Genomic DNA, 210,412 nt, shown 5'->3' with positions numbered 1-210,412 from the left:
ACCCGCAACACGCAATTTCGCAACACGAGTATTTTCTAACATATGATGTTGTATATATTTTTGCGTTGAAATTATTTTAATAATACCTATTTATAGAGGACATAGACAGACATATGAATTGTTGAATATAAATTGTTGAGATATGAATTGTTAACATATAAATTGTTGAGATATGAATTGTTGAGATATGAATTGTTAACATATAAATTGTTGAAATATAAATTGTTGAATATAAATTGTTGAATATGAATTGTTGAGATATGAATTGTTAACATATAAATTGTTGAAATATAAATTGTTGAGATATGAATTGTTGAGATATGAATTGTTAACATATAAATTGTTGAAATATAAATTGTTGAATATGAATTGTTGAATATGAATTGTTGAGATAATATCTAACATAATAAATAATAATAATAGTATCGTCTGTCTATGTCCTTTAAAAAAGGGTATTATCAAAATAATCCGTTAAGCAACAAGCAAAAAGCAATTATTAATGCGTTGTTGCGTAATTGCGTGTTGCGGGTAAGTTTTAGATGAAGTTGTACATCTTAGGACAGACTAGGATATTAAAGACATACTATAAATATAGCTTAAAACATTGTACTTTTGATATGTTAGAAATAATTCTAATGAAAACCTTATTTCTGTTTGAAATATTTTCGTTCGAAACTACTCATTATTTGAGGAGTATTTCCACGTAAATGACTTGCTGGTATAGTGTCTTTATATAATTTTTCACCAGGAACTTTAAATAATACAGTATATTTATTATTAGCTTTATCATAATTAAGAATTTTAATAATTTTACCATTCCACTTACCAGTTATAGTATTCGCATACTTGGGTTTATGATGATAATTATCTACAACAATTAATCGATATCGTGGTTTAGTTATAACAGTTCCATCTCTAGCAATTAATGTTTACATATGTCCTTTTCTGTTATCTATTTTATACATCTCTCTACTAATTTGTGAATGTTTTTTGTGAATACCGTCATGTCGTGGCAATATATATCTTACATAATAACCTACTGGAATAATTAAATCTTTAATTCGTTGTTGTTTTTTCGCTAATTCTAAGTACTTAAATATATATTCTTTTTCCAGATCTTTATTATTAAACATTTTACTTGGAGAACAACCTATAGCAGAATGATAACTATTATTATATATGTTTATAAATTTATTCATCCTTTTTGGTGTTATATAAGTATATTTTTCATCATGAGATTGATGTTTAGATTTCTCATTTGGAGTATTCATATCATGTAATGTTCTTATAAATCTATCAATAATACCTAAACTACTATGATTTTTATCTGTAATAATATGCATACTAACATTATTATCTGTTAATAATTTTACGTTATTTTTATCTAAAAAATTAAATTCTTTATCAGATGTTAATTTCACAGGATGATATTTATAAATAAATTGTTATAATGTGTAGTTAATATCTTTAGCAGATTTACTTTGTAAAGTATATACAACAACATATCTATTATTAGTTCCAATAAATATATGCCAATAACGTGGATTATGCTTACCATTATAATATAAATCATGGAACCAAGTATTAGGTCTGTTACTAAATATTTTTATCATATATGGTTTAGTATCCTTTTCTTTAATAAACTTATCTTTTAAACGTTTATTTACAATATTTTTAATAATTTCATCTTTAACATGGTGTTTGCTTTTAACGTGTTTTTTCACATGATTATATGTTTCAAAATGTGTTTTATCAATAGTATCATTTACAGATGTTTCCAAGGTCTTTATACCTGCTGACATCGTTTTATTTCACTTATTTTATAATATATAATAGTTATTTTTCAATAATTATATGGGATTAGGTAATATATTTGGGGGAATTAGAAAATTAGTTAAAGGAGGCGGTCGTTTAGTTAAAAATATTATTGATAAAGGCAAACAAATATGGGGTAAATTATCACCTATAATAAATAAAGGTGGTAAAATTATTAGTAAAATACCTGGTGCAATACAAACGATTAGAAATAAAAAGGATAAGATAACAGGTCGGATTGATCAAATAGTTGATATGGTTCCAGATGGCAAATTAAAGGATAAGATTAGAGGCGCTGTTGACAGAGGCAAACAAATAACAGATAGAGTGATTAATAGAGTACAACATGTTAGTGATCAAGTACAATATTACATAAATGCTGGAAATAATATATATAATAAATTAAATCAAAACAAACCAGCAGTCGTTCAAAAACCTCCTAATCAAATAAATATGTCAAACGCAAGATTATTATGAATAAATAATGATTTTTTTCATTACATAAATGACTGAGACAGAAATTGAAAATAATACTGATAATAATACTGATGATAACACAATAATTGAGAAAAAACCTATCAAGAATTTAACTAATGAAGAAAAAGACATTATAATTAATAATGCAAAAAATAATATTGATAATAAGTATTATGTTGTAATATTTTATAAATATGGTAATTCAAGAATAGTATTAAAGATAGATATTAATAAAAATAAGGCGTCAAAAGATATTAACAGTGCTGAAAATAAACCATAAAAAAAGAAATCCATAACAACCTTATCTGACAATCAATTTTTAATAGAACATATGTTAAAATTGAATTCTCGTATTGAAAAATTAAAGAATAAACAAAATTAAATCACAGATATAAAAAAATGAAGTGTGATATTTATGTATATATTGACGAAAAAATATTGATAATGAAACAAATAATTTTTGATTGATTTTTAGTATACAATAAAAGAAAAAGTTATAGGGTACCCCAATGATTTTGTGAAATTAATGATCATTTATATGGAAAAGCCAAAATATAATAAGCTCAATGACATGCCAACTAAATGTCTCTCTTTTTTCTCGTTTTTTCAGATATTGATAAAAAGTTTTCTGTTTGTTTAATGAGCGATACAGGATTATAACCTTTATCTGAAATACGTTATTTGGTGCTGCACACGTTTTCTCATGATGAGTAATAACATTTTTATTTTATCTAAAAATTTTAAAAAACAAAATGGAAACTGATAATATTAGATATCTGTTTAACAACAAGACGATGATCCACTATCGTTTTCGAAGTATATCTTTACAGATTGTGATTTTTCATCAGGTTGACTCATTTTTTGCTTGAAAATTGTTTCGATCAAATACATGAAAACATCAACTATTCCTTCACCAGATTTTGCAGATGTTTCAAAGTATGGAATTTGATATGTCTTTGCTTGTTCAATCCCTTCTTCTCTCGATACTTCTCTTTCTTTTAAGTCAATTTTATTTCCCACTAAAACGACAATTACCTTATCATCTGAGGTCTCTTTTATGGAGTCCATCCATTTCTTAGTCCGTTCAAAAGTAACGCGATTAGAAACATCGAAAATAAGTAAAATCCCATGAGCACCTCGAAAATAAGATTTTGTAATGGAGTGAAATTGTTCCTGGCCTGCCGTATCCCAAACTTGTACTTTTATTTTGTGGTGATTCAATTCTAAAATTTTGATTTTAAAATCAGCGCCAACAGTTGACATAAATGCTTCGGAAAAAGTACCTTCAGTATACCTTTTCACGATGCAGCTTTTACCAACTGTTGATTCACCAATTATAATCAACTTTTGGATCATTTCGGCCATTTCTTCGTGAGTCATTTTTTGGATTGAAATGTGATGTGAAAAATCCCAAAATCAAGTCTTTGTCCACCAGAAATCACACCGATCAGCGTTATGTATAGTTCAACACATTCCACCTAAAAAACGTAAATCTTAAATTAAGTTCAAAATTAGAAGTTTATAAAAAATTAATCAATCTTAAATTTATTAATATTAATTTGTAATATTTTAGTTGATTCTACTTATCTCCTTTGCTTTAAGGTCGTAAAGCTACTTACTACTTAAAAAAAAGAAAAAACATATAACTTGAATTTTCAAATATTTTTTAACATTCAAAAAAGAATAAAGGAAGAAGAAAAAATGTTTTCCAAGCTAGGTTTATGTGATATGGAAATTTTGGTTGGATTTAACATAAGTTCAAATTATCTTCCGAGCAAATTTCAGAAATAGTTTCACCTTCGCGCAACAACTTGGCCAAGCGCTCGCCTCCCATTGCAGATGCTGCTTGACAGAATGGCATTAAGTTAACATTTGTTGTGCATGCTTGTTGAATCATTTGACTGAGTTGAGCGTTGTCCATAATTCCATCAAAGCTATTGACGAACATTGAAACATACTTTGTGATTGTCTTGCATCTTTGGCAAGAGTCGGAAAAGTCGGATTTTGGATCAAATCTTGATGAAAATCTGCAGTTATTAATGCAACGTTCTTGGTGGAGAGGATCGCTGATATCAGAGCATTCAAGAATGCAAGCTTGAGCATTTTCGGAAGAATGGGCTAAATCTGTACATCCTGAGATACACTTTTGCCTTTGTGTAGAACGATATTTTGTACAATTTATGATGCATTTTGGAAATGGAGCTTGAACAGTTTGTTGAATTGGTGTTAATTTAGACATTTTGCATCGAAGAAATTGAGCGAGTGTTTGTGGTGATTGACATTCATCTTCGAGGTCGCCTTCTTGATCCCAGTGTTCGTCGTCTGCTATTAAATCGTAATTACGGTAACAAAGGGAAAAGCCAAAAAGTAAAAGAAACATTTTCTGTCAAATTGACATTAAACGATCAAAATATTCTTAAAAAAACGCGTTTTGGGTACACCAAAAGTGTCGTGCAAAATCTTAATCGGAAACGTTAGATTGTCACTTTTTTGAATGAAACCACAAACAAATGTTGTTCACTGTTCATTTTAATTTTTGGTAAATTTACTTTCTTTATTTTTGTTTAAAGTTAAATAGTTTTTAATGTCGTTCATCGTTTTGACATATACTTACATAACTCAGATTTATTTACTTAATTATCCAGAATATGAAGAAAAATATTAAACATTTTTCCGTGTTGTCTTATGGATTCTTTGGATATAATGTTATATCAGCTTTTTTTTAATGGAATGAAACAATATATTTTCTTGCCATTAAGCATTCATTATTAATTTTTTCGAAATAGACTTTTGTATTGAAAAATATTTTTCAAATTTTTATTGTTCCTCCCATTTTTCGATAAGAACTTTATCACTGTTACTTTTTTTGCATAAAAACAGGTATTGTTATAAGAATAATTTAGAAAAACAATTAAAAACTCACAGATTTAAGTTCTAATTATTTTATTCATCTTAATTAATGCGATTATAATCTAATTTTCATATAATAAAAGTAATTAATTTTATAATGTTTATATTAAAAAAAATCACATATAAAAATAAAACTAAATGATGTTTTAATGACTGGTCACTAATTCAGGTATTCCTGATTTATTGGATAATATTGGCTATTAGTATCTTTGCATATTAAGGAATTGATGTATTGCCCGATTGAAAATGAATGTTTTTCTTCATTCCAAATGGCTGCTTTAATTACATTAACATATTTAAATTTGTTTTGATTGGATTGGATATTTTTCATTTTTTCAAAATGAATATCAGTAATAAGCTCACTCGCATTTTCAATCAAAGGATTTTTTAGAAGTTCATTGACTGAAAGTCTTTTTTCAGGCCTTTTATTCAACATAGATTCTAGCAGTTCTTTAATTCCATCTTGCAAACAAAACGGAATATTGATTTTTGTGTTTTTAACATTATAAATAATTTCAAAAATATTTTGTCCTGTAAATGGAAGTGAATGGAATAACATCTGATAAAATGTTATTCCAAGAGACCATACATCTGTTTTCTTATAATCTATTTCGTCATCATCAAGTGATTCTGGTGCTTGATATGCAGGCGAACCGAAAGTTTTGGAATCTTTTTTGACTGAATGTGCTATACCAAAATCACATAAAAGAGCCCTTCCATTTTTTGAAATTAGTATGTTGCTAGGCTTAATATCTTGATGAACATAACCATTTTTATGTATATAATCTAATGCTAATAATATCTGCTTGATAATTGATAAAATGTTGTTGGTTGAAAGATGTTGATTTGAACTAATAACATCTTCTAAACTTTTGTTTTCAGCATAATCTAAAACTAAATATAAATTATTGTTAACCTGATCAAGCAATGCTTGATGAAGTTTGATAATGTTTTTATGATTAAGAGAATTTAATAATTTGATTTCGTTCTCAAACTGTGCATTTACTTTTATAGTTTTGGATAAAGAACTATGTTTTGTACATTTGATTGCATAATATTTCTGTGACTCTATATCTGTTGCAAGATAGACTTTGGAATAAGATCCTTCTCCAATTTTTTTGATGATCATATAATTATTAATCTCTGTTCCTTTAACCTTTTGATGTCTTTCAACTTCAATGTTTTCCAACATACCAAACATGAAAATAGCTTTTATGATTTCTGAATTGTTCTTGGTGAAGTAATCATTCATTCATTCAAATTTCAATAATATTGTGGTTATTATAAAGAAAAAGTTTAAGGGAGATCACATTTTATGAGGGAATTCTGTGTAATTTGAATGATATAACCATTACAGTATAAAATTTCAACCAGAGGACATAAAATTAGAACCAATTCAAATTTTACTCTGTCTAAAATTTTGGAATGAATATCTTTTTATATACAATATGGCATCCATATAACTTTTCGTAAGAAATAATCCATCGAACAACTGAAATGATATTCTAAATATTTTTTTACAGTACTTAAGAATAAGTAATGCAAATCATCACTTCTTAATTAAATATTTTTAAAAATATTGATAATATTTAAAGTAATTTCATATCAAACTAAAAATTTTTGGTACATTTGAAACATTTGTTTTTCAGTGAAAGATCAATTTTTTTAAAAATACAAATTCTTTTATTTACTTATTCCGGTTGCTTCATTAATACCACTCATATCATAAGCTGTGAAGAATTGCTTCAGCATCTTCACTCTCGGCGTTGGCTTTCTTGCCTTACATGCCTTATAAATTAGGCCGAACAGAATGAATGCGAAGAATACGTAAACGCCGTACTGCCACACGTACTTAATTCCAATTAAAGTTTGTGTTTGGATACCATATATCATATCCAACGAAGACAGTCTCGTGTACACAGAGAAATTCATACAAGAAAACAATGCCACACCGAAAGAAGCGAACAAAATCACAATCGAATTAAACAGCAAAGAAGTCATTGGCGTGTTTTGGACTTCCATCGGATGAATTCTCATGATAAATATGTTCAATCCAATAGAAGTAGTACCATCAATCACACACCAATATAAATAATAGACAAATAAACCAAAAAAGACAACCGCCGCATATGGAAATGCATTATCTAATGCATTGAAAAATACATTAAGGAACGGATGTACATCGCAAATGTAATATATTATGATATGAATGACCCAAACAATAGAAAATATGATCGCAATGATTCCTAAGAATAATGATACCCATGGCCAGATGGGATTGCCACCGCGAAATCGATAAGCAATCTCAACCTGTTTGTACGTTTCTTCTAATGCTTCGACTTGTTGCTCAAATTTGGTATATCGAGTTCTGACACTTTTGTGATTGCGGCCAAGAGCTAAGACGTCTTCACGTAATGCTTGTCCTTCTTCAAGTAGATCATTAGCCCATCGATTTACTGATAGTTTGGCCTTGCTATAGACTTGAAGTGAAATTGGTCGTGGTCGATATACAAAATTTTCTATCAGCCCAAAAGGAAGAGTTATGACTCCAAACCCTCCTAGAATGATTAAAAAGAGATATCCAATGAATCCAAGTAATGATACAAAATATGTGATGGCCGATGGAGTAATTGTCCAATTTTTAGATGCTTGCACTGGGGTTAGTTGTTCGTATATGTGCTAGGCTTTGTGAAAAACCTGGCACGGAAAAACATACTGCAATTTGTACATGCACCATCCAAGGAATTTGGATCGGTGGAGGTGGTGGTGGTGTGAACTTCAATGGGAATTTCACAGCGACCAACAGCAAACCATAAAATAAGGAATAGAATTACAAGGAATAGAATAAATGGAATGAGTTCTAATAAAGCTTTGCAAACTGGATGCTTTTTCTTGCCAAGTTCTTCTTCTTCATCTTTATTTTCATAGTAAAACATTGCAAATGGACATACTATAAAGGCAAGAACAAGTGATGCTATGGTAAATACCCAGCACATAATATCAATACGAAGTGTGTTTCCAGATGATCGATTAATAGCGTCAAGTGGTAAAAGAAGAACATTCATGGAAGCTACACCTAATGCAAGTGTTACAACAATTTTGGGGAACCAAGAATTCCATTTGTCTTCGGGATGCTGGAACCTAATAACCATATAGAAGCCTGCTGCTAAGCAGAGACCTGTGAAAACAATGCAAATAATGCATAAAAAGATATCGAAAGCCATTTTAGTTTTTAACCTTTTGTGAAGAAATAACGGTTTAATTAGAAATTTGGCGGTTTCTTCTCACCGAAATTATTTTGGTTTCCAAGAAATTCTCATCTTTAAAGATTTACAGCACTATGTTTGTTTTGGGAAATTGAAAAAAAGAACGTATGATATAAACATCATTAAAATTTTCCATTTTTCTGATCTTCTCATTCCATTAGTAGTACCAATTAACGTGCAACAAATTATTCTTTATCGGAAAACGGTTATGCTCAAAAAAATTTACAATCATAGAAAATGCAGTTCAATTAAAATAAACCTTTTAATGGAATCTGGCCAAATAAGTGCAAATGTTCTCTGCACTATTTTGCATTTGTTCTTCATATAAATTTGGAAAAAATGTCATCCAACTTACTTCAAATAATTTTCATTCAGAAGTTGAAAAGCGTGATAATAAAACTGTTTATTTTGTAATGTTCCATGGAACATATTGTCCAGCTTGCCAAGCATCTTATCCACAATTTGATGCAGCTGCCAATGATGCAGCTGGCATGATTAAATTTGGTGAAGTTAATACAAACCAGCAATATAGCATAGCAAATCAATTTCATATCACTTCTATCCCAACATTTATCATCTTCCATCCAAAAGGTCAAATGAACTACATGAGAGACAGGTCTGCACGTTCTATGTTAAATACTGCTACACGTCTTATTCCTAATCTTGCTGAAAAAGTTGATGATGAATGGCTTCCACAAGAAGACACTCGTGAAGTTATCCTCTTTTCAGACAAGGCTAAGGCGCCACCTCTTTGGTCTGGCATTAGCTGTGCTTTCAGTGGAAATAAACAAAAAATCAGAATCGGTTTCTCAAATAATCGAACCATCCACGAGAAGTTCAATATCACGTTAACTCCAACCATTCTTATGATAGATGGAGACAATCAAGTTGTATATGAAGGTCGAAATAAATTTGATCAAATCAAGAAAACAATCAGAGATTTCTTCAATGGAATAATGCCAACACCAAAACCTACTCCAGTACCAACTCCAGCTCCACTTCTCGTACATAATCTTACCTCAATTGAAGTTTTCAATTCTAACTGTAAAGGTAAAAGAATCTTTTGCGTTTTGGAGGGATCTGACTTAGCTTCAGAAGAGTTCACTAACGCATCTAAGAAGTATCGCCATGATCCGTTCAGGTTTTATATTTGTGGCAAAAATTGCCCAATCGAATTTGCCAAAGAGAACACTTGGATTCTCCACCACAAACGCGATGCCGCAATTAAAATAACAGAAAAAGGTACACTGGAATCATTCCTTGATCATGTTCTTGATGGAGGTGCTAAGTTCGAATTGATTGACAAATTAAAACAAACATCATCGGAATTATAGTAAAATATAAGCTCGAAATGAATTTTATTGCGAATGAATCCAATTAAATATTGAACTTAAATTTGGTGAATGTTTTGACATTAAAAATTTTTGAAAAATTTTTTTAACAAGTTTTAATATTTATTTAAACAAACATCAAAAAAAATTGTTGTCAAGTGAAAGATGCTGATGAAAAGATAAGTTTCGCGGTTTTTGTGATTTCGCAGAATAATATCTTCTTTGTAAATTCATAAATAATTCATTTGGTACTCTACGGTGGTTTGTCATTTTGCTTGTAGGATGTGTGATTGGAGGAAGAGTTATTGAATGAACTTTACGATTCGAAAATAATACTTCTGTGGTTGGTTTTGGTGGCGTATACGCGATTAAATGGCTTGATATATTTGTTTGATGCTTTTTCTTAGTTTTTTTGTTTTCATGTGTTTTTAAATATTCTTTCAATTCATCTAGCTCATGACGAACCGCACTGTTGCTGGCTGAACTGTTATGTATTTGCTCAATGGTATCTTGCAATGCGTCTAATTCAAGAATTTCAGATGGTAGATTTATACTCGATTTTTGTTTATCATTCGTTTTTGCAACAAAATCATCGCCTTTTGTTGTATTTATATTTTTTTGTATATTGAGTGCCTTACTGATTTTATATTTATTAGGAATTGAGATAATTTTCATTAGCTCTAAAAACGTATTAAGACACTTTTCTATCGTAACTATTTTCTTTTGGTTCTTAGCAGTTAGAAATAATAATATAGAAATAGTAAAATTACTTTTAGATAAAGAAGGAATTGATGTTAATGCAAAAACTATTCATTTTAATAATTTAGATTATATTTTAATAATTTGAAATATGTTTTAATAATTTGAAATATGTTTTAATAATTTTATATATGTTTTAATAATTTGAAATATGTTTTAATAATTTGAAACAGCACTTCATATAGCAGTTAGAAATAATAATATAGAAATAGTAAAATTACTTTTAGATAAAGAAATTGATGTTAATGCAAAATATATTCATTTTAATAATTTTATATATGTTTTAATAATTTATAATATGTTTTAATAATTTTATATATGTTTTAATAATTTGAAACATGTTTTAATAATTTGAAACAGCACTTCATATAGCAGTTAGAAATAATAATATAGAAATAGTAAAATTACTTTTAGATAAAGGAATTGATATTAATGCAAAAACTATTCATTTGAATAATTTGAAATATGTTTTAATAATTTGAAACAGCACTTCATATAGCAGTTAAAAATAATAATATAGAAATAGTGAAATTACTTTTAGATAAAGAAGGAATTGATGTTAATGAAAAAACTATTCATTTGAATAATTTATAATATGTTTTAATAATTTGGAATATGTTTTAATAATTTGAAACAGCACTTCATATAGCAGTTAGAAATAATAATATAGAAATAGTAAAATTACTTTTAGATAAAGAAGGAATTGATATTAATGCAAAAAATATTCATTTGAATAATTTTATATATATTTGAATAATTTTATATATGTTTTAATAATTTGAAATATGTTTTAATAATTTGAAACATCACTTCATATAGCAGTTAGAAATAATAATATAGAAATAGTAAAATTACTTTTAGATAAAGGAATTGATGTTAATACAAAAAATATTCATTTGAATAATTTAAAATATTTTTTAATAATTTCAAACAGCACTTCATATAGCAGTTAGAAATAACAATATAGAAATAGTAAAATTACTTTTAGATAAAGAAGGAATTGATGTTAATGCAAAATATATTCATTTTAATAATTTTATATATGTTTTAATAATTTGAAATATGTTTTAATAATTTGGAATATGTTTTAATAATTTGGAATATGTTTTAATAATTTATAATATGTTTTAATAATTTGAAATATGTTTTAATAATTTGAAACAGCACTTCATATAGCAGTTAGAAACAAGAATATAGAAATAGTAAAATTACTTTTAGATAAAGAAGGAATTGATATTAATGCAAAAAATATTCATTTGAATAATTTATAATATGTTTTAATAATTTATAATATATTTTAATAATTTAATATTCATTTTAATAATTTGAAACATCACTTCATATAGCAGTTAGAAATAATAATATAGAAATAGTAAAATTACTTTTAGATAAAGGAATTGATGTTAATGCAAAAAATATTAATTTGAATAATTTAGAATATGTTTTAATAATTTGAAATATGTTTTAATAATTTGAAATATACATTAATAATATTTGACTGCAATACAAATTTCACAGCAAAAAGGTTATACAGAAATAGTAAATTTACTTCTTAAAAAATTATAATTCAGCATCTTCTTCTACATACATCAAATCTTCATTTTCAATAAAAAATGGAAATGAAGCATGTTTTGATAATAAAATTTACCAAAATAAAGATGAATTTTTTGATAATAATTTCATAGATTTTTTGATTAACAACTACCTCTGTGATATTATATTCCATAAGAAATTATATTGATGAATCGCAGAAATAATAAAATCAAGGTTAACGCGATAATAATTTTGAGATAGATTTTTTTAATTTTTTTTGTGGAATCAAACTAACATAAGAATTTTTTGCATGGTGTTTCATTCATGTAGAAAAAAAAAAAATAAAAGAAATTAAATATTGCAATAATTTATATTTTTATATGAGTCCGAAATGAATGCATTACATTTACAATTATGTTGTTGTTACTTAGTTGATGTTCCAATATAAAATAAATATCAAATTAATTTCAAGATATTTGAAATATTTTCTCAAATCTTATTAAATTTTACATTTAATATTATTGTAAGTGAAAAGAATCATGTTTCCTTATTCAGTTCTAATTTTTGTGCAAATCCTAGAGATTTTCACAGCATAAATCAAACGATACGGCTCATACATTTACTTTTACAGTTGAGTATAATCGTACCTCACAATTTTTTTATCCGTAAACTAGTCAATTGCTTTATTTTTTTGGGAAAAATGGGTGTTAAAGTTCATTAAGGATGGGACAAAAAACATTTTCATCCGTGCATTAATTTTATAAAGCATGAACATCATTGGTCGATTCTGGACAAGTGCATACTTTAATGTCGCACAAGCTAAATTCGAATTTAGTGAATATTTATTAAAAATCACAATATACGCATATGAACAACTGGTTGAGCAACCAAATGAGATAGATATATTGGGATTAAACTTTTTAAAGTTATAGTTTAAGTTGTTAGCTGCGAAGTAACGGATTTGCTGTTTAAACAAAACCAATCGAAGCAAGGAAAAGCCATTTGTTTTTGCATTTCCAGAAGGAATAAAATTTTTCATTAAAAATCAGGTAATTTCATTTATAATATATTTGTTAAATTTTTTAAAATGATTAAACAAGTTTGTTTAAAACAACAATTCATTACATACATCGCATCATAAATAGGTTTCATGCGAACAAACCTTAAATATTTAATTATGCAAAATGCACACAAGTGCTAGTATTCAATCTTTAATGAAACTTATTTTATTACATAAAATCAGGATCATTATAAAGCAACAAATGAATTAAAAAATAAAAAATTAATTTGATTTACTTCGTGAGTTTATGGAGGAACTCTGCATCATGACCTGTTTTAAGTGGTTCTTTGGATTCTTTGGTTTGTACGCAAATTATAACTAAAGGTTGAGTTCCTGTGTTCTTATAGCAACGACTAGCTCCAGTTCCAACACGAACAACAGATCCTTCTTCAATTGGGAAGACATTATTATCAACTTGATATTCACCTTTTCCTTTGATTACAATATATACTTCTTCATTTTCTTTATGTGAATGGAAGAATGCAAGTTGCACACCTGCAGGAATGGATGTGTAAGAAATTTCAGATCCAGTTGCATGAAGAGATTGTTGTAAGAAAACTTTTCCTGGGATTGGTTGACCAAAACCTGTGAAAACATATTTTTCAATTTCTGGTGCAGGACCAACATTGATAGCAGTATAATTATTTCCTTCTGAGATTGTTTTGATAGACATTAAATGCAAAATGAAGTCAAAGCAGATGAACAATTGTTCATTATTTGATATCAAAAAGAATATGCTTTTCGAGTTTCCCAATACAGCTTGAAAAACACAGGAAAGCAACAAATTATGATTTTCTTTGATTAAAAATTTTAATATCTATTTCTTACTTCGGAGATGCAAAATAAATCTTATATACCACACTTATAAACAATAAAACTTTTCACTTAAAAATTTATGGCTATTAAAATATATTATAAGTTTTAATAAGGTTTTTTTCTTGTTGCAACAAGCAAATATAATCGCCAAAACCGTTAATTCCCTTTCGTTTTGTCACTTTTTCAATCGAAATGAGTGCAAATCAAGAACTTTCCAATTTAGCAGATCCAACAGTACAACATCAGTATCTAAAAAACCTTCGCGATGTTGCACTCACTAAATTGCCAGCACTTGATAGTTCAATCAATCGTTTTATTTCCAGATTTGATCAACAAAAAGATGCTCTTTCACAACTTTATGATAAAACGCAAAACGAGCAAAGAATCCTTACGAATATTGTTGCTACACATGAAGCCCTACAGAAAATTGTAGATCTTCTAAATAAAGATACAACTTTTGCACCAGTTATCAATTCCCAAGTTGAAACAAACTTTGAAAATTACTTAAAAACAATGGGCGAAATCAAGGTCGCATTATCTCTTTTAGAGAAACTCAAATTTAAAGAATCTTCTAATTCAAGATTCAAAATTCAAGCACTTTATGCAACTGGTGAGTCTTCTCTTCTTAGCTACTTTGAATCCATTGTTAGTAAGAAGACAGATCCATTTCCAATTTCATATTTTGATTTTGTTGATGATAAATTTACAATACTCAACGAAGAGCTTCGTGAAAACATTACATATCCCATTACAGACGAAGAGTTCAGCCAACTCAGTGCAATGTCTAAACTATTCGCCGAAACCAAAAACAAAATTCATTATCGAAGTTATACAAACACGCGTAATGCCTTCATAGATGCAACTCTTAGTCGTCTCCAAGCCAAATCCAGTAAGCGTTACATCGATACAGGAGAACCAGATGTTATTCAAATTCCATCATATGATCATCATTCACATCCCATTCATCTTTATATCTTCACACTTCATTATCTTATCAAAAGAGAAATATCCATTGCCAAACGGATCTTTGGGAGTGAATATATGATTCCTTTACGTTGTATCATTGGTCCTACATATGAATCACTTTTCAAAGTCACTGAACAAGTTCATTTTAATGAACTCAACTCTCATACGGATATCCTCTTCGACTTAGACTTGTTCTCCACGCTAAAAAAGGTCGAGTCTGACCCTTTGGACGTACCTGAAACCGATGAAAATTCACCGTTTCTGAAAAAGTTCATTGATGCGCTTGAACCGATTCGGGGCACCATAAAAACGACCTTTGATAAATTCATTCATGGGGTAGAGAAACATGACACCAACATGATCCCTAATGGTGGTGACATTAGCCCATTGACATCTAACGTCCTCCTCTTCCTCGGTGACCTCTGTATATACTCAGAAGCATTGAAAGGAACTCCGGGGTACTCCTTAGAAACGGTCGCCACGAAATCCGTTAAGGCGCTACTTGATAACTTAAGCTCAAAAGCAAAGCATTATCAAGATCCAATTGTTACCCAATTGTTCTTTCTTAATAACGGACATTATTCTTATAGCGCAATTCAAAAATATGGACTTGACTCATATATTTCACAAGATATCTTAACAAGAATTGAAGACCTCATCCAAAAGTCCCAAGAAACTTATATAAAACTAACATGGGATACAGCATTCGCAAAATTAGCGCCAAAGGAACAATTTGGAGAGATTAAGAGATTACCAAATGGACATGTCAAACTTAATAAGAAGCAAAGAATGACAATCAAACGCCAATTCAGAGACTTCTTAAAGCTGTTTGAAGAGTTTCAGAATAAACATGAGAAATATTGTATCAAGTATAAGAAATATATGGCACCCATACTGAATGAGGTTGTAAGGAAAATAAACACAATATATGAGCCATTTTACACCAAATGGAAGGATAGTAACTTCTCCCGTACACCTGAAAAGTGGATAACTTATCCGCCAGCTACAACGATTCAACTTGTGAACCAACTGTACTCAGGCCAAGCGAAGTAAATAATACTGTTTTTGTATTGTTTTGGTTGTTGTTTGATTTGGTTTTGGTTATTCAGTGAGAAAAATATTTTTTTGGATAAAATGTTATTACAAAAATTCAATAGTGAAATTACGATAAGGATTTTAATATTTGGAAATGGTATCAAACATGTTGGAAACAAGAATTAGGGATTGTTATTAGCATGAAATGATTTTGAGAAAACAATATTAATGATTGGCATAAATATATTTTTCATATTTAAATGAAAGTTAATAAAGAAGGATGTTAATGATTATTATTTTCATACATTATCAATTATAGGTTCATTAGCTGTTAGGTTGTGAAACTACGTTTTATTTTACAAAATATAATTTTAGTAATTTGTATAATGATTCTGAAAAAGAAATGCAAATCAAGTCAAATAACTTGATTAATGCTAAAATGTCAAAACACAATATTTTAATATTTAACAATTTTTTTTATAATGATTTCTTATACAACGATTTCAAGTGATTCATTTTATTGATGTTTAAGCTATTTGACAGTGCTCATTTTGATGGAATTGGCATTTTGGATTTTGGCAATTAAATGATGACGGCATGTTCTCGTCGACCATATTCCAAGTCCCGCACGAACACTTCTTAAATCCCCAAGAATGCCTTAGCACACTTTTATCACTGAACCACGCATTTTGTATTCCGTTTAACACCTTTTCCGCGTTTATTACGTATCTCACGTTTTCTTCATTTGCCTGACAATGTTTACAAAGGATATGCTGGTGCTGAATACTTTCGTCGCTACAATTTGAAGTGCATTGATGACCGCACGGATAAACAAATAAACATTGCTCAGTACATTTTGGGTGACCAGAGATTTTACATTCGTAACATACTCCGCAACATCTATGTCCACAATTCAGTAATTCATCACATTTCGCTCTACATTTTGCAGTTCCATTTTTGATGGTGTAACAATAAACATTCCATTTATGTCCACATGAAGGGAATTTATATGTAACAATATTTCGGCATTCTTGATGATGTCCTCTTTCAGTGCATTTATAACATATTTCTTTACATGGCGCACCACAAAGTTTACACGGATGATTACATACAGCATTGCAAAATATATTTCCTTTTGCGATATCACAACATTTAAATTTGCACGTGTGACCACAATTTGGAAATGTGTACGGAATAACATTTTGACATTCTTGATGATGTCCTCTTTCAGTGCATTTATAACATTTATCTTTACATGGCGCACCACAAAGTTTACACGGATGATTACATACAGCATTGCAAAATATATTTCCTTTTGCGATATCACAACATTTAAACTTGCACGTGTGACCACAATTTGGAAATGTGTACGGAATAACATTTTGACATTCTTGATGATGTCCTCTTATAGTGCATTTATGACATTTATCTTTACATGGTGCACCACAAAGTTTACACGGATGATTACATACGGCATAGCAGACTATATTTCCTTTTGTAATATCACAACACTTAAATTCGCACGTGTGACCACAATTTGGAAATGTATATTGAACAATATTTCTACATTCTTTATGATGTCCTCTTTCAGTACATTGATAACATTTATCTTTGCATAAGTATCCACAATTATCACATGGATGATTACAAACTTCATTACATTTAAATGAATAATGATTATCATTATAGTGGCAATGACAATGACATTGATGTCCACATGGAAGTTTATAGTTACACTTATTATTACATGGACTATATAAATTCGTAAGACTTTTAATATCATCAGTATCAATGATTGGATATAAAAATTCAGCGTTTTCCAAATGAGAACAATTCTTTGTCCAAATACCTTTCGCTACAATATGATGTTGTTTCTCGAGATATTCAATGATTTGAGGCCAAATTCCTGACTCATTACTTTTTAAAAGTTTACCATTTCCGACAATACATAAAACATTTCGAGCACGTGAAAGTGTTACAAGAATTCGATTCATAGTCTTAACAAAACCTATAGAATCAGAACGTGTAATTGATATAATTGTAACTTTATTTTCTTCTCCTTGGAAATTATCAATACATTGAATAGTTACATCTTTAAATGTATCACCACAGAATGGATCAAATCCTTTTATCTTTTTAATATTTTGATATAACGTTTGAAGTGTCTTTTTGATTAATAACATTTGTCCTTTATATAATGATATAACTGTTATATCTTTAGCTTTGAATCCTCTACATCTATAAAACAATACTAATCGTGCACAATATAATGCTTCTAATGTATTAGTTTTGGAACGTGATGTTATAGCTGATGATTCTTGATTATTATGTAATATACAAGAAATATGTGAAAATGTTCCATTAGCTAAATAATGTTCTTCTGTATTTATTGCGTTTTTAATATCTTTACAAAAGAATTTTTTAACAAGATTCGATATTTCAGGATGCATTCTTCTTTGTATTGTTAATGTAAATAAATCTTTTCCATTTAATTTCTGTTCTGCTTTAACAAGACGTTCAAATGTTGATATATCATATGAAGCATTTGGATTTATTTGATTAGTTAATTCATATTCAACTTTTGGTCGTAATTGATTAAAATCACCAATCATTGCTAAATGTTGAATCGTTTTTGGTATTAATCCAATAGTGGCTGCTTCATTAAGTTCACCAACTTCTTCAATGATCATATATTGACAACCAGATTTTTCGATTGCTCTTTTATATAGTAATGCAAATGTAGTTGTCATTCCAATGAATTTAAACTGTCGATAATAATTTCCATAAGCCAAACATTCTAATTTTCGCATCTTTTTTTGTTGTTTATCAATATCTTGCATTATTTCTTTACGTTTTGTCATAAGATATGTTATAAGTTGTTGAACGAATTTATATATATTTTTTAATGGAGTAAGTTTAGTTTCGTTTATATATTTCCTAAATATTTCATTAGTTTCATCCATAAAAATAGATAAGTTTAAATCCTTAATGTCTTTGATATTATTTGTAAGATGTAAATCTTTAATATCTGTTTCAGTATTAATAATATATTCTAAATCATCTCGTTCTTGTCTTTCATTTTCTTCTTCCTCTTCTTCTTCCTCTTCTTCTTTATTAGATGTTTTAATTGATTTCTTTTTAAGTGTTTTATTAATTATTTGTTTTTTGGTTATTTTTGATACTGTTGGAACCGCATTTGGAAATATATAACTAACATCATCAAAATATACATTATCATCATCATAACCATAAAATTCATTATTTTCTCCATAATAACTATTGTCATAATAATTTACAAAATCATTTTGATAAACATAATTATAATCATAAGGTTTAATGTTTGTATTTTGTACAAAAAAATTATCATATTGTGATCCAAAGAACCAAAGTTTCCATAATTCTTCTTCTTTAATTTTATTTATTTGGTTCTCATCAATTTGAAATTTTGTATTTGCTTTTGATATTAAAACATCTTTTGCATTAAATAATACACCATCGAATTTATTTAAATTATTATATACAAATGAAAATACTTCATACGATTGCATATCTGATATGTTAATTACATGATTTACATAATATGTTAAATTTATACCAAATTCAGTCAAAATTGCAAGACAAAAATTAATTGATTGCATTTGATTAATTAAAATTTCAGATGATCTTAATGCGAAAAAATAATTTTCATTCATTAATAACGATTTTAGATCACTTCGTTTTAATATTCGATTAAGGATCTTTTTGTTAGTTGTTCGTGGTCTTCCTCCATGTCGAATTATTGTATTTTCTGGGACAAACTCAATAATTCCTTCTAAAAACGCATCTAAACTATGGTTTGTTTGCGCAATAAGAAACACTGGCGTTGTTAAAGTATTTGTATTAAGTACACGTACAATTTCACGTGCAAGATGTGTTTTACCTGTACCTGGATGACCATTAACTAAAGTTAAAGGATATTCAAAGAAATGTTTAAGAGCAGCGAATTGTTCATGATCAACACGTAATAAATTATCAATTTTTTTTTCAGTCAAATAAGAAAACCATTTATTTGGTTGTTTCATTTTTTCATCTTTAATCGAATTATTGTCAATCTTTAAAACATTTTGATTAAATTCATAATAATCATCTATTGGAATTTGTTTAAATTTATGTTTAACAATTTGATCAAATATTGTTGGAAATGAATCTTCATTAATGTTTTTTAATGATTTCAAACATACTTCATGAGGAAACCAAGAATCAGGACTTTCAAACATATAATAAGTTTCTCCTGGTTTAATTTCTCCTCTGACTAAAAATGCTGGAAGAATATTCTTGTTTAAGATTTCAACATACATTTTCGATTTTGGAAATCGTTTTTCTGCTTTAGCACGTGATAAACAAACAGCATTTACTGTTTCACAATTCTTATCTTTAGATAAGAGTAATATATTATTATCGCCTAAACGTCGTAACTTAGGCCAATCGATAATAACGTTTTTCCTCCAATTTGGTGGAATACGAATTTCAAAATGAAGTAATATATTAATATCAGAAGATTCATTCATAAATAATGGTAACATAAATACATTCTCATATAAATATAAATCACGTGGATCTAAATTACCATTTCGAAGTGATTGAATACCTTTACATAATGGAACTAGAAAATTTTCCATTTCAAGTGATATTAATGTATTAGCAAGAGAATTCGCATCTGGATAACCAACATTATATAAATTTTTTATTGTTATGCTTCCATTTAAATTGGAATTAATCATTTCAGTAGTAGGATATAATTGTTCAAGTGAATAAAGTTTGTTATTTATGTTTTGGACAATGTTTTGTAAATAAGAATTAGTTTCTTCATAATATTGTTTGATATGTTCATCTTTGTGTGTTAATGGCTCAATTTCTTGAGTAAGGAATTTGCTTAAAACATTAACTTTACTTGGAATTGATTTACCAATCATTCCAACTAATTTAAATACTAAATAACAATTTTGATGAGATGAATTGAAGCTTTGTTCTATAAGATATGAACGACAAAGGTCTCCAAGTATAAACAAATTATTCTTAAAAAAAATAGAGAAAATTTTGGATGTTTCATTTACATTTGGATGATTTTTAAGAGAATCAGAAGTAAAAATTTCTAAAAAAATTGTGAATTCTTTAATGTTTTTCTGCTTCTTAAAAAAGCCAATGACCAAACTCCATTTTTCTATATCTAAAAATATCGTATGAGTATTTTTTTTCCCTATGTAAAAGCTTTGCATAAAATTATGAATATCTTTTACATTTGTAAATTTAGTGGGTGGAGTTTTTTTTATCCGTTTATTACGTGACTGATGTGGTCGTATACCTCTAGGTGGCATGTAGAATAGATTTATAAATATGCTTTGGATCATCACTTTTTTAATGTATTTTAATCGGACTGTATTTTGCCAAACCGTTTTCCATATATTATTTTCATTTAAAATATGTGTCATTAATATTTTGATTGAAAATCAGGTTGAAAGAATGGTAATTTCTTTAAAAAAGTGGGATCGTTTTCTATCGTTCGAAATTTACCCTTTAAAAATCGATTGAGAGGATTTGGAGGTTTGGTCTGCGGTTGTGTAATTGATCCTATGCTTTGCTATGGATAAAAATACGGTATAAAATTGTATACACTGGCATTTTTTATTGGCAACAATATATTCGAAAATATGCCTAGGCATATTAACGAAAATCGTTTTTTATTTCAACATCCAGTGTATTTGGTCTCTCTCATTTGTGATTTAGTACACCAAATTTATTAATATAGGAATTCAATTATTATATCAATCACATTTAGGCTATTAATATATACTCAAATATTTTCATATATCATTATAATTTAATAATTTTATTATGCTAAAATGTACATTTTTTCCCATCCATCAATATTTTAACTGTTATTCTTTCAACATATATGTGAATTTAAATATATTATAATGTTTTATTTATTATTAATAAATCTTTTGTTCTCTTTCTATTTTCAGCATATGATATTAACGAAATTTTTAATTAGAGGCATTCACCAGAATATGAAACTCAAAAAATGTGAAAAAATTCTAAAAATCGATAATTTATATGGTTTTGTTAGCTTCTCATGTCCTAATATCATAATTTTTGCATCAAAATCTGACGTTTTACTCCATCTATTTTTTATCTAACAAATTTACAGAAAAATGACATCTAAATAATTTTTTTCCACTAAATTGACAAGGTTTGTCTGTAGCAAAAATATTGAAAACATTTCACTTTAAAAACGACGTAATTTTTGGCACTTATTTATCACCAAAGTTATCTATGAAATCATTAAAAATCAAATACAACTAATTTTTAATAAAATTCTACTCTGGATTTATATTACATCCACTATCTAAATCAGATTCATTTGAATAATAATCCTCTTCTTTACCAACATATTCATCTATCAAATTTTGGATTGCAAATCTTGAACTTAATTCATTAAACACTTTATCTTCATCAAAATCAGGCACATATTCCAATGATTTTGCCCACTCCTTATCCTGCACTAATTTTTCGTTAACTTCTTTAATGTCTTTTATAAATTCTTCAGGTATTTTTGGAGCTAAACTTAATGTATATGGATAAACACTTTCTTCACTTAAATTTGAGTAACTTTGTTCGCTTTCAGGTGAATTTTTGAATTCGATTGAATCTTCTTTTTCAAATTTTGAATTATTCGAGTTTTTGAGAGTTAACCGTTTCTCTACGACTTCAAGAATTGCTTGTAAATTAAGTTTTTCTCTTTGTGATACATTATATTTAGTCAAATCATTTCTTGGTAAATGTATCTTTCCACAAATATTTTCTTCTTGTAATTTGTTAAATAATAACCTTAAAGATTTTATATTTAAATCATTTTCATCAAAGAAAAGTTCAGTTAAAGAATTACATTTCTTAAACAAATCAATGATACATGGAATAATTATATCACCCGAATGATTCTTTGATAAATCAAGTAAACTAATTGTTTTATTTCCACTGAATCCTTTAAGTAATTTTTCAATTGAATCAGAAAGATAAATTTCATTCATTCCAGAAATCGAAAGTTTTTGAATTGATTTATTCTCTCCAAAAGCAACTCCAAGTTCATTTAGAAAAGGGGTTTCATAATTAAGACAACCACGTAGAGATAAATTTATGATTCCAGAAGAAATTTTAATAAAATTGCAAAATTGTTTTTGAATTGGATTCTTATCGAAATATAACTTTTTGAGCGGTTTACAATCGAAGGATTCAATGAAATTGTAAAAACTGTTCCATTGTGAATTAGTTTGTAAACTATTCGAAATAGATAGTGCAAAAAATGAATGAGAATCATCACTATGCAACAAACTAATTGCTCGAATTATTTTTTCCATTGCATTATCACACCATTGTACATTATCTAAATGTAAAGAAGTAAGTTTTGATGGTAATTTAATATCGAATTCTATTGGTGTTAAAAATTTATTCCCAGAAATATGTAATGAACGTAAATTATGTGATTGATATTTATTTAATTGCTCAAATAAAAGAGTCAAATTTAGCTTTGAATTGTTTAAAATTAGAGTTTGGAGATCTGTAAGATATTCCAAAATATCCGAAATCTGAACATATTTACAACCAGTAAGAGAAAGAAAGATAAGTGATTGAAAGCCGATGTTTGTAGCAACTAATGGGCGAAGCATTTGATAGCCTTGAAGGTTGAGGCGATTTTCGATTGCAATGGATTTGATATAACCTTTCTCAAGAATATTGGATAATTTGATAACAAATTTTTCACCAAATATATTGTCATGGAAACTGATGCCTGTAACGATAGTTTGCGTGGCTTTAATAAGAGCATCACTGAAATCAGAAAATTGTGGTGATAATGTTTCATGAGTTTCAATCATTGTAATAGTACTATTCGTGTATATAAAATTGGCAAGCAACTTCCAAAATTGGCATTTCTGTGATGATTTTGGAATGATAAGATGACGAATAAGTGGTAAAAATGAAATTGAATCTAAAATAATATCCATATATGGATAGAAATCAATGAAATAATTAAGATCAAGAGTATGATTTTTTACGTAAGATGGATTATTTTCAATGATTTTTTGAATTTTAGTAATTAATTCATTTGGAATTTCTCGATCAGTAGAAAAACCAAGAAACAGAACTCGCTTTTCCATGGCATCGGCAGGTAGTTTATATCCTTCCAGATATTTTTCATTAAAATTAAATTCAGGAATCTTGTATTTAGGAATAATAGATTGTATGTGATTAGCAACAGCAACTAAAAAATCAATAGAATGTGAATCTTCAAAAGAAAAAGTATTTGATGAAGTGGAAACTTGAAATTGATTTTCATCAGGATTACATCCCAAAGAAGTTATTTCGTCCCATCTTATTTGGTTCTTTACCTTATTGTTTCTTTTTTTGAACTTGTTATTAAATATATTTAAATGGTATAATGTGCATACAATCAAACAATCAGAAGTTATATTTTTGCTTTTGATAAATTTTGTATTAACTGCAATAAACGTTGTATTAACTCCTGGTAAATTGCATGATTCTTTTACTTGTTGAATTAGATTTGAAGATGATTGCAATGGGATTATAGTGATTTTATTTCTGCAGTTTATTTATTTGAAAACTACCTTCCTCTTCAAATTTTCTGATAATTCAAAATAAATTGAGAGTGATTAGAGAGGGAAAAGATTTCTCCATCACAGAAGGATGTGTGACAAATTATAGCACATAACACCATTTCAAAAAGAAAAGCAAATGAGCTTGCTATTGAAGAACTATGAAATTTAAATTAATTGAATTCAAATCATAAAATAACTAGTAATAATCATTTGAATTGGCAAACAACATGAGTGATGCAATTTTTCCATGAGTGTCATGGATATTTATTTAGTTAACTATAAAAAAATTAATTATGATTTAATCAAAAATGATATGCTCCACCCAATACCTTATGTGAACCGTATGATTGAAGCTACATGAGAACACATTCACTAAGGATTAAATTCATTTAATTATCGTTTTTATTATCAATAATAGAATTAAATACCTTTGAAAACATTACTAGAAATACTGCTTTACTCATTTGTTATCCCCTCTCTTCCTTTTTCATATATCACATTTAACGATATGAAATTAAAAATTATGGTTTATTGATATTTTTTCGTAATTTTAGAATTTCATATCAAGTTGTTTTTAATACATAAGTTTTCTGACATGAGAAAGGAATTGGGGGAAATGATATAGAAATCTAATAGAAATGATCATACGTTAACTCACTTCACCTTATAGAGTTTTGAAATGTTTACTCCAGTTAAAAAGTCGTTACGACGGAACTTCAACAGTTATAATCATCTTGCTCTGTTGTGTGACTCTAATTTAAAAATAACCTTATCTGTAAAATAAAACATTGTTTCACAATATTGAATCTTACTTCGAAGTATGTATAAAGCATAATGAAACTTCGTTTGGAAGCTAATTTATCTTTTTACATGTGAACAATTTCCATATCAATTTTTCAATACTTTTTTTCAAAGTGTAACAGTATAAAAGCATTGAAAAAGTGATTTCGATTTGACACAATAATGAAAAGTGGCAATTACAAAGAAAAAGCATGAGTCAAGTTCAGGGAACAGATGCACAGCTAATTAAGATATACGAAGAAAAAGGAATAAGCGATGCATTTTGGCCTAAACATAAAATTCTCGGAACTAAAAAAATTGAAAATCCTTTCTTTGATATCAATTCTAAAACAGCAGCAGGAAAAGAAGCATTAAAAGAGCACCCATCAATTACGCTTCTATGCGATGAGTGTCTCGTTTATGATGTTGATCCATCTAATATAACAATTGACAAAGAATATTCTAATCACAGAAATTTACTTTTTAGATCAGAAATTCAAGGTAATGGTAAAGAAGCACCAATTGAGAAGGATCCCACCTTCCTTGCAACTACAGCCACAATTTCAGATTATCAACTTCAATCTTATAATATTCAACTTAACAAAATGCCTCCACTTAATATGCATAAAATAATAGTCATTAGCGTAGGTGATCTTGTAACAAGTTACAAACTCATTGAACCAATAGTAATTTCAATGTTCATGCTTGATTCCACAACAGGTAAAATCATTAGCGAACGATGGAACTTCATTCCCGATTCGAGTTCTCGTTTCTTTAACAACAAGGCGGAAACAAACAAAACTGCTGCATTTGATATTACAAATTATGAATCAACAGCAGTTATTGTTGCAGAATATTTCCGTGTATTGCAAACTGATTCCGGTGATGTTTGCAATGCTTATCTTAAGAAAGGAGCATCTCAATCTAAAGCAGTTGCATCTGTAAATGCATGTTGGCCCAAACTTAAAGGTGCATATTCACCATTTGCTTTCTCATATATTCAATATAACAATATCAAAGGCACCAGATGTGAATTTCCTTCAGCAATAATTCCAGATAAGTTATTAACATCAGATTATATCTCAGCATACATTGCCAAACCAAAAAGTAGAGCTGATAACTTCCCTATTAATCTTAGTTTTAATGTGAATCTCTTAGGTGTTAATAAGCCAAGTGAAATTCCTTCCAAATACATTAAAATCCCGCCATTATATCCACTTACAACACAGCCTATAATCGAATATAGGCACCAACTAGTCGTTAACTTAGGCCAATCTAAGTTTGACTTCCCTCCCAAAGTTAACGCACGTAACATAATCGCATCAATTTCACTTTTGAATGGAAGCGACCGTTTAAAGGCTATTCATAGTAAATGGAATGAAGAAGAATTAGTATATGAAGAATACTCACGATGTTATTATCATGAAAAGGCTCCATTATTTGATGATGAGTTTGTTATTGATTTGCCATATCCACTTGGTTCAGATTTGATGATTTTTATCAAATATTTCCATGCTTCTACACAAGAAAAAGAAGAAGCATTCCGACCATTTGCTATCTCAGTATTACCATTAGTGATCAATGGGAAATTTTTACAAGATGGAATTAAATCGATTGGAATATCATACAACACATCCATTATCAAATATCAAAAACCGATTCAAAGCAACTTCCAAAACATTCAGACATATTTAAGGTCGACCATTATTTCAAATGATGAAGACACGATATGTTTATATTCCAAAAAAGATAATTCCAAAATCGATGTATCAAAAATCTCTAATGAATCCATAATACAAAACTTATTTTTAGTACTTGATACCATTTTAAACAATATAATTACATTACCTAAAGAATCAGTCAACAATTTAATTTCATTAGGCCGATTAACAAGAACAGTAACATCACAACAACTGAATAATATGTTAACTATTTATTCATCAGCTTATGCGTTTCGAAATGTCACTGAAAAAGAAACATTAAAAGCGCATTATTCCATCTTTAAGTATTGGGGCGAATATATGATATTATTCACACAACAAAATCAATCGCAACGAATTGATATACATATTTCATCATTTCTTTTTTCATTAATAATGAAATCGATAATTATATCCGGAGACACCAACTTTAATAATGAATTAAATATATTTTCAACACAATTCTCAACGTCAATCATCGAATTAATGAAAGAATCGATACAAGACGCAAAGATATTAGTTAACTCTTATGCCGAATTCATTAGTTTGTTATCTACACAAGACTTCTTTGAAGCAGCAGGAACGAATTTAATGTCATTCATTGCGACATTTATGGGTAATATCTCAATTGAAGTTGATGAGATATCAACGCAATTCATTGAGACAGCATTAAATCCAAAGTTATTCATTGCATTAACATTTAACAAAATGTTAAAATCATTTTTACAATTCTTAATCGATAGAGCTATTCGAACACCAGAATCGAAACCAATACAAAACATATTTTTAATATTAGCGAAACTTTTCACATTAATACCGAAAAATGTAAGAAGTGACATCGCTAATGAATACATTGATATTATTTCATCATTTAATAATGAAATGAAACATAATCGTAATCAATTATTAACATCATTCACTGTAATTGCATTTATATTACGATATGTAAATGATAATGAATTCATCCAATTCTTTAACAAAGCAAATCAAAACAAATTAAATTCTTTTATCCATTTCTTCTTACAAAAACTTAAAAATAATCCGAATAATGATATACGTAATTCTACAACATTTACATTACCAATTCCTACAAATATTACTACAAAAAGATTAAGTTCTGCTGAAGCACAAAATAATGAAACAAATAATAATAAAAGACGTAAATTTACACAAATGTCACAAAATAGAGTTTCATCATTATTTGTCGAAAGTATATTTAATACACAACAAATTCGAGAAATATCTTTAGATTCATTATTATCGATATTACATATGTTAGAAATCATATTGAAAAAAGGTAATGAAGAATCAGGAAAATTTGTTATTGATATATTATATCATATATTAATGTTAGATATCTGTATTGATGTTATATATCCATTACAAAAAGTATTAATTTTATTATTTGATAAACATTTGAAGTTATTATTCGATAGTTCAACACCACCATTTACATTATTTATACGTAAAGTTTTATCATTAGCTGCAATACAACATTCCGAAGCTTCTGATTTAATGACTCAAACATTACCATATCTATTTAAAGTCGAACGGAAACATTATAAAACTAATAATCGAAGTCGTGTATGTATCATTAGAGCAATTTCTAAGATGAATGATAATGATATTGAATCAAAATATTTACATAATTCATTAAAGAATTATATCGAGAATGATTCAAATATGGAATTGATATATAATACTGTAACTGAGTTAACAAAGATTAATAATGACATGAGATTGATTGACCCAAAGCATTACGAAAAACTAAGGAAAGAACATCGCGTTGACGCTGCTTCAGATTCAAAGACAATCATTGAAAAATACGCCGATGACATTTTACAACGCTCTCGAATTTTACGGTTATCGCCCGATGCGTCAGCGGAAGAAATTCAAATTTTGAGTGAATATAACTCAAAAAATAATTACACAAGTGAAGCTTTGATGTGTCAGTTATATCAAATTGCGATCATAACCGAATACTTAACGATCCTGAAACGTATGCCTAACGCTTATGACTTACAACATCCGGCGTTAGTGTTTGTTACGTTGTTTACTGAGGCACGTTCTGCTGTTTGTCCTGAAGAACTTTTAGAAGATTTACCTTACATTAATACATTTTGTGATTCTTCAATATTTAGTGAGTCTGGTTTATATATGGTGTTACAAGACATCTATACGTTTTGTAAGCAAAGTAGATATTTCGAATTGTCGAATGAAATCACGAGAGTCATTTATCCAATATTTGAAAAACATAAAATGTTCGCTCAACTCGGGCGGTTTTTCCAACAATCTGAAATTTCATATAAAGTTATCGATAATATGTCAAGCAGCACCGATAGGTTATTCGGCCGTTATTACCGTGTCAGTTTTTATGGCAAAATTTTCGGTGATGAAGATGGCAAAGTTTACATCTATCGTGAAACAAAATTGGCTCATATCTTCGAAGTCTCAAAACGTATCGAAGACTCTTACAAGGCATTGTACGGCGAGAAAAAGATCGAGTTGTTACAAATTAGTGGATTCGTCGATCGATTATTATTAGATAAAAATAAGGGATATATCCAAATTACTTTCGTGGAGCCTTACTTCGAGAAGGAAGAATTACCTCAAAGAGTTACTGTGTATGAACAAGGTAACAAACTTAAGTCATTCAAATTTGAGGCACCATTTGTTAAAGGTGAACGGAAAGCTCAAGGTAGCGTAGATACACAATGGTTACGTAGGACAATTTTGAAGGTTAACCAGATGATGCCTTCATTAACAAAACGTGTCGAAGTACCGAAAGAAGGAATTATTATCATCGAATACGAACCAATCAGAGTAAGTATTAGACAACTAAAGGAAAGACTAAACGCTTACAAAGAGGCATTGGAGAAAAAGGATACAAATGCAATTCAGCCATTGTTACATGGATCTTTATTGACAACCGTAAACGAAGGACCAGTGGTAATGGCCGAAAAGTTCTTGTCGACAAGCTTGAGAACAAAATATACGGAATCAATGCGAAAGAAGTTTAATCTGTTTTTGGAATATAATAAGAAAGGTCTGGAGCTGTATAACGAATTGGTGAAAAGTAACCCAAAGTTTAAGCCGCTGCAGGACGAGCTGGAAGAAGGATTCAAGAATTTGTCGGACAAGTTGAAGCCGTACCTCGAAAATAAGTCAATATTTGGCAAATAAAAAATTAATCATTTTCAATACTTTTTTGTGAATAAATCAGACAACGAAATGTGCGGAAAGTGAAAAGTTTACGAAATCGCAAACAATGGCGAAAGTGTTGATGAAGCAGATGCTGACGATTTTTTAAGATTAAATAGGAATATCCATAAATTTAATGTATTATGCACAATTAATGAAATGATTATTAATATTGGTACAATTGTAAATCATCAAAAAAACAAAATAAAATTTCGTAGTAAAACATCTTATGGAAACATAATACAACGCCCTTCAATTGAAGATTTCTATCATCATAGTAAAAAAAAAAAAATTAATGTTTGAACACATTTAAGAATTATTTTTTATAATAAAGAATTTATTTTTGAACAAAAAACATATTACAGATTTTAAGAGCTTATACTACTTAAAACAAAAAACAAATTAAGAAAAAATGTAATTTTAGATCTACTAATCATGGTAAAATATCATCTATTTGTATATTTGTTTTTCCTTTATGGTTCAAGTCTTTGATACTTTTGGAGGGCATGATCTGAGAGATCTTCCTGAAGAAGAGGATCTTTAACTTTATCAGTATAAAAAATTGGAGGAATGAGGTTACCAATGGCTTTCTTTTGAGCAAGAGTTCCACCGTCACTTGAGTTTTCTTTTTTCATGCAACTCGAACCTAATAATTTTGAAATAAAGCAACCTAATATAAATAGTGCACATAGAACAGCAAATACGATTGCTAACACTACAGGCATGCCAATTCCAGAATTACTGCTTCCCAAATATTGTACTGTCGTCGCGTTGGTTGTCCCAACAACTTGCATTTTCTATCGTTAAATCCATTGAATAAACGATCAAAATCCGATCAATTTTTATCAACACTTTAACGTCTTTTGCACCGAGATTTCATTTGTTGCGGTGATTTTTCGATATAAAGTTATGCAAAACATATTAAAGCTGAAAAACACAAAAAAAATCAAGAATTCACTCAAGGTATTTTAGAAATTTAAGCGCTGATCTTTGAACGGCATTCAACGTTTTCTGCAAGTTTGATGCGACCACCTGTTGGGTATGCAAGAGTGGTGTTGCACTCTTCACAGTAAACTGGGATATGAGAATGGGAGAATGCGGTTGTAACATTCATGCATGATGGGCAACGAAGAGAAACAAATTCTGAGCGTGGGTTTGGAATGAGAGTCTTCTTCTTGCATGTGTGCTTTTCTTTCTCGATTGATGGATGGAGGATATCACAGTCGAGTGTACTCATGTTTGGAAAGGTCAGGCCAAACGGTTTATTTCACATGACATGTCTGTGTTATTCTGGGGAAAATTCACAGCTTGCATTTATCCTTTGTTTTCAAGCTTAAAATTCTTTAATTGCAAACAAAAATGACAAACATGGAATTTAATAAAATGTTAATATAATAAATGGAAATAGTTGAAAAGAGATTGATTGATTCTCGCATTTTAACATTGTTTCTAATTATAAAACTGACTCACTTTATTATGTACACGAATCTACACATGGGTAAATATCTTATTTTTTTGTTGGAAGTTGAAATTTCAACAATCAGTTTTAAATTGGTTGTGCAAGTAAATTTCATTTTCGAAGCTACAACGCCTTTATTGTGCTGAGGCGAAATTACTTGTTTGAATCTATTGAAAAACATGAATGTCTTGTCGAACATTTTCACGGTAAAAATCCATTGCCGATAAAAAGTGAATTCAAAAATTCAATTGACGCTCTGAAAATTTATGCTCCGTTAGACCTATCGGAAAAAATTCTACCGAAATTTCAATTGAACGAGAAAATCAAAAATATGCTTGCTTCTTCTGTTACACTTGATAATAATCAATCTAACATTCAAGCTCGGATTTCATTTCAGCATTTCCTCAAACATATGACAACACCATTATTTTCCAATCCAATTCTTCGTTCAGAAATCAAAACTCATGTTGGTTCTATCTGGACTCTTGCTTCATCACCAAGTGGTAAATATATTGCTAGTGCTGGAGAAGATAAACGAGTCGTTGTTTGTGGATTAAGTGAAACATATCCATATATTTATTCTGTTTGTTCACTTTCTGGTCATGATTCAGACGTTGTTCATTTAGCATGGAAAGATGATAATACATTAATGAGTTCCTCCTTAGATTCTACAGTAAAATTTTGGAAAATCTCAACTGGTGAATTAATTGATACATTTAATCATGACAGTGCTGTTACCACATCAGCTATTAATCCCAATGATCCCAACATTTTTATCGCATGTACATTTAATATGACAGCAGTTTTATGGGATATCAGAAAACATTCAATTATCAAAACATTTTACTTTAATTCACTCCCAACAGCAGTTTCATTCTCACCCGACGGATCACATATAGCCATTGGATGCTTTAATGGCTTTTGTCACATTTATCGAACATCTGATTTTTCACGCATCACACAGTTCATAGTTGGCCCACGTCATAAGAAGCGAATGCATGGGAAGAAGATCACATCCATACTCTTTCTTGATAACGAAAGATTTCTCATTGCATCTAATGATTCAAGAATTCGAATGTATTCGACAGATAACTTTTCCTTAATACGGAAATATGTTGGACATAAAAGCAAAGAGGCACAATTAAAGTTGTCATTATCTCCAGATAAGAATTTCATAATGACAACAAGCGAAGAAGATGGATCTGTTTTCATATGGCCAATCGAATTTAACACATCGAGCAGCAGCAAATTGTTTTGGAAAAATTACCCAAAAAATAGATCGAAAACTTTCGAAGGATTCAAAATCGGTAAAAAGATGATAGTGAACTCCGCGGTCTTCGCAAATTGGGAAGGAGAAAATAACCCTTTTGTTGTTGTGTGTGATAATGATGGAAAAATTTATACAATTGTTTCTGAATAAAAATAGAATGTGTTTTTAAATTATACTTTTCTGCTATGAAATATGTTTGCAATTATTCCCTTATAGCTTTTGTTTATTTGACGCTTGTGAGTTATTAATGAATTCATTTTCATTTTCAGTGAACTAAATTTTCTATAATTCTCTGTGTATCCTATTTTTCTATTATAATTATAGATGTGTACAGGTTTTTCACTGCAGTCTATATGATTATAATGATGTGTTATTGTCCTATGAAAATATAAACATTTTTATTAAAAAATAATAAAAAAATTTTTTTAAAGATCTAAATTTAATTCCAAAATATTCTTTTATTTCTTTAGTTAATTTCGATTTTCGAATATTGTGACTTTATATATAATCATTGGAATTAAAAATATGATTATTCCCGCCCATAATTATTTTTTTTTAGGGATTCCCACAATTTCGAAATCTGCTGCAAAGAAAAATTGAATGGTATTCAATGAAACGTTATCGTCTGAGCTGATTATCATATTAAAACAAATGGAAAATATTGCAGAGTGGTCAACGAGTTATTTTATACTAGCAGCACTATTTCTTTTGTTTTTTGTAGTCTTCTTGTTCGTAACTGTAAAAGACTATAGATCACACCAAGCAAACTCAACTCAAATTCCTTATCTTATCGCTGTTTTTTCAAGAGGTCTTGGCTTTGTTGTATCAGGATTAATCGTAAAATCAAAAAATGATAGCTATTGGAAGAATTGGTCAATTATTACAAATGGATTACCAGGATACATTGTTGCAACAGCATATTGTTTCATTTTCTTTTCTTGGTGTTCAGTTTGTGTTGAATGCCTTGCAAAAAAGAATATCAAATTTTTTGATAAAACAAAACAAATTATGCTTATTTTGATTATCATAATTTGGATTGAAGAAATCATTACTCTTTTATGTTTTTACTTAATCGATTCATCTTCGTCAGGCACACACACAGCTCATTATGTCGAAGCCTCATTTGCAGTTTTACGAGATTTTGCGATCGCAGCAGCCTTTCTTGTTTACTTAATCAAAATATGGAAACTGTTCAATAGTGCCTGTGGTTGCTCTTCTAATGAATCTGTACTATTTTTCATGTGCGGTTTACTTTTTGTCGCAATGTTACTTCGAGGAATTTCGATCATTGCTTATGTGATTCTAATAGCACACGACCACGACAATACACTCGAATGGTCGATTGAATATTTTGCAGCTTTTGTTGTAGAACAAATTATTTTTGAAGTTCTTCCACTTGGTGCAATTTGTGTTCTCAAGTTGCAATCTGAATATGTAGCAGCTAGTCACAAACAAGGAAGTTTTGTGAATTTTGAAGAAGTATAAATATTATTCATGTAATTCACAATAAATGAATCTATGTATCGATTTTATTTTTCTTTTTTGATATGTAAAATATTAAAAACAAAATTAATATACTTTATAGATCGGAGTGTAAATTGTTGGATTCAATTTCAGCTGGAAAACAATATAATTCTTCCTCTTCTATATGACTACAAAGTTTTTTCTGGTAAAAACGATTAATGTTGATTGAATTTTCTATCGGCTATGCTGAATTAATTCTGACGATCAGAATAAACGTTCTTTTTTGCAGGCTAAAATGAATAAAAGTGAGGATTATTTTATCCTGGCAAAAACTTCAAAAGAAAGATTTTCAGGAGCTGTACAGGAAAATAAATCTCTTGCATCATTAGCTGAGGCACAAGCCCAGATAATTGATGAATTAGCAAAAACAATTGAAAATGAAACAGATTTAAAAGATAAAATAAAGAATACCGAAAGAGATATTTTAATAGTTGAAAATAATATTAATCAATCAGTTGAAGCATTACAAGAATTAATGAGTCAGAATAAAAATGATTTTCAGGCTGGTGAATTTCTAAAATCATTTTTATTGGCTACAACAAAAATGTTATTTACTTCTACTAAGAATTCTTTAGATCAAGGTGATATTAATGTTTCATTATTTAAACTCATTGAAATTGAATCTAAAATTGCAGAAACCATTTCTTCTTTGGAGAAATCTGGAATGTATCCAGAGCAGGACAATCAACATAAAGAGAGAGTAAATTTAAACATTCAACATCAACAAAAAATTACACAATTTCTTGAAACAATATAAATAAATCTTTTATATTTAAATAAAAATAAACTTATTGATACTTTAAACATTTGAAGACAATTTCAATTTCTTTTTTTTCTTTTGAGTTTATTTAAAAGGCATTTAATCGTTTTATTTTCAAAAATGATTCAATAGTTTATATATTCAAATCTAGGGGGTGGCCCGTTTCCAAAATGGAACTAGAAATAACGTACAAAAAAATTTTTTTATGTCTGAACCAAAAGTATATGTTATCCGTCGGAAAATCACAAAAATAAAACCAACTCCTATACCAGAGACAACTTTTACACCTGAGCATTTTCAGAAAAAATCACCTCCACCGCCAATCAAAACAACTCCTCATTTTGAAGAACTTTCAAAACCTAAACCAAATTTATACAAAGAACCTCAACCAGATCCAATTCCAAAATATCAAAATCCTCCTCCAAATTTCGGACAAATTGATTTCCGAGTAAATGCTGCTTCACTTCAACGTGACTATTATCTTCGCAAAGCACTTGACAAAAAAGAAAAGGCTGAAGAAGAAAACAAGCCCAAAGAATTTCTTCAATGGCAAGAAGAAATGAAGAAAATTGATGAACAAAATCGGGAAGCCGAAATTCAAAGACTTCATCGGGAGCTTGACAAATCACGACAAAAAGCAGCCAAAGTCAAAGAACGGATGATAGCTGACAAACTTTCATCAGGTAATCAATTACGCGATGAAATTAAAGAAATGCAAAATCAACAAAAGCAAAAAGAAATTGAAGAACAAAAGCAATTCCAAGCATATAAAAGCACGCTCATTGACAGGGCTCCAATGATTGTCCAAAAAGCGAATCAAGAAAAAATTCGTCAAACGAAATTAATGAAGAAACAACTTCGAATCGAATTAAAAGCAGCTGAACGACTTCGAAAAGAAGAAACTGAACGGATACATAAAAACGCTGAGAAAGTTCGACATGATGCAAAATATCATACGAATAAACATGGCGATTCATATATTAATGCGAAGGAAATAACAGAAACGAAATTTCTTGCGGAATTAACAGACGAAGAGTCGAAAGAATTAATAAAGAAAAACATAAAGAACCAAAAGAAAGAAATCACTAAAAAGATTGAGAATAATCGAAAGATTAAAGAAGAACAAAACAAGAAATTGTATTCGATGTTACAAGAATTAACTAATGAAAGAAATGAACGCGATGAAATAAACATCGAAAAAAGAAAAGAGAAAATGGAAAAAGAAAAAGAAGAAAAATTAAAGAAAAAAGAAATAGAAGATCAAAAATATTTAAAACTTGAACGAAGACAAGAGAAAAAAAGATTAAAAAGATTAAACGAGGCTGAAGAAATGGAAGAAAAGGCAAGAGAAATAGCCGCAAGAAATAGATATTTGTCGCTGAATAAGAAATCGTTGGAAGTGAGCGCGTTCCAATCGAGACAAGACGCAAAGTTAAGATCGGCTAAAGAAAGACAAGAGAAAAAAATGATCGGAACAAACCAAAGCAGAAAAGTTGTGGAAAAAAAGAAAAACAATGGCGAGCTTATAAACTTGAAGGAAATTTTAGGAATTTGAATTTACAGTCTGTTTGTTTGTAAAATAAATTATTAACAAAATTTTACTTTGAAAATCGCACTCCAAAATCTTTATTTAGTGCTTATAAAATTCAGTATATAAAAATGCATTTATAATAGGTGTAAAAGAAACAAAATTTTATCATGATGATCATCCATATTCCTATTTTGTAAGTTAACTGTTATTTTCACAAATCTGTGGACAGCTGATAGAGAATTCAAAACATTCCATTTATGGAATTTCTGATGAAAAAATTTTTCGAAACTGGCCATAAATTAACGGTTAAATGACATGTCATTCTCCAACTACCAAATCATAATTCATTTCCTTTATGCTGAATGATTTTAATGAAAAAGATGATTGTTATTTTTATTTAATGTTGTAAATTACTATTTGATGTACTTTTTATATGTTTATTACACCTTTAATGTTCGCAACTCAAAATGGATCTTTTGAGATTGTTCAATCATTACTTCAAAAAGGAGATATAGAAACCAATATACAAGACTTTATTTTATATTTTTTATTATTTATTTTTAATATTTTTTTAGGATAATCTTTCATGTGAACTTAAAAATAAACATAATGAAATTGTGAAATTACTTCTTAAACAAAGTGTAACGAACAAAATTACAGTGAAAAATATTTACTTATTTTTATCAATATTTTTATATCAAATTTGATATGATTAATGAAACAGCAGCCCAAAATATAAATGATGAAATCGATGAAACATTACATTATCAGAATATAGACGAGATGAAAATCAAAAAAGTTTTTTTGAAGTTTAGATAATTCAAAACGAAATTCAAGAATCGAATGAAAGAGTAAATGAATTGGAAAAGGAAATTCAGTTATTACGAAATGAAATTCAAGAAACAAGGAAAAAAGAAATCGAATTCCTAAAAGTAATTCAAGAAACTCGTTCCAGAGAAAATGGATTACAAAAGGATATTCTGTTATTGCGAAATGAAATTCAAGAATCGAAGAAAAAAGAAATCGAATTGCAAAAAGTAATTCAAGAAACTCGTTCCAGAGAAAATGGATTAGAAAAGGAAATTCATGAACTGAAAATGAAAAATCAAGAATTAATCAATATGAAAGATAAGTACATCAAAGAAAGAGATGAAAATATAAAAAAACGACTAATTCTACGACAAAATGGAATTAATATTTATAATATTAATGAAATAGACCTAAATGATATTCATTTCTATTATTTAATTTATTTTTACTTAAAATAAAATATAATAAAATTATTTAAAACTCCACTTGTTAAAGCGGCAGAAAAAGGAAATATTGAACTAAATGGAATCAATATTAATGCCAAAGATCTCTATTTGTCTAATTTGATATTTAATTTAATAATTTTGGATTTCTTAAATAAATTTGGGAAATATTTAAATTATTTTATACAGCACTTATGTTGGCATCTGCAAATGGTCATACAGAAATAGTTAAATTACTTCTTGAGCATAAAGGAATTGATATTAATGCCAAAGATATTTATTTGATTTATTTAATATTCATTTTAATAATTTGGAAATTCAAAATAATATTTGGTAATTATTTGAATTATTTAGAACAGCACTTATGAAAGCATCTGAAAATGGTCATAAAGAAATTATTAAATTACTTCTTGAACATAAAGGAATTGATATTAATGCCAAAGATATTTATTTGATTTATTTAATACTTATTTTAATAATTTGGAAATTCAAAATAATATTTGGTAATTATTTTAATTATTTTGGACTTCACTTATGTATGCTTCTGGTTATGGTCGAACAGAAATAGTTAAATTACTTCTAATGCAAAAAGGAATTGATATTAATGCCAAAAATATTTTTTTGGTTCATTTAAAAATTATTTTAATAATTTGATTTTTATTAATAATATTTAGAAATTATTTTAATTATTTTATACTGCACTCAAGTTGGCAAGAATTCGTTTACCACCTGTGGCTGCTTTGCAGAGAAATAGTCCTCTTATGGAAGTAATTAGAATTCTCAAAGAAAAAGGAGCAACCTAAATTTAGTTAAACAAAACAAATGTACAGTAAAATGACTTTCAGAATTTTTGCCATAATTATTAATAATTATTAAAAAATTTAGTAATATGGTGTAGACATTTTTCGAGCAAGATTATCCACTTTTTGAATACTTTACCAAATATCGATACGATCATCGTCGATTCAAAATGTGGAGTTTGTCAAAATATTATCCACTTTTTGAATACTTTATTGTAGATTTTAGATCAACTTTTTTGCTTTTAATTCAATTTCAGTGGTTGTTATCGGTATAGTTTGAAAAAGTTTCGTTTAAGATAGAACTTTTTGAAAATGTTAACCATTCAACGGCTAATGATCGTCTTTTCTGTCAAAATGCATTAACGGTCGGAAATCGATCTTTTGACATCTCGTACTTTTTGTGTTACTTATGATCGTATTATAAATGTAAAGCATACAATACACTTTTTGAATGATATATGCGACATGTGATTACATTTTACAAAAAAATCCTACATTCCAATGTATTGTAAAAAATATTCCGCCTATATCTAACATGCCTATATAATTAGAGTTCACCAAGTCAAAAGACAATACCAAATATAACCTTGTAACCTTGGCTCAAAATTCAAAAAAATATCAAATTTTTCATTATAGTTAAAACAATGGTGCACTGAATTTTTATTATCAGAACCAAATAACATTAAAAATGATTCTTAATTAAATTATTTAAAAAATTGACGATTTCAATGTAACCATTTTCTGATGCAATTAACAAAGCGTTATAAAGAAATTGATATAAATATAAAATTATACAAATAAATTATTTTTTTGTTGGTATAGATTCCTTCTTGTTTTAATAATAATTTAACCATTTCCATATGATCATTTCCAACTGCTAAATAAAGTAGTTCATAAAATTATTTAAATAAATTGCTTTTTCTTTAAAAATCACATCTTTTTGTTCTAAAAGTAATTTTACTATTTCTATATTATTATATTCAACTGCTATATGAAGTGCTGCTTTAAATTAATAAAACATATTATAAATTATTCAAACGAATATTTTTTGCATTAACATCAATTCCTTTATCTAAAAGTAATTTTACTATTTCTATGTTATTATTTCTAACTGCTATATGAAGTGCTGTTTCAAATTATTAAAATATATTCCAAATTATTCAAATGAATATTTTTTTCATTAACATCAATTCCTTTCTCTAAAAGTAATTTTATTATTTCTATATTATTATTTCTAACTGCTATATGAAGTGCTGTTTCAAATTATTAAAACATATTCCAAATTATTAAAACATATATTAAATTATTCAAATTAATACTTATTGCATTAACATCAAATCCTTTCTCTAAAAGTAATTTTACTATTTCTATATTATTATTTCTAGCTGCTATATGAAGTGATGTTTCAAATTATTAAAACATATTCCAAATTATTCAAATAAATAGTTTTTACATTAACATCAATTCCTTTATCTAAAAGTAATTTTACTATTTCTACATTATTATTTTTAACTGCAATATGAAGTGCTGTTTCAAATTATTAAAACATATTCCAAATTATTAAAACATATATTAAATTATTCAAATGAATACTTATTGCATTAACATCAAATCCTTTCTCTAAAAGTAATTTTACTATTTCTATATTATTATTTTTAACTGCTATATGAAGTGGTGTTTCAAATTATTAAAACGAATATTTTTTGCATTAACATCAATTCCTTTTTGCTCTAAAAGTAATTTTATTATTTCGATATTATTATTTCTAACTGCAATATGAAGTGCTGTTTCAAATCATCAAAGCACATTCCAAATTATTAAAACATATTCTAAATTATTCAAACAAATATATTTCGCGTTAACATCAATTCCTTTTTGTTCTAAAAGCAATTTTACTATTTCGATATTATTATTTTTAATTGCTATATGAAGTGCTGTTTCAAATTATTAAAGCAAATATATTTCGCGTTAACATCAATTCCTTTTTGTTCTAAAAGCAATTTTACTATTTCGATATTATTATTTTTAATTGCTATATGAAGTGCTGTTTCAAATTATTAAAACATATTTCAAATTATGAAAACATATTCCAAATTATTAAAACATATAAAAAATTATTCAAATGAATATTTTTTGCATTAACATCAATTCCTTTTTGCTCTAAAAGTAATTTAACTATTTCGATATTATTATTTTTGACTGCAATAAGAAGTGCTGTTTCAAATTATTAAAACATATTTCAAATTATGAAAACATATTATAAATAATTCAAACAAATATTTTTTGCATTAACATCAATTTCTTTTTGCTCTAAAAGTAATTTAACTATTTTGATATTATTATTTTTGACTGCAATAAGAAGTGCTGTTTCAAATTATTAAAACATATTTCAAATAATGAAAACATATTTCAAATTATTAAAATGAATATATTTTGCATTAACATCAATTCCTTTTTGCTCTAAAAGTAATTTTACTATTTCTATGTTATTATTTCTAACTTCTGTATGAAGTGCTGTTTCAAATTATTAAAACATATTCCAAATTATTAAAATATATTCTAAATTATTAAAACATGTTCCAAATTATTCAAATGAATAGTTTTTTCATTAACATCAATTCCTTTCTCTAAAAGTAATTTTATTATTTCTATGTTATTATTTCTAACTGCTATATGAAGTGCTGTTTCAAATTATTAAAACATATACCAAATTATTAAAATATATTCTAAATTAGTAATATGAATATTATTTGCATTAACATCAATTCCTTTATCTAAAAGTAATTTTGTTATTTCGATGTTATTATTTTTAACTGCAATATGAAGTGGTGTTTCACATAATTAAAACATATTTCAAATTATTCAAATGAATTCTTTTTACGTTGACATCAATTCCTTTTTCTAAAAGTAATTTTACTATTTCTATATTATTAATTCTAACTGCAATATGAAGTGCTGTTTCAAATTATTAAAACATGTTCTAAATTATTAAAATATATTCCAAATAATTAAAACATATTATAAATTATTAAAACATATTATAAATTATTAAAACATATTCCAAATTATTAAAATGAATTTTCTTTGCATTAAAATCAATTCCTTTATCTAAAAGTAATTTTACTATTTCTATATTTCCTGATTCAACTAAATTTGGTAAAATTGCATTTGGAATTTGTATTTTTTCAACATTTTTCATCAAAAAAGTATTATCATTTAATGCAGCATCTACAATAATCTTTTCAATTTCCAGACCTTCCTTTTCTAAAAATGATAAAGTTTTATAGTTATTAAGTTCCAAACATTTTTTCCCTAGAGAAATAAGTGATTTTTGTTGAATAATTTTTTTATCAGTCTTTAATTTATTTTCACAAAGATATTTAAAAATATCATTTTGATGAAATTCGATTGCTGCTTCATATGCATCTTTAAATGATGAATGATTTTGTTCACATAAATCAATGATTTCTTCATTCCCACCTGCGACTGCATATTTGCCTGTGTTATATACATTTGCACCATTCATAAGTAAATATTTAAAACATTTAACAGATCCAAAAAATGCTGCATAATCAATTAGTGAAACATCTGGATGATTAACAAATGAACATCTTTCATAAAGTGATGGTTCGATTGTTTGATTAAAATTGAAATTTGGTTCTGATGATATTTCTTGAAGTTTTTCGATTTCATCATTTCGAATCAATTTTGCAATTTCATTCGGATTTATTCCTTCTTTAACATATTTCTTATGAAGTTCCCAATCATCCTTTGATAGTTCTTTAATATTTGATATGAATTTATCATAGAATTTTGGTCTAGACGATTTTTGAGTTTGAATTTCTTTTTTTGTTTTATATTGAGAAAAATATAAAGTATTCAGTTTTTTAACAAGGTATTGCGGGACCATTTCTTGTTCAATCATTTCTTCAAGGAGACAATATGATTCTTGCGACTCTAATCTAATTACATAATGACAAAAGATATTAAATAGGTTATATTCATTTTTTTCTTTTTCTTCTTTTGATTGTAATTCAATTAAATATTTAAAAATTGTCTTTTTGTCAATTGTTTGAACAACAAAAGCTGTATATAATAACTTCGATACAAAAAGATTAAATGTATATGGTAAGTTATCATCAAATAAATTTAGTGTTGATTGAACAGCTGTTTCAATATTTTCTATTTTAAGCTTGAAAATTATGGATTCTAAAGCTTCTAAGAGTTCCATTTTAATAAATGACAAATAAACGTACGAGATTTTGGCGAAACTTAAACGGCCTCCTTTTTAAATCAAAAAGCGATTCATTTCTATAGTTTACGTTTGATATTGAGTCGAAATTAAATTGAGAAACCATCACAAAAGGTACCAAATGATAATTTTTCATTCATTTCTTGATAAGATTCATATTTTTGGTTTTCAATTGAGTTAAAACATGTATGTGATTTGGACAATCTTTTTGTTGGGTTTAAAGGACTTTATTTTTAAGAACCCTCCATATAGAGGTTATCTAGCATTTCAGTCCTATAAATAAGCATAAAGAAATTATATTTACTATTTTCATCTTGCTCAAATGATTGGATAATGTACTATGAAATATTTCTTCACCCGAAATAATGAGGGATCATTTTGGCACTATAATAGTGATTGCTGAATAACAATAATGAAGCTACCTATGCATTTTTTACAAAAAGATTAAAAAAAAATATTTTGCCTTCAAATTTTCTCTGAGCATTTTTGATATATGAATAAAACACGTCATCGAAACAATGAAATATAAAGGCCAATATGTAGAAAAGGCTATTGATGAAATATATAATTACAAAAAGAACTTCCCATGTGCGTATAATCATTTCGTACAAAAAATCACTAAAATTTGGTTAACTTCAAAAGTAAAGAAAGAGTTTCTAGAGTATTCAACAAATGATATTCCTTTAACAGCATTAATACTTGATATGATATTAATGAAAAGGACTTATTTGAGAATACAATTTCATTAACGAAACAGAAAGTAAATGACTTCATAAAAGCAAGAAATAAATATGGTAAAGTGCGTTATTTAAAATAATCTCATTTCGTAGAAAAAGATATCACAATAATAATAAAAAGTTCATTTAATTCCGAATCAGATGAAAATCTGATCGGATATTTTGGATAAAATAAGTAATACAATGTTTATCTAGTAGAATAACACACACACACAAAACAAAACAAAACAAACAAACAAACAAACAAAAATCGACGAGTTACCAAGAACATGTAAAAAGGATCATGAAAGGCTGAACAATTTGAAAGTAATTACTTATGATAAAAATGGACACTTGGAAGATAAATTGAAAAGGTACGATGTTGTTAAAACCTTTGAAAGAAGAAAAGAATTTGGATTTTAGAATGATAAAATATTTTATTATCATTTGTTTTCTCTTATAATAAAGTTTATTTCCTACAAATTTTATAACATGATTTTGTGTTTATTTCAGATTCATGAGCATTTTAGAAATTATAGTGAATTTATTTATGTAAAAATTCTCACAAATTATGTTTTGATTAATTTTTTTATAATATGGATGTTCCATTTCATTTGTTTACCATCTTTTTTATACTGATGTTTTTCCTGTTGTTTTTGTGAACTGTTCGCTGAAAGAATTCTTTCAAAAAATCCAATTTTTATGAACATTACATTGTATAAATTATTCAAATTACGTTTTGTAATTATTTCAGTGAGAAAATGACAAATCAAAACTTCCAATTCCGAGCAAATGTTCATTTTGAAGATTGTCAGATAGTACCAGGTATTATCTTACTAAACACTTCAAATGGAAGCGTTTACTTAAATTTCTACACGAGAAATCTTGAAGATAAAAATGATAAAATTAAAAGAGGAAGCTCACCTGACCAAGTGAGAGATTTATCTGAATATTTTTGTTATAAAGTGGTAATGACTAATTCTGAAATTTGGGTCATATTCAGTGATTTTAGTGCGGAATCACAAAAACTTCTAAATAAAGATGAAGTAGATTTAGCCGCATTAAAGAAACGTAAAGCATTCATGATACAATTTTTATCAATTGAAAATAATATTAATTTTTATCAATTCCCTGAAATCATATTGAGCTCGTTACAAAACTTATCTGATTTCATAACGTATCTTAAGCAAAAATTTCAAATTGTTTCATGCCATATTCCATATTGTTATTTATTAAATCCATTAGATGATACACCATCAAAAGTATATTCCACGTTTCTTCAAAAGGATTCTACAGAGGAATACGATCTTAGTGTTTTATATGAAGTATTTCAAAGTTCAATACAAGGAATTGATATTTCTGAAATACAAAGTTTATCAGTGAGCAATAGTTTCACAATGCTGACAGAAAAGTTCAAAAATCCCAAATATGACATTAAAGATGACATTTATTTCAAGATTAAAGATAATTGGAAGAAGATGTATGAATTTGGCCCCATTTTGGAGAACCAAACAAAATTCCAAGAAATCGTTGCAAAAGTTGATAAAAACATATCAAAAATTACCGAGTTAAAAGGGCCAAATTCGGAAAAACTTTGCGAGATAATGCGAAATGTCATTATCACATATGTAATTTATAATTTTGATGGATCGGACTTCTTATGTGATAATGTTCGATTTTTATATGTAATTTTAGATGCGTATGTTACAGAGTTTAGTAAAGATTTCAAAGGACAAAGTAAAAAGAAAATAAAATCTGAAGAAGAAGAAGAAGAAGAAGAAAATGATAAAATTGACAAACAGGAATTATGCGAAATGAAAATATTCCAAACACTTCATTACATTTATTGTTATGGATCTTTTCATGAGTTTAATAGTCCGCAAATGCAAAGATCCTTTTCATCAACGAATTTATACATCTCATACTATTTACGAAAACTTTTTCCAGGAACTAATTTATATCTGATTAAAAAAGGAATAATTTCGCTTGACTTCATGATAGAGTATGCGTCGAAATGGTTTATTGTTATATCTGAAATAAAATGTCTTCAAAAAATTTGGTGCGAAATTCCACAATATGATGATATGTTCCATTTCTTTAAATGTTTCTTGTTGGCTTTGTTATTACTATTCGATGATGAGTTAAAAATGATTTATAAGCCAAACAAAGAAATTATGTTTATGAGATTTGAGAAATTTTTGATGGAGTTAAGCGAAGATAAAGTGAACAATTTATTGATATTAACAAGATGTCTGAAAGGACAAATAAATATAAATAATAAATTTCCTGTAAAATATTTTTTTGGTTTTGCTTTTCTGTTGAATTTATAAATTGTAAATGTGCGTTTTATTAACAAGGGAAAATGCTGTAAAAACAAAAAACTTTTATTGGAGCACATTTCGCCGAAAATGAAAATCATTGTGGTATATCGTTGTTGATGAACATCATTTGGGACAATTACCTTAGAGAAATGTAAATTGATAACTACAAATTTTTTGATATGTTATAATGACCTTCAGATTTGCAAATTCATTGATAAAAAAAATAATTTTAAAAAATTTTGAATTAGTTTTAAAAATAAATAAGGTTTATTAATACCCAAAACATTGTTATAATTACAAAACATTTAAAGTTTTTTTGCCAATAAACAAGCATACGTTTGATTTAAATACTTTATATAAATTTGAATTAAAAATGTGAGTTATTGACCGTTTAGATTGTGTCACCACAGATTTGTGACTAAAGTCAAAATAATTTGTGAATAAGATGAACTGACAGTTTTGAAAAGTGACAAAAGAAATGGCAGATCCAGCTGCTCGATACTATGCAATTCAACAAAAAGAAGAAGAATTGAAAAGAAGAGAAAAAGCACTCAAGAAGGTAAATGTTGAAATTGAGGAAGATACCAAGCCTCCAAATTTCCCACCATTTTGCTCTGTTGTTTATCATAACATTGCTGAAGAAATACCAATTGCAAGCCAATGGACAGTTCGTATTGCATTTATTATGATAATTGCACTTACCGTAACAGTAATTGTTAATCTGATTGCTTGTTGTACAACTGGCACAATCAATGTTGGAGGTGCTGGTGCAAAATATAGTGCTGGTACTAATATTGTTTTTGGTGTAATTATTGGAGTTCTTTCTGTTCCATTAGCATTCAAAATTAATTATTTCAAATTGTACACACAATGCAAGCTCAACGATGTCAAGCTTGGTTGGTTTGCTCTTCAGGCTATCTTCATTATATGTTATGGATATGCTGCTGTTGGAATGAAAAATTGTGGTGTTATTGGAATCATAACAATGCTTGATGGGATAGCCTCAGGAAGTGGTTTTTGCAAAGTCATGTCTATCATTTCTGCAGTTCTTTGGGTATGCGGTACTGTTGTTGAAGTATTTTTATTTGGCCGTGTTATGGTTTTGTACAAATCATCTGGTTCTGCTCCAAGCGTTGCTTAAATAACTATTTTTCTTTTAAAAATTTAAATTTTCTTAAGTGGTGAAATAATTATTTGAATCATCATTTCAATAAATCTTGTTAACTTATAAAATTATCTCTTCTTTGATCTATCGTGTTAGATATTTATTCAAATAAATGAGCAAAATGTGTTTATTAATTAATTTATTTTCTTTCTCATTTAGAAAAGTGGCAATTTCGATAAGTTATGACGACTCCTGTAACTGATTTTATATCTTATATCAGAGAAGCATCTTCTATAGATGAAGAAAGGACAATCATTAAAAACGAAATGGCAAATATGAGAACTCTTTCAAAGGAATCTGTATCTGATCTTCGCCCAAATATTGTTGCAAAACTTATTTTTCTCAATTGCAATGGCGAGAATGTATCTTGGGGACAAATAGAAGCAGTTTCGCTCATGTCACATAATTGTCTTTCTCATAAACGAATTGGATATATCGCTTCAGCAGTTCTTCTCGATGAACAAAGTGAATTAATGGTTTTAGTGACACAAACTATTCTTAGTGATTTACAATCCACAAATCCTCTTTTCCAAGCACAAGCATTATCTTTTATTGCAAATGTAGGAACACCAGAAATATGTCAAACAGTTGCCACTGAAGTGGAAAAACTTACTGGTTCTGAACATCCAGGTATCTCCAAACGAGCAGGAATGGCTTCTTTACGAATAATACGAAAAGTACCCGAACTTAGTTCCACATTTAAATCATCAGTTGTTCGACTTCTTTCTAGTACTCGTCATTCTGTTGTATCCTCTGCTATACTTCTCGCATGTGAAATGATCAAAATTGATCCTAACATCAAACAAACATGGAAACATTTTGCCAAGCCATTTACCAAGCTTCTCCGCGTTATGTCACAATCGAAGCCATCAGTTGAATATCGTTTTTCAATTTTTAATGATCCTTTTTTACAAATCAAGACCATGAAATTATTAGGTCTTCTTCAACAACCATCTGATGATCTTGATGATGTTCTTACCTCCATTGTTACATCTGTTGACATCAAACGTAACACTGGCCGCTCAATTCTCTTCCAAACGGTCGACACGATAAGTCTAACGGCCAAAAAACCGTCTCTGATCGGTCTTTCATTCAATCAGATCGGCCGTTTATTTTCAGTTCGAGAACCGAATGTTATATATTCAGCCTTATCATTATTTTCCCAATTATTATATACAGACAAAGCCTTTATTAATCGAACCTCAACCAACACAATTGCATTACAACGATATAAGTCACAAATCATTCAATGTTTAGATCATCGTGATTATAGTATCCGACGAAGGGCATTAGATGTAGTTTTAGCATTAGTTGATAAGTCTAATGTTGAAACATTAATACCAGAAGTCATTGAATATTTACATATTGCAGATTCTGATTTCCGGACAGAAATGGTTTCGAAGATATATTCATCAGTAGTTCGATTTGGTCCTTCACCACTTTGGGACTTTGATATTATTCATTTGTTATTCATTAGTAGTGGTAATTATATAACTAATGACATTATTACATCATTTTGTTTAATGATTGCAAAGAATCAACAAGTATTAAAACATGCGTTACCATTGTTATCAAATACTATGTATGGATATCCAGAGAATCAATCATTGGTATGTGTAGCTGCATATATCATTGGCGAGTTTGAAAACAATGATAATAGTTCAATACAAACGATGATTAAAATACTTAAAATGCCACAAACGAAAACAGAAACAAAATGTTATTTAATTACTGCATTAACAAAACTTTGTACACGATTGAATTATAACATCGATGAAATCGAAAACATTTTAAAGGAATTATCAATTAATACAAATATCGAAATACAACAACGCTCAGGAGAAATGTTAAACATATTACATAAAAGGGAATTATGGGACGAAATGTTATCGCCGCCAGAATTCACGCAAAATGAAGACGAAGAACAACAAATACCAGAAATTATACAAAGTAATAACAACAAGCAAAAAGAAGAAGACTTATTATCATTATCAGATATAACAAATGTTAATAACCAGAAAAATAATAACAATTTAATCGATGATTTGTTGGATATAACTTCTTTAACACCTGAAGTAGTTAATACAAAACAAAAACTTGAAAATAATAATAATTTGGAACACATTAAAATTGCACCAAACGCTATAGAAGTGTTACGAACAACTGACATTGTGATATATTTCGAAGTTCAAAAGAATCAACAAAATATAAATCAAATTGCTATTCGTTCGACAATTTATAACTTAAGTGATATCGAGATAACACAATTTGTTATCCAATACGGTGTTCCAATTGGTTGGCAAATTCAAACGCAACAACAAAACACAAACGTTTTAGGGCCAAAAGGTAAAAATATGATACAACAAGTGTTGATGTTATACAATAAAGGAAATTCTCCTTTATTGATGAAAACAAAAATGAGTTATATGTTTGGTTGTCAACCTATAACAAGTGAGAACACATTAAATCAAATATTTTAATTGAAGTAAATATGAATTATATTTAAAATTTGATTAAATATGTTTTTGTATCAAAAGTGACCACTCAGCGTCCACTTTTTGACAATGATTTCATCGTTTTGTTACTCGTTTTCAGAACTTAAACCGTTGGTTATAAAAACTTTTTGAATGCAGAAACTGACAACTGCATCAATGTTCTTTTGTTTGGCACTGGAAATATTGGGAAAGCATCAGTACTGCAAGCATTTCATGATAGAACTTTTTCTGAAGCTTATACACCATCCATTGTGAAAACTTTCAATTATAAAATTAAAATTGATGATGAGGAAATTTCATTTAATGCAACTACAGTAGCTGGACAAGAAGAATATATAAAATTATGGCCGATGTATATACATCCCGCAGATGGTTTTATACTAATGTACTCAATCAAATTTCTTCATACTCTTCAAGAACTCGAAATGTATCATCAAATAATAAAAAATGTAAAAGGAAATGATTACATACCAATTGTAGTTTGTGGTAATAAATGGGATTTTCCACAAAGAGGGGTAAGTAAAGAACAAGGAGAAGAATATGCGAAGAGTATTGGAGCACCATTCTTTGAAACATCAGCAAAAGAATATATAAATATTGAAGAAATGTTTTCTACCATTGTCCGACTGATCATCGATAATAAAAAAAACATCAACCCCCTAACAACAAAGAAAAGGATCATGGTCACAACAAAGAAAAGGTTCGTGGTCACAACAAAGACTGTTTCATTGCTTAATTTAAATAAAATCAAAAATTATGAATTGTTCATAATTCGACATTGAGTCAAGTCATTGAATATTTTGAATCGGAACCGCTCATTAAAAAAATGGTCGAAAAATGCATTGTTGATCTATATCAAAATGGTTGTACGCACCAACAAATAACTCAAATTTTACATGTGGGTAGCCATAGAGTAGGAAGAGTAATAAATGAATACAATGAAAATGGTAAAATACCATTATCAGTTAAAATAAATATATAAAAAAGAGGTGCTAAACCAAAAATTACAGAAGACAAGATGATTATCAAATTAAGAAGAAGACAAGATGATTACCTCTATAAAGAACTAAAAAGTTACATGAAATATAAAAGTAAATAAACAAAAACATAAAAGATATTTTAGAAACTATTTCGACATTAATCTCATCGTCAATTTTGACAAGTTTACAAAAATTCATGTCAATTTTCAATCTCTTGTAATGTCGAATTAATCGAATCGGTTCAATAGAACATGGGACAAAAAAAATGGCCTTGAAAATCTATTTATATATTTAAAATAATCCTTTATAATATGATATTTATCGATCAAAAATTAATATCTGAGGATTTTCCGCATAACGTTTTGAAGTATTTATATTTGAAAAATTGTTGAAAACACGTTACTTTGTTGCCTTTTGAGGTAAATTTCATCGTCAAAATCTCAACCCGTTATTACATTGATGAGGAATTTTTCGCCTCCGTGTACAATAGGATTCCAAAACCAGAATTCACCAGTCTGTAATTGCAGCAAACATTCAGTAAAATGTAGGGTAACAATCCTCATATGTCGATATACGATCTGAATATGTTGGATAAAATGATTTCACTTTCTTATTCTTTATCAGTGATTATATCGAAGGGTTTTTCATGCCATCTTGGGTCATTTGGAACCTATTGGCTTGAGCATTTTTTTGGTAATATCAGAAGGCTCAGCAAAGACAATGATACACCGAAAATGTTTGAGCATTCAGTTTTAACTCTCATTCACAAAAAATTGATAAAAGGCAGTGTTCTTATTGGAAAAATCAATGGGAGATCCGACAGTGGAACTTATTTGTTAATAAATAGAAACAAAAGATTTAAGTTTTATTGAAATTTGACCATTTGGGAGTTATCTCCATGAAGCAACAATTCTTTTGATAATAGATGTAAATCAGTTGTACTTGATATATAATCCTAACAACTCTCTTTTAAAAATCATGGGATGTTCAATTTTTGAAGCAAGAGATTTTTTTTCTCCAGGTGGGTTGATGGAATTTCTCAGCAGAAGCTTCAACATTCCTGGATATGCAAGTACTACCCAAGCAAGAATGACTGATTCATGTGGATATTCAACAATTAAAAGGAATGTCGAATCTAGTCAAATCTAATAAGTAAAAAAAAAATTTGACTCATAATCATCCAAAATTGTAGATGTTTTTTTAAAACCCGAAATACCATCAATTTACTCAAAGGGTACAGATCTTAAGATTTTAATTATTTATCTCAACATTTGAATAATCATTTTGCAAAACGTTATGCACGAATTTCCTCAATATTACAAATTATAATAGTAAAAATTTTGATATATATATGATTATAATAATAAAAAAATTCGTAGAAAAATTTTTGAATTATAGATTATATTTTATGCATTCCCTATTTCTTTCACCATTTTTCTGAATTGTAAAATATTAACATTTGTAAATTGATATAAGCCGAAAATAAATCACAGAATAATAATAAATCAACAATTCTAACACGAATATGAACTTATACATCATTTAAAATTATAATATAGAGTCTCCTAGGCATATTCAATATGATACATAAGGTAATTTTGTTGACAAATAGGACTTTAATAAAGTTCCAAATTTAGAAAAAAATAAACGGTCGATGTCCCATGTTCTGGTTTAATTAAAAGCTTAAAAAACAAAATAAAAAAAATTATATCAAACATAAATATCATCTTTTTAGTTCCCCTTCATTCTTGAATAAAATTTTTCATATTCTGTTTTTCTAAATCCTTAAAACGTCATTTTTTGTTACAGTTTACTTCAAGTAAATTCAAAATTCAAAAAATTTTTAGTAAATTTGAATGCATAAAGTATTGAATATTTTAATACTTGATGACCGTTATGCTCTAGGGGTATATCGATTTCCCAATTAATTGTTCTTGAAAATTTATATATTATTAGAGAGAAATTTCACCAACTATTGAAATAGGATAAGAGAATAACATTGTCTTTGAATTTTTATTGGATATTTTTTTTTAAATTATTTTCGACTGTCAAAATAAAATGAAGTGTCGTAGCGCATTTGATATATCGAATGTAAACCATATAAGAGTAATAAAATAATAAAATTTGTTAAACTTTTATGAAAGTATTTAATAATGTCTGTTTACCTTTAGCTTGTTGTTTCAAACACAAATTCAGTTTTGTATTAATTTAATTTTCCTGTTGAATTGTTAACTTTAACAATCATTTCTATGGTATGCCATTCACCCTCTCTTATTCTTCTGATTTGATGCCCTATGCGGCATTCTTTCTCATTTTTTTCATGATTCATATAAAGAAAGATGGTACGCCAGATGTGAGTTACAGTTCATCAATCAGCATATTTAAATACACGTCAAATAGTTCACACACTTCTTCATCACCAACATATACTCCCACATCACCAATATACAATAATAAGAATTCTTCAAATGAATTACACTTTAGAAAAGATGGTAAATTTGATATGAAATATAAATCATCGAAAGAAAGTACTGCTACTTCATCTTCTTTCACATATACGCCTGAAATAAATGATTTAATGTTTACAATAAATGGAAAAATCGATAAAAGTAGCAAAATGATAAAAAACGGATTTATCATACTGACAAATGATGGGTTACCTGATCCAAATTGCGAAGTAGTAAGAAGTGGTTATATCATATTAACGAATAATGGAGAAATAGACAAAAGATGCAAAGGATATAAAGATGCTAAAAAGCCAGTAAAAGATTCTAAAACTCAACCAATCAGAGATGTATCAAAACAAAATGGAAAAATATACGCATGGTAAAAAATATGCAGAAACAAAAGATGCATCGCATTATGAAGACCTTGAACAAGGAAAAAAAATTTGTCCTGAAACATAGGCCTGGTTGGAAGTCAACAACAATTCGTAAATCAGTTACACCCATTTGACTATTTACTAAGAATGGTGAATCAAGATACAAACAGTATTACATATCGCGATTTGAATAAAAAGATCTTCAAAAAATTGGCAGGCGGCTACGGAGAAGTAACAAAGCGAATGTTACATAAAGCACAAACGATGATAAACGCCATTGATAGGATGGATCCGAACGAAAGGACAGCATCAATAGATATTCATTTATGAAAATTTGAATAAATTTGTGACACGTGCTGAGTAAACAAGAAAAAATTGCTATTTGATTTGTTAAGATATTTATATAAATTAGAGTCAATTAATCTATGGGATGAATTAGCATCTAATCTATAGCACTTGTAAATAAAATTTTAACAACATATTTTGAACATATATCAAATTCTAGAGCAATAATTACCATGAAACCCATTTTTTAACAAAGATCAATAAATTGGATTTAAGTTCTTCAGTAATATATATTACTGAATCCAATTCCAGGACACGCTGATCAATGCAACCAATGCAACCAATGCAAATTCCAAGCATTTCTAAAGATGGGTATATACTGGAGTATGGTACCTGGTTGAAACTTTTAAATCAGAAAAAGGTAAATCCATTTATACAAAATCATATTAAATCAAAAAGAGAATTAGTGATATTAATAACGGATAATTTTTCTTATCATAAGGATAAGATCGTGAATTCGGAAAAAATCCTAACAATTGATATCTCAAATATTATTACAATTCTTTGAATATTATCATTTAACATGGGTATATTGCTGCGATAAAATTACTGTTGTATTAACCGAACCAGGTGACGCTTGTGTTATGAGTTCCACTTATGGTCATGGGTTCATTTAAACCCCACTGCAGTAATTTATTGTACATGTGGTAACGACACAGTTTATGTTATATACATTAATGGCGATATTTGTTCAAGTTCTACGGGAAACAGAAATCGTTTCCGACCCCACGAAATCGATAATTAATTGAAAAGCAGTTATGCCATTAACTTTTTTAATAAATCCAAATTCAATTTTTCCGTTTGGTTGCCTTTGTATTGAAATATTGAATTGTTCATTGAAAAAATGCATCAAAAAAAATTCAAATGAGTTTTTCTTGTGTAAAGCAAATCGGAAAGGGAGGATATGGCGTTGTTTATCTTGTAAAAAGTTTACGTGATAATTCATATAAAGTCGTTAAAGAAATTGATATATCGAATTTTGATGAAATGACTCAACAAAAAATTTCAAAAGAAGTTGAAATTATCTCAAAACTTAAGCATCCTAACATTATTGAATATCATTCACACAAGTTAATCCTTAATAAAAAAATTCAAATCCTTATGGACTATGCCGATAATGGTGATTTATCCAAAAAAATTTTTACCGAAAAATATCAATGTAACAATAAACCAATTCCAGAGGAGATCATTATTCATTGGTTTGTTCAAATGTGTCTTGCTTTAAAATATATTCATGATCGTAAAATTATTCATCGGGACATTAAACCAAGTAATTTTTTTCTCACACAATCTGGTGTGATTAAACTTGGTGACTTCGGCTTGTCTACTTACATAGATAACACAACAGGTTTTGTGCATTCGCGTTGGGGCACCCCATATTATCTATCGCCAGAAATTTGTTCGGAAAATTTTTATAATCAAAAATCAGATGTATGGTCATTAGGATGTGTATTATATGAGCTTTGTACTTATAAAAAGGCATTTGATGGAATTACTATGAATCACATAATTCATAATATTATTAATAATGAATCACCAAAATTACCAAAAGGAACTTATAGTGATGAATTAAACAATTTGATTTCTTCGATGTTGATAAAAGATCCACAAAAAAGACCAACAATTAATGACATTTTAAAATTACCAATAATTAAAGCAAAAGCGATATCTTTACTTGGAATTAAACAGTCAAGACTTGAATTAGGGCATACGATGTTCCATGGATTTGAACCTTGTGAGTCACCAAATGAATTTAAGGAAAAATTAATTTTGTATATTGACAATAATGAAAATAATGACTTGAAATTTATGGGTAAAAACATTGCGCTGCCTGACTTAATGAAGTGTGAATCTTTGTCTGTGAGAGCTGAGTCATTGAGGGCTTTAATTGAGGAAATGATTGGCGATAATAAATTAGAGGAATTGTGCGAATTAATGAGAAATGGTAATATGAATGTGGAAAATAGCAATAAATGGGTAGTACAGTTAGTGCAACAACTTATGGCATTAGAGGAAATGGTAAATATGAAGGAGAACCATCCAGAAATATGTGAAGATAAATAAAAAAAATTTTTTTATAATTTTTGGTTAGTTTGTGCATAAGTAGCAGTGGAAGCAATGTGTTTTAACAAGGAACATTTGTTTTGCTTTTTCATTGAATAATCGTAATGAAGATAAAATGGTGCCAACTAGAGAGTGGTTGGACTTTTTTGAAGGCGTGCCTAATTCGTGTTCACTGTGCATACATAACAATTTCAAATGAATGCTAGCATTTGATCGTTTGAGTGTATTTTGATCGTCTCTTGAAAAAACGCTTTTCCAATGGGAAACAGTCACAGCAAAAAGAGCGCACAAAGAAATGTTAAACGACCATTTACTCTACCAAAGTTTATGCAAGACATAGAAAAGCTTGAAGAAATTATTTTTAATTTGAGTGAAGATAACATTGTTGAATCCATCATTTCATCCATGAATATAATAATAAATGATAATGTATCTCATTACTCAAACTTAATTTTAAGTCAATTAATATATTCATCAATTCTTTCGCAAATGAAAGACTTTAATTTATATATTAATTTCATTAAGCAAATTGAAAACAAAGAAAAAGAATTTAAAATGAAAAATTATGAATTGGTTAATAGATTTAGAGATTTTCTTCTTAACGTAAACTCACAAGAATCAAATTTTATCCTCGAAAGAATGATCGAATTGGGTTTGGTTTCATCAAAAACAGTTGAAAATAAAAACAATTTTTATTTTGCACATCATTTTCCAAACAAACCAACAAGCATTTTAAGAAATCACTACAAACATTATAAATATCATAATAAAAGTTATGAAGAATTATCAAAGAATGATTGGGAACTTCATAAGCAATTAATTCATGAAGGAGTTAATCAATTATAAATTGCAAAAATAATTCGATCTGATGATATCGATAAACTTCAAGAAATATCATCGCAACAAAATTTTAATTTTAATCAAACAATTGAGCCATCACTTTATGAAAGATGTTCTTTTATTAATCAAGAAAATGTTACATTAATTGATTATGCAGCATTTTTTTCTTCAGTTAAATGTTTTAAATATTTACTTATGAATGGTGCAAAAGTAAATAATACAGGTAAATATGCAGTTGCAGGTGGAAATGAAGAAATCATTCATTTATGTGAACAAAATCATTCATCTTTTAAAGGTGCACATGAAGCAGCAATTCAATTCCATCGAAATGATATCTTTAAATACCTTTATGAAAATAAAATTGAAAAAATTAAAAATTCTAATGAGTTTGTCGTATTATTTTTAACTAATAAATTTTTAAATACTGAAATATTTAACTTTTTACTTAAACAAAAAGAAATTGTTATTAATGCTAAAGATATTTATTTGTTTTATTTAAAATTTTAAAATAATATTTGGAAATTACTTAAATTATTTAAAACAGCACTTATTTATGCATCTGAAAATGGTCATACAGAAATAGTAAATTACTTCTTGAACAAAAAGGAATTGATATTAATGTTAAAGATATTTATTTGCTTTATTTAAAATTTATTTTAATAATTTTCAATTTGAAAATAATATTTGAAAATTATTTAAATTATTTAAAACATCGCTTATCTTGGCATCTGAATTTAATTACATTGAAATAGTTCAATTACTTCTAGAACAAGAAGGTATTGATATTAATGCTAAAGATATTAAATTATGTTGTTTAATATTTAATTTAATATTTTTTTGTTTTAAAATAATGTTTGAAGATTATTCAAATTATTTAATACAGCACTTCTTAAGGCATCATCAAATGGTCATGCAGAAATAGTTCGATTGCTTTTTAAACAAAAAGGAATTGATGTTAATGCAAAAAATAATTATTTGTTTTATTTATTATTTATTTTAATAATTTTACATTTCAAAACAATATTAGGAAATTGTTTTTATTATTTGATACAACACTTTTTTGGGCATCTTCAAACGGTTACACAGAAATCGTTCAATTCTTTCTTAAACAAGAAGGAATTGATATTAATGCTAAAAATATTTATTCATTTTATTTATTTTAATGATTTTTTATTTTAAAATAATATTTGGAAATTATTTATATTATTTAGAACAGCACTTATGTTTGCATCTTCAAATGGTCATATAGAAATAGTTAAATTACTTCTTGAACAAGAAGGAATTGATATTAATGCTAAAAGTATTTATTTGTTTTGTTTAAAAATTATTTAAATAATTTTTAATTTGAAAATAATATTTGGAAATTATTCAAATTATTTAACACAGTACTTATGTTTGCATCAGCAAATGGTCATACAGAAATGGTTAAGTTACTTCTTGAACAAAAAGTAATAAATGTTAATGCAAAAAATAATTATTTTTTTTATTTAGAATTTCTTTTTATAATTTGAAATTTTAAAATAATATTTGGAAATTGTTTAAAATATTTGAAACAGCATTCATGATAGCATCTGAATATGCTTATACAAAAATAGTTAAATTACTTCTTGAACAAGAAGGAATTGATGTTAATGTTAAAAATATTTAATATGTCATTTAAATGACGATATCGGATAAATTAAATTAATTTATATTAGAGTATATATTATGTATAGTAATTTATTTTCCTTAGGACAAGTCAAATGACAGTTTTTTATTGATGTCTTCATAATTTTTAGTTTATTATTCATTTTTTTTTAGTGACATAAAGTCAAAATCTTTAAATGCTTTTTCTTATATTAGTCATAAAAGGTTCATTCCTAAGAAACTCAGGAAGTAGGTGGTTTAATGTAAAGCCACAAAAATTTAAGAAATCTACAAAAAGAGAAACCCAATTAGTATCCCCTTACAATCATAAATCTAACAAAAGATTCAATAGAGAAATGAATAAAGAGAAGACTGACTTATCAACTATGAAGATAGAGGATGTGTTAAATCATTTGAGTTCCATTATTAATTCAAGGGAAATATCCAAGATGGAAAGTTCTTTTGATGAAGCAAAAAATAAGATTTGGGATAATAAAGAGAAGAATTCAATATTAGGTGATCATCCAAGACAATTAAAAGCAAGAATACCTCGCAAGATAGAGAAAATAATGGAAAAAAGGAAAAAGCTTAAAATGTAAATAAAAGAAGCAAAATTTACACAAAATTTATTTTTCTGAAATTCTATCTTATAAAAGAAATGCAAGCTTTTTATGAATTTTTTTTTAATAATTACATAAGAATCTATCGTTATTAACATATTTCCTTTTCGATCATAAATATTCACCAATAACTAACATGTTTACATAAAATTAATTTTCGTTTTCATTCACATTTCTCCTAAACGGCCTCATTCTAATTCTAAAGTTCTGTACAGTATCCGACAATTCGATTTCTCCGTTCATATTAATTCTTCCGATATCTCCCGTAGCGAACCAACCATCATCCGACAGCACTTTCTTTGTTAAGTTTTTATTCCCTTTATATCCCACGAATACGTTTTGACCTTTTACCAATATTTCTCCCATTTTATCATCTTTCACCTTAATTCTCGCCTCATCGAAATCTCTCAGTTTTATTTCGCATGAAGTACAAGGCGCGCCTACGTTCGTATAACCAACACTCGACACATGTTGCACCGAAATTACTCCGCCTGTTTCAGCAGTGCCATAAACTTGTATAATCGGAACTTGCAAAACAGTTCTCAAGAAATGTAATACGCGGACTTGCGCATCCATCATAGATGTCACAATAAGTTTTAACCTTCCGCCGACTTTTTGCTTGAGTGACTCCAAAATGGTATTCTCAAAAAGCCACGGGATTTTTATGTTCGCTTCTTCAGTTTGCGAGACAACAGAGAAGACGAAATCTAATAAAACTCTTTTGAACCAATTTGTTCCAGAAGTTTCTTGTAAGATGTCATCGGCAAATATTTCGATCTCTTGACCAGTGAATGATATTATCGTGGGCTTTAATAGTTTTAAGGCTTCGATGTATTCGCCTTCGACAAAGCCAATGCATCCGCCATAAGCTAATATGACTAATTGCATAGAGCGCTCAAATATATAATACATTGGAATGGTGGATAAATAAATATCGCGACCAAAATGATACCCAGATGATGTTAACCCGACTGCAGATGCAATTACATTTGCATGTGTGAGTATCGAAGGATTCAATGTTCCGCATGTCGCTGATCCAAAACTAATAACTGCAGGAGAGGTGGCATATATCTGTTGGAATATTTTCTCTTCGTTTGAAGAGTCTTCTAAAAGTTTTGGTAGATCATATACTGGAATTGAATGTTGCTTATTCTTAAAATTTGTGACTTTTTCGGAGATATTTTGAAGGTTTTGGGAATCGCAGACTATGATGATCGCTTGCAGCTTCTTGGAACGTGAAGCAAGAAGACTGATTAATGGAAATGTTTCAATTGAACATAAAAGATAATGACAATCAAGAACATCAATGATAATTGGTATAACTTTTTGATCTTGATTAACACGTATAGGAACCATAACAGCACCATAAAACCCTAACGACCATTGTGATAATGCAAACCAAGTTGAACTTTCCATGATAACAGCTACACTTTGGCCAGCTTGCACACCGATGTGTTTAAGACCAAGTGAAAAGGAAAAAACAAGTTCATAAAATTCATGATATGTGATCCATTCAATTGTATTATGATCTGATTTGGAACCAAATGCTGGAAACGCATTGTACGTATCTGCTATGTTGTAAAGAAGATCTCGAAGTGTAAATATTGTTGGAAATCGTGGGAATGTTCCAAACGTTTGACCATCATTCTCAGTGAAACAACGAATATTTCTGTATATACTGGAAAACGATGGATCTTCTGGACTATCATTGCAACAAATGCCTTGTAAATTAGGCTTATAAAAATCATTCATTCACCAGAAGGACGTTTAAAAATTCATCAGAAGAAACATTTTCATCATAAGAAAACCAAACTTTCGAAAGCTGTTCAAACACTGAAGTGAAGGTCATTTCGCATTCTATTTATGCTAAAATTTATCAAATTAAAAATATTGATTATTTAATTTTGTATCGATATCAAAGTTTATGAAAATATGTTGTGCGAAGGCCAAACCTCATGATGTAAGGAAACAAGGTAGATTACACTCATAGCAACACACGCATACTACTACATCACAGTGTGACAAGCTTAGTGATCCTTTGACAAATTTATGAAATGTTTATTATGTTTTTAAGATCACTCACACAAACGCAATATAAATAAATCAAACAGTCAAGTAATGCAATTTTAGTTGATGTTTTTATTAAACTTTGAGAATTTTAGTGAATTTTTGTGTTTTACTTTACCAAGAGATAGGGGCTTTTCTATCCGGACAGGGATTAATAAGGTGACTATATTGTCAAAAACAGATCTTTATAAAATTTGATGGCATTAATATCAATTCCTTCTTCAAGAAGTAATTTAACTAATAAACACCATGGCGGACAGATATTCAAGTATAATTGCATAAACAAAAAAGCATTTTTCCTAATTTGGTATACAATTGTCATATTACTGTTGTTTAATTCCAAAATTAAAAATAAAATAAAATAGTTATTTTATGAAACTTAATTACTCTACTTCCTGATAGGTTTAGTTAACGAAGCGTCCAACAAAATGAAGGAGAAGTGTAGTTCCGATTAATAAAGTAGTGACAATCAAAGCTCCATTTGGTGTGAATGGTTTTCCTACCTGAAGTTTACCACGTTTTCCCATTTTGAAGCCGCCACCACCAGCTGAAGCAGTAACAGCTATCTTTTGTTCACCTACACCTTTCGCCATTTTTGTCTGGTCGGAGGTTATCTTCTCAAATTAAATCACTTTTTTGATAAATGTACGTTAAGTACCCACATTTCCTTATCGTTTCCAGAAATTAAATACTTTATTGATCGGCACATTAATCCATATTTTATTTTTTGTTTGATTTTTTTTATTAATAACATGTTAAATAAATACGAAAACGGAAAAGATAAAATAGAATCACCCACGTGCTTCCCTAGTATCAAATGGACACAAATTTTGGAAACTATTGAGGAACTAATTTTTGATTTGAAAGAAGATAATGGCGATGAAATTGTTGAAAAAATTACAAACTTGGTTAAATATGATATTTTACCTTCTTTCAATATGATTATTTGTCAGTTTATTTATTCAGCATTTCAATCGCATAAGAAAGACTTTCAAATATTTCTTAATTTCATACAAAAAATCGAAAACAAAGAAGAAGATAACAAAGGCTGTGCAATAATTTATACATTTTCACAATTTCTTTTTGAACTAGATACCCAGGAATCATATTTTCTTCTTGAGAAAATGATAGAATTAAATTTAATTAATTCAAATTTAGTTGAAAACAAAAAAACTTTTTATTTTGCGCACTGTTTATCATCTAAAAGATTGGATTTTTTAAAGAATAATATCAGAATTCCATTTTATATCTATTTCATCAAAAATATCGAAAAACTTTCAAAGAATAATTGGGAACTTCATAAGCAATTAATTCATGAAGGAGTTAATCCATTAGAAATTGCGAAAATAATTCGAAATGATGAAATCGATAAACTTCAAGAAATATCATCACAAAATGATTTTGATTTTGACCAAATAATTGAACCATCACTTTATGAAAGATGTTCTTTTATAAATAAAAAAAAATGTTACATTAATTGATTATGCAGCATTTTTTGGATCAGTTAAATGTTTAAAATATTTACTTATGAATAATATAAATGCAAAAAATATTTATATTTGTTAATTAATGTTAAATTTATTAATAAAATATTTAATAATAATATTTGGAATTTATTGAAATCATCTAATACAGCACTCATGTATGCATCTAAAAATGGTCAAAAAGAAATATTTAAATTACTTCTTGAGCAAAACGGAATTGATATTAACGCAAAAAATATTTGATCGTTTTATTTATTATACATTTTAATAACTATATGTTTTAAAATAATATTTGGAAATAATTTATTTTATTTAATACAGCACTTATAGATGCTTCTTATTATGGTTATACAGATTTAGTTAAATTACTTCTTGAACAAAAAGAAATTAATTTCAATGATAAAACTATTTTCTTCTTTTCCCTGATATATGTTCTATTTGTTTTTTATTTCAAAATAATATTTGGAAATAATTTAAATTGTTTAAAACAGCACTTATAGCTGCATCATATAATGGATATGTTGAAATAGTTAAATTGCTTCTTGCAAAAGAAGGAATTGATGTTAACGCTAAAAATTTTCTTTTTATAAATTTGGAATCGTAAAATAATATTTGAAAATTATTCATTAAATTTTGGACTGCACTTATGTATGCTTCTCAAAATGGACACACAGAAATAGTCAAATTACTTCTTACAAAAAAAGGAATTGATGTAAATGTTAAAGATATTTATATCATTCATTTCATATATATTTCCATTATAGTCTGTTTTAAATTAACATTTGGTGATTATTTAAAATATTGTGGACAGCATTAATTTATGCATCTAATAATTCATATGTTGAAATAGTTAAATTACTTCTTGAACATGAAGGAATTGATATATATATATGCTAAAGATATTTAAATATTTTATTTAAAATTTTTTATAATAATTTTATGTTAAAACATAAAATTTGGATTTCATTCAAAATATTTCAAACAGCACTTATGAAAGCATTTCAAAAAGGTAATACAGAAATAGTTAAATTACTTCTTAAACATGAATGATTTAATGTGATTTTTACTAAATAAATTCAAATATTTGAATTATCCCAATTGTAACACTATAATGTATTCCATTTTCAAACAATTTAATTCCACCCTCCATGCAAAAATATTTTTTGATAAAAATTTAATCGAATATTTAATTAAGTAAAATTTAAATATATCTATTTCATGATAATTCAAGTTTAATTTACTTATAAACTAACAGGAAAGTACCACTGGCCCAATGGATAAGGCGTGTGCCTACGGAGCATGAGATTCCAGGTTCGAGTCCTGGGTGGTACATTTTTTTGATTTTTTGAATGCAAGCAATTTTAAGTCGAGAAAATGATACTACCGTAATCAGCACCCCTGATAACCTTATTAAGATTTCTTTTTGGACGGAAAAAATTTTTTCGGAGATAAATAATTTCGAGATAATTTCTCCAGAAATCAGCGATAGGCTATACAGAACACAGCAGGAACACCTCCAGAACGACCCCAACACATCTAGAGGTATCATTAGTCTAAACGTATAAATTTCCGAGAATGTGATGAATTCACCCATTACAGAATTACTTAAATTAAGCACCTACAACCTTATTCCAACACCAAACACATTCCCATGTTCGTTTTATCCACTTTGTCTACGGATTTCTTATATATTTTCATAATGCATCAAACATGCATATTTGGAAGAAGAGCATGAACCACAAGAAATCAACCAACCAAAGCGTTTCTTACCTCACGAACTTACATTATACGCTTGTTTATATGAGAGATTGAAATATCAAGTTCCAAATATTATCAACAATTTAATACCATTTTCATTTTATACTTATGAATAAGGTTTTGTTATACGTAGATGTTTTTTACCAAATTGTAATTATTTTATTACAAACCCTGATGATTTTAGACAGCATTTCGCCGATCACATATTCCAGTTAAAAATTTTAGATCAATCATTTTCCACTAACGGTTATATTTGGTCGATAATTATTTATAATGTTAAAATTCGTAACAAAATCCCTACAGTTAGAAAATTTCTTGGAATCCCAGATACAAATATTCTAATACAAAGGAACGTTATTAGTAATAATTCTAACATTCCAATTTTAATTTTATTAAGAAACATTGATTTTAATTTTAATAACTCCCCACCTCGTTCAGGATTAATTAATAGAAACATGGATTTAACAGTTCCAGGTCTACCAATTCAATTTATAGATGGTGGTTTAATTATAGAGAATATTGACTTGAACAATATCAATCATATTCCCCAAATTCCTCTTAACAATGACCCTAGAGTCAAAGAAATTACAAATAATTTGGAACTAATTAATTGTGAAGTATGTGATTCGATTCCGATTATTGAAGAAGTAAGTGATGAGTTAATGATTAGAGATGAGAAAATAAATGAGTTAAGTAATAAATTATTATTATTTATTCTACAAATAATAAAGAATAACTTTAGAAACAATTCTGAAAGCATGGTCAAGTTCATACAAATGAAGAAGAAGTTAAAATCAAAATATCAGATGTTTCTATTAAGCGTGAAATAATTCCTATTAAAATCTCGGAAACTAAAATCACATTCTTTTTTTCACAATAAAAATACAAAATTTATCGTTGCAGTATATGATCATTTGATGGGTAGTTGTCATGTAGTGGAAGAAGTGATCTGCCAAATTGGATTTGATTGTTTAAATGTGCCGATAAATATTGAGAAGTTTTTACAGTTTCGATTCAAAAAACTTAAGTTCAATGTAAATGACAACACTTCATTTTCAAATGATTAGGAACTCGATCTTATTTTCTAAAATCAAAGTCGGAAATGTATTTGTCGAAAACAGGTTCATGAGATCAGCAACATGGGAAAAACTTGCAGATGAAGATGGATATCCAACTAAACCATTATTCGATCAGATGATTAAATACAGCAAAGGGGAATGTGGTTTAATTATTCCTGGATTTATGCATACACTTTCCAGTGGGATTTCAGCCGAAAAGCAAACAGGATGTTTTACTAAAAAACATTGCGATATGTGGAAAGATACCATCAAACAAATACAAAATAATGGCTCGAAAATTGTTTTTCAATTAGTTCATGGCGGTGGTCATTGTACAGAATCCTTATCACATCATCAACCGATTACACCGTCAGGTATAACCAAAGGAACAAGAGCGATCAAAGAATCAGAAATTGATGAAGTTATTGAGTCATTCATACGTTCAGCCAAGAATTTTCAACAAGTTGGTGCTGATGGAATCCAAATTCATTGTGCTCATGGAACGCTTTTAAGTGATTTTATATCACCAATACTCAATCAGCGAACAGATAAATATGGTGGCAGCGTTCGAAATCGAGCACGAATTATCCATGAAATAATCGCAGGAATTCGTGAAGTCACAAATGATTCATTTATTGTTGGGATCAAAATAATGGGCGAAGAATTTGTCAAAGGCGGAATGAATCCTAAATTATGTGTAGAAACTGTTAAAGAATTACCGAAACTTGACTTTATTGAAGCATCATGTACAGATCCAAGATATGTATCACGTTCAATATATAATGAAGACTTAATACGAAGAAATTCAAAAATCGCTGAGCAAATAATTCCAATTGCTAAGAAAATGACTGAAGGAATTCCATTTATCGAAGGTTATAATCTTCCACAAGCAATTCTATTGAAGAAAGCATTCCCTTCAACAGTCGTGGCTTGCGTTGGCGGATGGAAACATGCGGATAAAATGGAAGAGGCTGTAAAGAGTGGAGAAATTGATATGATTTCTCTTTCAAGGCCATTCTTTAAAGACCCATATTTAGTGAAGCATTTGAAAGAAGGAGCAAAAGAAGTACAATGTGAGTTTTGCTCTCTTTGTGCACTTTCACCAGATGGGCCAATTCGTTGTCGAAATTGGATCTAAAAAATTAATAAAAAAAAATAAAAAAAGATTTTTAGAAAGAAGTAATTGTTTTAATATACATATCATTATGAATCATTTTCTATGTGACCAAATAAAGATCATATAATAAGGACTGCACTAAATACCATAAATAATTTTCAATATTGATATCAGTTCATTGTTATTCAAGAAGAAATTTTTAACAAATGCCTATTTTGAATGGTTATTGGGGTGTACCAAAAAATGTAATTTTTTTATAGTCAATTAATTGAAAGAAAGCGACATATTTTAAAAAGAAATGTTCAATTTAGTGCTTTTATTTGAAGGAGATCCATGTCAACTTACAGAGCAATATCCTAAAGGCGCTGAAATTGATGAAATTTCCTTAATAACAGCCCTTTGCATTCCTCAAACACTTAAAACAAAAGATGAGGAAGTATTTGTTTTCAATACGAATGATTCGTATTGTTTTGCATGGGCATTTACTTACAAGAGAATTCCTGCATCTATTGTGGTTGTAAGTTCGACTTTTCGTCCAGCAATTTTCTTTGATTTTTTTAAATCTCTACAAGAAACATTTCAAACTACTCCAGAAAGCGATCCTCTCTGTCGCTTTGGCCTTGCCAAGTCTTTAATGATATCATGGCATTCTAACTGCCAAAATGAAATTGTGATAAATTATCCATTCAAAAAACATATTATTGATTTTTCCACCATCACAAGCTGGACATCTAATTTTAGTGTTATACCTATTTCACCTTACATTGACGAAATATGGAATTCCATAATTTCAAATAATGGGGTAATGCTTATTGCCCCCTCAGCTGAGATAGCCTCCATCTCTGCCATTGCTACGCTATCACTTTTTGAACCCCTAAAATATGAAGAACCATATTTATTATATACCCAATCAAACGATCCACGCTATCAAGAAATATTAAATGGAGAAACGAAATATAAATTCATTGCAACAACTGATCCTGAGCTTGCTGAGCATTGCAAAGGGTTTAATACAATTTGTCAGCTTGCCATGAATCAAACAATTCCTAATCAAACAAAACCGTCAGCGAAACTTCGCGAAGAATATTCGAGAAAGACATATCGTTTGCTATGCATTCTTACACAGTATGTTTATTGTGCACTTCTTTTCAATCCTTATTTCAACATATTAAATCGTAAAATTGACGGAAACGAATTCAAAAAGTATTTCGGCGAATTCCCTAAAAAGCTTTTCGAGAATTTGCAAAATACGCAAACATATCAGAAATGGCGACATGGAAGAATCGATATCGATGAGGTGAGATGGGCGTTTTTGTCATGCCAACCACAAGACGCCGTGTCGCAAGTCAAACAGGATGAGCTAATCGTTGCATATAATGAGTTGTCGGCAATTGAACATATGTGTAAAAGAGATGCTCATTTAAGAGCTGTGGTACAAAGTAACTTAAGGCTTCTCAAAAAAAGAATAAAGAAAGAAATGAGAAACAGAGAATAGTCAATTTGTATTTAATAAATCGATTTATTTATTTATTTTTCAAGGGTATAAATGAAATTTATTTCACTTTTTACCTAAATGTAAATGAATAAAATTCTGTTAAATTTATAAAATATATTTGTGTATGTGTGAAGATGAATATTATCATTGGTTTTCGGAAATGAGAGAAAATCAATAAATTATGCAATTTATTTTCGATGATAAACACGACTTTTTTTGAGCTCAAATATCGTTTTTTAATTCAAACTTATTTAAAAAGTTAATTTTGCGCCCTTTTGCATTGATATACATCCAAATCCTTCACTTAAATACAACAACAGAACTAACATTACACTATCGATTATTATTAATGTTAACATGAACTAGTTAGGTTAAAATGTCAACAGCTGAATATAATTTATTTGATTCATCAAACGTTATTTGGAATTTACCCATGGGTAAATTGTCTTGGCCTCAAACAACTTTAAATGGCCAACATTTTATTTTATCTTGAGGAATATGATCATTAAACATTCGTCAAATCCCTAAAGTCATATATTGTAGAATATAAATAAGTGTTGTTCTTTTGAGTCTTTCCCAACAATTACATTTCCGTTCTCAGTGAAAGTTACATAAGAAGGAATATCAGTGATGAATTCAGTTGAACTGTTTCTAAATACAGAAATACTACTGTGATTTGCACCAAAATAAATGCCAATTATTGGTATTGTTTCATTGATTCCATAAAATAAACACAGTAAAACTTTCCATCACAACCAGCATTTTTCAAACTGCAGTCTAAATAGTCTGCGTGAAATTTTGCTTGTTTTGACTAAATATCATTCTTAATAAATATCGATATGCTTTTTTCCTTGGAATATTATGATTTTTTATGAAATATAGTAGATATTTAATCGAAAAATATAACAAGATGGAAATATCTTTCTATTACGTTATTAACATTTTAATTTTATATGTGATTAATAAAGGAAATTATTTAATATTTGTTCGTTCATGACTTCGATTTGTAGTTCGAAAAATGAGTTTTTTATATTTTAACGTTATATTTAATATTTCATATCTGAATGATTTTCGGTGTTTGAGCAATCATTTATTATGAATTTTATGAGTTCTATTCCTCTCGTACCTTCGAACACAAACTGTTTAAGCATACGTTTAAAAAGGGACCGTTAAAAATACGTTATCCACACTCGAGCTTTTTCCCCATTTGGACCCAAATTTTCTCATATTGCAACCCTGGTCGTTTGTTGGTTTTTATTTGTTGTGTTTTTGGTTTTGCTTTCGCATTTGAATATTTAATTTCAAAAATTCGAAATTATATTATGAGGTGCACCTATGGATGTTATTGAAGAGCAATGAATTTTTCTTCAAGGGCTCAACATCCAATTGGTGAAAATATGTTAAACATGCAAATCCATGTAAATAATGGTAAAAAAAATTAAAGCAAAAGTAAACGTTCTTTGGATAAAAATAAACGGCCGAACTGCTGATGGAGGAAGAATCAGTTGGAGAAGGACACTCAAAATGTCTAATCCTTGGTGGCTATCTAGTTTTGGACAATAAAAATACAGGTGTAGTTCTCTCTCTAGATCCTAAAGTTAGATGCATTACAAGAAAAATTACTGATAATAACAATTCACAGTTTGCAGTTCATGTCAATATACTACCACACAATTATACATTTGATTTTATGGAATGTGATTGGGCAGATCCATCAACATTTGGAAAAAAGTTTGAGCGATATATTCTTGGCTCTTTACATGTATTCTTCAAAAAAAATCCAATTCCTGATTTTCATATATCAATGGAATTAATTGGTGATCCAGAATTTTATAATGAAAATGGAAAAGTTGGTCTTGGGTCTAGTTCTGCAACAACTGTATCAATCATGAAAAGTTTATTTGGTTTATTTGTTCCTAATCTCGAAAACCCTGAAGAAAAAATCTTTAAATTTTCTGCAGTTGCACACAGTATAACACAAGGAAATATTGGTTCATGCTTTGACATTTCATGTGCAATATGGGGATCACAAATTTTCCGTAGGCCATCTCCAGAATTCATTAACTTTGAACATATTGATGATAAATGGAACTATGAAGTTATTCCTCATCACTCATCAAATTTAATTTATGTACTTCTTTTATCAACTCCTTTTGCTGGCTCAGAAACGCCAGGGCTTGTTCGACAATTTCTATCAAAATCAAAAGGATCAGGTCTTTATGATAAACTTCAGCTTAAAGTTAGCCTAGCCACAGATGCGTTATTTTCATATGACATCACCCAAATTCGCAGAACGTTCAAAGAAGTTCGAAACACCCTCATTGAAATCACCAACAAATGGGGCGTTCCCATAGTTCCTCCACAAGTCGAAAAAATTGCAGATGAAGTTGAATCATTTGATTCAGTCATCACGGCGGTTATACCCGGCGCCGGCGGTTTTGACTCCATTGCGGTTTTGTCGGAGCGCCCCGACGTCGATTTTTCTTCTATTAAACTCAAAGTGATTGCACGAGCACAAATATAAACATTGTAGTAAATCGTTTATTTATAGTTACATTTCTTTTACTGCTTATATCAAGTTTAAAGGAGTTCTTTGGGTAGAAAGAGATATCACTGGAGGATGAACATAAATTGGTGTTTCCCATTGTAATTGTTCTGTTCCTTGGTTAAAAATGAATTGAACCAAATAACTGACAACAAAAATATCAGTCGAAAAATTGGGTACAGTTTGGAACGTAATCGGAATGTTGAATCGTTTCATTAATGTGTTTTCAAGTCCAATATTTGTGGTCGATAAAATAGTTGTTTCTTTATGGCCATTTGCTTCGTAAAGTTCGTTTCGTATGACTTTGATGTGAACTTCTTTTAATGGAACTTTGATATCAATGACGCCTGTGACTTCATTGCCCGCATTAAAACTTGAATCCATGGTGATGAGAACTATGGTCGATCCTTTGCTTTGGATTTGATAGGTTTGAAGTTTGTGGGTTGACGTATCCTTAAATGGACAGCCAAGTGAAAATGGAGCTGGAACAGATCCGGTTTCAAATGATGTGATTTCGAAGCTACCTGTGGATTGGGCCTTCTCAAGAATGAGAGAAGATGAGAATGGAGCAATTAAACGAATTGGAATAGAAATGGCTGTAACAGGTTGATTTTCTATTTGAGCTGCAAAACGAAGTTCATATTTAATGGAAATACCTTCCCCATCATAGGACGGAGGGATGCCGTTCGCAATCAAAGTGGCACAAAATGACTTTGGAGGATAAAAATTCCTAGAGATAAGTCTTGAACCACTCATTACATGACCAAAGAATGGAGTTTCTTGTTGTATTCCAAGCGAATCATGAACAAGATTTTGAAGAATTGATTCTGTTGCAGGTTTTAATGATCGAACCTTTCCAGCAATTTGTGCGGAAACCCATAAAACTTTTGATTCACAATCTGATATGTCTACTTGGACTGTGAACTTTTGTCCAAGAAATATCATTGGATTATTTGGAGTTATTGTAATTTTCATTTTCTAGTTATGGTCAAAACCGCTATGTGAAGTGGCAAAAACGGTTTTGTTCGTTAACGATCTTGTCTAAAAAATGCGAAGATTTAATCCAGATAAAAATAAAAGTCAAATTGTTTTTGGAACTTATGAAAGTAATGAAAAATTTTCAACAATGACTATGTCAACAATACCAAACCAAAAACCTATTGTACGAACTAAAAATGAAGATTTTTCATTAAGGACTGATGATATTGATGGCGCACAATATAAGCCTGATTCAAGATTTCAACATGATTTTGTTCTTAATATTAGTGATATAGAAGGCACTAAACCAATTACACATATTGATAAAAGCAAAGCACCAGTTGATATCATGAATGTTAATGATATCGAAGGCGCACAACCTCGTATTTGTAGAAACCTTCCACATTCAAAGCGTCATACAAATCCTTTAAATCCTGAATATCAATTACCAACAAAAAAAGAAGAACCGCCGCCAGTTACTAAATTTGTATATGATGGCTTTAACTTTGATGATATTCCTGGTGTTCATCCCAAATCATATAAGCCAACAAAACCTGCACGCGATATCATGAAAGTTGATGACATTGCAGGAGCGCGACCAAAATTTGAAAACAGACGTTTTGATACATCCAATCGGATTTTAGATGTATCAGACATTAATGCAGATGGTATGTTCAAAACAAAACGACATACAAATCCATTAAATCCTGAATATAATTATGATGGACATATTCTTGAAAATGATTTTGGTGTTTCACACACAAATTATCTTTCAAGAAATGATAACATTGACTTAAGTCTAACAGTAAATGACATAAATGGTGCGTCGGCTGATTCTTCGACACAATGGATTCGAAGTTATCGAATGCCTAAAGAAGAAGCTGACGACGAAGACAATGATAGAAATGTTCAAACGTCATTGATCTTACCATCAATGATAAAGGAAACAGCAATTTTGGAAAGAAAAAAGGCAATCGACAAAATGAGAGGTGAAAGGATTAGAAAATTCGAAAATAGACACCTCGAAACTGTTTCACATACAGATAAAGTACAAGCGGCACTAAGGAAAAAGAGAAATAGCGAAACTAAACCCAGAGCAACTTTCTCTGTTTCGCCAATCACTATGTAATTAATAAATGTTTTTTATTTTCACAACACTAAAAAATTTTTAAATTTAGAGTTCTTTCTCAACTTGAACTCATACATATAATGAGGTAATTGCCTGAATTCGATAGAAGAATTGTATTCAAATTCGAATGAAAAAAGAGTTTCATTTCAAACACATTTAAAAAAATGATAAATTATTTAATTCTTGACAAGAAGTTATTACTGGAGAAATAAGAATTAAAATGTCTTTTTAGTTGTATAAAACCATTGAACGATTAGTTATAATTTGATGAAAACACAGAAATATTTTAGATTGTTCACTTTACTTATTTTAGTCTTAAGCCAATTGATGTGGTTCATTGCGTTCGACTATCTTCTTAAGTGCAGCTGCAACTGACTTGCACTTGCAATGCATGATCATTGAAGCGATGATGAATGGCTTGTGGGAAGCCTCGTTATAAGTATCCAAGCGGTGCTTCTGGAAGCATTCGTTTGTGATTTCGCCTCTTTCGCATGAAAGTCCAGAGATATCAGCTGGAAGGCAGTGCATGTAGAGTGCATTCTTAGTTGTGGCCATCATCTCATCATCAGTTTGCCAGTCAATGAACTTCTTGTTAAGCTCAAGACATTCTTTCTCAGTGACCTTAAGACCATCATAGTCCTTAGCTTTGAGTTGTTCTGTACGGCGTGCAGATATGAACATTGGTGCCCAGCTCTTTGGATAAACAACATCAGCACCAACGAAGGCTGCCTTCATATCGTGTGTAATTTCGAATGTACCGCCTGATTTCTCAGCATTCTTACGTGCAATTTCAACAATCTCTGGAATGAGATCATAGCCTTCTGGGTGAGCAAGAACAAGATTTGTGCCGAAACGAGAAAGAAGGGCAATGATGGATTGTGGAACAGAAAGTGGTTTGCCATAGGATGGTGAGTATGCCCATGACATAACAATCTTCTTGCCTTTGAGGGCTTCGATGGAGCCGAAGTGCTTGACAAGGTGAGAAAGATCGGCCATGGCTTGTGTTGGATGATCTTCATCACATTGAAGATTGACAATGCATGGACGCTTCATTAAAACGTTACGTTCATGGGATTCTGTGATGGATGAAGCAACTTCTAACATGTAGGTGTGACCAGCGCCAAGATAAAGATCATCACGAATACCAATGCATTCAGTGAAGAAGGAGATCATAGTAGCTGTTTCACGAACTGTTTCACCGTGTGAGATTTGGGACTTACCTTCATCAAGATCTGATGGAGTTAAACCGAGTAATGAAGCAGCGCTCATGAATGAGAAACGTGTACGTGTAGAGTTATCACGGAAGATAGAAGCGGCGAGACCACCATTGAAGATCTTGCATGATACATTCTTGCGGATAAGTTCTTCAAGTGCCCAGCTGCAGTTAAGAGTTGAACGGATAACTTCATCGTTCATGTCCCAGGTACGGAGCCAATCGCCACCATATGTGTTAACCTTTGGCTCGAGTTTTTCGCATTCAGCGATGTATTGTTCCACACTCATTGAAAGTGATGTGGCTGCTTCTATCGTTTTAGGATTTTGACATATTTATATTCATTTCAGATGATTGTTTTTGTTTGAAACCTTTCAATTAAGTTTTGTGAATTGAAAATTCAATATAGAAAAACGATGAATAGAAATGAATACACTATTCCGGTTGCTTTTTATGGTGTTTTTGAAAAGCTCTTTTTCCTTTGTGCAAAGGATAATACAACAAGTAAAAATTGGGCGAAGGACACACTTAAGCACATGAAGCCAATGCTCATAATCAAAAAGTTAACTGAATTAAATTTGAAAAAGATAAGAGATTTTCTTGAAAATAGCGATAACAAACAATCACTTTGATAAAGCTATTAGCTATAACCAGATTTTGATCTTTGGGTGTTTTGAAATTCTTGAAGGGTCTGTTTAATATCATTCAATTCTTCAAGAATATGTGATGGTAGCGAATCATTTCCTTGGCGAAATGATTTAAGATCAGAAAATGCTTTTTGTAAAACTTTTTCTGCATTTTTGTTTCTTTCTTCCCAAAACTCTATCAAGGATTCCAAATCATTATTTTCACTATCGATAGATTCTTTGGTATCTATGAGATCCTGTAGTTGCTGGCGTAAAGCTGTGAGTTCTCGAAGAGAATTACTTTTTTTAGAATTTAATTTTTGTTCTTTGATTGCAAGATCTGTTCGCTTTTGTGATAACATTATGGATTCTTTTTGTTTTTCTTCATACAGTTCGGATATTTCTTTAAGTTGCGATGATAAATCGTTGATTTGTGATCCTGGAGAAAATTTGCAGAATGTTAAATTTGGTTGAAATCCTGGATCTTGTAAAGATGATCTTAACTCAGCAAATTTTTTGTAAGTTTCAGGCGAAATCCTATTTGTTTTTGCTAGTTGTTCAGCAACAGAAATATGAATTTTAATTGACTCAATGTCTTTCGATAATTCTGTTTTTTCTTGATCCAATTGTTCCCTTAGCCTTCTGTTTTCCTCTAATAGCGCTTTCATTGCTGAAAAATTTAATGGAACTATTGGAATTTGTTGCGAAGACATTGCTTGATGAACGTTTAGAATTAAAAATAAAAATCAAGAAATCTTCAAACTCTATGGATTATAGGAGTGAAGCTGATTGCACCACATCTTTATTTAAAAAGATGTGAATAGGTTTATACATAAAAAATATTTTTAACAAAAAATATATTTGATATATCAAAAATAAAATCAATTGTTTTTTTTCATAATTTAAGCTGATCATAAGTCTCTTGATTGTGTATTATGTCTAAAATAAGTAAAAATAGTTCTATTTTTTTGCTTTCTTAAAATCGTTCAAAAGTGTCAACACTAAAAGTGCTTGTATGAGCTTCAAATCAGATTTCTTTGAAATCGAAAACAAAGAAATGAGTAAAGCTCAAAGCACTATGCACCTTCTTCTCAGGCAAAATAAATTACAAATTCTTTTTCAACATTGTGTTGACATAAATTTTTTGAAGGAAATCTTACATTATCCATTAAATCACAACACAGTTGATGCACAATGGTTTGCACGGTCGTTTCTTTCTTCTTTTCTAAAAGAACAATCAGATGAATTCTATCTTTATTTTCTCAAAGAGTTAAAAACTCAACCAGCAATTCAAGTTTACAAAGTCCTTACATCCAAGCAACTTCCTTCCAACAAAAAAGAAAGTGATTTATTTTTCAAATCATTATTTTTCATTTATAGTACATATTCTGGTCTTTATACCTCCATCAAACCAATTGTAAATGCCTTTCTTGACACAATTTCTCCTACCATTCTTTTTTCCAAATTTGGTCTTGAAATTTTCCAAATGAAAACGACCATTAGTCCATCAATATTACAGTCATTACCACAAAACCTTATAACTCCAACCTCAGTACCATCATTTCTAACATCGGTTACACAAATTACAGATCCGATGCTTATCAAGACAATTCAAGTCTTATTAATGTGTAACGAACCATTTCCACATTCCTCTAAACTCTTTAAGCAAACGCGAAATTTCACACTTTTAAATGAATCTTTATGTAAATCGCATCATTTTCTCGACATCATTTCACGGCCATCACAACGATTTATCATCAATTCACGACCGGATCAAATTGTTGTTTACACCAAAAATTATCAATATTTTCAACCATTTATTTTATTAAGTGTATTTGATTCCTTTAAATTTGATTCCGAAAATCTTTTTGACCTCGTTAAAATGTTTAATAAAGGCGATGTTCATCCATTAGCGCAAACATTTTTTGACCGGATCATCAATGATTATAATTTTACACATTTTGTTGTTCAAACATTAGGCATTCGCTATGATCGAAGTGATTTTTTAACACAATCGATTCCGGCAATCTTTATGCCGATATTATTTACAGTCACACCGAACATATTATATGAATATTCGAAACTTTCATATTTTATGATATCTGATCAAAGTCGATCACAAGATTTTTCATTTTTTTTTAGTTTTAAATCACTTTTATCAGCATTAGAATTAGTATTAAATTATGAAGAAACTTCTTTTAGTGAATATTTAGAACAAATAGAAGATGAGAAAATTCGTGAACAAGTTGTTATTGATATATATTCATTAATCTTTTTACAAAAGTCGAATGGCGATTATTATTGTGACATTAAAACAGCGCAAACGATTTTATATAATTTAACAAATTATTTACCGGAAAAAATATTTAATTCATCAAATGATAAATTAATGTTTGCAATTACACAAGGGAATAATTCGATTAAATCGGTATTAATTTCACCTCTTTGTATTGTTTATGATGTAATGAAGACAGATGATTATGATCCAGCTTTATTTATGTTAAAAAGTAATCAAAAATATTTTAATATTATTCGTTTAATTCGTTCATTAAAATCAAATAATAATATTAATGATAAAGAATTAGATGATTTACCAATTTATAGTTTGGAATATTTCTTATCAAAAGGTATCGAAAATCAACAATATAAAATTAATTTAAATGATTATTTAAAACAAATAAAAACTAATAAATTCGAGAAAATTTCATTCGAAGAAATTTTGTCAATTATAATTTATCGAAGAAAACAAAATAAAAACCCTTTCGATTTCTCACATATTAATGATGCGAAATATTTAATCGAGAAGATTGAAATCGAAGGATTTTCATTCCCTTCAATTACATCTTTTCGAAGTATATTTCCTTTGTTCTCATCATTTTTAGATTGTATTTATATGATCCAAAATTTAATTCGATTTTCTAAAATAAATTTTTCAACTGAAGTTTCACATGAAGAATTAATTAAAGAATTAGTTAAATTAATTGTTAAAAGTGATCAAATCGATTCATGGAATTCACTTGTAACACTTTTAGGGCCAAATGCATTACAATTAATTTTACAATATTCTTCAATTGATGATGTTAATAATTCATTGTTTGGAGTAATATCTCAAAACTCAAAAGTTACTGCATTAGCATTTTATTATGAGAAAATTAAAAATGGAAAATGGGATTCATCCACATTAAAAACGACATTAAAGAAAATGCATAATAAAAATAACTCAAACAATAAAAGTAAAAATTCATCTAAAAATTCAATTTTCGATAAATTTATGATAAAGAAATTCGGTAAAGAAAATTCGGAATTTAAATCTTATGAAGAAATTGTCGATTTAACATATTATATCGAAAATGATATCTCCGAAAATCAAATTCAAAATTATATTAAAGAAGCATTTGAAAAGAATATATTTAATCATGAAGAATTAAATTTGTTGTTTTATAAATTCCCAGAACATTTTAAAAATTATGTTTATGAACATTTAGAAAGTATTAAACCAAATGATTTATATGAATTAAATGGTTTTTTAGGATATAAATCAATTGAATACTTAAAAGATAATTTAAATTCGATTAATCCTAAAATTGTATTTCCATATTTAATAAAAAATAATTTATTTTATATGTTAAAGAAATATATTAAAGAGTTTAAATTAGAAGTTAAAGAAATTTATAATTTAATAAATGAATTACAAAAACAAAATAAACTGAAAGAATTTATAATAAAATGTGATAATTTCATATTAAAAAATCAACAAAAATTCCCAAAAAATATTCAAGAAGTAATAAATAAAACAAGAAAAATTGTCCAAAAAGAAAAACAATTAGAAAATGATCGATTAAATCGTAAATATCCAATCAACAAAGAATTATTTAATCAAATTATCAAACGTAATGAAATCGATTTAATTCAAAAATTAAAAATAATATCAAAAGAATATATTACAAATTATCGATTAGACTTGAAAATGTTTAATTATATCATTACACAATCAATTAATTATATATCTGAAATCGAAGTAAATTCTAATGAAACAGAACAAAAAGCACAAACATCATTAAACAAAATGAATCGAATATTTTATAAATTAAAGAATTCATTTTTAATTTCTGGTACAATACATTCGACGAATGAATCAATTTTTTCACAAATTGAAGTTTTAGCTTTATTTACACAAAAAAATATATATCAAAAGTTCCAACAAAGTTATAATTTCAATAATATATTAACAAAAGAAACAGGACAAATATTAGCAGAGATGTGTATTAATAATGATTATTTCGAGTTAATGATTAATATATGTTCATATTGGGGAATTGATAATATATATTTCATCATCCATTATTTAATTATTTGTTATGGGTTAAACTTATTACAACAAGGGAATAATATATTATTAACACTTTCTAATGTTAAAACTCATCAAATATATTCACAATTTGCTCAACAAATTATTAATATATTATCTCATCCAAATCCTTTCGATATATCATATTATATTATGCCTACAAATGAAACTTTCGAAATATTAATTAATGAAATAACGAAAAAGAAAATCGATATTCCTTCTTTATATTTATCGATTTCACATCAATTAAAAATTATGAATACATTTATATTATCAAAAAATAATATTATGTCAATTCAAGAATCATTAAAAATTATTGGCGAAGAACGATTTTTAAGTTCGTTCTATTGTTCTTTAGGACGTTTTGATGACGCGTTTTCATTATTAAATATTGTCGAAAATAAATCAAAGTTCTTTTTGAATAATATAATGAAACCTGCATTAGAATATCAAAGATGGAATCTTTTGTGGGTTCGAGTATCGAAAAATTTTAATGAATTCGCAAAATATATTAAAGATATATTCGATTTTCTTGAACAATTCGAAATGTATTTGACTTTATGTGATGTCCAATTTAGACTTTCTTTCTATGACATGTCAATTAATTCGGCGTTGTCTTATTTCGAACATTGTAACTCATTTGAAGAAGAATTGTTTTCAATTCAAAAGATTCAATCATCTTGTGAGAAATCAATTTCATTACGAGAGTCGAATGACGAAGTTTTATTCCCCATTTATAAACATGGGGAATTGGTAGCTTTAAGAAATAGAGTTCATTTGCAAATTAAATTAATTAATTTGTGCATCGAGAATCAAATACCTTTTTCTAATGAACTTGAGGTGATTAAAAATAAGGATAACTCTATGAAAGTCATCTTACTACTCCTAAATATGGGGAAACTCGACTTCGTAATGGACGCGATGATTTTCATGCCGTTTACTTTTGAGAACGTTTGCGATGAATACATTGACAGGTTATTAAAAAGTGGCGAGGGAGCGGTTTCGCAATTCTTCGCAGGTTTTTCGAAGTATTCAAAGGATCCAAATTATGATATAATCGTGGTAATAATGGTGGAAACTATAGCAAAAAGAGCATTGGATAAAAAGTCGTTGTTTCCTTTCATTAAGGCAAATGTAAAAAGTGACACAGCGAAGGCAAAACTGTTTATAAAATTCGGGAATTTGGATGAGGCATTCGTGATAGCAAAGAAATGCGCAAAGGATTTGATGATCGATATAATGGAACAGGCAAAAAAATGCGGAAATACAAAGTTGGCGGAGAAGTGCCAGAAATTTATCAAATAATGTGTTAAATATGTTGTTTTTTAATTATATTTTTATTTTATCATTCTTTATATATAAATGAAAGTGTATATTTTAATTCTCTAGAGAAATAAACCTTTCTTCGATATCATTTTACTATTAGTTTCGGTATAACGATAGAAATTTCGAAATAACGATGGTTTTTTCTGTGAAAAACGATTTCTTGGTTATTTAATTTGTCTATCGTTCGTCTACAACATTTACAAAATTATATTACAATAGTAAGTGTTTTCTTATATATATCAAATAATGTTATTCATTTTAATCATTTTTTATTTCAAAATTGCATGCAATCATTAAAACATATAATAATACCTTTTTTTGAAAAAAAAATAAGTAAGGAAAAAGAAAGTTAAAACAAACAAAATCATATGTGTGATACATTAAAAATTTATTTCCTTATTACATGCGATTTATTATGTTTTTGTTTGTGAACAAATTTCGTTTATCATTTTGTTCTTGTTCTGCAGCTCTCTTCATTGATTTGAGGAGTTCTTCATAGTCCCTTTTTGCTTTCACTGAAGCTTTTGATTTAATTGGGTCTAAGCTTTTCTTTGGTACAAAAAGAGCTTTGCGAAACTTTTCAGTTTTTGGAGAATGCACTGAAATTTTTGGTCCTTTCACCGATTCTGGTGTAGTAGTTGAGGAGCTTTCCAAGTACCCTGCAAAGTATGATTGTTTTTTAACGAATTTTGGTTCTTCTTTTTGATTATCATTTTTCTCGGAATTATTTTGTTGCTTTTTCTTTTCTTTTTTGTCATTACCTAAATTAATAAATACTTTTTTAGGTGGTTTTGGTATTTTTTGTTTTCCATCTTTGTTTTTTGTATCAATTTTATTCAAATTTCCATCTGATTTTGAAACACAACTTGATGCATCACTTGCAATTCGCATTAGAAATTCTTCCATATTTGCATCAGAAGATTCTATGTTGGAATCGCTGATTCCTGAAATTGTTTCTTTTTCCATGTTTTAACGTTTAAAAAGTGGTAAAAAAGTGCGCAAAAAACAAAAAAATTTATTAAAATATGTGCGTTATAGAACAATGTTATATAACGAAGAAAAGTGATGTTATCACGAAAGAAGATTATTTTGAGTTATTCATATATTTCAACCGCAATTGCAAATATCGAAATTAAAAATCGAATTAAAATATCCCACGAAGGATTTTTAGCATCTGTAACTTTGATTCTAAAAAGCGAACGTGACGAAAAGGAAACCATTTCTATTTCGCTTATCTTTAAATCAATTTTTTTCGAATTGAGAAATGAATTTGAAAGCAAAAGTGCAGTGTTCGATTGCTGATGAAGATAATCACCTAGTGTTCTGTTTTCATCAAAAAGTATTATTTGACATGCTGACTTGCACTCACTTTGCTGAATTTGTCTAATGATTTTTCCATATCTTAAATACCTCCCATCTTGCACAACAACTCCACAATCAGGAGGGCACTGTTTAACATAAATTGAAAAAGCAAATAACTTATCATTTTGCATTTGAACTTCAAAACATGAAAGTATTGCAGGTTCTGTGTTTTCAATAGGAAGAATAGGCTCTGGATCTTGTGTATCTACAATTGTTGTGTTTCTAGGAATTCTTTCACAAGAAAGTGGTAATTCTTTGATATTTGAAATTTCCTGATATACAATGATTTTTGGGTCAATACCTGTTTCTTCAATTACTCCATTTGGAAGGAAGTCAGATATTATTTTATCTTGCATATTTTCATTGTTTTCGAAGAAAAAATTCATTTTTTACACTCTATCGTTAGAGCACCCCAAACACAAATTTAACGTTTTTTCTCAAAATAAAAATTCTTCAAATTCTTAAGCAATAAACTTTTTTTTTTACTAATTTTTAATCCTGTGATAATAGTCTAGAGAGTCCGATTTGACCATTTCTGTTTGCATAAGTTAAGGCTGTACAAATACATATAAATAAATACCAAAACCACAAAGTAAATTTCGAAAATTGATAAAAAACATTAAAATTTTTGAATAAATTGATTTTGCATTTATATCAATTCCTTCTCTTTGAGCGAGTATTTCTACCACTTGAGTATTACCATATTCAGCTGCCAATATAAGTGGTGTCTTATATCAGGTTAATAAATTCCAAAAACAGAAGAAAAACATCAAACAAATAAAATAAACTTCAAATAAAAAATTTTAACATCTCTTGGATTTACATCAACACCCTTCTGACTAAGAGCCATATCTAACAATGTAAGATTTCCACTCTTTGCTATCGAGATCAATAAAGATTGAAGAGAAACAAATAAATACCATTAAATTGATTAAATAAACGACAAAGCAAATAAACAAATTCCGCAATTATTTACATTATATTTACCAGAATTAAGTAAATATTTAACAATTTCTAAATGAACATCAAGATTTCCATCACATGAAATTGTTATTGGTGTATCAAATAAAATGAACAAATTCCAAAAATTAAAATCAAATATCAAAACTTCAAAATAAACTTTAAATCATAAATTAAAATATCATATACATATACTTCAATACCTTTAGATACAAGTAATTTAACAATATTAAGAAAACCTCGATCACATGCATAAGTTAAAGCATTCCAAAAAATCACTTTAAAACTCCAAATTATATTTTTTAACATAAAAATATAAAAACAAATTTTAAAAGTTCGAAATTAAACACTTTGAATATTAAGATCAATTCCTGGAAATGAAAGTAAAGTTGTAACAATTTTAACATGACCATAACAACATGCGTTTATTAAAGCTGTTTTAAATGACACAAATAAATATCAAATAAAAATTTGTAACATGAAACACAAAAAATTAAACATAAATTATTACAAATAAATATCTTTTGCATTAATATCTATCACCATTTTTGGATTAGTATTTTGTGGACGATTTTTCATTAAGTCAAGGATAATATTTACAATATTTTCCCAACCTTTCTTACAAGCGTACATTAAAGCATTACAATCAAGAAGCACAAAAAAACATTAAAAATATATAAAAAACGAAAAAAATTAAAGAAACTCATCACATGTCCCAATTAAAACATCTTTTCTTTTCAGTATATATTCAACTAAATCAACGTTACCAGATTTAACAGCTAAAAGAAAAGCGTTTTCTGGCAGCGGCAATTTCACTAGGAAATAATTCACGAGGAATATATTTCCTGATAAAAACGCCTCTTCCAAAAGCTCATTCGTAATTTTTAATCCATTATCCTCAAGGAAAGTTAACACATCGAAGTTACCATATCTCACACATAAAATTGGTGAATTACCAATCAAACTTAAATTCATATTATTTTGTACGAAAAGTCGATAAAATATTTCATCGCGATGAAAACGTACTGCAGATTCATAAACTGATTGTTGAATTGGTGATTTACATAAGTCAATTATTTCATAATTTCCTCCTGCTACAGCAAATGCTTCTAAATCTTTATTATTAATTGTTTCGTTTAATATTTCATTAAATTTATCGTTATATATATTTTTAATTGTTTTAAAACATTTAATCGATCCAAAATATGCTGCATGAAATATTAATGGATATGAATAATCATTAATATATGAACATCGTTCAAATAAATCAGGTTCAATGTTATATGGAATTGTTCCAGTAAATTTATTGGATGTTAATGTTTCGCGTAAATTTCGTTCATCATCTTCACGAACGAATTGAGTTAATTCATTAGTATTAACTCCTTTTAATGCAAGTGATTTATGATAATCCCACCCTTCGCTTTGTATGGATTCTAAGACATTTTCTTCAAAGTAATTAGCGAAAGGGACGTTTTCTTTGTTGTAAAAAACGCGGTTTTCTTTAACATGTGCAAGAAAATAAGTTTTGCGACATAATACAAGATTAGAGGATATCATTTCTTGATCAATCATTCGAGCAAGAAGGAAATCCGCTTCTTGAGATTGAATTCCTAAAAGATATTGGGAAAAAACATAGATTAATGTATATGTAAAATGAAGTTCTTTTTCTAGACGATCTACTAACTTAATGTAGTCCAAATACATCTCATCTTCCTTGCTATTGGAACAAAATGCTGAATAAATTAATATGCTTATTATTTGGTTGACTGAATATCCATACTCCGGATCTAAATATTTCCTTACTGCAATAATCGACAAATTAACGGAGTTGCTACTGATGTTGAAAATGATTCTTTGAAGAGAATGTAATGTTGGTGAGCTCATTAAAATCTCCCGGGAAACCGACAAAACCGTTTAAATTGGGTTTGTTGATTTAAATCAAAACAAAATATCCAGCCATTTCCCATATATATTTTACAAAATAAAACAATCAAACATTACATGTAATCAATAAGTTATATAACTTATTTTTGCTAAGTGTTATTAGAAAAGAATTTTTTGGGGATTAATAACGTTCAAAATTATTTGACTTGGTTTGTTCGGGAAAATTAAAAAAAAGTTAAAATTTTACTTTGTTTCTTCAGTTTTCGCTTCTTCTTCAACTGGGCGAGGAACAGCAGCGGCTTTTGTGACTGCGCGGCCTTCGTGGAGCTTCTTGAGTTCCTCAGTGCTAAATGTAGGTGCCTTAATAACTTTGATCTTTGTAACATAAACATTATCGACTTGCATGATAGTCTTGCATTTCTCGACTATTGCCTTTTCGATTGTTTCGTTGACAATTGTGTTACATAATTCCGGAATTGTAGACTTTTCAATTGTCTCCTTCATTATGGCAATGCAAGCATCTCTGATTTCTCGCTTCTTTGACTGTTGAGCGTAGCAAGCCTTCTTGTTTGGGTTCAATTTCTTGGTGAATCCAATGCTGAAAGCGCGGAGAATGTATCCATCAGCTGTACGAACATCAACTTGAGCATTGATGAGTGTACGGTATTTACGAAGGAGGGATGAGAGCTTGTCATTTGTGAGCCTCATTCCTGCAAAAACTGTTAATACATCATTGTTATGAACATCGACTGATTTCCAGCTGAAGAGACGATACGCATGTGATTGCTCTTCAACAAGATCACCATGTGAAAGTTCGAAAACACGGTTGTTGAGGTAATCTGCTGGTGTTTTACCACGAGCACATTTGTGTGAAACTGTAAAGCCAATATCTCGTTTTCCAAAGAATCCTGGAACGAAAACATGGCGCCATTCCTTCTTGAGGAAAGTATCCTGCTTGATTTTCTTTGAGGCTTTGCCCTTTTGCTGAGCTTTACCCATTTTCCAAAAGGAGAGACCAAGCCGATCATTTAACGGTTGATAGTATACGATACAATTTTTGAGTGGTTAATCATAATAAACCAAAGAAACAATAGCAGTGAAGAAATATTTTTATTGAATGGCTTCTTCCAATCAAGAAATAAAAAATGAATATCTAGACATTTTAAAATCACTTAATTACATTATTTTTGGGCTAAAAGAAAATAATGTTAAAGAAGTTATCCAAAAAATAGCAAAAATTTTTGATACAAATAACCCATACTCTTCTATATCAATCATTTGTAATATTGCTTTTTGTTTTTATTGCTCACATGGTTATGATGCAGATTTACTTTTGAAGTTCCATTGAACTGGGAAATTTCTTCAATAAAAATGAAATTAACATTGTAAAAATTTTTACTAAGTCACTTAAGAGATTATTTAACACAAGTGGAGGGAATTATATTATAGAAAAAATGTATGAACAAAATTTAATTTCTTCTAAATATTTCGATGATATTTATTCAACATATTTTATACAATTTGATAAAGAAAATAATATCGAGAAATTAAAGAAATATCCAAGATATTCTGATGATTTCTTTGAGAAAAAATTAGCAACTATATTATGGCGTAAATTTATCCAAAACGTTGAAGAACTTTCAAAGAATGATTGGGAACTTCATAAGCAATTAGCAAAAGAAGGAGTTAATCCGAATGAAATTACAAAAATCATTCGAAATGATGAAATAGAAAAACTTCAAGAAATATCATCACAAACAAATTTCAATTTTAATCAAATAATTGAACCATCACTTTATGAAAGATATTCATTTATTAACAAACCAAATGTTACATTAATTGATTATGCAGCATTTTTTTCTTCAGTTAAATGTTTCAAATATTTACTTATGAACAATGCAAATGTAGAAGATACAGGTAAATATGCAATTGCAGGTGGAAATGAAGAAATCATTCATTTATGTGAACAAAATCATTCATCATTTGAAGGTGCATATGAAACTGCAATTGAATTCCATCGAAATGATGTCTTTTATTATGTTTATGAAAATAAATTAGAAGAGATTGATACGTTAGAAGAATTAGGAGAAAGTTGTATTTTATATAATAATTATGAAATTTTTGCATTCTTGCTAAAAAAAGGAATGAAAATTGATGATGACATTATTGATGAGACAGCAAGAATTGGAAATATATTTCTCTTGAAATATTTACTACAAAGCAATCAAATTCCAAAAGATATTTTAATTTTTTCTGTAAGATCAAATAATCGTGAACTTGTTAAATATCTTTTAGAACAAAAAGGAATTGATCCTAATGCCAAAGGTAACTAATTATTTTATTTGAGATTTTTTTAATTAGCTTTGGGATTCAAAATAATATTTGGAAATTATTCAAAATATATGAAACAACGCTCGCGTTTGCATCACAAAAAGGTTATAAAAAAATAGTTCAATTACTTCTTGAACAAGAAGGAATTGATATTAATGCTAAAGACATTGATTTGTTTTTATTAAAATTTATATTAATAATTTGAAAATTCAAAATAATTTTTGGAAATTGTTTAAATTATTTAATACAGCACTTATGGAAGCGTCTTGGAATGGCCGTACAAAAACTGTTAAATTACTTCTTGAACAAGAAGGAATTGATATTAATGCTAAAAATATTTATTCGTTCTATTTTATATTTATTTTAATAATTTTATATTTCAAAACAATATTTGATAACTACTCAAATTGTTTGATACAGCACTTATGTTTGCTTCTAAAAATGGTCACAGAGAAGTAGTTAAATTACTTCATGAACAAAATGGAATTGATATCAATGCTAATAATTTTTATTTGTTTTGTTATGCGTTTGTTGTTAATATTTGCTATTTCAAAATCATTTTTGGGAATTATTTAGATTATTTCAAACAGCTTTTATATATGCATGTCTCTTTAAACATATAAAAATTATTGAACTACTTCTTAAACAAAAGACAATTGATATCAACGCTAAAGATATTTACATATTTTGTTTACTATTTATTTAAATAATTTGAATTTTCAATTTAATGTTTGGTATTTAAATTTAATATTTTTTACAGCATTTATGTGTGCATCTCATGATGGTAATATAGAAGTGGTTCAATTACTTCTTAAACAAGAAGGAATTGATATAAATGCTAAAGATATTTATTCTTTTTATGTAAAAATTCTTATAATAATTTCGTATTTTAACATAATATTCGGAAATTATTTTGATAAGTTAAAACAGCATTTTATTATGCTGTAAAAAGAAATAAAACAGATGTGGTTGAATTACTTTTAAATCAAAAAGGAATTGATACCAATGTTAAAACTATTTATTTTATTAAAATAAAATTCGTTTTATTTATACGAAATTTATTTGAATAATTTGAAATTTGTTTAAATAATTTGAAATTTGTTTGAATAATATGAAATTTGTTTTAATATTTTGATTTTTATTTTGATAAAATGAAATTTGTTTTAATTTTTTGATTTTTATTTTAATAATTTGAAAATTCAATATAATATTCGGAAATAATTTTAATTATTTAAAACAGCACTTATTTGGGCATCTTCAAATGGTAATATAGAAATCGTTAAATTACTTCTTGAACAAGAAGTAATTGATATTAATGCTAAAGATATTTATTTGCTTTATTTAAAATTTATTTTAATGATTTGATATTTCAAAATAATATTTGGAAATTATTTAAATTATTTAAAACAGCACTTATGTATGTATCCCAAAATGGCGAGACAGAAATCGTTAAATTACTTCTTGAACAAGAAGGAATTGATATTAATGCTAAAGATATTTATTTGCTTTATTTAAAATTTATTTTAATAATTTCTTATTTCAAAATAATATTTGGAAATTTTTTAAATTATTTAATACAGCACTTATGTTTGCATCTTGGAATGGTCATACAGAAATAGTTAAATTACTTCTTGAACAAGAAGGAATTGATATTAATGCTAAAGATATTTATTTGTTTTATTTAAAATTTATTTTAATAATTTGGGATTTCAAAATAATCTTTGGAAATTATTTAAATTATTTAATACAGCACTTATTTTGGCATCTTCTTATGGTCATACAGAAATAGTTAAATTACTTCTTGAACAAGAAGGAATTGATATTAATGCTAAAGATATTTATTTGTTTTATTTAATATTTATTTTAATGATTTGAAAATTCAAAACAATATTTGAAAATTATTTAAAATATTTGATACAGCACTTATTTGGACATCTTATAATGGTCATACAGATATAGTTAAATTACTTCTTGAGCAAGAAGGAATTGATATTAACACTAAAGGTATTTATTTGTTTTATTTGATATTTATTTTAATAATTTGAAATTTAAAAATAATATTTGGAAATTATTTAAAATATTTGATACAGCACTTATTATAGCATCTTATAATGGTTATACAGAAATAGTTAAATTACTTCTTGAACAAGACGGAATTGATATTAATACGAAAGATATTTATTTATTTTATTTAAATTTTATTTCAATAATTTGATAATTTTATGGAATATTTGGAAATTGTTCAAAATATTTAAAACAGCATTTATTTATGCATCTGAAAATGATCACATAGAAATTGTTAAAATACTTAAACATTATATAAACAAAGAATAATTATTCTATTTTTTCTATAGAAAATTAAAAAAAAAATAACAATTATGAACTATTTTAATAAAATTCGAATGGGAAGAAATATATATTAAATTTCATTTTGACTTTATTATTTGTTGTAACCATATCGAAATATGAAAATTTATTTTACTTTCTTAAGAAATATCACCTAAAACGTAAAACTACAATTTCGGTTATTGTCACTTTTCAAACAAGCAAGCAAACGTTCAACAGAAAAATGGCTTCGAAGGTAGAGCTAAAAACAAGTGATTTTAACAAATATTTCAAATTCAACCTTGGGGCCTTTATTGTAGACGTAGTTCCAAATATTAATTTCAATATTTACGACTATTTTGAAATCGAAGTTCCAAATTCACTTTTCGAGGAATGGGATTTTGAAGAACCATTCCCATTCTATTGTGAAGCTGAGTGTTCTATTCTTTCAGATGGACATCAACTTATCTGCCCTGTTTATGTTTCATCAGATCAATATGGTCCACCAGTTAATCCTATATTCCCTCCTATATCTATATTTCATTTCATTTCACGCGAGCAGCATTTTTTCAATTGGAATATCAATATTGAACTTCCAATTTTATATCGTGAATTACCATCGAATGCAGTTCTTTCCATAAAGTTTTATGCCCGACTTTTTGATTCTGATCCAAAACTTATAGGTGAATCATCTATTCCTATATTCACTCGCATGAAGAAAAAGTTTCGAAATGGTCCTTTTATTCTTACCTTTGATGATTCCCCAGAAACCAAACTACAGAAGCATCTACGTCATATTGTTACCAAAAAAGAGACTTCTTTTCAATTCATTGATGACACTTTCTTTGATATTGTTTCTTCATTACATCCATCTGATTCCGAAAAATTCTTCCAAGCTCTCCTTGACCCCCTCACACCAATCGAGCTATCAAGCGCTTCTAAATTCGCTAAAGTCACAATCTTTTCGCCATACCAAGAAGACCCATCAATGACCGTTTACTATAGTCCGCTCATTTTGAATTCTATCGGCACGTCGCCACTTTTCAACCCGTGTCAGAAGCTATATCATGATCTTGCTCGTTCTCAATCGTTTACCAAGAGTGGGTATATGAAAGATGCTAATCTAGCCGAGCGCCTTAATCTTGTTAAGTCACTTCCACCATTAGCTGATGTTTCTTCTTACAAAGATCTTTTACGTACGTTTTATCATGAATGTCTTAATGACCAAGCGTTGTTACCAGCATTATTCCGTTCGATTAAATGGGATGAAGATGAAGCTAATCAAGTTTTAGAAGAATTAAAAACATTTGAAACAATTGATATCGAATATGCTCTCGAATTCTTTACTAATCGTTATGAAATACAACCGATACGAGAATTTGCTGTACGATGTATCTCTAAGGTCCCACGAGAAGAACTTCAACTTTACATTCCACAGATATTGCAGGCGGTTAAACAACGATACACAAACGGTCTCACCGAAATTTTATTGAGTCATGCGAAAGAAGACGTTTTGTTTGCGTCGTACTTATATTGGAACGCTTCTATTGAAAAGGATGACGAGAAAATAGGCGCATTATATAATTCTCTTCTAGAAACTGTATCAGAAGAAGTTCATGAGTCATTAATGCTTCAAACAAATCTGATACAATCAGTTGAAAAATTCCTTAAAGCTGCACAAGAAGGAAGTAAAACACCACAAGCAGTAAAGGATAAGGCAACAAAGCTATTGTTGGAAGACCCAGAACATTCGAAACTTCAACATTTTACAAGAACAAGATTACCATTTAAACCTGAATTGTTTACTGTAGGAATTAACCCGAATAATATTAGATGCTTCCAGTCTAAGTTAAAGCCTGTAATGTTAGATTTCATAATTGACGATGGAACTGATTTCAAAGTTATATTCAAGATTGGCGATGACATGAGACAAGATCAATTAATCATCCAACTGTTTAGAGTGATGGATACTATTTTCAAGAATGCATCTTTAGACCTTTTAATTACACCATATGCAACTCTTGCATTTTCTGCATCTTTTGGATGTTGCGAATTTGTTGAAAATTCGAAGGCTATACGTGATATTAAAGATAGTGAGACTGGTCCTAAGACGATTCGAGGTTTTCTTGAAGAAGAATCTAATTGTTGTAATTTTACCATTCAAGAAAAGATTGAGCGGTTCACCAAGTCATTAGCCGCTTATTGTGTGATGACTTATGTCCTTAAAATAGGTGACCGACATGATAACAACATCCTCGTGACGAGGGATGGCCGTTTGCTCCACATCGACTACGGTTACATCCTTGGTGATGTGACAAAACCGTTTACGCCACCGTTAAAATTGAGTCAAGAAATGGTTGATGTGATTGGGCCCGATGGCTTGGATCAGATATGTAATTGGGCTGGCCCTGCGTTTAACAGCTTAAGGAAGAGGGCGAGATTGATACTTGTGTTGATTGAATTGATGTTTACCGCACCATTAAATTGTTTTAAAGAAGACCCTTTTAGTAGATTACATAAGGTGGAAAATAACTTGCAGCTGAATTGTTCCGAAATAGAAGCATTTAACGTGTTGAAACAAGCTTTCTCAAACTCACTTAACTCAATGGCACAGAAACTATGGGAGGCTGTGCACGGTATGGCTATAACTGCAACAGCACCTTCATCGCAATGAGATGCGAACAGTAGAATTGTGACCAAAATATCAAATAAAACGTTTTTGCATATTGTTTTGTTTGTTGATTTGCATTAAATAAAAAGAATTTGATATCTGAAAAAGAGATAATTTGTTATATTTATTTTATGGATTTAAAAATGATTTTAATCAATAGTTCATTTTCGATATGATAAAATTTCACTTATTGAATTGCTTCTTATGTTAATCCGTCATCAGTAATGTATGTTAGCATCATATTGGTATGAATTTTTACTGTCTAAAAACCTCTTAAAATAAGTTCTTATAGTGAAATCAAGAAGCATTAATAACACCACATTCCATCTTAAAAACGTTGTTATTTTTAACACTTCGCACAAATTGTTACCAAAACAATATCAGATTTTTCAGGTAGCTTAAAAAATATAAAATAAATATTGAAATGTTATATAATAAACACAAATAAAAACACATTTATAAACATTTATAAATAATGCTAAAAATGTCATAACAATTACTATAAAAAAGGTACTTTTTCTATGACTATACAGTTTTCGAAGAGATGAAATAAATTGGATTAAAATTGTTTACTTAATTTGTTTTAGTGTTATTCTTAGCAAAGTAAACAATTAAATAATTTTTTTATTTGGAAAGAAGATTAATGTCTTCTTGAGTCAATGGAAGATAATCACTTAGTGTTTTAAATATTTAAAATCGATTCCAAACAATATATTAAAACCTTAAAATATTGAAACAAACATTAAATAAATAAATTTTATATCTTTAAGACTAAAATCGATTCCTTTATGAGTGAGAAGTAATTGAATAATTTCAGCATTCTCAAATTTAGCTGCATACATAAGTGCTGTTTTAAATAATTTGCATGATTTCCAAATATTGTCTTGAAATCGTAAATAATTGAAATAAATATTAAATAAAACAATTTAATATCTTGAATATTGACATCAATTCCTTTTTGCTCGAGAAGTAACTTAACACCTTTTGACTTTTCTCGTTTAGTTAATATGATAAGTGCTGTTTCAAATAAATTAAATAATTTCCGAATAATTTTTGGAAACTTTAAATAATTTTTTGAAATCTTAAATAATACAAAAAAATATTTTGAGCATTAACATCAAGACCTTCTTTTTGGGTAAGTAATTGAATAACTTTAACTTTAGCACTTTTAGCTGCACGTAATAATGGAGTTGCAAATAATAAACAGAAACTCCAATTAAAATTATGAAATTTTAAATTATTAAAATAAATTTCAAATCATTCAAAAAAATATTTTTAATATTGACATTAATATCTTTATGATCAATCAGTAATTTAACTATATCAAAATCACTATCGAATAATGCTATCAAAAGTGCTGATTCAAATAATTTTAATGATTTCCAAATATTATGTTGAAATCACAAATTATTACAACAAATATCATATAAAGCAAATAAATATCTTGCGCATTAACATCAATTCCGTCTTTTTCAAGAAGTAATTTAATCATTTCAATATTACCAGAAAAGACTGCTTCCATAAGCGCTGTTTGAAAAAATTTAAACAATTTCCTAATAATATATTGAAACGTTAATTTAATAATATAAATATCATATAAAACAAATAAATATCTTGTGCATTAACATCAAAATCTTTTTGTTCAAGAAGTAATTTAGCAAATTCATTTTTTTCATGTTCAATAGCATGAACAATTGGTAAAGAAAATATTATGAATAATTTCTAAATAATATTATTAAATCCAAAATGATTAATACAAATTTCAATAATAATAAAAAAACTTTAATTACAGAATTTATATTTTCTTTTCGTACAAGTGCTAATAATAAATCAGGATCGCCTTTTTCAAATACTAAATCCATGAATGGCTTAAATAAAGTAAATAAATTCCAAATATAATATTGAAATAAAAAATAATCAAAGCAAATTGAAAACATTATAAATTAATAGCTGTAACATGGATGTTGATGTCTTTATGCTCAAGAAGTAATTTAAATATTTCATTACAACCATTTTCAAATGCAAATAACAATGGTGTCCCAAAAATTTTAAATTAATACGAAATATTATTTTGAAATAGAAAATTAGTATATTTGACTTTTTCAATATTAACATCAATTCCTTCATGCTCAAGAAGTAATTTTACCAATTCTATATTATTATTTTTAATTGCAATAAACAGTGGTGAATAAAATATTTAAAATAATTATCAAATATTATTTTAAAATATAAAATTATTGAATTAAATATCAAACATGTTAAACAAATGGCAGCATTATTAACATCAATTCCTTTCTGTTGAAGAAGTAATTTAACAACATCTATAGCACCAGAATTACAAGCAGCTTTTAATGGTGTCTTAAATAATATAATAAAATACCAAAAAATTAATTAAATAAACAAACTCACAATTGACATCAACGTCATTCCTTTCAAGAAATGATTTAACTTCATCTAATTTCGAATTTTCGCATGCATCAATGAAATGTTGTTTAAATAATCTATAAAAACAAGAAAATATTGAAACAAAAATCAAAATTATGCCTTTCAATCTCACTTTTAATTTTTTCAGCAAAATTTGGATGATCACTTTCTAGTGCATGCATAACAGCAGTTTTAAATATTATAAAAAAACACCGAATTTTATTTTGATATATTAAATAATAAAAATATATTTTAAATTAAATTAAAAAATGTCTTTGGTTTCCGTATCAACTCTTTTATTTGTACGAAAGAAAGTAGATAAATTCAAATTGTTCCCGCTTTTAGCTATAAACATTAGAGCTGTTAAGAAAACAATGAATAAATTCCAAAAATGATTACCAAATATCAAATCATTAAAATGAATTTTAATACTATCAAATAAATATTCTTTGCATTTAGATCAATATTATCTTCTTTAAGGAGATCTGAAATAAAGGAAAATGAATCTTGTTCTGCAGCATACATAAGACATGTATTAAATAATTTTAATGAATTCCAAATATAATTTATAAACATTAAATTAAAACAGTAAATTTCAAATGTATTGAAGAAACATCTTTAGCATTTACATCAAATCCTTTTTTTTTCATAAGTGCATCGAAAGATTGTATATTTCCATTTTTGATTGCATGATGAATGGCTAACATATTATCTTATAAGAAATTCCAAATCTAAAAATGATATATGAAATTTTTGAAAAAAATATTAAATGTTTGAAATTCATATCTTTGGCATTAATGTCAATTCCTTCTTGGTCAAGAAGTAATTGAGTAATTTGATAGCGATATGTTTCAGCTGCCCACATAAGTGCTGTTTTAAATAATTTAAATAATTTCCAAATATAGTTTTGAATTATCAAATTTTTAATTTGATCTTTAAATAAAGTGTTTAAATATCTTTAGCATTAATGTCAATTCCTTTATCCTCAAGAAGCTCTTTAATTTTGTTTAAGTTTTTAAGTTTAACAGCATTTATTAAGGGAGGATCATATAAAGAAAAAATATATTAAATGATCAAAATAATCTTCAAATAAATTAAATAAATGTCAATGGCGGCATTTTTATATATTTCTGATTCACTAAAAGAGTCAGTATCAGAACTATCAGAAGTATAACTCGTGATACTACTACTGTATGAGCTCATTTATTGATGTGAGGTGAGCCACAAATTTTGTGTTGGGTTAAATAACCGCATCCCATTTTTTCTATGTTAAATGATCGAAAAACACTTTTTTCAATGGCTGTTGCAACAACGATGCATCGTTTTTGGGGCACCCCCGGATGATCATTATTGAATAGTTTATATTCCACGTTAAAGATTTCAACCGTCAAAAATTCACCTCTCGGCCAAGGGGAAAAATGACGGTTGTAAGCTTTCAATTCGAAGAGCACACAAACAATTCAAAAAGTTTTTGACTTTGCATTGAGGTGTCAATATCGTTTTTTCCTTTCTGCTTCTGAAATATTTTCGATGTTTTCTTTAATGTACTTTACAATACTGAGTTTTAACCTCTTAAGTGATCAAAATCAGGCATCATATTTTTTTGAATGTGATGGATTTTTAGTTTATTCTAATTTTTCACAAAAATCAGAAAATGTAAAAATTCCCAAAAAATTTATTGCAAAATGTAAAAATTCATTATCTTCAAAGAAGGTTTTAGAAAACTCACCTTTTCTTGTCTATAATGAACCAGATTTAATGAATATCATTGATAATATTGTATACATAAATAAAACAAAGAATGGACAAATAGAGCCACTTCCAGGTTATTTATTTTCAGGTATTTCTTTTTATGCAGGAACTAAAAACGTTATGATTCAAGCACCACAACGTGTTTACGATTTACAAATTGAATTAAATTTCTCTCTTAATAACTCAGAAGAAATTATTTCATCAATTGGTACTCTCCATGGAATTGCAGGTCAATTTGATCTACCACCTTTCATCATGAAAAATATAGAGTTCCATTTGACCATATGTTTTAAGACATAGTTTTCATTATTATTTACAAAAAAATTTTAAATCAAATGAAAAACATAAAAATTGATAAAGAATTTGGTAATAGAATTAGAATAATTATTCGGTAATGATAAATATAATAAAGCTATTAATGGATTTAAATATTTTGGAGCGTGAAAAGTTGTTATGAAATTCAATTTTAAAAATGTTAAAGATAATGAAAAATAAATGTTTTACCATTAACATGTTACAAACATTGGAACACAAGAAAAACATTTAACAGAACTTAATATTAAATATGTTAAACTTTATTACTGATTCTTTGATTTTAACTTTGCAAAATGCCTTTCTACAACTTCAACCGGAAGCGCGTATACTGGATCCATCTTTGGAACTCCATATTCCTTAAGTTTATCAAACAACGAAAGCCCAGCAATGCCAAGGAACGTATGGAATGGGTCTGCAAAGTTTCCAGGGCGATCACCGATTCCACCATCTTCAGCATCTTGTGAAGAAAGCACGAATTCCTGCAATTTGTCGGCGTCGACCCATTTCTGCTTCCCAATCATTGCTATTGACGCGCCAACCCACCACGAGTAGCAAACATCGGGAAGCTTCTCAGGGCGACCGTTAAAACCGCCCTTTGGATCTTGTCTTTCTGAAAGCCAAAACCCGAGAGATTCGTGGTCTATTTTGTCGATTGCGTTACAGATCGAAAGGGATGTAAGGACTGTAAGTACTTGGCCTGCATGTGACTCACAACCTTCAACTACACCAAATCCTCCATCGAAATTTTGGCATTTGATAAGCCATTCAACAGCTTTGTCAACATTGACGGCATCTAAATGTCCTAATAATGCAAGACTGGCTAATGCACAATATGAAAATCGTGTATCAACTTCTCCCCATTTATCACCCATAAATGAACCATCTTCAAGTTGTAATGTCTTGACCCATGAGACTACTTTGTCGGAATCAATGCGATCAAGACAATCAAATAAAATTAATACTTGGATCCCTGATAAGGTTTGATGAATGTGTGGATCATTTCCAACATTGCCTGCAATTCCTCCTTCAGGTGTTTGGCAGCTGACTATGTAGTCAACTATTTCTTCTTTGTTGACTTTGTCAATTCCGCCAAGAAGATAAAGAGCTGAAAGTCCCCAGTAATAAGTATTTGTACGAATTGGGTAGGTCTTCATTTGTTCGAGTGAATCCTTGTCATTTAATAACTTTAGAAGAAAATTAATGTGCTTCTCTTTGAGTAAAACAGTGCCCATTTTAAAAAACCGTTTTCGTTTGAACAAAACCGTCAAAAGTGACATATAAAATGTTTTGTATCAGCTTCTGTGCATTTAAAGCTCTTTTTCATTAATTTGCTTGATAATAAACAATCATGCCATGATAAGGTTTGTATATCTATGATTCCCAAATAAATGTAAATAATTAAAAAATTTGGAATTAAATTTAAATATACTCAAGTGAACAATATTAAACAAGTAGGATGTGGATTTGCTTCAATGATTGATATTTTATATGAATGTTCCGATTATTTTCTTGAAAAAAAGATCTTATTTTTAAACGGCCTTCTTTTATAAACGTACATCGAAACTTATGTCTGGCTTGCATCAATATGTAACATTAGATGCAAGCACAATAGAAAGGAAAGCAAGGAAGAAAAGAAAACCAGGTTTTAAAGAAAATCAAGAAAATTTTACCGGCGGTATATTATCTCCATTTTATCCAAAATCTCAGCAATACAATTTTATAGGGTTGGATGTGCAGGATAGCAATCGACCTCTCCTTGTTTTCCCAGATGGACATATTTTTTTAGAAACATTTTCCCCATTTTTTAAACAAGCAAATGATTTTGTTCAACAAATTGCAGAACAACTCACAGATTCTCAATACATTCACGAGTTTCAAATCACTCCTCATTCGATTTTACATGCACTCTCCAATGAAATAACAGAAGAAACAATAATTCGGACTCTCGAATTATTTAGTCGAATTCCAATAGCAGACGATCTAAAAACAATGATCACAAGTACTTCTGGAACAGCGGGCAATATTATAATTATTGAAAGTAATGATAGATTTTTCATTCAATGTTCAGAAAATCCCATTTTCGAATATCTTCGTTCAACACTTTCAGCATTTATACCCGAGAAAGATCCAAACAAAGATTACTTTGAGATACGAGACCAAACTATTCTTCCATTTCTGATATCTGGTATTGGTATTACTTCTTTTGATTCTCAAAACTCAATAATTCGTAGATTTGAAGTCGATTCGACCAATGTTGAAAATGTCAAAAAAGAATTACGTCAAAACCTAAAAATTCCATTTATTGAAGAGTTTGATTTTGTAACTATGAACTCAAAACTTGACATTGAACTTGCTCATGAATTTAAGTTAATGTCATATCAACAAAGTGCTATAGTTAACACATTTAAAGATGGATTTGCGAAAAATGGCTTCATTGTTTTACCATATGGAACAGGTAAAACCATTGTTGGTATATCCATTTTATGCACAATGAAAGTTTCCACGCTTATTTTTTGCGAAACAAAAAAAGATTTGAATTATTGGTATAAAGAATTACAATACCGTACTAACATTAGCCCGAATTTACTCATTAAATATTCTCCAAATATAGTCATAGAATATCCTGATGACCCATATATTTTAATTATCACATATTATGATTTTATGCGGAATCATAAAAAACATGGATTAAGTGGCCAACTTGCATCTGTTCAATGGGGGCTGGCTCTACTTGATAACATCCAATGTTTTTTTTCACAGAAATCAATTTGTATTTTTGACATTGTGAAAATCAAAACTAAAATTGGATTGACACCGACTCGTCTTAAATCAGATTTATCTGTTGTTGACTTTGAATCACTTATAGGCTCACAAATATATTCGACAACATTTTCTAATCTTATAAAAGAAGGGCTATTTCCTCAAGTTAATTGCTTCGAAGTATACTGTACTATGGCGAATATGTTTTATGGGTCATATCTCAAATCAAATTTAATCCTGAAAAAGCGTATATTATCAATGCTTAATCCAAATAAATTTCGTACCGTTGAAAGATTAATTAAATATCATGAAGAAAGGAAAGACAAAATCATCGTTTATTCTGATGTTCCATTTGTTCTTGATTTATATCATAAGAAATTAGACGAACTCAACATAGAACGACCGTTAATTACTGGCAAAACGTTAAAAAGTGAACTTCAAAGACATATTGACAAGTTTACAAGCTCTCCGACCGTTAATTGCTTGTTTATTTCACGAGTTGCAGATAAGTCATTTGATTTTCCTACAGGTAATGTTTTAATCCAAATTTCATCACATTTTAGTTCTGCTGATATTGAGATAAGAAGAATCAGCCATTTTTTAAGGCCGAAGCAAGGACAAAATAAAACATATTTTTATGCTGTTGTTAGTGAGGATACAAAAGAAATGTATTTCTCAAGAATTAGACAACAAGCTTTAAGGCAAAATGGTTTCGATGTAAATATCGTCAATAATCCAAGAAAAAAATGGAATGTTAAATCGAGATTACATTACTCAAAAATTAAAGAACAAAATGAATTGTTGGATGAATGTTCAAATGCACCAAAGGATTCGGGAATAATTGAACATTTCGAAGATGATGAGGAAAATATCGAAAATATTTTAAGAATTCCACAAAGTTTTGCTCCTTCAAAACCGAAAATAATGAACGCTTATAAGCCCCTACAGAATAAATAAATGTAAGTATTATTCTACTTTGGTTTTATTATTAAAAAAAACTTCAAAAATGATTTTGATAAAACAATTCATAATAATAAAATTTTTTAAAAATATTAAATATTCCCCGAATTACCTTTTTGCTCAAGAAGTAATTTTACGATTTATAAATGACCTCCATAAGATGTTAATATTAATATAAGTGGTGTATTAAATAATTTACATAATTCCCAAACAGAACAGCAATTTTGAAGTACTTTATCAAACCTCATCATATTATTTTAGGAGCATCAATAATTCAAGCTTTTATTCTTGTCATTTTGATTAGTACAACAGTTTTTACATTTGTTTTTAATAAAAATTTGCATTTCCATCACCAACAAAATCAAATTGAAAACCAATGTAATTTTGTGTTTACTACTGCAAGTTCTTTTTCATTTATTCATCTTGTTAACAACAAAAGTTTCAACACATTTGATGATCAACAAACTGTTAATATTTTGGCTAAAGCAAAAGAAAAATGTTACCAAACAGATTCATATAACTGCCAAACATTCTGCTGTATAAATGTCAGTAAAGGAACAGTCATTGATGAATGTCTCCCACCAACGCAATCGTTCAAACAATCGAACACATACTCATACACATTCACGAAGTCGAATACATTATTACCTTCGAATGTAACGCTGAAACTTTTGCTTACGAATTCATATTCCATTACTGAAACTGTTACAATTTCTGGTTCATATTCTTACACATATGTTTTGACTTTAATTGGAGTTAGTTGTATATATGTCAGAACAGATTTAATTTATTATGAATATATTGTGACTCGTTATTCGAAGTTACATAATTTTTATTAAAATTTTTATTCGAATTTCTTCACAATTATCGACATCATAAATCATGTTGAAAATGGTATTTCTCAAAAGGCTTTAATAGGTATTATCTGCGGCACAATAATTGCAGTTTTGCTGATTATGGGAATTGGCATATTTCTTGTGAAGAAATCAAAGAAAAGTAACAGCGAATTACCAGCGAATAAACAGCGATAAAATTCGAAACTAAAAATTCAACTGGAAGAGATATGAGATCAGATGAAGTAAATCAGGAAAAAAATGAACTCGTGTTGGAAGACCGGGACCAATGGATATAAAAATGATGTGTGAAACAATGATAGTAATGTGTCATTTTTCATTAAAATATCACAAAATTAAAAAAATATTTTATACACGCAATTTTTATATAATTACAACGAAATTCAAATAACCAAATTGAAATTTCAGATCTTTTTTCGAGCAAAAATTTATTCTGTTTTTGCACTTATTCTTTTTTCATTTTTTTGAGTTTTGGTTTTTGTTACATTTAAATTTTTATTTTCTTGATCATTAAATTCAATTTTTTTTGTTTTTTGTTTTGGTTCAACGCTTTTGCTTCTTTTAGGTTTATGATCTCGAGTTAACGGCACATCCTGTTTAAATGCAATTTGCTTTTTGCCTTCGGTTTTGCGTTTGGATTTAGTTTTATAAATTGAATTTTTGGCAATTTCTTCGCTCCGTTTGTCAATAAAACGAAGGTGAATCGGTTCAGTTTGGAAATTTTCATTCATTTGGTGAGCATCGTTTTTATGTGTGGTGCTTTTTTCTTGACGATTAAGGAAATCTTGGAACGAGGTTCGTGTTGATCGTGTAGATATGGATCTTCTAGTAGAAGACAAACTCTCACCGCGCGAAGAAATTGATTTGTTGGGTTGTTTGTCAGGATTAGACCTTTTCCATATTGGATCAATTTTCTTATTTTGGAGATATTTTTTGTTTTCTCTAGAACATAAAGAGCTATGTGTAGGTAAATCATTTTTAGATTGCATTGATGGGAGATGAGTTTCTATTTGAGAAATAAGTTTCCCATCTTGATCCCAAAACTGTTCATTTGTTTTTGAACGAATGATTGGTATCATCTTTGATCTTTTTGGTGAAATGGAATCTTCAATTTGGTTTTTATATTTTTGATTTACTCTTTCCCTTAAAAGAGCTGTTCTTCTACTTGGCGAGCTTTGGTTCGTGCCTTTAGAAATACTTGACACAGAATTAGCTCTTTTTAATGCAGAGAAAGAATGCGACATATTGGGAAGATGCACGTTAAGAATTTTTTATATAAATAAAAAAATACTTTTCAACATTTCTTTCATTAGACATATAAAATGATTCTTTGAATTTATTAGAAGCTTATGCGTAAAACACTTCAAGTGATTATATTTATTTAATCTGCTCGTTACAAATCAATAATAAATTGTTAATCATATTAAATATTTCTTACCAAAATTATTGTTGAAATGATTTAAATGTCTTTTAGTTGGATTTTAAGCTTTGTAGAGATCGTTTTTGTTGATTGCACCAGTACAGCCGCCATTGTGATAAATAACTGCTCTGTTACCATTAATTTCTCCAACCACAAAAACTGCATTATACACCCAGTTATCCCAGTGATAGTTTTGACCATAAACTTTTGCTCCTACTCTGACCCTAACTCTGTCGCCAACTCTGATTTCTCTTCTTTCTCTTTCAATTCTCTCTCTTTCTTCTCTTGCCTTTCTTTCTCTTTCTGCTGCTTCTCTTGCCTCTCTTGCCTTTCTTTCTCTCTCTTCTCTTTCCATTCTTTCTCTTCTTTCTCTCTCTTCTTTTTCTCTTCTTGCCTTTCTTTCTCTCTCTTCTCTTTCCATTCTTTCTCTTCTTTCTCTCTCTTCTCTTTCCATTCTTTCTCTTCTTTCTCTCTCTTCTCTTTCCATTCTTTCTCTTCTTTCTCTCTCTTCTCTTTCTCTTCTTTCTCTTTCTTTTTTGATACCATCTATTTTTCTATGTACATCATCTGCTGTTGTATTTACAATTGAAGTAACATCTTGAATAACTTGATTTTTATGAGCGCTGTCATTAGGGGGAATTTGATTGAAAAATCCTTGTGTATTAATAATTTGGTTTTTCAATTGATCGCGATTAATTTCAATAAGTTGATTTGGTGTTTTATCAGCAGATTTAGCTATTTGCGTTGCTTGATTTTACACCTTGTTCTAATTTCTGCAAACGCTGGTTTCTTTTGAACGTTTGCATTATATTCATTGCAATATTTTTTGCTAACTTCTTTAAGCTTATTATTTAAATCGTTTTTATGATTGTTTGGAAAGTTTTCATATGTTACTTGTTTCGAAATAATATCATTAAATATTTGGTTTTCATCAACTTTAGGTGATTCATCACGATAATTACTTGCTCTTGATTTTGCATCAATAAATTGCTTTGCAAATCCATCAGCAATTTTAATTTTACTATCAATTAATGCTTGAAGTTTTTGTTTTGAGTTCCTTTGTCGAGTGAATTCATTAGTACTCTCTGCACTAATTTTCTTAATTAAATCACTAATTAATTTTATTTTATCAGATCCTTTAACATCTTCATTTTTAATTGGAACTTGACTTTTAATGTATGTTTCAATCTTCTCAGAAGTACATGAATTTGGATCAATATCTTCAAATACAATTTTACCATTTAGATTTTGCTTGATAAATTCAGATGCTTTGTTAATAAACATTTGTCTATATGCTTCAAATATTGATGCCCATGATCTATACTTATCTTTGTTAATACTTCCATGTACATATTTAGCATATTTTAATATTTGATTTTTGATAAGATTATGTCGAGTTTCATTAAGCTGAATACCATCAAAATATTGCTTAATAAATATCGGAATTTTTTCGTTTGTGTAATTTTCTGGCTTCTTAACTAATACATCAAAATCTTCTTTGTAATAAACATTTTGGAACATGTTTTGATAATCAATAAGAATAATACTTTTAATTTCATCATATTTTTGAGCTGAAAATTGATCCCATTTTGGAAGTGCTGAATAAGCGTTATTGAATATTATTGTTATACGGTTAATAATTATAGATATTGTATTGTTAAGTTCACTTGATTTATATTCTTTCATATAATCAAGTAATTGTTGATTATTATAATTCTTAATGATCCCATCACATATTTGTTGTATATGTGTAGTATCAAATAAATTTTTGTCAACATCTTCTTGAAATGATTTACTTTTCATTAAAGAAAGAATTTGATTTGATGCATTTAAAACTATTTCATCAGATGTTAATGTTTCTGTCAAATCCTCTATATGTATTGTTAATTGTTCATTAGCATTTGACTTTATTTGTATACAAGCATTTGTAAATTGAATAGTAATATATTCTTTAATTAAATTATTATACATTTCAAGTGCCTCTTTTGAAAATGAATTAACTAAGAAATCATTTGCAACATTATTATCTTTTAATATATTTAAACAAAATGTAAAATCTTGTTCTAATAATTTGATACACTTTGGAATATAAACTTGAAGTTCTTCATCAAAAACTTGCTTAAATATATTTGATAGGCTAGAATTAAAATCTGATTTAAATGATGGGATTACTTTGAACTTCGAAAAGAATTTGTAATATTCTTCTATATATGAACATAATGTTTGCCCATCAATTTTAGGTCTACTTTTTATTGTATCATTTATCAAAGTTACTATATCTTGTAATGATTTCCAATAAACATTAAGGCAAACATCATCTTGAGGAACATCATTACTGCATTGATATGGTCCGCATATAATAATATCTATATCATCAAGATATATTTTTGGTATATTGTTATCAACAAAAAAGTCAGAGAAAATCCTTTGTAAAGTTTGTTCATATGATTTTCTGTTTTTATTAGTATTACGGAAATTATTACGATCAATGGTATATCCGCATGCAGTAGAAAAGATTGCTGTCTTTGGATTTGGTGTTTTTAGTTTTGTTTTCATGAATTCAGAAAGCATAAACTTATTTATAAGTTGAGAAACATCATTTGTTTTAGGTGGGCCATTTGTAATAGAGATAGTAATTGTTGCAACTTGGAATAAAGTAAGAATCCCAGAAATTAGATATTGTGAAGAACCTTGAAGTGATTCAAATCCTTCTGTATCACAAAAGAAAAGGTCACAATCTTCTGTATTACTTTTGTTTTCAACACCGCATACTTCTAGTAACTTATGAAGTCTAATTGGACCATAGATATTACATCCAACTGTAATACTATTTGCTGTGTTTGCGGCTTTGAATGGTTCTTGAATAACATAGGTCTTTTTATTGCCTATAATTCCATGTATAAGCTGATTTAAAGTTGTACTTTTCCCACTTCTTGTTGTTCCATAAAAAACAATCAGATGGGGATAATTTGCATTCTTAAAGGCATCTATTACCTCTTGATTTATTAAGGGCACACCATTCAATAAAATGATAAAGTCCATCATCTTCTCCCTTTTGTGCATCATGATCAAACAAATAAAATGATGTGAACATTTAAAGTTGTCACAAATTTTTCGGCAAATTTTTACTCCTTTGACAAAAACAATCATAAGGGTACTTTTGTTGATGTACCTGTCAAAAGTTACTGTTTTGGCTGAACAAAATCTGAAATCATTGATATTGGAGGTTTAAAAAATGTCAAATATTTTGATAGTACATTTAAAACCTTATGAATTTGCATAGAAAAAATTTAACAAGATATTCAAAATTGAATGTGTGGATGTGAATAAACCGTCAGTTGAGGTGGTTAAATGATGATTTTTTTTAGTTTTAATTGATGGTCACATATTAACTCTCATTGAATCAATAATAATATTATAATAAAAATTAAATAAAATATATATACATCATTATAATTAACATCAATTCCTATTTGCTCATTAAGCAATTTGACCATTTTGAGTTACATATATGAGCACTGTATTAAATATTTTAAATGATTCCCAAATATTATTTTAAAGCTTGAAATCATTAAATTCAAAATCAATTCGTTTTTGCTCAAGAAGTAATAATATTACTTCTGAGTTACCATGTTCAGATAAAGAAATAAGTGTTGCTTTAATTAATTCCAAATATTTATTTGGTATTGCTCTTTGTTGAAATAAACAATAAATCAACTAATTTAATTTTTTTAGTGTTAATATCAATTAATAAATTTTTTTGATCAAGAATACATTTTACAAGGAAACTATTTCAAGTCATTGAAGAATAAACCAAAATATCATTTGGGAATTAAACATTTTCCAAATTGGAAAATTAATTTAGAAATGAAATCGAAAACTTCATTCCTTCTTCCAACAAAAACAAAAAGAGTTCATAGTTATAACGCATTATACATTCCTTTTGTATTTCTTATTATCTTTGTAAAGTTTATTTTCATAAAGATAATGGAAAACTTCATTTTTATGATATTGAATTGTAATATCAAATGTATGCTGATAAATCAGAAACATGTAAATATGTTTCACTTATATTAAGATGTATTTATTAATAAAAATTTAAAACATTTAATAGCAGAAAAAAATGCTGCATAATAAATCAACGAAACATTTTATTTATTAATAAAATATGAACACCTTTCATAAGTTGATGGTTCGATAAATTGATTAAAATTAATTATCTTGTGATGATAGATCTCGAAGTTTCATCATTTCGAATTATTTTTGAGATTTTATTCGGATTAACTCCTTCTTTTAATAATTTTTATGAAGTTCCCAATCATTCTTTGAAAGTGTTTTGTAATAAACTGAAAAAGGTAAATATGTTTAATGTTACTGATTCCTTTTTCTTTTAAATATTATATGAAATTTAAAGATTTTTTATTTAAAATTTTTGGTTTAATAAGCTGCTTCCAGGAAGGATGATACAGAAATTAATTAATTAAACGAAATTAAAAGAATACGGATTAACATTATACAAACCCGTGATGAAAGATGTTGATGTTGACACGTTTCCTTCATTTAAAGAAAAATTAGATTCAATCAAAATAATTTGAAATTTCTAGAATTCCTTTGAGAATTCATTCATCATTAATGATTTTACCTGAGTTTTTTGTTGAATTATGACTTTGTTGATTTCCCAAATGAAAAATAAAACAAATTTTCCGTTTCATTGCTTTTCTTGGATCCAATAACTTTTGCTTAATTATACATCTTTTATAGTGTTTTAAATATGTGCATAATTAAAATTAAAATTTGTCTCGATTCATCAGAATAAATAAATTTCGTTCGATAGTAAAATATTGAAATGAGTGAAACATCATGTTAGTTTAATATTAAAGGTATATGTTTATATCAAAAAAAATCATTTTTTATGAAAATCAGCTGATTTTCAAGACGATTTAATCATTTTTTATTAATTTGCTAAATAAAGTAATTACACATCTTAACTTTGCATTGCTTTTTTTACAGTAATGACGACATGTTTCTATAAAAACAAATAAACTTGATAACAAGAATTTTTTGAAAATTGCAACCATAACAAGAATTGACTAAGTTTGTTTGTAACGAAAATCAATTTTAAATTAAATGCAAATCTCAAAACAAGATTCACAAAAATTCGCGGACCTTTCTCGTGCTTTTTTGTACAAATCAATGGAGTGTATATTTCTTCAACGTTGTCCAAATCAAATTCAAGATTTTTGTAATGATGAATATAATTGGTTTTCAATGAACATTTTAACATCTCCCTCATTGCGTAAAGTGGCCAATGTTTCTTATGGCCATGGTTGGTTCAAAATAAGTATATATTTTAAAGCGCATAAAAAAGATCCAGAAATCATTGAACAATGGTATCTTTTTCATCTTCCATATCAACACTCAGAATCGGTTCCTTACTCTAACACTGATTTATCCAGCATTAAACAACATACATATCGATCTTATTCACAAACACTCCGTTCAATTTACTCAATAATCAATGCACTTCCTGTAACAACTTTATCCATTGTCTTAAGTGAGATACAATTAACAAAGCCTCCTATCATTTATGCAGAAGTAAGTCCATTTCAAAAATTTCCTGCAAAAATCGAGAAATTTTGTGAACAAGAAACATCAAGAATACAATTTAAGACAACGTATTCCCCAATTGGCAAGACAACAGTGATATGTAAGTTCAGATTAGATATCTTAACTTTGATTCCATCACCAATTAGAACTGCTCCTCATATTGATCTCTCAGGATCGATGAAGAGTGCACAATCGTATGAAGATTTCGCTGTTAGTGGGCAAGAAGAAGCATATGGAACAAGTATCCCACAATCAGAATATACTCGATTCACTCAATCTGTTTGTGAGGCGCCTCCTTTATCTTTTGTACCAAATGGCGTTGGGCCTATGAGCATTGGTGATGTTTCCCAGAAGAATGAAATGGATATCGATGAATTCATTGAATTTCTCGAATCATATAAAGACAAAAAATGTGAAGAGTTCCCGAAGGTAGGAGATATTTGGCATGAATTTCAAATAATGAATGCCAGATTAGAGAAATTACTTAATAATAATGAATAAATGTTTGTTATTTCACATCACATGTCATTCAATAAGTGAAATGACTTAACGTCTTTCATTTTTGAATCAATAATATTTCTTTATTTTGTGCATTAATCGATACTTTCTCTTTAGGAACTTATTACAAATAATTTTCTAAATTAAAACTTTACATTCTGTTGAGAAAAATTTAATTAATCAATCGATGAAATTTCAATTTTTTTTGAAAAATTATTACTCATTAATACGTTGCCTTTTCATATAAAAACATAAAATTAATTTAAAGTATCATTTTGATTGTTTTTTTACAACGAATGAAATTATATTTCCGCGTTATATTAACCGGAAAATAAACATAAATTTGAATACAAACCGTTTTATATAATACGTAAACCTTCCATTCAAAAATTCAATTCATGTCAAGTGCGCTCGCGATGCAGATGCAGGGCTTCCTCGAAAAAATGGGCGGATCTGTGCACAGCTGGAAGCGAAGGTTTTTCGTTTTGCGCCTAAAATCTCTTGAATATTACAAGGACCAAAATATGAAAGAAAAACTCGGCTTTATTCCTTTAGTCGATTGTAGCGTTTCAATCGAACAACCAACAGGAGACCCCGGGTACTATTTCCTTTTGCACGTACCTCCTTCCGCTCAAGCAAAGAGACCAGATTTCCTTATCCGTGCCTCCAGTGATAAAGAGCGCAAAGAATGGATGGACAAAATACGCGAATGCACTGTCATCACAGTTTTCAAGCAAAGGCTGTTCAATGCGACAATGGTCAATCCGAATAGAGTTGGGCTCTATCTTCCAATCCCATATTTCATTTCCAAGGCTATAAAGTTCATCGAAGAGAACCTTGACGTCGAAGGTATTTATCGTCACAATGGTTCATCTGTCAAATATGAGGAAACAGTCGAACTCATTAACCAGAACAAAGACGTCGAATTCACTCATTGCCACGATGCCACTGGTACAGTGAAGCTATTTCTTCGTACACTTTCAACATCAATTATCCCGCCGCAAAATTTCGAGAAACTTAAGACATTAAGTAGCCTTCCGCTTGAGAAACAAATCGAAGACCTTCGTTCTATGATACGACTTCTTCCCATTTCCAACTATTGCTTACTTGCATATCTATTTGCACATTTACGTCGAGTTTTAGAGCATTCTGGTTCAAACCTCATGGACGCAAGAGCTATCTCTGTTTGCATTGGCCCTTCTCTTGTTTACTCCGAGGAAGGGAATTCTAATGAAGCATTCACTGAATCATCAGTCCAACAATCATTATGTACTTGCATAATAGATAACTATGATGAAATATTCGGCGAAAATCCGCTCATGTATTACAACTCGACTGGCGTGACTTCGTTTAACATCGTTGTGATGCAACTTGACGAAGACTGTCCTTTCATGCTCAGGGCACCCCAGGGCTCTATCGTTCAAACGGTTGCTGTCGATTGCGACGGTTGGACAATATCCGTTTACAACAACAATTGGGGATGCGTACATAAAACAGCGCTGGAACCTATAAAGGACTCAAAGACTATCGTGAATGCAATCGCTAGTCAAACCCAAAAATGGGAATTGACACAAAGCCAATTAATTAATCTGCAAAATAAATGCCCAGAAGCTGTGCAACTGTATCAAGCGCTTCAAGACAAACTAAAAGCACTTCGAGAAAAATGCAAGTAAACTTGTTACCAAGTTCAGGTAATTAAATTTTTTTTGGTATTGTACGATAGGTGAGAATACGTTTAAATCTAAACCGTCAGATAAAATATTAACGTTTTTTCTTCTCAAAATTTGTGCTAAACCGTAAAAATTGTTTTGAGAGCGCGGAAAGTGACGTTAACATTGAATTCTCTATCGTTCATTGAGGCGCCCCAAAGTTTGCATCTAACGTTGAGCGGTTCGGGCGCCCTGGAAAAGGGGTAATTTTTGCCCAACGCGACCAATAAAATGCTTGTTTTTACCCTCATTTCGCTCACAGTGTCAACAGATTCTGCGGGTGTTGGTGGGTTTGTATCATTCCAATTTCCTTATAATGGGGATAAGGCGAGTTTGTTTTCGCAACTCACAGTGGTCATCAAAACGCCGCAAGGATCATTAATTGATACCGCAGAAGTCCAGCCGACAGGTTATTGGGTAATTCCGACGCCGCAACACAGAGAGCTTGTTATTACAATACGTAAGCCGTCCGGCCTTGTGATATCGCCGCCGACCAGTTACATCCAATATCCATTCAACAGTAACGTTGACTTCCAAATCCAAGGATTCTCAGTTTCGGGCACAATCGTTGCGAAGGCAGACAGTAATTCACTCGTTCATGTGTCACTTCTTGTTGAAGTAACAAATGGAAAAGATATCACAATATCAAACATGTCAAGCACAGACGGAACTTATACAATTGGCCCTTTACCACCAGGCGAATACAAAGTATCATTAAAAGATGCAATAGCAGAATCTCAAAAAGTGACCGTCGATAAACCATTATCAGAATGTAACCCATTAATTATAACAGAATGGGCACAAAGTGGTTCCGTCGAATTCCCAGAAGGTACAACTAAGCATTCAGTCAAACTTCAATTATCTGGAGAAGGTATATCTCAAGAAGTCGAAACAGATAAAGACGGAAGATTTGTCCTCAAAGGATTAAGCGTAGGTTCGTATCAATTAAAATCAGCTAACGAAGATATAATTATATCATCAGCAAGTTTCAGTATTTCTGTCTCAAAACTTCCTGTTCCTATAGTTATGAGATATGAAGGGCTCAAAGTCCATGGTAAAGTTACATTTCCAGATGCAAAAGGATTATCAAATGTTGCTGTTACTTTAAATCCTGGAAATCATCATACGAAAACAGACGAAAATGGAAACTTTGTCTTCACCCAAATCTTAAGTATTGAAGCACCGAAACTTGAAGTTAGTTATCCATTTTATAAATTTGAAATCCCAGAAATTCCTCCAATAACCATTGAACCATTACCTCTTATTAATGTTCTTGTTACTGAAGCGCCAATCAATTGTCGTGTTGAATGTCCTAAAGCTGATCTTACATTTACTGGAGCAGTTAACACAAAAGTGACAGTTACAAATGGCACTTTTTGTATCACATCACCAGTTGGAGAAGACGTTACAATTAAAGCAGAATCAGAATGCGGATTTGAATACAACGAAATAACCGTCAAATCACCTAATGAAAAAGTCAGATTTTCACGAATGAAAGCAACCGTTGATGGAACCGTTAAATGCATTAATGACAAATGTAATACAAATACAATTCTTAAACTTATTAATTCTAATTACAAATATGAAACCAAATTGAATGAGAACGGTCAATTCACATTTGAAGATATTGAATTTGGCAATTATAAGTTATCAATTTTGAATACAAAGAATGAAAAGTTTGCGATATCTAAAAAAGACGTTAAAGTATCAGAAAAGTTCACAAAAGTTGGAGAAATTGGCGCTCAAACGAGTTTTGTATATAATGTAACAGTATCACATTCAATGAGTGTCAAATGTGGCGATGAAATTCTTCAGTTACAACGCGGATTAAATACAATTGAAACCAAGTCCACAATCATTGAATCATATGACTGTCATAAGTTTTCAAATGTTAACATTCAAATGAACCAACGAATTATTGTTGAATCCATTGAACGTCAAGTTATTGTCAATGGTGAAGAAGGTACATATACTGTCTATTTAAATAACGAAGAGTTAAATTCTCCATATAAATTCAATCAGAAAGTTGATGAAGAAGTAACAATATCATTAAAGGCTATTGCGCCATATGTTGTTAATCCAGAGTCACAAAAAGTTAAAAGTGTTTCCACATGTGAAGAATGCGGAATTAAATTCGATGTCATTCGAGGTATCGAATATTCGGGCAAAATCATTCCTGCAGTAAGTGGCGTATCAATGACAGCTATATCCGATGGCAAAGTAATATCATCGACGTTAACTAATGATCTTGGCGAATATTCACTTGGTTCATATCCTTCTAATATTAATATCGAAGTTACTGCAGTTTTAGATGGGTATAAATTCACGAAAAAAGAAAAATCATTTGATTTCGAATCAGAGAAATTATCATCAATATATGTAACATTTGAACATCAACCAAATGCTAATGTTAAAGGTATAATGTTATCTATTTCAAGAGTTGATGGTTATGCACATAATGTAATGATCGATGATGAAAATTCAGTCATTAATAACCTTGAAAAAGGCCAATATTATATCAAACCTATCTTAAGAGAACATGAATTTATACCTTCTCAAACTACTATCGAATTAACTCAACAAGAAGCTAATATTTCATTCTCTATAATCCGTGTCAAATTCGGCATTTCAGGTGAAGTTCGTAGAGTAACAGGTGAACCTGAACCAGATATAGAAATAGAGGCCGTTTATCCAAACGGTGAACATCAGACGACGGTTACCGATAGCCATGGCAAGTTCCGTATCGGCGGCCTATTACCTAATCAAACAATTACATTAATTTCTAAGATTAGTTCTACATCATTGATTGGCAAAGTTACGCCTACGCAACTTAAGGTTAAAATGGAAAATGAAGAAAAGACAAATATTCGGTTCATATCATTAAAACCAAATCCTTCATTTGATATCATTGGAGAATTGGATATTTTGCCTGATTTCTTACCTTCAATGAACGTTGCTTTAATGTCTTCTAATGGTAAAGTTGTCGATAGATTTACTTTCCCTTCGAAACTTAGTAATATGTTCTATTTCACGAATTTAACTGATGAGAAATATTTCATTTATGCAGCAAGTACAATGCAAGCTGCTAGAATTAATTGTACCGCACCTGAAATAGAAAAACAAACTCCACAAGTTAATACTGTAGTAGAATGTCAAGTAGCTCAAGATGAAGCTATAGAAGAAACTCATGGTAGTGTTGTAGCTGCCACAGCATTAGCTATTGTTACAGGTATTGTTTGGGTTTGTATATTTAACTTGAAGAAGGTGAAAGAACTAATTTTGGATGCAAAACAAATGGTTCTTCCTAGCAAAAAGACTAAGAAAGGTAATAAAAAGCAGAAATAATAAACAAAACACATAACTTTAATTAACACATCAAAATATGTTTTGATGTTATTAAATTGTCATTTTATTTTGAATGATTTTATTTTTGTCATTTATTCTGTACAATTGACATAAACCGTTAGCCAAAAATGGCTAAGTCGATTTCTCATGTCCTGACATTGGTAATTTTAATATTATCATGTGTGTTGGCATTCATTATTCGACAATTTGCTACCGTAATTAATGAACCACTTATTCATGAATTTGATCCTCATTTTAATTGGAGATGTACTCAATACATTGATAAACATGGTCTTTATGAATTCTTGGGTTGGTTTGATAATATTTCTTGGTTCCCACAAGGGAGACCAGTTGGTGAAACATCTTATCCAGGTTTAATGTATACATCTGCAATTATCAAATGGACATTACAAAAGATTCATATTAACATTGATCTCATGTATATTTGCGTTTATATTGGTCCTGTATTTTCAATTTTCTCAGTATTAGTAGCATTTTTATTTGGTAAATTATTAGGATCAACAAAACTCGGACTTGTTTATGCAGCTGTTACATCTTTTATCCCAGGTATGATTACACGAAGTCTTGGAGGTGCATATGATTATGAATGTATATCATTATTCATCATTGTTCTTTGCTTCTATACATTTGCACGCGCACTTAAGACAGGATCTATTATGTGGTCTACCATATCCGGTGTTGTTTATGGTTATCTAGCTCTTACATGGGGAGGTTATGTATTTGTTGCAAATTGCATTCCACTTTTTGTCTGTGGTCTTGTAGCACTTGGTCAATATACATGGCGTCTTCATATTTCATATTCTATATGGGCCATTGTTGGTACCATATTAACATATTCAATTCCATTCATTTCCGACAAGATTGTCAAAAAACCGGAACACTTTGCATTAATTGGTGTCTTCATTGTCCTTCAAATCTGGGGTCTCTTTACTGTATTCTACAAATGGCTTAGTCAGCCATCTTATTCGACATTATTAATTTCATCCATTATGTCACTTCCACTTTTGTTAATGGCGGTTGTTACGATAGGCATTTCGACAGGTTTACTTGGCGGCTTCAGCGGCCGTTTAATGCAAATGTTTGATCCCACATATGCAAGTAAACATACAGCTATTATTGCTTCCGTAGCCGAGCATCAACCTACAGCATGGGGCAAATACTTCATAGATTGTGCCTTATTTATAGTTTTATTCCCAGTTGGATGTTATATTATCATCAAAGAATATTCCATTCATAAGAAATTTGATGAGACGAAACTTTTAATTTTAATATATGGAATCTCCACCTTATATTTTGCATCTATTATGATTCGATTAGTTTTAGTCTTCACTCCAGCTATGGTATTAATCTCTGGTTTAGGTCTTGATTACATAATGAAGTTAGTCTCACGCAAACGTAAAGATCAAATCTCAATTGTTTCCACCATTACATTGTTCATCATCTGCATCTATTCTGTCTTACATGCAGTTTGGTTCTCATGTTATTCATATTCCGGCGATCACATTCATTTCCCAGTGCTCACACCACGGGGCCAAGAGTCGTCCGATGATTATCGCGAAGGATATCGATGGCTCTGGACGAACACCGGCGTCAACGAGCGCGTGATGAGCTGGTGGGATTACGGGTACCAGATCTCTTCGATGGGCGGGCGCGCGTGCATGGCTGATGGCAACACGAACAACTTCACGCACATCGGCATCATCGGAATGACGATGAGTTCGCCCGAAGCCGTCTCGTGGCGACTCGCGCGAATGATGGACGTCGATTACATGTTAGTTATCTTCGGAGGAGCGTCCGCATACTCCGGAGACGACATTAATAAGTTCTTGTGGATGCCGCGAATCGCAAATCAGACGTTCACAAACATCAGCGGAGATATGTACCAAGTGAACCCGTACTCAGGACCAGTGGGAGAACAAATGACAAACAACATGACAAACTCAATGATGTTCAAGTTCTGCTATAATAACTTTAAGAGATTCCAATTGTACCCAACGCAGCCAAAGGGAATGGACTACACAAGACATATCATAGTGAAGGACATAGACAACATAAAACTGACGTTGTTCCAAGAGGCATTCACAACGGCAAATTGGATCGTCAGAATTTATAAGGTGATGCCCGACCCGCTGTGGGATAGAGTCTATTAAATAAACAAATTACATTTGTATTTGATGTGTATTATATGAAGTACAAAACTTTTTGGCAGGTAACGATGAGACATTCAAAGAGGCACTGAATCTAAATTCTGTCAATTCCCTTTTCAAAAACATCTTTCTACATTATTATTATTTTTTAAGCTCAAAGTAGCAACTGATGATATTCTTCAACTTTGTTTTGATGATCCATGTAACTTATCAACATAGTGATTCATTACAAAACGAACATATTTTCCATATAAAACTTGTACAAACAAAATATATGATTTCCATCAATACTCAAAATAACATTACAAATTAAGTTATAAAAGTGAAGCCCCAAATCTAATAAAATATGTACCTCTATTTAGTATTTCAAAAGTATGTGAATTCTTATTTTATAAAATATTTCTTTTTGTTATCTTTTTCATCTTATTATGCATTAAAAGTAAGTTATTCTCAAGAAAATTCAAAGAAAGAATGAACATCTTTGTTACACCAATTGTTTTTACTTTGCTTTTAATATCATCATATGAGGAATATGACACTACTACTAAAATTCTTACTATACATACGGCTGAAGAGTATAATGAAATAGATAGATGCGATTATGCAGAGCATCTTATCATTGAAGATGGAGTTACAACTGTTACAGAAGAGGCATTTGATGATTGGTCATATTTGCAAACAGTCATCATTCGAGGACCTGTAACAATAATTTCTATAGGATTTTCTAATTGTGGAGAATTAAGAACTGTTGAAATTGAATCTGATTTAATAACACTTGGAATCGAATCATTTTCATTTGATCGAAAGTTATGAAGTATAACAGTGCCAAATACACTTGAATTTATTGAATATGGAGTATTTCAAGAATGTTATGAATTAAAAAATTTCATAATTCCAGATAAAGTCGTTAACATTAGTTAAATCTGCATTTGCAGTTACATTTGGAAAAAGCGTAAGTAGAATTGATATTATGGATTTCAAATGTGCGGCTCATTAGAAAGTTTAACTTTTCCAGATTCATTAACTTTCATTGGCATGTCTGCATTTAGAGAATGTCGAAATTTAACATCTGTTACTTTTGGTATTCATAGCTCATTCATCATTGAATATACATCATTTGGAGGTTGTGATAAATTAGAAAGTATCGATTTACCATATGGATTGAAAGAGATTGGTTCGTTAATATTTTCAGGATGTAAATGATTAATGAATATAACAATTCCAGATTCTGTTACTGAAATTTAAAGTGAAGCATTTGCTTCTTGTCCATCATTAGAATATATCGAAATACCAAAATCAGTTCAAGAGTTATATCCTGATGCTTTCGAATATTGCGTTTCTCTTAAACAAATTTATGTTCATCCTGATAATCAAAATCTTTCCAACTATAATAACGATGGAATTGTATATAACAAAAATATAACAAAAACCATAACTTATCCAGCTGGTAAAACAGATTATTATTATTTACCTGATTCTATTGGAATAATTGGCGAATTATCATTATGCTATAGTGAAAATCTTACTAGTGTTGTGTTTGGGGAAAATGTTAAAATAATTGAAAGATATCCATTTAGTAACACGGGTGCAAACATTCGATGTGTATATTACTTAGGTGAAGTTATGCCTGAGTTTACTGGTTATTTTGATGTTTCTTTGGATTGTAGGATACATATACAAGTTCAAATGTATTTGATCAATCAAATACGTTAACTCAAGAAGAAAATTCCCTTCCGAAAGGCGCTGGAATTTCGTGTGGAGTTGTAGTGTTTGTTTTAATTATCATTGGTTTGGTTATTTATTTCATAGTGTTCCAGAAAACTGTGAATAATGATAATTTAATACCTGAGGAAAAAGAACACACATCTTCTTCTGGTTACATGCACACCGAAGAAACAGATAGAGAATTAAACAAGTTTGTTCAAGAAGAAGATGATAAATGGATTTAAAGGGAAAAAATATTATATAAATTTCTTGGAAATTCTAATTTTTTTATTTTTTTTTTATTTTCGAACGAAGTTAAATAAAGTAAAGTTATTTTGTTTCTTCGTTTTTATTTCGTAAAGATTATTGTTTTAGAAATTTTTTAGTATTTTCTCTTCATCTTCAATCTTGAATATGAATATGATAAAAATTTTTATTTGGGTGAAACAAAGAACAAATAACAACAGTATTGAAATATGTCTGAGTTATAGGTAAAATAAAAACAATTTTATTTATTTATTTTATTTGATAACTTAAATAATGTTAGATAATCATGAAAAATAAACGTCTTTATAGACTTTTGAATAGACACATAGAAATGTTTCTGAGAAAAAGCGAACAAGGCCAAATGAAGCTTTGGATAGACACTGATTGTGGAATTGATGATTCTACTGCAATCTTGATATGTCTTGCATGCCCTCATGTTGAAGTCGTTGGTATTTCATGCGCAGGAGGTAATGCTCCACTCAAAAACGTAATTCATAATGTAAACAGAACACTTAAGGTATGGGGTCATGGTGCTGAAAAAATCCCTGTTTACGCAGGATGTCCAGAGGCAATTCTTCATCAGTCAATTTTTGTTCCTGGAATCCATGGTAAAGATGGATTAGGTGATATTGATGACAGCCACTTTGATTACGATCTCACAGATAATCTATCACCAGAACATGGGGTTTTTGCTCTTATCAACGCAGCCAAGAAATATCCTGATCTTTGTCTTTTAACACTTGGTCCACTTACAAATCTTGCTCTTGCATACCGTCTTGATAAGGAGGCCATTAACAAACTCAAAAGTATTACAATCATGGGTGGAACTTCTGATAATGTTGGTAATTTCTCAAAATGGGCTGAATTTAACATAAGAGCTGATCCAGAAGCTGCTGAAATTGTCTTCCGAGACATAGATAACTCAAAGATAACAGTGAGTAGTTGGACTCTTACAACAAAACATCGACTTACTCCGGAAGACGTTAAACGATACACCGGTAAAACCGATACAACGATGCAAAAGTGGCTTCATTACACATGGCAATCAATGATACGCTTTAATAATAATGGAACGATGACTACAGCAGATCCAATTGCTGCATTTGTACTTTGCTATGGTAAGGATGGAGGTGTAACACAATGGAAACGTTATAAAGTTAGCGTAATTTTATCGGGTGAACAAGCTGGAATGACTGTTGCTATCCCAGATGAGACAGGCGTTCTCTACGCAATGGATATTGATCATGAAATGTATATGCAAACTGTTGAGAAACTTTCGCTTGATCATTAAAATTTTTTAGTTTTTTAGATTCTAAACTTTATTTTGAAATTTCTAATTAAAACAAGTTTTGGATGAATTATGTACCAGGGAAAAATTTCCAAATTTTATCACATTCATTTACATTGACTGAATTGGGTTCATCTTTTTCTTATATTGATCATATCTTCGTTTAATATGATTATATAGTTCTCCAATATTCAATATAAGAATGATTGTCAAGATTAACACATATGTTCATGCGTTTCTTAATAATAGAGCTCGCATGATCATATTTTAATATTATAAAATTAATTTAACCAAAAAGAAGAAAGAGATATAGAAAATGAAATTGAATAATGATTTTAATCAAATGTTTATTCTTAAAAAGAAATATAGGATTAAATGATTAAAGAATTTCAAATGATGATATTAAAAATGTTTAATGTTAAAATCTAACACGATATAATCCATTATTTTATTTAAACTGATTTAGACATTAGAAAAAAATATTTATTTGATAAATTTAATACATTTTATTAAAATTAAGCATTTGATGCCATATCCGATGTAACTGAGATAGAATGTTTAATTACAGGTGGATCTTTTATCTCTGTCGCAAGAGTCTTTAGGAGTCGAATTGTTCTTTGAGAAAGTGCTGACAAATTAATTTTTAGATCATCTTCATTAAAGTCAATCGTTGGCTCATTCTCTTGTAAAATATGAAGGAGTTTGGATAATTGTTGTGGATCGTCAACATAACGAAATGATTCTGAGATAAGTTTAGTATCTTCTGGCGTAAGCCAAGATCTCGCGACTTTTCGTTCTGGAACAAGCATTTCCATGTCTGGCGATAAATTAAATTTGTCTAAATAAGGCGATGGTTGAGAACCAAAGAGTTGACAAAGCTCTGATTGTGCTTGAAGATATGTATTAACCCAAAGTTCATGTGGAAGAGATTCAACCTTCTTCATAAGACGCGAAAATATTTTGGAGAGTCGTCTGGATATAAATGCCATAAGTGAATTATCTCCATGATAAGTAATTGCATTACTCCAAATTAAATTAACATCATTTTTAAAATCAGAAACACACTGGTATTGGTGGTTGTTAAGCTTTTTCCGTACGGTTGATAAATCACTTGGATTTTTTATAACTGAAAAATAATCTGGAACATTGTCTAAATTCGGATCTACTGGATTTAAAAAAACTTCTGCTATTGGGTGCAAAGATAATTCATCTATAATTTCTGTGCATAATTTAATTTGTTCTTCAGTAAAAGCCATTTTATTTAATATTATCACATCACAATTCAGCGCAAAAGATCTCTGAAAAAGTTTGTTTAACGTTCGTATTTTTTGGTGGTTAACGATTAAAACAATCAGAAAAAAAATGTTGTAAAATTAAGTGGATGGACAACGCTTTAACTCCAGAACAAATAGAAAGCTTCCGAAAGCGTTTTAATGATCTTGATATAACGAAGACAGGCAAGGTAGACAGGGAAACAATGGCTGAAATTTTACATGATGAAGCAGAACAAATCGAGCAATTAATGATAATTTTGCTATTTGAAAAATATGATTTGAACCATGATGGATACATTTCATTCGAAGAGTTCATCACATTCTGCTCTGAAATGAAAGATTTATCAGAAGTTGCAATTCTTCATCAGATATTTAATCTTGCTGATGTTGATGGATCAGGATATCTTGACGTCACAGAAGTTGAAAGAATAGGTAAGCTTATGGGCTTGGATATTTCAAAAGAAGATGCTTGGAGTACGATAGATGCATTTGATCGTGATGGAAACGAAAAAATCGATTTTTCTGAGTTTCTACAAATCATATCTAACAGGTAATTCTATACATTTATGCATAAATTTTGTCACATTTTATGATTTTATTCGAAATATACAATTGAGAATTAAACAAATCAAACAAACAAACAACAAAAAACCCAAATATTGAGTTTGCATGTTTTGCTTCGTTTTTTTTCACCAGATATTTAGTGATTACATAGATTCAAAAAAAAAATCATGTGATTAGTAAATAATAATATTTTGTTGTGTTTACTGCTTAAAACGGGAGAATTAAGACAACGTTGAAGAAAAATATCCAAAATGCAGCAAAGAATAATATTCCAATTGCTCCAAAAAGTTCTGTCGAAAACAAAAATGAATAGACCATAAGTAATACAGCCGCACCTGTCAATGTATAAGAGCCAATGGGATGCTCTTTTAGCATGTTTTGGGCTCGATCACCTTCTTTTGATGTTGTTAATAATAAATAAATTGCAATACCAATGATCACCAAAAGCATAATGATACAAAACCTGAAAGAGTTTTTTTGGTAAAACTTTTCATTCATAAATTTTGAATATCCCTTTGTCATAAAAATGATCATTCCAATTGCGAAACCAGACACGAGAACCCACATAGTTCTCTTGAGCTTGAATTCGGTATTTTCATCATTTTTAAAAGCTTGGGGTTGTTTTGGGGCGTCTTGTCGAATCATTACACAAAGTTCGGTGGTTTACGATTAAAACCGCTTAATAGTACGATCAAAAACCACTTTAGAAAGAAGCATTTAGGATTCATCTTGTTATATATGTTAACATAGTTTTGCGAAACTTATTTAAATACATTTAATTGAAATTTTATGAATCACTATAAATATAAGTTTCAATTGGAATAATTGAGAAGTAAATTACTAATCAAGTTAAAATCAAAACATATTATATACAATAATGCTTGTATGGTTTCCAACTAAATAATCTGTGATAAATAATATAAATTTTTCTCAAAACCTGTATTTTTGTCTTTGATTTTTCGAACCTTAAAAAGTGATAGGTGATGATCTTTTTAAACGTTCTCTGGGATTTTGGTATTCAAAAAACCACCAAATATGTTCTTAAAATTGTGTGCATAAGTGGTTGAGCATATAAAAAAGTGATTTTAAATGGATGAAAAGAATTTTCTATCGACCATTTATCATTAATGTCAACACTTGATGTCACCCAACCTGATTTTGAAGATGGCTTATTATGTTTTGATCCTTTTTTAGAACCATTATTCCAAATACGTCCTACAGATTTCATCAATGATAATTACCAAGAATTTTTTACAAACCAAAATATTGAACCACCAATCCCCTGTGTTGCTGATATGATGCAAGAAGGAGATCAGGAAATACAGCCAGAGGAAATGTACTATCCAACATTTCGAATTCCAAACCCTATAACAAGTTCACACATTTTTAATAGATACAAATGCCACAATTTTCCTATTGTTAAATACGAAAATTTTATGGATAAATTTAAGGATATGGATTAGACAAATTAATTTATATATTTTTGTAATAAAACATATTAAATAGACAAAGACACTATATTTTTAACTTTTTTTGTTCGACATATAAATTAATTTTTGTGAATTGAAATAATTTTTTTTAAGTTTTTATTTTTTCCAAAAATATCATTCTTATAACATCCACTGCCTTTAGCGCATAAGGTTTTTGTTTGTTAATTTGAATTTTATCATTTTTTCATCTTTTTATGAAACTAACAAATCAGAAAAGGGCACCCCAGTATCCGAACAAACATTATCAAATACACTTTCTCAATGTTGGCCCTATTTCTGTTTCCTTTTGCTCTTTCCGAAGCAGATTTAATCAACAATGCTGTTAACAGAAAATATCAGATACAAGATGATCTGATCATTGTGACAGTTACAGCGAAAGTCTACAATCAAGGAACTTCATGCTCAAGTTACACTTTCACAATTCCAGAACGCGAAAACGAACATATTGGACATACAACAGCATCTTTCACATCAAACAACATCCGCTCTTTTGATAAATCCCTTCCAATATCTGTAAACGGAAATGAATATACCGTTGATTTAAAGAAGAGCATACCAACTGGAGAAGAGTTCACTCTTTACTTCTCTTATACACTTGGTGATTATCTTTTGTTCACAAAGCAAAAAGTCGCATTGAACCAAAGAATTCAACTTTATTTCAATACAACAAAGTTTTTCAAGTCCAAATATCAAACAAAGAAATCATCTCTTTCAATCGTTGGTATTCCAAGATCATCCATTACTACACCAAAACATGTTCTTGAAGATTCCGGAGTTCGAATGCAATCTTCAATGATTATCCTTAATGATTTGACTAGCGATGATGGATCAGACTTCGAAATTGAGTTTACAACCTCACATCCAATGCTTCGTGTTGATAAAATAATTTCACAAACATCAGTCTCTCACTGGGGAAAGACTAAACAAAAGGCCTTCTACTCAATAACAAACGCAGGACCAAAGTTCACCGGTGAATTTAACAGAATTGATTTCAATCCTCGAACAACTCCATGTTTCACTCAGTCCATAGAAATGCGTCCTCCAGAAGGCGCTCGTAACTTTTGGGCCTCTGATGAGTCCGGACTTCTTCAGAAGGAACTTCATTTGACAGGAAATGATTTATTGATTCCTCTTCGTGGCCCAATGCTCAGCAGTTGGAAGGCAACATTCACTGCTGGTTGGACTGTTGACACTTCAGTGTTTGTTTCTGGCGGATATCGCTTCAAAGCTCCACTTATTCCAAAATCAGTATCAGCGCCCGTAACAGAAGTTGTTGCTGAGTTCGTTCTTCCAGAAGGAGTAGAAGTAGTGGATGTTCAGGTTCCAATTGATGCCAATGTAACAAAATTCATTGAACCACATAATCTTGACTTGAATGGTCGTACTGTTGTAAGGATCGAAACCAATCATCTTTCGACTGAAGATGATGTTCCTATCATAATTGACTACAAATTAGGATCTTATTATCATTTCTTGAAGATCTTAACTTTAAGTGTTGCATTTACTATTGTCTTTGTTGCAATCATTGTCGCAAGACGTTTCGATTGCAGTATATCAAACAACAAAGAAAAGTCCGAGTGAATAAATTTATACTTTTCAAATGTGATTTTTTTGTTATGGGGTGCCCAGAAACCGTTATTGTGTACGTTAATTAAAAATGGAATTTGATGATTGCGATTATTCATGCCAACAAATTCCAAGTAGAACACGTGAAGAAAAGAATCTCATAAAGAATCGTGATGCAATCGAGAAAACAAGACTAGCTGCCCGTCATGAACATTTTGAAAGATATCAGGCTGTTGATGATATTATTAAACCAATTCAATCATCTAGTTGTATTGATGATGTTGATAGATTTAATAGAGATTATACTCAAGATCAGAAACGAACAAAAGAATTCGAAAGACAACGTATGCTTGCTAGAGCTGCAGCAAAACATGAACAACAAGTTCAATATGAAAGAGCAATAGAAAAAAGAAGGGAAGAAGAAGCAGAAGAAATGGCTAAGGTAATGGATCAATGTTCAAAACATGACAAAAATAATGAAAGTACTCTTTATAACCCTGTAACAAATCAAGATCCTTTAGAAGGAACAAAACAATACACAGCACAATTAGAATTAGATAAAGATAGAGAATTTCGTCGTGAGGTTCGAGCAAGAAGAATACAACACAGCTCAAATTCAACACAATACGATCCAATCACTGGGCTGCCCCGAAAATTTTGGTAAGGAAAGTGATAAAATAAACTATTGAATTAACTTTCTAATTACGCTCAAAAGAATTGAGGCACTTTAAGGTTGTTGTTGTAGGTTCATTACATGCAGGAAAATCTTCTATCATCCAAAGGTTTGTAAATGATCAGTTTAATTCGAATACTTGTTCCACTGTTCAAGCAGGATTTTTCGAAAAAACATTAGATGTTGAGGGAACAAAAATTGCATTGGAAATATGGGATACAGCAGGCCAAGAAAAATTCCATTCATTGGTACCAGTATACTACAGAGATGCTTCAGCAGCAATAATTATATATGATGTGACTGATGCAAGTAGTTACACTAAATCAAAACAATGGATTAATGAAATAATAGAAGTTAATGGGCCTAATCTTTGTATGATGTTAATGGGTAATAAGTATGATCTTCAGGCAATCCGCGTAGTTCCCCAATCAGATGCAACAGAATACTGTGAATCAATGGGGATATCATACATTGAGGGAAGTGCAAAAACTGGTTATAATGTTAATAAGATGTTTTATGAGGTTGCATCACGATTATATCACCAGTCCACGACCATTGATCAAGTAGATGTAAGGCTAGAAGGTGAGACCAGAGAAAAAAGCAAGTGTTGTACATAACAATGTTTGCGGATAAGGTGATGGAAAATTCCAACACAAATAGAATCATTCAAATGACAGAATTCCTTAAGGAGAGTTATAATAAAGTACAATCGTTATACTTATATGTTTTTAAGTTAAACAAAGTTTCAACAAATTTTTATTTCTTTTATCATCTGTATCGTATAATTCAAAAACCGAAATAAAATTCTGAATTCCACTTTTTCATTATAAATATATGATGTTGCTTCTGAATTAAAACAATTCTCAAAATTCATATCAAATAAGTTTTATTCATTATGTATCAAACAAGTATTGCCATTGTGATCCCCTAAACTGTGTTTTTAACTCATTTCTATTATCCATAATTTTCCAAGCCTGATCTAATTCACCACCAATTAACATCAAAGCCACAGAATAAGTTAACCAATTTCCATTATAAGTTTCTACCGCAATAATTTTACAATCGTTTTTTGATATTTTCCCACTGTTATATAGTGGTGCCAAATTATCCAAAATTTTAATCAAACTCAAATTTTTATCAATTTCCTCATATTTCACCAACACTTCGCTCAACTTCAATTGTGCAATATTTGCGAATTCGAAAGCAACATTTGGCAAAAACAATATCATTAAATTTAACAAACATTTTTCAATTACTTCAAATAATTTTTTTCTAATTTCCACATAAAACTTCTCATTTAATAACATTCCATCACAATCGATTAAACCATTTTCATTTCTCATTATATTATTCGTTAACAAAGGATCCATAAACCTCATTAATGACTCAACGAAATCCAAATCGTTATACATTTTCTCCAAAATAAATAACGAAGCTGGAAATGCGATTTCAGGTCCTTCTTCTTCCATTATAACTGGTAATAAAATCGATGCATTTGAAATTTCATTTTTTGTTGTTTCTTTACGTTGATTAAACTCAATGATATCTTTGCTTAAGTTCATTGATAATTTTGCTATGTCCATAAATATATTCGATGGTAATCCAAGAAGTTCAAATACTTTTTGTCGCTCTTTAGATTCAACTGCTCGTAATGTGGAACATAAAATTTGATTCATCTCCTTTGGAAAATGATATAAAAAGATTAAACATTCTTCGCCCATGTTTTTCCGTAATGAAAAAATACAGATTTGACGTAAAAGATTTTGGAAAATTGGAGAGTTTTGCATCGACTTTAAAATATTCGCTGCTTTATGCGGCGTTTTCATTTCTTCAACAATAGATAAATCAAAAAATTGATTAACTTTTGGAATAAATGGTGGTAATGAATTCGATTTTAATGACATTAATGATGAACAATTTGGAAATGCTCCTAATATAGTTTCATTCGTTTCAATAAACAATGAAAATTTAATGTTTGAAAGTGATGAGATATAAACCTTAAGTCCTGTTATTATAAATAATAACCCGAAATTATGGTCAATTAAAAAATTCGAGACATTGGAATAAACGGTCGCTGCGGTTTTGTTCGTTATGTTGTAAACCATTAAATCTCTGTTTGAAAGCAAAACAATCACTTGGTTACTTAGGGAATGAACATCGACTAAAAAAGGTTTAATTTTTAAAGGAAATGTTGTAGGTGTTTTAGATAATATCGAGAATATTTGAATTTGGTTTTCAAATGCTAAAACACAACTAATTAAATCACTTTTAATGAGGATTGGTTTTGAAGGGATGTTGAATTTTTGAATTGGTTGAAAATTCAGAACGTTATAAAAAATTAACTCAAATTTTCTTAAAGATATTTCATTTACAACGCAAAGAATTGTGTCGATCCAAGACAATCCGCAAATGTTTAAATCTTTAGGTTGTTTTGGGCATAACCATTTACCACTCGTTCTACTAATTAAAACTATGTTTTTATTTCCGGATATAGCAAAAAATCGGTTTTTCTCATCACTCGAAATATATTTAATTTGTTGAATTTTGTTTTTGTAATATGTTGATAAATGATAATATATTGGAACAGCCGAATTTTCAGTTGCTCTAAATTCGATAATTGTATCAATGTTATATAAAATAGGAGAAGAACAATGTAATATGTTATAAATTGGAACTTTACATATTCCTTTGTTAATTGATAATATTAAATAATTGTTTTTGATTATTGTAATAGAATTTGTTGAATAAAATTCATCTGTCTTAAAATATCGTGATGATTGGGTAATATATGTCCACATATAACATGTACCATCATTAAAAATAATATATAAAGTTTGTCCATCATCACTCCAATCAATTGAAAAAAATGAATTTTTATTATTTGTTTTAATAGTCCATGTTTGAGTTAAATCCGTAATAAAAATAATTCCTTCTCGACATAATATTGCTATGTGTGAATCAGTTTTACTAATGGTTATTGACATTGCATAATTTGTTTCGATTTGTTGAAGATTAAATTGAAATTCTTTACGTAAGTCAAAAAGTGACAGATGAACATCAAATTTATAACATTTACCATCTAATGATAAAAGAACACAATGACTTTGGTTTACACAAATTCTTTTGATCGGAAAATCAATCAAATGATATTTCTTAAATTGAAATTTTGGATTATATATAAGAATATCTCCATCTTCAGTTCCACATATTAAGTTTGAATTCCAAATAGATATGGTGGTTACTAAAGTGCCTTTGGGAGGATGGATTATTCTTTTGAGAATGATTTTTGTAGATAAAACAAAATTGTAAATAAATCCAAAATTAGTTAGAATGAAAAAAGTAGAATCAGAACTCCAAGTGGATTGTGTAAATATTCCATTTAATTCATTTGGGAGTTCGTATTGTGTAATTAATGGATTTGGAAGATCAATTGAATTCCAGATTCCAAAAGATGTGGGGGACAAAGTTAAATAAAACTTACCTGAACTACTGCGTGAAATTTCTGTTGTGAACTGTTTGTTAATATGTGGATATATTGCACTTGGATGATCGAGAAATATCATCCAGAATAATTGGAATACGTTTAACGATACATAAATAAACGTTCTTTATGAGATGCTTCATGGAAAAACTGCTCTAATAATTGGAGCTACTTCTGATATAGGAGAATCAATTGCTCAAAGTTTTGCACGAAATGGCGTGTCGCAATTAATATTACATGGAAGAAATGAAATTCATCTCCAAAAAATCTCGACATGTTGTAAAGAATTTGGAGCTAAAGTAAATTTTATACAGGGTGATTTATCAAACTCAAGTAATACTAAATTATGCTGTGATAAAATATGCCAATTACTTAACTTTCCGTTGGATGTATTTGTTTATTGTCCAGGAATATGTGGTGATATGGATCCAGTTGCATTTCTCCAAATGAAAAATGATTTTCTTACTGTTTTTCAAATCAACTTTACTTCATGTGTTAAAATATTTGAATCAATCATAAATCACATGTCGGACAAATCATCTGCAATTTTTATTTCATCCACAAATTCCTTCGAACCCATGGAATGTGGCTCTGCATATTGTTCATCTAAAGCAGCAATGACACAATACATGAAAAACAAAGCTAAAGAATTATTACCAAAATATATCCGTGTGAATTCTATTGCTCCGGGGATGATAAAAACGAAACTTCATGATCAATATTTCGAAAGCAAAGAAGAATTGGACGAATTTTTCGATGAAATTTCGAACGATACACCGTTAAAAAGAATTACGTCAATTGACGGAGTTGTAAATTCTGTTTTGTTTTTTGCATCGGATTTGTCGAGTGATATAAATGGTACTGAGTTAGTTATTGATTGTGGTGCATCATTATATCATGACGTAACAAAAAATATAGAAGTTGAAGAATAAATTTTTGATTAAATTTTGTTTAAAACTTTTTTCTGTGAAAATTAAAAATGAGCGATTTTCGTTGCCTAAATATAAGAATATGGTTATGGAGCTACATAAAACTTTATTTTTATATTAATATTTATGACCTCTTCAAAAATGTGTTTTACAATGTACATTTGTTACACATGTACCTTCGAAATGTGTTACAAGATAAAATAACTTTACAAAATCATATTTTTCAGGTACCTTAAAAAAAGCAAATATTGGATAAATACAGAATAAACTAAAATAAAATGCTTGTATATGTACAACATATAACAAAGGGAATAATGTTTTTCTATTAATATAAAATTAAGTTTTATGTAGTATATACAAGAATGTGCTTCGCTTTGCTCAGCAAACAATAAGAAATTTTTAAAATAAACTCATTGAGATATAAAATTATAACAAAGATAAGAGGATAAAAGAAAAATATTGGGAGTGAGAAAATTAGTGAGTGTGTTAATTTCATAGAAACGCATGATCGTATATAGTTTGAAATACATTGATCAACATATAGATGACGTTTTAATAGTAAATAAAATAAATTTGAGGTAAAAAAATGAGTGAAAAAATTAGAATTTTCGAATATAAAAACAAAAAGATCAAAAACGTGAGGTGAGCGGGTCGTGATTAGATCCTTTCCCAAATGGGCATCGGCTAGCCGATTTTGGATCCAAAATTTCCTGCCAATATATTCAAAAAGTGGAGAGGAAACTTTGTTACATTTGGCCAAATGGCTCGAATTTTTTTGGATTTGGTTGATTTTAGTTACATAGTACTCACAATTTTTGCATCAGCTGCAATTCTTTATGGATGCACTTCTTCATCAAATTTATTGTTTCGAAATGGATTAAGGCCATCATTTCTCAGAGTAACACCAGATTCAGAAACAGAAGTTACCCCCAAAAGCATTGGGTTCATGGTTACCTTTAGCTCAATTTTACTTTTATTAATATTTTTTTTTGCCAAAAATTTAATTTTCATTTTAAAATGTCTTGCGTTAGCTACAATATTTGTTAGTACTGCTTTTGTTCTTTGGGATTGGTTCCGTTTTTTACTTCCAATCAAACTCTCCACACTCATCAATTATATTGTTTCTGGATTAATCACCCTAATTTGGTTTAAAACGAATCATTTTCTTGTTACAGATCTCATTGTTTTTTGTATTTCAGTTGTTGGAATTACATTTATAAAAATCAACAGATTACAATTTGTCCTTTTACTTGCCATTGTATTTCTTATATACGACGTTTGGTGGGTTTTTATATCTCCTGTTGCATTTGGCAAGAGTGTTATGGCCGAAGCTGCAATGTCAACAATGTCATCTCTTCCAACAGCATTTTCCATTCCTAAAAAAGAAGGCAGCGCCTTAATTGGCACTGGTGACATTGTTATTCCCGGAGTTGTTCTTAATTTCTTCCTTAATTGTGATAATCGTTATAATTCTAATCTTTTCACAACTTCATTTCTTTCATATATTTTTGGAGTTTGTTTAACATTAATAATGGTTCATGTTATGGGGAAAGGTCAACCCGCATTGTTATGGATATTTCCATCTGTTTTAATCATAACACTCATTAAAGCACACTTTGATGGAGTTCTTGGAATGATTTGGAAAAATGGCGCAAATCCTTTAAAGCAAAAACAAGATGAAAATGAAGAAGTCCAAAAATGATATTGGCTGATCATGTTTATTAATAATAAATATTTTATTTGATGTTCAATCTGTTTTGAACCAAAGTAAATTAATTAACCATTGAGGAGGTTTATATGAAATTATGAGGTTTTATGATTTATTTCTTTTGCTTGAAACCAATTTCTCAATTTTCTTTTGAAAATAAATTGATTCAAAATCAAAACGAAAAATTGGGTTTAGCGTGTTTTCAAAATTAAAATTATAAAAAAGGAAGCCATCCGATTCTAAATGCTTTCGGTTTTTCGATTGGCAATGGAATTTCAATTCAAAACCAAACAGGGATAAAACCCTAGAATTTTTCAATTATCTCAAATTTGTGTGAAGGAAAATGATTGAATTGAAAATTGCAAATAAAATTTTTCGGTTAATAGAATTTTTGAATTAGTTTGAATGTTTTATAAGCATTTTAAAAGTAGAATTCAAATTTTCTGATAAATTGAGCTCACACAAAATTTGTCTTGTTTCAAAAAATAAATTCACAAAAAAGAATGTATCGCCAACCAATGCATTACCCACCTCTTTATATTGGAGGTCAACACCAATATCAAATGCAAACAACAACGCCAAGAAAGCAAGTTACAAATCAATTTTGTGATCCAATGGTTATGTACAATCCAATCCAATATCCAATGAACCCAGCTGTACAACAAATGCCATCATCCTCTATGTATGGTCATAATGTTTATCCAAAGAAGACTTTTCAAGAAGCTCCACCTCCACATCAAAATATTTATTCTGGTTTTCAAAGAATGCAATACCCAAATTTTCAAATGTATCAAATGCAACAGAAAATTACTAAAGAATCTTCATTTCCACAACCACCAAAAATCAAGGAAAAACAAATTTCAAAGAATAATATCCCTTTTCCGAATACAATCATCCAAGGAATTCCAAACTTCATATTTCCTATAAGTAGTCCACATTTTGATCTTGATCTTTCAGAGCCACCTGGCTTTTTTAATATAATTGGGAGAGGAAACTTACCTTCTTTAAGTTTTGATTCTGGAATAGTTTGCCCAACACAAGAAGTTGCTAAATGAAATAGAATTTTATTGTTTTTATTAAAGCAATTTCTTTTTTAATTTTGAATTTAATAAAAATTTTGATTCACGAAATGATTATAAAAAATTAAAGATAATGTAACAATGTAACAAATGTTATTAGCACTGAAAATGAATTTTAACAGCGCATCCCCTCATTTTCGAAATGATGATTATTTTGGGGTACCCGAACGAGGGATGATAGCACGATCGAAAAAAAATTCGAAAAAAACTATTTTTATGCAAAATATGTTTTTGGGGTGAAGTCGTTTCCGCCTAAGTTGTCAAAGACAGTGTCGTATGCCATTTGGCGTTTATAAGAACCGACAACTAAATCGCTTTGATTTGCAAACATCAAATCAAAATCTGCATCTTCACCAACAGATACGTTGGGTATTTCTTCTGTATCTCTATTGTATTGTTTTCTTTCGCTAGGTTGATTATTATTAACCTTAGCTAATAATGGAATTATATGAGGTGGGATAGCTTTAGTAACTGGTCTCCCAGGCGTTTGTTTGCATTTTCCGATATAAAAAACGCCTTTTCCAAAGAAAATCCGAAAATGAGAATTACATCTGTTACAATGGAGTTCATAACAAGTTTGGCTAATCACTCCAGTTGAGATTGACAATGCGTCATTAATATTAATTGATTTATTATGTATAATCTGAAGGGATTTACAAGATGAAACCCTTGGGCGTTCTGTTGGAGGAACGTTTGGAAATGATTTTGGTGGGAGGGCTTGGCCATGAGTCACTATGTTACCACACTTGCAAGAAAGGGATTTCATCCAAATGAATGGATTTTATTTGAATGTGAGCTGATTGTCATTTCGGTTTTATTTAATTTTTTATGTCAGAAAAAATTCTGAAGTTTTAAAATTTCTTGTTGTAGCGGCTCTGATTCCTTTCTTCAAGTAGAAACTCATATTTGAAAGTAACAAAGGAATTTACTAAAATTTATATATATATAATTTTTTATTAGAAAATGGTTTACTAAGGAGGAAAATAGGTTTCATTGAAGATAATTTATTTTAAAAGTCGATAACGAATTCAAGCGGAGGATGACTTCCGAATAAATTTCTTAAAAACTTATTTTATTTATCTTTTTTCGTTAGGTTTGAAAATGATTAAAAGATAAATTTTTATTTTTTGATTGATTTTTTCAAGGAGATTATTGATTTATGAGAAAACTAACTTGTGATAGCAGAGTCCCAAGTACATACATAACCATATAACAATTTTTTATCAATTTTATAATTTAATTTTTGACAATTTTAGTAAAAATGATAATATGCAAGCTGGGGTTGATTATAAAATAAGCACGGCAACATAATGAAATAATATTTTGATATATATAAAAGATTAAGTCTTTTATCTGATTTTTGATATTCTTTTGAAGTGAAAATCATGTGGCCATTGAAGGGTTGCTAGAATTTATCAAATAATTATATTTTTTAATGAACATATTTGATATATTGGTAGACATCTTCATAATTTTGAATTTTTCTTAGAGGAAATTATCAACATCTTGATTGGCACTTGTTATTTGGTGATTATTTGTGTATTTCTCTTAACTGTAATGAATTTTCCATTTGATGAAAATGAAGATTTTAATTCTGAAGGAAAGATTTTTGTCTGTCGGTTAAAATGAATGGTTTATAATTTTTTGGTGCCTGAATTCAGGTGTTGTAACCATTATTATGCACACAATTTTCAATGCATATAAAAGTGAAAAATCTTGCCGGATCGAGTTTTTAATTCATGTAACCAATTTGGTTTGGAATGGAAGAAAATGAAAACATAGAAAAAGAAAAAATCGAAAAACCACAAGACACCAAACCAAAGGTGGTTGCAGCGCACTCATTTCCTTCTATTACCCAAACAACGAAAGAATACAATAACGAGTGTTCAAAAATTAAAGATATATTGCATATATTCGAAGCTTCAAAAGATAAGGTATATGAAATATCAGATTTGTGTAATTCATATTTAATTACAAGAAGAGTTTTGTACGATTTTATTACAATTATGACAGCGATCAAAGTAACAGAAAAGGTATCAAACGAAAACTTCATTTGGAAAGGGATTAAGTTTTACCCGGTATTCATTAAAAGTATCAAAGATGAAATATCATCTTTTTCAAATTGTGATTTCACTATATTTAATTGTAGTGATAACGACAAACTTAAAGATGTAACAGTTAAGCTTTTGAAGTTGTTTTTCTATTTGGGGGCAGAAGCATTAGATATCAGAAGGGCCTCGATTTTATTTATTGATGGAACTGTTAAGAGAAAGACAATGCTAAGAAAGTTATACACTATTTCGAACTCGCTGGAAGTAATAGGTCTTATTGAAAAGACAGATCAACCAGCATTTATCAAAATTAACATATCTCCAATTCCTTTATCAGGAATAGAGCTACTCCTCAATCATCCGATAAAAATGCGGGAAGAAGAGATCTTTGTTCGTAGAAGAGAAAAATTTAATGAAATTACAGAAAATTGAGTTTAATCCGATCTTATTTTGTCCGCATAATAATTCGAAAACTAAAAATATCAAAGTTTTAGAGTTAATAAATTGTTCATATCGGAATTCTTTTTTGGTGTTTAACATCTTGCAATAGCCATTAATAAACGGTCGTCCTGCACAAAAATCTTCAAATAAAGTAATGAAAATTTCTCTCAAAAAGTTTTTGTATTATAAGGATTTGCCAAAATCTTTTTGTCATTAATTTTTGTGAGTAAATAATTATGTCGAGATTAGAGGTTTTGACATGGTTTGTCCTTTTGTTGGATGCCTCTCGAAGTTACTGATCCTTCAGCGTTTCGTGATATGGTTCGTATGTTATCAACTAACGTCGATGGACGTAAACCACTTTACTTAGCACTTACAGCTATCGCTGGTCTTGGTCGCAGATTTGCTCATGCTGTTGCTCGTCGTGCTGGACTTGATCCACTTAAGCGTGCCGGTACACTTACATCACAAGAAGAAGAACGTATTGTTGCTATTATCCAAAACCCTGTTGAAAATGGAATCCCAGTTTGGATGCTCAATCGTAGGAATGATCGCGCATCAGGAAAGAACCTCCAATGGGCTTCAACTGATCTTTCATCTAATCATCGTAATGAAATTGAGCGTATGAAGAAGATGAGAATGAAGCGTGGTATTCGCCATAGCCTCGGTCTTAAAGTCCGTGGTCAATGCACTAAATCTACTGGCCGTCGTGGTGTTGCAGTTGGTGTCGAACGTAAGAAATAAATTTATTTCACATTATTAATTATTTTCTCTTTTATAAGTTTTTAACTTATAGAGAATCATTCTTTCATTAATTGATCATGAACTTCAAAATCATCCAGTGAAAGTTTTGAAATATCATCAATTTATATCATATAAAATAATAATTATTGAGATAACAATAAGAATGCACATTGTATTGGGATCCCGAAATTGTTCGTGATGAATAATATTCTTATCCAGTGACATTTAGGCCGCCGGAATTGTTATGTACATATTAACATGCTTTGTTCCATTTAATCCAAAACGAAATGCTTCTACAAATCCTCAATGGAACTAACAGTTGAATTTCAAATTTCTGAACAAGCGAAAGATTTAATATTGCAAATGATGAACATTAATCCAAAACAAAGGATAACAGCATGTGGAGCTCTCGAGCATAAATGGTTCAAGAACATGAAACTTTTCCAGTATTGCACTTATTATTGATTTTAATGAGGATATAATTTTGGATTTGGAATGTCTTTTACAAAATAGATACTAAAAATTTAGTTAAGTGTTAAAGTTTTCTTCATTATTCACAATTTAAATATTAAAATTTAGGATTTGAATTTTTGTTCGTACTTTTTTTGAAGCAATTTGTTGACAATAAAATATATATATTATTTTATTAGTACTTCATGAATGAATGTTACAATTTTACCCTTTTTCGTGAAGCAAGTTAACTATTTCTGCAAATCAATCTAAATGTGCCAACTTCTCTGCCAAAGAAAGTGCTGTATTAAATATTTTACATAATTTCCAAATATTATTTTGAAATATCAAATTATTTAAATAAATTTTAAATAAAACAAATAAATATCTTTAGCATTAATATCAATTCCTTCTTGTTCAAGAAGTAATTTAACTATTTCTGTATGACCATTCCAAGATGCAAACATAAATGCTGTATTAAATAATTTAAATAATTTCCAAATATTTTTTTGAAATAAGAAATTATTAAAATAAATATTAAATAAAACAAATAAATATCTTTAGCATTAATATCAATTCCTTCTTGTTCAAGAAGTAATTTAACTATTTCTGTATGACCATTCCAAGATGCAAACATAAGTGCTGTATTAAATAATTTAAAAAATTTCCAAATATTATTTTGAAATAAGAAATTATTAAAATAAATATTAAATAAAACAAATAAATATCTTTAGCATTAATATCAATTCCTTCTTGTTCAAGAAGTAATTTAACTATTTCTGTATGACCATTCCAAGATGCAAACATAAGTGCTGTATTAAATAATTTAAAAAATTTCCAAATATTATTTTGAAATAAGAAATTATTAAAATAAATATTAAATAAAACAAATAAATATCTTTAGCATTAATATCAATTCCTTCTTGTTCAAGAAGTAATTTAACGATTTCTGTATTACCTTTATCAGATGCATAAATAAGTGCTGTTTCAAATAATTTAAATAATTTCCAAAGATTATTTTGAAATCCCAAATTATTAACATAAATACAAAATAAAACAAATAAATATCTTTAGCATTAATATCAATTCCTTCTTGTTCAAGAAGTAATTTAACTGTTTCTATATGATCATTTAAAGATGCATAAATAAGTGCTGTATTAAATAATTTAAAAAATTTCCAAATATTATTTTGAAATAGTAAATTATTAAAACAAATAATAAATAAAACAAATAAATATCTTTAGCATTAATATCAACTCCTTGTTCCAAAACATATTTAACAAGTTCAGAATTTCCTAAATCTATAGCAAATGTTAATATATTACTTGGAATTAAATTATTTTGAAGAAAATGTTTAACAAGATATAAATTGCCAATTTTTGCTGCTTCATTGATTGTAGATTCATTAATTTTCATTCGTTTTTCAAGTAAATATAAAAAAATTTCATAATTTCCGCTTTTGATACATATATTTCCCAAATCATTAATATCCTTTTGTTTCATGTTTTCATTTAAATTTTCTAATTTATTTTCATAAAGATATTTAAAGATATCATTTTGATGAAATTCAATTGCTGTTTCATATGCATCTTCAAATGAAGAATGATTTTGTTCACATAAATGAATGATTTCTTCATTTCCACCTGCAACTGCATATTTACCTGTTTTATCTAATTTTGCACCATTCACAAGTAAAAGTTTAAAACATTTAATAGATCCAAAAAATGCTGCATAATCAATTAATGAAACTTTTTTCTTGTTAATAAAAGAACATCTTTCATAAAGTGATGGCTCAATATATTGATCGAAATCAAAATTTGTTTGTGATGATATTTCTCGAAATTTATCTATTTCGTCATTTAGAATTATTCTTGCAATTTCACTTGGATTATGTCCTTCTTTAATATATTTTTTATGAAGTTCCCAATTATTCATTGATAATTCTTTATAATTTTCTATAAAGATTTTATCAATTTTGTTCCCATTGAAATGAATTATTGTTTTAATTTCATTTTCTGTTTTATAATGAAAAAAACGGTGAGTTAATATTTTTGATAATGCTTTTATCAATTAAATTTCGTTCAATCATTTTCGTTTTTGATTTAAACTTACAATGCAGCTCATTAAATCATTTGGTCTCTCTCATTAGTGATTTAGTACACCTAATTTATTAATATAGAAATTTAATCATTTTATCTATCACATTTAGGCTTTCAATATACACATATTGTTTCATATCTTATTTAATCCTTACTATCTCATTTTATCTCTCTCTTATAAACATTTGTGATTCACTTAATCATTTTTTGCATTTTTGTCTATTTTGTTTAATTTTTTAGTATGTATTTTAAAATAGTTTTTGCGTTTTTAAATCTTTAGTTATATCTTTGAATTTGTGGTTATATAACAACTGTTATTACAGCAAAATGACATCTAAATTATTTTTTTGATACTAAAATTGACAAGTTTTGTCTGTAGCAAAAAACGATCCAGGAATATTTGTGTATTTTGAAGAAAAAAATGATGACAGTTTTTGATTTTTGTATAGTTTATTTAATATAAAAACATCAGCTTTTTAGTGCAAATTGCAGGAAATATAAAATGATATCATACCTCTATGCAAACAAATCTATTGTTTGAAAATTTGCTTTCTAATGCAAAAAACAAAAAGTTAATAATTTCCCCTTGGATCATTTTCAGAATTTATATATGAATAAATAAATGCATGAGCTTTACAAAAAAAGCATCAATAAAAACTATAAAGAATATGTATTGTTGTTATATTTGATTTTCATCTAAATGAAATTGCAACCGTTTGTAACCCGTTTATTTAATGCTTTGAAAAATTGACGGCTTTTTCAGAAGTTTACGATTTATTGCATCATACAAAAACGTAAGCGCACAAGATCCGATGAAAGTTATATATACAGAAATAAATGCAACCAATTTTGATGAATGATTTGCATCAATTAAGATATTAATTATTCCTGTGATGATATTTGCAAAAGCGAAAAACGCTAAAGAGTTTTGATCAATTAACATATAAAATGGACTTAATTCGTAATAATTAATTTGATAATTGTTTCCGACTAATAATGAAGAATAAATTATAAACAAAATAAACAAAATGAATGATGTATCAACAGATGCTCTTGACGGGAAAATTATTTCACAAGAAGACAAAATTACAGGCATCAAATAAATTGTAAATAATATAACTTGAGATATTAAATTATATTTTTCTTTCATTTTAAAGCCCATAAAAAAAGATATGAAATAAAGTGAAACATAACCTAAAAATGGATATTTAAAATTCGATATTTCATGAACTAAAAGTGTTACAATACTTAAAACAGATGTAGGAATCTTAAGTAATGCAGCAAATGATGCTATTAATTGAATTGACCCTATATAACCAAAAAAGTTACAGTATTTCCCATACTCTGATTCAGGAGAATAATAATCAACAGATTTTGTAAGAATTACTCGAGTGAAATATAAGAGAACGTTTATTGTTCCACTTTTTAGGCACTTTGAAAAAGTTTGTGATGCAAAACCATTCAAAACAACAAAAACTGCAGCGCCAACATCCATAAGACTAATTGTAACATGCTTGGGATTATAGTTGTCTTCGAATTTAAGAAGATCACCTACAATAAGAGTACCATTCCAATTATAGATGTGATTTGAAACTTTTGCAATATTTGTTGGAAACCAAGGAAAATCAACAAATATTATACATACCAAAGTTAAAAATAAGAGCGTAAGTTTTGTTAATGTTAATGGATAACTTCTTTGATTTGGAACAAATGGTTTTTTCTTTCTTAAAAATATTGGAATATAAAATAATAATATAAATAAAGAATTTTTGTATATTATTAAGAACATTAAAAGGCCCAATAATATGATTTCGAAAAGAATTCTGAAATATATATTTTTAAAATTACTTGAAATAATACTTACCGACATTAACACTAAATGAGCAGAGTAGCAAAGGCATAATATTTCGAATGGCTCTTCCCCTGTTCTTCCTGTGTAAAATTGTATTTTTTTGAAATCAAACATTGAGTAAACCGCCTAAAATTGACAAGGTCTGTTTGTCTTTCAATTGGGACAAAATGAGTTCAAGAGACACATTTACTGAAATTGAAAAAAAATTTTGCATGAAAGTTACAGATAAGCTAATAAAGTGCCCACTCTCAAAGCCATTTTTAGTGCCTGTTGATGAAAATGAAGTCCCAACATATCGTTCAATTATTTCAGATCCAATGGATCTTGGTACATTAAAGAAGAAGCTTGCTGATAATAAATATAAAAACTCGGCTGAGTGGGTAAATGATTTGATGAAAATTTGGTCAAATGCTGAAAAATTTAATTATGATGGAACTCCCATAAATGAAATAGCAAAAAGGTTAAGAAAGAAATCACAAAAAAAGTTGATGATTATTCCTAAAACAGAAATGGATCTTTGGTATCTTCAATTAAAAAAAGCTTCCAACAAAGTCACCCAATTCCTTAAACATAATCCACCAAATGTAGCTGTTTCTCAAAAGCAACACAAGTCATCCAAACATATGTAATATAGAATATTTTGTAAATAAAACTTTTTAATTTTAGTTATCTTTAAGTTTCTTTTTCTAATGAACAAAATCAGTTTTTGTTCATTATGTTATGTATTGATTTGTTTCGCCATTATGAATTTAACACGTTTTTTGTATTATGAAAGAATATTTAAAAAATAATTTCGACAAACAAATTTTTGTTTTCACACACAAAATACCATTTACTTACTTTGCATGTTTTTAGCTTAGTTCTTGAAAACATAGAAATAAGATTTCTGATTAATATTAAAATTTGTTGTAATTGAATTTAATTATATACCGTGCAGTTCGCATGTAAGGAAATCTACATGTTCACCTGGTGCTATCATAATTTAAACAAAACACTTGATCAATAGCTTTTCTCAGTTTCGGGTACATTTTCTATAATTTCGTTTTTTGCTTAATCCTACTTCCAACGATGTATCACTGGAACATGATGGACGAGAATTGATATTTCAAATTTCTCAAGCGTATTATCAGTGATTGAGTATTTTGGTGGTGCGAATGTAAACGTTGATTTTGGTTTTGTTGTTTTCGTTGTACATTATTAACTTTTTCTTTTCTTTGGTTTTGTTTTCGCGAATTTATTTTTTTCAAACATGTACAATAAATTCGACACTTTTAACGATAGAAAGCAATTTTTACAATTCGATGATTTACAAATATTCTTTGGGGTGCACCAGCCATTTTCATTTGTCCACCATAAATCGGTTTTTCAGAAATTTTGATTAAAACGGTATTTCACATTAATGGCGAACATCAACACCCCAGTTATCATTGATGTAGGTACTGGTTACACCAAATTGGGCTACTCCACGAACAATCGCCCCGATTACATCATTCCAACATTAATTGGAAACAGAGATCTTAAGAATGTTTCCCAAGCTCAAATGACCGGAACAGAGGATCTTGATTTTTATATTGGTTATGAAGCAATACAAAATCAAACCCTTTATCCAAACCACAACATCATGAAACACGGTCAAATCGAAGATTGGGATAAAATCGAACAAATGTGGGAACAATGTCTCTTCAAATACCTCCGCTGTGAGCCAGAAGATCACCCAGTTCTTTTGACCGAGCCACCATTAAACTCCCCAGATAACCGTGAATTCACAGCCGAAATTATGTTCGAAACATTCAACGTACCATACCTTTACATCGGTATGCAAGCTATGCTTGCAATTGCGGCTTCATGGTCCAAAGAAGGTCAAAAATCATTAACTGGTTGTGTTGTTGATTCTGGTGATGGTGTTACTCATGTTATCCCAGTCGTCGAAGGTTACCCAATCTCCAACGCCATTCAACACGTACCTGTCGCAGGTCGTGAAATGACTCTTTTCATCGCCGATCTATTGAAAGATCGTGAACCACAAGTCCCACCAGAAGATCGTTTCACAGCAGCTCGTGAGATCAAGGAGCGTTTCTGCAAGGTCGCCAAGCATCCAAGTCCGACATTTGCCATGTTCGATAAGAATAGATCCAAATACATCACAAAGTATCAAGGTGTTTCTTCAAAGACAGGCAAGCCATTCGAATGTGAAGTAGGTTACGAACGATTCCTTGCACCAGAAGTTTGGTTCTCTCCAGAACTTGTCAGTAATGAATACACAACACCAATTTCCGTTCTCATTGATCGCGCAATCCAATTGTCACCAATCACCAACCGTATGCAATTGTACAATAACATTGTTCTTTCCGGTGGTTCAACTACATTCAAAGGATTGGCCGGTCGACTTCAAGCCGATGTTCAAGTTCTTGTCGATGAAAGACTTAGAGAGAATGCAGAGCGTGAATCTAAAAGAATTAATCGTAAGATTGAGGCCGGTAAGGTTCCAGTTAGGATTGTTGAACATCGCCGTCAACAATACGCTGTTTGGTATGGTGGTGCTATGCTTGCACAAACAGGCGAAGCATTCTTGAGGAAATGTCATACTAAACAACAATACGATGAGGTTGGTCCATCAATTGCACGCGCAAGTGCAATGTTTGGCGACAGTGCTGTCTAAAAGCCAATTAATAAATCAAGTTTTATTCCTCTATTTGATATGGAGAATCATCGTAAACAATTCAATTTTGAAATGTTTATACAGCACTTTTTGCTTTGGAAAAAGTGGTTTTGGGTTCACTTTGATCGTATTTGTGAATGAAGACGTTTATTTGGCACTTTTTGATTGTTTTCATCAAATTGCAGTTTTATTTAGCAGTTATTACAAAAAGTGACGTCTTCTATGTTCAAGTAAATTATTTTTGTTAAAAATGTTTTTGGTCGATTTTTATTACTTTTTTTTGTAAGCAGATAAAAAACAACGAAAATAAATTCATTCAAGTGCGTCCCTTTATTGGGTTATTTTTCGCATCCGAGTGTCATCCCCTGTGAAAATAATTTCCAAATATTATTTTGAAATATCAAATTATTATATTAATATGAAATAATACAAATGAATCTATTTAGCATTAATATCAAGTCCTTGTTTATTCAAGAGTAATTTAACAATTCTATGAACTTTTTCATATGCATAAAACGAGCGCTGTTCAAAAATAATTTCCAAACATTATTTTGAAATCCAAAATTGAAATAAGTTTTAAATGAAACAAATAAATATTTTCAGCATTTACATCAATTCATTCTTTTTCAAGGAGTAATTTAACTATTTCAATATTTCCTGATTAAAAGTAATCATTTTCAGTTTCGTTTTGGTTAAATTTTTAGAATGAAGTTCGATATGTTTGGATGTTCCTTCTATGGATGTTGATATTACATTCATTTGCAAATGAGTCATAAATCCAATTGGTGGCAGACAGTTTTTCTAATATATTTGAAATATAATGTGATTATTAAGTGTTGTTGCTATGATAGCACCAGTTCTTTTAAAGAAGATGATAATTAATCCACATTTCAATCTGTTAACAAGAAATTACTAATTTCCTGTGAACAAATAATTTTTAAATTAGCGAAAGAAAATCTTGTATCATCAATTCAACGAATAATAAATTTATTATATATAAAATTCCAATTTCATTTGATTGTATAATTGTAATTAATTTGGTATATCAAACATTTCATTCACAAAATGAAACTAATTATTATATCATCTTTTTTAAAAATCTAAAGATAATGCAAGTAAAGTAGAAGAAACCAACAAAAATAATTTTAATATCGTTTAACATATTAATGCACAAATAGGAATGTATCTTCCTAATATGGTGAATTATGAATATTATTGTTATTTCATTCGTTAACTTTTTTTTTCAAAAGCCAAAATATATTCTTTCTAATCAATGATGTGCATTTTAATGTTTATATAAAAATAAAATTTAAACTAAAATTATATTTATTAAAAATCTATTTTCTATAACAAGAAAAAATTACACATTTACAATAAATTGTTCTTTTTTAAAATCGGCTGCATGAGGATCTTCTTCAACATTAGCTTCGATCCGGATTCGGCCGAAAAGTTATTATTTGTTTCTTTATCATTTTGATAATCATTTTCATATTCGATGCTGTTTTCTTTTACGTAAAATAAAAACCACGATAACCAAAACAATTATTAAGACAACAACAGCAGCACAACCACCAATAATTAATCCATTATCAATACGATTATTTGAATTCATAGTGTTTTATTTTAATATTGTATATAAATTATAATAAAATGGTAAAAATGAAGAATATTCAACTGTTATATATATATATATATATATGATAGCATATCAGATTCATATAATAAATGATGATATGTTATCTTATTCAAACTTGATTCTCAGGCAATAAATTTATATATAAATTCTTTTACAAATGAAAGGTATTAAGTTATATATTAATTTTATTATTTTCTTCGAAATCTGTTGCAAATGGATCTTCTTTAACGTTATCCATTTTCATTACTGTTTCCAATGTATCAATGTTTTCAAATTCATTTTGTTCTTCACTTTTTGATGTATTTTCTTCTTTAATTTTTTTGTTTTTGATTTTAATTATTAGAATTATAAGTAAAATGATTATGATTATAGCAGCAATTGTAGTACAAATAGATATGATAAGTGTTTGATTATTTTTTGATGATGCTATGTCTGTTGGATATAAAATCGTAAAGAAATTAGAATAAAAACTGAGATAATATGAATATATAACTATTGTATATTTATAGTAGAATAATAATGTCGGAATGTAAATGATATCTGTCGATGCATGTGAAACTGAAAATGAATTTGAAATAGAAGTGTAAATTGATAGAGTTTTCGTGAATATTAACGTAACTGTTAGTGATAACATGTATGAAGTACTTATATTACTAAGAATTGTGAAAGTAATATTTGGATCATACAATTCAAACGTATTCGTAAATGTGTTTGAGAATGATTTCGATGATGTAAATGAGTTCGTAGGCCATGGAAAACATCCGGCAATTGTTATGTCACGTGAAATATTTAATGCACCAAAATTATTTGATTCAGATTCATATTCTGTTGTCGTCATTACAATTGTAGTGTTAATTGATTCAAATGAATTCGATTGAATATTAGGTTCTGTTTCACCATAATAATAAATACATTTAAGTTTAGTACAATTTGCAAATGCTCCCGATTCAATTTCTTGTAAATTGTCATAAATGAATATCGTATATAAATTAGAACAATAATAAAATGAATTCATACAAATCTTTTTAATACATTTAGGAATTTCAAATATATTATCTGTTCTTCCAATTGGATATGATATGATTTCTGTAATGTTTTTATTATAAAGAATTCCATCTTTTTCATAATTAGAATAATTTGCATTATTTTGTGAGACATTAATAAATTGAAGTTGATTACATAAATAAAATAAATTTGAACCAATGATTTCAACTGAACTTGGAATTGTAATATTAATTAATGAAATACAATTTCGAAATGTTGATGATCCAATTTCTTTAATTCTTTCGCTGAGATTTACGATACTCAAATTAGTGCATGAATAAAATGCATGTGAACTAAGATTTTTAACTGTACTTGGAATTGTAATATTAATTAATGAAATACAATTTCGAAATGTTGATGATCCAATTTCTTTAATTCCTTCGCTGAGATTTACGATACTCAAATTAGTGCATGAATAAAATGCATGTGAACTAAGATTTTTAACTGTACTTGGAATAGTAATATTAATTAATGAAATACAATCTTGAAATGATGATGATCCAATTTCTTTAATTCCTTCGCTGAGATTTACGATACTTAAGTTTGTACACGAATAAAATGCATGTGAACCAATGATTTCAACTGAACTTGGAATAGTAATATTAATTAATGAAATACAATTTCGAAATGCTGATGATCCAATTTCTATAATTCCTTCTTTGAGATTTACGATACTCAAATTAGTGCATGAATGAAATAAATTTGGACCAATGATTTCAACTGTACTTGGGATCGTTATATTAAATAATGAAATACAATCTTGAAATGCTGATGATCCAATTTCTTTAATTCCTTCTTTGAGATTTACGATACTTAAGTTTGTACACGAATAAAATAAATTTGAACTAAGATTTTTAACTGTACTTGGAATAGTAATATTAATTAATGAAATACAATCTTGAAATGATGATGATCCAATTTCTTTAATTCCTTCGCTGAGATTTACGATACTTAAGTTTGTACACGAATAAAATGCATGTGAACCAATGATTTCAACTGAACTTGGAATAGTAATATTAATTAATGAAATACATGAATAAAATACATTCGATTCAATACTTGTAATAGTATTTGGTATATTAATATTTTGAATAACATGTTGAAAATGCTAACATTTCAATTGATTTAACACCTTCTTCAATGTTAACTGTATATAAATTTATACATGATTCAAACGATGATGATCCAATAATTTCAACTGTACCTGGAATAGTAATATTTCGTATTGAAGAACATGATGAAAACGATGATTTTTGAATAATTATTACACTTTCTGGAATTATTATCATATCTGTACTTTTCCCAAAAGGAAAATAAAGAAGTTCTGTAATATTTTTATTATAAAGAATTCCATCATTAGCATAATTAGAATAATATGAATAATTATTTAATACTTCGATCATTGAAAGATTAATACATCCTGAAAATGATGAAATAGAAATCGTTTTAATTGAATTTGGTATTGTAATATTCGTTAATGAAATACATTTCTGAAATGCATTTTTTTCAATTTCTTCAATCCCTTCGTTAAAATTTATTTGAAATAATTTAGAACATTATTCAAATGAATAGGGTCCAATTGATTTAACTCCACTTGGAATATCAATATTTTCTAATGAAATACATTCACGAAATGATGATGCAGATATTGTTATTACTGATAAAGGAATTTTAATATTTTTTAATAATGAACATGAATAAAATGCTTCTTCTGGAATATTAGAAATCCCTTCTTCAATTATAATATTTATAGCACGTTTTTTAAGATCGGTATATATAAAATCATTATCATTTTGAATCGTCAATGTTTTTGAATCTTCATCAAAATAATATTGAAAAGTATATGTAAAAAACATGAAAAATATAAATAATAATGAATGAAGATTTTTATTTTTAATTGAAGACAATTTTTTTTTGTTATTGCTTAATAAGAACATTATAAGATTAATTAAAGCAATCATATTTCTTTTAAAAATTAAGAAAAATTGATAAAAATATTAAAAAAATATATGAAATTTATAGATTTAGAAAACATCAAATATGACTTTATAAAATAAGATAAAATTTGACTTGAAGTATTCGAAAAGATTGCATTATTAAATAAATTTGAGTGAATATTAAATAGAAGATGAATTTTTACATTAAATGAATCTTTTAAAATATGATTGACTAATTTTTTAGTATCGTATGTGAGAAACATGTTATTTGAAAGTAATGGTGTTGTCGAAGTGCTCAGCATTAACTCTGTATCTTCTCTCTACCAATTTGTTCGTTCAAAAATCTTCGAGCTGAATTTATACTCAGAATTTTCAATTTATTATGCATCTAATTTTTCTATGCACCGCTGAGAGCTTTTTTTGTTCAGGTCCACTTTTGAAGCGAAGATTATCTTGGTTGTAAATTTTACATTCTAATCAAAAAAATCAAAATATTGTGAACTTTTCAGCGGTTGTTGGTATACAAATTGCAATTAAAAGGGACAATTGTCAAAAACAAAAAAGATTTTAAATAGTTTACTGGTACAACCCTCAACGTTGGAATGCATTCCCTTAGAGATTCAAAAACATTATTTTACATAATCTATTAAAAATATTTAATTCTTAATTTCTTTATACAAGACTTCTTGACTTACAAACAGGACATTTTCAGTTTTTTTTTGCAAACAGGACGCACTAAACCCATGTCGATCATTTTACCATTGTTTTCAGCAGGTGTGTTGTAATTTATATTTTGAACTTTCTTTAACATTATTAAATTTCTTACAGGAAGAGGTGAAATGAATAGAAAATATTGGGTTAAAAGTTTCATAGCATATTGCTCTGTCTACAAGGCAAACGATTTACATAATGATTATATTGTTTCCTTGAAGATTCGAAAGTACACTTTGCCAAATGAGTTAGAAGAAATCAATCGCGAAGTAACAGTTTTAAGGGAACTGAATCACCACAATGTTGTCAAGTTTGCATTGGCTCTTGACTTTTTCCCCATCAACTTGACTCGTTATATAAAAACTCATCAAATCCAGCCCGATTTGCTCAAGTCTTATGAGGATCAACTATTCTCATGTCTTAATTATCTTCATTCCAAAGGAGTAATTCATCGTGACATAAATCCCTCGAATGTTCTTCTTGATGAAAATTGGCATCTTAAGATCGGTGGCTTCTCGTTAGCTCAATTTGCAACTCCACAAGCTTCTACGCCTAATTTAGTGACAGCACATTATCGTACAACACGAACTCTGTTGATGTTTCTAGCGCAGGTTGTGTTCTTGCCGAAATGCTCATTAGAAAACCTTTGTTCATTGGAGATAACGACGCTGAAATCCTCCACAAAATATTTAATATCATTGGAACTCCAAATGAGGCTTGTGGATGTGATTATATTACAAAAATTATCACATCCGTTCCGAACATAATCCTACAATTGTAACACTCAACAAGTTCAAATCTAACTAATCATTATGCATGTTTCAAATCAATTAATCTTTCAAAGATAAAGTTGAGGAAATATTTCTACAAATACCAAATGAAAATATCCCAAAAAACGAGTGAAATATATTTTGGAAATGAAAGTATATAAAATATTTTTGAGACTGAAGCTTAATATATTGAATGATTAAAATACATATCTACATAAATTTTACAAATGAAAGAACAAGTGTTTGGCAAATTGATTTGTTTCATTCTTCAGCGATTCTCAATTTGTTATTTTATATCAAAAAATAAAAAACTTCTATATGTACATATAATTTTAAAATTGTAAAATGAAATAATATTTTTGGTCAGAGAAAAAATCTGATTTGTGGTTTTACAATTTTTTGAACTTATCTCAAATTTATCATAAATATCGAAATAAAAATTACATCACTATACTTACATTTCCATTTTGAAATAATATTTCATTAAATAATCCTTCAAATATGTAATATTATCACCAAAACATTAATCTCTTAAGTTATTTTTGCAATTACCATTTATAAATTCTCTTTATTACAAATTATAAAAAACCATGAAAAAATAGTTTACATAATAATTTCTAATATGATATCGTATTTTGATATACATATTTCTATTAATAACCATACATCATTGACAAGAGAATCTTTTTGATAGGATAGACATTTTTTTTGCAGGTATTTTATTTTGTAGATGTGTCACTTTTCGGATATTTACTTTTGTAAAGCAAGCCAAACAAAAAGCAAACAGCTGTATCAAGATACTTTTGTTAGTGATGATTTTGAATAACAAATATAATTTATTAATGAATAAGAAAATTTTCTACTAATAGAATTGTTTCACAATATTCAAATTGTTGTTCGAAATAATTTAAATAATTTAAAACTTTGAAATTTCAAAATACCAAAATAAATTTTAAACAAAACAAATAAATATTTTTAGCATTAATATCAATTCCTAAAAATGATTGAAAGAAATATTGATGAAAATAAATGAACATCAGTTCCTTCTTGTTCAAGAAGTAATGAAACGATTTCTGTATAACCATTTAAAGATGCTAATATAAGTGATGTCCAAAACAATTTAAATAATTTCCAAATATTATTTTGAAATCCTAAATTATTAATGTAAATATTAAATAAAGAGAATATTTTTAGCATTAACATCAGTTCCTTCTTGTTTAAGAAGTAATTTCACAATTTGATCATCATGACCATTATAAGATTCCCACATAAGTACTGTCCAAAACAAATTTTATAATTTCCAAATATTATTCTGAAATATTCCTAAATTAAATTAAATTAGAATTCGTTACTTTTTGCCTCATAAAGAACATAAAAAAATTTAAAATTTATATTTACTATATTTAATTATTCTCATAAGGTTCAATTGATTGTTCGAATTCATTTCTTTTCCTTTCTAACTCTTTTATGTCGACATTTTTTTCATTATTCGATAACCAATGAATCAATCTTTCGATGTATTTCTTAAGTGAATCTATTTCCTCCTTACTGTTTTCCTGGTACAACTTATTTATTCTGCGCCTCATTTCATATAACTTATTTTGGAAGTCATTAATAGCATTTATTTTTTCTTCGAACATTCGATCGATTTCTCGGTATTTTTCTGCGTCGTTCAGCATCTTCATGATTTGCTCATCTGTAAGTCGCCCTTCCTCGTTGGATATGGAATATACTTCAACGTTATTGGTTGAAATTTCTCGAACTGTAACTTTCAGAATTTGATTGATATCGAGGTCAAAAGTTATTTCTACTTCTACCTCTCCTTTAGGAGCACGTCGTATGTTTTTAAGAGTAAATTTTCCTAATAAATTATTATACTTCTGATTTTGACGTTCACCTTCCAATACATATATTGAAAATTTGTGTTGGTAGTCATGGTTAGTGGTGTACCTTTTGTGATAAGTACATGGGATGATTGTATTACGAGGAATAATGAAATCAGTTTTATCGTGTGTAATACGAACACCAAGTGAAAGCGGAGTAACGTCAACAACTTCAATTCCGTCAAGAGGACTTGCATTAATAGCTGCTCCATATGCAACAGCAATTTCGGGATCAATATTACGACATGGTTCTTTGCCAAAATATCCATGGAGTTTCTCTTTCAAAAGAGGTATCCGAGAAGATCCGCCTGTTAGTACAATATCATCGATTTCAGTCTTGTTAAGCGAAGCACTTGCAATTGTTTCACCAACCGTTATTATCGTCCTATCAAAAAGTTCGTTGTTCAAATCTTCGAATTTTTCCCTCGTAATTTTATCTTCGATTAAACCAACTTTGCTATTAAATTTAATTGTTGCTTCATTGTGAACAGACAAATTAATTTTTGCACTTTCACATTCTCCCATGAGAATGTATTTTGAGCGCTCTTCACTCATTATATCAAGATGATGATTATTCTTGAAACAAGTAGCAAAATAATTGAACATGTTATTATCAAAGTCACGACCACCAAGATTTGGATCTCCGCCCTTTGCCAAAACTGTACATTTATCATATTCGATTTTAACAATGGAAACATCAAATGTACCACCGCCAAGATCATAAATAAGAATAATTCGAGGTTTATATGGGTTGAAATTTGGATCATTAATTCTCTGCACTTCACTGTATGCTATTGCTGCTGCTGTTGGCTCGTTGAGGATACGCATTACATTTAATCCAGCAATTTCACCGGCAGCTTTTATGGAATTTCGTTGAGCATCATTAAAATATGCTGGAACTGTAATAACTGCGGATTTTACTTTCACATTAAAGGTTGTTTCGATGTTGTTTTTGATTTGTTCGATTATCATTGCGGATATTTCTTCAGGATAAAATTGCTTTGTTTCACTTCTCCATGTTACTTTTATTAATGGGCGATTGTTTTCACCACGTTGAACTTTGAATGGCCAAAGTTTTAAATATTCTTGTATAATTTCATCATCATAATTACGTCCTATCAAACGCTTGACATCAAAAACTGCATTCCCGACGTTACTTATCGCTGTGTTTTTTGCTTCAAGACCGAACAGTCTTTCATTTTCGGTAAATGTGACAAAAGAAGGAATAGTCAGCGTACCTAAATCAATTTTTGTTGAATATACCTTATCATTCATGATAATGCATCCACAGCTATTTGACGTGCCGAAATCAATTCCAATTGGTATCTCGTCTTGCTCATCTTTCTCCATGAAACTTACTGAAAATAAATGCTTGAAAAAATGCCGAATTTTTTTTGTTATGACATCTGGCCAGATAACTTTTTGATAATATAAATGGTCGTAACAAAATTTTGAGGCAACGTCACTTTTTTCATGTGAAACTTATCAAGTTTTTCTATATCTAGAATTTAAACAAAAAAAAAAAAAAAAAAAAAATCGATGAAATGATATGTAGGAAAGGTTATTAATCGAAAGCAGTTTGCTTACGAAATTATAATTCTTTTTATCTTTCTTGGCCATCAGAAAATTATATTAAAGTTAAAATAAAATAATAACATTTTAATATTATGTTTCTAAAGAAGAATTTGGCAAAATGTTGATCCCAGAGCTATTTTCTTCCGAATCATGTGATGTATCAATCCTATCGCTCATTTTTACAAGTGTTGTTTGAAGCATTTCTCGAAACTCTTGAACCATTTGTTCTGATTTTGCTTCGTTTTTCTGTATAATTTCATCTTTTTGTTGCTTTTGGAGTTCAAATTTATCTTTTGTTTTGCGTATTTTCATTTGAATTTCAGATAATTTCTTTTCAAGCTCTGCTGCATACTTTTGAAGTGCTTCAATTTGCTTTCTGTTATCATTTTGTTGTACTTTAAATTCGCGAGTAATATCACCAACAACCTCTTGTGTATCCTTAACAACTTGTTGATGATCTTCATTTGCTTGGTTTAACCTTGTTCCAGCTGAATTTAAAGAAGATTTTAAAACAACTTTTTGATCCTTTTTTCTTTGAATTTGTTTTTCCAGGTTTTGAGATCGAAGCCTAATTTCCTTTCTTGGGTCTGGCGCAATAGGAATTTTTGTCGGTGGTCCTCTGGCTCTTTTCCCAGGCATTTTGCAGCTGCTGAACGAATTTTTTATACGTTACTTTTTTGGGTACCCCATACGGGGTACACCGACCGATAAAAGACGTTTAGGTGATAAACGTGAAGTGACTTAAAGTCTTTATTTTATAAAACGAATTTATTTATCTTTATATGTTCACATAAATTTATCATCACCATTATATTCGATAATTGATTTCCGTAATAAAGGAATACCATAAAATTGTTGTGATGTCGAATTTAAGAAACATGTTGCACCTAAATTAACCACTATAACCTGTTGAAGATACTATTGTCGCATCACCATCAATTCTCTATTCATTATAAATTGTTCGTCAATTATGTACATTATTTGATGCATTAATATTTCTGGCGTTTCTAATGTGATAAACATTGTTATGCCATATTAAATGATGAAATATTTCGAGGATTAGAATTAACGAATAAATATCAATTAATGATTGAGTTTGATATTGATGCATTAATAATTTACATAAAAGCATTTGCTTAAAGATCGTTAATAATGAAATGATTCTAAATTATCTCCATTTCTCCAATAATGGGTTAATGGAGTCTATGTTCAGAACATATGACAACGATATGCATTATATGATAGAAACAAAATATTGACCATAAAAATGATTCCTTATGAAAAATCAAAATTGAAATAAAAATATTTTTTCATTGGTTCTATGAAATTTTTCCAGATTCCAGATTTTTGGCGGCCAGTTTAAAGAAAAACTCACCTGAATTTGTGTGTTGAGTTTTTCGCAACTGTAGAAAATGAAATAAATTGCAAATAGTTTACTTGTATACAAAAAAATAAAACTCACGTTCATCTTTAAAGATTTTTAGAAAAACAACCATCCAAAAAATCGGTTTTGGTGTAGGCAGTGCATACGAAATATCATATGAATCAGGTTCTAAAGATCCAAATTTCCCAGATCCTAATTTACCACATGATCGTGAACAATGTTTAAAAACATTAAAGTATGTATTATGAACAATATTTTAGAATGGCTTTTCGTTAACTAAAAGTAAATAAAATTTCAGATTCTTGAAATAAAATTGATGGAGTGAATATTTTCCAATTATTTCTTGTTCTTATGTCCTTCATGATGCTTTCAAAACTTATATTTGGAAAATTAAAACAGTCTTTCAATGACCGTTTAGCAACTGTAGGGTTTTGTCCTAACCGTCCGTTCGGACGATATCAAATCAAGAACTTTAACCGTTTTATGACATTGAAAATTGTTTTGTTCTTCCATAGAAATATGCGTCACCTCACCAGTATTTCTGTGGCACCTCCCGTACAACTGTAAGTTTTGTGAGTGGCACTTTTTATACTAAAGCAATGAATCCAATGCTGACTAACGATGAAGCCCAATGTGAATTTTCCACAGCTGACCTCCAAATGCTACCGGCAGGGCTTCTCGAAGATATGGGATTCGAAGCCAAAAGGTCATCATCGCAAATCCAAGATGATATTCCATTAAATAATAATTATTTTGTCGAAAAAGTTCGTACCAGATCTACCCTTGCTCCACCAATTTCAATAGAGTTTCCAAAATCTAGACAGAAAAGTTCTTCATTGATTAGATTTAATTTTTTAGTTTCCAGTCCTCATGGTCTTACCCCTGTTCAAGCTGGTGTTCACCGCCAGCTCGTGCCTAAAGATTATGTCATATACAGTGATGGCCCTGTCCTTCGTTATGGAGTTGCAGTTCATGCAGATGTCAACAAAAGTAGTGAGAAGGAAGAAAAACGTCCTTATATGTCATCAGACAAATCCATTATTCGATTTATTGATGAAGATCATATTCTTGTTCCAAGTTTAATTGATAGAGATAAAAAAGCGCTAATTTTGCTCCAACTAATCATAGAACGAATGAATGTAGAATACCGTGTTGTGTTTCTTGAGACAGTTTCTTTCAACCACAGAGCCGCATTTCATCTTGGTCACAAATATACAAATCAGAACATTGTCAAAGAAATATGCAAACAACTACAGTTTTTGTTTGGATGCCCTATTTATCCATTTTATATTGAAGATGAGTGATTTATTTGGTGTGTAAATAAAAAAGAATATGTTAAATATTTTATGATGTTTGGAATCTAGCGCGCATTGACGTCAAAAGGCAAACTAAAAGACCCATGATACCAATGAGCTCTGAGAAAATTTGTACGATAAGTAATTTGAAGAACATTTCTGCATCACGATGACAAACAAGTGAAATTGAGGAGCCAACAAGACCAATGGCCAAACCAGCTGAAAGGCTACATGCTCCTTGCACAATCCCACCAAAGAATATTGCATAACCAGCATGATAATGTTGTCTATCAAATGGTAAACCATGATATTCAATACGGCCATTTAAAACAAGGGCCATAATTAAACCATAAATGGCAATAACTTCGCAAAGAATGAGATTCATAATATCTCTCATTGAGATTGTTCCGGATACAACGGCCGTTCCAGACATTGCTGTACCACATGTCCAAATACCCCATGCTGCGCCAATTGCTGCAAGTCCTACGCAAAGGCCGATACCTTCTCCTGCAAAATTGTAAGGGGAGATGTCAAATAAAAACCCTGATGACATATGTGTCGATTAACCAAACCGTTTTCATAACAAAAGTGCATATCATTGGGGTGCCCTGATTCACAATAAATCTTCCTACAGGAATGCGTTCCTGATTCTTCATCGCATGTAAATATTTTGAATCTTTTACTTCCATTTCTTGTATTAAACTTTCATGACAAAAATATAAATTTAACTTTAAAGATAATAATTTTTTTTTAAATAATTGCAAAAATACATATGAGAAGTGTGATGAATCTAAAAACTATCTCTTTCTTGATATATAAATATTTTCATATTTAAAAAGAAAACGAATTTATTTAAAAATCTTCTTAGCATCTTCTCTCTTCCAAAATGCAAAGTAATTAATAGACAAAGAAACCAATATATTTGCAATGATCAAAGATATAATCAAAAAAAAAAACATTTTTTTTTTCACATGAACAATAACATTTCTTTCAACTATGAGGAGCAGTTACTGTTTGGGGTTGGGGCAATTCTCCGTCTGCACCATCTCCATAAATTGGATATTCAATTTTAACTGAGATCACTCCTTTTCTACACATCGGGCATGGGTTTTTTTCTTTCCATATTTTGGTTGCACAAGAATAGCAACAGCATTGATGACCACAAGGAAGAAAGATGGAATTGCAATCATTTGTTCCGCAAACACAACAATTCGACTCAGAAAACACACTAATAGCTGAAGATATGTGAACATTGCAGAGAGGGCATGTTTCGCTTCTGTCCTTTGGAATTTTTGCTGAGCAATTTGCACAAAAAATTCTATGTCCACATGGAATGCAAACATTGGTTGCTGGTTCACGCAAGCATTTCATGCACATACCTGGAATTCGTCGTTCTTTTTCTTTTTCTTCAGGTAATTTTTGCATAGTATCTTCTTTAAAAAATGGTTCTTGACACTCAGGAAGATCTCCTGGATTACTTACGTTTGGAAGAGGTTCTGGAAGCTTATTGATCGAATTAATGAGCAAATCTTGAACCAAAATCGGTCTTTGAAGATTAAAATTAGTATTGACCAAATGGTACCCACCTGCGTTGTTTTGGTTTTGCGAACTTGGTACTGTGCTATTTTGATTTGGTACCTGTTGTATCCCTTGCATATTTTTGTTAGGAAAAGGCCAAAAATTTTGAGCTATGTACGTTAACAAATGAATCGAATTTTTTATTTTTAACCCAATATAAAACTCTGTTTATTCCATGTATTGCGCTGAATAAAACATCATTATTCACAATGTAAAGTGTTTTGTTATTCTTTTCATAAGACATTAAATCCATTTTTTTGTGATCAATTCATGATTTTTTTCTAACACCAACAAAAACACAACTATAATGATAAGCTGTTGAAAGCTTCAACCTGATGAAATTGTGTTTTATATTATCAAAAGATTAGGAAAACAATAAAATATTTATCAGAAATACAAATTTAAAAATCAAAAAAAAATGATATGAATTCAGTGGTCTTTACTTCAAAGATGTTGCTGATGAGCTACGTGTAGCACCAACACCTGCCTTGCTGTGCTTAACAATCTTCTTGCTCATTGCGAAATCAGCAAGAACATGACCAATCATTTCTGGCTTGATTTGTACTTCTACGAATTCCTTTCCATTGTAGATACCGATTATGTTATCAACAAATTCAGGAAGAACAACCATTGATCTAAGGTGTGTCTTAACAACAGGTGGCTTTTCACCAGGGCCCTTTACAGCTTCACGAGCCTTCTTGAGCTTAGTGATAAGATGAAGATGCTTTACACCAAAGCAACGTGAGATATAACGCCTGCGTGGTGCTGAAAGAAGTTTGACGAATTCTGGGAGCTCCATTGCCTTAAGGTCGTCGAGTGTTTTACCGCGGAATGTATAGTTACGCTGGGCGAATTTGGACATTTAAAAAAAAGGGAAGGCCACACTTTAACCGCAAAAACCGTCGGTTATCAGATAAACGTTCGTTTGTCGATAGAATTTTTTTCAAATTCCAGGTGATCATATTTGATTCAAAATATTGAACGTTCATTTTTTGTTATTTCACATTTTAATGAAAGAGCTTTGTCAAGAGATCCAACAAGCAATCCAAAACGCTAAAACTACAGGTTGAGAAAATGCTGGTGAGAAGAAATTAATTAATGATTTTCTTACAGTAATTGAAAAACATTTAACTTCATCAAACTTTCACGAAATTTTAATTAAAACTGTTTCTGATTTTTATCCTCTTGTAGGAAAGCTAGTTGAATTAATTGTTGAACAAATTTGCACTTCGAAAGAATGCTTGACAATTTTTTTTTGTTTTGCTCAAATTGGAAGGAACACATTCCGCAATATAATTTGAAGCCCATTGCTAACGCTATCAAACACCTTAATTTGAAAAAAAGTTTTATCAAACCACTATCTGGTCACATCTTCACAAATATATCTACTTTATCATTTAGGCAAACCTTCTGATTACACTGAGTTTCCAGAAATTTGTTCCCAAATTAAATCGAAAATTATTGAAATCATATCAATTATTAATTCTTTTGGCAAACCATGCTATGTTCCAATTGTTAAAGATTCCGATTCTTGTGATTCCCATGTCTCCAAATTTGGTGGTTGTCCTCCCCATCTTCCACATGAAGATAATTTTCCTCGATGTGATCAATGTAATCAATCATTATCAATCGTATTTTCATTATATGTTCCATCGCTTCCTGTTGAAATCCAAAGTTATTTTCCAGAAGATGAACGTGAATGTTTACTTTTAGGATATTCGTGATTACATTTTTATAATTGCTTAAAAGTCATCTGATATAAAAATGAAGAAATTAATGAGTTAGCTTATGGAGAAATTGATCCTCAATTTGTCTTTAATGAGAATCGAGTGATTGTTGAGTGGCGGAAATCGATTTCATATCCAACATCAGCCGAAATACTGATGAAGTTGCGACCTGATTTGCCTGAAGAGGATTTGGATTTAGCCGAAAAAATAATTGATAAAGTATATAACTCAAAAAGAGTCGACGTGACATATTTGGGTGGTTACCCTTACTTCATACAGGGCGATGATCAGCCAGAAGACACTGTGCTGCTACTGGAGATGCAAGAATCGAATGCATCGACAAATTTGTGGGGTGACTGCGGAACTGCTCAGGTGTGGATGACAACAGGTCAGGACTTTGGCTCTTTTATAATGCAATTTGCTTTCTGTTAAATATTTGAAAATGTATTAAACTTTTTATATAAATATGTGTGCGAGCAGAAATATTGATATTAAATTAAGGTGAAGTTCGACTACAAATATTGCAAATATTATTTTATTAAACATTTTATGTTTGTATATATACATGTAGAAGATTCTCAAAATTTAAGTATTTAAGCTGTATATTGTTTGGTAAATATAGTATTAGCATAATAATTTTCATGTTTTAGTAGCTCTTTAAATACATTAATAATATATGTTTTTCCCTACAGGGCATAATATTTATTAATAATCTTGATTTGTAAATATGTTATGCAACTTACTATTGTTATTAGAAAATTTGGAATAATTCTAAAGTTATTACATAGATCAGATACATTTAAATAAAACTCTTCATCAAATTCGATATCTTTACAGAAATTGTTATAAACCCTTTTAAAAATAAAGATTTTATTATGTAATCTTACTGAATATATTCACAGAAATCACTTTATATTATATCCTTCTTTCGATGCATAAATTTTATCCTAAGCTCTAATTTTTGAAATATCTTCATTAATATTAGCAATTTGATTTCACTTGTAAAAACATTTCATATGCATTATTTTTATTAAATCACTAATGAATTCATTTTTAATTAATAACATTTCAAAAGTGTTTTCCAAAAAAATAAAAATAAAAAAATTTTTATTCAAATAAACAAATCATTGCACTGACAATTTATCCAATATTTTATCAGCAATGATTGAGATTTCTTTCGATTCGCATTCAGTTAATTTTTCGATAATTTCACCAAAAAATTCGATCGCTGCGAATCGCTCCACATTCCACAACGCGGCATTCAGCACAAGAGCATTAAACTCTTCGTCGCATTCATTTTCCACATAACACAAAGCGCACTCAATGATTTCATATTTGATATCGTTCACATTTATTATCCCATTTTGAACAAATAAAAACAAAATTCGAATCGTTTCTTTTTTCGAATTCGAACACATCCCACAAAACATCGAAGAAATAACTTGTTGAATCCCACACGAAGCACATTTACACATAAAATTAAAATCATTTCGCATAATATGTGAAATACAAAAAAGTGTTGAAGATGATATTTTCGAATCAGATGATTCAACAAAAGGAAAAAGTATAGTTGGATCAATAGATATCTGTGACCGATTGAGGAGGAGTGGGAGAGAAAGAAGCGCAGAACAAATGGTGGATGATGTGAAGTCATTGATATTATTCAAAATCATCTCAACAAGAAAAACAGAATTTGTAAGATCAAAATATGATGGACGTTGAATAGAGATCCATAGGAGCAGAGAAAGACGGTCTTTTGTGAGGTTTCCATTGTTATATATTATTTGGAATATATTACAATAGTGTTGATCTGGAATAGACGGAAAGGTAAAAAGAGATGTTATAAATCTGATAATGGATTCCTTTGGTTTTTGGCTTAAGAGGTCAAATTCTTTCATCAATACTGAGAAATCAAATAATTGTAAAATTTGGGTGCAATAATATGGGTTTAGTTTTGCTATTATGGAAAGGCATTCGAGTATCATTAGTGAGGATTCAACATCATATGGAAAATTGATTTTTTCAATGAAATGAGAAATTGGAATTTCTGATTTGATTATTTGTAATATAAAACGTAGAAATACGAATGATAGATGTCGGAGAGTTTCACCATATTCTTTGGATATTAAACAAATTAAAATATTTAAAATATCACATTCAAAAAAAGAATTTGTCTCCCAACTCCTACATACGTAAATGATATTTAAGGCCTTTTGAATATATTTGGTTAATGCACTAAAATCAGAAGTCATCCATGATAATTCAATCATTGAATACAAATCATTTAATTCCACAGTATTACACACACCATAATTTCCACTTAATGCCTCCCTTATACGTTCTGCCTGCATCTGCTCGTGACTTATTGATTTGAATTCCTCCATTTGGCTTAAGTAATTTTAACATCAAATGTTTTAACGTCCATATTTTGGGAACCCCATAAAAAATTCAATATGAAAAATTCTCAGTCAACAAGTACAACAGCACCCAAAGTTATTTTTAGAAATTTATAGATGAAGCAAAACGAAGACAATGTTAATCTTTTCATGAAACTTTATTTGAAAGATATTTTTTTTTTATAAAATTGTATAATTCTATATAATTATAATTTTATAATATTTTTATATAACTTGTTGTATTCAATAATTATTTATAATGTAAAATAAACTTGTGAAAATAAATCGGCATTGAGGAAACTCTATGAATTTTTCGAATACAGACCGTTTATTATCAGGGATGAACAAGGTAGAGAACATAATCAACCTTTACAAACAAGGATTCAGCCAAAAACGAATGGCAGACATACTGCATGTTGGAACTCATCGAGTTGGTGATACAATTCGACAGTTTACCTCAACGAATGAAATTTTAAAAGAATCAAAACGTGGATAGCCTCAAGTAATTAATAATCAAATAAAAGAATATATCGAAATTAAAACACTTCGTAACGCATCATTAACATCAGTTAAATTATCACAACAAATAGAAGATATTTTTCATCAATCAATTTCACCACAATATGTCTCAAAAATTAGAAACGAAATGAGATTTCAGTATCGACCTCCTAAAACAGAACAGCTTTTAAACGAAGAACAGATTAATGCAAGAAAAAAATTTTGCTCAAAAATGTTAACACAAACACAATTTTTGGATAAAATTGCCTTTTCGGACGAATGTAGATTTGTATTATATAAAGACAATCGATGGGTGTGGGTAAGAAAAGGAGATCATACTCCAAATTCAATATCAAGAAATGTAAAATTTCCCCAGTCAATTATGATTTTTGAAGTAATTTCATGTAACTATAAGAGCAAACTTGTAATAATTCAAAAATCTGTGAACTCTGAGCAATATATAGAGAATATGATTAAATCTGATTTCATCAATGGGATGAATGAACTACATGGAAAATTAGATTGGGTGTACATGCAGGACGGAGCTAGGTGCCACACATCTGTTGATTCTATTGATTGGCTGGAGGAGCGACTCGATGTGATTACTGATTGGCCACCCAACTCCCCCGACTTAAATCCCATAGAATTACTATGGGCAATAATGAAGCGTATTGTAGCTGAACAAATGCCGAGCACTGTAGAGGAGCTTAAAAAACTGCTTGAAAAAACTTGGAATGAACTTGACATGGAATTAATTAACAAGCTTTGTTCGGGTTACGTCGACAGTTTACGACTCTGCTTGGAAATGGAGGGGCAGTCGATTTCAAGATTCTTAGGATTAGCGAAAGATTTAAAAGAGGCTATTCTGAAAAAAAGAAACTATACGCGATGGACAGAAGAAGAGGACATGTTACTTCATGATTTGGTAACAAAAATTGGACATCAATGGAAATTGATTTCCCAACATATAAACAAAAGAGATCCGATTTCATGCAAAAATAGGTGGTACACATGTGTAAGAAAGAAGCAGCCAGAAATATTGGAAAAAAATTAAAAAATTTATTAATAAAAATTGAATAAAAAAGAGATTTTCGAAATTAAATCGACAATAATCCAGTTGTCAATTTTGAGAAGTTTACATACTATCTTATCATATTTCAATCTATCTTAATGCCGAATTATTTTCACCAGTTTATTATTAATTACATATTTATACAGTTTGTGGAATGGGATAAGAGAATATTCAGAAGATTTTCATAAAAAGATTTGGGCAAGATGGATGCGTTTTGGTTGAATAATGAAATATTTTTTAATGAAAAACTTCAAGTATATGAAATAAATGATAAGTTGCCTTTGGGATGGCAGAAAGATAATAAAGTTTTAATGAATAATGAAAATTTAAGTATTCCAAATAAAATTAAAGATGTGAATGGATTTCATCATGAAGTTCATTCTATGTTTTTATTTATTATTATTTTATATAAAAATTCATATCACATGTCCATTAAAATTTTTTTCAGTGTTATTTAATAGCATTGGAATGAGTACATCAAAGATAAATTCTTTTCCAGACTTAATTGCACTTACAGAAATAATTTATAACATAAATGCAAACAATCTTGATACATCTGTTTCTTCATTACGCAAATTTTATGATAATTCACGAACGTATTCATTCAACTTGATCATCTGCCGTTTCATTTACACTTTGTTTGTAACAAGACTGAAAAATATAGATATAATTATTGAGTTTTTGAATTTAATTGAACGAGATGAAAATAAAAATCAAGTTTCAATAATTGACATTTTTTCTCAATTCCTTCGGGAAAATAACTCACAAGAATCTAATTATCTTATCGGAAAGTTGATAGAAAAAGATTTAATTAACTCATCGATTACAAAAAATATGAAAAATTTATTTTTTTCACATTTTAAAGCACATTTCGTTTTAAACCATCGTTATCAAATTTCTGAATATTTCTCCAAAAACCTTGAAAAACTTAAAGCGAATAATTGGGAACTTCATCAGAAATATGTTAAAGAAGGAATAAATCAGAATGAAATTGCGAAAATAATTCGGAATGATGAAATAGAAAAACTTCAAGAAATATCATCAAAAGCAAACTTCGAATTTAATCAAACAATTTCAAAATCACTTTATGAAAGATATTCATTTATTAATCATAAAAATGTTACATTATTTGATTATGCAGCATTTTTTTCTGCTATTAAATGTTAAAAGAAATTAAGAATTTAGAAGAATTAGGAGCAAAATGTGTTTTACATGATAATTATGAACTTTTATCATTTTTACTTAAAGAAGGAATGAAAATAAATGAAAATATTCTCATTGCTTCAATCATAACAGGTAATTTATATATTACTCAATATTTTCTCGAAAGTAATCATATTCCTTTAGATTTTTTGAAAATTTCGGGTTTTTCTGGAAATGTGGAACTTTATAACTATTTAATTAACAATAGATACATTGATTTTAGCAAGATTGTTTGCTTATTTCATTAGATTTTTATTAAAATATTTCATCGTTTCATAAAATTTTTAAATTTTTTTTTAAATATTTTTAGCACTTATTTATGCATCTTTAAATGGTCATACAGAAATAGTTAAATTACTTCTTGAACAAGAAGGAATTGATATTAATGCTAAAGATATTTATTTGTTTTATTTAATATTTATTTTAATAATTTTATATTTCAAAATAATATTTGGAAAATATTTAAAATATTTAAAACAGCACTTATGTATGCATCTGAAAAAGGTCATACAGAAATAGTTAATTTACTTCTTGAACAAGAGAATATTGTTATCAATGATAAAGATATTTTTTTGTTTTATTCAAAATATTTTGAAAAAATATGAAATTTCATATAAACATTTGGAATTACTTATAAACATATAAAACAGCGCTTATGATAGCACAGAAAATAAAAATGCAGATATTATTCAGTTGTTTGTCAACAAAATTCAACACCATAAATGTGATGACATAATAAAATTAAAAGATTCTCAAGGATAAAAGAGAAAATATTTAAATATTGAAATAAACATTTCCTAATTTCACTTTTTTTTCATATATTATTATTAACGCATTAAATTTGATTAATATTATTATATGAATCAAAATTTGATAAATAGAATATTTTATATCATATTTCATTGTATGATTTTCATATAATTTGATGATAATTTTTGTGAAAAAAATGATGAAAAATTCACAACAACAAAAAATTAATTATTATTCATCGTATTATTCACTCTTAAAGTTTAATGGAAATCTATTGAGTACACCTTATTATTTTCATTCCCATAATACAAAATATCTGATGATCAAAAACATCTTTTCCATACTCAATTCATATGCCGATCATTTTACATAGAAGTATATCGTATGAGTAAAGCTCACAATCGAGTGACGAACAGAAAACCTTATAATCTTTGAAATAAAATTTAAGAGGTGAAGTTTTATTCCATTAAAAATTGAAGTAATAAAATTGTTATAAATTAAATTAATAAAATTATTTCTAATTTATTTACATGTTATTGAAAGTGTGAATAGTTTATAAGAATTTCAATATACAAATATAAATTTCATTTGAAACAAATCTTTAAAAATAAATATCATTTAGGAAAGTTAACTCAGTTCTTAATAAAAAATGAATTATATCTGTTATCTTCAAGAATATAATCTCACAAAGGTAGCTGTTAATCAAAAAATCTATTAAATTATTATCAAAATTTTCAGATTTATTTTAGTAAACGAATAGTATGTCTATTTTATGCGCTTGCTACTGATTATTATAAAAAATCCAAGCATGATATTTGTCATGTTGTTATCAACAATTTTTTGAAGTTTTTCTTATAAAGCAATTTATAATATATTATTGTATTTTCATATTTTCATTCTGCTTTGTGAATACATTTGTTAATATATAACATTATTATTATGTATATTGTAATTTTGATGATTTTCATATATTTGTATTTTTATATTGACTTTTGTTTTGATACTTTTCTTACTTTTGTTTTCTGCGAACATTTGATCTTCGAGTTGATTTTGATTATTAGCAATATATGCTTCATTACCATTTCTTATTGGAAATGAAGATTTGGTGTTTATAGAAAAAGATTCTGAATTATAATTTTTCATGAAGTAAATTTACAATTTCTTTATTACCGTTTTGTTGTGCAATTTGAATTGCAGTCAAATATTATTAAAACATATTCCAAATTATTCAAATTAATATCTTTTTCATTATCATCAATTCCTTTATCTAAAAGTAACTTTACTATTTCTATATTGTTATTTCTAACTGCTATATGAAGTGCTGTTTCAAATTATTAAAACATATTCCAAATTATTATTACATATTCCAAATTATTAAAACATATTCCAAATTATTAAAACATATATAAAATTATTAAAACATATATATTATCAAATTTACTTATGATTGATTTTGAAGACTGAATAATATTTTCTTTGTTTAAACTAAAAATTAAATTCTTATTATTTTTAATGTTTCCCATTCGTTTTCATGAATTTCACTTTTTACTTGAGATTCCATATAAAATGCCACTTTTGTGGCAGATCATTTGCGGTTTGGTGTAACTTTACATCTCAAATTCCACATTAAGAAATTTTTGAAATTCTTTTGACTTTTCTCAATGAGAATTATCAAACATATTAATACTATATATTAAAATATTGTTATTTCTAAATAAAAAGAAATTTCTAACATATTTGTCGCGAAATGTGTCAGAAACAAAAAAGATTTTCTTCTACTTTTATTAAATTATTGTCACAAAGAAAACCATCTGGATGCGACATGGTTTCCATAATATTCTTAAGAGGTGTCTCTAATGGAATATTTATTCCTTGTATTTTGATTGCAATGCCTTAAATCAAACAAATATCGGCAATCCTGGCCTTCCTCAACATTAACTGAGATGTCCGTGGTGTAGAGTTCTTTGTTAATAAGTTTTCCAGCTATTGACATATTAAAACATAAATAAATATTTTGTTTCATGAAAGATTGAGAAATGCTTAGCAGGTAATTATATTAAAATATTGACTTTTCATGTAAAAAAAAGCATAAATTAAGTATAATTAAATGTTGTTTAGCTTTGATATTGTTGAGTAATATTTTGAAGTTCAAGCACCACGCCCATAGGTAGCGTACAGTCTTTTTGATTCCCAATCTCTCGAAAACTGAAAGCCTTGGAACTGGTTCGTGCGAAAAGGGAATTTCATCTGAAGATCTTATGAATAAGATGTTTTCAATCAATAAATAAGAAATTTTCCATGAGCGAATTGTAATTTTATTTTACGTAAATCTGCACAAAAATGGAAGAGAAGAAATTCACAAAGATAAAAGTTTATTAACTGAATTCCAAAATATTTTATTTAACCGATTTTTACCCATTTATATCAAAAAAAGTATTTCATCAAATGTTCACCAGATCCTCTGGCGTTGTCTTTATTACAACAGGCTGTATACAGTGCAGCGAGTTCGCGATTGAAACAACTCTGTTTTTCTTGAGTATCGAACTCTTTTTATCATATGCATTGATTTCCTTCGCTGCAATTCCGGCCAAAACAATCCATTTGTCCATTACGCCTAATCTCAATCCTTGTAAGATCAGATTAAGTAACATTTCTTTCGGAGATTTAAATGTCGCATTAAAGATCTGAATGATAGCTTGTTGAAGCAAAGGCATCTCTGGGGTCTTAATGTTAAGTGTAGATGTGACATTCATTGTATACCATGAGTTTTGGAGTTCTGGATAAATCGCAGTTTGAGATGGTCGAAAACCATCGTTAAGAAATTGATAAAGCATCCCAACAAGAGTAACTATCATACTGTTAGTATCTTTATGGTTTTGGAATGAGGTAAGAATTGATTGACATAAGATACGAATCGATGTGTCGTATCGGTCGTGTATCGGCATAAATTGAATGGTGCTATCGTCCACATCAAACATTTGACCGTTTATAAGCGACTTTTTGTCAAACGAAGAAAGAGTTGACTCGAAAATCTCAAGGAACTCGGGTGAATGCCATATAGAAGGCGTGCGGAAAGTTTCATAGCGCCATTCTGGAGAATGTTGAAGAAGACTTAAAAAATCTGGAATTCGTTTGTGAAATACAAGTCGAGTAATGAACAAGTAAACTGTTTTTAATAATGGCCTATCTTCTTGGTAAAAGAATAAATCCGAAAGATCTGTATTTGATATAAGAGTTTGAAGAGATTCACCAAATGTCTTTTGATTAACTCTTTGAATAAGAGCTGATGCAAAAAGACACGCAAACTTTTGGAAAGAAGGATCGTTAAGTGTGAATTGTTTTGGAATTTGTGATGTTAAAATTGTCATTTGTTGAAGAATTGGTTTTCCATCAATTGGCTTGATAGCATATTTGTTAACTTCATACCCAACTTTCTGACAAAACTCATAAGTCTCATGATCACAAATTGGAGGATGTAAGAATTCTCCTAGTAATAATTGGGCACCCCGTTGATCGTTTAAATTATCATCGGTTTCTCGGGGCACCCCGTAACCGTGATTTTTAATTAATTCTTCGATTTTCGTACTTGCTTTAATTTTAAGTTTTTGTTCTTCAAATGAAGAAGTTTTATTCTCAGCATTTTGTCTCATATTATTTCTATGTACTCTTTTAGATTTTGGTGGTACTTCAGTAATAATTATTCTTCTTTTTACAATGTTTTCGAATGAAATTAACTCTAATTCTGTGCTTGCTTTTTTAGGTACATATACTATTTTATCGAAAGTTGGAGGAGATTCAACTTGTAAACTTTGATTGACGGTTATTTTGTTTGCAGAATTTGTAAAGTTTTGAATTGAAACTTTTCGCATTGAAACAAAATCGTTTTCAAGCTCGAGGCTATAGTTGGGCACGGCGAAGGTAAAAAGTGGTTTCTGCGCTTCCCTTTTACGCTTTTGAATGTTCGCTAGGAGGATGTGAAAGGTGAAGAATGATACAAATGCATCACCTTCACATTCGCAAAGAATTACATATTTTTCGGGCCAATTCTTAGAATCATTAAAACGCAAAGAAAGAAACCGCTTTTCATCAGGAAACTTCTCTATCTCATTAAGAGTAAGGACACTAAAGAATTGAGTGACTTCAATCGGCGGAACAACTTTTGGAATAAACTCAATAACAGTGTTTCCATTACTGGATACTTTTGTTTGGAGTTCTGCACGATGAATAACATCACTTTCAAGATCGTAAAGACTACTTGGTATAAATAAAGGATTGGTTTGAGTTATATCTTCGAGAATAGTTTGAACTGAATGTATCAGATTGATCCAAACATTACAAACAGAAGTGGATGAAAAGAAGATCGTAAACATTGTTTGGGTAGCAGGATTTATGGGAATAAATGATACTGAAATATCATGAAAACGTTGGACAAAATAATGTGGAATAAAAATGAGATAGCTATGTGATAGCTGTCCATTGGATCCGGCTTTGCGATTGTGAATAGTGGCTTTAATAAAGGGACCATACATTTCAAAGTTATATTCTGCTAAATAAGATGCTATGTTAGTTTTTTCCTCTGTCTCGAAAAACATTTGAACCTTAAGCGAGAATTTGCCACTGCTTTTGATTTCTGATATTTGTGGATAAAAATTATGAAAGAAGTTGAAATTGGAACTAGACACAGTAGGGCTTATATCAAACGAAGCCTTTGGTATACTACCAACAGTTGCTTTTCTCCTTACTGTCATTTTGATTCTATGGAGTGCTTTACTGTCACTTTTTGTAACCGAAAAATCGTCATAAAAAGTGAAATGTGTCCACTTTTTGGGAAAAAAGTGTCTGCAAGGAAGGAAAAAATCACAAAATATTTACCTCTTTTTTATATATAAAATAAAATTATTTTTACACACACTATCTCAAAAAAGGAAATATTTCAAATAGATTGAAGTATTTTCACGTATAATATCATGATGTAAAATTAATATAATTGAATTTAATTTTTTCATAAAGTTTAAAAGAACAAATTTGCTCATTATATTTGTTGATGTTTTTTATTTATTTAATTCACTTTAACCAATTATAGGTGAATCGTTATTTCCTGCAAGAGAAGAAGATTCACCATTTTCGTTTCCTTGTTCAGTGTATGATGCTAAATTTGGTGGTAAAGGGTTTCCTTGTTGATCACCTTGCTGACTTTTCATTGCCCAATCAGCAGAATCGAAAAATTTAACTTTATCACGCCTTCCGCGAGCTCTTGGGTTTGCTTTGAGCTTACCCAGGTTTGGTAATTTTTTTTGTTCGTCTTCGTGCTCTGTGTTTGTTGTTTCTTCTCCTCCAAGAATCGACATAATAAAAAGTGACAACCAAAAGGTTCGGTGTCACTTTTTTCTAGTGTTTTGGAGCAAAAAATTCAAGAAAATCCATTGATCTGCAAAATTATTCTTGGTGGAGAAACTGGCGTAGGCAAAACATCTTTTATACACTGTATTCATGAAGATTCTCCTTGTCCAGCAATAACAATTGGTGTTGAATTTAAAATAAAAAACTTAGAAATCGAAGGCAAACATGTTAAAGCACAAGTTTGGGATTTGTGTGGTTCAGAGCGGATGTTTGTCCCTCTTGCATATTTTCGCGGAGCAATTGGAGCAATTATTCTCTATGATATTTCCAGAAAATCCTCTTTTCAGAATGTTTCACGGTGGCTGGGCTCTGTCCGCGAACGTTCAGATAGCAGAGTTGTAATTATGCTTATCGGATCAAAATGTGATCTTGATACGATTCGAGAAGTTTCAACAGAAGAAGGAATTGAATTCAGCAAAAGAGAGAACCTTATTTTTTACGAAACGTCATCTCTCGAAAATATTAATGTTCATGAAGCATTCGCAACATTGATCAAAAAAGTTTTTCAAATTCTTAACAATGATCACCAGCCGAAACAAGTTGTGGAACAAGAGCCAAAATCAAACGAATCGAAATATCGGTGCATTTTTTCTTGATTTATTATTAATCGGTTTGATAAATGGATAAAGAAATTTACAATTTTCGATTTTTGTTGCTTATTGTGTGAAATCAACTCATTGTTCCTACAAGAGAAAACGAAGTCATGTTCAACACAAAAATTTTTGTATTGACGCCAATCTCCAAATATTGTTACGCGTTGGGAATTACCTAATATATATTTGATGATTGTAAAGTTACTAATTGAAGTGTCTTGAAATTCATCAATTAATATGTATTGATATATTTTCCGATATTCATATGCAACACGTGGATATTGTTTAAGTAATTGTTCAGTAAACGACATAAAATCATTATAATCGATTAGTCGATGAAGTTTAAGTTGATCTTGATAATATTGAAGTACAAAGGATAAATCATCTTTGAAATCATCAGGTGATTTAAAAAGTGTTTTGGCATTAAGCATTTTAATGGTCATAATACGAAGAACATTTGGATTTTGGGCTGATAAGTTCTTGTTTTTGGATTTTTTGTTGTATCTAAACGATATTTTACTAATTTCTTTTGAATTGCTGAGGTTTTGATTCTACATCTTGAGATTAATTATCTATTCTCAAAGGTTTCATTTTGAAATTTTGTATATTTTTTCATATATCAAATAACCTTTATAAATAGAAAAAGGGTGTTAAATATATTTAAAAATGAAATAAAATACAATTGTTAATTAGAGTTAATGTGTAACAAAAGAAATTCTCAATAAAAAGTATAATATTTTTACTTAATTCATTTTATTAATATCAAAAGAAAATGAATTTTTTTTAAAGCAACTTTTAAATTTAGGAGAAGAAGTTAATTTGAAGCATTTTTAAAAAATATTAATTAGTTTTGTATGATATCTTGATGTAGCTAGTGCATAATTTATGTTTGAAATTCAACTAGTAGAAGATCTTCCATTGTATTGATTTTCGAATAGTTCAACAATTGTAACATGTTACCATCACGTTGCTACTTTTTGTATTTTTCTGTCAGTTTTTATCACCTGTCTCGGAGCTCACATAAAAACAATTTTAAAATTTATTTCTTATGTTGAATATCATTCCATAACTTACAAAGCCTTTCATGTTCTTCTTCATCTCGCATTTCCATTGGTGTCTCTAAAGATTTCTTTAACTTCTCAGCCAATTCCACTTTTTCGATTAATTTCATCAAATTTCTTTCGAATTTTTCGTGTAGTAAATCTCCTCTATCCTTAACATTTGCCTTAATATAAGTTGCCACGAATTCATTTAATGATTTCCTTAATGACATATTTGGAATTTTCGGTCTCATCAAAGTCATTTTTACAATGCATTCAGTTATTACGTCGCCAACACTTTGCTCCAAATATGCGACTGTTGGCATTGATGAGACTTGCATCAAAGATTTGGGCACTTCGACGGGTCTATTTTCGGGTAATTTCACCTTTAAATATCTCGAAACGTTATAACAAAATTCATTACGATTAACTTCGGAACTAAACAAAAACAATTTCGATTCATATTCGGCGAAAATCCCATTTAAACCTTTCACGAAATTCCCTTTTGATAATTCGACTACATCATAACCATCGATTTGTAATTCGAAAACATTTTCGTTCTTGATATTTTTAATATTTGTAAATTTGATGTCATTTTTCGACCAATTATATATAAATGGAATTGGCGATATTAAAAAATCGTTTTTATATTCAGATGATATTAAATGATAATAATTTCCATTATATTTAACAATGTTTTCCCAATCGTTTTTAATCGATGAGACATAAATATTATCAGCAGAATAAGAAACAGGACAAAAATGTTTAAATTTAGATAAATTATTCGATACTTCTTCAGGTGATATATTTAATGCTGATACACAATAAGGACGTTTTTCATCAATAGCTAAAATCGATTTCCATCTTTGTTGAATATTATCATTTAATTTGTTGATCGCATGAATTGTCATTAACCAAATTGTTGATTCATTCATTAATTGGATTACATTATGATAATTTTCAATTGCATATTCGATTAATTTCTCGTTATCTTTCGCAAATATTAAATCTGTTGGTAATATATCATCGTTTTTCATTAAGTTTAATTCATTAACATTAGTCGGATATCCATCAATGATATAACCTTTGATTTGACAATCATGTCTTAATAAAACGGACTTTAAAGCAATTCGAAATATATTCGAATCAATTGCTTTTCCTTTCGATAAAATTTCACGTATTTTCATGCCTAATGGCGTATGTTGTTTAACAACTCGTGTAATTACATCACGTGGTCGTATTAATTCAGTATTTAATATCTTCGATAACCTTAAACATAACTCCGAATTCCCTAAAATAGAAATCTTTGGTACTATTGGGAAATTCGGTGGTTTTGTTTGGAAGACATATGTAAGTGGATCATTCATGAATATTTCTTGATGTTTTTTAGTCTCGAAAAAGAAAATGCGACTTAAAAATTTACAAGAAATACTTAAATCAGTCATTATAAGTTGTCCTTTCTTTTTTAAACATATTGGACAATAACGACCGAATTGTGACATGAAAACGTTTCCAGTTTTTAACATATTAAAAATTGTTTCAATATCTTCATTAAGTTCAATCGAACTTTGAGATACAAATAACGATTTACGATATGTAAGTTCATTTAAACAAACTCTATTTATCATTTTCATGATAGAAGTAAATCGACGTGAAGTATCAATGATAATTGGTTCGCCTTTATTCGATTCTTCTGATATAATTGATGAGAATTCATGGACTATAATTTGATCTTCTGATTCTTCATTTAAGATATCTTCATCATTATTAAGACGTTTTCGATTTCGCATTAACGCCCATTGTTCATTTTGTTCAAGTTCAAACACTAAATCAGGTTTTAACTCATAATCGATCATCATTTGTGCGCCAACAGTACTTTTAGGCGTACCTTCAATGATCCAACCATTTCTTTGGTTATTAGTTTCATTAATAATTTGTTTTAGAAATGGTTCGAATAATTTCTTTGTTATATCATCAAAATTCATTTCTTCTTCTTCTTCCTCTTCTTCATTATTATTATTATTTATGATAATTTCGGGAAATTCATATACATTTACATTATAAATGCGACTAATTTCATTCGCAATTGACGTTTTACTTGAGCCACGTGTTCCAATTATTAATATTCTTGGCGGTGGTACATTTGGTATACTTTGTTTAATAAATGCAAGTGGCGCATTACGAAATCGTTCTTGATTTTCTTCATTAGAAAATGAAAATTGTGATCCGTCATATACAAGTGTTAAATCACCACTTTGTAATATGTTTTTATCCTTTAATGTGACTGGACAATATGTACCGAGATAACCAATGGTAGGTTCATCATCATATTCATCATTACAACGTGGTAATAATGGACATATTGAATATGCCGCATTCCAAAATACTTCATCTATAGGTAATAATCCATTAATAACTTGCGTTTTTATGGATAATGTTTTAATATCTTCAATAAAATCTTTAAGCGTTTCATTATAAGTTTCATATTCTTTAATGAATTCATTAACTTGTGCTTGAGTAATGTTTGGAAGTCTTTGAATTATTGTTTCTTTTTTACTTAAATCAATGTCAAGTATAATAATTATATCAGGTGAAAGTAATTCGTTCTCTTTAAACACTTTTAATGGCTCAACATCTAATGTCGGAACAATTGATATATAACCATTAGTAAATATTGGCTGTAGTTCAATCGTTTCTTCTTCTTCATGAGTTATTTCTGTATCAATTTTAATATTTTCATCAGATTCACTTTTGAAGTTATTACTGATACTTTCTTCATTACTATTAAAATCATCTTTCGATTTATTATTAATATTTATATTATCTTTAGAACTATTATTAATATTTTCATTTATATTTATATTATCTTTGGAACTATTAATAGTTTGTTCACTGAAATTACCTTTAGAAGTGTTATCAATGCTTTCGTCATTACTAATAAGGTTAATATTATCTTTTGAATAACTTTCATCATCTTCATTCATAGAATTGTTATCACTATTTTCTTCTTTTTTCTTCGGAATTCGTTTTTTCGTTTCTTCGATTAAAGTTTCGAAGTCAACAATTTCTGATTCGAAGAATTCGGACAAATTCTTTTGAATTGTTTTCTTACCAGAAACTTTTCCACCGATTAAAAGAATCTTATGATGATAAGAATGATAAAATTCCAAAAGATATTTTTGTGGATTTCCAGCAAATCTTTCTAAATATTCATTATTCGCAAACAAAAATGTATAACCATTAAATTTAAGAGTGAATTCTTCATTTCCATCAATAGTTTTCTTATCATCGATTAATGAAACTAAACATTTTTCACCAATTATCGAATATTTAACTTCATCATCATTATCATTTATATCTTCTTCTTCATTATCACTTTTGTTTTTCATTGGATAAATACATGGAATAATAATCGATGCTTTATCACATACTATGTTTGACATCTCTTTTAAAGGTTGTGTTGCATCAATAATAATTTTCTTTGTAATGTTTTGGAAATTAAATTCTTTTTTCTCATTTTCATGATATTCAAACTTTTTAATAATTTGTGACTCTGATTCTTCTGGTAGAGTTATTAATCGTTTCTTAGTTTCTTCATCATCTGGATCTATTTCATTAGTTTCATCGAATCGTTCTTCTGTAGTTTCATAATTAGGAGGAGTATATAATTGTAATATTTCTTCTTCATCTTCTTCATCATATTCATCATCCGATTGTAATAAATCTTCTTCTTCTTCGACATAATCTTCTTTTTCTTTCCCTATAAATTCTCGGCGTTTAACTCGTTGCGAAAATTCCATTGGAGAAATTGTTATTTTCGTTATAATTTTCTCTTCTTCAATATCAAATTTCCGTGTTTTGGAAATTATGATTAAATCTTCTAAAGAAGCATTTAATTCAATACAAAAACATCGCTGCTCAAATTCATTATAGCTATTAAATAAGGTAGAAAAGTCAAAATTGGATTTGTGAAATGATGATGGAATAATCCATCCACGATAATTTGCAATTGGGTCCTTTGCACATTGAATTATTATCGATTTGGTTTCCTCATATGTTAAATAACCACCTTTAAGAAGTTTTTGATGAATATCGTTAATTATTGATGGTCGAAATTGCCATTGAATTAACGTGGGAATATCTAATAATAAACACCCTGTGTCTTCAGATAAAATTCTTTCGAATAATTTGGTCCTTTGAGAAGTGATTCCAGATATAATAAAACATGGATGAATGTTCGATATAGATTGAATAAAGGCTGACCAATGTGTAAGTGGAAGTTTATATTGGTCTGAACTTATTTTGATGGGAATGCTTGGATCACAAATTGGATTTAAGAAATTTAAGATTTTAAATAAAGAATCAATTATGGGTTGAACCTTTTGTGATTGAATTGTTAATGAAACATATCGAAGTATACACGAAAAAAATTCTTCAAAGGAAATACCTTCTTTAAGATGTAAAATTGTATCAGCACCAACGTTTTGTAAAATAATTTTTTCAGGCGCTTTAGGAATTAAAAAATGTATTATTTTTTGCATTAATTCTTTGTAAGAATCAACTGTTGCATTTGATGAATTTGGCATTAAGTCTAAAAATTTAAAAATGTTTCTTGCATATGCTCGAATATGAGTATGCTTAATATATTTTTGTGAATCAATTGGTTTATTGTTTAGCAAAAACTCATTGCTTTGTGCACATGCAATGAGTTGTTTGCGAAAATTCATCAATTAGCGTAACGTGTTTTATAACGGTTGGATGAAACAATAATTTTATTTAGATAAAATATTATTTTAAGGATTAAAGGAAAGTTCATCTGGCCGAGTGGTCCAAGGCGCTAGTTTAAGGCACTAGTCCGAGAGGGCGTGGGTTCGAACCCCACGGTGAACATTTTTTTTAATTTATTTGTTCCCTTGCCATTCAATAATTATTGAACCCATTAATCTTAAGATTGGTGTGTTGTTGTTAATAAACTAAAACACAGCTCCGCACAAAATTGACCAATTTTTTTGTTTTTTAAGAATTGATTCGTCAATGCCCATTTTAGCTTTTTATGCTAACATTTGAAATTAAACGTTTTCTTGAAAAGTGCTTGAGCCCAACAGCTTTTTTAGGCTGTGGGAAACCAAACAAACCCATTTAATTAAGTAAACCGGTTTTAATTTCTTCGGGATTTTTGTGCCATATTTTGAGCTTAAGATCATGTTTTTTCTGGCATTAATTCAGCGCCTTAAAGAAATGAAAAATAGTTTGGAGTGCAAAGACTTATAATTTTATCATTTACAAGAATTCTTGAACTTAAATAATTGAATCGATGACCGATTTGTAAAAGTCAGATTTGTGTGCGGCCTTTATCGTCGGGCAGCCCTAACTTTGATGGTCGCGTTCAACAATTAAAAAACCGTTTCCAGGTATTGGGCAAAGATGATTGGAATTGCCATTCTTATGGGTATTTCATTCTGTACAGCTACTTCCTTAATTCTTATAAACAAGGAAGTAATGAACAAGTATGGCTTCGAATGCCCAACTTTTTTAACATCATATCATTTTCTATTAGGTGCAATATTCCTTTATTGCTTAGGAAAGTGCGGATTTATAGCATTTGATCACACAGTTCCACACCTTGCAAGGTGGGTCACAGCTGCTTTTGGCACATTCTCAGTTGTTTTTTTAAATCTCAACTTGAAAGTTAATTCCATAGGATTTTATCAATTATCAAAACTTTGTAACATTCCGTGTATGGTTCTTTACAAATATATTTTTGAAAAACAGACAACACCAATTGAATCTCTAATTTCTCTGACACTTCTTCTTTCAGGTCTTTGTCTTTTTAGTGTCAATGATGTAGAATTTACAATTGTTGGTTTAATAATAGCTATTATTGCTGTTGTTTCGACAACCGTTTATCAATCTCGTGCCACGTCAATTCAACGAACATACAAAATTAATGGCACACAATACAACCAAGTTATTGCCTTTCCCCAATTTGTTATTTGTTTTACTGCCGCTTTGCTCACAGAGACGTATGGCAAAAAATCAATATTCTTACATAAGTTCCAATTCAAAGAAATCCTTCTAATTCTATCCACAGGTATTTTTGCCTGCTATGGTAACCTTGTTGCGTTCATTGCGCTTGGTAAAATTGGGCCTGTCACATTCCAAGTAATTGGTCATACCAAAACAATTCTTGTTTTCATCTTTGGAATGATCCGATTCCCTCCTCCGCAAACAGAAACTTTAATGCAAAAGCAAAAGAAAATAATTGGGCTGGTGATATCTATGCTCGGAGCAATTTTGTATTCTGTGTTCGAAATAAGGATAAAACAAAAAGAAATGAGACAAAAGGAAAAAGATGTGGATAATGCTTCGGATCGGAATGATAATATGGAGGAAGAAGATGAAAAAAAAGGAATTGTATTCGAACAAGTACTATCTGAAGAGGAAGATAAAGTTGAAAAAATATGATAAAAGTAAACTTTACGATAAATAGATATTAAAATTGTGTTAAAATGTGTGTGATAAATTGTGCATCGAAAATATTTTATGGTGTAATAAAATGTTTACAAGTATTTGGTTTTTAAATGTGATGTAAAGTTTCAAAAAATTTGTACTTACAAAACATGTGGAAAAAATCGGCCGATTAAAAAAGCAGTTTGATTATTTTCTGGAGAAATATAATGCTTTCTATTTTTTCATTTTTTATTTTATTAAAAAAAAATAATATCATGTTGATTGCCAAGAAAAATTCTTAGATCGTCCTGACAAATTAAGGATAATTTAAGCAAACGAGAAAAGACACATTTTGAAAATTGGAAGGAATGCTTATTTCCAACCAAAAAATTGGATTCCTCTTTTGGGTGCATTTTCTTTATCTAGGGTTTAATCCCGATATACTGATTAATCAAATGGATAGTTAATCTGCATGCGTGAGCGTAGTTACTGAAACCTTACCAATTAACGTCAGGAGAATAAAAATGGATTTTTTTTCTTTTTGGAGTGTGTGTTAAAAATAATTGACTAACTTCATTTCGGTTTTTAAAGGTCAGATCACAAGAACGTTAAGCTAAAAAATGGTGGAGAAATTTGAGGTGGTCAAGAAAAAACTTGATGCTTTTGATCGCTCAATTCTCGAATCATGGGAACTCACCGTTCTAACAAATACTTCTGTTACAATAGATTCTTATGTAGAAGGTATTCCAAATTTCCCTGCCGAAAAATCTGCTTTGATTCCACAACTAAATGATCTCACACTTGAGAGAATTGCTTTCGAACCAGATCCAGGTGAAGCTGTAGATTTCAATATTCCAATTGAAACTATGCAAAAGAAATTTAACTTTTCTGCTGAGCCTGTTGAACGTCCACGCCTTGTCAAAAAGAAAAAGAAGAAGACAAAGAAGAAGAGGAATCATTCAAGTACTCGTAGATCAGAGTCAATGGCAAATCTATCGTCACATAGATAATGAATATAATTTACATTCAAATACAAAAGCTTAATTGCTGATGTTATTTAGTTGCTTTTTTAACAGAATCATAATTCAAACATTCAATAGAGATTTTGCGAATTTATAAAATTAAATAAAAGTTTATTTAGAACTGTTTTTACGTATTTATGTATGTGAACTAAACACTTTCAACCGGTGGCAATTGTGCCATACGGCCATTTTCAAAATTACTTTACATATAGCAAAAATCATTTTTCACATCACAATTCATTCAAAAGTGCTACTCAATAATAAATCGACTAACTTTCGAAATGAAATATAATTTTAATGCAACATATTTCAAATGTTTTTTCCCTAAATGCATCAAAGGATAAAAATGAATTGTATAATGACAATGCTTTTTTAAACTAAAATTATGAAATTTCATTATGTTTCTAATTTTGTTTTTTACCTGTTTATTTTAAGAGAAATGAAAATAAATATAACAATCATAGTTAAAATCTTAATAATATTTACATATTTATTTAAAAACATATTTTTATTGCACGATATTATAAGACAAAATTCTTCCTTCCTCAGTTCCGAAAGATATCATTGGTAAAATTGGGTGAAACGCGACAACTGAATTCTGGTTCAATTCGTTCACCTTATACAACTCTTTACCATTTTTAGCCGATGCTATTATTGGTGCGTTCTCCGAATTAATCACAGCCAACAACGGGAATGTGAAATGAGTATCGAAGTAACGAATTTTATTTTTCAAATTATTATTTAACGTAAAAGAATTTAAGTAATTTTCCGACTTATTCCACATTATTATTCTTCCTGATTCAGTTACAATATATAACAAATCAGCTCCAGTTCTATTCCCTTTTATATACGCAATTTTCTCAGCAAAAGATATAGTTAAAACACGAGAATTCTCACAACGGATATCAAGTAAATCAACAATACCATTATCATAACCAACGACATATAACTCATTATTATTCGGGTAAGAAGCGATTGTTGAAATTTTATGGTTTTCTTCGAACTTATATTCGTTAATTAAACGTTGTGAAGGTAAATCCCATAAAGATATTGCACTATAATCTCTACCGGCGATGATTTTATTATTTAAAGATGATACTGCTATATGTAATGGGGAATTATCATTTAAATAATTAATGTCACATCGCCATGTAACACTTAAGTTCTTATGTGATGGATTCCATAAATGACAACATCCATCGTTTGTAGATATTATTGAAATGATTTCATTATGATAATTCATAATTTCTAATTCACTAGTTACCGAGTTTTTGTTAAGTTTATATTTAGTATTAAATGTATTATCTTCATTAATGGAATAAATTTCATTGTTAGTTGCAATAATTGACATTAAATTATTTGGTTCATATTTAATGATTTTTATTGGCTCATTAATAAAATTACTTTCAGCTTCTAATTGTAATTTAATTGTTGGAAATTCGATATTACCAAATGGTATATCATTATGTAATAACTTTTTGTTATTATTTTTATTATTATATTCGGAAATATTCTTCTCTTCATTTAATGATTTTTGTTGATAATTTACAAATTGACGTATAGCAATATTAAATAATGCATCAGAATCACTTTCGAAATCGTCTTCGATTTTCTCATTAAAATCTTCTTCAAATGTTTCATTATCTAAAACCATTGATATAAATGGTGGTGATATTGAATGGTTTCGAATATCATTTGTTTCTTCTTGTGTGAATTGTTTATATGCACGTGACGCTAAATCTTTAATCGAAGGATGTGGATCATATGAGAAATATAATATCAAAAACTTTGCAATACTTGTAATATAATTAAAAGAATCTTCTAAATGTGATATCGAATCAACAGCTTTAGCATATTCTTCAATAGTTTTCGGATTAGTTTTAAACCAAGTATGAAACAATTCATTAAATGAATGTTCTTCTTTTAATATAAATATTGTCGATACATTTATAACACTTGAAAGAAATCGAATTAATAAAAGTAATAATTGATATCGAACTAAATAAGACATATCATTAAATGCGGAAATAGCAAATAATATCAGTTGGAAATTAGATAAACATTCAGTAGATTGCATAAAACATGATAATGCTGATGATACTGCTGCTCGAACTTCATATGCCTTATGAAAGATACAAATCGAAACTTGTATATGTGATGAAGTATTATAAAACAAAGAATAATCAGCTGATAACACTGAGAATGAGCGCTTTAATAAGATTAACATCCATAATATTAAAATCGGATTCTTCGCTGTTTGTACTGCATCTTTTACTGCTGTAATGAATTCAGATGATGCACATGTTAAACGAATTGTTTTTATTGCATTAACAATCGAAGCTAATATCGCTGCTAATGTCGCACGTGTAATTTCATTGATCTTATCATCAAATATATACGATGGTAATATCGCTAAGTTTAAATCTTTATGAATTTCATATGAAAAATTTAAATCAAGTTGTAATAATGATAATATTAAATATGATAATGCTTGATATTCTTCGTCATTAGAATCATGCGCTATTAACTTAGAAAATAAATCATTAAACATTACAATTGAAGCAATTTTTTCCCGATTTTCTTGCAATTTAATACAATATTCAACTAAATATATAAACGATTTATCACCACCTTCAATTCCTGATAATGGATAGTCTAATAAGATGGATAATAATGACTGATCTATGCGTGACTTAGGTGTGGATAATAACGCGGACATTGTTGTCAATGAACGTGAAAAAAATTGTGATGCAAATGTTGGCCGTGGAACTATAGTTGACATAACCCATAAATCTAAAGATAACTCCCATTCCATCCATAAGGGATGTGACGTCGTATTAGGGATATAAGGATGTGAAATTGGATATACTTCAAATGATGATAATAAATATTGCGCTAATATAAACCGCCGAAAAAAGTTAGAAGTAAGATTGTCTTGATGGAAAAATAATTGATATTTATCACTTGGAAAATAATCTGCTGCTATTCCACCTGTAATGGATGATAAAACTATGTCAAGTTGAACCTCATTAGATGACTCCCAAAGCTCATCTATCTTTGATAATGGAAAGTTTGGTGAAGAAAAAGATGTTTGGTAATATTTTAGAATATGACATAAAATTGAAATTGGTATAGGTGTAAAAAGACAAGTAGTTAAAAAATCTCGTGGGAGATAACGATTCTGTGGAAGTTGTTCTCCTGCCGATGTAGCACAAAAACAAAACCAATCATCTTGATAAGGATTCCGATAAACGGTTTTTTGACTTTCGGCGGTTTTCTGGAGAACGTTAAGATATGCACCAGCATTATCACAATCAAAAATGAACCAAGAAGGTTGACAAAATGATTCAAATAATTTAGAAAGGGTATAGTGTGATGGATTATCGGTGTTGGAATTGAAAATTAATGAATCATCAGAATCTGTTGGAAATCCATAACCGACAAAATGAAAAAGAACACGTCCGAGAGTTACTTCACGACGAAGAGATTTAAGTGAGTTCATCTTTTCAACACTTGGAGAAATAAAAGGAAAAATCCGAATTTTTGGACTAAGTCGAAGATATTCATTTTTGTATGAACCTTGAAGAGCTATTGGATATTCATTTGGATGATCGGATTGAAGGCCTCTCCATGAAAGAAATAGGGAGCTATTTTTCATATATTCCGATTGAATGTTAGGATAAAAAATTGCATGTGCAAAAACTATAACAGCACATCGAACGACTTCGAGAGTTGGTTTTGGAGTTGGAATAAATTTTTTGTTCATTTGATCTAGATAATAATCTTCATCTGATAAGTCGCATAACCCTGATAATTGACTATGTTCTGAAACACTTGAATCAATGTTATTAAGATGTTCCATCATTGAAAGATAATAAAAAGGAGAAGATGGAGCAAAGCCTATTGTATCATCTTCTTGAAGAGAATTTTCTATAGAATCATCACTAGACATACCATCAGAAAATGAAGAATTATCATCTGATGATATTATTTTGTTTACTAAATTAATTTTTCTCATCAAGGATGAAATTTTTTTTTAGAATCTACTTTTTTTTTAGATAGTATTAAATACTTTACGATATTCAAATTTAAGGCAGCCGTTAATAAATTTGTCCAAAGTAATTTTTAAGAAATTATTTTGACAATATTATTTTTTCACAATTAAAAAATGGAAGAAGAAGAAGAAATTGACCCAGAAACAATTTTAGAGTTATTTACACAAGGAATCAATTCAGATATAGTTCAAGAAAAAATATTTACAGCAGAAAACATGTGGTTAATTGCTGCTGCACTTGGACCTGAAAATACTCGAAGTAAACTTCTTCCTTTTCTTTCACAAGGTCAAGTTAATTTTGATGCTGAAGTTCAATCTATTATTGCTCGACAACTTGGGATTTTTGTAAAGTACGTTGGTGGTTCACAATATGCACATGTTTTATTAACACCTCTTAAACAATATTTAGCCACAGAAGACACATTTGTACGTGAGAAAGCAATTCGTTCAGTTGTTTCTGTTTGTTCACAAATATCAACATCTTCAAGTGATACAATTGTCATGAATTTATTTAATGATTTATTTCTTCAACAAACCGATAAATCAGCGACCCTTCGTATTTCTGCTTGTATTCTTTTACCAGATTTATATGATCTTGTTTCAGATCTTAACAAAGCAAAATTAAGAAGATATTTTATTTCATGTACACGAAAAGAAGAAACGCCTATTTTAAGGCGTGCAGCTCTTCATTCTATTCCAGCTCTTCTGAATGTCATGAAACAAAACGTCGTCATGAATGAAGTCGTTCGTCAAATCCTTGAGAAGAACGTTAACGATGACGATGAAAGCGTTCGAGTTATGATACCAGGATGTCTCCCTGCCGCTGCTGCTAAAGTTCTAAGTAATGACAGGCAAAACATCCTGGTACCGATAGCTCGAACTTTATCAAAAGATAGTAGTTGGTGGGTTCGAGCAAATATGGCCAAAGCATTATCTATGCTTGTACCATATTTTGCAAGTGATTTAATCGGTAGTGATATTGGGTCAATCATCCTTTATTTGTTACGAGATTTAGATCCAGAAGTTAAAACAGCAGCAGTATTATGTTGTAAGCAAAGTATTGAATATCTCGCAAAAGTACCTCAATTTTTTAATGACTCAATTATACCAGAAATTACAGAATTATCAAATGATCGATTTAAGCAAGTACGAGAAGAAGTTGCAAAAGATATATTAATATTCACAAAAATTACAGATGAAGAAATTGAAGTTGAACAACTATATCCTGTAATGGTATCGCTTTTAAGTGATAATGAACGAGATATAGTAATTGCATTATTACGAAGTCTTAAGACATATTTTACAGAAGTAGATTCTTATGCAGTTACACAAGCAATATTTCCAAAACTGTTAGAAATATCGACAAAAGTTGATTTTAGAATAAAAATTGAGATAATACAAATGTTCTGTAGTTTTTTACAATATATTAATCAAGAAGCATTTACAGAACAAATAATTCCTGTGATACAGAATTGGATGGAAGATTCTGTTTTTATTGTTAGAGATGAAATTTGTAAAGTTTTGCCTGATATAATAATTCGAAATCCTGAAGCTAAAGATTTTATAATTTCAACCTTAATGAAACTGAATTACTCACCAATTTACTCTGTTAGACAAAGTTCTCTTTCCGCTGTTTGGAATTTATGTAATGTTCTTTCGGCTGAAGATCTTTCAGAAAGAGTTTTGCCTTCAGTTATTTTAATGGCTTCGGACCAAGTCCCAAACGTTAGAATCTTAGCGGCAAAAACTTTGGTGAAATTGTTGAATTTTGCCGACGAAAAAGGCAAAATCCAGGTGAACGTTATTTTGAAGCTGTTGAAAAACGATAGCGATCCCGACGTTAGATATTTTGCTGATCAAGCCAATGTTTAATGTTTTTTAAATATATATTTAAATGTTTGTATAAAATTCATTCTTGTCGCTTTTAAGATTTGAAGTAACAATATGTTTTAGATTTATTCTTTGGAACGCCTCTATTTTTAGTAAGCAAACTACTTTTACTGTTAGAAACAATTAAAACATGAATTTTGATATATATATATATATATATTATTCTTCAAAAATATCCAGCAGCAATTCACTTAATAATGTATTGTTATCTAATTTAGAATATGGATAAAAAAACAATTTTTTAATTATAAGGGCAATATATTAATGTTTGCAAAGAAATTTTTTCTAAATTACCAAAATAATTATAAAGATTTTTCTTTTTGACACATATTTTTATCAAAAGTGATTGATAATTTCTTAGATATCAGTGATATCATGTTGCTCTAGAGTGTAAAGTTTTTATATGTTTATTATTCACAGCTGAGTTTTATTGCCAAATTAAGCTTTCTTATCCAAGCCTTAAGAAAGGTATTAATTGATAATTTTTGGGTAATATAGATATTGGGATACAATATTTATGATTAATAAATGTTTAAATCGTTTTGAGCATTAAATTATTTTTTTTCACCTAAAATATTTAAAGAAGAGATATTTATTATAATACATTTTACATATTATTAATTATTCATTTTATTTGTTTTTAACCTCATATTTGCCGCCTTAGCCAATATTTCTATATCTATTGCGTCCACTGGCGGATGTAAAGAGTATTCTCCTTCATCGCCTTCCATAAAATTTTGTACGAAATCTGCGTCAACAATTTTCAGCAAATCCGATTTCGCATAATATGTTTCGCCAAGTGACAGCCAAAGTGTTGCTCTAATGTACAACAAAATTCCCGCTTTATATAACTCATACGCATGTGTGCAAACTTTTATCGCGTCGTGAATTTTCCCTATTTTATATAACGATAGAATCTGATGCACTAAAAACATCGGATCATTCGGGTTCTTTTGTAAATGTCTGGTGGATAATATCATCGCTTCTTTCCATTTGTCCTCTAAAACTAATGAAATGATATCATTGTCATCGTATTTAGATGTATCAGATTCCGGTAACTGAATACCTTCGGATGTGGTTTGTAAAATAGGCATTCGCTTCATTGTAGAAAGTCGTTTCTTGTTGAGGTCTTCGCAGATTTGATACGATGACTGAAATTCATAACAATTTGATTGGAGAATTGGTATGACGTGAACTTGTTCATACATATTACGTTGAAGATCAGTGGTATCAAACATTATTAATGTGGTCAAAATTGGTTTAAATCGTTGCGTTAACATTGCATTTAGCTCATCAAGTAAATGTGTAAAATGTGGAATATCTAACTTACTGATATACGAGTTTTCAATATCACGAGAAAATTCTATTTCTTCTTGATCAGCATTGGGTTTGCATAACGATGATAAATAACCGAAATAAATGATTAAGGAATAATTAGGAATCTTACTATACATAGCTTCGGCATAATGAATAGCAGCCTCGTACTTTTTGCTTTTCATAAATTGTGGGAAAAGATGAAGAAAGAATAAATGATGAACACTGGAATTTTGAATTTTACCATTCTTAGATGTAGGGCTTGGTATAAATGATTTGAATTCTTCATATTTTCTGTCTAGAATTTCGGTTGGATTTGCAAGAGTATCTGGTGGTTGACGTAACCTGATTTGATTAATATTAAGTTCATTGCAAAAATATTCTGTTGATGCTCTACAACATTCTTTTGCAAGTTTATAGTCTTGTAATGATGGTATATAATCAGGTTTTGGGCGAAGCCTTAACGAGCTACTCATTTGAACAAAATTTGATTGCTTTATATTGTATCGGAGTATATTCAATAAGATCGTAAAGAATAAAAATCCAAAAAAAAACTCAAATGGAAACACTAGATGATATCGAAATGCTCCAACAAATACAAAATACTATTAATGGATTAAATGTGGAAAATATTTCTCAATCAGCGAATTCAATCATTAAGCAAATTTTTGATAATAATTATCCATACTCTCTAAATCAAATTGTTAGTCAAATTGCTTATTATACATATGCCATTGGAATTAATGATTCAAATGTGATATTGGATTTTATAAATGAAATTGAAAAATATGAAGAAATGCACAAAAGTGAACATAAAATCTCGAATGTTTTTACAATTTTTTTACTTGACAAGAACACACAGGAATCATATTTTTTAATTAACAAAATGATTGAACGAAAATTACTTAACGAAAATATTACTAAAAAAATTTCTTCTCATTATTTTGCGCATTATAAAACAGAAATAGAAAATAAAAGAAATTGTCTCACTAAAATAGAAAAAATCTTTTTAAAAAATTATGAAGAACTTTCAAAAAATGATTGGGAACTTCATAAGCAATTAATTGAAGAAGGAGTTAATCCAGGTGAAATAGCAAAAATAATTCGAAATGATGAAATGGAAAAACTTCAAGAAATATCATCACAAACAAATTTTAATTTTAATCAAACAATAAAACCATCACTTTATGAAAGATGTTCATTTATTAATCAAAAGAATGTTACAATAATTGATTATGCCGCATTTTTTGGATCAATTAAATGTTTTAAATATTTACTTATGAATAATGCTAATGTAACTAACACAGGTAAATATGCAGTTGCAGGTGGAAATGCAGAAATAATTCATTTATGCGTACAAAATCATTCAACATTCAAAGATGCTTATGAAGCAGCAATTCAATTTCATCGAAATGATATCTTTAAATATCTTTATGAAAATAAAATCATTAAAATTAATATTAACTCATTAGCAGCGCCATGTATTACATATCATAACTATGAAATCTTCATTTATTTGATTAAAGAAGGAATTATAATTACTGTATCTGCTATTCATGAATCTGCAAGAATTGGAAATATATTCATCATCAAACATTATCATGAAGCAAGTATAATTACAAAAGATATCTTTTTTGATATTGCTGAATCAGAAAATATTGAACTTTTCAATTATATTTTGGAACAAAAGCAATTTGAAATCAATGAGAAAAATATTTTATTACTTTATTTAAAATTTGTTTTTATAATTCAAAATTTCATAATAATTTTCAATAATTATTCATAACATTTAAAACAGTACTTATGATAGCAACTGAATTTGGGCAAATAGAAATGGTCAAATATCTACTTCAACAAAAAAAAATAAATGTTAATATAAGAAATATTTGTTTTGTTTTGTTAGTAAAGTTTTTTAGTATAATTTAATATTTTAATATAATATTTGGAAATAACTCATAATATATGATACACCACTTATTTATGCATCTACAAAAGGTAACTCTGAATTAGTAAAGTTATTTCTTGAGCATGATCAAACGAATATTAATATTGTTGGCGTTTATTTAATATATCTAGTATTACTTTTTAACTTTCATTTTTAAACAACAAATAAAAATTATTAAAATTTTTTCATACAGCACTAACAATTGCATCTCAAAATGGTGACTTAGAAATTGTAAAATTACTTGTCAATGACAAAAGAATTGATTTTGCTGCTAAAAATATTTTATTGATTTTTTTAAAATTGGTTTTTGTTATTTATGGCTTCAAAGTAACTTTTGGAAAATAATCAAATTATTTGATACAGCACTTACAGTCGCTACTTCATACATGCAAGAAAAAGTTGTGAAATTACTCCTTGAACAAGAAGGAATTAATGTAAATATTTATGACGTTTGTTTTTTAGATTTAATATTCATTTTAATGATATATAATATCAATATAATATTTAGAAATTATTTAATTTGTTTAGAACACCTCTTATTTGGGCGTCTAAATTTGGTATGACAGATATAGTTGCGTTACTCCTTAAACATGAAGAAATTCATATTAATTTTAAAGATATAAATCTATTTTTTATAATTTCTACTATATTTATTTCGAGTATCAAAATGATATATGGAAACTATTTAAATTTTTTAAATCAGCACTAATTTATGCAATTAATAAAGGTCATATAGAAATAATTAAATTGCTTATTAAAAAAGAAAGAATCAATATTAATACTAAAGATATATATTTATAGATTTTAATATTCATTTCAAAAATTTAAACCCTAAAAATAACATTTGGAAATTTATCATTTTATATGATTCCGCACTTATTTATGCAATTAGGAAAGGTCTCACTGAAATCGTTAGATTATTACTTGAACATAAAAATATTGATACAAATGCTAAAAATACTTAATTATAGTCTTTAAAATTTATTTCAAATATTTCATGTTTTCTAATAATATCTGGAAATTGCTCAAAATATTTTATATTGCTTTTATGGTTGCTGCAGAAAATGGTTACAGTGAAATATTTAAACTATTTCTTGAACACGATGTAAATGATATAAATGCACAAAGTATTGAAATATCTTATTTATCATTTACACATATAATTTGATGTTTCAAAACAACGTTTGGGAATTGTATGAGTTGTTTGATTCATCTCTTAATCTAGCATCCAAAAATGGTCATCCAGAAATAGTTAAAATACTCCTCGAACAAGAAGATATTAAAATTAATATTAAAAATATTTTTAGTGTTTTTTTATTATTTCTATTAAGAATTTAGAATATCAAAATAACATTTGGTAATTATTTAATTTATTTAATACACCACTTATTTTGGCTTCAGAAAATGGTCATCCAGAAATAGTTAAATTACTCCTTGAACAAAAAGGAATAGATGTCAATACTAAAAACTTTTAATTATTTAATTTAAAGATGGTTTTTGTAATTTCAAATATCAAAATAACATTTGGTAATTATTTGATTTATTTGATACAGCACTTATTTTAGCTGCAAAAAATGGTCATGCAGAAATAATTAAATTACTTCTTGAACATGAAGGTATTAATGTAAATGCTCAAAATATTTAATTATCATATTTAACATTTATTCATATAATTTGATATCTGATATAAATATATGGAAATTATTTAAATTGTTTTGTACAGCACTAATATCTGCATCTAAAACAGGTTTTATAAATGGAGCTAAACAGCTTCTTCAACAAAAAGGAGTTGATTTCAATACAAAAACAATTTAAATGTAATATTCAAAGTATATTTAAATTAAATAATATTTCAAAATAATATATAGAAATGATTTAAATTATTTGATACTGCGCTTATATTAGCAATAAAAAATGGTTGTGTAGATATAGTAAAATTACTTCTTGAACAAAAAGGATTAGATATTAATTCCAAAAATATTTATTAGATTGACTTAATATTGGTTTTAATAGTTGAAGATTTTGAAATAATATTTGGAAATTATTGAAATTATTTGATACACCTCTTATATTATCTTTAAAATATGATAAAATCGAAATTTTCAAATTGCTTCTTGAACAAAAAGGAATTGATGTTAATGCTAAAAATATTAATTGATTGTATTTAGTGTTTGTGTTTTTTGTTTGATATTTTAAAATAATATTTGGGAAAAATTTAATTTATTTAACTCAGCACTCATATTATCTTTAAAGAATAATAAAATTGATATAGCAAAAATACTTCTTGAATACGAAGGTATTGATATCAATACAAAAGATATTAATTTGTTTGATTTAAAATCAATTTTTACAATTTCATGTTTTAAAATAATTAATAGAAATTCATAAGATTATTTGATACAGCACTTATAATATCAGTAAAAAATTATAAAATTGAAATATTCAAAATGCTTCTTAATCAAAAAGGAATTGATATTAATTCGAAAAATATTAATTAATTGTGTTTAATATTTATACCTTTTATTCAATATTTCAAAATAATATTTATGAATTGTTTAATCTATTTGACTCAGCACTTATATTATCTCTAAAAACTTATAAAATTGATATGTTTAAATTACTTCTTGAACAAGAAGGTATTGATGTTAATACAAAAGATATTAATTTGTTTTATTTAAAATTGATTTTTATTATTTTATGTATCAAAGCGTTATTTGGTGATTATTCAAATTATTTGATACAGCACTTATATTATCAATAAAAAATAATAAAAATAAAATAAGTAAATTACTTCTTGAACAAAAAGGGATTGATGTTAATTCTAAAAATATTATCTAAATATAATTAATATTCATATCTATTATTTAATGTTTCAAAAGAATATTTGGAATTCATTTAAATTTTGTGATACAGCACTTATATTATCTTTAAAAAATAATAATTTCAAAATATTTATGCAACTTCTAAAACAATATGGTATTGATATTAATGCAAAAGATATTGGAATGTTTTGTTTAAAATTGGTTTCAATATTTTAATGTATCAAAGCATAATTTGACGATTATTAAAATTATTTAATACGGTACTTATGTTATCTTTGAAATATGATAAAATCGATATATTTAATTTACTTCTTGAACAAGATGGGATTGATATTAATGCAAAAGATATTGAAATATTTTGTTTAAAATTGATTTTAATTATTTAATATTTTATATTAATAATTGGAAATTATTTAAACTATTTGATACACCACTTATGTACTCTTTGAAAAGTAATAAAATCGATATATTTAATTTACTTCTTGAACAAGATGGGATTGATATTAATGCAAAGAATATTTATTGAATTTACTTAATATTCATATTAATTATTTAACGTTTCAAAATAATATTTGGAGATTATTTAATATATTTGACACAGTACTTATGTACTCTTTGAAAAGTAATAAAATCGATATATTTAATTTGCTTCTTGAAAAAGATGGAATTGATATTAATGCAAAGAATATTTATTGAATTTACTTAATATTCATATTAATTATTTGACGTTTCAAAATAATATTTGGAGATTATTTAATATATTTGACACAGTACTTATGTATTCTTTAAAAAGTAATAATATTGAAATCTTTAAATTACTTCTTGAACAAAAAGAAATAAATATTAATATTCAAAATTTTTACATATTTTATTTGATATTTATTTTATAATATTGATATATCAATATATAATTTGGTGATTATTTTTATCATTTAACACAGCACTTATGATAGGATCCTTGAATGGTAACACAGAAATGGTCAAATTACTTCTTGCATATTCAGGGATTGATATTAGTGATAAAAATATTTATCCATTATATTTAATATATATTTAAATGATTTGATAATTCAAAATATTATTTGGAAATTATAAAAATCATTTAAAACTGCACTTATTTTAGCAGCTGAAAAAGGATTTATAGAAATAGTCAATTTATTTATTGAACGACGGAAAAGTTTAATTAGCACTAATAATAATATTTTCATTAATTTTTTTAATAATTCAAACAAATATTTGGGATTTATTTAAAGCATTTTATACACTACTTAAATTCACACCTTATGAAACAGAAATTGAAGAACTTCCACTTAATAATGAAGAAAACGAAATCAATGCTAAAGACATTTATATTTTTAATTTAATATATATTTACTTAATTTGATGTTTTTATTATATATTTGGAAATTATGTAAATTATTTAATACGGCACTTATATGTGCAACTAAAAATGGATATATAGACATTGTTAAATTACTTCTTGAGCAAGAAGGAATTGAAATAAATATTAGAAATATTTTAATGTTTTATTTAATATCTCTTTTGATGTTTTTTCATTTCAAAATACTATTTGGTATTCAAATATATTAATTTGGACAGCTCTAATGTATGCTTCTGCAGATGGTTACATAGACATAGTTAAATTACTTCTTGAGCAAGAAAGAATTGATATTTATGCTGTAGATATTAATATACTTTGCTTAATATTTATTTAATTAAAATGATTTTTCAGAATAAGATTTGGATTTTATTTAAATCTTTTATGACAGCACCTTTATGTGCAGCTAAAAACGGATACACAGAAATAGAAAAACTTTTTGACAAACAGGATATCATTAAAATGAAAGGTAAAAATATTTGTTGCTTTAATTTAAAATCTATTTTAATGATATAATCTTTCAATATTATATTTAGAATTCATTTGAATTATTTGGTAAATCTAAGAAAGACTGTCACATTTATTAACTTAATGTTATATAATTGTGTATATAAGTAAAAAACAATTATTATAAAATAAAAATTCTAATTAAAACTTAAAAAAGTAGGTAATACTTGGATTCAATTAGATGTTGAATATTTTTTCTAACATCTTTATAATCTTTATTATCACCTACTGATATTAAGTTTTGAATATTTTGAGTTAATTGAAGTCTGTGATTTTATCTTGCATGAAATTTATAGGGAAAAGAATGATAATTTAATTACCTTTTGTTGATTAACTATTAAGTTTTTGAAGATTTTTTCAAACACAAAAAGAATGTACATAAAGGGACAAGAAAAATCTATCAACAAATAAAAAGTCAAAATATTTAGTTAACATTAATTTCAATATTAATAACTTATACATATGAAGTTATCAAATTTGTTTTGACGATTTTTGTTCTTAGCTGTGACGAGTCGAAAAGGAAAATAATAAAATATTTCAAAAAAGTAATTCCAAAACTTATTATTATTTTTATTTATTTTTCATCAAACACCTCCAGAAACTTTTGTGCTTCTTCGTTATTACTGAACACGTAATTCAAGTGCTTCGACACTTTTTCCTTTATATCGACTATTTTCTTATTATCACCTTTCTTCACGAATGTCAACAACTTCTCCAACAATTTCAACAATTCGTTTTTGTCATCCAACTCAAACACGTCCACGAAAGCGCTTATAGCGTGCAAAGCAATCAATGGCACCTTAGTTTTCAATGCGATTACACCTTTTTCTCCATATCTTTGTAATGCGTTCATGAAACGGGGCACCATTTGGTTAATGAATTTTTTACCATTTACTTTAAACTCGGAATTTCCTGCGAACAAAACGTCGTTACTATTCACGTTATCGATATGTAACACGTATTCACTTCTTAATGAATGCGTCATCATAATAATTGATTCGAGTGCAAAGTCAACAGGTTCTGAATCGGACCAATTCATACGAATGATTTGTATTATGAATTTTCGTATGTTTTCATATGGTTCGTTTGATATATTACTTGAAGGAATTAATAATAACAAATTTAATGTTTGGATATATAACTCATAAATATCTTTCTTTAATGGTATTTCATCAATGATTTTAATGAACTCATCATAAAACGAATTAGTAAAACATATTACATTACATATTAATGATACATTTGTACCTAATAATAATAATTTCGATCGTTCAATGATATTTGTAATTGTTGGAATAGTTACAAATGAAAATGATAAAAATGATCGTGTGATTACATCATAATTATTACGTTTCTTAGAATAAACTAATGTCGATAATCGAAAACTAATTCGACTTATAGTAGATAATATTCGATCACTTGAAGGAAATGAAGAACGTGCAGAAAGTAAAAAGTTTAAATGCGCTTCGAAATTATTACCGAAATCAACATGAAACAAAAACCATTCGATGACTTGATTCGTCTTCTCGATAACGTCGACAGGTGATAATATATTTAATGATTGATATAATATCTGTGATAACTCTAAAAGAATTCGGACACATAATGGATCATTTAACTCAAATGGTTTAACAGAGATATCATTTAAGATGAAACGAGAGATTTCAACAAGTGATTCTTCATTTAAGAAATCCATTAAGTCGACAATCGAATTAATATGTTGTAATACTTCCGAAAAGTTTTTGCCGGCTGTTACTGCATTAATTATACATTCGGATACACATTGTGATATGTTATTACTAATCTTTTCATTCTTGATTCCAATGTTTTTAAGATTATTATTATCTGTTAATGACATTTGAATGTTCTTACGTAATAATGTAACAACATTCTTTAAAAAGTAATTCAAGTAATGTGGCTGACAAAACTTTGCAATGAATTTACTTAATGGAGATGCAACGTATATGAAATCTTCAATGTTTGTGAATTTGCCCATTCGATTCCATATTTCATTCATGAACTCTACGAAACCTTCTGTCAACTTCACGTTCAACATTGAGTTTATTAACTTATATAATAAAATCGAATGTGATATTACATCATCACTTTTATCAATTAACATTAACACAACATTATATATCTTCGATATGAACTTAGATGGAAATTGATCTAATAATATCGATAAGATAAATGATGAAGGTTTACCTGCGTTATAAAACTCGTCGAGAATTTCTTTTAAGAAATTTGTATCACTGACTGAAACTAATGTAGAAATTAAGAACTCTAACGCTGGTTTATGTGTCTCGATATACTTATTAAATGTATATTCACTGATTTTATTAAATTGTCGTTTAAATCCTTCGTCTTTGAAATATAATAAAAAATGAACATATGATGTAAATAATGGTAATAATAATTCACAATGAGTCTCCGGTAAATATGTATAAATGGTATAGACTAAATATGAGCGAACATATATCCCTGATGAACCTGACCCTAACCCAGGAATCGCTTTGATGATCTGCTTAACGGATTCCGTGGCACTTTTGTAAGGATGAAATTTGTAACAACGCAAAAAAGCTATTTGAAGAAGAAGACGTGGTAATAATCGGGCGGTACGACATAAGATCATTGCCCAGTTTAAGCATAAGAGTTCTCGACATCCATCTTTCGTATCAACATAATTTTGACCTTTCTCACATGCGGAATGTGACGAAATACGATTATAAACTATGGTCCCAAAATGTTCTACAAGCTCTAATACTAACATAAATTGGGCTGGATAAAATTGTGGTGATCTGGTATTGATTAAAAGCTCACATGTCTTGGAAATTAATTCAATCATCTCCCAATGTTTGGATTCTTGATATAATACTTCTAATGTTTCACTTTGACGTTTAATTTTACGACGAAGTTGTTCTTCATTATGTTGCATAAATGTAATTTGTTTAGCTTCATCACTAGTAACTGATAGCTCTGCAAGTCTATCACGTACACGTTTGGACAATAAAAGGAAGTTTTCATCTTCTTTCATGAAATCACTTGCACGAGTTTGGAAAGAAGAAAGACAATGATTCTTGAATTTACTCCAGCGAGATTGAAGGCTAGTGGTTGTATGAGTGCTTTGATTGGATTCGGCAAATGGATCTTCTGTTTTGGTTGAATCAATATTAAAAGCTTCGTCAACTGAAACTTGTTGAGCGAGTATATCAATTTGAGAAACTTTGGGAGTGATCTTATGATATCCAAGAAGAACATCAGGATCTTTATTGATTGGAGTGAGATTATAAACTTCTTTTGACATATGGCGGTGGTTGTTGCGGTTTAAAAACGTCACTTTTCGCTATCGTATCTCACAATTTGTATCACAAACATTCGTCAATTTGGTGTACCCCAACTGAAAAAGATTAAATTTAGAAAAACATTGTACACAAGGATTTAATGTTTATTCAAAAAAGTAAAAAGTAAAAATTATTAGGTGGGGTGTACACTATTTTGAGCGTTTGATAATGCTTCATATTTTTGTACTTTTGGAACCAACTTTTTTAAAATTTCATTTAGTTCCTGAATTTGCTCTTTGGTTGCTCCTTTTTTCATGTTTAATTCACTCAATTTTGTCTTTTGAAGTACTAATTCCGTATTTATACGCTTTAATTCATCTTCGAGAGAGTTCACTGTTTTTCTTTGGTTTTGGATTTCATCTTTCATATCTTTTAACTGATTTTTTAACTTATTTTGTTGTTCAAAATATAAAAACATTTTCTCTTTCTTTTCATTAAACTTTTTGTGATATTTATCTAATTGATTTGTTTGTGCTTGGAACTGATTTGGTATTTCGTCATTTTCAATAAGATGCAAAAGATTATAATTGGTTGCATAATTTTGGAATTCTTGATTACAAAGACAGCATCTTTTATGACCAGACTTGTTTTGGTATGAATCTATACATGATTTACAAGCTGTATGACCACATGGAAAGAGGATCATTGGAACGTGGTCAGGTCGTTTCATGATTTCATAGCAGACGGGACACATGTAATCATCAGGAATTGCGGTGAGTTGCTTTGGCTGTGGTTTTGGTGGTGGATTTGGATTAATATGTGGTGTAGGTGGAGTTTGTAGGCGGGTTGTTGATAAGAAATTTCGAAGAATAAGATTAGCATCAACGAAACCAACAGGAGGGTGAGAATTGAAGTATTCGATAAGAATAATTAAAAAATCAGAAAGCGATGAGTTTTGTGAATACGAAATAACACCTTGGTTTAAAACACCGTTAGGTTGGAAATTTTTTTTCTTAAGGGACGTATGTAAAGGAAGTGGAATTCTGACGATTGGTTCACAATTTGGAAATCCAGACGGGAGTGTTAGCACAACAGGAAGTTCATATTCTTTTTCTTGTGATGTTATAGAAATTGGACCAGATATTTGAATAAGAGGTGGATTTATTGAAGTATCAAGTGAGACGTTCATTTGCCTAAAAGCTCTTGTCAAATCTAAGATATCGTTTCTGATTCTTTCTGTTTGTGCAATGTCATATGGTGTTCCTGCAAACAAGTCTTGCATTTGGCACTTTTCAAAATGAACCGCTTCCATATATTTTGCCAGAGCGAAAATAATTTCTCAAAATTGAATCTAATATCATGGAGTAAACTATGCAAAAAATCACAAAATATTCAATGCAAAAAGACATTTTTTATTATAAAACTTCTAAATTTCAATTGTTCAAATGTTAATATCAAAATAGATAAAATATTGATGCAAACAAATGCTCAGTTATTTACATTGTATATAGAATTCATTCGGACATAATTTTGTTTGTATTCATTTATTTATTGTATATAATCACAAACAATTTTATTATTTATCAACAATCCCAAGTTCGCTTTTAGCTTCATCAATTTGCCTCAATCGTTTTTCTCTTTCTCCGAAATTATTGTCATACATCAAAACTTTCGCATCGCGTTTTGCATTTAAAACATCATTCATTTTCGACACAATTTCCTTTTCGTTTATCTTCAGTACTTCAAGTTCGTGTCCAATTTCTTTTTGTATCTCTTCGACAATTTTCGCATCTTTGTTTCCATTAACAAAAAGAATTGATCGCCCGCTCCTTCCTGCTCTCCCGGTACGTCCAGCTCGATGTACATAGATCGTTGCACTTGGCGGAGGGTTAAAATGGATGACTTCATCGACATATGGAATATCGAGTCCACGAGCTGCAACATCAGTTGCTACAAGAATTCGTTGGCTTCCGGACTTGAAGTCGCGAATTGCAGCAAATCTGTCGTCTTGTTCCATTTGGGAATGGAGCATTGCAGTTTTGAATTTGAATCGTCGTAAAATCAATGTAACTACATTAGTGGTCTCACAATGGTTTGTAAATACCAAAACTTGCGAATATTCGTTGTTTTTCATGATCTCTTCAAGTAATATGATTAAATATATTTCGCGAAGATGACCTGGAACATTGGTTATCATGTGTTGGATTCGTGGTGCTTGATCAATGGTTGCCTTCCAAAAATATGTGTTGCCATCATCACTAAGATTTTGATGTTCATCTGGTTGGAAATTTGTTGATTTTATAACATTTGGCGGCTTGGAAAGAATGTTTGAAATGGGGATTTTTTCATTGAATGTCGCACTGTAGAGTAAGGTTTGACGAACTTCAGGTAAATATTTGACTATATCTTCGACATCTTTCCAAAAGCCTTCACTAAAAAGTCTGTCAACTTCATCAAGAACAAGAAATCGAAGGTTATCGAAAGTAACTCTTGTTGTAGATCTTAGATGTTGAAGAAGACGCCCCGGAGTTGCAACTAAAATATGTGGATTTCTTTCAATGATAGATGCCTGTTGGTTGTATGAAAGACCACCAAGGATTTGAGCGACATCAATTTTCATTCCATTACCGAATAAATCAAACTGATCTGAAATTTGTTCAGCAAGTTCACGTGTTGGACTTAAAATTAAACAATAAATTCCATATGGATCTTTGGACAATTCTGATATTATAGGTAATGCAAAAGCTGCTGTTTTTCCACTACCAGTTGGTGAAATAGCAACAACATTTCTTCCTGCTAAAATCTGTGGAATTGTAGCTAATTGAACTGGAGTTGGGTTTGTTAAGCCAATTTGTTTGCACGTTCTTAATATAAAATCAGGAAGTTTTAAGGAAGAAAAAGAGTTTGTCATGATTTTGTTCGACCACAACAAACCGTTTACACTATTCAAAATTGAGTACTACGATATGATGAACAAAATCACATTTTTTCCAAAAAACTATTTTAAAAAGATTTTGGAATTTATAATAGCATTTTAATTTCTTAAATAATAAAAAACTAATCAGCTTTACTTTTAAAATTTTGTTAATTGAACAAAATGTTGAGAAAAAAAGATTTTACTAAAAAATTACTTTGTGTGCATAAAACGGTTTTGCCATGGTCAAAAAATCTTAAAAATAAAAGAAAAAAATGCAAGCAAAACTCGTACTTGTTGGTGATGGAGGTGTTGGTAAAACAACATTTGTAAAGCGCCACCAAACTGGTGAATTTGAAAAGAAATATATTCCAACATTAGGTGTTCAAGTATCCCAACTTTCATTCCAAACAACACATGGTGTTTTAACATATAATATTTGGGATACAGCAGGTCAAGAACGTTTTGGTGGTCTCCGTGAAGGTTACTATCTTGAAGCAAATTGTGCTATCATCATGTTCGATGTAACTTCACCAACAACATATCGTAATGTCCCAACATGGCACCGCGATTTGGTTCGTGTATGTCCAAATATTCCAATTGTTCTCGTTGGTAACAAGATTGATGTTCGTGATAGGAAAGTTCAAGCCAAGCGTGTTATTTTCCACAAGAAGAACAACATGAGGTACTTCGAAATATCAGCTAAAAGTAACTACCACTTTGAACTTCCATTCCTTTCATTAGCTCGTTCATTATCAGGTGATCCTAATCTTCAATTCACTACAGCAACTGTTTTGATGCCACCAGAAGTTGAAATGGATCCAAATCTTGCTGCACAATATGAAGCTGAACTTCAACAAGCAGAAGCAATCCCACTTCCAGAAGATGATAATGATTTCCTTAACTAAAGTTTACATTTTTTTCAATATTTTTTAAATTCCTTAATTGTGATTGAGCTTTAAATTTAAATCAGATCTGAATTAAACATTTACACAAAAATTAATTAATTGATGATAAAAAATTCATCTGTTTTTATCATTTCTTTCATAGTTAACATTCTTATAATCATTAATTGAAAGTTAATTTCTGAAATTAATATATTAATATTTTAATATTCAAAATTCATGTTATTTTCGTGTTTCCCAATTATCTCCTATAGATAAAATACTTGAGATTTGGGAATCAATGTGTTTATTGCTGAGTTGTTTTGTTCAGTTCTTTTTTTCGGCGGTTATGACCGTCAAAACAATGATTATACTCGTAATAGGTGATCTCCATATTCCAGAAAGAAAACTTGTTATCCCAGATGAATTTCGAAAGTTACTAAAACCAGGTAAAGTTCATCGTATTCTTTGTACAGGAAATCTTACATCAAAAGATGAATTAAATTGGCTGAAATCAATATGCAAAGATGTAATATATGTCACTGGCGATTATGATAAACAGCTTCCTGATGCAAAAGAATCAGTTACAGTAAAATTAGGTTCATTTACAATTGGAATGATTCATGGTCATCAAATCACACCATGGGGTGATCCTGAGAGATTGGGAGAATATGCAAGGAATATGGGCGTTGATATTTTCATTTCTGGACAAACACACATTCCTTCCATATCAACGTATGAAGGAAGATTATTTTTAAACCCTGGAAGTGTCACAGGAGCTTACTCTAACACAGCGTCAGAATCGGTTCCATCCTTTATGGTTCTTGATATCAAGAAAGATCAATTAGATGTTTATCAATATAGCTTGAACGAGTCAAGGGAAGTTGAGGTATACACGTATAAGCACACAATGATTTAATTCATTAAAACACAATAGGTCTAAAAAACAAAACTTTCTATTTTAAGACCGTTTAAAGGCGGTTATTGACGTTTAAAATGATGTGAGTGAAGATCCTTTACTCTTATTGTTCAGAAAGAGAAATAAGTAAAATTACCATTTACTTAGCAGCGGCTGCCTTTTTTTCTCTCATTCTGCGGCTACGTGCGCGACGAGCTGCAATTTGTTGTTGAAGGTTCTTTTCACGTTCGTTTTCAACTTTGAGTGTATGGATATGTTCCATTAAAACACGCTTGTTACGGAATTCATTACCTTTAGCCTTAAGATATAATTTGCGATAAAGATGTGAATCGATTTCTTTCTTCTGTTTGAAATCTCTGAGTGTGCGGCGGAGAACACGAATACGGCGGATCCATTGCCACTTTGAATTAAGGCGTGCATTACGTGTACCACGGCGCTTACCATAGCCTCTATGACGACCAAGACGCTTAGCAAGAACGCGCTTTGTATGACGAGCACTTGAGTGCATAGCAACTGGACGACGAACAATGATACCATCACCAACAAGTTTTCTGATTTGTTGTCTGGAGTTAGCCATTGCAATGGTTGAAATTTCTGTTTCATCCATCCAAACGCGGCCAACACCACAGTTAAGGACTGAAGCTGCAAGACGTTTCTGAAGTTTAAGGCTTGACATTGTTCAAAAAGGAATTTTCTTGGCCCGACAAAACCGTTAAACGAACGTTTATTCCGAACAAAACCGCGTTGGGGTGCCCCCAATAAACCATTCAATTTCAAATGGCCCCTTTTCTGGAAAAAAAGAGGTTTTCTGACAGAATGGAAAGTTCTAAACTTCTCAGATCTTGGAATTTTTGGTATTTGATCCCTGATCGCTCGACAAACATCGACGCTAATTGGGGTGATTTTTTACATTGTCTCGGATCTATTGAAACAATTGAAGATATTTGGTCAACATTGAATGCTGTTGAACCAGCACATAAATTACCAAAAGGGTGTAAATACTATGTTTTTAAGAAAGGTGTTAATCCACTTTGGGAAGATAATGCAAACATAAACGGATATGAAATTTCAATAGAACATCAAATTTCTGGATCGAAAAAAGCAAACATTGCAGATAGATGGGTTGACGTGGTTCTCTCTTGTATTGGTGAAACAATTGCTAAGTCGAATTTAGTTAATGGTGTTGAATTTAGTGTCCGTGCCCAAAATTATAAGATTGGAATTTGGACATCACCATGTAGTGAAGAAGATGCCCAAGAAATTACAGCCAACCTTCAAAAATTAACAGGCTGGCAAACCCAAGCAAAATTCGTACAAATAAAAGACAAATGAACTAATTTTAACGGTTTTTACTTCACAAACTATGTATGCGCTCATCGAAGGAAGTTGCTTAATTTAAAATCAGTTTTCGATTTTTGTGGAGTGTAAATAGGCTTCATTAAAACTTTTGATATAGAAATAGTTAAATTACTACTTAAACATGAAGGAATTGATGTTGATGCTATTAATTTTTTTCATCAGTGATAAAATGCTTTTAATATTTAAAAAAATTTCATAAACAACAAATGGGAATTTTCATAACATTAAAAGCAGCACATATGATAACAACATTTGAAAAATCAGCTAAGTTAATATCTGATCAAATTCACTCACAAAAATGCTTTGACATTCAAGAGATAACCTAAAAACTCATAAATTTAACTTTGTTTCTTTATTTAAACGATGCAATGGCTCAAGATTTCTCTTGTTGCCTTTTCGTCAATAGATCCTCTGAATCCGAATGGCTTATTGCCCATTGATTCCATAACCATCTTAGTCACCTTATCTAAGTCGCCATCTTTGATCTTAGCTCCTTCCCAATCGGATACCTTTGTTGCTTGTCCAATTGCTTTGATGAATTTCCTCATTTCTGCAATGAAGCCACGTGCCTTTTCTTCTTCGGTTCCAGTGCATCCGAACACGAATTCACCGGTCTTTGCAAGGAGTGTCTTGCGTGGTTCGAATTGGTTCTCAAGTAAAAATGGTGTGACAATGGCTAATGTTGCGCCATGATCAATTCCATATTCAGCTGTAAGTTGATGACCAATCATATGAATGCCCCAGCATGTTTCTTTGCCAAGAACAAGAACATAGTTAAGTGCAAATGAGGCAGCAATGATTAATCTTTCATGGAGTTCAATTGATGATCCTTCTTTAACAACTTCAGGACCAATGTCAACAAGTTCTTTAAGAACAGACATAAGGAAGTGGTCCATTAATGGGTTTTCTACTGGTGTGATAAGTTGATCAATAATATGACATACGGCATCATAAACACCATTGCGAAGTTGACGTGGTGGTAATGTCATTGTGTATTGTGGGTCAAGAAGTGAGAACTTTGGATAAACAAGAGAAACAAGACGACCATTCTTGGCATTGATTGAATGGCGGCTTACAACAAAACCACAGTTCCATTCACTACCAGTGGCTGGAATGGTCATAACAGATGCAATTGGATAGGCTTCTGGAGGAGTGAGCTTTCCTGTTGTGATTTCCCATGGATCTTCATTATCAGCAAGCTTGGAAGCAAGTGCAATGAATTTAGTGCCATCAAGAACTGAACCACCACCAACAGCAAGAAGAAGATCTGGCTTGAATTCTTTGACAACTTTGACAATTTCAATGAGTCTATCATATTCTGGATTTGGTGGAATTCCGCCTTCCCAACGAACTTCGCATTTAAGGGCATCAAGAGCTTCGGTAACATCCTTCCTGGCACCATTATGATCTATTGAACCGCCACCAAATGTGCAAAGAACTTTGCTGTTTGGCTTAACAAATTTTGGCATATATTCCTTGACACATCCTGTGCCAAAAGCAACTTGTGTTGTGTTGTTCCATAACCAATGTTGAGACATTGCAAAGAGAAAGTGAACCAAAAATCGTAAGCGGTTTTACTCACAAATTCATCTCTGAAAATTTATCGCATATTAAAAAATTCAATAGTAAAACCACCCGATTTGTGAGCTTTGAAAGGGTTTACACTCGATTTCTTCTTATAAATTCAAATCTATTTATTATAAAAACTAATAAGATTATGAAAATTACTTCTTGATAGGTGTTTGAGAAAAGTTTGTTCGAAAAAAAATTATTTCAAAAGATATCTTTATTATTATTGAAAAAAATATATTTTTTCTAAGAACCAGGAAGAGATGTCTGAAATGACTTTTTAATATGTAAAGTATTCAATGTTATCATCCACAAATTTCGTTTTTCCACTTATGAAAGGTGGATCAATACATTATTAATGGAATTTTCATCTAACTCAACATGAGAGCAATTGAATATTGTTGCAAATTACCATAAAGTTAACCAGAAAAATATTTTAAATATAGAAATAAATTTAATCTATTTTCTAAAATCTATTATTTAATCTCCTTATTAATTGAAAAAGAGTTAACTAATATTGTTGAAGAATTTGTGTTTAAATTTTTTCGATTTGCATAAACAGTAGTTTTCTTGTTTGATAATGTTATAATAGTAATCGAACTTATTACGAGTTTATGTTTTTTTCCTAAAAATAAATTTTAACAGAAATTGAAAGGATGATGGCAAAATTCTTCATGGAGGGTTCAAATAAGCTCACCTCATTTCATGAACTCCTACAACTTCAACAAATAGTGTTTCATTTAAACAAAGAAAACCTTAATTATTCTGTTCAACAAACAATAATTCTGCTTGATACATATTTTATTTATTCATGCAATTATATTATCTGTTCTTTTGTTAGACATGCTTTTTCTTCTATGAGAGAGGAATTTGAAACATATTTTATTTATTTACAAGGCATACAAACAAAAGAAAGAGTTTACGAACTTAAAGATTATTGAAATGTTCGCAATTTTAACTTTGAGTTGTGATCTATCGTTCTATAGTTTTGTTATTATCATAATAAACAAGTTACTGCAGTTCATATTTTGAAGAATTACTCACAAGATGTGTATATTAAAGAACAAAACAGTGTTTTGGAAAAATAATTCTTTATAAAATTTTAATATAGAATGTTTAGGCCAATCGTTCTTTGCTACAGACAAACCATGTCGTTTTGCTGTGATTAAATTTGATATATAAAAAAAAAGGAGCAAAACGCCAGATTCTGATAAAAAAAATATAATATTAAAATATGAGAAACTATTCTAAGAATAGTGCAAACAAAACCATCGAAAATTATCGATTTTTAGAAGGTTAAATATATAAATAGATAAAAACGAAAATCTGAATTCATTACGAGTTGGAATTTTCAAATTATGTTATAAAATAACGGTTGTCTGAACTCAGAGACGATTAAAACACACACAAAATAAAAAAAAGATGATCGGGGCACACCATTTCATAAAAAAAAGGCTCATCTTTTTCATTACTATATGTGCGAGAATGAAACAAAATTCAATGCATCACAGACAGAAAATCATTTGGAAAATAAAGTGGAATGTTCTAAAGCTGAAACCATCTTTATGCAAATTTTAAATGAACTTGAAAAAATAATTTTTTAACTTAAATGAAGAAAATTTCAATATATCAATTCATCAAGCAATGAACATATTTGATCCTAATTATGTATATTCATTTAATATTGTTGTTTGTATATTAGTATATACAGCATTTTCTTCTCTAAGGAATGATTATGATTTATATTTTAAATATTTAAAATCAATTCAATCGAAAGAAGAAGAATTAAAGAAAAACAATATTAAAATATTTGATATCTTTGGTAAATATATCTCTAAAATAGAAACACAAGAAGCATATTTTCTTATAGAAAGAATGATTATGGAAAATTTAATTAATGAAAATATTACATCAAATATTCAATCTAAATATTTTGCTCATTATAAGACAGAATTAGAAAATAAAAATTTTAATCAAAATGATCCATTCTCTAGAAAATTTTATGATAGTTATTCCAAACTTTCAAATAATGATTTCGAACTTCATAAACAATTAGTAAAAGAAGGAGTTAATCCTAATGAAATTGCAAAAATAATTCGAAACGATGATGTTGAAAAACTTCAAGAAATATCATCGCAAGAAGATTTTGATTTTAATCAAACAATTGAACCATCACTTTATGAAAGATACTCGTTTATTAATCAAGAAAATGTTTCATTAATTGGTTTTGCAGCATTTTTTTCTGCTATAAAATGTTTTAAATTTTTTACTTATGAATGGCGCTAATGTAAATGATATTGGTAAATATGTTATTGCAGGTGGAAACTTAGAGATTATTCATTTATGTGAACAAAATCACACATCATTTGACGATTTATTTGAGGTCGCAATTAAATTTCATCGAAATGATATTTTTAAATATTTTTATGAAGATTCTCAAGATGAACATCAATCACAATTAATGAATTACACGAATTTTTCAAATAAATTTGGAGAAAAAAATTTTAATAAAATAATTGACATTTGTGTTAAAAGTGGGAATTATGAAATTTTTTAAAAAAAAAAAAAAGATAATCAAATTGATAATTCATTTATAAATGAAACAGCAAAAACTGGGAATTTTTATCTTGCTAAACATTTGATTGAAAATAATCGAATTCCAAAAGATATTTTGGTGTTTTCTTCTTGTTCTGATAATGTCGAACTAGTAAAATATATTCTTGAACAAAAAGATATAAATATCAATGAAAAAAGATATTGTGTTTAGTACTTTTAAAAAATGTTGTATGAATTTGATGATTTAAAATTATATTTGGAATATAATCTAAATATTTAATACAGCACTTATTAGAGCTTCTGAAAATGGAAATAATGAAATCGTGAAATTACTTCTTAAACAAGAGAAAATTGATCTAAATATTAAAAACATTAATTTGTTTTGTTTAAAATTTTTTTCGATGATTTTGGATTTTTAAATAATATTTGGAAATTATTTCTAAAATTTGATATAGCACTAATAACAGCTTCTAAAAACAATCATATTGAAGTCATCAAATTACTTGTTGAACATGGAGGATTTAATATTAATACTATAAATATTCAATTATTTTGTTTTATTTTTATTTTGATAATTAGATGTTTTAAAATAATATTTGGAAATTGTTCGAATAATTTAAAACAGCAATTATGTATGCATCTGAATATGGTTATATAGACATTGTCAAATTACTTATTGAACAAAAAGGAATTGATAATAATAGTAAAAGCGTTTATTTCTTAGTATCAATATTTAATACAATAATTTAATATTTTTAAAACGCTTATGGAAAATATTCATAGCACTTAACACAAATCTTATATTTGCATTGGAAAATGATCACAAAGAAACCGTAAAATTCCTTCTTGCACAAAAAGATGTAGATATCAATGTTAAAGGTATTTATTTATTAAGAACAAAGTTGATTTTTAATATGTTGGAACTTCAAAATAGTATTTGGAAATTGTTAAAAAACATTTCAATCTGCACTTATTATGGCATCTTTGAAAGGATATCTCGATATAGTCAAAATTCTTCTTAAAAAAGGAGTTACAAATGTTAATGAACATGATTTTTATTTGTAATATTATTTATTTATTTCATTTATTTGAAATTTCAAAATAATATTTGGAAATTAAAAAAATTATTTAAAACAGCACTTATATGGGTAACTGTAAAAGGTTATACAGAAATAGTTAAATTACTTCTTGAACAAGAAGGAATTGATGTTAATTCTAAAGATATTTATTTTAATAATTTTATAGTATTTCAAAATAATATTTGGAAATTAAAATAATTATTTAAAACAGCACTTATGTATACAACTTATAATGGTCATATAGAAATATTTAAATTACTTCTTGAACAAGAAGGAATTGATATTAATGTTAAAGGTATTTATTTGTTTTATTTGATATTTATTTTTGTTATTTTATATTTCAAAATAATATTTGGAAATTATTTAAATTATTTAGAACAGCACTTATATATGCATCTTGGAATGGTAATATAGAAATATTTAAATTACTTCTTGAACAAGAAGGAATTGATATTAATGCTCAAGACATTTATTTGTTTTATTTAATATTTATTTTAATAATTTGGGATTTCATTATAATATTCGGTAATTATTTAAATTATTTAGAACAGCACTTATGTTTGCAGCAGAAGAAGGTCATACAGAAATAGTCAAATTACTACTTGAAAAAAAGGAAGTTGACATCTATGCGAGCACTATTAATTTTGATAATTTAATATTCGTAAAAAATATTTTCAAAATATGTTTAATAAAATATTTTACAGCACTTACTTATGCAGCCCAAAAAGGTAAGATTGAAGTAGTTAAATTGCTTCTTGAAAAAAATAGAAAAGATTACAATGATAAATTTATTCTTTTCATTAATTTTATATTTCAAAACATTAAATGAAAATTATTTAAAATTAATGATAAGGCACTTTTTTTTGCATCTGAATTTAGCCATATTGAAGTAGTTAGATTACTTCTTGAACATAATATAATCGATATCAATAATAAACAAGATAAATCAAAATAATATTAGGAAATTATTTAAATTATTTTGGACAGCACTTATGAATGCATCTTATGAAGGTCATACAGAAATAGTTAAATTACTTCTTGAACAAGAAGGAATTGATATTAATGCTAAAGATATTTATTTGTTTTATTTGAAATTTATTTTAATAATTTTATATTTCAAAATAATATTTGGAAATGATTTAAATTATTTAGAACAGCACTTATTTATGCATCTAAAAATGGTCATATAGAAATAGTTAAATTACTTCTTGAACAAGAAGGAATTGATATTAATGCTAAAGATATTTATTTGTTTTATTTGAAATTTATTTTAATAATTTTATATTTCAAAATAATATTTGGAAATTATTTAAATAATTTTGGACAGCACTTATTTTAGCATCTTGGAAAGGTCATACAGAAATAGTTAAATTACTTCTTGAACAAGAAGGAATTGACATGAATGTTTCAAATATTTAAATTATTAATTTCATGTTTAGTTGTGTTGTTTATGATTAATTCAAATTATCTGGAAATTTACTTGTGCTTGAATCTTCGCAAGGACACATAGAAATATTTAAATTTCTGCTTGAGCATAAAGGAATTGATATTAATGCTAAGGATATTTATTTGTTTTATTTTATAGTATTTCAAAATAAATTTTGGAAATTATTTAAATCATTTAATACAGCACTTATAAAAGCATCTTCAAAAGGTCATACAGAAATAGTTAAATTACTTCTTGAACAAGAAGGAATTGATATTAATGCTAAAAATATTTATTTGTTTTATTTAATATTTATTTTAATAATTTTGGAATATTTCAAAAAAATATTTGGATATTATTTAAAATATTCAAAACAGCACTTATGTATGCATCTGAAAATGGACATACAGAAATAGTTAAATTACTTAAACAATAAAAAATCGAAAAAGAAATTTAACTCAAAGAATCTAGATGTTATAAAAAATTATGTCTTCAAAAATGCGTTTAATTTATAAAAATTTATATTTCATATCCTTTATTTTGTTTTTAATTTTTATTAGAAATTTTTTTTTGAAACATGTTGAGAGCCTTTTCATTTAGGCATCATAAATATGTGTCTTATATCAAAAAAATCATCATAAAACGCATAAAATTAACACTAGCGAATTCAAGCCAATGAGATCAAATCAGAAATTTTAGATTGCAATATTACTGTAAGTTATAAGACAACACTTGATTTTGCTTTGCATCATCAAAATTTACTTAACAACTATAATGAAAAATTTACATTTGGTGTAGCACACAAATGAAATCAAATAAACGGTTTCAAGACGTACAATTTTTTTGAAAAATAAGACGATTAAATATTTAACAAAAAATTGATAACAATATGATCGTTTTCTGTTTGCCCATAAAAATAACAGAATAAAAAATTTTCCCTACTGTTATTTTTTATGTTTGATCCACATCGTATTGGACCTATTAGTGAATCTTATTATTCACGTAATAAGGGACGTGTTATACAACGTAAGTTGGTACCTCCTATTAATCCACCTCTTACTAAATATGATCTAGATCGTGCTTATGAAGTTCTTAAGAACAATGGTAGGATTCCTGATTATACTATTCAAGATACCATTGTTAATTATCCTGGTGGTTCTAGTACTAAAAGAATTGCTTATGAAATTGGATCTACTATTAAGGTTATTATACCAATATCTTTTATATCTATTTCAGATATTCCTGGTTTTATTTCATTATCACAATTTACTTATATCACTAATTTAAATCAGACAATAGATCCAACACATTATTATGTTATTATTCAAATTGAACCTAATCAACCCAATTCTGAATATACTGAGATATATGTCAATTATTTACATCAATCATCTATTTCTAGTTCAGGTACTTATTATTATTATTTATATGATTTTGGTACTACTTATCCATCAGTTAATAATCGAACAGTTGGTTTTTTTTACATCTAATAATTCTCTTGTATTTTATATTCGTGAAACCAATTTTGAAGTATCTGCACCCAGTGTTTTAATTGTTCCTAATTCTAATTATTCATTTAATTTTTAATTGTAAAATGTAAACCATTCAATTGATTTTAAGATAATTTCTTTTTTCTATCGGTTTTTCTGGTTAATTTTTTTTTTTTTTTTTTTTTTCAGCACATAAGTGATAATAACAAAGTTTGTTCACTCTATGGGCAATTGAGAACTTTTTTCTTTTTTTTTTTTTTTTTTAAACCAAGGTACCCCCCTCCCCCAAAGAGAGCCCTAATGGCGAATGAGTGCATTTATCACAAACCTGCCGTAGCCCGACTCCGCGGAGCACTTTTTTTATAAAAGGGCGTAGACAGGTGATCAGTATAAAGTGTACTAGGGGTGAGGGTCAGGTTTAAATTTTATTTTTCAAATAAGCGTTATTCGAGGACGTTTAAAAATAAAAATAATTTTTGCTAGGCTGTCATATTGCGTAGAACGTTAGTGGTACCTGAGCAAGATTATATTACCTAGCAAAAATTACAAGAAATTACTCATAACGGTCGCCCGATAGTTTGAATTGAATACTTTATTTTTTATATCTAATTCATTTTGATCATCAACCGTCACCAAAAAAAATTGCTCATAACGGTCGTCAACTCAAAAATATTTGTATTTTGAAACATAAAAAACATAAAACAAGCGCATAATATGTGAAATATACATCCTTTGCATTGATATCACTTACTTCTTGTTCAAGAAGTAATTTAACTATTTCTCTATAACCATATCTAGATGCAAAAATAAGGGCAGCACAAAATAGTTTATATTATTACCAAATATTATAGGGGGGACGGAAATGTTTTATCCTAAATTTAATAAAATCGAAATAAAAGATTTTAATTATTTTTTTTAGGTTTACTTATGATAGTAGTTACCTTTGTTCTTTATCACCCATTGACATCTTTCAATCCATTCTTCAAAAACTTTTGCTAAATTATCCTTTGAAATTTCACACAAAATTTCAGTTATTTTATCGTGCAATTGTTGAAAATCATCGAATTTTTCTCCTTCTAGTTGATTTTTTAAAAAACCAAATAAAAAGAAA

At 28.8% G+C, this 210,412-nt stretch overlaps 61 protein-coding genes across 61 annotated transcripts; 34 read left to right on the top strand and 27 right to left on the bottom strand.

The window, feature by feature from the left end:
* Nucleotides 1–4,039: 4,039 nt before the first annotated feature.
* GO595_003507 (uncharacterized protein) lies at nucleotides 4,040–4,672 on the bottom strand (the record flags this gene model as incomplete). Its single annotated transcript, XM_067916536.1, has 1 exon — nucleotides 4,040–4,672. One exon carries the CDS (start codon nucleotides 4,670–4,672, stop codon nucleotides 4,040–4,042), a length of 633 nt encoding a protein of 210 aa, XP_067776364.1.
* A 2,213-nt stretch (nucleotides 4,673–6,885) lies between these two features.
* On the bottom strand, nucleotides 6,886–8,426 carry GO595_003506 (LMBR1-like conserved region family protein; the record flags this gene model as incomplete). Its single annotated transcript, XM_067916535.1, has 2 exons — nucleotides 6,886–7,850; nucleotides 7,919–8,426. 2 exons carry the CDS (start codon nucleotides 8,424–8,426, stop codon nucleotides 6,886–6,888), a joined length of 1,473 nt encoding a protein of 490 aa, XP_067776363.1.
* A 332-nt stretch (nucleotides 8,427–8,758) lies between these two features.
* Nucleotides 8,759–9,802, top strand: GO595_003505 (Thioredoxin family protein; the record flags this gene model as incomplete). The annotated part of the gene is made up of 1 exon (XM_067916533.1): nucleotides 8,759–9,802. One exon carries the CDS (start codon nucleotides 8,759–8,761, stop codon nucleotides 9,800–9,802), a length of 1,044 nt encoding a protein of 347 aa, XP_067776362.1.
* A 3,581-nt stretch (nucleotides 9,803–13,383) lies between these two features.
* Nucleotides 13,384–13,824, bottom strand: GO595_003504 (cupin domain-containing protein; the record flags this gene model as incomplete). The annotated part of the gene is made up of 1 exon (XM_067916532.1): nucleotides 13,384–13,824. The coding sequence occupies one exon, from the start codon at nucleotides 13,822–13,824 to the stop codon at nucleotides 13,384–13,386; it is 441 nt and encodes a 146-aa protein (XP_067776361.1).
* Nucleotides 13,825–14,159: 335 nt separating this feature from the next.
* On the top strand, nucleotides 14,160–15,986 carry GO595_003503 (Exocyst complex component EXO70A1; the record flags this gene model as incomplete). The annotated part of the gene is made up of 1 exon (XM_067916531.1): nucleotides 14,160–15,986. One exon carries the CDS (start codon nucleotides 14,160–14,162, stop codon nucleotides 15,984–15,986), a length of 1,827 nt encoding a protein of 608 aa, XP_067776360.1.
* Nucleotides 15,987–25,611: 9,625 nt separating this feature from the next.
* GO595_003502 (Dedicator of cytokinesis family protein) lies at nucleotides 25,612–30,282 on the top strand (the record flags this gene model as incomplete). The annotated part of the gene is made up of 2 exons (XM_067916530.1): nucleotides 25,612–28,309; nucleotides 28,877–30,282. 2 exons carry the CDS (start codon nucleotides 25,612–25,614, stop codon nucleotides 30,280–30,282), a joined length of 4,104 nt encoding a protein of 1,367 aa, XP_067776359.1.
* A 491-nt stretch (nucleotides 30,283–30,773) lies between these two features.
* Nucleotides 30,774–31,094, bottom strand: GO595_003501 (uncharacterized protein; the record flags this gene model as incomplete). Its single annotated transcript, XM_067916529.1, has 1 exon — nucleotides 30,774–31,094. One exon carries the CDS (start codon nucleotides 31,092–31,094, stop codon nucleotides 30,774–30,776), a length of 321 nt encoding a protein of 106 aa, XP_067776358.1.
* A 182-nt stretch (nucleotides 31,095–31,276) lies between these two features.
* GO595_003500 (Rps27bp) lies at nucleotides 31,277–31,537 on the bottom strand (the record flags this gene model as incomplete). Its single annotated transcript, XM_067916528.1, has 1 exon — nucleotides 31,277–31,537. The coding sequence occupies one exon, from the start codon at nucleotides 31,535–31,537 to the stop codon at nucleotides 31,277–31,279; it is 261 nt and encodes an 86-aa protein (XP_067776357.1).
* A 634-nt stretch (nucleotides 31,538–32,171) lies between these two features.
* GO595_003499 (WD40 repeat-like protein) lies at nucleotides 32,172–33,179 on the top strand (the record flags this gene model as incomplete). Its single annotated transcript, XM_067916527.1, has 1 exon — nucleotides 32,172–33,179. One exon carries the CDS (start codon nucleotides 32,172–32,174, stop codon nucleotides 33,177–33,179), a length of 1,008 nt encoding a protein of 335 aa, XP_067776356.1.
* Nucleotides 33,180–35,518: 2,339 nt separating this feature from the next.
* On the top strand, nucleotides 35,519–36,868 carry GO595_003498 (uncharacterized protein; the record flags this gene model as incomplete). Its single annotated transcript, XM_067916526.1, has 1 exon — nucleotides 35,519–36,868. The coding sequence occupies one exon, from the start codon at nucleotides 35,519–35,521 to the stop codon at nucleotides 36,866–36,868; it is 1,350 nt and encodes a 449-aa protein (XP_067776355.1).
* A 9,796-nt stretch (nucleotides 36,869–46,664) lies between these two features.
* GO595_003497 (secretory carrier-associated membrane protein 1-like) lies at nucleotides 46,665–47,327 on the top strand (the record flags this gene model as incomplete). Its single annotated transcript, XM_067916525.1, has 1 exon — nucleotides 46,665–47,327. The coding sequence occupies one exon, from the start codon at nucleotides 46,665–46,667 to the stop codon at nucleotides 47,325–47,327; it is 663 nt and encodes a 220-aa protein (XP_067776354.1).
* A 290-nt stretch (nucleotides 47,328–47,617) lies between these two features.
* On the top strand, nucleotides 47,618–49,831 carry GO595_003496 (Adaptin N terminal region family protein; the record flags this gene model as incomplete). The annotated part of the gene is made up of 1 exon (XM_067916524.1): nucleotides 47,618–49,831. One exon carries the CDS (start codon nucleotides 47,618–47,620, stop codon nucleotides 49,829–49,831), a length of 2,214 nt encoding a protein of 737 aa, XP_067776353.1.
* Nucleotides 49,832–59,292: 9,461 nt separating this feature from the next.
* GO595_003495 (AMP-binding enzyme family protein) lies at nucleotides 59,293–60,894 on the bottom strand (the record flags this gene model as incomplete). The annotated part of the gene is made up of 1 exon (XM_067916521.1): nucleotides 59,293–60,894. The coding sequence occupies one exon, from the start codon at nucleotides 60,892–60,894 to the stop codon at nucleotides 59,293–59,295; it is 1,602 nt and encodes a 533-aa protein (XP_067776352.1).
* Nucleotides 60,895–65,510: 4,616 nt separating this feature from the next.
* On the top strand, nucleotides 65,511–66,647 carry GO595_003494 (oxidoreductase, FAD/FMN-binding family protein; the record flags this gene model as incomplete). Its single annotated transcript, XM_067916520.1, has 1 exon — nucleotides 65,511–66,647. The coding sequence occupies one exon, from the start codon at nucleotides 65,511–65,513 to the stop codon at nucleotides 66,645–66,647; it is 1,137 nt and encodes a 378-aa protein (XP_067776351.1).
* A 277-nt stretch (nucleotides 66,648–66,924) lies between these two features.
* GO595_003493 (uncharacterized protein) lies at nucleotides 66,925–68,121 on the top strand (the record flags this gene model as incomplete). Its single annotated transcript, XM_067916519.1, has 1 exon — nucleotides 66,925–68,121. One exon carries the CDS (start codon nucleotides 66,925–66,927, stop codon nucleotides 68,119–68,121), a length of 1,197 nt encoding a protein of 398 aa, XP_067776350.1.
* A 1,489-nt stretch (nucleotides 68,122–69,610) lies between these two features.
* On the top strand, nucleotides 69,611–70,645 carry GO595_003492 (ERG8, Phosphomevalonate kinase; the record flags this gene model as incomplete). The annotated part of the gene is made up of 1 exon (XM_067916518.1): nucleotides 69,611–70,645. The coding sequence occupies one exon, from the start codon at nucleotides 69,611–69,613 to the stop codon at nucleotides 70,643–70,645; it is 1,035 nt and encodes a 344-aa protein (XP_067776349.1).
* Nucleotides 70,646–70,690: 45 nt separating this feature from the next.
* Nucleotides 70,691–71,641, bottom strand: GO595_003491 (RAB6A-GEF complex partner protein 2; the record flags this gene model as incomplete). The annotated part of the gene is made up of 1 exon (XM_067916517.1): nucleotides 70,691–71,641. The coding sequence occupies one exon, from the start codon at nucleotides 71,639–71,641 to the stop codon at nucleotides 70,691–70,693; it is 951 nt and encodes a 316-aa protein (XP_067776348.1).
* A 157-nt stretch (nucleotides 71,642–71,798) lies between these two features.
* On the top strand, nucleotides 71,799–72,773 carry GO595_003490 (uncharacterized protein; the record flags this gene model as incomplete). The annotated part of the gene is made up of 1 exon (XM_067916516.1): nucleotides 71,799–72,773. One exon carries the CDS (start codon nucleotides 71,799–71,801, stop codon nucleotides 72,771–72,773), a length of 975 nt encoding a protein of 324 aa, XP_067776347.1.
* A 315-nt stretch (nucleotides 72,774–73,088) lies between these two features.
* GO595_003489 (knotted carbamoyltransferase YgeW) lies at nucleotides 73,089–74,276 on the bottom strand (the record flags this gene model as incomplete). The annotated part of the gene is made up of 1 exon (XM_067916515.1): nucleotides 73,089–74,276. One exon carries the CDS (start codon nucleotides 74,274–74,276, stop codon nucleotides 73,089–73,091), a length of 1,188 nt encoding a protein of 395 aa, XP_067776346.1.
* Nucleotides 74,277–84,735: 10,459 nt separating this feature from the next.
* GO595_003488 (40S ribosomal protein S3a) lies at nucleotides 84,736–85,491 on the bottom strand (the record flags this gene model as incomplete). Its single annotated transcript, XM_067916514.1, has 1 exon — nucleotides 84,736–85,491. One exon carries the CDS (start codon nucleotides 85,489–85,491, stop codon nucleotides 84,736–84,738), a length of 756 nt encoding a protein of 251 aa, XP_067776345.1.
* A 3,901-nt stretch (nucleotides 85,492–89,392) lies between these two features.
* GO595_003487 (Phosphatidylinositol 3- and 4-kinase family protein) lies at nucleotides 89,393–91,822 on the top strand (the record flags this gene model as incomplete). The annotated part of the gene is made up of 1 exon (XM_067916513.1): nucleotides 89,393–91,822. One exon carries the CDS (start codon nucleotides 89,393–89,395, stop codon nucleotides 91,820–91,822), a length of 2,430 nt encoding a protein of 809 aa, XP_067776344.1.
* Nucleotides 91,823–96,573: 4,751 nt separating this feature from the next.
* Nucleotides 96,574–97,464, bottom strand: GO595_003486 (geranylgeranyl transferase type-2 subunit beta; the record flags this gene model as incomplete). Its single annotated transcript, XM_067916512.1, has 1 exon — nucleotides 96,574–97,464. The coding sequence occupies one exon, from the start codon at nucleotides 97,462–97,464 to the stop codon at nucleotides 96,574–96,576; it is 891 nt and encodes a 296-aa protein (XP_067776343.1).
* A 5,053-nt stretch (nucleotides 97,465–102,517) lies between these two features.
* GO595_003485 (uncharacterized protein) lies at nucleotides 102,518–102,850 on the bottom strand (the record flags this gene model as incomplete). The annotated part of the gene is made up of 1 exon (XM_067916510.1): nucleotides 102,518–102,850. One exon carries the CDS (start codon nucleotides 102,848–102,850, stop codon nucleotides 102,518–102,520), a length of 333 nt encoding a protein of 110 aa, XP_067776342.1.
* Nucleotides 102,851–107,572: 4,722 nt separating this feature from the next.
* On the top strand, nucleotides 107,573–108,412 carry GO595_003484 (uncharacterized protein; the record flags this gene model as incomplete). Its single annotated transcript, XM_067916509.1, has 1 exon — nucleotides 107,573–108,412. One exon carries the CDS (start codon nucleotides 107,573–107,575, stop codon nucleotides 108,410–108,412), a length of 840 nt encoding a protein of 279 aa, XP_067776341.1.
* Nucleotides 108,413–108,807: 395 nt separating this feature from the next.
* GO595_003483 (rho GTPase-activating protein 24) lies at nucleotides 108,808–110,082 on the top strand (the record flags this gene model as incomplete). Its single annotated transcript, XM_067916508.1, has 1 exon — nucleotides 108,808–110,082. One exon carries the CDS (start codon nucleotides 108,808–108,810, stop codon nucleotides 110,080–110,082), a length of 1,275 nt encoding a protein of 424 aa, XP_067776340.1.
* Nucleotides 110,083–110,349: 267 nt separating this feature from the next.
* GO595_003482 (nodal modulator 1-like) lies at nucleotides 110,350–113,463 on the top strand (the record flags this gene model as incomplete). Its single annotated transcript, XM_067916507.1, has 1 exon — nucleotides 110,350–113,463. One exon carries the CDS (start codon nucleotides 110,350–110,352, stop codon nucleotides 113,461–113,463), a length of 3,114 nt encoding a protein of 1,037 aa, XP_067776339.1.
* A 377-nt stretch (nucleotides 113,464–113,840) lies between these two features.
* Nucleotides 113,841–115,634, top strand: GO595_003481 (Oligosaccharyl transferase STT3 subunit family protein; the record flags this gene model as incomplete). Its single annotated transcript, XM_067916506.1, has 1 exon — nucleotides 113,841–115,634. The coding sequence occupies one exon, from the start codon at nucleotides 113,841–113,843 to the stop codon at nucleotides 115,632–115,634; it is 1,794 nt and encodes a 597-aa protein (XP_067776338.1).
* A 468-nt stretch (nucleotides 115,635–116,102) lies between these two features.
* GO595_003480 (uncharacterized protein) lies at nucleotides 116,103–116,444 on the top strand (the record flags this gene model as incomplete). The annotated part of the gene is made up of 1 exon (XM_067916505.1): nucleotides 116,103–116,444. The coding sequence occupies one exon, from the start codon at nucleotides 116,103–116,105 to the stop codon at nucleotides 116,442–116,444; it is 342 nt and encodes a 113-aa protein (XP_067776337.1).
* Nucleotides 116,445–117,933: 1,489 nt separating this feature from the next.
* Nucleotides 117,934–118,893, top strand: GO595_003479 (Inosine-uridine preferring nucleoside hydrolase family protein; the record flags this gene model as incomplete). The annotated part of the gene is made up of 1 exon (XM_067916504.1): nucleotides 117,934–118,893. One exon carries the CDS (start codon nucleotides 117,934–117,936, stop codon nucleotides 118,891–118,893), a length of 960 nt encoding a protein of 319 aa, XP_067776336.1.
* A 512-nt stretch (nucleotides 118,894–119,405) lies between these two features.
* On the bottom strand, nucleotides 119,406–119,834 carry GO595_003478 (Bromodomain containing protein; the record flags this gene model as incomplete). The annotated part of the gene is made up of 1 exon (XM_067916503.1): nucleotides 119,406–119,834. The coding sequence occupies one exon, from the start codon at nucleotides 119,832–119,834 to the stop codon at nucleotides 119,406–119,408; it is 429 nt and encodes a 142-aa protein (XP_067776335.1).
* A 437-nt stretch (nucleotides 119,835–120,271) lies between these two features.
* GO595_003477 (EF hand family protein) lies at nucleotides 120,272–120,718 on the top strand (the record flags this gene model as incomplete). Its single annotated transcript, XM_067916502.1, has 1 exon — nucleotides 120,272–120,718. The coding sequence occupies one exon, from the start codon at nucleotides 120,272–120,274 to the stop codon at nucleotides 120,716–120,718; it is 447 nt and encodes a 148-aa protein (XP_067776334.1).
* Nucleotides 120,719–122,479: 1,761 nt separating this feature from the next.
* Nucleotides 122,480–123,799, top strand: GO595_003476 (dolichyl-diphosphooligosaccharide--protein glycosyltransferase subunit 1A; the record flags this gene model as incomplete). Its single annotated transcript, XM_067916501.1, has 1 exon — nucleotides 122,480–123,799. The coding sequence occupies one exon, from the start codon at nucleotides 122,480–122,482 to the stop codon at nucleotides 123,797–123,799; it is 1,320 nt and encodes a 439-aa protein (XP_067776333.1).
* A 76-nt stretch (nucleotides 123,800–123,875) lies between these two features.
* GO595_003475 (ras-related protein RHN1) lies at nucleotides 123,876–125,074 on the top strand (the record flags this gene model as incomplete). The annotated part of the gene is made up of 2 exons (XM_067916499.1): nucleotides 123,876–124,367; nucleotides 124,517–125,074. The coding sequence occupies 2 exons, from the start codon at nucleotides 123,876–123,878 to the stop codon at nucleotides 125,072–125,074; spliced, it is 1,050 nt and encodes a 349-aa protein (XP_067776332.1).
* A 5,114-nt stretch (nucleotides 125,075–130,188) lies between these two features.
* GO595_003474 (signal peptide peptidase family protein) lies at nucleotides 130,189–130,569 on the top strand (the record flags this gene model as incomplete). The annotated part of the gene is made up of 1 exon (XM_067916498.1): nucleotides 130,189–130,569. The coding sequence occupies one exon, from the start codon at nucleotides 130,189–130,191 to the stop codon at nucleotides 130,567–130,569; it is 381 nt and encodes a 126-aa protein (XP_067776331.1).
* Nucleotides 130,570–131,078: 509 nt separating this feature from the next.
* GO595_003473 (uncharacterized protein) lies at nucleotides 131,079–131,630 on the top strand (the record flags this gene model as incomplete). Its single annotated transcript, XM_067916497.1, has 1 exon — nucleotides 131,079–131,630. One exon carries the CDS (start codon nucleotides 131,079–131,081, stop codon nucleotides 131,628–131,630), a length of 552 nt encoding a protein of 183 aa, XP_067776330.1.
* A 238-nt stretch (nucleotides 131,631–131,868) lies between these two features.
* On the bottom strand, nucleotides 131,869–132,420 carry GO595_003472 (uncharacterized protein; the record flags this gene model as incomplete). Its single annotated transcript, XM_067916496.1, has 1 exon — nucleotides 131,869–132,420. One exon carries the CDS (start codon nucleotides 132,418–132,420, stop codon nucleotides 131,869–131,871), a length of 552 nt encoding a protein of 183 aa, XP_067776329.1.
* A 2,005-nt stretch (nucleotides 132,421–134,425) lies between these two features.
* GO595_003471 (40S ribosomal protein S18) lies at nucleotides 134,426–134,890 on the top strand (the record flags this gene model as incomplete). Its single annotated transcript, XM_067916495.1, has 1 exon — nucleotides 134,426–134,890. One exon carries the CDS (start codon nucleotides 134,426–134,428, stop codon nucleotides 134,888–134,890), a length of 465 nt encoding a protein of 154 aa, XP_067776328.1.
* A 5,800-nt stretch (nucleotides 134,891–140,690) lies between these two features.
* GO595_003470 (Actin-like protein 3) lies at nucleotides 140,691–141,950 on the top strand (the record flags this gene model as incomplete). The annotated part of the gene is made up of 1 exon (XM_067916494.1): nucleotides 140,691–141,950. One exon carries the CDS (start codon nucleotides 140,691–140,693, stop codon nucleotides 141,948–141,950), a length of 1,260 nt encoding a protein of 419 aa, XP_067776327.1.
* A 7,501-nt stretch (nucleotides 141,951–149,451) lies between these two features.
* Nucleotides 149,452–151,281, bottom strand: GO595_003469 (cytoplasmic heat shock protein 70; the record flags this gene model as incomplete). Its single annotated transcript, XM_067916493.1, has 1 exon — nucleotides 149,452–151,281. The coding sequence occupies one exon, from the start codon at nucleotides 151,279–151,281 to the stop codon at nucleotides 149,452–149,454; it is 1,830 nt and encodes a 609-aa protein (XP_067776326.1).
* A 315-nt stretch (nucleotides 151,282–151,596) lies between these two features.
* On the bottom strand, nucleotides 151,597–152,145 carry GO595_003468 (uncharacterized protein; the record flags this gene model as incomplete). The annotated part of the gene is made up of 1 exon (XM_067916492.1): nucleotides 151,597–152,145. The coding sequence occupies one exon, from the start codon at nucleotides 152,143–152,145 to the stop codon at nucleotides 151,597–151,599; it is 549 nt and encodes a 182-aa protein (XP_067776325.1).
* Nucleotides 152,146–153,489: 1,344 nt separating this feature from the next.
* Nucleotides 153,490–154,194, top strand: GO595_003467 (uncharacterized protein; the record flags this gene model as incomplete). The annotated part of the gene is made up of 1 exon (XM_067916491.1): nucleotides 153,490–154,194. One exon carries the CDS (start codon nucleotides 153,490–153,492, stop codon nucleotides 154,192–154,194), a length of 705 nt encoding a protein of 234 aa, XP_067776324.1.
* A 40-nt stretch (nucleotides 154,195–154,234) lies between these two features.
* Nucleotides 154,235–154,738, bottom strand: GO595_003466 (ATP synthase subunit C family protein; the record flags this gene model as incomplete). The annotated part of the gene is made up of 1 exon (XM_067916490.1): nucleotides 154,235–154,738. One exon carries the CDS (start codon nucleotides 154,736–154,738, stop codon nucleotides 154,235–154,237), a length of 504 nt encoding a protein of 167 aa, XP_067776323.1.
* Nucleotides 154,739–155,175: 437 nt separating this feature from the next.
* Nucleotides 155,176–155,841, bottom strand: GO595_003465 (E3 ubiquitin-protein ligase MYLIP-like; the record flags this gene model as incomplete). The annotated part of the gene is made up of 1 exon (XM_067916488.1): nucleotides 155,176–155,841. One exon carries the CDS (start codon nucleotides 155,839–155,841, stop codon nucleotides 155,176–155,178), a length of 666 nt encoding a protein of 221 aa, XP_067776322.1.
* A 361-nt stretch (nucleotides 155,842–156,202) lies between these two features.
* On the bottom strand, nucleotides 156,203–156,625 carry GO595_003464 (ribosomal protein S19; the record flags this gene model as incomplete). The annotated part of the gene is made up of 1 exon (XM_067916487.1): nucleotides 156,203–156,625. The coding sequence occupies one exon, from the start codon at nucleotides 156,623–156,625 to the stop codon at nucleotides 156,203–156,205; it is 423 nt and encodes a 140-aa protein (XP_067776321.1).
* Nucleotides 156,626–160,880: 4,255 nt separating this feature from the next.
* Nucleotides 160,881–161,438, top strand: GO595_003463 (transposable element tc3 transposase; the record flags this gene model as incomplete). Its single annotated transcript, XM_067916486.1, has 1 exon — nucleotides 160,881–161,438. The coding sequence occupies one exon, from the start codon at nucleotides 160,881–160,883 to the stop codon at nucleotides 161,436–161,438; it is 558 nt and encodes a 185-aa protein (XP_067776320.1).
* A 4,412-nt stretch (nucleotides 161,439–165,850) lies between these two features.
* Nucleotides 165,851–168,157, bottom strand: GO595_003462 (uncharacterized protein; the record flags this gene model as incomplete). The annotated part of the gene is made up of 1 exon (XM_067916485.1): nucleotides 165,851–168,157. The coding sequence occupies one exon, from the start codon at nucleotides 168,155–168,157 to the stop codon at nucleotides 165,851–165,853; it is 2,307 nt and encodes a 768-aa protein (XP_067776319.1).
* Nucleotides 168,158–168,478: 321 nt separating this feature from the next.
* GO595_003461 (uncharacterized protein) lies at nucleotides 168,479–168,757 on the bottom strand (the record flags this gene model as incomplete). The annotated part of the gene is made up of 1 exon (XM_067916484.1): nucleotides 168,479–168,757. One exon carries the CDS (start codon nucleotides 168,755–168,757, stop codon nucleotides 168,479–168,481), a length of 279 nt encoding a protein of 92 aa, XP_067776318.1.
* A 1,684-nt stretch (nucleotides 168,758–170,441) lies between these two features.
* On the bottom strand, nucleotides 170,442–174,242 carry GO595_003460 (adenylate kinase 9; the record flags this gene model as incomplete). The annotated part of the gene is made up of 1 exon (XM_067916483.1): nucleotides 170,442–174,242. The coding sequence occupies one exon, from the start codon at nucleotides 174,240–174,242 to the stop codon at nucleotides 170,442–170,444; it is 3,801 nt and encodes a 1,266-aa protein (XP_067776317.1).
* A 1,624-nt stretch (nucleotides 174,243–175,866) lies between these two features.
* On the top strand, nucleotides 175,867–176,907 carry GO595_003459 (UDP-xylose transporter 1-like; the record flags this gene model as incomplete). The annotated part of the gene is made up of 1 exon (XM_067916482.1): nucleotides 175,867–176,907. One exon carries the CDS (start codon nucleotides 175,867–175,869, stop codon nucleotides 176,905–176,907), a length of 1,041 nt encoding a protein of 346 aa, XP_067776316.1.
* Nucleotides 176,908–177,512: 605 nt separating this feature from the next.
* GO595_003458 (uncharacterized protein) lies at nucleotides 177,513–177,902 on the top strand (the record flags this gene model as incomplete). Its single annotated transcript, XM_067916481.1, has 1 exon — nucleotides 177,513–177,902. The coding sequence occupies one exon, from the start codon at nucleotides 177,513–177,515 to the stop codon at nucleotides 177,900–177,902; it is 390 nt and encodes a 129-aa protein (XP_067776315.1).
* A 4,180-nt stretch (nucleotides 177,903–182,082) lies between these two features.
* Nucleotides 182,083–183,840, top strand: GO595_003457 (Serine/threonine-protein phosphatase 2A 65 kDa regulatory subunit A beta isoform; the record flags this gene model as incomplete). Its single annotated transcript, XM_067916480.1, has 1 exon — nucleotides 182,083–183,840. The coding sequence occupies one exon, from the start codon at nucleotides 182,083–182,085 to the stop codon at nucleotides 183,838–183,840; it is 1,758 nt and encodes a 585-aa protein (XP_067776314.1).
* Nucleotides 183,841–184,475: 635 nt separating this feature from the next.
* GO595_003456 (uncharacterized protein) lies at nucleotides 184,476–185,648 on the bottom strand (the record flags this gene model as incomplete). The annotated part of the gene is made up of 1 exon (XM_067916479.1): nucleotides 184,476–185,648. One exon carries the CDS (start codon nucleotides 185,646–185,648, stop codon nucleotides 184,476–184,478), a length of 1,173 nt encoding a protein of 390 aa, XP_067776313.1.
* Nucleotides 185,649–192,398: 6,750 nt separating this feature from the next.
* GO595_003455 (UPF0505 protein C16orf62-like) lies at nucleotides 192,399–195,128 on the bottom strand (the record flags this gene model as incomplete). Its single annotated transcript, XM_067916477.1, has 1 exon — nucleotides 192,399–195,128. The coding sequence occupies one exon, from the start codon at nucleotides 195,126–195,128 to the stop codon at nucleotides 192,399–192,401; it is 2,730 nt and encodes a 909-aa protein (XP_067776312.1).
* A 170-nt stretch (nucleotides 195,129–195,298) lies between these two features.
* GO595_003454 (zinc finger protein) lies at nucleotides 195,299–196,387 on the bottom strand (the record flags this gene model as incomplete). The annotated part of the gene is made up of 1 exon (XM_067916476.1): nucleotides 195,299–196,387. One exon carries the CDS (start codon nucleotides 196,385–196,387, stop codon nucleotides 195,299–195,301), a length of 1,089 nt encoding a protein of 362 aa, XP_067776311.1.
* Nucleotides 196,388–196,681: 294 nt separating this feature from the next.
* Nucleotides 196,682–198,016, bottom strand: GO595_003453 (putative ATP-dependent RNA helicase DDX49; the record flags this gene model as incomplete). The annotated part of the gene is made up of 1 exon (XM_067916475.1): nucleotides 196,682–198,016. The coding sequence occupies one exon, from the start codon at nucleotides 198,014–198,016 to the stop codon at nucleotides 196,682–196,684; it is 1,335 nt and encodes a 444-aa protein (XP_067776310.1).
* A 278-nt stretch (nucleotides 198,017–198,294) lies between these two features.
* GO595_003452 (GTP-binding nuclear protein Ran) lies at nucleotides 198,295–198,927 on the top strand (the record flags this gene model as incomplete). The annotated part of the gene is made up of 1 exon (XM_067916474.1): nucleotides 198,295–198,927. The coding sequence occupies one exon, from the start codon at nucleotides 198,295–198,297 to the stop codon at nucleotides 198,925–198,927; it is 633 nt and encodes a 210-aa protein (XP_067776309.1).
* Nucleotides 198,928–199,267: 340 nt separating this feature from the next.
* Nucleotides 199,268–199,822, top strand: GO595_003451 (Vacuolar protein sorting-associated protein 29; the record flags this gene model as incomplete). The annotated part of the gene is made up of 1 exon (XM_067916473.1): nucleotides 199,268–199,822. The coding sequence occupies one exon, from the start codon at nucleotides 199,268–199,270 to the stop codon at nucleotides 199,820–199,822; it is 555 nt and encodes a 184-aa protein (XP_067776308.1).
* A 139-nt stretch (nucleotides 199,823–199,961) lies between these two features.
* GO595_003450 (60S ribosomal protein L19) lies at nucleotides 199,962–200,498 on the bottom strand (the record flags this gene model as incomplete). Its single annotated transcript, XM_067916472.1, has 1 exon — nucleotides 199,962–200,498. The coding sequence occupies one exon, from the start codon at nucleotides 200,496–200,498 to the stop codon at nucleotides 199,962–199,964; it is 537 nt and encodes a 178-aa protein (XP_067776307.1).
* Nucleotides 200,499–200,638: 140 nt separating this feature from the next.
* On the top strand, nucleotides 200,639–201,154 carry GO595_003449 (eukaryotic translation initiation factor 4E; the record flags this gene model as incomplete). Its single annotated transcript, XM_067916471.1, has 1 exon — nucleotides 200,639–201,154. The coding sequence occupies one exon, from the start codon at nucleotides 200,639–200,641 to the stop codon at nucleotides 201,152–201,154; it is 516 nt and encodes a 171-aa protein (XP_067776306.1).
* Nucleotides 201,155–201,537: 383 nt separating this feature from the next.
* Nucleotides 201,538–202,719, bottom strand: GO595_003448 (alcohol dehydrogenase, iron-containing family protein; the record flags this gene model as incomplete). Its single annotated transcript, XM_067916470.1, has 1 exon — nucleotides 201,538–202,719. One exon carries the CDS (start codon nucleotides 202,717–202,719, stop codon nucleotides 201,538–201,540), a length of 1,182 nt encoding a protein of 393 aa, XP_067776305.1.
* Nucleotides 202,720–208,764: 6,045 nt separating this feature from the next.
* GO595_003447 (uncharacterized protein) lies at nucleotides 208,765–209,301 on the top strand (the record flags this gene model as incomplete). Its single annotated transcript, XM_067916469.1, has 1 exon — nucleotides 208,765–209,301. The coding sequence occupies one exon, from the start codon at nucleotides 208,765–208,767 to the stop codon at nucleotides 209,299–209,301; it is 537 nt and encodes a 178-aa protein (XP_067776304.1).
* Between the last annotated feature and the right edge of the window lie 1,111 nt (nucleotides 209,302–210,412).

This window comes from Histomonas meleagridis, assembly GCF_020186115.1.
Source record: "Histomonas meleagridis strain 2922-C6/04-10x chromosome Unknown contig_204, whole genome shotgun sequence".
NCBI classification, from domain to species: Eukaryota; Parabasalia; order Tritrichomonadida; family Dientamoebidae; genus Histomonas; species Histomonas meleagridis.
Note: the sequence above shows the minus strand (reverse complement) of the source record. Positions and strands in the feature narration are given on the sequence as shown.